This window comes from Pezoporus occidentalis, unplaced genomic scaffold (assembly GCF_034315485.1).
Source record: "Pezoporus occidentalis ecotype Australia unplaced genomic scaffold, CSIRO_AGI_Poc_V1 ctg68, whole genome shotgun sequence".
In the NCBI taxonomy this organism is placed as follows: domain Eukaryota; kingdom Metazoa; phylum Chordata; class Aves; order Psittaciformes; family Psittacidae; genus Pezoporus; species Pezoporus occidentalis.
The window spans coordinates 4701090-4908248 of record NW_026916030.1 but is presented as its reverse complement, the minus strand read 5'-3'; the positions used below and the strand labels follow the sequence as shown (position 1 = coordinate 4908248).

Below are 207159 nucleotides of genomic sequence, written 5' to 3'. Positions count from 1 at the left end.
TGGTCTGGTAAAGGGCAAATGCAAGTTGTCCATTTTCATCCTAGTTAGGGAGTAATTGAATAGGCCTTGTGCTGAGTCGTGGTGATTTTGCAAAGCAGGTCTAGTTACAAAGCAGAGTCTTCGTGGCTATGATTTTGTAATGATGCCAAATGATGGGAATTTTCAAGGTGAGTCTTGTACAGCATTGACTGTTTTCTGGTACACCCAGCAATGCTGGTGAGCTAGAGGGAGGCAGCCAGGACTGCCCGTACCCCTGTCTCTGCTTGCTTAGCTGTAACCTCATTAGAGGTTAATGTTCCTGTGTCTTAACATGTATGAAATGAGGAGACCACTCTGACCTTCCTTATTGCAAGGCTGAACTAATTGATGTCTGTGAACTGGTCCGAGGTTACTGAATACAAAGTTTGATACCCAGACACTGTTCTGCTGCTTCCCATTACTGACAAGCAGACACCTTGAAGCCTGGCTGATGTTTCCACTGGTGACAGCCATGCTCAGTGCAGTGTCTCTGGAACGGATCACCCATCGCAACTGTCTAAGAAAATCCCATAGTTTGCACAGAACCCTCCAGTTCTCTCTGCTTTCTCCGTCTTAAGAAGAGTTTAAAGTTTGGAAGGTGATGGACACTGCTAGACTTACCACCTGGGTGCATCCTGCAAAATGAAAGGATCCCATCATCCCTGTCCTCCTGTCTCTCCCAAGTGAGCAAAATACACCCAGCAAGGCCAGGGAACAATCTTGCGCTCTCATCTATCCATGTGTGCTGGAGATCCTACAGGAGCTGCTGGTGAGAAGGAGACATTCAGATAATGACTGCTGCACGCCGCTGACATTCCTTGCTCTTTGATAATTAACATGAAAAGAAGCTAAACAGAAAATCTATCCCTGGCATGTGTCTCCAGCTGGGACGTGAGCGCAGCGCCCTGGGAGTCACCGAGCTCCCGCGCTGCCAGCGCCGAGGCTGGAGCAGAAGCGTGGTGAGGAGAACCACCGTGTCCTTCGGAGACCAGCCTCCCATGGAGCTCCCTGGGGAGGGCTCTGCGAGGGTCCCACGGGAAGGGCTGTCACTGAGTGTGCTCCAGAAAGGGGAGAGCTCTGGGCCTTGCTGGTTGTCTCTGGAGGCTGCGGGTCGGTGCAGCAGCAGGCAGAGCAGCAGGGGGTGATCGGTGATGCCCCAATCCCCTGCTGCTTCTTGTTTAAATGGGGTGGGAGCAGAGACATGGTGCTGCGCTTGGCATCCATCAGGGGTTTTCTTTGCCAGGCTCCTTCTCCTGCAAAAAACGTATGTGAAGAAGTGAGCTATGGTTCTTTCTCTTTCTTTCAGACACTTGTCAGCGTTTATCCTCACCCCTAGGAAGGATGGAGCATGTTACTGCAGCTCCAAAGGTGTGTGTGTGCACCTATGGGTAGCTGGAGATGGTGGGTACCTAGAGGTGCTTTGTGGGAAGCTCTCACTTCGTGATTCTAGGTTTTATATTGAACCTTTGCAGATAGGCTGGATGCGTCTATGGCCATGTCACTGGGTCTAGGTTTCCTTGCACTTGTATTGCCTTGGTCTATCCAGGATGGCTTTGAAGGAGTTCATCCTGGTCTTTGCTGGTGTGATCAGGAGATTGTGGCATGGAGAAGCTGCCATTGTAGGTAACTTCAGCTGAGCTGGTCTCATCCTAGCGTGTAGCTGCAAAGCAAAGCAGGAGAGCAGGGAGAGGTGAGTTGGGGTAAACTGGGGTTCACAGGGCAGGGCTCGCTCCCACACAGGGTTTTTGTGGGGAACCTTCCTCCTTGGCACCCCTGCAGCCTGCACCCCTCATACTCCCTGGTACTTCAGTGCCCAGAGTGGGGGAGCACCAGTGCTTTTGTGCTCACTGCAGGGAGGGTTTGGGGTGAGCCCTTGCAAGATGAGTGTAGATCTGGGCACAGAGGCACTAGGAAAGGCCCAGAAAAGCCTTGCCTTGGCCATGCCCATTCCTCCCAGCAAGGCAAGCGGCACAGCACCACATGGCATCTCTCATCTCTCTCTCCCAGCTGCCTGCCATGCCAAAGGTACCGCTCAGAAACAGCCAGCATCACTGCAGTGAAAACCAGCTTCTGTCTCTATAGCAACAGTGAGGGATGGTGGGTACCACCGTGGGGCTGCATGCCCAGTACCCATGTTCCTACAGTCCCTGTCACCCCACAGGCTGGGGCTGGGTCACCTATTACCTCCTGTGGGGAGGCAGAAGACCGCCAGCCTGGCCTCCCTGGGGACACAGCCAGGGAGCAGAGACAGGACAACGTGGTTCTTCCATCAAAAAGGTACAATCTGGAGCATCTGTCCTCAGCTTTCAGTCCCAGTAACACTACCTCAGGCTGTGGTGAGGATCTGAGAAGCAGCGTAGGGAGGGATTCAGCTTCCTGCGCTGCTCTCACAGACATCTGAGGCCAGATTCTGAGTGTTTTGGCTCAGAGGCAAGGAGGGCACAGCAGCATGAGGGAAAGGACAATCCCTTTGTTCAAAGGGCTTTGGGCTTTACATCTGTGCAGATGCCATCTGCTTTTCATCCCTCAGTTGCTGCTTATGAAGAAGAGGATGGATGCAGTAGCCTGTCATTAAAGCCCTGCAGTCTGAGGAGCATTTTCTCCCTGCTTTGAGGGTGTTAGAGGGATTGGGATGGGTGTCAGCCCCAACAGCACTACTGGATCATGGGCTTCTGTGTAATGTGCTGGCGGCATCACCCAGCTGTGCTCTCCACTGGCCTCAATTTAGCAGGGGCTGTAACAAACCTCAGTGGGGAGGCAAAAAGCCAAATGGTTTGAGCTCCTTCAGGATGGCCCAGGAATGTGAGTGTTTTCCCTGAACATTCAGATCCCCAAATTCACCCCCACAGGGCTCAGGGAGGAGTGGTCCTTCCCAAGCCAGGACCACTCCATCCCAGCAGGAATGAACAAGCCCTGATCGTGGCATCTTCTGCCTAGCAGTTAATTTAACAGATGCATTAAGACAATTCCTCAGAGGAGGCAAGTGCAGCCCGTGGATTTGGGTACCATGCAGCCGGGAGAGTGGTGGTGATTTAGTTTGTGATTCTGCTGCGTGCAGTGAAAGGCCCCTCCTTCCCTCACCCTAATGCTGATGATGCTCAGCAGCAAAAAGAGATTTTAATTTATCAAAAAATATTAAAGAGGGTGCCAGGGCAAGGAGCAAATCTGGATTATATCTTTGGACACATGTGGGGATCACAGCCTGGGTGCTTAGATCCCCCCCCTTCCTGACCTAAGCTGGTGTTTTATTCCCACAAGCTGTTTCGTACATTTGTGGCTGGGGCTGTGCTGGAATGAAGGTGGGACAAATCCCTTCCCATACCAGGGATGACCTGTCCCCCCTGCCATAGGGCTGCCCATGGGGTCCTCTCTGCTGTCCCCCAAGAAGGGGTGACTCAGCCCCTGTGTCGTCCCCCCAGGATGAGGCAGGTGATGGAGAGGGAAGCTGGCTGGTACCCCATTGGCAGATTTGAGGATCAGGAAGGCTGTTACACAAGGTGTCCCTTCAGTAGCACAGGTCTGCCTCTAGTTCACGCCATGCTGGGTTTTCTTGGGCAAAACCACTTCTTTTACTCATCTGGTGTGTTTCTGATCTGGGTGAAGGGACTCATGGGCTTAACCAGCTCCCAGCAGCATGGTGCTCATGGCACAGCCCCAACACTGCTTCCTGCAGCACCCAGGATGGCCCCATTAGCCACAAACTATTTTCTGGGGCTCAAAAGTTTCTCTCCAGTTAGGGATAATCATCTGCATGATTTTTAGTGAAGTATTTTTATTAAAGTGATAATTAATATTGTCATTTCCAAACTAGAAATTTATTGTGGAAAGCCTAAAGAAACAGGATGGTTCCTCCCTTTCACACCCGTGTACTGTGGACGGTGCTGTCAGAGCAGGTGATGCTGCAGATGAAAGATGCGTGAACACAGCTGATGTCTTTTATGTGTGTTTGGTCATCTGAAATAGAGACATAACCCGTTCCTGCCTTGGCATGGGGGGCTCCAGGCACAGGCATAGGCACATTGGCTGCAGGGTAGGAGCAAGTGACGGTGTCACCCCAAAAGTCCCTGGCTGATGTGCCTGTATCTGAATACATAGCTTGGTTTAAGGTGGCGCAGTGGGATCAGCTCCCCCAGGAGGGCAGGGATGGGGTTACTTTGTTCCCTGCTTCACTGGGACTCAGATCTCCGTGTTCGTTCCCCAGGACACAAGAGTCAAAGCGGATTAAGGGTCCCTCGGCTGATCACAGTTATTTCATTATTTGAGTGAAATCCCTTGTAAGTACCACCTCCCCCCTTTTCTCTTTATAAAAATAGAAGGCAAGGAAGAACTGGAGATTTAGGAAAAGTCAATCGCAGGAATCACTCGAAAGCCATTAACCTCCTGCAGCCTGAGCAGGGCTGAGCAGCGCCTGAGCCGTGCGGTAGTGGGGAGATGCTGAACGCCCCAGTGCCAGTGGTTTCCCTAGCCTCCCAAAGCAGGGTTTTCCATGGAAAATCTTAGCAGGGGAGGCGTCTCCGGCTGCGTGGTGTTACAGCCACTTTGTTCACAGCTTGGCCATGATGAACTGCTAATTGTGGTGGTGGAACAAATTGGCTCAAGCAGCCAGCAGAGTCCAGCACAGTCAGGTCTCTGCAGCCGGGAAGCCCTGCGGCAAATGAGTGGGCTCAGGGCCATTGGAAATGCTGATGCTCTTCCCTTTACTGTGTGGTTCCTCTGAGCCCCTCTGGAGGATGGGAACCTGGGCATTGCACAGGGATCTCTCCCAGTTTTCCTAACGGATTTCAGGCAGCGGGAGCTGGTTTCCACTCCCCAAAACCTGCTCTGTCCCCATCCCCATCCCTCCCATACACCCTTGCCACAAGACCTTCTCTGACTTCATCACTTCTCCCACAACCAGCAGCCTTGTGCAAGTCCATCGGTGCTGGAAAGTCAGACCTGCAGCAAGTCATTAAAGTAAGAGCAATGGGAAGAGAAAAGCTGAGAGCTTATGATGGATGTTCACAGAGCACTTGTCCAGAGACCAAAGTGCTCTGGGCATTGGGTGATGTTTGCTTCCAGCCAAGGAATAAACACGCTCGATGCGGTGGTGATTAAGGAAGCAGCCTCTGATATCTGCGTGCATCCACTGCAAGGATGCACACAGCAGTGATGCCCTCTCCCCACCGGGACTTGCACCTTGGAGCTGCCAGTAGTGGTTTGTCATGGTTTGCTTGCCTTGGCTGCTAGGGGAGGGGAGGGTTTATTTGCTTTAAATCCTAAACCTAAAGTTGTGTATTAATAGCATGGTAATGTGTGGCTTTTGTGTCCAGTGCAAGCCAGGGGTTATATAAAACACAGATTAATGGGAATCAGCAGAATAGAGGAGCACATGGAGGGATGCGGTGAGGATGTCTTGGGAGGGGAGGCAGGGGGAAGTTGGCAAGTCCAAAGAGGAGAGAAGGTGCCTGAGCAAATTCAGAGTGCTTCCTGGCAGGATTTGCTCTGGTGGTTGTTCTGCAGTCCCCGATTCAGGACATTTCCTGAGCCAGCATTGCTGTGATTGGGGTCTTTTGTCCTGGGGTGATCACAAGAAGGCAGAAATGGGGTCTGTGAATTTGACTAGAAATGGTTCATGTTTTTTTAGACACCATACATCATTTCTGCACCTGCAAACCAGCAAACAAACCACAGGCCAGAAGGTAAAGTCACAAGCCAAAGGAAAGGCACATTTTTCACTAGGTTGTAAATAAACCCCCATCACCAGCCAACTCAGCTTGTTTCTCCTCTCCCACCCCAAAAAACATGGCTTAAGAGAGACTGGGGATTGTCAGAAACTCCTTCTCACTCTTGCTCCTCAGTGATCAATGGTTTCTATGCACAACCCACAACAGCATCGCCCCAGTTCTGGGCAGAAAGGTTCCCTCTTGCAGACTCAGCCTAGAAACATTCAGTATGTGCTGAAGGGGCAGTAGGGACACTAAACCAAACCCCTGGCCTTTGCAGAGCAGGGGCAGGGCAGGAGAGATGAGCAAGAGAGGGAAAGCAACAGGTTTTTGGGGCACTTGCCTCTGATGGTGACCTTCCCTAGGAGAGCACGACCAACTCAACCACACAGGAAGATGCTTCCCACCCCGGAGGAAGGCACAGCAGGATTCCAACCATCAATCACATCCCGCCGGGAAGGGCTTGTAAGGGTTGTGGGATTCCTGGTGGGATAGCCTTTTTTCAAAGCCTCCTGCAATAACAGCAACCGTTGCTCAGCTTCCTTTCTAGATAACCTTTTTCCTGCTGCCCAGCATGCTTATCTGCTGCAGACAGACTGGCAAGATGAACCGGAAAGCTGATACCTTATCTCTCCCTCTCAAGGAGCTTATTTAAGTGTTGGAATGTGTTGCGATGGTAAATGATTGTTAAAATCTAAGTGAGGTACATGGGCCTAAGGACAGGTCCTGCTGGGAGGGAGCACCTAGCGAAAAAGGACACTCGCAGGACTACAGCTTTTCCAGGCTTTTCCATCTTTTATCTGCCCAAAGATGCAATGCCTAAGCCATGAAGTGTTTGTTTAAAACCAAAAGGCATGGACTGGGTTTCTCACTAATCTATGGGCTAATGCTGCAGGCTGCTCACAGCTCGGCAAGGCTCACCCCGTCCCCTCGATATGGCTTTATCTGTGCTCAGTTTACTCATTGCAGGAAATACACTGCTGTGGGTGGGAAATATACTTGCGAGGGGTGCAGTGAGGGTTAACAGCGTGTGATATCACATAGCACATATTCCTCACTCACCCTTTAATCTGTACTGGTGCAGGCGGCAGTAAGATGCTAACGCATCCATAAAGGTAAATAGGATTTGAGAGCTATTGGGGTAATTGAAATGAACGGGGCTCGCCTGCTCAGACAGCCTGATACAACGAAATGAGACCTCTCTGGGGACACAGGAGTCGAGCAGAGCTTCAGCACTTCACTGATTTCAGCCACTGCAAGTGGCAGCCACAGCAATAGCGATTGCAGACGCCGGGTTTGAGCACTGTGGCAGCAGAGGAGCCAGGGAAAACCAGTGTGGATGGGGTGATGTCCCTAACAGCTGCTGAGGAGAGGCGAGACAGGCTTATTTTGTCCTGTCCTGGGTGGAAAATAGATGTTGGAGCCAGTGCCAGCCTGGAGCATGCTGCCAGAAAAAGCAGGGGAGCTATCCCTCCCAATGGGCAACTGTGTTCCAGCATACACGGAGGATAGGATGGGGAAAAGGGAAGAAGGGAGCAGCCCAGCGCCAGTGTGGCCCTAAAGAGCTCTAGGTGCGAGTGTCCAGATCCCAGTGAGTGATGGTGCCCTAACAGCACCACTGAGGGCCTGGCTCAGGCTTAGGGATGGCTCTTGCTGCTCCAGCTGCTGTTGCATGGTAGTTGCTAGAGAAACTGTACGTTGGCAACTGCTGCCACGGGCTGCTGCCTCTGAAAGTTAATCTGTTCCACATCACTGACTACTTTTCCATAGCGATGTATAAGGAATCACCATTCCAGAGCAGACCTCAGCCTGTCTGTGTGACGATGCCGAGTGCTTCAACAGAAATACATGTGGCAGCCAGGATGGGACAACATGCTTTCTGGGAGGTCTGATCCCTTCCCACACTAGCTAGAGCTGACCCATCCCTCGAGGCTTCTCATTCCCTACAGACCCCTTGGAATGATTTGATTATGTTGATGGGGAACAGGGCTGATATAGCTGCTATGTCCTGATCAATGCTGTGTGCCCCTGCCCCAGCCCTTCTTGCTCTATTCCTTTATGGCAGCTCTCATATTCTGGGGATGTCACCGCTCCAGTCCTCGCCCTGCATGCCTGCTGGGTACAGTGACCATCAGGATGGGGCCAGGCTGTCCTGCAGACAGCGCGATGTCCGAAGGCACCCAGCTCTGGCTGCAGCCCCCACATAGCTTAGCAGTTGTCCCTGTCAATGTAAAAAGCAGGAATGGGGGCATCCATCTGAGCCTCTTGGTGTCCGTGTCTTGTGATCCTGAAACCCAAGAGCCCCCCCTGACTCAGCAGGTTATTAATAACGCCCTGGCTGTGCTCCCGCCGCAGCTCCTGCCAGCCCTGGCATCGCCTGTGTCTCCTCCATGGCCAGGCGAGACACACACACACCCCAGACAAGGACAGGGCTCCTTCCCGATGGCCCCTGCTCCCCATCTCCACCCATGGGGCTGGACAGAGGTGGCGTGAGGCACATTGGAGGGGTGTGAAGAGAGTCCTAAACCCGCACAGGAGAGGTTCCTGGTGGTGCTGAATTGAGCTTCATCACACCCTGGTCCCAAGTCCCCTTTTTTTGTAGGCCTAAAATCAGCTCTGGTGCAGGCTGCAGGGCAGGTGAGTTGGGCTTGCTGGGCTGTAGCATCAGCACTGCTGCCTGCCCTTTCCTTGGGCTGGGACACACCGGGTGTCCCCAGTGCTGCAGACCCTGGTGGTGCTTGGCTCCCCCATCCATTTGGACACCCGCTGGCTTTCCACCTCTGCTGAATCTCCTCTTTCAGTCACAGCCTTTGCCCTTGCCCATGCTCCTCTTCCCAGGACTGTGAGGTCAAAGCAGAGGAGCCACGGATCCCTTGGAGACTCTTTAGGTACACGTGGGACCTGGGGGGAATGAACAGCCCATTCAGCAAAACTCCTGCCACGATGCAGTCTGGGTTTGGGCTGTTCCAGAGGGAGCACACAGGCTGCAGGCAGCCTTCTGGGGGTCTCTGAGCACTGGGGGTCACTGCTAGCTCTGGGGCACATAGACCAGAGCTGCCCAGGTCTCCTCCTGCCTAAGGTGGGGTGTTGCACACCCACACCCTTGTCACATCATGCAAACCAGCCCACCCCCAGGGGGTTCAGCAAAGCTTCAGGTTGGTTTGGTGTGAGGGTGAGCCAGGCTGTGTTTACCAGGGCTGGTGCTCATTAGCCAGGTTCGTTAGCACTCCCTGGGCAGGTTTTAAATAGCAAAGTGGGAGCTGCCTCCCCCCCCCCCCCCCAGCCTGGGGTAGCTCTGGCTGCAAGTTGGAGCACTGATTCCTTCCCCTTCTCTCTTCTTGGTTCTTTTTTCCCCTCCCCTCACAGACCTCCGTGTGCTGCACCACAGGGAGGTGGAGGCTTCACTCTCACCGTTGTAAGCCTTCTGGCACAAGGAGTTGTGCCCCAAGCCCACATGACCTCCCCTTCTCTCCCAATGGAGTCTGTGTCCTCTCCAGACCTGTGGTTCATGGGTAGAGCTGGAGCTCTTTGCTGAGTCCTGGGTAAACTCCCAGAGTCCTGACAGCTCCATCCATGGTTTATTCCCTTCCCATCTTTCCTGCTGAACCCAGCACGCAGGGTTGTTCCTCTTGTGATGGGGACCAGGGCTCTGGAAGGGGACTGGAGCCAGGGAAGGAGGCAGCACTAACTTCCACCTGTACTCTGGGCTGCCCCAGCATCATGTCTCCATTTCGTGTCCCAGGAGGGAGCACTTGGGCTTCCCACCACCGATGTGGTTGTTTCCATCCCACAGTGCCCCATCAGTGGGCCATGAGGATAGAAAAGGGAACTTCTTTGCAACATGGATTTATTTCATCAGTGTGACCTGTTCCTTATCCTCCTCACTGCCCTTTCATCCCTTTTTCCTTCCTCATTTCCTTTCCAGGGCTCTCCCCCTCTTTTCCCATCCCCTCCAACCTTCTCACCCCTATTTCCCACCACCTGCTCATGCCCTCCCATGTCTTGGCCTTGCGGCAGGTGAAAGATTTCAGCCCACCATCACCAATCGAAAACCCTCTCCCTCCTTGACGCCTTTGCCTCTTCTTTGCGCACCAGCGGTCGGTGTGGGACCACCATGCAGCGGGTAAGCGGCGCTCTTACCGCAGCCCTCTTGCTGCGGGGAGGGATGCGGGGGATGCGGGATGCAACCCCCGGGGCACCGGGCTCGCTGGGCAGGCTCCGGCCGCAGCCCGCCCGCAGCCGCCGCCGCTCCCAGGCTGGATTTGCCGCTCCCTCTAGTGGGAACCGGCGGGATGTCGCTGCAGCCGCCCGGGATCCCGGCCCCGGGGGCCGCGGGCAGCAGGGTGGAATGGAAGTCCCGTGGGGAGTCACACCGCGCTCCGTGAAGCTATTCCCCAAGGACCTGCAGGGACAGGCCAAGGGGAATGGCTTTAACCTGCCAGAGGGGAGACTGAGCTGAGCTCTTAGGCAGAAGCTCTTCCCTGTGAGGGTGCTGAGGCGCTGGCACAGGGTGCCCAGAGAAGCTGTGGCTGCCCCATCCCTGGCAGTGCTCAAGGCCAGGTTGGACACAGGGGCTTGGAGCAAGCTGCTCTAGTGGAAGGGGTCCCTGCCCGTGGTAGGGGTTGGAACAAGGTGATCTTAAATGTCCCTTCCGCCCCTAACAGTTCTATGATCCCTACAGCGGGGCACAGGGAGCACAGGGCCTGCCTTGTTCAGTTAGCACCCACTGAAATACTCAGGAATTGTGTTAATAATTAAAGAAGAGACTGAGTTCAAGAGGGATTTTGTGTGATCTCATGAGACAGAAGGGACAAATCCAGTCATCAGGAAAAAATCTCTCTAAAGCATAGCATTGCTTCATAAATTCCCTAAGAAAAAGGCAATGCTGCAACTCTGGAGTTGTTCCAAACAATGGCCTTTGCTTGGGGGCTCTGGAAGTGAATCCTGCAGCCCCTGCTCTTTGCAAGTTACCATTTCTGTCTCTGCACGTATGCAGGATTCGCATGCTGGCCAGGTTGTGATCAACCCACTGCAGATCAAAGCCCTGCTTGTCAGGGGCAGCGAGAGCCTGCTTGCTTACAGCAGGGATTGCAGCTCCACCAAAATCACTTATTCTCATCAGCTTCATCGTGTTCAGAAGCAGCTGATGGCTCCCTTTGGCGGGGTGAAGCGAGATATTTTTGAGCTGTGAAACAACAGCTGCCTCGCAACACATGGAGCGGAGGAATGGGATGGTTGTGATTGAAGGTTGGAATTGTAAACCCGAATGTGTCCATGAACTTATATTCCTGCCACATCTGTGGTTGTTAGGGGGGTTTCAAGGTAGGAAATAAAACTGTGTTGGTTTAGACTTAATTGTAAAATCAATTAATTTACCTTAAAACTCTTTTAATAAATTTGGGATGAGTATGGCTTCACCTATCCTTGTTTTTTTGGGGAGGTTTCCCCCTCTTTGTCAGTGCAGGTCTCGTGGCTAACTCCAGCAGCAGGTATTTGTCTGAGTTTGTCTCTAAAGTAGGCTGCATTTCCCATGACTGGATGTACTAGAGCGAATGCAATGGCATTTCAGGAGTGTGGGGTTTGTTGCTAAAATAGCTGGATCAGCTCTGCTGAAGTTTGTCTCTAGTGTTTGGGACAAATGCAGATCTTCAGATTTAGCATGAAATAAGACTGATGGATATTTGTGTAACTCAGTGATGTGCCTATGACTTGTCAAAAAAGTGGGGTAGGTTTATCTAAGAAAGGCACGTTATTCTTCTCAGCAATACTTCTTGTTTTGAGATACGCCTTCTAGGACACCATATCAAATAACTGGATTCCTTTATTTATCTTTCTTTCTTTTTCCTAAGCCCTTTAAAAGCGGGGGCTTTGACGGAGCAAAGGTGCTAACTGCAAAAGCAGATGCTCCTAGCAGTGTTTTTTTGTATGTTCTGGAAGCAAGTGTTGCACTGAAAAAACAGATCTTTGCCTGGCAAAGGTTTGCTTCTTGCATCTCTATCCTCCTGTTTTCTCCTCTTTTCTGAGTGTTCTAAGTGCAGCATTTCAACAGCAATCTTCAGAGTCTTCTGAAGGACACAGACTGTCATGTTTCAGACGGATGGTGCTGCTTGAGATTTTCTTGAACCTCTTGCTATTTAGGCAACCAAGGCTGCATAAGGGCTTCCAAGTGGACGCAGTAAGAAAGAGTCTGGGCTTTAAAAGCTGCCTTGCTAGTTTCTGAACAGCACAGCCAAAGGGAAAATCACCAAGCCAGGATGAGCAGAAGCAGAAGCCTTGGTTTGCAGTCACACACAAGGAAAAACTGAAGTCATGGCTAATGAAGTGTCTCCAAAACACTTGCAGTATCAGGCAACTGGTATTTGGTTCTCATTGCAAGTAAAGCTCAGAGCTAAAGCCAGCTGAAAGCAATTCACTTCTCATTGGAAGAATAGTTTCTTCCTTTTAATCAGCTCTGTTTTAAATGATTTCCTTTTTTAGTGCCTTAAATAGTCATTTTGGTTTGTCCTTCAGGCAGCCAGCATTTGCTCACAAAGAATGGTTTGGGTCTGCAGACTTTAAAAGGACAAACAATAGTCTGGCAAACAGAAATGCTTCAATGGCATTGCGTCTCTATATGGAGCCTACAAATCCCATGGGCTGCAAAGGAATAAAGAAAAGAAACAGCCTCCACCTGATCTAGCAGCTACAAGGAGCAATCACCACGATACTAACTCCTTGAATCTGCTCTCATCTGGGAAATTGGGAGGAAGGGATAAAAATAGAAAGTAAGATCACAGCTGAGGGCACCTGGTGTCTCAGCTGAAGGAACTGAAGTTGTTGGCTTCGTCCTGCCTCAATGTTGAGATTTTGTGGAAACTGAGAGTAGGATCATCTTAACTCAAGCATGTCTTTTCATACCCACCTGTAAAGTAGAACTTGGTACATATGATGGCTCAGCAATCCCAAGGCCAGAGATGGATTTGATACCCTGTGAACTGGTCAGCTATTCAACAAATGCTGGGGGGGGGAGAAAAACTCTAAGAGACTCTACAAACCAGCTCTGAAAGCAGAGCTATCATAACTGCATTGCAAGACACCAGATACTTAAAGCAGATGCACAGAGGGGACCATGACACAAGTTAGTGTGAGTTTGAGTGTAGTGTTGCAGACTTCGCTTTCCCTGATCACTTTTAACCTAGTTTGGAGCAAAGGCCAAGATTCCTGGGGTTTTATATTCTTTTTTCATTCCCAGTATTTCATACTCTCTTTCAGCTTAGAAAGGTGAGAGGCTGCAGCTTCCTCTCCCACCAGAGCGCTTCTTTGTTCTTCTTATAAACAAGTTTATGAAAGCATCTCTATTGATATTGGGCCTTAAATAAGAAGGGGAGGGAAATAAACCTTTTATATTTGAGACCCAGTGTCCCTTTGTTCTGTTTGAGGTCTGCCTTTTCAAAGTGTTTCCTTGTATTTGGGTAACACAGCATCATTCATGGGATTAGAGAGAACTGCCATTGCTCCCCATGTCTTCTCTCCCACCTCTCATATATGACAACTCAACTCTATTGATGTTCTTGCTGACTGAGTTTTGGGTCCTAAGGCCCTGTTCACTTAGTTGCAGGCTTGAATTTCCCTGTAGCTGTTTTGGATGAGCTAATGAAGTCAGTGCAGGCATGAGGCATTCTTGATTGACACAACTGAATTTGAACTGCATTTTCATGCTGCAGGGCATAAAGCAGCTCCTACCTCATGGGATTAGAAAGCGTATCCTCCCATGGACAGGTTACTCCACAACCGTCCACTGCCCATTTCCTCTGCAGCAGCTGGTATCGGCTGCTGTCTGAGATGGATAGAAAAGCAGGACTGTGACCTGACCTGGTAAGGGTAAATGCATACTTAGTTTGTGCTGAATAGCCTCTGGATGAGGACCAGAGCAGGATCACTTTGCTTTTTCCACAGGGATTGTGGAGTTTTGTGAATGCAAGGGCAGTAAGGCCCTGTCTTATGCTCCACACTGCTATTTAGAGCTGAGCAAAGTGATACCAAAATGACAGAGATGCATTTAGCCTTCAGTTAGCTCTGCTAGAAATTATCAAATCCCCCAGCATGATGCAAGCCATGGTCAGGGATTTATAGATTCAGAGAAAATTTTTGTAGAAGCTGTAGAATATATAGGAATTGTTTCTAGGAAGCCTTAGACCACAAGACACTTCTGTAGACCCAAATTCTATACTAGGACTGTAAGCCTTCTGTAATGATTATTTTCTAATTGACAGGATTCTTCATTAGCAGAAGGATGAAGCACACAGCAGGGTTTCTGCTCTTACTTGTAATTAAACCTGGGAAGAGGGAGAAGGACTTTTCTTGCTGCAAGAGTGTTTGTCTCTCTCTGTCCAGGGGATAATTTGCTAAGTTCTTTGGAACAGGTCAAAAATCAGTGTGGGGGAGCAGCCCTTACAGAATGGATCCTGTATAGAGCGGTGCATTGAACTTCATCTAAGCAAAACCTGCTCATCAGGCTCTGCTCAAATCTCTTCTCACTGTCAGGACTCTGCACTCACAGTTTATTGCGGGTCTAATCCCACCAGTTCTCTGCTTACATCAGTTGTTTTGATTTATACACAGGCAGGTGAAAGATGGAGCAGGTCCTTTGAAGAGCAGCACAGGAACTTGTCACCTTGTGCCAAGGTCTGATGGTATCCCCACGGACCAGGATGTAGTCGAGTCATGCTTTGCTCTTTGGTGGTAGGGACAGATGATGTTCTTTCACTATTCAGATCATGCCCAGCTGTGAGCAGTGAAGGGAAGAGAAGCTCAGCCTTGATGCAGTCCTGAGCCATAAGACTTGCAAAGATCCATGGAGTTGGCCTTGGCACACCGCTGGGTGCAGGTGGAAAAGCCATGCGTTTGTCGGGGCTGCAGGGTACACACCTGGTAATGAACATAGTATGGTCGTTCATCTGTTTACTTTTGCCTTTTGAGCTCCACAATAGGTTGCATTAGTTTTTGCTTTAATTGCTGCATCTATTCCCTTGGCCTTGGGTTGTTGCCTTGGAGATGCACAAGAGCCCTTTGGAGAAGTGCTTATTTCAGCAGCAGGTGTGAATAACGCTGACCTGGGCAGGCCTCTGAGTCACCTCATGGTGCAGTGGTTGTAGGTGGCTGCATGAGTCACTGCAGGAGAGGGGATCCCACACTGCCCCATCTCCCCAAGGGCAACATTAATGCATTCCATGTGCTTGATGTTACTGTGCACATAGTACAAGATGGTTCACTCTCCTCTCCCTCCTCAGCTGATGCGGGGTGCGAAACAGCATGGTGCTGCAAAGCAGGGTGGCTGAATGTGGAAGACAGCAGCCCAAATCAGAGGCACATCTGAAAATGTGGCTGATTTCTCACACGTAGCTTCTCTCATGGAGGACAGCGGGGTTTGTATGGGCAGGAAGCGACTTAGAAGAGCTATTTGTGTGTGTGTGCATGTGTGTACTTGTCTGACTGATGGAGAAAGCAAAACTAAACCCACCAGACTAATGTCCCGGCCGCCTGGTGAGCAGGAGTTTGTTACTGTCAGGAAGGAGGGTGGGCTCCTTCATGCGAGAAGCTATAAGGAGAGAACTGAAGGGCATTGGCCTGCTGTCTCTAGACAGGAAAAACAGGCTTCAGGAAAGATGAGACAAGACACCAAAGGGGCAGGAGTACACTGTAACACTTTAATATCCAGAAAAGGAAGGGATCTGACAACCAGATGATGGTTTTCAGCAGTGCTGGTGTGTCTCTTGGTAGCTCAGTGCCTGGCAACTCTGATAGTGATGCAGATCAACTGTAGGAACATCACATATGGTTCAGAAAGCTGTTCATGCATTTCTTCCCCTGCATTATTCTTGATGTCTGTCTGAGATCAGACACATCTCATGAGCAGCGATCAGGTGCCAGGCCCTTCACTGTTCCTGTAATGTGGGGAGAGGCAGGAGGCATTGCCTCCACAAGTGAAATGTGCTGTAAAATCCCTCTAAAGCCACCTTCTCTTCATGGGCAAGGACATGCACGGTGACCGCACACGATGCTGACCCCTCAATGAGCTAATGGGCATGTTTGCAAGAGGCCAGCAATGGCCCAGGTGCTTGTCCCACATACATATGACACACATACATACATTTGCATGCATATATGTGTGTGTGTGTCTGTGTGTGCCATTTCTGCGTGCAGCTGGACAGTCCCCAAGACATAAATGCAGGCACATCTGCAGTCTGGACTTTCATTGCAACATGATATAGACACCCGTGTGAGTTTGTGACAGGACAGGAAAGGAGAATTAAGGGGAAACCACATCTCCTGAGCTACAAAATATCCCCTGGGCAGAGGAATCACACTTCATAGTGACTTCATCTTCAGTGCCCATCACTCACCAGGAGCGCTGCTCACACCGTGCTGACCTGAAGCTCTTTTGGCCTGAGCAGGGGCTGTGTTTGCCTCATGAGGCTACTCGTATTTTACAGCTTGGTAGAGCCTTTTTGGGGGGTCAGGAGTGACTGCCTTACTCTACAGCATTCGTTTCCATCATCATGAACGAGAGAACAGATTAAAACGCATTTCTGAGGTCTTCCAAGGGGCGGTTTCTCCAGGTTGCCTTTGAACCCGCTGCCCACGGAGCCAGGCATGAGCGCAGATCGGCCTCCACTACCCCTGCTGCTACCGGACACCAATCCCTATGCCAGGCATCACCCCTCATCCCTCCCCAGGGTCACCACAGCCAGGAGGGATAAAAACCGCTCCTGTGCCCCCTCGGTTGCCCTGCCCGGGGTGCGTGGCTCGAGCCGGGGTGGCTGTCGGGGATAAACCCCACAGCGGGGTCTCCTTCGGCAGCATGGTGCCTCAGGGCCTGACAGGAACGGGGGTGTCCCCGCCCGGCTCCATCCGCCCTGCTGGCTCTGAGGTGGTATCTCCGTTCGGGCCTGCCGAGCGCCTGACTCTGGGGAGAGGAGAGGGACTGAGGGTCGGCGGCAGCCGCAGCTCTGCCTCTTCCCCTTCCCCTTGCCCTCTCCCCTCAGCACCCCGCCTCCATCTTGGGCCGCCCCTGCGGTGCCGGCGGGGCCCTGCAGACGGCGCTGTGCGCAGGGCGGCGGCGCCCTCCCGCCCGGGATTGACAGGCCGGGCCGGGGGAGGAGGAGGAGGAGGAGGAGGTGGAGGCGGAGGGAGCGGCAGCGGCAGCACGGAGCCCGCATCGCCCCGCAGCCCGCCGCCGCCGCGCAATCCGCAGACATCCGCCGCGCCCGTCGGCCATCGCCCCTCCGCACCCGGCTCCCCAGGCACTCCCGGCTCCCCACCACCACCACAGGTGGGTATCGGGGGCCGGCGGCGGCGGCGGCCGCGGATATTTGGGGCGGTGAGTGGGGCCGGTGGGGGGGAGGAGGAAGAGGAGGAGGAAGGGGAAGGGAGAGGGAAGGTGGGACGAGGCAGCCCTAAAATGGAGCCGGAGCCAGCGGCTGCGGCACCCCGCGGCCTCCCGGCGCGGCCCGGTGGCGGGGGGGGGGAGAGGCGGTAGGGCCCAAGCGGGTTCCCCAGGCCGGGGGTCTGGCTGTGGGGATGCCCCCCCTCCATCCTCGGGCTGTCGCAGCCGCCTGTGTTTGTTGTGTGACCCCCCTTCCCCCGCGGGGATGGCGGCGCCGGGGGCAGCCGCGGGGCCTGCCCCGGCCGCATCCCCGGTGAGGGCCGCGGTGAGGCCCGGGGAGGCTGGTGGGCCCGTTGTCCGGGCTCCTGCAGCCGGAGCGGGTGTCGGGGTGTGCGGCGGGGCCGGGGCCACCCCTGTGGGGTGCAGCCCGTGTTGGGGGGGGGGGGGGAAGGAGGGCCGAGGTTGGGGGGTCCCCGCTGCAGGGGCAGGTTGTTTTTCTTCATCGTCTGGAGTGTGACACAAAGATATTTTTGTCGCGCCGTGTGTGTGTGTCTCAGCAAAACAAGGGGCGGGGGGGGGGGGCATCCAGAAGGCTCGGTCGGTTTGTTATTGTGCGGGAGCCTACAAAAGGGTTGCTGAGGCCGAAAGCTGAAATGCGGTGTGTGGGGGGGGGCAGCTGCTCGGGGAGCGGGGATGGAGTTTGTGTGCACTGGTGGGTGCTGAGCGAGCTCCGTAGGTAGGGCTGAAAAGATGGGGTTTGTCTGGTTTAAGAAGGGAGTTTTTCATCTCCGTGGGAGAGCAGATGTGCTGCAAGGTGGGGAACCCCTATTGCAGGTCCTGGGACACATGTGCATCTTCACCCGGCGGGGTGGTTTGTTCAGTAGTGCTGGTTGTGAACTAGGAGGGTTTTTTTCATTAAACAGGTGGTTACAAAACTGCCCTGATCCCCAGATTCAAAGCTGGCAAAAGGGGGTTGAATGAGCTGGGAGTTGTGGGTTTTGCTGGGAAAGTTGTTTTGTTTCTGTCTTCTGAACCCGCAGAGGATGAGATACTCTTTTAAGCATCAACTCCTCAAGTATTTGTATGTTGATGTACTGGTGTTCGGGGTGATAACATATAATAAACATAAATGTTTAGGACTTTAGTAGTTACATTTCTTTCTAGGAACTGATACTAAGTATAAGTACAATGTCTGCATTATCAGCTGTAGCCTGCTTAGGGGAGGGCATCCTAGCCCTTCCAGGACTGAATCAAGGTGTACAGTGGAAGGTTGGTTTGTGTTACGCCTTGTCTTGCAGATGCACATGAAGCCGCCACTGGAACAGGCCCTTTCATGGTGGAAAAGTAGCTGATCTCTTTCACGGAGAGTCCAGATTTGGAGAATGGGCTCCTGAGGAGTAGGTTACTCAAGATACAAACTGGCAGGGTTGTTACTTTTGGACCCGACTTTTCCACCTGCACTGTGGGATTTAAACTCCGGTGTCCTAAAAGCTAGTGCTGTGGGCCAGGGATTGGGAAGTAAAGTCACCTGGAAGAGAGAGGGAGGCTGAGGCCATATTCTGAAAGTAGAACTTAAAGAGAGGATGGAAAATTATGGATTTGGGTTAATTTCTCTGTGAAAAGTTGAAATAGCTCCCTGCATTTTTCACTCCAAACGAAGTATTGTAAATGGGGCTGGGTTTTATCCAGAGCACAGCTGGGGTCATTGTGGGTTCATCATGGGCAGTGTTACTTCATTCAGGACTGTGGCCTAAGAGATTCTTCCTAGGCAGCAAAGTCTATTTTTGGGCTATGGTAAACAAGACCTCACCTTTATAACCTCTCTGAAAGGATCTGCTCTTTTTACAGGTAAAAAGTTCAGCTTAAAAATCCTATTCAGACAAATCACAAATTCTGTTTGAGATTGCAGGTGGAGGTTTGCTTGGTTTTCATTAAAGAAGTCACACATTTTAGGACACTTTTAGCAGTCTTCACCGATAAGCAAATGTATTTCTACATGACTTGAACAGATACAGATACCTTTCCTTTAAAAAAAAAAAAGTAATAAACCACGAGTTTTATATAGATTTCCCAAGTTGTCATTATATAATGTCTTGGTGACTTGTTCCTTCTAAATTCTGAGAATTTTAATTTGCTCTTACAGTGCATTTTTGGATGAACTGTGGGCTTTTTCTTCTTTTTCTGTGAATGCATGAGAGCTTAAAAGTGAAACTCAGCCAACTGGCTGAAGCTGGAGAAGTAAGTAAATAGTCCATATGAATGCTGGAAAGGAGATGCAGGGTTTGAAAGTCTTTTGGTTTTAATAAATATGAGTAATGTTCCTAAAGAATGTTGATTAAAATGCTTTAAGTTTATGGCCACATTTCAATGAAGTCTCTTATTAAAGCTTTGTGTAAAACCAAACTTCAAAGGCCAATTTACTTGAACAACCTCCTCCTGAAAGCAGGGGTGGCATTAGAGTCCGCATTTGGCTTAGGCCTGACACAGCCTGCCTCGGTATCCGAGGGATGATATAAAGACAGGCAACCCTCAGCCCGTGTGTGTGTGGCACTGATGCTTCTGCATCCTCCTCCTCCTGCAGGGTATCCCATCTGAGGTGTAACTGGGAAAAACAGGACCATGGTTTTGGCATGTGTGGTAGTGCCTCCAGAGCCTGTTAGATTATCCATTACAGAATTATCGGCCTATTTAAGATTCACAAGTGTTGGTTGCTCAAGGCCTTAACTGTGCTTACCTGAGCAATTGAAAACATTTAAGGGTGAGCCTGGACAACTTTTAAGTGCTGCTGTGTTGAAAATAATAGCAAGCCATTTTAGTTTTTCTTTTATGATGTTAGTCTGTACAAAGAGATTTTGCTATAGTGGTATTTGCACTTGTAATTGGGTATTTTCTTGTAGGAGTAGAAGCAGTATGAACAGGAGAAACTTACTGAATACATCATGGTAACTTCAGGGAGGGAAGAAGAGGATTTATTCCAAGGGCTAGACCTCTGTGGACATCCCTTCGCCTCTTTACTAGATTCCTCATTTATTCTGCAACTTGGCAGTGAATGGGTTGTCTTGGTGTCAGGCCTTGCTTGCTCTTCAGCTAATCATGCCTTGTAAGTGGGTTTTGTTTTTCGTGTGGCAGTGACTCATTCTCCTAATAGGTCGATAATTTCACAGCTCCTTATCACTGATTTGTCATTGGGAACAGAAGAAATACAACTGTGAGTCTGTCAGGTATCAGACAAGGAGGTGAAAACACACTGAGCAGGTAAGGGTTGGGGAGGCACAGCTCTCTCCTTTGCAGAATATCTTTTTCTAACTGTTGAAATGAAGTGGCTTTGTTACTATAATCATGAAACAAAGCACCTAGAAAGCATCTTCTGAAGGGGCTTTTGCAGGTACTTGCAAAACCTGTGTGGTTTGGTTATGGGGTTGTTCTTTCTCACAGGAGAATATGGAGCTAAAGCAGGAGGTTGTGTTGTAATGTGAAGCCTCACTAAATGTAGCTTGGGCTCATTTTTAGTGAGTAACTTCTGATACTCAGGATGTTGTCTGCGTGCATGTGTGCTTCCTGCATGGAAGTAACTGAGAAGTTGAAGCTTGTGAGCTGTCTGTTTTGGAGCAAAGCTGCTGAGATGTGTATAGCTGTAAATCCTGATCTCTTTTTGGTCTGGGAGCATTGAGACCATAATCAGAATGGATTGGAGGCTGATCTAGTAGCTGTGTATTTACGTGTGGCATTGGTAGGTTACGAAACTGCTTGACTTGCAGTACTGTGGGGTCTGTGAGGACAGAAGGTGGTTTTGAGCTGTTGAAAGGTGTATGTGCAGTTCTGCAGGGGGCCATTGTGTTTGCAGCCAAAATACAATCATAGAATCATAGATTAATTAGGGTTGGAAAGGACCTTAAGATCATCTAGTTCCAACCCCCCTGCCATGGGCAGGGACACCTTACACTAAATCATATCACCCAAGGCCTTGTCCAACCTGGTCTTGAACATTGCCAGGGATGGAGCATTCACAACCTCCCTGGGCAACCCATTCCAGTGCCTCACCACCCTAACAGGAAAGAATTTCCTCCTTATATCCAATCTAAACTTCCCCTGTTTAAGTTTGAACCTGTTACCCCTTGTCTTATCACTACAGTCTCTAATGAAGAGTCTCTCCCCAGCATCCCTATAGACCTCCTTCAGATACTGGAAGGCTGCTATGAGGTCTGTATTGGTGTTCCGAGCGCTTAAATTTTCAGGAAGGTGCTGGTAGACTGGAATGGACTTTAAAATACTACAGGTATTATTTTGTGGAGGACTGGTGAAAACAATCATCCCTTGATTGAAAGGGATGAAGTAATGACCAGATTTGAAGCATGAAAAAGTGAAAGAGGAGGTGAAGGTGAGCCAGGCCTAAGTGCAAAGAAATACAGGGAAAATACCAGGAGGCAAGCAAGGACTTGCTAAGAGCACCCTAGGATCTGGCCAAGAGGGCTGCTCTGTTGGACTGTAGTACTTCAGATGTCCATAGAGCTTCAGTTAGTTGTTGGAAGCATCCTCAGTACCCTTTGAGCTGTTTCAGGTGCTTAGCACTTAGGGGGAATAAACCATATAGTATTTGCAGAGTTAACACTGGAGGAAGAGAGTTGGTGGAAGAATCCTTCTGGGGTAGCCATTGAGACAGTTAAGATGGGAATTGTAGTGGTGGCGCTGCAAGGAATGCGTAGAGACAAGGTTGGAGAGCTTGTGTTGGGACTTTGCCTCCTCCCCCTTGTGTGGGAATATAGTGATTTTTTTTTTGGAAGAGATCTGCCGTGGGGTAGGTTCTTCATCTCTTCCTACCTGCATGTGGGCTGGGAGCCCATACAAAAGCATCGAGTGCTCTTCTTCGGGGTTTGGAGTGGGTTGTGAAGCAGGCAGAGGGGGGTAGGGACATACTCAAGAAACACTTCTTCATTGCCGGAATAGTATGAAGTATGGTTTTTATCTTTCACTGAAATAACCAGAGAATCAAGCTCCCACCTAGAGATTGAAACTTCACGAGTTGTCACTCAGGAGCAGGTTCACAAGATCTGAGTGTTAAAACAGTCTCTGTGTTCTGTACTTGAGCAAAATGTTGACTTAAGTGATGTCTGTGGTCCTTTTGTAGTGAAAGCAGTGTATGGGGTGGTTTATTTAAGAGGTGTTCACAGCATTCCCCATGCCAGCATGCAGATCTGCTCCTTCAGAGCTCCTCTGGAGAAGGGCTTCATGCTGCTGCTGGCTGCACAGTGTTAGGAAGGCAGTGTGATTCAAAGGGTGGTTTCCAGCCCCGGAAAGTGGGAGATGAAGGGTCTTCTTCCTGCTCTGGCACTCAGCGTAGCTGCAGAGTTCTGTGGTGTCATTTTCCTATCTGGAAAATGAAGTGATGACGCTTACACACCTTGTCAGTTATGCATTGCAAATATCTGTGTAAATTAAAGCATCTGAGAAATGTTTTTACTTCCTGTCTGGCTTGGCATAGTCCAGATGCCCCATGCATAGTGTTGAGTTGCTTAGCTCTCCAGAAAAGCTAAAGCTATCTAAGGCTCCTTTTTCCAGAGTTCTGAATCACGCTGTATAACATGTTTTCTTACCACTTTGTAGCTGTGTCAGATTCCTGTTAGCATCCTTGGCAGTCATTTGTAGTGCAAATGGCTCCTATGAACAGGCTTCCTGTAAGAAGAATTGCTGTGCAATGCTGCATTGCCCTAGTGTCAGTAAAATCGGGGAACCTGGAGGAATGCTTCCTTGGAAGCTTCAGCACTTGCAGTGGTTATGAACTGCAAGCTGCTCTGAACTGTTTGTGATCCTGTTAATGGTTTGAACTGGCTGCATCAGTCTTGATGGCTGTGGGAAACATAAAACCATCTGATAGAGAAATCTATTCAGCTCTTGCCAGGGTAGCTTTGTACCCTGCAGTGTTGGTACTGGCCCTTCTGGATGTAAAGGTGTCTGCCAGAGGAGCTCCCGTCAGTGCCTCTGGGAGGACCAGGACTTGAGGGATCTGCTCAGCGGGGATGTACAGGAACCTCTGCCTTGTGTGTGCAGTGAGGGATTAGTGCTTACTTCTTGCTGGTTGATATCATTGGGTTTTATCTCTAGTCTTCATAAAGATAACCTTTTGTGCATAACCTGAGTGGAAGCTGAGGCCCTGAAGTTAGCAGACAGCCTGAGAGTGTGGAGAGGTGCAGCCAGAGCTCAGGTCATCAGCAGTGAGGCTCATCAGCACAAGGTAAACACCCGCCTCCCCATTCCAGTGTGATCCTTCCTGAGACTGCAGAGAAAACAGAGCTGTTTACTTAACAGCTGATGGCATTTCTGTGTAAAGAGCTGTATCTGTTGCTGAAAAAATAGCTGTTAACCCTAAGGACTGCCAGCTTTGCTCTGATTTCATCTCTTGGAGCCGTGACATCTCTGATTTTCTCTCTGCTTGTTTACCTTAAAACCTGTATTCACTGCCGAGAGATGGAGTAAACTGCTGAGCTTGGGAGCAGGTGAAGGATTTGTGAGATGTTTGTGATTTCACTGGAAGAATTTCTCTGGTCACTCACCAGAATACATCTCTTCCCTGGCAGCAGTTGATCACAGTATTTCTGCTTGCCCTGGCTGTGGAGGGCTCTCTGAGGTGAGCTACATCTAAGGATTTCAAGAGGCTCTTGGGTTCTGGAGCTGGCAGCAGAACTGTTTCACTGGTGCTGCTCTTGCTGTATCTTACCTGAGCTACGTGGGTATCATCGCTGTGATGATTTTTAAAATTCTATGTGGCACAAGTGTCAGGACTAAGAGAATTTAACCACCTTGAAATGCAGTGCCAGGGGACAGTCCCACTTAGAACGGGTTGCTCTAGACATGGCAGATGCTGCTGCAGTGCTTTCCCTCCTTGTTTGACTCTTCTTAACAACTTACTTGTAACCAAGAGCTGTGGAGTCTTGGCAGTGCGGGTTTAGGTGGCTGAGGCAGAAACCTGAGCTCTGGGATATTTAACACTGCCTGCGGTCTTAGCTGTGCAAACTGTTTCTCTGCCTTGGTTGCCCATCCTGTAAAATAGGACTGATAACACCAGCTCTGTTATCCATCAGCAGATCCATACCAGCTGCTTGCAGTCTGTTGTTGCTCAGATACCTAAATGCCCAGTTTACCTTACAATTCAGCTGAATGTTGCCAGGAGCTTTCTGAACAGGTTTGGCCAACAGAGCATTATGTCAGGGATTTGTTCTGTATTTGGATTTAAATGGCTTGTTCTTGATCAGCCACTTTGTTTTGGCATTGAGGGAACAGGATGTTGTATCTATGTGTTCTCCCTGGATGTTCAGATCTCAGAGGAACCTGAGCAGAATGGAGCGGAAGGTGGAATCGCTCTGGAGGCTGTAGGTAGTGTGCTTCAGCTCTGGGCCTTGGTTGTGGAGGAGCCAGAGTGTAAGTACAAGTCAAAGGATAAAGATTGCATTTAAATGAGCCCTCCTTTGAGTAGGCAGCTCATGGAGATCACTAGGTTGCTTCCCTTTCCTCTTGTAATACAGTGGTTGAGTTGGATTTGTAGAGGCTACAGGTGGTTCTTGCTAAACTGAGCTGCTCTGTCTTCTGTGGGGTTTACCTCTTGAAACGTGAAGCAGCAGAGAAATATGCTCCTCTATTTCTATTGTGTCTGGCTGCCGAAGTGCCTACAGGAGCTCACAGCTTCTAAGCCTGATGAGATTTATGGAGAGGTATATCAGAGTCAGTTTGTGCTGGGTCTTGTCTCATTAAAAACATTTATGGCCTGGATGAGAGGGCAATGAGTGTGATGTTGGTAGTCGGTTCTTCCAGGTTGCTCCATGTGAGACACCTTGCTGCCTCCCTGCAGTAATTAGTTCTTGATTCTGAGGGGTATGAAAGCCCTGCAGTGCTTCCTCTGGGGTTCGAGATACAATTACTCCTTCCTTATAAGCTGACACCAACAGGTCAGTTCCTTTTTCACGGTGTGATGGGGCAGGTGGGCAGAAAACTGCCTCTGTTTCTCTGGAGGGCTGTTGTAGACAAATGCTCCTTTTAAGGAAGGAATTAACTGCACACCTTGGGCTTGCTGCTGCTTGAAAAGGAGAGGGAGTTTTATGAGCACAGGATCTCACAAGCACTTTGTGGGCTGTGGCCCAGCTTTCTGACTGTTTTTTTTTGCTCTGTGCCATAGTCTTGCATCCTCAGGATGAAGTATTCCTTATCCCTGTCTGCATCCTCAATTACCAGAGGTCAGGGCTCCTTTCCAGGGTGTGGCATTGTCTGTCCAGCCCTTGCAGAAGGGACCACAGAACTTGTTAATGTTTTTGTGTAAATACAGTTGAGCTGTTCTTCAGAATCCAGTCTGCTTTATCTGTTTCACAGTAAGTTACAGATCCACCCTTTCTGTCTGCCTTTGCCTGCCTGCCTTCCTTCTCAGCACTGGAAAAGGTGTTTTGCAGAGATGTGAAGCTTCTGTGTTTTACAGGCCAAACCTGAGATTAGGAAGACCTGTTTTCTTGGGAACTGTGCAGTGGCTCAGGAACAGGAGCTGTGATTCCCAGCCTGATGGCTCATATATAAGAGAGGACAGGAGGTGAGCTTGGTGAAGACAGAACTGAGAAAAAGAGGTCAGGTCATCTTACAGGGCATGCCCTTTCTGCCCACTGTGTCATCATGTCTTATCTCATGCCTGTAGAGCTCCACGCCGCAGAGCTAATGATAGACGTGCTGTCCAGAAGGCTTCGTGGTCCTGCTGCATGTCTCAAATCCAGGATGGTTTGGCTTGGAGAGGCCTGATGATGGGGCTGGCCAGTGGGCAGGTTTGGCAGACAGCCTCCAAGGGTATTACTCAGCTAACAGCATACTTCTGCAATATATCATTGGAGATGTGATCCTGGTCTCCTATTCCCTGTTTTCACAGGGAGGCAAGATGCAGAACGAAGCTGGAATCGTGCAGAATTAAAAGAACTGGTACTGCCAAGTACAGTTATTGAGCTAAGCAAGGAGGATCTCCCCTTGTGAATCAGAAGCTTGGCTATGGGGTGTCTGTCTTTTCTCTGTATTGTAGACTGCTGACTTGCTTCTCCCTGTCTGTCTGTCAGGATTTGGTGCCACATTCAGAATCTAGATAGGCCCTTTTTCGGGTGTACCAACAAATCTTGGCATCTCCCCCTGGAAACAATGCAACAGAGTGGCAGCAAGTGGTTTCTCGTGGCCTAGGCTCTTGATACCCTAACCCTCTGCCTGCTGCACAGCTCTTCTGCATTGAACCTGTTGACTCTGTACTCAGATGCTGATGTTCTCCTGTTGCTCCTCTTGCTAAACGGTCTCTTCTAGGAAGTGAATGCTTATCTGATACCCACTAGACTGATGATGTCTGCCTGGCCTGAACAGGGCTTCTACAGGATCTAAGTGCATCTGGCACCAAGCCCCTAGGGCAGCTGGTCATGCTGTTTCACCGAAGCTCTTCCAATGGCAACCAGTGGTGTCCTTCATCACTGAGGTGATTCACAAATAGGTGATTCTGGGTGGGACATGGTCCAAAAGAAGTAGTGGTTATCTCCCTGCTGACAGGTAAATAAATGTTCAGCTATGAAAAGAACCAGCAAAATTGACCATGTGTATTTTTAAAGAAGAGACAACATCCATAATCTTCTGTAAAACTATATTGTGCTTTTTAGAAGGTTTCACGTTACCGGTAGCATGAGAGAGCACAGAAGATTTCAGTTTAACATCAACTCCAAACACTTCTCTGAAAGTACAGTTCAGCTTCTGCAACCTTTTCTGAACAATTTATATAAAATTTCAGGTCAAATCTTCTGCTTCTGGAGAAAAGCCTTCTCACTGTGAATCTCCATCCTATTATGTTGGTTTATCTTTGTGACTGCTGCTGTGTGTGAAGGAGTGAAGGTCTGCAGTGGTCTCAGGTCCTTTCCATGGGTGACTGTGCCCAGTGTAAAGCCCAGTTATGTGTGAGTAGTTGAAGCGATTCCTTCTAGTGTGTGTGTGTGTGTGTGTGTGTGTGTGTGTTACCTTTCATACATCTGTTTGCCCTGTGTAATTAAGGCTGGCTACCTTCCAGGTATTCAAGCTCCATCAAAGTCTTGTGAATAAAACAGCTAGCCCAGCCTACTTCATACATAGATTTACAAAGAGCTTTGCAGACAATCCTGTTTGTCAGGAGTTTCTCCCTTTGGCTGTATTTTCAGCGTGGGGGTTTCCAGTTGTTACCAGAGCCAGTACCTCAAGGTTTTCACATGGCTCTTTTTGCAGGATGGGCTCCCCATGCTCAGTAGATCCCTGCTGCAGCTCCAAGGCTTGCATGCTCTGGCACTTAAAATGTCATGGTTGATCTCTGGATTAGAACATACCCCTTTAAAAAGCAGTTGGACAGGGTCAGTACCCAAACATCAAATCCAGGGCAGCATCATGTGGACATAAAGACTTGTGGGTAACAGCTTTCTGTCCAGGAATTGACTCTGGTGCAGTTATTTGGAGTCTCTAATGTAACTGGTCACACTGCAGTATTTTCTGATTCCTCTGAGGCACTCTGTATTTTGCACTCCGGTGCTGTCCCTGGATGTTACAGGAGGCATTGCTGGCCCTCACAATGGGAACAGCTAAACTCCACGCTAAAACTGATAGTGAGCCCTCCCCCAGGGAGCTCAATAAACCCGGAGAGAAACCTTGCAGGAATGCTGGTATGGATTTTTCTGATTTCTCTATAACAAGGGATAATGCTTTCTTCAGGGTCAGCTCTCGGACACAGTGCCCCTGAGCACCGTTCAGAAGCCTTGCCGAGGCTGTCAGTTGTCAGCATTAGCATGTGCCTTCTGGTTCTAGCTCTCCTAATAAGAAGCGTGCAGGCTGGCAGGTCAGTTCTTAATGAACTTGATGTTATCAGAAATGGCTTCACTCTGGAAGGCCTTGATGATCACTGCCAGGATTCCCTCCTTGATTGTGTGATGGGAAAATAGCCCAGTGTTGTGACAGCTGTGGCCAATAATGCCTGTGGATACCTCAGATCTCCTGTCAGGAGGGACAGGCGGCAGCAAGATCCTGCCTGCCTGCAGGATGGCTCCAACTGAGCTCAGCATCACTGCAGCCTCTTTGCACAGTGACCCTATGGAAATTGCCTTACCTCTCCATGGACTCATTTTTCCCTTTGGAGCACACACGTAACACAGAAAGGTGTTTTCACCTTTTCAGTTTCAAAGCATTGGAGAAGTTCAAAGTAAATTTCACTTATCCAGACAGCAGTTGTGGCTGTCCCAGAAAGATTAACAGGGGGCTTTATCCCAAAGTGTCCTCAGCCCCTCTTTTCTGAAGTGTTTGTTTATTCCTCCTGCATCCTTTTAATGATATAAGATGTAATCAAGAGGCAGCTGAGACCTAGTTACATAAGTGGTTGTCAGGGTTTCTCTTTGGCAGCATTCTGCTCCATGCTGTTCATGTGCTGGCTTTCCAGAACTTGGGGATTTTCTGTTACCTGACTTAAGTCCTGAACCTGATGTGGTAGCTCCTTTCATTTTTCCTAATGTTGACTTATTTTGTCTGGTTTGGGTTTTGTAAACCTCACAATGAATTTTGTTGCTTAGGATTGTGCGAGGCAGGTACAGGACTGATGTGGTGTGGATAGGCCCTGAGCGAGGCTCCCTCTGTGAACCTGTAGGAGCTGGTGGCTGTACTCCTGCCAGCGCAGCTGCAGGCTGGCATGCAGCACCCACTGCTACTCGCTCTGATCTGGGGCTCCCCACAACTCTGCCAGCTCAAACAGGTCATTGTTCTCAGCCCAGCTTCTGCTTTCCTGCCAAGTCCATGCTAATCACTGGGTTTTTCTCCCTTTCTCTTTTATGTCTGTCCTACTAATAACATACAGTGGAAATGGGCAAGCGTGGGAGGAGCTGTTGTTTTCTTTGGCACACAGTGACCATCTGAGCAAAGAGTGAAACAGATTGGAGCCAAGATCTGTTTGTTACTCTGCAGGAAAAGGTGCCTCTAGAACGCTGGCCAGCCCTGTTGCCTCTGCAAGCCTTTGTGCTGCGGCCCTGTGTGGAGGTTCAACAAAGGTGGCTGTGAGAGGCTTCTTGTGGAACCCGGTGTTTTTCCCCAGGCATCTTGTCGATGCTGTTATTGAGTGACAGAAAATGCTTTTCTTCCCTTATCCTTGACCATGCTGCTTGCTGTAGGACACAGAATCTACAGCTTCTTGCTCTTGCCAGGCCTGATATAAATCCTGCAATGCAGGAGTGAACACTGCGTGGTGCCACGTTTATTGGTCAGAAACTTGCCCCCTGGCAAGAGTATTTAGATAAGCTTTATTCACCTATTTCCAGATAGCAGCACATTGTCAAAACTGGCTGTATCCAACATGTCTGTGGCCTGTGCTTTATTTTGTACGCAACGTGTGATGGGCTAATCCTCTTACCTGGAAATGACTTTTGAGAAGGCATTGCTGGTGGAACTTGTAGCCTCTGGTCAGATACGCTTTCTTTCAGAGAGTGATTCTGACTGCATTTAAAACATGCTTTCAGCTAGATGAGTTTTAGAAAGGGTGAAGGGTGGGAAGGTCTGATATATATTGATACATATATGTATAATTGTGTTACTCTAGCAGAAGTTGCATCCTGAAAATGGGATCTAGCAGATGGTCTCTGATCTAGCGTAATAAAACTGCCAGCAGTTCTGGGCTCGAAGTGGAGGCTTTGCAACAAGAAATCTGGAAGTCTAAATGATGTGTGAAAAGGTTAGATTGAGCCTCTAGATTTGCGAAAAATGCGAATGGAGAATCGTGCTTGAGAAAAATGAGAGAAAGATCCATTGAAAGTAAGCAAAGTTTATTTTCTGACATAAAAGCTGACCTAGGGGGTGTGTGTTCCCCGTGTTTCAGCTTTGTCTCAGTCTAAGAGCCAAAAGTTGAAAGTAAAGATGCTGACGGCGTGAAGGGTGTTAATCACAGCATGTTGTGCCAGCAAAAAGATCAGAGTGAAAAATTAACAAACCACATCCATTGTGAAAAGTGTGTTTATAGCTAAAAAAGGTGTTGAAGGTGCCAGCAACAGAGATGTAATCTCTTTTTATCAAGCGTTTTCAGGATTCATTGTAGATCTGCTGAACCCACAGGTTCAAGAGTCCGAACCTCTTTAATCTGAGCAGGGCTTTTGGACTCCTTCACTCTGTCTCATGGCCAGCAGATGGGAAAAGAGAATTTGAAGAAATAATTCTGTTGCCTTCCGGTGGTGCTTTCAAAGCATTAATGCTGGTATGAGTCATTGACTGTGGCCAGTGCAGAACCATAATCCTGAACATTACAGACCTGGCTACCAGTGCTTTACTGGGAAACCCAATGGTAAATTCCAGTATGGTGTAAGACCCAGTGCTTTCCTGTTGTTTGTGTTTAGGAATTGTTGTGTGTAACTGCTTATTGTCAGACTTCTTCTAAAGCAAGGACGATATTGACCACCCTCTCTTGTATTCTCATACTTCAGGAAGCTTACCTCTTTCAGCACTGGAGTGGCAGGGTAAAGAAGAGATGCTATGAGAAGTGCGTTCCTGCAGTTCTTTTCAGTGTAGGAATCTTAAATCCCACAAACTTCTTGTGACTGAAGAGGGTTAAAACCTTGTACCTTAGTGTGTCTGCTCACTGGATATCTGCAGTTCTAGCAGTTATGTGTGTTTTTACATGTCTGAAGCTAAATAACCCGTTTGGTGTTTCCCTGGTTCTCTTTCATTAAAAGGCAGATCGGGAGCGGCGCAGAGCAATTTCCTTACTAGATGACATTTCATCGCAATGTCCGATCGTTTGGGGCAAATAACCAAGGGAAAGGATGGGAAAAGCAAGTACTCGACTCTCAGCCTGTTTGATAAGTATAAAGGAAAGTCAATAGAAGCTATCAGAACTACAGGTAAGAAATGCCTTCAGAAAGCTCCTTTTGGTGGCTTCCAGGAGGGTTGTTGCAGAGCTAATTCAGGTCCTGTGGGTAGGATGCCCAGTGGGAAGCAGCTGAGAGCTGCAGAGCTGTTTGCGCTGGTGTTTGAGCCTGTGTTTCATTAGGGCTTCAAGGAAAATGTCTGGTTCTTTGTGCTGCTCTTATTGTAGAGGCATGGAGGAGGAATTACAGCAAAAGAGCTGGGGGACTGCAGGTCCTTTTGTTTAGCCTGTGTCCTTGCTGCAAAGTGATCAGGTTGCAAACTTGATTCAGAGCCTTACCAGGGTAAGGCAGTTAACCTGACTGAAGGGCCTTAAGTTGGTCAGGCCTTTTGTGAGGCAAGAGTGGAGGACTGAAGGGCTCTGGGGAAGAGCATGAGTTAGTTTTGTAGTGGAGATGTGACCAAAAGTAGATGATCGGTTCAAAACGCATAAACACTGCCTGGACTGGCTCTGGATTTGGTGTGGGAGTAGAAAACCAAATAACATAAAATGCCACTTAATAAATGTGATCTGATGGCTAGAATTAGAAAATGGAGACCTTGGTAATCCAACCCAGGAGTCCCGAAGTCTGTCTGCCAAGAGGTGGACTTGGGTGGGTGTTACCCCCAGCTGTGAAAGGAAAGTGCTGCTGCTTCTTGGTGAAATGGAAGAGGAGCATTTTCTCAGGTAGCTGAAAGACTCTGTGGGCATTTTCTGTTTGGGAGAATTCCTTCTCTCTCCCTCGTGACTGTTCAGAGGCTGCCTGCTACCCAGCTGCTATGGCAGACGCTGCTTTGCCGTGGTCCTGTGGGAGATGACCTGTATGTTCACGTGGCAGCAGTGTGCTGTTTGCCATACAGTTCTACTGGGACAGCACCCAGCCACAGTGTCCTAATTAATGTTACTTACCGAGCAGGATATAGCCCTCTCTGACGTGCTGTTGTTCCTTTCTCACTAGTTATTCCTAGACATGGCTTACAGAGTCTCGGGAAAGTTGCTGCTGCCCGGCGCATGCCACCTCCTGCAAACCTGCCTAGCTTGAAGTCTGAGAACAAAGGAAACGACCCCAACATCATTATAGTACCCAAGGACGGTACAGGATGGGCAAACAAGCAGGATCAGCCAGACCAAAAGAGGTGGGTAGAGTTATGTTTTGTCAGGCAAGCAGGAGCAGTTGTGCACTGCTGTGCTGTGTGTTGGACCTTAGAGTGATCAATTCTCTGTTTGTGCCAGCGTAGAGCCAAGGTTACCTTGATCTTTTAGCAGCTGCCATATTGCCAGAGTTGTCTTGTCTGTCTTCTTGCCTTCCTTCCCCTTTGATCTCCCCTCTGCTGTCTCTCTGCAGTTCCAGTGTGACGGCTGCACAGCTGCAGGAGTCGCTGCCGCAGCAGGGTTTGCAGAAATCTGTCTCCAATTTACAGAAGCCGACACAGTCAATCAGTCAGGAGGTGGGTGCAGGCACTGTGACTGCCACTCTGCTTCCCCTGTCCCCACACAGCTTGAGGATTGTCTTATTGTCTGTGTAAGAATCCTCAGGCTACAATTTACACAACAGCTCCTATATAATCAGTTCTTATAGAATTGACTGTCTTGACTCCAAGTCATTGTGCCCCAGGAATGCTGTGCTGCAGTTAAAAGTATAATTCTGTGCAGGTTACTTCTGTACCTTTTCAAGTATGTGCAGGAAGTCTAGCTTCAGTCTTGAAAGAATGGCTGGAATGTGGGATGGCTGGTTAGGACTTCTAAGCTATTTTACTTTGGGTCTAATTCAAGTGTTGCTTGGTGACAACAGATACAGCTCTTGTTCCCAGCCTGATGAGACTTGGTAAGAAGAGATCTGGTCTTGTGAAAGAAGTAGCCAGTGTCAGGACCTGAAAAGGTTACAGGCAAGGAAAAAAGTTTTCCCAGAGAGTGCAGGGACTTGGCCCCTCTGTGCTGTAGATTTCATACTTTTAGTCTAAAAAAGTTCCCAGACCTCGAGGTTCAGGTAAATCAGGACAGGAGTTACATTTTGAAGAGGAGGAGAGTGGTTAATGCATGAGAAGGTAGAGTAGCCTTCAAGCTGAGGTGTAACATGGAACAAATCTAGAATATTAAGAGGAACCATATGGGAAAATGTAACAGAGCAAAGGGAAAGCTTGATTAGAGGGAAGAAATCAAGAATGGTTTGAGGAAATAGTTGATGAAGATGGGAGGAAATGAGAAACAGTCATGAGACTTCACTGATCTGTGGATGTTGGGGTTTGTGTTTTGTTTTCAGAGTACAAATTCAGTGCCAGGTGGACCAAAGTCATGGGCACAGCTGAATGGAAAGCCAGCAGGACAAGAAGGTGGTGAGTATGATAAACAGAAATGGAGCTGGGAATTCCTTGCATCTCCCAGATAGGCATGAGATGGAGTGGACTCCATTTCTTTCTGCCTTCTTTGCCTGGACCAGTGTGGAATGGTGACACAGCTGTCTTGGTTACAGTGCACTGAGGCCTTATGAGTCTTGTTTTCAATCTGTGTGGGGTGTTGGCTGGAGTGATGCAGCTGCATCTGTTCAGGTCTGCCACTGCAAGGCATAGCTTGAACAGGGTGTGTTTATTCACCACCTTGAACCAGTATTATTCATGCACTTGGGAAGCAGCAGGGAGTTCTGGGAGGTGAAGGTTTTGGAGGAGAAAGGAAACACTTGCCCCTTCTTGAGCATCTTCCATCAGCCCAGAGCAGCATGTAGTAAAGGTGCAGAAAGCAAAGTGGAAGAGTGGAGGGGTTGGTTTAGAAGAAAAGGGGAGGACATTGCAGACTGGAAATACAGGCATCTCCGTGGCTAGTAGCACAGGGAGCTTCACCTAATTAGGTGGTCAAAGGTGAGGCTATAATGATAATGCTCAGGGAGGCTGCTCACAGCATCCCTGGTCCAGTGTCAGTGGGTGGAAGTGGCATTGGAGCTGTTGCAGGATGTACTTGCCTATGCCTTGGCTGAGACCTTTCTGTTAAATCTCCCTGGGTGACTGTGCTGCTAATGGGTTCTGCTTGACTCAGGATCCTAAAGCAGTATTAGCAGAAATTGGGAGTTTACTTGTCTTCACATGCATCCATTTCCACACAGGAGGTGATTTCCAGCTGCACTAAGTACTACCATTAAAACTGTAGTGAGAATAACAGCTCGGTTCCACTGGTTTAATGTGAACAGACCTGGCACCATTCAGTTGTTGAATGAAACTGCAGAGATTTGAGAGAATTGAGAGCTGCAGATTGCAGAAATGAAGGGGACAAGCCTCTCCTTAATGAGGGATAATTAAGAGACAAGTCCCTTAATGAGAAGGTGTTTCTGAAAGGCTAAATGTTAAAGCAGCGACCTGCGCTTGCCTGAGGTTGGTGGCCAGTGCAAAGACTGTGTCTTGTTTGGTTAATTGGTACTTCTGAGACACTTGCTGTGTCTGTACCTCCTACGGTTGTTTTGAAATCCCATCATGTAACAATGTTCTTAAAAAGATTTTTTGAAAACTCATTCTAGGTCACACGTATCAATATAGAGTTCTCAACCCAAGGAAAGAGTTGCATGTGTGGCTAAGAGCAGCTTAATTAGAAGGTAATTGAATCACAGAGGCATCAGAAATCTGACTGAAAGGACTTCTCTAGGCCATCCCATCTCCTCACACCTCGTCTTCAGTGGCATTGAGAACTGCTTTTCCTCTGAAGCTAATATAGCAGTTTCTAATATTATTGACAAAGAGGAAAGTCCTTTGCTTTTTGCTCTCTTTTAGGTATTGCTGCTGTAAAATCTTTCTTGGAGGGTATATCCTGAAGAAGTGTGGTCTTGTAGATTAATCATGAACTGCTCCGTGCCAGTGTCTTCTCTATAGGGGGCACTTGGAGAAAAAGGAAGATGCACCAAAGTTTTATCAGTGTGATGCTACCATGGGTTAGAGTTGCAAATTGTTAATGCCTGCGCCGTAACAGTTGTTACATTGTGCAGCCTTACTTGCAGGTGGAAGCCTTCGCTGAAAGACACGTTGTCAGTACTCTCATCTCATTGTTGTTCTAGTTCTCTAGAATAATGCAGTAGAAATCAGAACTCCTGGCACATCTCAGATGTTTTGTAGTGTTTGAGAAATGTCATCTTTGTGTATTCTCATCTCTCTGAAATATTTGAAGGTTTTACATGCAGCAGTTCCAGTATCTTCCCTTGAAATACTGAGGTGGGAGCTCTTGTGCATTGGGCAAGTTCCAGAAAGTGAAATGACTTCAAGAAGCCTTGATGTTTTAAGGCAAGGAGGGACAAAGAAATGAGCCTCTTCTGTTAGGTCTTCAGTACTCATTGCTGGTACTTCCAACCTGGCAATTCTGAAATGCCTTTTTTAGAAAGAGAATTAGCCAAGTAACACCAAGAGACAGTTCTCAGAAAAGTTTTTTAAATCCTTAGTAGTGCAGTAATGCTGACAATTTCCTTTTATTCAGTGTTACCTTGCCAACAGCTTTAGGAAAATCACTGTGGTATGTTTTCCAGGCACTGGCTGATCTTTAGCATTGACAGAAAGCTGTCATTCTGGGGTGGCTGATGACTCAGCAAGATGCTTTGCCAGTGACTAGAAATGAAGCTGGTCTGATCTGGCCAGTGATCTGCATCTTAAAAATGCTGCAGCAGGGAAGAGTGGGGTAGAGCACATAGCTCTCGGGCCTTATCTGTGGTCTTTCATTGAGTATGTCTCCAGAAATCTTAACAATAGCCTTTCCCTTAGAGTGAGATCAGAGCAGAAAGAGTCTGAAATGTCAAATACTTGGTAAGAGGTATCAGCTGTAAGGGATCTTGCGGAATTTATATCTCTGCCTCAGTCTGAATTTTGTACTTTAAAAGAACAATTGGACACTGAGAAAGTTCACTCTGGTGAATGTGCGAATTTAAATGAAGATCCCAAGTGAAAGACTGTGGGAGTACTGGGTGAAGACATGTGTTGTTGTGTTGGTGACAGTGTCTCAGAGCGTTTTGGATGCGAGCTGAGGTGCTGGTACGATAGTAATTGGGGTTTAAATATGATGGAGATTCAGATTCTCTGGAAACCAGTTTCCAGGCTGATCTCTTAAGGGAACTGAAAAAGTGGAAGGATCTGCTCTGAGTCCCACACTTACTTGTCTGACAGGTTCAAGGGCCTCAAGCCGACTGTTATCCTTCTCTCCCGAGGAATTTCCGACGCTGAAAGCAGCTGGCGAGCAGGACAAGGTTGGCAAAGAAAAGGGCGCCTTAGATCCGTCGTATGGGCCAGGACCAAGCCTCCGCCCCCAGAGTAAGTCAATGCTTGTGTCTTTCTGCGTTATCCCAGCTCATAACCCCATACACTGTTTTGGGCAGTGGGATGCCAGGTCAGGATAATACCAGATATTCACCTTTATCTTTTTATGAGCTCACATGTGTCCAGCTGCTTAGCAAATGACCTGAGATTCACTTGCAGTGCTGATGTTCTCTGCCTGAGTTCTGTGGTCCAGGCAGTGGAGTATGGAGTGTCATCTACTGCATTGTTTAGTAAAAGTTGCTGAGTGTTGTTGCAAAGCACACCCTTTCCCCCTGGGCTAGGGGAGTCACAAGTGAAACGGGTGGGTGGTGTAATGTGGCTTCTCTTGGAGTGTGTGTGCATGATCTCATTGGCCTTCTGCAGGGTTAGAGATGGGGAGATGCGGAGCAGAGTTGGTTGGAATTCAGTCTTACTGACAAATAAGGACACCACTGGTGCAGCAATTATTTAGTTAACAGCTGATGCTGCTACACTTTGGAAAATAAACACATTGAGAAATTTTCCTTGGTCCCTGGTGTTCTTCTACATTAGGGCTTGACCCAGAGTATTTGAGCTCAAGACTTTCTGCTGGAGTAACTCTCTGCGTTTACAAATGCTAATGTAATTACCACCTCCCTTCCAGATGTCACCAGTTGGAGGGAGGGCGGTGGGAGGAACATAACCTCTGCCACGTCTCTGACCGCCTCCCCTGCTGAGCTGGGCAGCAAGACCCCCAGCACCGGAGACGGAGCCCCCTCCTCAGTGAGTGCCAGCGATCCGAAGGAGCCGTCTCTCCGCCCAGCTCAGCCTGTCCGCAAAGGGGCTTCGCAGTTCATGGGGAATGTCTACCAGCCACCTACATACCATGACATGCTACCTGCTTTTGTGAGTTGTTCTTTCCCCACAGCTGTAATGTCCTTATTGAAATGTGTGTGTGGGTTGAGGAAGTTGTCTGCGATGTTCAGTTGGTTCAGTGGCTTGCTCAGGGATCCCTCTTGATCTATTTTTAGCTTCCCCTGTTGCATACTTGCGCTTTCAAGCTGGAGTAGTGTAACACAGCCTTGCTCAGCCCAAGGAAAAGTTGCTGCTTTCCCTCCAGGGCTGGTGAGGGTAACCATTAGCATGTGGCATGTTAGGCAACCAGATGTGAAATGTTTGGTTTCCCTTTGTGTGGATGCAGCTACCATGCTCAGGTTGTAACCTATCTGGGAAAGCCTTCGTGTGGCAAGGAAAAACAGGCTAATCTACTTTGTCTTGTTCCAGATGTGTCCGCAACAGCCATCTGAGACCCCTGCATCGCTGGACCGAGGGTCTTTCCCTGTTCCTCAGCTTCGGCTTGAGCCCCGGGTACCTTTCAGACAGTACCAGATGAATGACCAGGATGGGTAAGGCTTCTATGACCATCCCACTTGAGGGGCAGGTTCAGGGTGGTGACATGACCCTTAAACTATGCAGGAGTTTGGACCAAGGTTTCAGCTGTGTAGGTGAAGCAGCAGACAGCCACAGATGAAACCTGATTTTTACCTAAAGAAGTAGTGCTTTGCTTCATCTGCCGTAGCACCTGAAATGTTGCAGTACTGTAATCACTGTGTGTCTGAAGAGCAGTGGACAAGAGAAGTAGTTGTGTATGATTCTGGACTGGAAGGGTGGCGGCTCTCATCTGTCAGCCCTAGAAAGTGGGTACCAGGTAGACAAGGGGAAAAAAACCCTTTGGACAGGGAGAGAGGGTTCGAGGTTGTATGTAAGTGTGGTAGAAAAGGTCTGATTGACTCCTACAAACTCGACTCTACATTCTTTTCTCTACTGTTTGCTGTTTCTAACCATGTTTTTGCATTTCCCTGTAGAAAAGAGAACAGGCCCAGCCTGTCCCGCCCGACACGTCCGGTTCGGCAGCAAATGGAAAGAGCACCTCGGCCCACCATTATCAATGCAGAGAACCTAAAGGGGCTGGATGAACTAGACAACGATGCAGATGATGGATGGGCAGGTAAAGTGCTTCCATTCTCCAGCTTCAGGCAACAACTTAGGAGGTGAAGTAGTTACTCTTCCCTGATGAAGCGTGAAATAGCCAGGATATATATTCTGGTGGCTCTGTTTCACTGCCACAGAAGGAGGACAAGCAAAGAGTGGTGTGTGTAGTTGTGAAACTGCTATTGGTGTAAATGATGACACAATGGATCCTTCCGATCCTTTCCATCACACTGTGCTCAAGGAATTGGATCTGAAGACTCCTAAAAACTGAAAACACCAAACAGGAGGATAGCAGTGTGGCTACATGGAAGAATAGTTAGTCCTACCTTTTCAGTTTGGGCGTTAAGTATCCACTTACCCACAGTCTCACTTGGTGGCTGTCTCATTTTCAGCCCCCATTTCCAGACTGTTTGCTGCTCCTCTTCTGGGACCAGCTCAGCTGTTGAGCAGTGTGGGGCCACACTACTTGCATCATTTCCAGTGGTGGACATTTGGCTTTCCAAGTAGCTTATCTGTGCCTTGTCTGGTTTAGTGCTACAGAGGGCATAAGCTTTATCGGGACAAAGGACCTCTTTCTTTTCTCTCATATATCCTTTCTCCAATCCTGTTTTTGTAGGCATTCATGAAGAAGTGGATTACTCCGAGAAACTGAAGTTTAGTGAAGATGAGGAAGAGGAAGAACCTCTTGCTAAAGATGGAAGACAGAAGTGGTAAGAAGAGGCTGTATTTGCACCTGTGGTTGTTTCAGTAAAAGTAAACAATACCAGGATCTTCTTAAATCTTGTTGTAAATGTTGAGGCTTGATCCTCTCTGATTCATACTGTAACTTCATTGATTCCACTGGCCATTGTCGTGAATGGGCTCCGAGGATGTGCATAGGTCTTGATGCTGAGTGTCAGGATGCCAGGCTTTTTTTCCTCCTCCCAGTAGTGGTATTAGTCCTGATGCTCCTTAGGAAGAAAACCATATTGGATGTTCTGGTGGTTTTTTGATCTTTCCTTCCTGCTACAGTCAGATGTCTTTGCCACTTGATAAGAGTGGAAGTGCTTTTTGAGGCAAGTCACAAGTGTATTAGCAAAGCTGTTTATATTACAGGAACAGCTGGGATCCCAGAAGGCAGCGACAGTTGTCCCTGAGCTCTGCAGACAGTGCAGATGCCAAACACACCTTGGAGGAAGGAAAGAGTTGGAGCGACTCGGTTGGCTTGTCCCGGTCAGTCCGGAAAGGGCAGGATTCACAGCAGCCTCTGAGGAAGCTGAATGGCTGGAGCTCTTCATCTGAATACCAGGTAGCTTGAACTCCTGTGAGTGGATTTGTGCCACTGAATGTGACACGTTGCTGCCCTTAAGAGGCCAATTTGATGTTTTGTTGAAAATGGGATGCTGAGGAATTCCTCAGTTCTTTGTTTTCTGGAGAGAAATGCATCTGCACAGCGCTCCTGCTAGAGAAAAGAAATCGAAGCTGGTCCAGGGCAGTGAGGTTGTCAGGCAGGGAGAATGTGAAGCTATTAAATCAGATAGCAATAACTCCCCCCACCGAAAGGGGGATTTGCATGCATGAGAATAGGAGGGTGGGGAGTCAGGAGGGGAGTTCCTCAGCGGGATGCAAAGCTGAAGGTACAGGAGAAGTTTGGGTTGTAATTATTGAGGAATGTTTTTCCTTTGGCAGAAACCCACAGTGGGAAATGTTCTCAGACAGCAGTCCCTCGAGGACAATAAAGAAGAAAAGGTGCCACTGAGACAAAAGTTTGTGCACTCTGAGATCTCTGAGGCTGTTGAGAGAGCCAGGAGGCGGCGGGAGGAGGAGGAACGACGAGCCAGGGAAGAGCGTCTGGCAGCCTGTGCTGCAAAGCTGAAGCAGCTTGATCAGAAGTGCAAACTGGCTCAGAAGAGTGGGGAGACCCAGAAACACCCAGAAAATGAAGACGTGAGACCAGCAAGCATGGAGAAAAATGCTGTGCAAGAGAATGGTCCTGCTTTCCGTAGAGGTACAGAAACATTGCTTGCCTCACCTTGTGAGAATTGCCTTTTTGTGTTGTGCCACTCTCTCACCTGAAGTGTCAGGGAGGTCCTGGGGGAGAGTGTTTGGAGGGTACCTTATCTGCACTTAAAATCAGCTGCTTCGTGTACTCTGCAGAGTATTTTGGATTGGTGATGAAGGTTTATTTAAAAAGTCCAGTTAAAACAAGTGCAGGCTTCTTTGATTGCCTCTATGTATGCTCAGTCAGCTCTGCTAGCAGAGAGCTCGTTGGAATGGGCCTCTTGATCTTGTGATTGGATGATGATATTGAGAAAGTGCTTCTGGGCCCCGGGTCAGAAAATCTTTTATCAGTAAGTGCTTGAAGGTTTAAGGAATAAGAGGGGAAAGAGACTTGGTTTACCCCCCCCAGTGCTTAAGCAGAAGGCTGATAAATCCTATTTATCACTAAAACAAGATGGACAAAGCCTTCTGGAGCTGTCAAAGCAAGTCAGAGAGGTTGTGTGTAATGTGCTATATATGGTTGTAATAAAGTTCAACCAAGTAATGCAGTTAGGACATGCCCTCACCCATGTATGTTGTGATGTGGTGGTGCACTTGCAAGCCCTGGCATGAGCAGGGATCTTCAAGGTTTATTTTGTTCTCTGCAGCAACCCCTGAGTTTCACACACAAGAGGCCTCTGTTGGCTATGTGGAAGAGGAGAGTCCTGCCTCAGCAGCAGCAGCCCAAAGCAGCAGTGAGGAGGAGCTCAGAGAAGCTCCCTCTCCAGCACAGGAGTTCAGCAAATACCAGAAGTCTCTTCCCCCACGGTTCCAGAGGCAGCAGCAGCAGCAACAGCAGCAGGTAACAGATGTGACACTACCACCCCTCTTGCTTTGGACTCCCACCAAACCGTTGCATTTGTTTGATTCTCAACACCATCAGGCCCAATTAACCAACTGTCTTTGGGCTGAGAGGTGATAAATGGGGGTCTTCTTCGGTACTTGAAATTACAGGTACATCCTGTCTGATGGGTAAAAAGACTCTAGGTGAGTTATGTGAATTCTTCGTGCACCCTTTGATGCTGGAACTGTTGTGGTTAGGGCTTTCTGTGGCTGGGGAGAGGCATGGGCAGGCCAGGTTTGTCACAGGTTTGCCTGGGAGAAAAATAGTTGCTGCTGTCAGAAACGTTGACTTGTCTTACATGGTTGTCTGGGTGTCTCCTGACTGTGTGAGATCTTAGGGACTATGTGATTCATAGCAGAGCTCTGGTTTGCAAAAGTATGTGTGCAGGAGAAGCTGGGGATGTGGTCCCCTTCCCATATGGCTGTCTTGGTCCTTGCCATAGGCCTGATCCAGTGAAGTCTCATGTCTTTGGCTGGTAGTGAACCTGGTGAACACCTGTTCTTACTCCCCTGGCATAAGATGAGAGCCAGTGTTCTTGACTGCTGCAGTGAGGAGGAGCTGAACATACAGGCCCAGGGAAAGGAAGACCTTTGGGGATGAGCTGCTTCCATTTCACTTTGCACTTGCTGTGCCCTAACCCTGTTAGATATGAGAAGCCATTTGCTTGCCAGGGGCAAACTGTGCTCAGGTTGGCAGGAGTTTGGGCTGCTTGGGGACAGAAAGTGAGCACAGTGAAGTGGCACATTCCCATTCTACCTCCTGCCTTGGCAGAGAGCTGGTCCTTTACATCTGCTCTCATTTTCCACCTACCCAAGTTTTATCTGTGAGGCTCTTTCAGATCTTTATTTTTGTTGCACCATAAATATGTTTGGTCTTGGCTGTTTCTTTTTTATTTCATTGAAAACTCCGTTCTGGGGCTCTGAGAGATCAGCCAGAACTGCTGTATATCTTGCATCTTGCCTGGTGTTACAGTGCTGTATGAGCCATACGTGCTCTTCAGCTCTTTTTCCAGAGGCAGTGAGCCTCCTTAGTTAGACTGAGGGACAGAATATTCAGGCTTGAGATAGTGCAAAGTTAATTGCCAGTCTTCATAGAATAACCACTTGAAATGTGATATAATCAATGCTGCTGCAGACCGTAATGAGGAGCTCACATTTGGCTTTTGCTTGGGAGCTCAGTAATTGCTCTTTTATGGATGTTCCCCTGTGCTTGTTACTCGGCAGTTGACATTTTCATGATTCTGATGCACAGCAGCAAACGCTGCCGATGTTACTCTTTAAAAGAGATGCTTTTAAACTAAAAAGAATTGGATGTCTCTGATGCCATGCTGGTAATTCCACAAGTCATTGCTACTGGAAGAACATGAAATTTTCATTTTTATTTTCTCTTACCCTTTGTGGTATTAGTATGTATGAGGCAGTTTGTATTTTGGCTGGTTTGTATTGCTGCTTTGGTAGCAATGGTTCCATGATAAGAACAAAATAAATACTAGTGTTGGTATCATTAATGAAATTTTCTCTGAGGTACTAGAGCACTAGATAACTCAGATATAATCTTTGCATTTATCTGAGTTTCCTGCTGTAATGATGTGTCAGGTTCAGATTTAAGGATGTCTCTCTGGCTCTGCAGTAGGGGGTTGTCTTTCTTGATGAACAGTTACAGTGTCTGACACTGCTGTAAGCTCAGTAAGAATCGATGGAAAGTTTGACAGGTAAATAAATGTATTTTGTGTTAATGGGAACCCTTTACCTTTGAAAACTTTGGTACGCAAAACTCCCCTCAAATACAGGTGATTCTCAGACCTTTAGCAGCAGTTAAATGTCAAATCAGATTATGATCATGACAGTTGTGCAAGAGATGGGAAACAACCTTAAAGTGTCAGCTTGTCTCTGGAGGATGCAGGAGAAATACTATAAATTATTAATAGCTCTCTTAATTGACTTTAGGTTGTTCTTATGTAATCTGTTTGGCTAACATGAGTAGCACTAATATACATGCACACTAAATAACTTACAATTGCATTTCCCCTGAAGAGCAGTGTGTGCTGAAGTACTTGGTTCCAATTAGGAAATTGTTTGACCGGAACCTGTCCTGTAGCTCGTAGAAGCATTAATCAAGTGCAAACTCTGGGCTTGAAGCTTATCCCTTGCATTTGGCCACATTTTCTGGCCTATGGAGGTGTGATATTCTGGCTGCAACATATTTTGGCTGTTCTGGGTATTCAGAAGATAACAACTACTGTCACGTTCCCAGCTGGTAGAGTTGCCCTTTATCTTCTGTACCCTCCCATCTGATCTGTTTTTGAGACTCTAATACATGGAATGTGTTTTCCTTTGCCTGGCTGGTTTTTAAATGCGATTCCTGGCACTGTGACCATTCATGTCAAACAGCTCATCCTCTTCCCTGCAGGAGCAGCTGTACAAGATGCAGCACTGGCAGCAGCAGCAAATCTATCCTCCCCCATCCCATTCCCATCCCCAACGGACCTTCTATCCGCCGCACCCCCAGATGCTTGGCTTTGATCCTCGCTGGATGATGATGCCCTCTTACATGGACCCTCGCATGGCCCAGAGTCGCACCCCTGTGGATTTCTACCCTTCAGCCCTTCACCCTTCAGGTAAGGTGTTTTCAGTGTTCTCCTTTATCATGCTGTTGAGTTGATCCATGTCTGGAAGGTTGCTGTACTTCAGCCACCTTACCTCTATCCAGACTTTAAATTCTGGCTGGCTGTGATTGACCTTCTGTAGGGATGAGAAAGAGTCGATTGCAGTGAGAGCTGGTTAAGGGGATGGAGGAGGTTGGGAGGGAGGACACCTGCCTGTCTGTCCTCTGCACTGCAGTGGGTAGGTCTTCCCTAACAGCTATGGAGCCTTGGAGGTGTAAAAGCAGATCTTGCCCCTTAGAGAGGGATCAGATAGGGAGTTACTGTAAACATGTGAAATCTTAATAGACCCTTTTTGAGAACTGGGATCCTGTAGTTCCTGAGCTGTGTGCTTCTAGCACCTTCCTGTGTTGTTATTGATCTTCAGAGGTGTGACTGTAAACATCAGGATGTATAAGCCGTTTTCTTGAGTTTGTGGTTTGTGTCCATACACCTGCTTGCTTCCAAGCCAATGATGGTGTGTAGCGTTCTGAAAGCTATGTCACCTTCTTTATCACTGCAGGTGTATTTCCCAGCTGTGTGTTTCCCAAGCGCAATCTCCCCTCTGTCAGAAAGGTTTCCATGGCTGCAGTCACCTGCTGCCCTGAAGGGAAGGGGAGTCAGGCTAGCTGTGGATTGTTAATTCTTCTTGGTTTTGAGATCCTAGTGTTAATGGTGTGAATTCTGTCTTGACAGGAATTATGAAGCCCATGATTCAGCAGGACTCCATCGGTGGGAGCAGCTGTCGGTCTGAAGATCAGAACTGCCAGGCAGGGACAGCAGAAAGGAAAACTGCTCCCTTGGACCCTGTGCCAGTGTGGGGCCAGGAGAGCTACACATCCCTGCAGGCTAAAGGGTACTCCCTGTCACATCAAAAACAGGCTGACAGCATCACCATGGAGGGGCTGCATGCCAGGTGAGTGCAGAGCACCCTTCTCCTTATGCGTGCTGTGATGGGAGGTGATGCCATAAGTCATCCCTACTGAAAGGGAAGTGTAGAGTGGACCTAAAAGATGATATTTCTGAATAGGCCAAGGTACTGTTCTGTTAGCATCCTTACACTCTTGAGTGTGTTATGTCGTGGATGTGCTTTAAACTGAGCTGTTCAGAGTTTTTCTATCTAATGTCAGTCTAGGCTGACCAGCTTGGGAGTCTGTTCAGTAGGAAAAAGGCTCTTGTCACCCACGTGGGTAATTACAGAAAACCGAGTTAAAAATTCTGATATTTTCTAGTTTGTGTCTGAATTCTTTGGGACTTTCTGTAACCAATTCCTTGTTTTTGTATCTCCGCATATGTTGGAGACTGAATCTCCCTTTATTTCTTAAGTTTGCCCATGCATGCTAGGAAGTGTTTTTTTCATTGTCCATTGATTAGACAAACCAGGCAGTACAGCCTGGGGCCATAGCACATCTGCCCAGCATTCAGGTGTTTATAGGCTTATTGCCTCGTGATTTAGAACAAACACCAACTGATTTATTTGTTTTCACCTCTTGTGCCCAGCCTAGGCCCTTGGAGACATGTTGTGCTTTGCATTAGCTGACTCTTTTGTTTACTGTTTGTTTCCTTCTCAGGAACGATGGTTACTCTGCTGCTCCTGGAAGGCAGGAGAGTCTGAGCGCCCAGCGAGATCTCTTTGAGGACAGAGGGGAGGAGTACTTGAATGCTTTTGACAAAAAGGCCCAAGCAGACTTTGACAGCTGTCTGCCTTCTCAGAGGATAGGCCAAGATCTGTTGTTTCAGCATCAGGAGACAGTGCAGGAAACCTGTCCTGCTGGGAGCCGCCACGCAAACTTGAGGTGTTCACCCCTACAGCCTGATTTCATCCAGGCAGAGAAGAAGCCTGAGTACAATGGCTGGGATATCAACCACCATGAGAAACCTGCAGAGACTGCAGCAGAAGCTGCTGAAGAAACTCCCAGGGATGAGCAGTCATTCAGTGCTGACCCATGGAAGAAAGAAGGAGCTAATACCAAGCAGCCCACAGAAGAGACAACAGAGTGGGCTCCTGAGAACCGCACCACCAGCGGTCAGCACCAGGAGCAAATGGGGAGGACGCGGCGATCGGGCCCAATTAAAAAGCCAGTCCTGAAAGCCCTCAAGGTGGAGGAGAAGGAGAAGGAGATGGAGAAGGTTAAGCTTGAAGCAGAGGACACCTCGCGCCCACTGAAGGAGAAGGCAGCTGTTCAGAAAGTAGAAAGTGAGTCAGATGATTCTGCAGCCTTAGTGAACTCCACACGTTACGTGCTGGATGACAAAGGTTCTTCCCAAGCCACCCTTGCCCGAGAGGCTGAGAAATCCCAAGAGGAAGAGGAGGAAGAAGAAGAGGAAGAGAAACCAGAAAGAACCTGGGAGAACAAATTATCCAGAGAATCCGGTGACCTCCCTCCCACCAAAAGAAACAACTGGATCTTCATTGATGAGGAACAAGCCTTTGGTGGGAGAGGTCAAGGACGTGGACGAGGGAGAGGCTTCAGAGAGTTCACTTTCCGAGGCCGAGGCACTGTAGTGGGCAGCCGGGGGGTCTATAACAACCAGCGGAGCAGCCGAGGCCGAGGGCTGAGGGAGTTCAACCAGGCAGAGGACTTCCCCAGGGGCAAGCCAAGGCGCCGCATTGCGAGCGAGACGCACAGCGAAGGGTCAGAGTATGAGGAGCTCCCTAAGCGTCGCCGGCAAAGGGGCTCAGAAAACAGCAACGAAGGTTCCGTGCTGGACCGCGAGGACAGTGATTTAAAAAAGGGAGACTTCAAAGAGTCGTGGAGGTCCAACAAAATCTATTCAGATGATCACAATAGTCTGGATCCAAAGATGAGGGCACCGAGAGCTTTTGGGAGATCACTGCCGCCAAGACTGAGCAACTCTGGCTATGGGAGAAGGGGGTTCATGGGTAAGGAGCCCACGCAGTGGCAAGGCAGGAGTGGGGGAGCAGGGTGGCAGGAGTACAGCCACACCTCTCCATCGGACACTTTTGGGAGCAGGCAGCAGGCTGACAGGGACTACATTCAGGATTCTTACAAACACGTGGATTCCTTCTCCAGCCGGGTTTTCGATGAGAGTCATCTGGATGACAAAAGGCACTTTTTCCAGGAGGATTACTCAGCGGATCAGGAGAACATAGAGAACAGGCCGTTCAGGAGGCGGCGTCCCCCCCGCCAAGACAAGCCCCCACGATTCAGGCGCCTCAGGCAAGAGAGGGAATCAGTTGGCCAGTGGAACCCTGAGGAAGGAGGCCCCAGCCTACTGCCCAGCCAGTGGCCTGGAAGACCCAAGCTGACCAGTGCAGAGAAGAGCAGCATTTCGGGCAGACGGTCTCCTGAGCTGTCCTACCAGAACTCATCAGACCACGCCAATGAGGAATGGGAAACTGCATCTGAAAGCAGTGACTTCAGCGAGCGGCGGGAGAGGCGAGAGGGAGTTTCAGAGAGTGAAGGCCAGCTGGAGGGTGGCCTCTGCAGTGGGAGCTTGGGAGAGAAGAGGGAGCTGGCAAAGAGGAGCTTCTCAAGCCAAAGGCCACTTGTGGACAGGCAGAGCCGCAAGGCTGAGCCGGCAGGGTTTGCAGAGCAGTCTGTCAGGACTGGTGTGGGAACAGCTTCCAGATATGAGAGTCAGCAGAACGGGACGCTGATAAAAAGCAAAAGGTGAGGTTGCATTCTGATGTGCAGAGATCTGCCACCTGATACGTGGGTATCAAGGTTGGAGAAGGGCTGGACTTGGGCGAAGAGCTATGGGCTGTGTTTCTTTTCATCTAGTGCAGGTGACTTCCACGAGTGTTTATCCAACTGTGTGAGATCCAAGGGTTTCATCACCGTCTGTTTCACTATTGATCACTGCCTTTGCTTCCATGCTGGGAATCTAGGTTTATGGAAACCCATGCCAAACCCATGCCAAGGTTTATGGAAGTTGCTGAGAAACTGTGGTCATGTCATGTGCTGCTGCTCTTCACCTTAGTTTCTGACCAAGGCAGCTCTCTACTGTCTGTACTGCTTCTCGCTAGATGACAAATAATGAAGGAAATCTTGGTCCTTAATTCCAGTCCTGTTGTGTCTTTCCTCTCCTGTCATGAATCCCCAGTGGAGTGTAGCAGAGGACAGAAGTGAGGGCCGGGTTTTCCTGGGGCAGGTTACTCTTTAGTGAGTTGAACACTTGGGAATGATGTGTAGATGGTGGTCAGATGGGCACAAAAAAGCCTGGGAGAAATAGGAAAACTACGGGTTTTTTTTTTTCTCTTTCAGTGTCATCAGCTTCTCCCCATCTCCCTTTCCCTCACATTGATCCTTACCAAGAAGGATGCATTAATTGCAAAGGGGAGCTGCTAGAGCAGTGTCATAGGAGGGAAGACACAGGGCCCTCCTCATAGAGACAAGTGAGGGTATTTAGCTTTGTTGCAGGGGCAGCAAGTTTGACTCATGGCTACAGGTATTCTCCTTCTATCCCACATCTCCAGTAACATCTTTGTAATGGGCTGCATGCTCAGAATTTTAACATCTGCTTCAGTTGGCCAAAGGCTGAGAAAGGATGAGGTGTGATTAGAAAACTGGTAAAGAAAATACAGCCCATGTGTTTTCCTCTTGGTACATTTACTCGTCTTGTAGGGACAAATCTAATTCCTTTCCCTTCTTTCCTTATAGGTCTCCAGAAGAAGGAGGGGGCCTTGGCAACACCAGTGGTGGGAGCAGCCACTCCATTTACAGCTTGGATAGGGCCTCCCATGCCAACTCAGAGTGTGCTGAGGGGCCAGGTAAAAAGGCAGAGAAGGAGCCCAAATCCACTGCACAAAGAGCAAGTGAGAAGGGAGAGGCCTTGTCACAGTTTGAACTGAGTTATGGAAGTGAGTGTCTCTACTGATTTGTTTCTTTAAAGGGATAACACAACTTCAAGACAGACTCATTCCATCCAGTGTCATTTTAAGTATCAGGCTAGTTTTTTTCCATTTATTTACACTAACAAGAAAATTCCAGTGTATCTAAATAAGGAAAACATGAAAGACAAAAGATGGCTTTCAATTTTAAACCCAAACTTTTCAGCCCGATCTAACAGTCTCTTTAATGTTTATTCTATAGAAAAGCAGGTTTTAGGGATAATATTTCTGTATTTCTATCCAAGATGCTAAATTGCAAGCCCAAAATACTTTATATAGTGTGAAGGAAATTAAGAGAGCATCCAGAGTGGGGAACTTGAGCTCTGCAGTGCTGCTGGCTGAACTTGCTTACCTGTAGCATGGATTCTGTTTGAAATGCACTCTTTGTTATTGCAGTTTTAAAGCTTTATCTGCATATACAAATGCACTGTTTTTTCCCTGTATGTGCTTTGTTCAGGTACCATCATTGATAGTCGGGTATCGAACACAGCAGAAGAGAATGAAGTAGGTTCTATGGCAGGTGAAGGCTTCATTGAGGTTCTTACTAAGAAGCAGCGTCGCTTGCTGGAAGAAGAGCGAAGGAAAAAGGAACAGGCTGCTCAGGTGAGGAGTGAGGGGCAGAAAAAGCTTAACCTGATATGTTGTTGGACTGCAGTCGGAGGAACAGGGCCCACAAAGTGTTTTGCTTTGTATCCCATTCCTCTACCTCTTCTCCCCCAGAAAATCTCATGCTGCTGGAGGCAGCTTTTTTCACTGCCTTGTTATACTGGGAGAACCTCCCAGTAGCCACAGGGTCCATTTAAAAGAAAGAGGTTTGCATATCAGAATTACTTTGTATGGTTCTATTAGATGAGTTGGGGGCTTTTGTTATTGCAGCATATAGAAATGCGTGGTTTGAACTTGCGAGGACCGAGCTGTATTAGCTCAGTGCAGGAACAGGTCTTGCAGGCTGTGTCTTTTCTGTTTCAGGCACCAGCTAAGGCCCGTGTCCTTCAGTCTCGCATTCCTCCTCGGTTTGCCAAGAAGCAGAACAGCTTGTGCTTGGAGCAAGGTGATGTAGCAGTGTCTGGAAACAGCCTGGGCACAGAGATCTGGGAGAGCAACAGCCCAGGTAAGTTTAGGAAATGGAGTACTTCTGAAGTGTTCAGAAAGCTGAGTAATCCTTTGGTATGTACAGGAAGGACAGGGTGTCTGTGCTTAAGAGAATGATGCTAGTGGGAGTGGGAGGGGAGCTAGCAGACATCTAGAGTAGCATCTGTTCATACTGTGCTGTTCAGCCGTCCACCTCCTGTTGTTGACCATGTCAGTCTCCTAGTCTATTTCTTGAGTCATCATGTAACATTAAGAACCTATTACATAGCATTTTCTAGCTTGTTGGGCTGCATCTGCTTCACCCATTTTCTTATTTTGTCTTCCTCTGTTTTCTCATTCTGTAACACTGAACAGCTGTTGCCTTCCTTGTTTCTGTCTCTGCCCTTTCTTCCTTTACTGTTTCCGTGTTCCCTAAGAAGTCTCCTTGTTCTCCATACCCTGTATTCTTTGTGCCCCTTCACATCTCAGCTGGTCAGGCAACACTGGCTTTCTGAGGTGGGGAGAGTATCTCGTGTCTAGAAGTGGAACATTCATAGTGTAGCATGCACAGTGTACCAGGTGTGCTCATAGTTGTGTTACAAACAGCTGAACCCTGCCCTCTTGTTTTCTTCCAGCGCTTTCTGTTCAGTCTCCTGGCAGTGATTCCTGGAACAAACCTGTAAATACCTTTAATGGTACTGAATCTAGCACCACAGAGGTAAGTAAGTGGCACCTGATGTGCCATTCAGGTATTTTGTGTGTAAAGTTAACATAGGTGGCTTATGCTTCTCATTGCTCCATCTGTGCTTAGCAAGTCTCAGCTCTGCTTTTGCAATTTTAAACTGTCCCTTTGCGGTTCTGATTTGAGCTTGATGCTGCTCAAATCTTGACGTAGAGGTGTTCTGTGCGGGTGTAAATCTAGAGTAACCATCTGGTAGGTTATGCTCCTAGCTGGACGCAGAGTGTGGTGGAGTCCTGTAGATCATGTCTGCGTGCCTCTGCCCGTGAGCAGTGTGTAGCTGTAGCCTTACTGTAGGGAGGGTGGAGGAGGTTCCTTAATTCTTCACCTCTGGAGACCAGAGTTCAAATCTGGTTTGGGTCACAAGTGAAATGAGCTTGGCAATCTCAGCCTAGTTTGTGTTCATCACTTCTTGCTTATTCTAAAGCCACAGTCCATTTGGTGCATTGGTTTACCCTGTCTCAGGGTTGCTTAGAGCTGAAGCAGCAGCCAAGGGATCCCCAAATCCTTTGCAGTTAACTGAGAATGCGATTTGAAAAGGGACGTGGTCTTGCTGTTTTCTGGGATTGTTTTTTTTTCCCTCCTTTGTGGAGCTGGGTTGGAGTCTGGGGCTTTAACACATTTCGTGCTTTGCATAGCAGGGTTTTAAAGGCAGCCAGGGGGATAGTGGCATTGACTTGAGCGCGGAGTCTCGGGAATCCTCCGCTACCTCCTCTCAGCGCAGTTCTCCATATGGCACCCTCAAACCAGAGGAGATGAATGGGGCTGGCCTGGTGGACGCAAAGCCTGACTGCCAGAAGGAGCAAGCGCAGAAGCAATCTGATAAAAAGGTAATCTGGATTTGCAGCCAAGCCAGAGCTCATAGTGGGAGACCCTGTGAAGTGGTTGTGTTGTTCTTGATAGCATTTTTAAGGCTTGAGATTGGCTTATTCAGTCTTTGTGTCTCAGCCTCTTTGCTTTCCTGTTAAGGATTCAGATCAAGGCTCAGGACAGAACAAGGAACACAAGCCTGGACCAATCGGCAACGAACGCTCCCTGAAAAACAGAAAGGGTTCGGAGGGAACGGAACGGCTGGAAGGCAATATTCCCCCTGTTAACGGGGTAGAAATTCACGTGGATTCTGTACTTCCTGTGCCACCCATTGAATTTGGAGTAAATCCTAAAGTGAGGATTGAATTTAATTGCATCTTCTTGGTGATTTGAGCTTGTTGAAATAGGAAAGGTGGTTTGGGGCAGAAGGATGATTTGGAGGAAGCTTCCAGCTGTAGATTTGCCTTAGATTTCATTACTGACACAAACCAGGTACTCAAGATGTCTCGGCAAACATGTAATATCCACTTGGAAATACTGTCCCAAGGACCAGCTGGGGTGGTAACAGAGGTGAGGGACAAAATTACGGTCATCTAAGCCTTTGTGTGCCTCTGGGGGTTGCCTGCTGCTCAGTGCTGAGAAATGTCGTCTTGTTCTCTTCCAGCAAGTCTTACTGGAGAGCAGTCTTTAGTGTCTAGTGTCGTGATTCAGGCTAGAGTCATTAACCATGAGAAGCAGATGGGTGGCCCTTGAACCTGGATTTGAATTTTGTATGTTTTGCTCTTTCAGGATTCTGATTTCAGCTTGCCACCTGGTTCTGCCTCTGGCACTGCAGCTAACCCTGTCACCAAATTGCAGGATGCCTTGGCCAGTAATGTAAGTATTTCTTTTGGCACTGATTCATTGGAGATACTCCTTGGTTAAACCTCGCTCCAAAGAGAGCAAGTATATATCTTTGCAGTTGATTTCCCACTTAATGCTTAGGCTGCACATGTGACTAAAACCCATAATGGAAATCTGTGCCCTCGAGGTACATTGGTAAGAGGAGCATTGCTCACTCAAAAGGGGTATAGAGAGCAACCCCATTATCACTGTGACTTGTGTAAAGCAATAGGTATGTCTGAGGTCACCAGCTTCCTCCCCTGAGACACAAGAGCGTTGGTAATGGAAGTTGTACAGATAGTGGTGTTTTTAGCTCCGAATTGCCAGCATCCTCGGAAGGTCTATTCTGCCACAGCAAGGCAGAGAAGTGTAACTTTGGTTAGGCTCTTTTGGATGTTTCCCAGCTTATTCCAGACACCTGGGTATCTCATTGTTATATATGAAAGAGTGAGCACACTGAAAGCCCAGCTTGTAGCTCAGCTGTGCTCGGCAGTATGAGAAACTCGCAAAGCTTCTTTGAAATGTCTTCAAGTTTGTTATCTCTTTGATTTTGGAGATTTGTCTAAAAGGGTGTTTTTTCAGAAGTGCTCTTTCACAAAGAGGTTTTGTCCAAAATTTAGGTGGATTCCAAATACGGGACAGGTGGAGGAACTCGTGCAAAATGAAGTTACTGAGTCCGATTGATGCTTAAGTAGAAACTAGTGTAACTTGACAGAGAGGGCGTCACTGCACATAACCAAAGCTTCATTTATTCCAACAGCAGAATGGATCACAGTCGAATGTGGTACTTAACTCCTGCAGTACCGCTGAGGATTAAATCCTTTGAGGTGTACTAGAGTTGCTAGCTGGTAGCTTATGACTTTCTCATGAGAGTTATAAAGTACTCACCATTGACCCATCTCCCCTCAGGCAGGGTTAACGCAGTCCATTCCCATTCTGCGAAGAGATCATCACCTTCAGCGTTGCATTGGCCTCAACCCAATGTCCTTCCCCACTGCAGATCTCACTCTTAAGGTAAGCAAGCTGGCATGTGTGGTTGTCCTGGGTGTGGATACCATGTTTCCATGGCCAGGTTATGTAGGATGGAGAGATCTTTCCCAGAGTGTTTTATTAGGTACTGCTAAATCTTTAATTAGCTCCAGTAAAAGTGTGCATATGCTGACTACAGCAACAGTCCTGGATGCTGAAGTCCTTGGCACTTGTAGAAAAGTGCAACAGAGCTTTCCTGCTGTTTCAGTAGCTGGGGAAGATGGTTGGTCAGGTATCCTAGGTGCCTGATGGTCTAAAGAAGGAAAAAAAAAAAAAAGAAACAAAACCCAAACAAAACAAACAACCCCATCCCAAAAAAGCCCAAACCCAAACAGCATCAACAGAAAAAATCCAAACTAGACAAGAAACACCACTAAACCCAGAAAGCTCAGCAGATACCAAGTAGGGGTTGAGTGTTTGTGAAGGATGCTTGCCCATTGGAAATTGCTGTGAAACCCCATGACCTGAGACCTGCCAGCTTTCCACTACATCTAGACTGAATTTGAGCCAACAGGTCATAGATGAGGAACTCATGGCTTCAGTATTGTCCTCCCCGTTTGAACTGTCTGTAGTTATTGTCCTTCATTTCCGTAGATGGAGTCTGCTCGTAAAGCTTGGGAAAACTCTCCTAGTTTACCAGAACAGAACTCCCCGGGAGGCGCAGGCTCAGGCATCCAGCCTCCTTCCAGTGTTGGAGCTTCCAACGGTGTCAGCTACAGCTCTTTCGGTGGAGTTTCCATGCCTCCTATGCCTGTGGCATCTGTAGCACCTTCTGCATCTATTCCAGGTACCTGCAAACTGTGGCAGCAGTATTTGCATTGTCTGGTTGGTATTTAGGAATCATCTGATTCTAGTAGATGAGAGGCATGGTGAGAAGAGCTTATGTATAAAGTTAACTGACTGGTATTTAATAGATTCTTAACAGCAATTCAGTCAAGACAAAAAGAGGGAAGTTGCCCCACTTCGAAGAATGTCACTTGAGTGTAACTGGTGTAAATTTAGCACAAGGATGACATTCCCTGTGTAGGAGCAAGTCTGGTGTCTCAAGGTCTAGCTTACCCTTCACTGTGTGTTCAATAGAACAGGAGGGAAGTGAAGAAACATGTGGCTGAAAGATTTCAACAGTCCCAATATCAACCATTCATTCCTCTGCTCATTTTGCTATTTAAGGCAGAGGTTCTGAGCACCTTCTGCTCTTTGTGTGTGATAACAACTTGCTTGTAGTTTGCAGAGCTCTGGGAGGTGGGAAGGTGTTGCTGTCTTTGAGTTAGAAGCAAAGCTTGGGCTCGGTTGTGTTACGTACTGTGTGTAATAAGGGAGAGCATCTAGAAAAAGGAAATGTACTTTGTTTCTTTGACTTCTGGGTCCCAACAGACCTCTCATGCGTGCACTATCCTTTTCATTCCTCTGTTCAAGAACAGAGGGGAATATGCTGAACAGAAGTGATAGCGAGTGGACCACTCTAGTAAGTCTGTTACTAGCTTCTGCTTGGAAAACAGATTGTTCCAAGTCAGGTGATTTCCTTCCCTGCTCACCCTCATTTTGCTTGTAAATCCCGTGGTTCAGATCCATACAGAACCACAAGAGTGGCACAGCACTTTCTAACCAGTGCCACCTTTGGGGTGAATATGGCTTTTAGATCTCTTGTGTGAAGGTCTCAACGCCATATTTGCTCTTTCTGTGCCTTGTAGCTGCAAAGATGAGATGATTGCAGAGCAGGCTTCTGGCATTTAGGAAGAGTTTGGAGTACAGTTCACCAGTTCCTGGACTGTTACTGTTTCTGACTCTTTTGTGGAGGTGGGAAACCTGGGTTTACATTTAGCCTCTTCCAGAAAGGTATGATTAATTCACAGCAAGAGAACTACTGTAAGCAGGCTGCTGGCTTTGGTACGTGGATTTATGAGCTCTATAGGCTCTCTGGAATGGGCACTATGTTTGTGTTGACTTGCTGAGCTGGTTGCTGAGGGGTAGGAAATAATCTCGACCTGCAGGTCTCTGCAGTGCACTGTGTCTGTATCTGTACCTTGAATTTACACCCAGCCTTCTGATGTTTAGGTAACCATATTCCACCGCTGTATCTGGATGGCCATGTGTTTGCAAGTCAGCCCCGCCTGGTCCCTCAGACGATACCTCAGCAGCAAAGCTACCAACAGGTGAGGCAGAAACAACCAGGTAGTGGTTTCTCAAGGAGTCTTCAGGGTGGCGTTTAAGAAAACTAGGAGTCATTTATCTCTGGTAGCCCAGAAGAGCTTAGATGTGGCTCCTTTAATATTCCTTGGATGCTGCTTCCCAGGGGATATCACAGGTTAATGACACTGAAGAGAGGGAATTGAGGGGTTTTCTGCTTTTGTACCAGTGCCTTTTGGTTGTGTTTAACTGAAGCAGATGCTGAGGTGCCTGTGTGAAGTAAAGTAAATTCCACAGCCAGTCAGTACTTATGAGCAATTTCACTAGCCTTTGTAAACGAGAACTGGGATTGTCAGTGTGTATTCTGTGTGGGAAGCACGTTGGTCCCTGTATGTGTCCATCAAATGCCTCTTGCAGCCATCAGTCTTCCCTCTTGGGTGCTCCTGCCAGTGTGCTGCTGGGCTGTGGAATGATGCAGGGGCTGGGTAAAGGTGCAATGTCATGGCAGATTGGTTCGTGGAGGAAACTGATGGATTTTTTAACAGCCTGGGAGAGTTTCTGGCTCCTCTTGCACCTCTCAATCATCTTAATCTCTTCTGCAGGCTGCTGCTGCTCAACAGATTCCCATTTCCCTCCACACATCCTTACAGGCCCAAGCTCAGCTTGGGCTGAGGGGTGGTCTGCCGGTTTCCCAGTCCCAGGAGATGTACAGTTCCATTCAGCCCTTCAGGTAACTGCTTCCAGTTTTTATTTCCTCGTGGTTTGATTTCATCTGTTCCTGATGCCGATGCACATTGATCAGATAGATACTCTGTGCTCATCTTCTCTTCCCCCTTTGTTGATGTGCTCCTAGTAACACTGTTGGGGTGGAGAGCAAGAGTATTGGGGCATATGTTGCTTTGCAGGACATTAGGAAAGACTGTCCTTGGAAAGTTACTCAGTTGTACTGCCTACCCTCTTAAAGCAGGAGGCAAATCTTGGAAAAGATGCAGAAAGAGGAGTTTTGTGGGCTAGCAAACAGGCTTAACTACTGAAGAACACAGAGCTTACAGCTTACTGTATTTGCTTTACAAGACAAAGGGTTTAATCAGATCTGAGTACCAGGATAATGAAATGAAATTACTCTGTTCCTTAGGTACAAACTGACAAGAACAGAATAAATGCCTGCACTTTGGACTAAAAATTGCTAGAGCTGTTTGAATCTTTAACTTCTGATTCTTTCTTGCTTTATAAAACTGCTGTAGACTTCCAGTAACCTGAATCCTCTCTTAACTACTAATCCAGAGCTTATTGTGCAGGATATCAAAACATAAACTTTGTCATTCTGTTGACTATTTCTGCAGCAAGAGGACATGGTTGTAAGGGCTTAAAAGTGGAAGTAAAAAAAGAAAAACCACCCTGTTACTAAAATGGAAGGTGGCATCACAGCTTATTTCTAAGCTGTCAGTTTAGGAGAATCTGAGAACTGATTGCAGGCCAGATACAGTTTGGCAGGAGGTGTGTGTGTACAGTCTCCAAAGGTTTTCTATGTAATGACTTGAGCATGTTTTTCTTCTCCAGGTCTCAGGTGTATATGCACCCCAGTCTGTCTCAACCCAGCACCATGGTCCTGACAGGAGGCACAGCTCTGAAGCCTCCGTATTCCGCCTTCCCAGGCATGCAGCCCTTAGAGGTGGTGAAAACCCAGTCTGGGTCCCCCTACCAGCCCATGAATGGAAGCCAGACACTGGTTTATGAAGGCCAGATAAACCAGGCGGCTGGCATGGGAGCCTCCCAGATGATGGACTCTCAGCTTACGCAGGTTAGGAGCAGGGCTCATGAGCCACTCCCCGTGTACAGGCTTTTTCACAGCCACTTGTTTCTGAGGCTGGGTTGAACCTACTATTTGTGCTGAGTTATGTGTTTGTGTGAACTAAGCTCTTTGTAAAGAGGCAAAAGGTTTCCCCGAGAGACTTTGTTCTGTGAGCCATTGTTTCAAACATGCAGCACCTTATTTAATGAGATGCTTGCTAATTGTCTGTCCCTGCTGAGATGTCATTTTCTAACTCTGAAGTCCTCGCCCTCGATATAGACGTTTAATGCAGATCAAACCTTGCAGTGCTTCATGCGTAGGAAGCCATAAAGCAGTGGTTGTACTAAAAGTACCTCCTTCTGAGAGCCAAATCCCAACCGCCTCCAGATTTAACTCTGCTTCCAGGGTAACTAAAACCTTTTATTAAATGTTCATCTATCTTCTCAATTCATTTCTTATGCAGGTCTTATTTACAACTTCTGCTGATCTGTTTGGCAGCATCTTAACAAGAATTTCACTGTGTGAGAAAGCTTTTGTAAAGCGTGGTTCAGATAAAGACATTGAATCCTCCTGTGAGCATAGCTGTACTTGTGGACACATGTTTGATTCTCTGGAGAAGTTTGATACTTTTATTAAACTCATTTATTTTGTGCAACGTGTTAAGGTTTATTTGTTCTGTTTAAAGAGGGATTTTTGTGTTGTAACTGACATAGAGTTAATCCTGAAAGTAATTTAGCTGAGGAAGATGCAGAGTATACTGGCAAAGTAAATACCTGAAGAAATGCTTTGTCTGTCATAAGCTAGCAGCTTGGTCTCTTGCCAGCCTTAGATTATTTATTAGTTGGTTTTTATTTATTACAAAGTGTTGTCATAGAACCTCCCAATTCCAGCATTTGTGAGGACTGCCAGATGAATTAGAGGGAACACGAGTCCTGAGCTATATGTTTCAAGATTTCTCTTAATTATTACCATCACCAGTTTGAAGCTCAGTGCAGAACACAGAGCTGAGGTTGCTATCACTTTCTGTAGAGGTTCAGTCCTTGAAATGCTTTGGCTTGAAAGTGTAGCAGACTTCCTGGTCTGGGCATCAAAACTGCAAATAAAACACTGAACACTGAACTGCCTGATGCTGCCATCATACCAAGAGAAAATAACCCCATGCAGTGACCATGAGGAAGACTGAAAAACTGGGAGAAGGCTTTAGGCAAGGAGGAAAGCCCTGTGTCTGAGTGCAGTCCTGTTAAATCAGTGCCGTGTTAAAAGCCCAGCTGAGAGGGTGTTGGCAGCACTGCCAGAACATGCATTTCAATGTGGAAGTCCCTCTGTTATGTTGATTTGCATGCATTCTGTGCCAGACTGCATGGTTTGTGAGCTTCCTTTTAGTAATGCTGTGTGTTCAGGGTATTAGGAGACAGTCTCAAACAGCAGCCTGTTAACACCATGAAGTTAACTACATGTCCTTATCACTCAGCTAACGATGCCTGTGCCTGGCTCTCAGCTTCCTCTGCCCCGCTATGGCTCTGGCCAGCAGCCCCTGATTCTACCACAGTCCATCCAGCTTCCTCAGGGGCAAAACCTGCCTGTAGGAGCTCCCCGAAGAATCCTCCCTCCTGGATCCCAGCCTTCTGTTCTTGCTACCAGCAGGGAGGTAAGGATTAACTCCTGCGTGCTCACCTTGGCATTGGTTAACCTGTCCTGCATTGAAGTCTCACTCCTTGATACTGGTTGTTAAAGGGGAGACTGGCTTATTTGGATCCTTAAATAACAAAGCCAAGGATTGGTGTTCAAATGAAGGAACCCTTTTGCCCTCATCTCCAAAGAGCAGGCCAGCAGTTTGTCAGGTTTTGCTGCTGGTCATCATTCTGTTTCCAGGGAGCCACATCCTGCTTTGATCCAGTTTGGAGTCTCCAGTTTTATTACATGTTTACACAGGTTTCCCCAGAGTGCTTGAGGGGTGGTGAGCTCCAGACACAGTTGGAATACTGCCCAGATATTTCACACTGTTGTGAAGCTTGTCCATTTGAGTAGGTATATTCATGTCATGTCTGCTTTGATGGATTCATATCATAAGTTTGTCTATTATAGGGGAGAGAAAGCACAGGTCCTGTGTTTTCTTGTGCTGCTGGCTTGTTGCTTTAATACAAGCAGATTATGTCACTTATCAAGCCTCACTCTCTTCGCCTGAAAAATGTTTCTTCTTTTAATGGGCACAATGGGTAGAAGGGCAAAGATGTGCCTTAAGTGTTTATCTGAAGTAGTAAGTGATTTGTGGATGCAAAGATGATACTCTTGCTCATTTTCCTTTGTAGTCCTCCCAGATGGAAATGAAAGGGTTTCATTTCTCTGATGGTAAACAGAGTATGTCCTCTGGAGGGTCTGTACCATCACCACATACGTACAGGTAACGCGTGTATGGAACTTAAACTCTCTGTAGTCTGAATGGGGAAGAAGTAGTGCTCCCCATTCAGTGACATGGTGCATGCATCATCCCTGTACAAGATACACTTGGGTTTTCACATGTAGAATGTGCTCGCTATAGTCCAAATACGTGTATCAAAATGCATGATCATGGCTTTCAGTTTTGGGTGTGGACCAGTGTGTATCTGTCTTGGCCCTTTATGCCTGTGGGACGTGCATGAACTTACTTGTTAACTGAGTCTTAAAGACAACTTAGAACTGGTGTGTGCTTTTGTGTTCCTTGCTAAGGTGGAAAATTTGAGGCTCATTGAGTAGGCTTTTTAATTTCCAGCATGGTGCTCTCAAGATGAGTGGTGCTCATGTCTAGACATACCAGACCTTCACGTCATTGAGCCTTTTTTCTCCTAACCAATCCATGTGTTGTCTTTTGGGCTGGGGAGCTCACTGATGCGCACAGCACAGGCTCATTCCCTGTCAATTGCTGCTTTCTGCTGTCTGTTTTTTCTTTCACACATGAATAAGGTTCTCATTCCATTGTAGAATTTACTCCATGAATATTGTCGACTCTTCGATTTCCAGGCCTAGCTCTGCCAGCCCAAGTGGGAAGCCATCTGGAACAGCAGTTAGTATGGGCTCTGTGCAAGGACACTATGTGCAGCAGGTAGCGTACATCAGTACTTTGACCCAACAGTGTCTGCTCTTACACACTGTCATGCTTACGCCTTGGACTTTTAAGGGTGTCAGAAAGGCTGGTGTAATTTGGGAGCTCTTACTTTGCCTGAAGGGGGAGTGAGTGGGTAGGCGTTATAATGAGTCCAAGAGTAATGTTTGTGTGATTTGAAAGTCAGGGGAGATTAGAGGATTACCTGTTTTACAGCGTCTCTGTTGTTTGTTGTTGAGTTTTTGTGGGTTATTTGTATTGCGAGGCATGTGAAACACTTCAAGATCCTTATGTGGGGTGTTTTAGGACAGCAGTGTGCTGGAAGAGAAGAAATACCTGGATTTTGGAACAAATGTCTTGCGTGAATGATGGTCACAATTTGGTTTTTATATCTGCCTAGAAGAGTCTGTGCTAGCTAATGCTTTGTTGTTGTATGTCAAAAGGCAAAGCAGCGGGTGGATGAGAATAAAGCCAACTTGGGAGCAGTAAAGCTGCAAGAAACAGCCTCCACAAACCAGATGAAGCCAGTGCGCACAGGAGCAATCAAACCTCAGGCAGTCAAAGTGGAGGAAAGCAAGGCCTAGGAGCACCTCTGATGCCTGCCTGGTCCTGCTGCCTGAGAGGCCCTGCAGCTTAGACTGGACCCCACTGGATCTCCTGAAAATTGCCAGATGATCTCCCTGCCCCACATAGACTGACTACAGCAACATCATCCAAGCCTGTCTCCCGACAAAGCAGTTTGAAGCAGTGGATATGACATTGACCTGCTTGCTTTAAAACCAACCTTGTGACTTCTTAAGTGGCTCGAGCCATTTGTTTTTTATTTTTATTCCCCCACCCCCCCCTCCCCATGCCCCATCCACAGGTAGCTGTGATCGCTCACTTGGCAAATCCTATCCTTCTCCTTCCCTACTTCTGTCTCAGCAGAGTGGCAACTGGGGGAGAGGGGTTAGTTTGAGGTTTTTCATTTTAAAGGCAGCTGAGGTTTTTACAGAAATGCTATATCTTTGTTTATAGCAGAACTTTTATATGTTCTCTCATTTTCTCCACCCCTTCTTTCTGTTTTCCTCATTCCTTTCCAAAAAGAATTCCCTCCTGCTCAAATTATGTTCCGACAAAACTCTGCTTTGTTTTATATATGGTTCTGTGCTATGTTGAGAATCATGACTCTTCTAAATTGAGTTTGTTTGGGTATATTTCCCCAGATGATGTAGCCTTTCAGGTTATTTGATTTTAAAAATACAGGACAGTTATGGCATTCATTAATTTTTCAATATCCTTGTTTTAAGCTAGAAGCAGTGCTTGCATTAAAAGTAAATGTGTACTAAAGGTATATAGTAGATCAGTGCATTAATATTGAGACTTGCACCATGTTAATTGTAGCTTTGGGGTGCTTGTGCACAACAAAAATGTGGCATTTTTGTTTTAAGCAAAAAAACCTCCAAATTTCTGTTGCAAACTCATCTGGATCTTAGGGGGATTTGGTTGGTTGGTGGTTTTGTGGGTTTGGGATTTTTTAGTGACTGCCAAACACACAATAAAATGTAAATCATAGATTTATGAAATGTAAACTCTCCTCACCACACATCCATCAGAAGAGTTGGCCAGAGCCAACGGGTCTGTATAGACTACTTTTTGTAGTTGTGATGCTCTCTTACACTCCCTACCTTGGCCGCTCTAATTCTTCCTGTCTCCTGGGACTTGTTCTATCTTGTGTTCATCCCTTGGGGCTGCTCTCCTAAGCTTTGCTCTTCTCCCTTTTCCCTAAGTCTTGCTTTGTGTCCCTCTAGCTCAACAGCCTTTTGTAAAATCAATGTAGAAACACATCGTGAAGGGAGCCCCTCTGCAAGGCAGCCGTTTTAGCACACTTGGAACCTCCTTTTTTTGTGTTGGAAATGCATGTTACAAAGGCAGTTTGGAATCATCCTTTTACTCATCCTTCCCCAGATGAACAGCAAAGCATCAGTGCAGTTGCTTATAGTGCGTGTACAGTTACCATCACCTCACACTTCCCCACCAGTGTTTGATGATCTATGGAAGGAAGGTCCCAGTGGGAAGGGGTTGGCTTTTATTTCTGTGGTTGTTTGGTTTTGATTTGTGTGTGTGTGCGTGTGTGTACGTGTGTATGTAGATTTTTAGAATGGACTTCCAGGTTCCTGGAAGTGCATGGAGTCCTTCAGCTGATGGTAGTCTTAAGTAAACTCGCTACTTTCAGCTACCTTGGTTTGTCTTGTTTAGCTCTTTCAAAATGTAAAGTGGGCTGGTCACTCTGAAGTGAGGGAAAGAAACCATTTCTGCAGGAGATGACAGCTTGCTGACTGGCTGTGCTGTCTGCCTCTGCTGGGTGGCAGCAAGTCGTTTGGTGGTGGTTCCAAAGAAGATGCTTTGAACAAAGAATGTATTTGGGAAGGGATCTGAAAGGTGTTCTTGTTTCTCTGTTTGCTTTATTCCCCCTGCCCCGTGTTTTGGGCAAGATCCTTCATAACTTTCTAGGGATGCATTTGAAGTTTTAAGCTAAGTATAAATAAGTGTTTTATACAGTAGCTTTAAAGAGCTTAGAAATGTAAACTAACTTAGACATAGTAATGTCCCCTCTCCACAGGTGTCCCCATTGACTGTGGCAGAGAGAACCCAAAGGGAAAGGGATAGGATGGTACTTCTAAGAAAAAAAAAAGCCCCTTTTTTCCCCTCATGTTTTATGAATTTTTGACTTCAGAGCAGAGTGTGCCAGCATCTCTCTAGTACCCTCATCCAAGTACAGGGTTGGAGATGTAGTGAGAAATGTTTCCCCAGCCTTCAGCCGTCTCCCAGACCTGCATCCTCATCTGCTTGTCCTGCTCCCAGTGTTTTCCAAAGATTGCTCCACCAGTAGGACATCCCAGCTTCCTATTTTCTTCCTTGGAATTCATGAACAAGAGGATTGTCTGGGTTTTCTTTTTTTTTTCATTGTTATCCTTCTGCCCAGCTGGCCCTAGCTAATAATAGCTCAGAATCTGACTGTAATGGCTAAAGAGACTTACCCAAGCCCCCCCTTCACATCTCTTTCCTACCCTAGAAACACTACGTAAGCTTTACAAAGACACTAACCTCTTTCCTCCCACCTGTATGACTTTAAAATGGTCAGATGTGTTGGAGAAACTGGGTTATTGCTAGACACAAGTTCTTGCAGTCCTTCGGATGTAAATGCCATCAGAACTACAATATTTCCTGTTGAAAAAGATCACCCTTCTTTCTCTTTTAACCCCTCCATTCCTTCCCCCAACAGAATAAAACACTAGAATTTATTTATACGTATTTGATGTTGTAGGTCTAGGTGAAAAAGTAATTGTTTCACTGCTCTATTTATATATTATGTCTGAATTATTCTGTGCAGGAAAGGCCAAGAAATGCATGTGAGCTTCATTCCATTCCTCACTATTGCGTGACTGTCAGCTGCAGTTGGCAAGACTCTCTCACTTAATGGAGTTTTGTGTGATGGAAAGCAGTTTCAGAGCCCGTGTTTCTACAGTGCAATATCCTTCCTTTCTGGCATAGATTTTTTGTTTGTTTAAAGCTAGTGCAAGGTTAGTGCAGTTTGTGGTGCTCTCGAGTCAAAAGGAAAGCCTCTGATCCTTGATGCAGAAATGCCAAGGCTGCTGGTATGCTGATGGGAATTCAGCTTGGGGAAGAGAAGAATGGAGATGCATAGAGCGTGGATATGGTTTCTAAGGGGATACTTTGCTTGCCATCTCCATTGCTGAAGGGTTGGGCCTTAATGATTTATTCCTTTGTGAGTTGCTTTTGCTTTGACTGGAAATCAGCTACCAAATTGCAGGCTCCCTCTGCTAGGAAAGGTGCAGTGGGAGGGAGAGGTGGAATCCATACTTCCAGCAGCAGTGGGTGAAGCAGAACTATTCAGAGGCTGACTTTGGTGCTTTTTGTTCAGCTGAAGGTCTGAAGCACGTGTATAATTGGTTCTCATACACAGTGATTCATGGCCTAGCAGCTGCATTCAGTGCTGCTTTCCTCTCCAGCCCTCTTTTAGCTCTTAATTTGGAAAAAAAAAATACTAAAAAATAAAGGAGAAAAGTAAAAAAAAAAAAAAGCCACTTTGTACATTTTTAAATAAGTGGAAGCAGCACAGTCACCAGTGAAACAGGTATGCTTGTCGATCTTCCATCCTGGCTCTGCCCTGTGCCACTGTGCAGTCGTCAGTGACTTTGAATGTGTTTGCAGCCCATTGGACTCCCATGCATGTCTGTGTTCATGCAGAGGCACTCCATTTAACAGTCTCCTTGCAAGAATGCTGCAAAGCTACAAGTTGCCCTGTGGTTCCTGTGTATTTATAGGTATATATTAAAACCCCCAAGCCTAGCATTTTTGCTCACCTTTTGGCAGGCTGCTCTTCACTTCCAAGCACCGCTGCATGCCAGGATCTCGTTCTGTTGCGTTTTAACCTTCTGTTTTGCTTCTGGCTGGTTCAGCACAGGTTAATCCCTTGTAGCAGGGGTTATTTTTGACGTACAGCAGCCCAGATTTCCTCATAAGATGCATTTGTGAATGAGAATTTACAGCAGGCATCAGGATAGTTGTGGCCCATCGACGGAAAAGGTGCGTTTTGCCCAAGCAGTGGAACTGCTGACAAGAAACAGCAGCACTCCAACCCCTTTGTTCTTTATTTTAACCCAAAGACCACCAGATATTCTTTGTGGTCACAGCCATCCCATTGGGGCAGAAGGCATGTCCCCGGCTCCTCGGGATGGCTGCAGCCGCAACGCAGCCCCTTCCTTAGGGGACTAGCAGCAGTGAGGCACTCCCCCTTAGCATGTCTCGAGGCGTTGTCCTTAGCTGGAATCCCTTTGGTTCTCTGTAAATCCTTGTCTTCTCAAGGGGATATTGTACTCCTTAAAGCTTTTAACCTCATGACCTGTATAGGACATCTTTTTTTTTTGGCCTTTCCTCTCTTTGTCTATTCATGTAGACCAGATATTTGAAAGGGCAGACGATGGATAATTGTGTAACGTGCAACCTGTTTATATATATATATTTTTTGGGAACTTTTCCTTGGACCGGAACTCGAATCACGGCATCACCAGGCCAGTTGCGGCACACTCTTTATCGCCCCTTTTCTCCTCGTTTCAGTACCTATTGTTTCTCCTTTCAAATATGTGATTGTATTAGCTCTTTCCATATGAAAGAATTCTCCTTATTTAAATAAAAAAAAAATTAAAAAAAATAAAGCAGATTATGCTTTTCTCAAATTCCCGTGTGGCTGATCTGGTTCTTTCGGTAAATTACTTGTGTGTGTGTTCTTTTATTTTAATTACTTTACTCTGTTTGAGTGGAGGTCTGCACTGAGGGGAGCTTGCAGCTCGCTCCGCACCGCCGCCATGGCGGGCAAGCCGCGGCCTCATCCCGCACGGCCGTCGCCATAGCAACAGTGGATGCTCCTCCCTTTCCCGCCCTTACGGCGCTGCGTGCGTCTGATGTCACATCCGGAGGCTTGAGGGGAGGGGAGCCCCTCGCTGTCTCCTCAGGGCCGGGGTCCCGGGCCCGCCGCCTCCCCCGGGGCACGGGGACCGGCGGTGCCGCGGCCCCCTCACCTCCGTAAGGCTCAAGGGGCGGTGGGGACGCCTCATGGCGAGGTTAGTGGCGCTGCTGACCCCCGTCCTGAGGCTCAAGGTGGGGGACGGTGCCCGGGGGCTGCTTCCTGAGGGGAGAGTGGAGGCTTGGTGTGGGTTAGGGGTCCTGAGCCGCCTCGCGAAGCCAGCGAGGGGGTTACAGGGCTCAGTGTAGGGTGGCTGTGGGGTCCTGCGCACCCTATAAACCTCAAGGGTGAGGCCTGGGTGTGAAGTGGTCCTGCTGCCCCCCCATAGAGCCCAAAAGGGGATACAAGGCCTGGTGGGGGTTAGTGGCCCTATCATCACCTCGTAAGGCTCATGAAGGGGATGCAAAGCCGGCAGAGGGGTAATGGTTCTTGAGGAGCTATGGGGGGCTTGTCCTGCGCTCCTGCCCCGGGGCTGGAGGGCTGCCCGTACTGCAGGGAGAAGCAGGATCCTCTCCACCAGGGGGTCCTTCAGGTCCCAGGGCCTGCAAGGCGATGGCGGAGCACAGGCAATGGGTGACCAGTCCTTGGGACAGTGCTGTGCTGTCCGCAGTGCTGTGGCGTCCCCAGGGCGGGTGGAGGGCACGGCTTTGCGAGGGGCTTCTTAAAAACTGTTCCACACAGCACTTGTGTCTCGTAGGTAGTGATAAAGGACGGTGGCACCGTGCTTCAAGGTGGTGATGTGCCGGCAGCTTGCTTTGTTCTCCTCAGATCAAAGGCATGCAGATGGATTTATTCTGGTAACTTTCAGCTGTGTTGAGGTGAGGAGATACAACACTGATTCCTTATTTTCCGAGCTAGCTTTTAGCAGTTCTGTGTGCAGGAGTAGAGTTCAATCCTGCTTTCTGCAGTGTTCCCCCCTAGGCTGCGCTAGAGCCCTACAGCACCTACCTCTGTGCTCCAGGAGCTGCCTTTTAACACAGAGGATGTTTGTGGGTTCTGCCCCTGCCTCATCAACTCCAGAAATAAACCATGTTTGCAAGGAAATAACCTTTCTTGTTTGTTTTTAAAGCTGCCTGAGCAGCCTGTTGCCTCAGCACGTGGTTTGCCTATCACTAGCATCAGATTTTGGGCTGGGTGGTTTGCTTTGCGCAGAGCGGAATATAGGCTTGAGTTAAGCTCTTCTGTTTCTGCAGAGCCAGTGTAAGAATAAGGAAAGTTTCTAGCTTAGAATTTATGACACCATAACACATGCAGAAGTGTGATATACATGTAGGGCAGGTAAAATCTTCATTTTTCATTTTAACTCCTGTAGGTACAGCAGAAAACATAAATGTGGAAAGTGAGAGAACTTGGGAAGATCAGCTACCATGAGTTGCTAGAAGCAGAAAGTAGTGGTGGATGCTTTCTGTTGTATCATCTTCAGCAAGCTTTGAGCAAAAGGGTGACTGCTGCTCTTCTCTGTTTACTCCTGGAGGCTTGGACAGACCTTTGACAGGATGTTGGGATTTCTGAAGGAGCCGGTTGTCGTTACTGTGGCGATAAATATGAACGTCATGGTGTTGACTCTGGTTGGATTAATAAGCCGACTCGGGGGGCTTTCCTACCCACGGGCTGTAGTGTGAGTAGAATAGTTTATTTTCTACTTGAATGACACAGACTTTTGTTTTTTAAACATTTGTGAGTAAGATTGCAGGAGCGGAAGAGCAGAGCTTGCCTGATGTCAGCCTTTGTAAATACAATGATTGTGCTTCCCTCATAGAAACTCCGGAGGGGAAGGTAAAGGGGCAAAGCTGCTGCACTTCTTAGCTTGCTGCCAACAAATCAGTGTTTTCTTTCTTAGTATCCCTGTAGCCTCCGGGATACTTCCAGTTAGATTTGATACATTTCTGCCTCTTGTGTTGCAGTTTTGATGAAGTTTATTATGGCCAGTTTGTTTCGCTCTACATGAAGAGGATCTTCTTTGTGGATGACAGTGGCCCACCTTTTGGCCATATGCTGCTAGCCTTGGGAGGTAGGGCTCTCCTGAAATTGAGAAGTGGCTGTTGCCTCTTGCTGTGGGAGAAAGAAGTGCTCATTAGAAACGGGTTGTCAGATCCTATTACTGGGGAAAAGCACAAGGCAGATGAGAGATTCTGGTGTAGAAGGAATTAGGATTTCCCTTATTTAGTATGATTAGGGGGCTGTTGCATGAGTAGTGGGGAGGTGATGGAGCTGTGTTACCCAGTGCTTTGCAGGAAGAGAAAGGTAAATGAGAACTGCTAATGACTAGAAATAGTAGGCAACAAGCAGATTTTCTGAGTTCCTTTCTGAAGCTGCGATGTGCACAACATGAAAGTGTCTGGGAAGGAGAGATTAAATATACATTTAACATTGTCACTGAGAAGCTGCTGTTCCCCATTTGTATTCTTTGTGCCTCTGCACATTATCAAGCACTACTATAGGAATGACAGTACAAAAGAGGACCTTTTGGGGAAAGAGGGCTTTCATGCATGGAAAAGCTATGTGTATGGGAAATGGTTCCCTATTTAGCACTGGTTGTTATACTTTATTTGAGGCTGGAAGTTCTGAATTGTTGCTTATTTTGTAGGTTACTTGGGAGGATTTGATGGCAACTTCTTATGGAACAGGATTGGAGCTGGTAAGAGCTGACTGTAACTGTCTCATTCTGCGAAAATAAGCAGTATTTCAGCAGTTGACAGATTTCCTTTTGACTAGTGGAAACAATGCCTTATCTGACACCTTCACTTCTCCTCTAAAATAAGACTTCTGCAGGTCTCTAACAGAAGTTTAAGGTACTACGATTCCGTATCACAGATCTTTTAAAACAGTTTAAACAGTACAAGACAGACAATAAATTAGTAAGAGTAGGAGTTAGATTCAATAACTGCTGTAGTCATAAGGAGTTCTGCACTGATCTGTCTTCTCTGCAATTAAGTTTCCAAATTGGTGCATCACTGTTGTCTCCTCCCTCAGAATACAGCATGAACGTTCCCGTTTGGTCCTTGCGACTCCTGCCAGCCCTAGCTGGTGCTCTCTGTGTGCCTTTAGCATACCAGATTCTGGTAGAACTGCAGTTCTCGCACTGTGCTGCACTCGGAGCTGCTCTTCTGATTCTCTTAGGTAAGGTTATTCCCCTGGGTCTCATTCTTCATACGGGGGAGAAGGGTCTCTTTTCCCCTTGTGAATTTTTAGGGTGCCTAAACGGCATCATCTCCCCACAGAATGCTATTAACACGTCAGAGCCCACTTTCAGCCCTGGCCTGTATCACTTTCTGCTGGTTCCCTCGATCATTACAGCTTTGCAGCAGGCTGCTGTTTGAGGCTGAAGCTTTATAAAGTTCATTATTAAGTGAAGTGAGCACAGCCTCACAAAAAAAAAAGCACATTTCTTGCATCCAAGGAGACTTGTACTCTCTCTGAGTTTTGCAGGATGAGTTATAACATACAGGACAGCCCTACTTAGAGTCAGAGTTCATCAAATTTCTTCATCATCAAACTGCAGCAAACCAGTCTGTGTCCTTAGCACCATGGTTTGACATTGTTCTGGTGTGTGTAACTCAGTTGCTTGTTTTTTTTCTCTTGAGGGTCTGCTGGCAGCTGCCTGAAAGGGAAAGAGCCTCTCAACAGCCCTTTAACAGTCTGATAAGAGAAACCTCTCCGACCTACTGGCTGCTTTGATTCTGGCTCAGGGAATCCCACACAAAGCAGCTCCTTGCAGCTCCCTTTCTTTAAGATTTGTCATCATACACGTGGCCTGCTGGGGTCACTGCTTGAACTCTCTTTGCCTTGAGAACCACCTCTCTGGATTTCCCAGCATTGATTTTCTTTGCCTTTGTAGGCAAGCACAGTACCTTCATTTGCCTCCTGCCAGACTTTATTACTTGCTCACCTCTTTGTCCTTGGAGACAGTTATGGCTATGTACTTTGCTCCTGCTGGGAGGTTTTTGTCCCTTTAAACCCAACACCTCCCTATTACAGCCAGTAAAATTGCAAATGAATTATCTGTCCTTAAAGGAACAGGTTCTTCTCTTGGGTAATGATGTGATTGTCTGAGGTATCACTTGCCTATAGATAAATTTCTCTAATTTTGTGTCTGTTTCTCTTTTCCAACAGAGAACTCTTTGATTACTCAGTCAAGGTTCATGCTCCTGGAATCAATATTGATTTTTTTTATCCTACTTGCAGTTTTGGCCTATCTGAAGTTCTACAATTTGCAAAAGCATAGGTAAAGCTGGATTGCCTCCCATCCTTTTGGATATTCTTGTGATCTTTTTCTGTACAGCCTGTGTGGGTTTTTCTGTAAGTCACTTCACCATTCTGCAGCTCACTTCATCTGTCTGTAGAATCCTATGTTTTGACCTGTCATATGGCTGCCCCAGAAGCTTTCTCTTCTGAGTGATGTCAAGGATTTTTTTAAGTAGTAGCAAGGTTGGTTTTTGTGTTTTACAATCAAAAGAACTCCCTTGAGTGTACTCCTTTGACCACACAGCTTTTCATTAGAAGGTTTCCTTCTGTTCACAGAAACACTGATGATAACAGGTCAATGAATGCTCCTTTGTTACTGTTTACAGGCACTGAGTATAGAGATCCTTGTCTCTCTTCTTGTAACTTCACATGTTCTCTGATCCTTGCAGAGGATAAAGTAATCTTCAGTAAAGGAAAATTATCTTTAAACTAAGCCCAGCAAGTGATGTAGTACATCTCTTTTATCTCCAGTATCAGAAGGCAGGTAGTGTTCAGTTCTGCTTCTTAGGATACAGAGAAATACATTTAAGAACACACTGTAGGTCAGGGCTGAGAACTGGTGGCATGGGAGGTTCAGAATGAGAATAAGGAGTAGAATAAAGAATAGTGGAGTCCTGCAAGGTTGTTTTCAAGTTAAATTACCTGAATTCTAAGGATCCTAAGAAGGTGACCAGGTCTCACCATAACATCCTTTTCTTGTCCTTTTATTTAAGTTCCTTCTCTGGAAGCTGGTGGTTTTGGCTCCTGTTGACTGGAGTAGCTTGTTCTTGTGCAGTTGGGTAAGTGATGACATATACTTTTTGTTAGGAAGCTGACTGTCCTGCCTGCCATCAAAGGTATCAGTGGGCCTTTAGATTTTGAAGACTGATTCTTGCTGCCATTCTGGGCAGACATCTCCATGACTTTTCAGTTAGTTAGCTTGTTTCTCTAGTGAGGATGTCAGTTCATCAATTCACAGTGGGCAATACCAGCCATTAGAGGGTACTGTCCTGGGAAAAAGAAAACATATTTCTCAGAGATGGTTTTGTGTTATAAATCATCATCTGCATTTCACCTCTCCCTCCTAGTTGCTTCAAGCTGCAGTAAGTCTGGATTTAGGGGCTCTGTGCTTTGTGATTTGCTACCTTGTCATCAAGAAGGTTCTCTGTCACTGTGGTTATTTAATGTAATTGGCAAACAAATTATATTTTCTGCTGTCAAAGCCTTGAGGCTTATTTATGTTGTATGAAACTTGTCATGGATCTAAGTCCTTGGACCTTAATGCATCTTGCTCAAGAGAAAGTTTGAATGCTTATGTTTTACATTAGGTAATTATTAACTGTGTTCTTTTTCTATGCACTTTCTTGTCAGAGTGAAATATATGGGCCTCTTTACCTATATACTGCTGTTGACCATTGCAGGACTCCACTTCTGGCATGTGATAGGAGACCAGAACTTGTCAAATGTAGGTAGTGCAATATGCAGAATATATTATGGGTATCTTTTCAGGCCAGGAGCCTTGCAAACCCCCAGAAAACAGTGCTATGTGTCGCTGGGTTTTGTACTGACATTCCTTGCCATAGTCTGCAAACCCTCTTGTCATAGAACGGTTTCCCAGCTCAGTTGCTGGGGAAGATGGAGTGAAGTGTAAGAAAAACGTGTGTGTGACTGGCTTTTCTGCTCTTACCCATGTCTTGGTGATCTGTGCCTCAGCAGCCGTGCTGTTTCACGTGCCTCCTGCTAGCTCCAGTTCAGATCCTTGGTGGAAGTTATCAAGCTGTCCATGAAGTTATAGCTGAGTAAGGGTGGTTGGGGGAGCTTAAACACACCAAGTGCACTGGTATTTTAACATTTTTCATATATGGAGCATGAAACCAGTGAGTTCTCTGTGTTGTTCTAGGTTTCCTTGATGTGCCATTTTCTAGCTAGGGGACTGGCCCTCATCATCATCCCAGTGGCAATGTATGTGTCCTTCTTCTATGTTCACTTGACTTTGCTGTATCGCTCTGGGCCTCACGACCAGATTATGACAAGTGCTTTCCAAGCCAGCTTGGAGGTAAAGAAAATGTGATCATGAAACTCATGCATTAGGGGATAAGAGGGGAAATCTGTCTTATGTTCACTATTAGAAGGTGTGCAATCTTGTTCCTTTGACCTGTGTATTTGTTCTTTTTATGTCATTTAACTACTTTGCTGCTGTAGATGAAGCAATAATGACTGAAATCCTAATAACAGATGAAAAGCTTTTTCAGAGTGAACCACAAACAGTATATTAACTCTTCTGCTAAAGATTTGTCCTCTCCTGTAGGAAACTCCACAGCAGTAGATACAGTACTGAACTCTTGAGTGATGATGTATACTACAGGATGATAATATGATTTTCTGTAGTAGAGTGCTTAGCCTGTCTTTTAGAACAGCGTGGCTTTGGGGATATTTCCTAAGACTATGTAGACTTCCAGGCATGAGTGTATTTGCTGTCTGCTGAGTATGGTCCTGCAAGACTTGATTTTTTATAGATACAGCCAACTGAGAAAGCATTGTGCTAAGATACTGCTATGTTGAAGTGACAAGTGACTCTCTATAGAATTTAAACAGCCTCTGGGTTGTTTCTTCTTTCCACTTACCCTGTCATTATACTTCTCAGGGTGGGCTGGCTCGAATCACTCAGGGTCAGCCCTTAGAGGTGGCCTATGGCTCTCAGATTACTCTGCGGAACGTGTTGGGCAAGCCCATGCAGTGTTGGCTCCATTCTCACACAAATACCTATCCCATCAGGTGAGGAATCAGGTTGGGTCTATATTAGGGTGAAAGTTATGATTTTTCACCTGCCAGTCCAACTGTCTCAGTTTGGGTCCTAGCAATCTCTTCATTAATCCTTCAGAGCGCACTGCAGATGCACAGATTCTCTGTGCTCTGTAGGAGTGGAGCCAGTGATCTGGTGCTGTTTTGTATTGCTGTGACTCTCATGAGCACAGAAATGTTCCATAACACATCTGTGGGGTGTTTTAACTTTCTGTACAGGTATGAGAATGGCCGAGGTAGTTCCCATCAACAGCAGGTGACCTGCTATCCCTTCAAGGATGTGAACAACTGGTGGATCGTCAAAGATCCTGGAATGTGAGTATGCAAGAGATTTAAATGCCAGTCTGCTGTCAGCATAGCTTCTCTATGCTTCCAAAACCTAATGAGGGCATAGCTTGGGTTGGACATAACTATTCTATGGGGCCATGTGTACTCCTAAAGAAGTGATTTGAGCGTCAGAGTTGGTAAGTGAGGCTCTTTGCACACTCCTCCTCAGTATGCTAAAAGCATTATCGAGGACTCTGAAATTCTGTCTGAACTGCTTCTGCCAGAGCATGGGCTGTGCTTTGCACAAGGGGAACTTTAAAGACTCACAAGACCGGTGGGAGCTCTTCAGGTGCTTTGCATGAAAGGGAAGTTCTGCCTTTTGAAGTGTGTGAGCCAGACATTAGAGTGCCTTGATGAGTTTTATTAAACTTGAATGAGTCTCAGAAGAGAGTAGAAATCACTTCTGCGGAATGAGTATTTCTTTGTATTTAAAGCGTGGGATGAGCTGTAGAATCTGCCATGTTGGGAGGGATTCCAAGTGGATGCCTGTTCCTAAGAGGCCTGGTTTGTGCTGAAGTGTTTTGCCGTTAGAACTGTCAGTGAAGAGCAGGACTCTGCCAATAAAAGCCCTTGTGTGATATCATTTCATACTGATCAAAAAGTTGCTTTTGATGTTTTTTTATGTTGCTCTGGGAACTGTATAAAGAGTCCTGTCAGAAGGACTGTGAGCTATTATAAATCATACCCACACTGGGAAAGTTTGTCCGTAGTGCAAACCTTTCAAGCAGGAACTCTACCAAAACCAAAACTACAGAAACACAGTACATCTTAAAATTCTTCAAACTCAAGACTCTTACGAGCCCTGGAGGATGTGGATTCCTTCTGTAGGATAGAATGCAGTAAAATACAGGCAGCAGTTAGCATTCCCACTTGCCAAAGGAAGCTTTAGACCTCCCCAGAAGCAAACAGAGAGTTTGGTCTTCATGGTGGAGATAGCCATTAATCTCTCTTACAGTCTGCCAAAAGTGACATCAGTTGTAGCACAAACCTGTCAGACCTCACCGAAGCACTTGTTTCACAGAAGCCACCAAACAGCTGCTTAGTGGGAATAATCTGAACTTGCTTCTGACTGACCCATATTCAGACCACTGACCTAATGGCTGGGGTGTTGGTATCCCATTACTGATCCTGAAGCATTCTGCCCTTAACTCACCTTTGCCTTGATGAGCTTTGGTTCCATCTGTAGATCGCTTTAAATTCTCATCTTACTGCCCAAACGTCTGTCCCTGCCTCCAGCTTCTTGACCTAACAGTTTGGTCATGACAAGGTTGCCTTATATCTAAGGAAGAATGTAACCACTTCCTCTTGGGTGTCACTCCACACAGGCAGCAGCTGGTGGTGAGTAACCCACCCCGTCCTGTCAGGCACGGGCACATCGTGCAGCTGGTCCACGGCATCACAACTCGGTACCTCAACACGTAAGTCCTTCCCTCACCCTCTGCTGAGTCTGCTGGCTAATTCTGCTGCTTGTCTCAGATTAACTGTTCAGGGCTTGAAACACCCTTGCATTCAGGTATATATAAACTGCCTGTTATTGGTGGATTGTATATGCATTTTTTATATATATATATACGCACACATTATATATAGGAGGGTTAGCTGCATAAGCCATCCCTATAACCCAGAGAAAGGATGCTGTATGCTTATTTATTTTTTGCAGTTAACTTGGCAGTGAGATTTGATACCAATCTCAAACTGTTCAGTGGCTGCTAGCTGCTTCTGGTCTGCTCTACTAATAGACTTAGAGGGAGTAGTGGTGGTTTCAGCCATGTTCACATTTCATGGTGGTTCTGCAGATTCCTGAATACACAGGCCCCTTGGTGAGTCTTCATCCCTGCACCTTCACTGCCTCTACTCCAGGCAGGTGCAGATATTTAGTATTTTGTGTGACTGTCAACCCAAAGTCAACTCCACTCACTTTGATGGAGGAGCCTCTTGTGTGAGGGATGTGCTCTGGAAGTGCGGAAGATGTTTTGGAGGATCCGGTGTGCTGTGGCTAATTGCCATGGTTTCTCGCCTGTTTTGTAAAGACTGCAGTATGAATTTGCCTTCTGACTGCTTCCTGCCTATACTTGAATATCAGATTAGGAAGGGGGCTGGGTTCTGAGTTTGGGTTTTTACCAAGTCCCTTCCAAACTTAATTTGTTCATTACTGGAAACCTCAGTGAACAGCGTCTCTGTTTGCCACAATCAGTGCTTGTTTTTCAGCCTGGCATAGCAAGCGTCTATATTGGCTTCCTCTGGGCCTATTCCTGGCAGCTCTTGGTAATGGGGAGGGTTCTCCTTCAGAGAAAACAGTGCAATCTGTATAAATGTGTTACTTTTTGCTTTATTACTGAGTCTGGTCTAAACCAATTCAATACCTTTATGAGTTTGCTTTCTATATGAATTTGGGAAATGGTGTTGGAGGATCATGCTTTGCTTGTCCTCTAGGCATGATGTTGCTGCCCCTCTTAGCCCCCACTCCCAAGAAGTTTCCTGCTATATTGATTATAACATCTCCATGCCAGCACAGAACCTCTGGAGAGTGGTGAGTGGTCAAAGGGAAGGGAGGAGCTCATCGTGTTGCAGCAGAAGTAGCTGATACAACATGACAACCAAAAGCCATCTTCCTGTTGTAGGAAATTGTAAATCGGGAGTCTGACACAGACGTGTGGAAGACAATTCTGTCCGAAGTGAGGCTTGTTCACGTGAACACCTCTGCAGTGCTAAAGGCAAGTGGATTTGTGTTTATTTGTCTGCTCCATGCAGTTCTTGTAATCTCATAAACTACTCATCTGTCTGCTCCAAAATGCCCAAACCACTAAAACAAACAAGTGAATAAAAGGAAACAATAAACTTCCTCAGTGTGTTTGGCAGGGCTATAAATTTACAGTCTTCTTTCACTTTCAGCTCAGTGGAGCATCTTTACCTGAGTGGGGATACCGGCAGCTGGAGGTGGTTGGCGAGAAGCTATCCAAAGGCTACCACCAGAGCATGGTGTGGAATGTGGAAGAGCACAGATATGGGAAAAGTATGTCTGAGCCATGTTCTTGAAGCAGATCTCTGTGAGTGGGGGATGCTTCATGTTGATGGGAAGGTGGCATCGTGTGATAGAGCTCTGGCTCTGTCATGGTGGCAAGATCCCCTTAGACGTCTCCTGCGTTTAGACTATGTATTGGAGGCAGGCTGCAGGGAGTGTGAGGAGCCAGGGATATATCCTATGTACTTGCTCCCCTTTACAGCTTTCTGTCTGTTAGTGGTTATTTCTGAGCTCTGCTATTTTCTTCCAGGCCTAGAGCAAAAAGAGAGGGAGGTGGAACTCCACTCTCCCACACAGATGGACATAAGTAAAAACCTCAGCTTCATGGCAAAGTTCACGGAATTGCAGGTGAGGGCTTTGTTATTCCCTTCATCTTGCCTTCTGCTGCAGGGCAGGAACCTGAGCATTTCTGCAGGCTCTGAGCCTGAGGATTCATTGTTTATTCCATGCTGATAGAGTAGTTTGGCTTCCTCACTGGAAAAAAATATTTCAGACTGCACTTAGAAGGGCATTAGAGATTTATGCTATTCAGTAACGAATACCCAAGTGATTGTGTAAAAAAAAGAAGGGGGAGGAAGGGCAGTTGGGCACCCAGAAGCTGTCTGAAACTGAACTGTAATGTGCTATATATGCAGTCAGTTGTGTTGATGCCCTTACTAACACTGTAGAAGTGTATTATATATATATACATTATATATATATATATTTGTATATATATACAAAATAAACCCCCTGTATTGGTTAGTATCCAGTATGAGATATGCGAAATCCCACTCCCAGGTTAGGAACTTAGTATCTTACATCTGGAGCTGTTTACCCATGCCTGCTATCCCACTCATTGTTGCAATTCTAAAACCCTTCTGTTTGCTTTTTTTCCTAGTGGAAAATACTGACATTAAAAAATGAAGAAACAGAGCATAAGTACAGTTCCTCTGCTCTTGACTGGATCACAATGGACACAAATATTGCCTACTGGCTCCACCCAACTTCTAGTGTAAGTATGAGAGGTAGAAGTAAATGAGTAAATAAGAGCCTGGTGAAGAAATCAGCCTGTTCAGTTCAGGTGTGAGCTCTGGGAGTGTGAGTGGGAGCAGGGCTGCAGTTCCAGCCAAGGAGCTGTGCCAGGATTAACTTGTCCTGTATTAAGAATATATTTTCCCTGAGGGTTGGGGTTGGTCTTGGCATGAGAGCCAGCTTTGACAGTAGTTGCTTTTAATTAAATCATGTTGTCTTGTTTTTGGTAAAGGAAAACTGCAGTTTAATAGTTTCCATTATTGATTCCATTTAGGAGATGAGTTCATTTCCAATTGCATCTTTTAAATGCCTTACATTACAAAAGAGTCTGAAAGCAGTGAAGTTTATCAGCCAGCTTTGTTCCAGGAAAGAGCAGGTTCCTAGCCATGCACATCCTGACATTTAATTTAGCAAATAGATGCAGGTATATTTAAAGTTACCTAAAAGAACTGCAGAATGTTCCTACTTCTGGCTTCTGTCCTTCAGGCCCAGATCCACCTCCTTGGGAATGTTGTCACCTGGGCTTCAGCGAATGTTGCTGCTCTGGTCTACATGTGTCTGTCCCTGTGGTACTTGATACGACGCAGGAGAAAGATCTACGACATTCCTGAAGGTCTGATTCCATTGTGTATGTATGTGTCAAGGTTGGGCGGGGAGGGAGGGTTGTTGCTTGTTCTACTACCCCCTTAATGGCCCCCAAAACCATTTACAGCCATGTGCTTGGCTATCCCAGCACTCTTTCCTAGGAATACAGAGACAGCTAGCATAGCCTATGAAGAGGCTGATTATGGTTGTCACATGGTGACCATCACCTCGTAAGACAATATAGCAGGCATCACAGTATTTGAGTCATTCCCTGGATGTAAGAAACATCCAGGCCTTTGCTTTGGATTCTGCTGGGCCCTTTCATGATGATTTAAAATAGATAGATACTGGCTGTGTGGGGAGGGGTTTATTCTAGATGTGTTTGTTGCTGCTGAGGTACCATCTCCTCTGTATGGCCATGCAGTTTAATGTTCATCTTTCCGACAGCATGTTTTGTTGTCGTGCTGTGAAGCTGCTCCATGTGGGTACTAATCTGTCTTGATGGGTACTTATAATCTTGTGTGACAAAACATAATCATTTCCCTCAGCTGAATGTGGTTAAGTTAAAGGTTGTATTAACACAAAAGATAGAGAGTGGGAGGAAAACAACAAACTATGACAACAGGCAACTTCTTAGAGGCTTTATGTTTCCATGGACTGTGCTTTGAGATATCTCCTCTATCCTACAGATGCATGGCAGCTCTGGGTATCAGCTGGGGGGATCTGTGTTGGAGGCTGGGCTGTGAATTACTTGCCTTTCTTTGGGATGGAGAAAACACTTTTCCTGTACCACTACCTGCCTGCCCTCACATTCCAGATTCTCCTGATTCCCATTGTATTACAGCACATCAGTGATCATCTCTGCAGGTATTTAGTTTTAATGGATAGGTGGACAAGAGAAGAGACACTGTTCTCTTCTCCCAGGCTGGCACTTTGCAGGCTGCTGCAGGGAAAGCAGGACTTTTTTCCAGCAGTGGCCATACTGCATTTGCAGAAGACAGGCCATATGAAATCTTCCTTTTGGATGAAGTGTTTGACCAGCCTTGGTGTAACTGCTTTTTTCCCCCTCCTCTCTCATGCCAGATCTGTGCTTCTCAAGAGCATGTTCACTGCATTGATCGTAGCCTGGTTCTCTTCAGTTTACTTTGTCTATTGCACATTCAGCCCTGTGACCTATGGGGAGCCCTCCCTGTCTGTTACTGAACTGAAGGACTTGCGCTGGAAAGACAGCTGGAACATCCTGATCCGAAAACAGTGACAATTACCATCTCATTACAGGCAAAAAGAAACACCTTTTATGCAAAGCCAAGAATTTATTGTCAGTATAACTGAAATCTTAACAGACTGACCAAATAATTGACAGTAGTCCAGCTCTAATTATTACAGGAAAGGAAAATAAAAGAACACTGTTACAGAAAAGTCTCAACAGTAATACAGTTGTTATGAGCACAATTCCCAGTTTCTGCCCCCATTACATTCACCCTTCCACTGCTCCTCAGGGTTGCTGAATTCAGTCAACAGCATCCCAGCTACTTTGCAGGGAAGAGTGCGCTGCAAGGGTTTCTTCTTCTTATCCTGGGAGAACAATGATGATTCCTTCCTTCTTGCAGTACATTGCACTTAAGGCTATTTTACATGTTTCCTAGCACCTTGCTCTGCAATTCCATGTTACTAGTTACTATAAATGGCTTCTACTCTCCAACATATCAGATACTTTCCTTTGTTTTCTTTTTATTCCTAAAAACCAGGGTTTTCCAGCTCTAAAGCTTACATGTTTTTAACCTTCAGTAGTTGGCCCTGCAGCCTCCAGCATCATCCCATGACGGTATTCCTCAACAATGCATTCTTTGCCCCCACTTCCAATGCTCTGCTATCATCCCTATTTCATTACATTACAGCACTAAGCCAAGTTTATAAATAGTTCATTCTGCAGAGAGTAATGACTTGGTACTATTATCTATGTATAATCATTTGGCATAACCATGGTTTTTTATGAAGCTAAGCAAAAATAAAACAGACATTACAAAAATTGCTGTTACAGCTAAACAAGCTAAAACAAAGCTTCAGGCAGGCCAGGAAGTCAGCCAAAACCAGAAGAATCCTTTGGCCTTGTGGCATTGACATGAAGCCTGTGGCCCACTACTATCAATGGCAGGATCATAGTTACTGGGCTGCATGTTTACACCTCAATCTCATAGGAAGAGGAACTCAAGGTAGAACTGATCATGCTGACAAGGAAACCTGCTCTAACTTGTACATGAGCTCAGGGTAAACCCATTTTAACTCAGCCCATGCCCTGGCCTGCACCAGCAGAGGAATTTAGAGTAGGGTGTGCACGTGAAGGACTGGGATTGCTCAGTGGGGACACTAATAGCTCTGTACAGGTATTCAAAAAGGGTTATAGTACCTACACCACATCCGATTCATTCTCTTCATGTGGCTGCAACAGCAGGATCTGACAGTAGAGCTCAGAGCTGACCAAGAACAGCACTCCTAGCCTGACCAGGGTGCTCTTTATAGCATTCCTCACTGCTCTAACAAACGCTATTCAAGGCTGCTTTGAGCTCCCCCCGCCTCCAGAGGAAGGTATGATCAACCACCACAGTCATTCAGAGTAGGTTTTAGTGACTGTTTTGCTCCTACTTCAGTCAGCCCTGATAGCTAATGCTTCAGTACAGTAGCTCATACTCTAGAGTTTGTCACCCTGAGCTAAACAGCACCCAGCAGCAGTTAGAAGAGCTTTCTCCTCAGCATTACAGAAGTGTACCTCTGAGCTGTGGGGATCACAAACAAGACAACAGACCTTTGCTGATTTCCAGTGTTGAAAAGACTGTAAGGGATGAAAGTGCAGACTGCACTTTGCTTCATTTTCCTCCAAAGCTTCAGCCATTACAGAACTAACACGAACAATTCTGGCTTAAGGGGAAAGAGAACTGCTGAGTTTAAGAAGCATCTCCAGAAGTGTCCCTTTCTGTACCTTTGTGCTGCTGTAGTGCAAGGAGCACAGATACCTTTTACATAAAATGGTCATTTCTCATCACTGTTCATCTGCTCATCAGCCCAAGTCACACACCCCCATCCAACACAGACAGCCCCTGGGTTTAGAAAACTAGCCAATATGAAAAAGGTCCTCTCAATAATCTCCCTCCCCCTTTACTCCTCCTTAAAATGACACCGTAAGTCCAGACTCAAGAAGGGTATCACAAGGACACTTTCAAAGGCCCAGCTTGTGCTTCATTCCATGTTGCTGCAGGGTCACTAATCTGGGGTAAACAACAGGAACTGGGATGTCACTGTTTACTTCCAGCCTCTTGTCTGCTCTATTTAGCAAACCAGACATTCTTGAGTTTAAACTGAGTGCAAGGGAAAGGCTTTGACCCTGCTGGAGGGTAGAAGCATGTCCAGGCAGCTCTTTGTGCTGTCAGAAGGAGGCTCCTGCAATTGCTTTCCCCCCCTTACTACCCAGCTCCAGAAGCTGATGGATTCCACACAGCAGAATCTGCAACCAGCAGTACACAAATGCCCTAAAAGACACTAATACAAGGTCAGGTCTCTGTTTCCATGAGCAACTCAATCCAGTTGGAGCTCACGCGTTCAGTAACTGTGGTAAAGAAAGACAACTATTTGGGTACAAAAAATAATCATACAGTGTAGCAAAGTTTGGGAGCTTAGAAAGGAATAAATTAGGAACCAGAATCACCCAGCTTGGTCCTGACCACTTGATGAACTACAAGTTCCCATTTGTCCCAGACAGTCCCTGTTTCATCTCTTATCTCAGGGGAGAGATTCCTCTATAGATCTATCCTTCCATCCCCACGGGGTAAAAGGGAAGCTGGCCAGCAGGAAAGCAATGCCACAACCCAAGGTGCCCAAACAAGGTGGAGAAGTGAAGGCCTACACCTGCTTGTTAAAAATGAACAGGGTGTGAGCTAGTCTTGGCCAAGAGGCTGCTTCTTCTTTTGAGAAAACCAGGCAGATAATTTTCCTCTAAGGAAGATCATTAGGGAAATAGGGTCTCTTGCTAACCACCAGTAGCACTTAATTTTCAGGGGAGCCTTCAGCATTCGATCTCATTTTGAAAACTCACAAAAGGCAATGGCACTGCCTCCAACCACGTCATCAAGTAACATCAGTGATCCAGGCATGGCAGGGAGAAAAGGGAGAGGTTTTGGAGGGGAGAGAGGCTGCAGGCCAACCCTTTCCTCTCCCCTCTGCAAGGCCTTTCACACCAGTATCCCCGCCACTGCCAGGATGATTTATAGGGCACTTCACCAACCATTCTGTTGAAGTCCTTTCCCAAAGTTGCCTTCATCATTGGTCTGGCAAACCCTTCAGACACTGAGGGGTTAGTGTGGACGGCTGCTGGATTCCAGGTGGGAGCGCTTCCCAGCCGCGAGTACACTGCTGCTCTCTGTTTGCTCTGGGAATGGGCGCTTGTAGGTCCGACCGTGTCCGTTCACCGCCCCTCGCTGCCACTTGCAGATGTCTCCATTGAGGATGTCTTGAATGTGCTGCACTATGAGGTTTATGGCAACTGCAGAAGGAATGGGAAACAGCACACGTAGGCTTTCTTGGCTTGAGCTATCTAGAAAATGTGGAGCATCCAGCCCTGTTCAACTCAAGTTTTAGCAAGCCCTTAAATAAAACACTGTCAGCCCTCTACAGCAAGTCAGACCTCAATAGAAACCACCAACTGCAAGACCAGTTTTAACACTGGTGTCCTGCTCTGCATCTGATAGCACATTGGTTTTTCCAGCCCTCAGCAGAGGGGCTCAAGCAGCTCCCTCCCCTACAGCCCTCCAGCAAAACACCTTTCCTTAGAAGACTGCAAACAAAGCAGCTCTCCTCCCAACCCCAAAGGTGGGCTCCCCAGAGAAATCAGAGAACCCAACTCCCTTTTACCCATGTTGTCAACTCCTCGGGGGATGATCACATCTGCATACTTCTTTGTCTGCAAAACACAAACAGAGACTTTTAATGGAAAAAAGTCAGGTTTAGTCTAGGAAGAAGCTGCTACCCAGCATCAGAAAGCTGGGGGCAAAGATGGGGGGAGGGTTCCATGCTCTGGGACTGCAAGGTTATGCTCTTGGTCATGGTAAACACCTGAATGAACTGAGAAGTCATTCTGGATTTAAGATCAGGGATTGTTCTTAGTGTCCCTCTGCAGTGAAGCAGCAGGGAGAAGCAGCAGCTCAAGCCTGGAGTACTTGCTTGTACACTCCTGAAGACTATGCTGCCTTCAAACAGGTCATCTGCTTTGAGGCCAAGGTCTGTTTGCTAAGAGTTGGTTCTCATCAGCATTTCACAAGGCACTGCTAAATCTCTGCCAAGCACCCAGGTATGCAACATGCATGTGAAATTCTTTCCTGCCTCCGATGACATTTTATTGATCTCCACCAGCACTCTTAAACAGGCTGGCAAACTCAGCATTCCTAATGAGTGCTTTTACAGTCCCAGAATTACTTTGATCCAGAGCAAGAGCTGCCTGAGATTTCCATCAAGAGCTGCCTTTTCCATCTTATTTAATTCACAAACAGGATTTTGTTCTCAAAAGGCTTTGTTACAAATTAATTTGATTATGTGAGCACTTAAACTGGCCCCACATTATATGGCATAGCAAGCAGATGCTATAATGGTCTGCCCCAGGTTCCCTGTTGAGAGAGAGCCTGCAGGAAACCAAGTTTCTCTTTCTTTCTGCAAGACTAAAGAATGAATGCAGAGTGGGAGTGTTTCAGTCAGAGGGACCCATGTGCTAAAACTGCCTCCTGGGATTCCTGTAGTGCTTTGCAAGCAGAATGGACCAACCACTTCAGCTCCTTAACCAAGCAGCATGTAATGGTCAAACAGATGAGGAAGAGGGGAGAGTGTGAGACTGGTGAAGTATGAACACCAAAAGCCACCACTGCTGCACGTACAGCGCAGCTCATCCCCAACTGACCCTGCTCCTTCTCTTCCCAGAGCCCCCACGCATCAAAGAAGTGAAGCACTCAGCTCAGTACCGGTAAGCAGAACTCCTCAAAGGCAGGCTTGACAAAGGTGGTGTACTGAGTGAGGATCTGCTCCAGGTCCCTCCCGCGTTTCATATCGCGCAGAACTGGGGTGGAAAGGTAAAACCATCAGTCTCACCACAATGGATATGGCACATAGGGTACTGCTGCTTGTGCTGGCAGAGCATTACCATTACCTCTGCGGGACAGCCGGACATCAGAATCCGTGTCAACAAAGAGCCGGAGGTGAAACATGTCCCGAATGTCTTGATTGTAGAAAACCAGGATCCCCTCAAAGAGCACCACGTCGGCGGGATAGACCACTGTTGTCTCTGCCTGCCTGCAGGGAGAAACACCCCGTGCAGGCTGCCATCGGGCTTTACACCATGGCTGACTTCACCCTCACAGCCACCACCCCTTCACAACCCCCAAACCTACCTCGAATGCGTCACGAAGTCGTACGTTGGCACCTCAACTGTTTTGCCCTCAACAATGTTTTTCAGGGTTGTGTGCATCAAGTCGTTGTCAAAAGCATCTGCAAGAAGAAGGTTTAAAGAGGAACAACCGCAGATGCTGCTGCATCAGATGTTCTGCTCAGGTTGTCTAGACCTGAAGGAAAAACTCTGTCCAGTGATCCACCAGGAAAAGAAGAACTTACAGCTTATTCCTTCCTAATGCTCCCTGCCCAAGTGATAACCGCTGCACTGGGTTACAGAGATAAGAAAGGCAGAACTTGCTGTTGATGAGCAACTACAACACAGTGAAATGAAGAGCCCAGAAGCAAAGCTGCTAATTCACTGTGTAATTTCCCCAAACCGCTTGGTAACGGCGTGATTTACACACAACGGTGGGTGTGCGACGCTTTTAACCTGGAGGCTAAGAGTAATTTAGAGAACCTCAGGCATCTTTCACGCTTTCCATTATCCACCCTGGCGAGCCTATAGCAGGCACCAGGGCAGACCGTGGTCCTGTTTGCAATCCATAACGCCACCCTGAGCAAGGGGAGCAGTTGTTTATAGGGACAAGAAGTACCCGGACAGGATTTGGGTGTTACTGGATCCCGTCAGGAGCCGGGAATGAGGAGACAGCGCCTGCTCCCCAGCATCACGCCCCGCGTTACAACAGCAGCCGGCAGCAGGGGCACAGACAGCGGGGCTCGGGGGAAGCAGCGCTTCCAGCGCACCCAGCACCGCCCCGGGGGGGCTCGGCTCACCCGGGTGGTCGAAGTTGTACTGGCCCTTGAGCGCCTTGGCCTGCTGCTCGGCCGTCAGCACCTTGTAGAAGCTGTCCTGGCTCAGGATGAGCACCTTGCGCTGCCGCTGGTCCACCTCCTTCTGCCCCAGCAGCTCCATGATCTTCTCGCACACTGTGGACTGAGCACAGCGGGGTGAGGCGGGGCCGGCCCGCGGGACCCCCTCCCTCCCTCCGTCCCTCCCAGGGGCCCTGCAGCCGGTCCCGGCGGGCCCGCCGCCGGCTCTCACCTTGCCGCTGGCGGTGCCGCCGCTGACGCCGATGAGGAAGGGCCTGGGCCGCGGCCGGTCCGGATCGGGGCCGCCGGCGGACGCCATGGCGGGGCTGCGGGGGTGCCGCGGGGCATCATGGGATTTGTAGTCTGGGCGGGGCACCGCCGGGGGGGGCGTGGTCACTGAGGGAGGGGCGGGGCTACGGGCGCGGGGTGCGCTCGGTGTCAGCCCCGCGGCCACGGGGATGGGGAAGCTGCGGTCTGCAGCCCCGTGGGCACGGTGCGGGCATGGGCACTGCTCTGTGCGTGTGCGAGCGCAGCCCTGGAGCGCTGCCGGGGATGGGGCAGCCACGGCTTCTCTGGGCGCCCTGTGCCAGCGCCTCAGCACCCTCACAGGGAAGAGCTTCTGCCTTGTATCCAGCCTGAGCCTCCCCTGTTTCAGTTTTAACCCGTTACCCCTTGTCCTGTCGCTACAGTCCCTAATGAAGAGTCCCTCCCCAGCATCCCTATAGGCCCCCTTCAGATACTGGAAGGTTGCTATGAGGTCTCCACGCAGCTTCTCTTCTCCAGACTGAACAGCCCCAGTGTTCTCAGCCTGGCTCCATACGGGAGCTGCTCCAGTCCCTGAGCATCCTCGTGCCCTCCCCTGGCCTTGCTCCAGCAGCTCCGTGTCCTTCTTGTGCTGAGGACACCAGAGCTGCGCCCAGCGCAGGGAGCGGTTGGACCCGATCTCAGAGCTCTTTTCCACCCTGTTTGGTCCCATGGCTCCCTGTACCCCCCCATAGCCATTAACATTTAACCACCCCCCCCCCCGTGTGTGTGACCCCCTCCGCGGTCCCGAGCTCTCGAGGCTCCCCCGTCCCCTCCCTCGGTGCCATTGCGGGCGCGGCCCCGGCGAGCAGCGGTCAATGATTAAACCTGCCCGGCCCGGCCCGGCCGCGCTCCCGCCGCCTCTGCGGGGCCCTGCGGGGACCGCGGCGGGGCCGGGACCGAGTGGACGTAGGTGGGACCCGAGGCGCGGGGCCGGGACCGGGGAGGGGGGGAGACCCCGAAGTGGAGGGGAGGCTCCGCTCATCCGCTCCCGCAGCCCGACCCTGACCGGGGAGGGGGACACATCCGGATGCGCAGGGCCGGGGCTGAGCCCGTCTCACCCCGTCCCCGTCCCCGCAGGCGTTTCCGTGCCATGGAGAGCGAGGCGCCCGTCGGCTCCCGGCGATCGGAGCGGGGCGGCGGCAGCGCCGGTCCCTGCTGGGAGCCCCCCGGGGCCGGGCCCGTGGTGGTGGCGGCAGCAGCGACCAACGCGGCCTTCGAGGAGGACCCCCCGCCCTACTCGCCCCCGGACCCCAAGAGCGCGCATCTCCTGTACCCGCCCTTCCCGGTTCTGCACCCGCCGGGGCCGTTCCCACCCCAGGGCCTCCCGCCCCGCACCTCCGTACGTACCCCCCTGCCCCGCTCCGAGCGGGGTCACTCCTTGCCTCCCCCCCCCCCCCAGGGCTTGTGGGGTCTGAAGCTTTGTGGGGGGCACAGGGGGGTCGGGCAGCTCTAACAGCCTGCTCTGTGTCACAGCATGAGGGGGCACCGAGCACCGCGGGGCCCTCAGCCGCCGGCCACCGGCAGCCACTGCCCAAGGACTACCTGGTGGAGTCGGTGCTGGTGACCGTGTTCTGCTGCCTCCTGACCGGGCTCGTCGCCCTCATCTACTCCCACGAGGTAAGGATGGTGCGGGCCCCACGAGCACCAAACCCCGCTCCTGGCCCTGGGGGCCTCTTCTCACCTCTCCCTTTCCTCCCCCTGTGCCAGACCCGGGCTGCGCTCGGGCGCGGGGACGTGGTCCAGGCGTACGCGGCATCCAGGAAAGCCCAATCCCTGGTCCTCTTCAGCCTCCTCTTCGGGTTGTTCGCCTCCATCAGCTGGGTCATCTACGTCCTGGTGGCCCTGTACCTATAACGGGGACCCCAGGTCCCAGGGACATGGCCCGGCCTCGGGGCACAACCGCAGCCCCTGTGCATCATCACCGGGGCTGCCATGGGATAGGGGTGACCAGGAGGTGTTAGTGCGGCGGAGCAGCCACCCCGGAGCCACGCGTGCCTTTGCCTGCCCGCTCTCAGCCCCGCACACCACGGCGTGGGCAGGAGGAACCGGAGCAGTGCTGGTGCCGTGTCCTGCGGGAGCCGGCGCTGAGCAAGCAGCCGTGTCGGAACAGCGGCACCGGGTGCGGGATGAGGCTCTGCTGCAGGATGTGGGATCCTGTCACCGCGGAGCATCTCAGAGGTGCCAAACAGGACCTGGTGCAGAGGAAGCATCCGGTTGGATTGGGGCTGGAGACAGAGGCAAGGGCCAAAGAGAAGGCAAAGCACGTGTGCAAGAACCCTCCCCGGTATTGAACAGTGTGAGAAGAGACTGAATCACGTCATTTAGCTGCTGTGGTGATTCTGCACGAGTAAATCACACACAAATCAATCAATCACATGCAAATCAATCACACACAGATCAATCAATCACACACAAATCAATCACAGATCAATCACACACAAATCAATCACACACAGAGGCTCCATCGCCTCCTTCCTGCTGCTTCCTGATTGAAATAAACCACGGCTGCAGCCAAAGCTGCTGTTTCCTCTGCAAGGACGTTCCCCTCCATCCCGTGGCTTTTGTCCACCACCAAATCCAGGGTAAATTCCCCTGCAATGGGTTAAATCCGGGTTTCCTCCTGAAGCAGGACCCTGGCATGGGGAGCCCACATGGGGCTGGGCTGGGGCTGCAGCGGCCCCAGGCCTGAGGGTGCCTCTTGCAGGGAAGGGCAAGGGGAGGATGAGCTGAGCTGAGCTGAGCAGGACACGCGTGTGTCCTGCACCAGGGATGGATGTGCCAGGCCCCATGGTCCCATCCGGCTTTGCTGCCCGGTGGGACACAGCACCATGGTCCACCCCCAGTGATGGGGGGACGTGTGGGGTCATTGTCTGCACATCCATCTCCCTGACAATGATTTCCAGAGGGATCCTGAACCCTGTCCAAGGCTGGAATAGTGCTGGAGTGCGCCCGGACCCCGCAGGGGTTATTTATAGCCCCCGGTGCCAGCACACGGCTGCTGCACGGGCTGGGCACGCACTGACCCCTGTGTCCCCTGGGGAGATGGACACAGGGGACATCAGGGCCTGCAGGAAGGTGACAGGAGCAGAGATTCCCCTCCCAGGGGTGAGGCATGCACTGGGGCAAGGCCGCCCCTTTGGAGGTAGGGATGGGGGGAAAGATAAAAGGGACAAATGCAGAGGAACAGCCCGAGGGGGACATGAGAAAACACGAGGCCACACCAGCGCCAGAAGTGGATTCGATTGTCACTTTAATCCACAGACTGCTGCATGCACTGTAAACAGGACCGTCAGGCGGGTTTGTTACCGGTGTTTATTCGTCTTTAATATAAAAGGTACAGGTCTGAAATGTTCGCAGGAAGATGCCACCATCAGGACTGGGTTAGTGGTAAATACACAATAGAACCGATGGGCTGCGGGTGGGAGCGGGGCAGGGGGCTGGTGATGGGGGCATCACTCCCCCTGCTCCCTGCCCAGTGCGGAGAGGGGATGGAGACCCCCTTTCCCCCCCAAAAAGAGAGGCGATGCCCTTGAGGATGCTGCTTCCAAGACACAAACACGCTCATGGCCAAGCAAAGGGCTCTGCTCTGTGCTCCCCAGGTGCTGCTCCTGCACGGGGGGGGGGCTCTGGGCGAGGAAACCCTTCCTTAGGGACAACGGCAAAGGGGAGAAAGGGGATGGAAAGGCCGGGGGGAAGGGGCTCAGCCCCATGGTGCAGCTGAGCTGGTGGAGGGCAGGGAGCGAGCCCCCCCCATTGGTGGTATGAGAGCGATGGGGCTGGGGCTTTACACACAACACGCCTAGAAACAGGCTCTGTACAGAGCACAGGGGCCCAGGGAGGTGCTCGGTGCCGGCCGGGGCAGCCCGCGCCAGACACGGGCTCAATTTGCCTTGTCACGGCCGTGTGGGGTTTGCCTTAAAACCTGATTGACAAAGGCAAGCACCGGCGTGAGAGGCGGGGAAGCCTCTGGGGACTGCAAAGCCTCGGCTGGACACAAAGGGCTCCGGTGCCCTCGGTGCCATGGGATGAACCGTTCCGATGTGCTCTGGCTCAGATGTCGCGTTTCGGCGCAGGAACATCCCCGCTCCTCCCGCTCTGGGGATGCACAGCAGGAGCTGGCGCTGGACCCCACGCTCTCCTCACCTAGAAGATGCCCCCGCAGGCAAATGGGGGTCTCTCCCTGTGCCTTGGCTGCCGGAAAATAATGGAGCTGGTGCAATCCCATGGACAGGGCAATGCTGCCGTCGGTCCAGGCAGAGCTGCCGTCCAGCTGAGACGTTGCAATCTGTAGGAGGAAGTGCTTGCACCTCTGATTCACTCAAAGTAAATAAGAGACTTCAGCAAACACAGAGCTGCTGTTGAGAAATAAGGATGCTCTGAGAAGCACCCATCTGATGCTCTGAGAAGCACCCATCTGATGCTCTGAGAAGCACCCATCTGATGCTCTGAGAAGCACCCATCCGATGCTCTGTGAGAGACCCCATCTGATGCTCTGTGAGAGACCCCATCGCGAGCTGCTGCCCTGAAGCCACAGGATTTTAAGACCAAACTCTAAAAGCCACGAGACACGATGCTAAGAAAGGCTTCCCAAGGCTGCTAAAACCTCCAGGGTACACTTAAATCCACCATCCACGCTGTAAACCATGGGGTGAGGAGAGAGGAGGGGCGCGAAATGGCCTGACTGGGGAGGATAACCTGGGTGGGGCACAGAGAGGGGACAGAGGGGCTGAATAAGGCACACCAAACAGATTGGGGTTAACGCTGTGTGTGTGGGAAATGAGACCCCCCCCCCTTTGCTCTTCCATGCTGGGCTGGGGGCGATGGGGACCTGCTGGGGCTCCTGCCAAAGCGCTGAGAACAAAGCAGAGCACCAAGGGCCAGACACACATTTGGCAACAGCGAGAGAAGAGGAGTGGGGTGCAGGGGACGGGGCTCAGCCAGGCACAGGGCTCCTTCCCACTTCCATTCCCAACCCCGGAACCATCCCGCTTGCTCCGATGCCTGGCTCCTGCACCCGCCCCGAGCCTGCTTTCTTCCAGCACTCGGAACAACATTGTCACTGGTGGGGAGTTCTATACATACTGGTTCGCACTTCTTTTTCCTATAAACTCGTCGGTATTCAGACATGCATCGAAAAGAAAAATCCCCAAAGGATTCTAAACACTAATATTTACAGTCTCGTATTCTACAGCATTTACTGTGCAAAAGCTAGTACCATCGCTAGAAGACAGGGCTCCACGGACGGGTGACCCGCAGTACCTCGGTAGTCCGCGTTTCCAGGGTTCGGAGGGGTCACCGTTGCTTAAATAAGGAGATCTGAGAGGAGGAGGGGGATACGATGGCTGGAGATGGCCCATTTTCAGTGCCTCTTCCCTAGCTACGACTGGTGCCTTCCTCCCATGAAGAAGGCGCCGGACCTGGGGTAAACCATAGACCCCTGTAAACACAAGCAGCTCTCTGAAAGCAGAGCTCCTCCGGCAGGCAGCGGGAGCCTCTTCCATCCTCATCTCCTATGGACGAACACGTTTCAAGGTGGTGGTGTTACAGGGGAGACTCAAACCCTCAGCTTCCACCGCTGCTGCCACCGCTCCGGAGACAAGTCTGTGGGTGCTGAGCTCTCGCCAACCCTCCTTTGTGGATGAAAACAAAAGCCTGGGTATTCCCGGATGCAACCGGCCAGCAAACCAGTAACACACCTGCATGGGACCCTCCTTCCACAAGGCTCTCTCCCCGGGTTTAAAGCTGATTCATGGCACAGAGGGACGGGAGGAGGAGGAGGAGGAGGAGGAGGAGGAGGAGGAGGGTGAGTGCAGCGAGCACCGGCTGATCTCTGCCCTGCGCGGCCCACGGCGCGCCCCGGTCACCTCCTGCCTGCTGCGAGCGCCCGACGTTCACCCCCCCAGCGGGGAGGGAGGGTGCATCATCATCCAGTAACAGGTACAAACACGGAACTCCAGTCTCATAGCTGCCCTCGGGGCGCCTGCGGAGCAATTCTCCTCGCTCGCACAACCCCTCCTCCTAGGTTTTCTCTTCCCGGTCTGTTTTCCGCCTCGTGATGTTCCGAGGTTTGATTTTGAGGGACAGCTCCCACAGGGCCTCCTCAGCCAAGTGGTCGCTGAAGTCGTTGAAGAAGGACACGATGTCGTCGTTTCTTTTGATGTCGTAATGGCTGGAAAAGCACGGAGGAGGGATGCAGTTAAACTGGGGCTGCTCCCAGCTTCAGGCTACCCTCGCCCTGCCCCAGGGGCATCCAGCACCGTGCGCTCAGAGCACAGTACACAGGTCAGAAAGTGACACCAAACAAGGGGAGAACCAACGTGCCCATTGCTGAACTGGGGGGAAATCAGACCCCATCACACTGAAATGAGCAGGGGACTGGAGCTCCTCCTGTATGGAGACAGGCTGAGGAAGTTGGGGCTGTTCAGCCTGGGGAAGAGAAGCTGTGTGGAGACCTCATAGCAGCCTTCCAGTATCTGAAGGGGGCCTATAGGGATGCTGGGGAGGGACTCTTCATTAGGGACTGTAGTGACAGGACAAGGGGTAACGGGTTAAAACTGAAACAGGGGAAGTTTAGATTGGATATAAGGAGGAAATTCTTTCCTGTTAGGGTGGTGAGGCACTGGAATGGGTTGCCCAGGGAGGTTGTGAATGCTCCATCCCTGGCAGTGTTCAAGACCAGGCTGGACGAGGCCTTGGGTGATATAATTTAGTGTATCCCTGCCCATGGCAGGGGGGTTGGAACTAGATGACCTTAAGGTCCTTTCTAACCCTAACTATTCTGTGATTCTATGAAATGAGCAGTTGGATCTGCTGCCCTTGCTGCAAGACAGCACTGGGGAAAACACACCATGACCTAGAGAACATAGGGATCGTCAACCTGGAGGAAAAACTGGTGTCTGAAAGAGGAGTGGGAAAACTGCACTGGATCTCAAAACTAATACAGGAAAAATGTCTTCGTAACCTCGAGTCATATTCAACCCAGAAAGGGAAAGAGGCTGTGACCAGAGCCCTGTCTTCCCCTTACACCTCCATCACAATGCTTTGGTTTCAGACTCCCTTCCCCTTGCACAGTGGCTCCCATGCCCCCGCCCCAGTCCCCACCATGGTGCCTTCAAAGCCAGTTCTGACCCCCACTGCTGCTGCACTTACACTTGTTGGAAGCACCTCATGCTGTCCAGGATGTTAAACTGCTGCCAGCGCTTGGAAAAGTTCACTTTGCTGTCAATGTAATCAGGGTTTCCCAGATGAACAAAGGTCAGGTCCTGCAGAATCAGGCCTCTGAAAGAGAGAAAGGGGCAGCAGGCCAGGGAGTAGGCAAACAAGTAGAGAGGTTAGTCACACAGGGGCAGGACGCCAGGCGAAAGGCAGCCAGATGCAATTTAACAGCCTCCCGCTGCTGCCACCATCAGCACAGCAACTCTGAACCAGAGGGAAATGTTCCCCAGCAGCAGATCCGAAGGTGTTCAGGTGCAAGGTGCTCACCACACACAGCTGAGGGGCCTCCAAGGCCCTCACGGTTACGCTAAGGGTGCTGAGGTTGTTCTTTCACTCCCCATGGAGGCGAGGACCCAGCTGGAAGAAGGCTGCAATGGGAAGTTCCTGCCAGGGGCTAAACCTTCCCTCCAGTTTTAGGCAAGAGGGTTTCCCTAGCAAGGGGGTCTGTGCTACCTTCCTCCCTACTCTTCTAAGTCCCTGCAGGGTGCTGCTGTGGTCCCAGGCAGATGAGATGCTGTGTACCTGTGCAACCTCTTCCCACAGAACTCTTTCCATGGAAGAAAGCAAGACCAGGAGAAGTTTTCCTGGTGCAAACCCAGACCAAATCTGTTCTCTAGATCAGAGGGCTCTTACAGAGAAGTGCAATGGCTTCAACCTTTCATCTAGAAACAGCATGAAGCAGCATGTTTGACAAGGCAGACTCCTCATTTACCAGCTCTTGCAGTCAGCAGAACCAGAGCTGTTGCAGAACCTGGTATCTGCTGTGGGAAGCTGTGGGATCCATTCCAACTCTTGGTAAAAATCTATCTTTCTGCACAAAGATCTCAAAGAAAATACATTTAAAAAGCACCACCTAAAGAGCCAGGTACTTGATCCTTCCTTTGCCACAGTCAGTTCACAAAAAGATAGCTGCCAGCCTGCCTTCCTATGCTACAGGACAAACTGCTCCAGAAGAGGGCAGGTGGGTTGATGTGGCACGCTGCCATCTTATTGTAGACACAGGGCAAAAGGCAAGTGCTGAGCTGAGCAGAAGCTCCTGAGACATCCTTGAAGGAACTCATTTAACGGGCAGAAGTAATAGCAAAGGGAAGAAGAAAGTCCCAACTCACAGGTAAGGTATGCAGGGAGGCTCCACATCAGCCAGAGCTGCTCGGTAGGCGCGGAAGGACGAGGAGCTGTCAATCAGCGTGCAGTACTCAGCCAGGCCCTGCAGGACACAAAGCCCCCAGTGACACCACTACTGTAAGCCCATTTTCCTTGTAACCTCTCCCCAGAGCACCAGGGAGCTCATGCCATCCTGCAAACACCTCCAACTGATTTACTCAGCCTGGTCCCAAGTATGTATGAACACGAGTCTTGCTGCTTTCAACCTCACCAAGCCTTCAGTTTGCAGGGAGAAGGAGGCTGTTCTCACCCAGTCACACTTCAGGCTCCCAGCACATGGCATTACACCCACTGGAGAGCAGTCATCCAGCATCCCTCCACCCCTTGTTGATGCTGAGCTGTTAAACCCACCCAGCTGTTATGTGCTGTAAGCACAGTTCTCTTCCCCCCTGGAGATAACAGCCCTCACTGCTCTCACCTCTGAGGTTTGCTTCTGCCACTCCAGCCTTCGGATAGGTGCAGAATCCAGTGCAGAAAGAATGGCCAGATAGGAATTAAAATTATTCAGCTTTCGTAAGTGCTGTGAAGAGGGAGAATATTCCAGTTACTCTAGAGATCTGAAAAGCCTTCTAGCACCAAGCAGCTCTACCAGCCCCAAGGTCCCACTCCCCTGCTCCTTTAAGGAGCAATGTGTGTGATTCACAGCAAGAACCAAGCTGATACCTTCATAATCTTTATAAATTTAAGGAGCAGCCTCTCTCGGTCTTGGGCTTTCTCTTGGAGCATAATTATTGACCGGACCCTGGAAGAACAGACAGAAAAGAACGGATAAACCCACACAAGCAGATCTCAGATTCCTTCTTGTTTCATTTCATAAAACCTAGTAACTGATAAGCATGGGCCAACCATACAAAAAAGTTCATGGCACCTCCAATTTAAATGGAGCACTCTCCTCACAACAAAGAGAAGACCTTAAAGGATGACCACAATAACCCTCCACTGAGCACAAGGCAATGTTTGAAGGGCTCCGTGGTACTGACAATAATTGCTCTGTGTTACACTGCCCTCCATAATCCTCCTGATTCCCTTTCTTGTGTGCTCTTGGCTCTTTGATGAGTGCCTTGAACCTATTTCTTGGCCAAAAATATATCTTACCCCAGTGGTAATAAGGGAACCCAACTCTCCAAGGACTATTTTGAGTATTTATAGGGCCCTGGGGGTTAAGCACAGTTCAGTGCCACAGTTGTTCTGAGCTCCTTACCAGTAGGACATGTTATTAAAGTGCTCTGTGAACTGTGTGAGGTTGGGGCTCTTCTCTTCGTTTTGCTCCTTCGCCCAAAGCAGAACTTCTGGGATCTGCCAAGGAAGAAGAGAAGGGTGGGAAAATACCACACATTAAAATGGGATTTCTGCCTCAAGATTCCCAGTTGCAGTCTGTGTTCACTGCCACTTGCTGACACAAGTCCAGCTGTCTCCTACAGCCCAACAGGTGTGCTTGGGGAACAGGCAGAGAATACCAGAGATGGTAGAGGGTGTATGCCTGGATCCCTCCCACCACCCTTACCCCATCCTCAGCTCTGTACCTCGATTTTATAGAAAAGTTCAGCATCTAGCAGGGTCAGCTGCTCAGCTATTTCATGACTGTGGAAATCATGCAGGGTCCCAGGCCTGTAGGAAACAAGGATGAGGTATAAGGGCTCAGAAAATGTGACCTGTTTTCTTCTCTGTCTTGCAGTTTGGACTGTGAAAACTTCTGTGTCCACAGGAAAAGGGATGCCCCTTGGTTCTCAAAGAACCAAGCTACGGTCATGTGCATCTTTCCTCACCTGGCTGCCACCCCACGGGCTGCAAGAGGTTTGATGGAATTGGTGTAGCTCAGCATTTTCTTCTGATCCACTTTATCCAGGATGTTTTTGCGCAGCACTCTGGCGAGGCTCAGCTCCCCGTTGCACACCAGCCTGAAGACCAGGTCCATCAGCAGCTTGAGGATTTCTTCTGTCAACTCCACTAAGCTGAGAGAAAGATGGAAAACCCAGGTAAAGGGATCAGAGCTACAGTGTTTGTATCGGTACCCAGTCTTGTCGCTCTTTCCTACAAGCAGAACTGACTGAAATTCCTCCTCTTCCCAGCTCTTCCTTTTCCAGAGATTCCCCTTTTACTGGTTATTTTAAAACTGACCCATTTAGGACACACCGAGCACCTGCTCTTCCAGCAAGAGGGCTCAGCACTGGAAGTGTCTCACTGGTCAGGGTAGGGGATTTCAGCTGCCATTAGAGGTGAGGTTTAAAACCCCATTTTCATTAACTGCCAGATGTCTGTGTTGGTACTGACCCCACATCTCCCACCCTGAAACAAAGAAGGTGACTCACCACAGCTCGTCCACCACTCGCACCAGCACGAAGAAGGTGTTCTTACTGACTCGCTTCTTAAACGTGTCTGGGAAGTGGCAAAACTTCTCATATGTTGGTTGCAAATTAAAGAATCAACTTAATGTGGTGAGACCAGCATCAGTGCAGGGAACAGCTGCCTTGAACATCAGAATAGCACTGCTCTATCTTGACTGAAACTGCTGCTCACTTCCCAGAGGATAAGGGACACTGATGTGGCTATAATGAAGATGGTATTAAGCTGCCTCCAGCAGGCGTGTGAGGAGGTACCTACACCTCACAGAACTGATGCTGGAAGAGCAGGTGTACCCTGAAACTGTTCTCTCTAAGGTGGAATGTAATGAGCAGCACTCCTCTACTGAGATCTCCTCCACTGGTCTGTGACATCTGGTCCCAACAGAGCTCAGATGTCATCTCTACCTTCCTTACTGCCCAATTTGCTGCAAGGAGAATGATGGCAGGGGAGGCAGCACAGGTTGAAAACGCTTCTGCCAGGTGGACAAATGGAAAAAGGTTATCAGTAAGTCAAGTATTGACAAGGGCCTGCAGGAATGCCTCAGTATTTTCAGTGACAACTGCTCTGCAGTAAGGTTTGCTGTGTCCTTGGCCGTGCTGATCTGAGCAGGAGCACAGGGAGCAGTAGCCCTGCTGCAGATGGCAGTGATGAGCTGCAACACAGGACAGGGTGATGTCAGGCTCCCTTTGACGTGTGACAGGACCAAAGCCCACGAGGCTCTTACACTGCATGAACCAGACACTGACCTGCTCAGCTGACAGTGAAGGGAGCCATGGGAAGAGGGCCGAGGTGGGAACTGCAGGCAGGGTGCTCAACAAGAAGCTTTCTCCATACTCAGCCAGAAACGCTAATGCTCACCCTGCCACGTAGGGGCCCTTGCCTTGTTAGCAGTTACAAGCTCAGTTCAGAACTAGAAGGCCAAGAGGACGTTATCTTCTGTGCTGCATTTCTTGTAATAAGAGAGGGAATAGGTCTTGATTGTTCAGTCATCTCTAGTATTGAACTACACCTGCCCAAGCACACAATCCCCATGGGCCCTCTGGAAGGCACAAAGCACCGTGATGCCCATCCTACAAAAAAGATGTCCCAAACAAACAACCAAATTCCCAGTGATTACAGAGAATCTGAACTGCTCTTCTCCCCTGCCAGGGCCCTCAGGAGACTACTCTCAGGGCAGTACCTGACCCTGTCTGGACCTGCCCAGCAGCACCTCCCATTGAAGGAAGTCCTACCTGGGACACCAAGCATATTACTGACTACATTCTCAGCAGGCTTTTGACCAAAAAACTTGCCACCATCTTCCTCCACAACGACTTCTCAGCTCTGATGCCTGGCGTGGGTGAACTGCCACTCATTTAAAAGGATATCTGTACTGCAGCTTCTTGATGAGCTCTTCAGGGGTAATAAACGTCCTGTATGTAGTCAGGAAAGCTTCACAGTACAGCACCAGATCTACAGAGAAGGACAAGAAAGCCTCAGTTAAACCTGCTTTCAGGAAAAGGAAGCTTCTTTTAGGGTTGACTCCAACCTTACAGGAAGGAGACATGGACACATTTTGACACACTTTACAGAAATGCTGTGCTGTTGTTTCTTACCAGCAGATGGACCCTACGGCACAAGAGTCACACTGAAACTGTCCTGACCTCACCAGCCCGGCTCCCATTTGCAGCACTCTGGGCTTGCAGCTTCGCTTATGTGACCACCAAAGGGGTCAGTGAAAAATACCTGCTTGTGGGACAGGCACGTTCATTAATGGTTCAAGGAAAAATGTGATTTAGACCTTGGGGATGCTTTAAGGAGAAGATCTGATGGGGGGGGGGGGGGGCTTGTTCTCTGTCTTTACTGCTTACAAGGCCCTGCAGAAGGACATGGTCTCTCTTTCCTCCCGACCAGGAATGCACGTGTTCAACACGATGATACAGTGCTGCAGACCCTCTGCTTGTGGTATGTTACAGGAAATTACTGGCTGGGTTTAAAACATGACACTGCCCCAGGACAGTCTAATATGACATTAATTTCAGCCAAAAGAAGACTAAATTACGCTGCAAAAACTGATGTTACCAGAACCACAACCCTGCCACAACACAGACACTGCCACAGTGCATGCAGTCAACTTCTGTTTCTTAATCTGCAGCAGTGGGTGCTCCAGGCCCCTGAATCACAAAGGTTTTGGCCATTGTCATAGGCACAAAGGATGTGATTTGAAAAAGCAGGAACTGCAAATGGGAAAGAAGACTTCAGATCAAGACTGCAGCACACTCTGTCCTGAGCAAGGCCTGGTCACTGGGTACAGCAGTGGTCACAGTGGAAACTTATCATCCCCAGTATAAAACCCAGCAGCCCTGCAGGTAGCATTGTGCAGAGGGATGGCACTGCGACCACTGGCAGAGCACTGTTAGTGCAGACAGGGAGAAAAGGCTTCTGCTGTGCCTGCCCAGGCTAGGCTGTGCAGGTAAAGCTTGTTTCAGCCAGGACAGGGATCACCCCACACCCACATGCTGTAACATCCATCCACTGCGCATGGAGGGTGGGAAAGAGCAGGGCATGGTGTGCCGGTTGTGCCTCTCTACCTGCAGTGTTTCTCTTGGCAGGAGCCTCATGGAGATGCTGCTTCCTCCTGCTCTTAAATCAGAAAGCTCTGCTGCCTTTTGGTTAGAGACAATCAGACATAAGCTCTAAAGCCTGAGGCTGGGTGAGTCCCCAGCCTCATCCAGCTGTAATCCTGCACTCACAGCAAGCGCGCGTGGCAGCGAGCACTTAAGTGACCATGGATTTTATTCCTAAAGACCACAAGTCTCTCTTTATCCCTTACTGCATTTAGCTTTTTGAGAAAATTCGAATGGACAAGAAGCATCACGCAACAGGGCGTGGAGTTACACTTATTCTGGGTTCCCATCTGCCCAAAAGGCAACGTGAGGTAATACAGCTGGTCTGCTCTGGCACTTGAAGCTGCCAAGAAATTCATCTTTAAAGGAAAGCCTCTTAACTATACCCCTCTGTGCCGTTTGGCTGATTGATTTACAAGCCCTGAATTCCTCTCATTGTAAGCTTAATTCATTAACCCTCTCAGTCACCCAAACACTGGGTTAGCATAGCACGAATTCCTTCATGCTCCATTCAGCTCAGTGGCTTGGCAGAGCCTGTGGGGCCAAGCTCTGTGACTATTCTGAGCTCCCTCCACCCAGTCACTCTCCCTGTCCTTGTTCTCCTTGTTCTGGAGAACAAGCAAGAATAAATCAGAGCTTCTCTATTCCAGTTTCAGCATTTTTATAAGAGGTATTCCCACCACCTCATTTAGACTGCTTTTAAAAATACACCTATCTACTCCTCATGCAATCAGTTGCCTCCTCCTCTCTGTATGTTCCCAACTTTGGTCCTTTCTGCTTGGACTCAATGCCTGATGTAAATAGGGAAAAATTGCTGTCAGGGGAAAGATTTTCTTGCTAGCTGAATGGTGCTGGTAAGTAATTGCAAGCACCTTATGCTACAGTAAAACCCCTGCCATTTAAAAATGCACATGAAAGATATCTCCCCTTTGGCTATCAAACCTCTGAAATACGAGCGCTGAGTGGTTCAGTGGGTTCCTTGCATCCCAGGAGATAAGGAGATCAATTCTGGTTAAGGCCATCAGCACAAATGTGTTTGGCAGGGTCAGAATCACTCTCTGGAAAGATTGCAAAGGCTGCCTTTGCCACAGGTCTTGGAAAGGAGCTGCTTTGTGAGGGTGGTGACTGGGTGTGGAGAGACAAAGTGGGGTTTTTACCAATCTAGAGTTAAGGGTTGCTAAACTCCCTTTTCTTCCCTCACATCTCCTTCCCTGTACTGTGGATTCCCTCTCTGAATTGGTCTGGGTGGCTACCAGCATGCAAGTGGTAGAGAGTGGGACTAGGACATGTTAAGTTGAAAATAAGGGGTGTCAGAAGACCAGCACCTGAACAACTTGCCCAATGCCCATGGGTACTGAATTAGACCCAAACCAACATCCTCCTTTCTTTCCTACTTTGATACAACAGTCATTCCAGCACCTCCTACACCACCACTGCCCTGAAGTTCAAAGGGTAAGGAGCACTCTGAAAGCAGGATCCATGGCACAACAGGCTGGTCACATCAGCTCTTGGAGAAGACAGTGGCCTGCCTTGGCAGCTACAGAGACACCAACACAATGCTGTCATCAACTCCATTGGTGCGCCTTGCCTTTGGGGATCCGGGCAAGGGCTGTGAGGAGTTAATACCATCCCTGCTGCTAAATGGAACAGGTGCTTATCCAGCTTACCTCCATTTCACCAGAGATAAGCACACCCCTCTCTCCCCTAGCTCACAAACCCAGTCCTCTCCACCCTGGCCCAGCCATAGCATGACTGCACACGCTGCAGAAGACAAGCAGCATAAGGCCACACCAGGCTGTGCTCCTCAGCCCTTTGGTGCACCCACTGTACCTTTCCTGTCGGTCTCTGTTGCATGCACCAACAAAATGTCTCCAGATCCACCACGAACATCTGGCCCATCATCTCCCTGCAATGAGAACAGGAACACGTTAGGCATGGCCCAAGCTCTGGTTTACCATCTCTGGGGTTCAACCTCAGCAGCAACTGGCAGAGCACACAGTGTTCCTGGCACTGCCTGCAGTGCAAGCTGGGGCATGGTCTTCAATGCTGGGCTAATCCTAGAATTTGAATAAAGCATTTGGTGTCCCTGTATGAGGATCTGGGCTGATCCTCACTCAAGTCTCTCAAGGCCAGGCTGTGAAGCTCAGTGAAAGCTGAACCTTCTGTCCACAGAAGAGTGAACAGAAATGTCCCAGACTCCCAAATGCTCCCAAAAGACCATTAACGGAGCAGTAACACTGTGTGAACTGTCTCAAAGTGCAGGATCACGTACCACAGAGGCTGTGGGGTGAGAGGTCACGCATTCAACTTTCATGCTCCTGGAACATCAAAACCTAGCGAGTTAATTCCCTAATCTGGAAGTATTTGGCTGGAGGTCACCTGAAGTGATCCAATAACCAGGAGCAGAAAACAGCCCTGATACCGGCTTGACCCCTGCCTTTCTGCTCCCTAAAAGCATCTTTCTTCTAGCTCCTGTAATTCACAACTGAAATATGCAAAACTGACCTATCACTCAGCCAGCAGCTCCCACGCTGCAGGAAGCAGCTCGTGGTGGCAGTTCTATCGTGTTTCAAACATACAGACCATAAGGGAGAGAAAAAAGAAGAGCTGACAGATCTGCTAGCCCAAATGTTCAGAAATCACTAATTTTTGTTTTTTTTCTTAAAGGAAATATTTCTGCAGAGGAGACTGGAGTCGAGCCTGGCTTCCCTGAGCAATGTCTGTCATTTTAATAGGCAAAATACAAAACCCCCTTGGATTACAGCCAAAGAGCAGTTATGTCTAAGATATGATTTTTTCAGGTGACCCTCTGGCAAGATTCATGAAATACTGCTTAAAGAATGAGTAATAGCTTCTCACTCTCTCCTGCACATCTCGGCTGACCAAAGACCACTCCTAAAGTGCCAGTAAATGATACATTCTCTCTGGTTTTCAGCCTAGCCCCCTGACAACCTGAAAGCTTCAAAAGCCTGCATATTCCCCTTGAGCTGCACGTGAAAGACAGCTTGGTTCAAGAGCACAGTGAGCAAAGCTGCCTGGGAGTGCACCCAAGGCTAAAAACAAAGCCATTTCTCAAATACAGGAACAGTCACTTCAGCTGCTCTTCCACACCAGTAATATCCTGCTCAGGAAATGTGCTCAACTTGCCTTCTTTCTGAAAGGCCAACACCATAAACCTGCACCTGGATTTATTGTGCTCAGCCTCCCAGGTGCTTCATTTCAGGCTGGCACAGGCTGAAGAGGTGGGAAAGAGCAGACTGGGAAAAGGGCAGGAGATGCGTTGGTTTTTAGAGAGACATCTCACATTTTGTTAAACCCCATTCATTGCCAATGCTCCCTGCCTGCACCAGCATCTTATACTTTTCACAACAGCTGCACACATAAAGCTGCATACCACTTCTGCTGTAACCTAGTTTTCCCTATCAAATAAAAGCTGATGCCTTGCTTGTGCTCACAGAGAATCAGGTTTCAAAATAGCATAAACCAAAGAGTATAAAATCAAACCCTGAATGCACCTACCTCTTGCTTCAACGTTAACCTAGCCATAATTTCACTGTGGTCGATAAGGGATAGCTCATCTACCTCTTCCTCCAACTGTGATGACTCCAAAGCATCTGGTGACTGCTGCTGCCTGTAAAAAAGAGGGGAAATATCCATCAGTGTCATTGCCCATCCAGGGGAAGAGATGCTGGGTCCACTCGAGCTCTCAGTGTACAATCCTTCATTAAATGACAGTAAGTACACAGACAGGCTGAGGTAAACCTTCTGCAAACAAGCCCGAATTCCTAGCTCTAATTCTGCTGCTTTGTGCATCTCTTGAAAAAGAGGAAGATGAACCTTTAGGACCTGAACACTTGTCTGCCTGTGCTCTTCTGGCAGGCAAGATTTTACTATGCCCTGCATAAGTATACACTTCCATGTCTCCTTAATCCAGCAGCTTTTTAGTGCACACAAATCTAAGCTCTTCCTCAACTGTATAGAGACTGAGCATACCCTGCACATATGTATCTTGGTCAGCTCATGACCCGTTGTGCTGCTACAAGGGGGGATGACAGGCTCTCTATTTTGCAGGAGAATAAGGCAGAAAGCTCTGACCACTTTTTTGGGTACATCCACAACACTAATATTCCTATTTCCAAAGGCTGGCTCTTGTGCCTGGACATATGTCCTCTGTACTGGTATTCCTAAACAACACAAAAGCATGCATGTTCTTTATAGCTTTCCCCAGGCACAGGTTAAAATCCTGTGCACCAGTCCATACTTTGAAGCAGATAGTGAGCTTTGCAGAGCACTCTTGTATTGTCTCCTTCACTGCAGGGATTAAAACCCCCAAACCAACTGCAGGAAAATGGGGGAGGGAAGTTGACTGTCACACACAAAACAATGCCATCCTCTAGTTTTGCTTTAGAAATGCAATTGAAGAGCAATCTCGAGCAGCAGGGAAGCACTCCACTCCTCCTGAAGCCCATCTGTTACAGCCTGCACCTCTTCATTTACATAGACAAATGATAGCTAAGAGCATTAGAAAGGATATAAAGCCTCCTGCTTCGAGGCCCCAGCCAGCCTCTAACTAGCAGGGTTAGGAGGAAATTCCCCTCTGGAAGACTATTTCCCAGCAGTGAGATAGACTTTTTTCACACGTTTCCCTGGAAGCAGAAGGGAGCAGCCAGTGTCAATGACAGCACTGCCAATTAGGTGGGCTTAGGAGGGCTAGCACAGGCTGCATTAACCCCCACAGGCTCCCTGAGTTAAGTAACAACGTCTTGCCAGGATCCTCTTTCTTCAGCAGGATCCCACTGCTCACCACTGTGTGAAAACCCATGTGTGCTTAAGGTTTAGAGACAATTGAGGAGCTTGAGGGTGGAACAGGCAGCCCCAAGGACAGTTTGGTAAAGGGCAGGGCTAATGGGACATTGGTGACTCTGCACCCTTTGAGGCTGGGGAGCAGGAGTACCAGGAGAGTCAGGCTCACCTTTCAGCACCATCTTTGCCTTCCTTCCCCATGGCACTGCTGTTCAAAGCGGAGTCTTTGGAGTGGCTGTCTTTGACAGAGGGAGATTCCTGCAAAGAGAAAGGAGGTTTTCATTATTACAGGGGGTCCTACACCCCAGCTAGCCTTGCATTTAGAGTCTGCCTGCCTCTAAACGGCCCTTTACTGGAAATTCCTACAGAGCAGTTAAAGACTGATGCAAGTTAATGCCAAATACCAGGAAAACACAGAAGTTAATCAGACAGGAAATTTGGGAGCATCTCTGGAGACTAGTGTAATTAGTACTGTTTGCTTTTAACATTGTGAAATGATGCTGAAAGTTACAACACAAGTCAGCTGTTGTCTTGGATTTTAACTCTCTCACAACTATTTCTCCCCTCCAGTCCTTACTGTTGAAAAACACTTGCTTTCTGCTTTAATCAGAATGGTTACAACCGGCTCTAAGCTCTTCAGTTTCAGCTCCTCTCTTGATCTCATCCCCCAAAACACCAACTGGCCTTAGGGGGTGGATGCACACTGCCGATCCCACCTCCCTTCTCTTCCACCAGGAGAGCTTACACAATGAGGCAACGTTTCCACTTCACAATTCATGGCTGTGGAAATGAGACTAATGGAAAAAAGCAGAACCAGCTGAACCTGCGGCACAGAACAGCAGGTAGAGAGCTCAAAGCAAAGATACAGCATTTTAAATTAGCCATTTATTAAGGAGACAAATAGCCATGAACGACAAATGGGAATATTAATCTAACAGTGTTGGAGCTCAGAATTATTTAATATCATGCAGACTGAGACTTGGAAATTCAACCTATTGAACAGAGGGGCTTGAAACCATCTGCACACTATCCATTCAGCCTGGAAAACAACACTGGTGAGCTTCAGGTTCTTGGTGTCTGCAGAGGTTTTCCAGACTCTATCTGTAAAGCCCTTTGCTTCAAAGTTGAGAACCAGATCACAGCTGCCCAAAAGGATGGGCCTGCCTGGATGTGTCTCTTGAAGGGAAATGATGGGAGCACTATCTCTTGGCATATTTAACGTCAGCATGGATAAAGGTCTTGGAGACATCCTGTACATGCGCCTTCCAAGATGAGGGCAGGCTAAAGGATCGCCACAGATCTCTGCTGCTGTTTCCTATGACCCAACAGGAAGAGGGTACCTCCCTGCAGTGGAAAACGCCCTGTCTCCTCTAGGAAATAGCTAAGATACGAGGCTTGAGCAAAGGAAGAAAGAGCGTGCCATTATAACGCTAAATCAATCACTTACTTTGTATCCAAATGGTGAAGGAAACAAGAAATGATTTAGAGCTCAAGGCTTTCTGCATTAAAATAGGGAAGCCAAAGCAGTTAGAAGAACAGAAACAGCCCCAGGGTGGTGCTGGTCAGGGTGCAGCTTTCTGGAAGGGAACCTCACGCAAGCAGCTCCAAACAGCCAGCAAAGTGCAGACCAAACAGCGTGGCAGGAGAAGCTGTCCCTGTCTCCTGCCAGGGCTCACCACGACCCCAAAAGCATCACCTGCTCTGCACCGGGAGCAGGAGGCCATCCAAGCCAGGAGTGGGCAAGCAGAGGGACCACCAGCAAGGGAGCCAGGGCAGCAGGATGGACACAGGAGCTCCGCAGTGTGCAGAAGAGGCCGGTGCCAAGCGCGTCAGCCCCAGCGTGAACTCAGCATGCACCAGGCAGCCCCTTCCCGGTGTCCTCTCCAGGTTACTTACTCCTTCAGAGCGAGGGAGTTCCCCGTTGCTCTGGCCAGAGGAATACAGATTGACGTATTCACCCTCACCAGCCTCCTCACTGGCGTTTTCACTCTAAGGGAGACAGGATGAAAGGAAATACGTGATGGTGCTCCCCGCCAGCACAATGTTAGTGAGAGAACGTGCCCACGGGCTGGGAGGAGAAGCGCTCTCGGCAGCTGCTGTCGCCTAACTGGGAGCCCTTCCTTTGGCTCAACGGCCAACACAATGGCCAACAAAGTACAGCCAAGGCTGTACTTTACCAGGGGTTTTAAAGGACTGTCCTGAAGGCTGCAGCAGCACAGCAGCAGGCACTGCTTTGTAAGAGCTGCCGTGGACTCCATGCGAGACTGTGAAGGTGTAATATGCACGTGTAGATTTCAAGACTACAGAAGCTGAGCATCCAGAGCTTGACACCCAGTGCCCATCCTACCCGCGCTGTGGTCCTGCTCCTAACTGCAGATCAGCCCTGCAGCCCTGAGGGTATCAAATATACCTCTCAAACTGTGATACAAGCACAAACTAAGGCCATCACACCAAGCTAAACCAAACTTGAGGGTTTCTGGGCTGTTACAAGGACCCAACACAAGGAAGATCAACTGTAAGGTCAGGGTCAAGGTGTAAAACCCGATCATTTACTCTGCAAGCAGTGCTCCTCTTCCAAACATCGTGGAGAGGCAGCACCACCATGCACCGTGCTGATAGGAATCAACTCGAGGCTTTGCAGCAAACAAAAGAGGAGCTGCTCGAGAACTGGGTGTTTAAAAGAGTAGCTGTAATAGACAAACCTGCTCACTGATCTGCAAGACTGATCTGGGACCTCAAACCAGTAGTGCTGTATCAGTGTGGGAACAGCGTTAGTCTAACTTCACCAACATGTGATGCTTTGCATCAACGTGCACTGCCACCAAGCACAAGATAAGGCTGCTGGGAACTGGGAAGAGCAGGAGCCTGGAGAGAGCAACAGGTTTATGCCCAGGAGGGACAGAGCTGGACTGGACCCGCTGCTCCTGGGGCTCACCAGTGACTTAGGAGGGAGCAGCAATCACCCTGCAGAAACTGCAGGATGTGAACCACCTTTAGGAGCCCATGTTTAGAAACAATCAACCTCACAAAACACTCCTTTGCCTTTCTCAGCTTTGTATTACAATTGCAGGAAGCTACAGCAACTTCTCCTCTCCCCTTCACCAGCATTTGACATTTTGTGTTCCCTACACATGTGCTAACGTTTTCTCAGACCTGCTGACGCTGTTCATTTGTTCCAGCCACCGTTTTTATATGAAATTACCTCTCTACAATTCACACACACATTTGCAAACTGGACTAGATCACATGTAGCATTTATTAATACAAGAGACATTTTCTTTTAACAAACAAATAAGCGCAGCCTTGTGTTAAGATGCATTATCTCTATGGATAGTCTCACCGAAGGCGTCTGGAGAGAATCAGTGAAAGAGGTTTCAGAAGGAAGGCAGACAGGAGCATTCCCGTTAAAGCTGCTCTCCTGAGAAGAGGAGTTTGGCACATCCACAGTGCTGGGAGACTGGCTGGCTGCGGCAGGCACCGCTAGGTCAGAGCTCTGAGATGGATGGACGGGAGGAAAAGGTGGGGTGGAGCAGGAGGAGGAGGTAGAAGAGAGGAAAGGAGGTATGGAGACTTGGTTGTGAGGCACAAAGTCCTGGGAGTAGGACCTAAACACAGATTTGTACTATGGGATGCAGAGACGTACAACACAAAAACAAGGAAGATGGGGAAAGGAAAGAGACAGACAAAAGAAAAAGTAATTAGATTGGCAGCAGCGCAGCAGTGACAGCACAAGGCACAACCCCAACAGAGGCAGCTCTATTTTATCACCCACACACTACAGCAGGATTTGCTACCTGGGACACATCAGCCAGCTTCTTCTTCCAGAGACTTGCTCCTGCACAAACAGAAGCTTGGCTGCTCACCTCACAGAGAGGAAAAGGGGCACCAGGGTGTTTACCTGCAGGTATCCAGCCTTCGCTAGGCAGGGTTTGAAAGCCCGGGTATCTCAGTCCTTTAATGACAGTGACCCTGAAAATCACTTGAGTGGATGACAGGATGAGAGGGCAGGCAGAAATACCTAGATAGAGAGAAGTACTCCGAGTGCTTACTGCTTCTCTGGGATTTTCCACAGGATCCATATTTAAGATGCCTTTTGCTCCAGCCCTGTAATTTAACAGCTACTGTGTCAAGTCTGTTCCAGAATACACAGCTCCCAGGGAGGAGTGGCTGGATGCCGTCTTTCAAGTTGCACTGAGGGATAAAGGAGCTTACGCTGTTACTCCTTCCCATCTGAGCAACACAGGGAGCAGAAATGGTAATTGCCCTCAGGAGCGATGAATTCCTTCTCAAACTGATCCTTTAACGCAGTGCCTCGAAAAGTCAGCTGAAGAGATGAAAAGAGATCATCTGTGTACAGCTTTATTTCACTATCTCTCCTAATCATCAGATTACTGCTCAGAAAATATTAAACGGGGTGCAGTGGGAATATACTGTGCCAAGAAAAACAAGAGCAACCCTCTGTCTTTTAACATCTGGTGCTAGTAAGATTTACCATCAGGGTTAAGTCCAAAACAAAGCTGACACCCAGCAAAAACCGAGAGACAATAACGCTAAACCTGCTGGTGAGGAGTTTATTTAGAAACCTGAAGAGCTCAGCCACTGGTGAGACCTGTGTTGTAGCCAAGCAGACCAAAAGGAAGGATCACATCATCCAAAACAAAACCCACGCTGAAACGGAGCTGGGACAGTTGCTCCTTTGCGTGATCTGCGGCAGAAGGATGGTGCATTACAGAGCTCTCCAGAAGCACAGACACAACTCGCTCAAACCAGGCTGAAAGTGACACCGTTGTGATGTAGAAAGGAGAAGGGACAACAAAGACAGGAGTCAGAGAATTCAGGCTACCTTTTCCCAGGAGAGCTGAGTGTGTGACAAAAAGCAAAGCTTAGTCTGTCACCTGAGCCCTGGCAGCAGCATCCAGTCCAGCAGTGGTATTTTTGTTTCTACCTAGGAAAGACATGAGCTTAAAAACCTGAACTGAGAACAGCCTCGGGCCAAAAACCTGGGCAAAAAAAGCTTCTCCACTACAAAGGAAAGGAAACATAAAGGTCAATGGCTACACTTTACCTTCCACCACCTTAATCCTCAGTGGTTGCCCTCCGCTGTGCGTGGAGTCCCGCAGTGCTCTGGGTGTATTCTGCGGACCCCAGACAAATTGCAGGCCATAATACAGAGAAGCAGAGGGAGATGCTTTGGAAAGAGAGCTTAAAAGACCACTGGAAAATAATTAAAATGCAAATCCCTACCACATGCCTGTGGCTAAAAGGAGACTGGCTCTAGGACAGGCTCCTCTCTCTTCCTGCCTGTTTCTTTCCGGATGAGCAGCCCTGGCTCCAGGGACACTGTCAGCTTTTGGTGCTGCCTCAGTAACAATGACAACTCTAATCTCTGTATTTACTTTCTGCCCAGATAAATGCTCTGCATTTATTCATTTTCACTTGCATGGCACAAACCACTAAATCCCTCCTAAGAAGCCAGGCTCATGACATCACCTTGGCTCAGCAGATCCATTGTGCCTGCACATCTCCCTGGTATTTCATGATCTCACTGGCCCTAACATGCCAACTATTGCCCCAAATCCCAGGCTAGACCCCCCCCCCAAAAAAAAAAAAACAACACCAAAACCAACAGGGGCAAAGTTGATGGAGAATGTATATCCCACCAACCACTGCTGCAACAGTTCAAGAAGGCACTCAACAAAGGGCTGTCCTGATAACGAGATCCTCTGATCCAGTAAAGCAAATAATTTGTTCAAACAGAACCTATGTGCCAGCTCCCCTGGAGCTGGGCTTCCTGCACCCACATAAGACAGACGGCACATGCCGTCCTTCACTTTGTAGTTGATGGACATCTCCCACCAAGAAATCCCAAGGCTTTTTGTCTCTGACCTGCCGAACCCAAGAGAAGAAGCCAAGCTTTTGGAAAGCAGTGGTGGAGCTAAAGCAGGGCAGGAGAGAAAGGAAATCACTGTCCTCAGTCAAGTCACACTGGGACAGGCAGCACCCTGCGAAGCTGTCACGCTATGTGATGGAGCTGGCAGGGTTAGTTCAGGCCAAACACTGGCCGCGAGGCTCAGCAGCTGAGCGGCTGCCTGGTACATTGCCTGCAGGCTGAGCTAGCTGCTCAGGGACAGGAATTACTGCTGCTGGGGCAGAAGAAATCACACAGCTTCTGCCTTGCACAGTTTCAGGGACATTAATCCCAATTTAAAGGCAATGCAGACCTAAATATAACATAACATTGCATACATCTTAAAAGTTTGACTGTGGATATGTTACTCCTGACAATCACTATACATTGATTTCTCTGTGGCCTCATCAATACACCTTTTGAAACAGTCTCTTGGCATGAGAAGTGTTGAAAATGCTGCTTTAAGGCCCAAGTGCCCAGGAAAATGCATTCATCTTCATTATGTGATCCGTGAACAATCATTTAAGGAGGCAGACATGCTCTCAGCATGCTGTTAACAAAGGGAACAGCGCAGAGAAGCCTTTGGTGCACTGGCATTAATTAGCCAGGCTGCTCTCCGACTTCCAATCCTGTTGTAAAGTTGCATCTTGTGGAAAGAGAGCCAAGGAGCCCCCGCCTTCCTTTGGAGCCAGCAAGCAGCTCTGGAATTCCAGCTATGCAGCCGTGCTGGGACAGGAGCCAAGAATGAAGCATACTTTTAGAGGGGAAAAAAAACACCCTGTGGTAGACATGATGTCCATATGGCACCCATTCCTGCTGCGCCCCAGTCAGGCCCTGCCCAGCCAGCAGCTGCAGCAGGAATTGTGGCAACAGCATCCATGGAGTTTGGGTGTTGGAAGCCCTGTCATCCTTTCAAAGACATACCTTTTTGGGGAGAGGACAGTCCATTCAACAGAAATGTCACAAGCGAACCAGTCATCCTCTAGTCTGACCCCCAAGAAATCACTGGCAAGAGTTTATCCTGGAAACAGATCAGTGCTTGTTTTAATCTGCTTCTTAGAGGTTTCTTTCAGGGTCAGTAAGACCTCGGTTATGGCTGTGCTGACACAACCTCCTACCCCTTGGCTTTACTTTAAATGAAGTATTTCAAGATAATCTCTGGGAAAGCTCGGAAGAAGGATGCATCCGGATCCTGTGAGAAAGGATGCTTTCCTCTATCCAAAGTCCGGCCATGCTGCCAGGCTCCCACCACAGGACCAGAAGATGATCTGCCAGCATGAGTGATCCTGCAAACGGCCAATGCAAGGACAGGAGTTCCCTCTCCTCTCACCAGTAAAGTGGATCTTAGAAACACCTATCTGCCACTTGGGAAGTACTTCCACAAAGCATGGAAGCAACCTTGTCTCCTGGGAACAGCAGGAAGCCAACATGGCCAGCCTGAATGTTTACCGCACACCGTGACACACAGAGGTCTCCCAGAGATGGCCTCTTTCAATTTGCTGCCTTTGATTTTCTGCAATGGTCAATATTTTAGAAGAGCTTTTCATCATTAGCAGCAGTGTTACAGAATGTCCCTAAGGTCAATGACATTACGACCGTTTATTTGGATTAGATGGCAGGAGATAAGCACTCTAATAGAAAACTCATTTCAAGAGTGACACTGCTCTACATCCACTAGGCATGGCTGACCACAGGTAACAGGGTGTTTCCATAAAGGGAGCCACTGGTTCTGCGTTACAGCAGTCCCTATCCTAAATTCAAAGCTGAATTCAATTACATGGCTGACAGAGCATCCGCAGCATCAGCAGACACAGTCTTTACCTTTTAAGCACAACCTTCTCAATTACCCTATGGAATCCTTCTGCCAAATTAATCTGTGATCCCGTCAGGCACTCCCAGATCAGGTAAAGCACCAGAATTCCAAAACATGAAGCTATCAGAGCAAAGGATCAATCTTTTAGATCTCCCCTGCTAATGCTATTGAAAGAATGACGTGGGCAACGTGCCAGAACTGGATGCCCAGATTCTAACAGTACAGAACTATGTTCACAAACTACTGGGTGTTGCACAAAGCCGTTACACCCTGAGAATACAACTGCATAGACAGCTATTGGAAAAGACTTCCTATCTCATGACACAATGCTGGACTTCCAGGTACTTTTGCTAATGAGGAAGGAAATGCTCCTGCAATGAATGGCTGGAAACACAAGCTGCCAACAGAATGGCTTCAAGCACTGCCACAGGAAAGGCAGCAACTCCTCATGCTTGAATGTTTCTCAGCAAAGCCTCTGACCGGGCTGCACAGCTGACCTCCCTGTTTTTAAGCAATGGTTAGCATAGCAGATGGATGGATGGGGCTTACTGTTCCCTTGGGAAAGGGTCTCCTGGCTTCTGCACAATAAGACACAAAATCCAAACTTCTCCTTAAGTGGGAGGGATTCTTGCACATCTTTTCAACAAATCAAATAAGGGGGCAGCAGGGGAAGAAAACATTTGTAAGATATATTAACATATGTAGGAGCTATTATTAACCATGCTATCACACATCTCTCTTTTGGAACTATCAGGAGAATTCCATGTGATCACACCTACAGCGTCAAATCTTATTCAGCCTGTAGACAATACCACCATACCTAGCAAGCAGATCTTTAAAAGGCAGAGCCTGGTGACAAAGACAAGACTCCTAAAAACTCAGTCACACAAAAAACGTGGGGTGTGTGGCCTATGAAGTCAACAGAGGGCTGGTTAAAGACCTACACAGAGCCATAGTGCTCCAACTGCAAGAAAAACATAAACCACTGGAGGAAGTGGTTTTCAGAAGCAGGAATTGGTGATCCAGCACACAACAGCACTATTAATACCATTGTGCAGCCCTGCCGTGGGCAGTGGAAGTGACCACAGAAGGAACACTAAACAGGAAAGGCAAAACAATATCTAGGACTCAGAGGACAGTTAAATGGATGTAAATCTCTCCCTCCCCCTCAAATTAAGGAGCCAAAACCTACTTGTGAGAGAAATGAATTAACACCATGATTTCCCATTACTGGTTTGACCAAGGCTCCCACCATCAGATCACCATATGAATCAAACCAGTTCAGTCTCTGGTGAGGGCCAGAACTGTGGCGTGTGCTGCAGGCTGGAAGTGAGCTACAGGAACAGGGGCAAGGCGGGGAAAACATGTGAAGCACATGTCTGCATCGTGTGCATCTTTAAACACTTATCTGATCCTCCTTTTCCTGAACATACGTTAGCACAGAGACAAGAAAGAGAAACAGTTGCTGTGAATTTTCTGTGAGCTTACTCAATTTGCTCAGGAATGGTGGGAACAAGCGAGAACAGAAGCGCTGAACTGGAGCTTTCATAAGGAAATCACTTGCGCCTTCTGCTGGAATGCTGACAGCCAATTTGGTTTCTGGAAAATTACTGGAAATGTTTCTTAATTAAAAAGAAAACATAAGAAAAACCAACATTTTGAGAAAGTTATTTCTCCATAGTGGAGGATGCAGCCAAATTTCCACTAATGGCATGTACATGCCTTGGAGAAACAAGTGTGTTCCTTGTTTCGGAGAGGAAAAGCTTCCTAGCTGTAACTGAATGCAAGGCCTTCTGCAGTCTTTGGTGGAAAATATGTGGATGGATAGCAACTGAGCTTGTAACAGGCCTGATTTCCTCTGTCAGTGCAGAGCTCCCCAGCTGCCAGGAAGTAATGAGATTCCAAGATCTGCCATTCAGATACCTGCCCACCCATTTCCAGTCAAACAGCACATGGAGCTAATGAACCAAAGGATGGTATCTCTGTCTTCTGAGAAGGAGGGAGGCAGGTGATCAGCTAGAGAAAAACTACTGCCAACAATCAATCACTGAGGAGGATGGTTTCTTACTGCATACCTCCTTTCCCAATGTTTAGCAACAAAAAGTACTTTCAAGAGATGGGAACCCCTAGACTTATACCTGACAGTACAATCCAGTTGTCCCCCCGACATTGGATTTAACATCTTATCTGTGCATGGGATGGGGAATGATGCTGCAGCTTCTTAAATATCAGCCCACACTACAAATAGGACCCTTGCTGGCACAGAGGCCAGACACAAATCAGACTCGGTTAAAAGCAAGCTCCACTTGCCAAACCTATGAGGTTTGATCCAGTTGCTCAAGCTCTGCCTCTCTCCAGTAAAAGCTATTACCTCTGACACAATTTCCTGCAAAGAAGGGAAAAGCGCGATTAGTGGGTTGAGAGAGCGGTGGTGGCTTCTGGATTGCAGCAGTGCCTGCAGTGCTGATCGCAAAGAAAAGAGTCAGGGTTCTACAAAAGAAATTCATATATTAAAAGAGTAAAGATGCTCTGAGCAACTTCACCTCTTTTCTGCTTCAAAACACCATCTAAAAATAGTCTTTTTAAGCCCCGCAAATCAGTAGTAAGGCATTAGTCCTTCACCTGGCGTATTGAGCTAATGGGCTAACATGCAAAACGTGTAGTTTCAGCTTTGCTGCTGCCTGCACAGGAACAGATGGGGACAGGGACAGGTTTTCCCCCTGGGATTGACTCCTGCTGTCCACACCAGTCTCCAGGGAAGGAAAAAAGCACAGGGCACTTCCTGAGAATTGGCTGCGCTTGGCAAACCTGCAATGCTCTGCTTGCCTTGGGTCAATGGACAGCCATTTCATTTATGGCTTCTGACTTCCTGGTATTGATCTAAGGAGGTTTTTGCTTCCTGTATAGAATGGATAACTATTTATGTAGGAGACATATAATTTTAAGAGATTCAGTAATCACCGCTGGTATCTGGGTGTGCACGAGGCCAACCCTCAGCTGGCTGGTACCTGAAAGGTGTGCTCTCCCCAGCATTAACTCCCTTGCCGGGGTTGGTGCAAAGCTGATGCTTAACTTTAAGCAGGTTTATTGCTCCCCACAGTGCTCACTTGAGTGGCCTTTCTCTGGTGGCATAAGAGGACCAGAGCAATTTGCTTAAAGTGTTACTGGTGCAGTTTGTGACATCCCTCATGTGAAACCACACGCTCCTTCCAGTCAATGCTCAGGAGCAGATTGCAAGAGGGGCTCCGGCCCTTCTTAGTGCTGAAATGCAGGGTGTCGCCCTGGGAATGATCCAAACCTTGACAGCTGTTTCATATCTCTGTCTTATTAGGGATAAGGAAATGGGATAAACCATGGTTATGGTATTACATGGGTCAGCTATGATGCATGTAAGGACATTGGCATTTTGCAGCTCGGAGACAAAGAGACACTGTCATAGTGAAAATCTCATTTTTCCCTGTGAAAAAACAGACCAGCTACAGTCATGAGCAACTATGAGATTATCATAATTTAAAGGCATTAATGGAAAAATCACCATTTTAAATTCAGCTTATGTCCTTTATGCATTTGACGGTGCACTGTGTAATTGTTCCCATTGTTCCTCATTCTTCAGCCACTTCCCTCACCAAATCCTTGTAAAAACGAGTAAGGATTTTTTTTAATGAAGTTTTATCATTTCATAAAATATTCTATTCACAAAAATGCAGCCCAAAGCAAGATGAGAGCAGGTCAGAACAATTAAAACGATAAGTAACCACTTAATCCAACCAGGACACTTTTTAAATGGAAGTGCCTGCATATTTTGAGAACATTATAGTATCATATTCATAGCCTCTCAATCAAAGCAAAAATAGTCAAGTGTTTTTATTCAGTCTTAGAGTTCTGTGCACCGCTTGCAAGGATCACTATCAAACAAGAGAGCTGTACAAGTCAGAACTCTTGCATTACTTTGAATTTAGAACTGTTTACCACAGATTTCTGCAAGCACTAACCTTTCCACACCTCAGCCTTCTCATCTGTGCAGCAAAATGATGATACTGTTCTCTCTCACACAAGTGGAAGCCAAAAGCTTTCATTCCTTGCTTGTGAAGTAGCACTACTTGTGAAGTATTTGAATACTTTCTTCTTTGGACCAAAGATTATGGCTAATTTTTAGAGAATGAGTAAGTGTTGAAATGGGGAGACAGCAGCGGCGCAGTGGGAGGATACCATTTTCAAACATTTAACATTAAACTAACTAAACACTTTCTGAGTTTTCTCAAGTCTTGTCTGATAATTTCTGTTCCAGAAGAAGTCTAATTTAACTAAACATCCAGGTCACTGTTAAAAAAGTCTACTCTCAGTTGTCATCACACAGCAATCAGAGCATAACCACATAGTTTTACATGCAAACGAGCCCCATACTGATGAGCTGGTGGAATCCCATGGTTAGATTTAATTTCATTATCTTAACACTTTGTTATTACTACCATTTAATTTAAGCAGCTAATCACAGATTTAAGCAGTGCTCTAAGATTAGTCTTATTTTGATTTGAATCATTCTCGGCTCCTCCTGCCTTTTTCTCTTCAGAGACTGCTCACAGTGCTCATCCATCAGCAAATCATACAAGGTTACTGAACTCATCTGGGACCATGGAGACGTGAAGGGAAGCAGACAAGCAAATATTAGATAAAAGATCTGGTAGAGGCCATTTTTTAGGAAAAAAAATAAGGAGCTGCAGCCACTGTTCCATGAGTTTGACTAAATCCATGTATTTGGGGGACAGCATCTTGTTATTTCTCCGAAGGCCAGCCTCACACAGCAGCCTTTAATCAACTCATCCACATCGCTGACATTATGCAACTGAACAGAAAGACTTTGCAGCTCTGCTGTGCAGCCTGGGGAACATGTAGGTCAAGGGAATGTGCATGGCACACAGGCCAGCTCTCTTTCATCAGTCCCTCACCACAAATGTCAATACTGCTGCTTATATAAAGCAAGCCACACCTCCCCTGTGCTTCACTTAGTAGGATTTACACAGTTTTTCTCACCTGGCTGACTGCTACATGAGTTCAAACCCCCCCAGAAGAACCTTTGGCTTTACCTGCAACCATGAGCATAAGCAGAGTTTGCACAGAAGAGTTTCATCAACACAAAAACCACACACGTGTTAAAGTGCAGAGAGCCACTCACCGAATGCACAGGAAAGGAGCTGTGCCGGTTGAGAAAGGAGTTAGAGACTGACATAGTGAGGCCCTGAGTGGCACCGGTGTCCTCGGGGGTGAAGGGCACTTTAGTTTGCTGGACACAGTAGGAGACAGGAGAGAGAGAAGAGGCAGCATAGGAGGCCTGCTGAAGAGGGAGAAGAAAGCAAGAGACAGAAGACACGAAGAAAGAGAACACAGAAAAGGCTATGAATAAAAGGATAAGAAATGCTAACTGCAAAACAATGCATGCTAAACAAACAGCTATTCATACAGTTCATCAGTCAGACACATCAATATGCCTTTCTTGAGCTCAAGAGGCACGGCAAAAATCACAGTTCAAATCGTCTTTGTTTCACAAATCCCTTAAAAATAAACTCCAGCCTCCCTCTTACAGTCCACCCGTGGTCAACTGCTGCAGGAGGAGCCAACCTGCTCCTCGCTGCCCTATTTATCCCATGGCTTGTGGAGCAGATGCCTATAGGAGGAACTGGCTTTTGTTTCTGCTAAGCAGACAGTTATTGCAGACTCCTACTTTTTGTGGCAACCTGCACAGTGGGAACTTGGTCTCTCCAGTGTGAGCTATGGGTCCTCACTGCCCCTGCTGAGATACTGCTGAGAAGAGTGATGTCCTGCCGTTTTTCAGTCCAATCCAAAATTATATCTCATTTGCACAAGGGGAGATATTACACTGTAACAAATACTATTAAGGAATTTCTCCTGAATTCCACTATAGTAAGGAGTCTCAGGGAGGGTAAGGTGTATCTTGGCTTTCTCAGCTCTGACTTGTTGAATATAACCTGCGGTGCTTCATATATAAGATGTGAAGCTCACACGACAGGACTCCCTAATTCTTATTTTGTAAAGGAGTCCATCCAGCAAAACTTGCCTGCTGCTGGAGCAGCTGATGCCCATGTGATTTGTTATTTCAGAAACTCTCACGGAGCAGGAGCAGAGGAACAAGAGTCTGGTGGCTTTTACAGTGACTGCTGAATAAGCCATCATCTGCTTGCACCACTTTCCCAACAGATAGATGAAGGGAAGGGTGGGAGGCTGTGCATGAAGAAACCTTTGCTTCAGGGAACTGCAAGCAACACCTTGATGGTATCAGCTTGCAAAACTAGAGGAATGCCTAGCAGGCAAACCAGTGACATCTTGGCTACCCAGATAACAATTAAAGGGCAGCAAAGAAACGCTTTGCTTCAGCTGATGAATTCAGGAAAGGAGCAGAATTTTCCCTCAGCACAATGGCTACAGTAAATCTCTGTTGACAAACCCTCCCTCGTGACCATGTAGCCTGTATCACCACTGGAAACTATCACTAGAGTGTAGCCACCTCTAGGAGAAGGTAGGGCAAGGGACTGCAAAGTGCAAGTGACAGTGCAAGGATCACTCTGATAAGGGAATCACAGACTCTGGAGAACTGCCTGATCCTTTTAGAGATGAGTTCTGCAGACACTTTAATGTCCCTGCAAAGCAGATGGGACACAGGCATTCCAGGTCTCACCCCCCAAAACAATAATGCATAATACTCAGTTTAGCTTAGCTGGAAATGTTAATTTATCTTCTTAGGATTCCTACCTGCATCACAGGAATGCAGTTATGCAAATCCCAAACTTACGAGTTCCACGTTGATTTCCCACTTGATTAAAAAGCATCACCCTGGGACAGTCAAACTTTAACACAGATAGCATGAAGAAATATTGCAACAGTCACCCTCATGATGGTAAGACCATGGCTCTGTTCCCACATTTCCTCCTGTTTTGCTAAAGCCACGGCCAACTTAAGTCAGCTACATCAGCACCAAAAATGCCTTCTTTTTGATAAAAAATAGAGCAAATCAAATAATTAATCTAATAAACCCCTCAGGATTGGTATTAAAAATAGAGAAAGGAAGACCCTAAAAAAGAAATAGGACAAAATCCCAGTTCCACTGAGGCTGGAAACAAAACTGCTGCTGCCAACACTGAGGCCAGGATTTCATCCCCCACATGGAAAATGGCACTTGCTGTACTGTTAAACCCACCACCAAAACCACAAACACATGTGGATGAGCCTTTCTGTGCTGGCAGTCGGAATAACAGGTAAAATCCTGAATCACACAAAGGGATTAATGTGAAGAAAACAAGCATGAGTTAAAGAATGGTTATACCAAAGTCCTGTGGCTCTGGCAAAGACTGAGCCATAAAAGCAGTTATTAAGTTTAACTGTTATTATTAGTGGCATCCTTGACAACAGTTTCAAAACAGCATTGGGAACAACAGTGCAGCAATCTCTTGAAAATCACGTTGCTCAGCGTGTCAAAATCTTCAAAGCAGTTGTCGTTACACAAGCCTGCAGCCTGGCACAGATTCAGCCATGCCATGTGGAAGACTAATGTTTCATTTCAGGGCATTCTAGGACTTTCAGAGCCTTATGGGGAACAGTCTGAACATGGGGTTAGAAAGGAGCTCAAAGTAGATGATGCAAAATGCTTAAGAATGTGTTAACAAGATGACAAGGAGCATGATGGGGTAACTCTAATAAGATATCCTCCCACCACTACAGCCCATCAGAAGCAGAAGGATCAAGAACAGAGCTGTCTCGGAGAGTCCAGGGAGGGCACAATGGATGTCACTCACCAGCTGCCTCTGCTTGGGTGGGAGAGCAGGAGGAGGTGCCAGATCTTGAGAGGGGTCTAAGCTGATAAAGGAGTCATTGAACCCATAGACTTCCATGAGGTGCTTGTTCTTCTGCTGGTAGATGTGTTCATTCTGAGGGGTCTGGTAGAACATGGACGGCTGTGGCTCGGAGTAGTCTTCCACAAACTGCATGTACGCCATCACTGCAATGCAAAGAAAGGTCACACTCACTGCTCCTGGTCCACACGCCACAGCTGCAACAGCAGGCAGGATGCTTATCCTCAAAGTGAAGTCAGAGTAAGGCCATGCCACTGTCAGCTGGGCTTTGCTGCAGGCTGGGAGCAGCAAGGCATCCGTGCTGTGTTCACAGGTAGCTCACACAGTCAGTTGCCATCCACCTTGCAGGAAAGGATCTGAATATCCCATCCTGCAAGCCAGTGCACAACAAACATAATCACAGGCTACAAGCACATCTGACAACAGTTTAAGGAAACCATGAGGTCTCCAAACAGCTACTTGAGAAGTTTGAGTCACTAATGCTTAGCCCCAATTCCTTCCTCATGCAACTGAAAGCAATTTTGACAATAGTCCTCAACAGCTTATGCCCAAGGTCATAAAAAAAATCAGAATAACTTCAGTCTGCTTTCTAGGAGGCACAAATCATCTTGTACGAAGATGCAAACTTGACAATAAATCTATACTAATTATTGTGCATATAAGGAGTCTCATATCTGTAGTCAGCAAAATTTCTAGAGCGAGGAGCCTTACGGCGTTTCTCCATTCTAGCAAGCTGATAAAACTGTTAACTGGAGAACACCTACCTGTGAAACTGCGTGTACCTCCTCCTCAGCTATTTATATGCCACTGATGATACGGGATACTTACCTTCTAAAAGTGCCACTGACTGTGCCTTTGCACCCTCTTTGCTCCAATCCAACACCTTTTGCTCCCATCCCTTTATAAAGCATCTTTATTTTAGTGTTGGAGGGGGGGAATGACACCCAGTGTCATAGAAAGATCCCCCCTGAATTATTAAGGATCACAAATGTACTTAATAATATAAAATAAATACAGAACTCTCTTCTGCATACCTGAGAACAGGAGCAACAGATGCATTTAAGTGCCATAAAAAGGACTAATAAAGGCCTTTTTGTAAATAAGCCATTGTGCACAAGATACTCTGTGATCATTCTTCCCTTCCTCGGGATAAACCAGCAGTTGTCAGGTTTTGTAAATCTGGTCATTAGGTGGCAATTATGGTGGCATTCTGCTGGCATTTCAGCTGTACAGCTGAAATGAATGGGTGGCTTCAGTGAAAGCTATAAATACAATGCAGTACTTGCTCATCACGAAGCTGCTTCCCACACTAGCTGCAAGGCAAAGCCCTCTGTTCACCTGCCAATGCACATGGACGGGCCAGCCTATTTCAAACAGGATGCACTGTGCTAATGTGTCACTGTGCACCTGCCTTTTGCACCCTTTTTTTTTTTTCAGATTTCCTCTAATATTTAAAATTCCAGAGCTATCACCGCTGCCCCTTCCCACAGAATGAAATCCTTCTTTAAAGCAGAATAAAGAAAGAAGGCCGAGGAGGAAACCTCAGCTGATGGATTTCAATCCCAACCGGCAACACCTGCTGTCCCCATCCTGTGACCCCACATGGACCTGCCAATGGACAACCTATTTGTGTCCAGCAGCACTGCCAGCTCCTGCAGAGCTCTGCCAAGGCTGCTTGGAATTCTGACCCCCAGCATCCTCTGCTACCCTGGCCTTGCTCCTCTTCCTCCCCCAGCCACCCTCCTTCACAGATACAAGTCACCACCCTTGCTGGCTCACACCTCTCCTCTCGAAGGAAGTGTGCCAGAGGTTTCAAACCGCACACACATGAGTGTTGGTGTGTGCTTGTGCCTGCTCATCTGCTGGTGTTGGCACTCCTGCTAAAGCCAAGATCAAATTTGCTCATGCATGTGAATTGCAGCCTAACAGTGAAAAGAAGCACGTCCTGGTGAGATTCTGTTATTTGAAATCAAGGTAAAGGAGTCTTGGTGCAGAAAAATACAGAATTACTAAAATACTACTTTCAAATATCAGTGATTCAGTTGACTAAGGCACTTCTATTAATACCCGTGTCCTGAAAAATGCCTTGGTATCATACAACAGCTTTAGAGGGTAAGATCTAAAGAAGGCTCGTGAAAGATACTTCTCTGGCAGCAAAAGTGAATTAAGGTTCATGACTCCTTGGAGAAGTGTAGAGGACAAAAGCTTGAGGGAAAAGACCACATTCTGAGAGCTCATCAACTGGGTGGGATAAAAGCCAAGAAGTCAGGCTTGGCAGTCCTGGTATAATGCAGCAGATGTTGCTAAATTCAGACCAATCCTTCAAAAGCAATCCTTAACATCCAGATCTGAAGACAGCACTCAGGATTGACAGCTGATTTCAGATGTTTGCATGACACTACAGCTCAGGAAGTGCTGGTGAAAGGGGTATCACATTAGACACTTGGGTAAAATTAAATTACTGTACCTCAAGGTAGCAAGCCTGAATGCTATTGAGAGCTTTAACTCAATCTGCAAGGGACTAATGAAGAGCTCTTTTATCTCGGCTCTTTATGAGGCTAATGCATCCCATCCTCATGGCAGCTGCCTGCCTTGCTTGTTACAACCAGCCCAGGGCAGGTGAGCATGTCTCTGCTTCTACTTTGTCATCTTCTCTGTTTTTAGGTGAAGTGAAAAACAGCTGGGACGGTGAAATACAAACCTGGCTCAGGAGCAGAGACTGCAGAGCAGAAATTACAATGGCATCGTTAAAATGCTGCCAATCTTGAACAGGAGAGCCAGGGAGCAGGGCCACTCCTGAGACTGCTGTTTGCAAAGGTTCGTCTCTCCCCCCTTCTTCCTCCATTCCTTCCCCTCTCTGCTGTGGTTTTGAACAAGGCAGAAATGTAAAAAGCAGATGGGGAATTACATCACCAGCTCAGATCAGGCTGCACACCCTGCAGTGACTGTGCAGAGGGAGGGATGGAGGCTGCAACCTCTGCTGCAAGCAGCCGGGGTGGAGTGACAGTCTCAAGGCAGCACCCCAGGAGAGAAGGGAGGTGTGAGAGAGAAACCTCTCCCACCACATGCCCAGCTTATGGCAGCTCTGAACCCAGACAGAAAATAAAACCCCCATAAAATCTCAGACTGAGGCTAGAAACACCTGCCCAGCAATCTGCCTGCAGTGCCTTGGCTGTCATTCATGAAGGAGCTAAAGGTGCTCAGGGATTTCTAGCACACGTCAGTTCTGCCCACATGGTAGAAGTCACAGGTATTGCTCAGAATGCACCAGCAGTGCCCCAGCCAGCTCGCTGTGCAGCCAGTGCTCTGCAGACAGGGAGAGCAAACACTGGTCCTGGAAGCAGCACCCGCATGCAGGAGAGGAGAGAAAGCAGCAAGTGACCTCCTGCCAGGAAAACACCCTTGGTGCAGTGGTTGTTGGGAGATTATCAGCAATAAGGCACATCTGCACTATAGGTAAGGCACAGTAGTATCCAAAGCAAAGGACTCACTGAAGGTCTAGCCCAGCTCCTGGTGCAGTGCCAGCAGCCTGTGCTACAACTGGCCCTGCACAAGCACAAGAGATTTGTGTGCATGGGCAAGAGCCAAAATAATGGAAATTCTTAGGCTATACAGCACATCAACTCAGTGGAGAAATCAAGGTCAAATAAGCCAGTCTGTGCTGTCACCTCTGGGAGGAGAGCTGTTTTTCAGAGTTGGCATTATCCACTGGCTAAGCCCAGACTGCCCTCAGCATGGTTCCTGCAGTTAAATACCAGCTGCTTACAGGGCATCAAGCTACATTTTGTTCCCACTGACAAGGAGGAAAACATGAATAAGTGCCTCACCGCTAGTTTCCAAGCTGTTTGGGGGGAGGATCTTGTTATTTCTGACTCTGGACTCTTCACTGCAGCTCTCCATATCTGTGTCTTTTACATCAGGAGCATGATGCTGGTGCTCAAGCAGAAGTCTAGAGTAATCTGCCTTTAGCACAGTAACGTAATAATTTATGTGAAGCTAAAAGGCTTACCAGTCCTCTGTTTAAATTATACACAAGTCAACTCTTGGAGGTCCCTCTGAGCGCAGCTCACACCAATATACATGGTTAACTCAAGCAGGATCTGCTGTATATTACCAATAAAAAGAACATCAAAGTATCCACTGCAACATTTCCTGCCAACTACCAAAAGATGACCCACAACAAAGGGACTACAACCAAGTCCAATCTGTGTAAGCTCTAGATCTTGTTAATAAATTCACACATCTCCTCTGGATCCCAAGAGTTTGTTGGTGTTGTGGAAGCAGCACTGCCTCACCTATGTGATTACACAAGAGTATCTACATGCATCAGCCTCCAGGCAGAAGAATCCTGGGTGCTACTATACAGCCTGAGTAATGTTTTACTGTCCTTTTAATGTTGAAAATAAAAGTAAAACTAACAACCACAGATCTGTGGTGTGATACACTGTGGAGTAAAGACAATCTAAAACAAGTTCTTGATGTCACATGAGTGCAATTAAAAACCCACAGCAGTCAGGTATCAGCCCAAATACTACTACAAGCTTTGCAGCAAGGGTGCTTTATCAAACCATGAGAGCTGACAACACATTAGGTAACAGCTTCTACCTTTCCTAACAATCCAATCTGTTCAATACTCCAAGAGCTTCTCATAGCGGCAGATGACAATTAACTCTTTTCTAACATCAAAGAAATTCACATACAAGGCTGTGGTGTTGAGGTTAAAAGTGCATGGGAAATAATGGAGAAGATAGCTTTTAAAACTGTTTTTAACTAACTCCTTAAGATCTTATATGATAACAGAAAACAAAGACATGGGACCTAAAGAGGAAAGCAAACACCCCAGATCTCTCTTTCAACTGTCAAATTGCCTCTTACCCAAGATTTACCCAGGCATCTCCCTCTACTAAAGCTGCCTACGTGCACAAAGGTGCATCTCCCTGCATCCATCCCAGTCTGCATGGTGTAAAAGCACCTGGACCAGCCCTTGTGGTCAACACCCAGAGCCCAGCAGGACCTGATCCTGCAGTCAGGAGGCTCTGCATCACATCCCCTTGCAGGTGAGTATTCTGAACAGCACGAGCCATAACAACCAGCCTTGGCTACGGCCTGTGCCAGCTCTTACATCCTTTCTGTTGCCTACAAACAAGCACCTCAGCTCCTTTTCAGTTGCTTTCAGTATAATTTAAATGTTTGCTTCCCAAAGAGGGCAAAAGTGATTTCCTGTATATAGGGAAACTACCATAGGAATGGACAGAATACTGACCCTGCTGCACCACATGCTGATCTTGCCTCCACCTTATTCTCAGTGAAGAGGCTTATGAGCTTCAGAGATGAGTCAGAAAGCCAATCCAGCACTTTCAGATCAGCTCTCCACTTGGGCTGCCAGCCACATAACGTAACACTGTTGATCCAGATCTTGTATACACCACCTCCTCATGCAACATACAGCTGCAAAGCAAGCCAGTGACTAGTGAACTAACATCTGCTGGATCTCACTGCATAGTCTGCAGCCTTCCTTGGCAGATCAGTATGGCTGCTTGTTTGGCATGAGCTTTCACATGTTTTCAGCCATGAACATTAAGGAAGTCAGAATAAGGTTGTGAGCTGGAGTCACAGTCAGTACTGGTGTGCCAGGAGCCTCGCTGGGGCCAGCAAGCCTTTGCTTTAGAGGCTGCTCATTTTAATGATGTGGGAAATTCTTAGCCATCCAGAGGAAATGAGATCCCACAGCAAAGCAGTAGTACTGGACACTAGGTTAATAGTCTTGTCTTGCCCAACTGTGTGGGTGACTATGTTCCTATTCCCAAATAACTGCTCTGGCAATGCTTGGTTTTGGACAGAGAAGCAGCCCTTTCTCTAAGCTCTTGGAGAGTATCCAATTCTCTTCTGTAGTGGCAAAACACTCGTAAAACGGGGACACAGGAGCAGGAATGGACATAAAATGGGAGGATACACTTGGAAGATCTGCAGGGCAGAGTGCCTCGGAGACTCACACTCAGGTAAACAGAGAAGTAAAATGGTCTCACTATAGTAATGTAGATGCCATGTGGTGACAGCTCCCCTTGGGCCTGGATCATTCCTGGCTCCAAGAGTCACTCCCTGCCCACCACAGGTGTGACACATCCCTTCCATGTCTTTGACACGACTAACTGATTTTGACACAGCCTCACGTAAGCAAGAACATTACCTTGGGGGTCACCATTACTTAGTGGTCATCAGAAGCACAACTGCAGGGAAGGAGAAACCCAAGTAAAGTAAAACCCAAATACAAGAACTTGCTTACTGTGTTTGTTTTTCTTCTCTGGCAGAGGAGGTGGCTTCTCAGGGTCACTGTTAGAATCTGGAGCAGCAAAATCAGCAATGAATTCAACTGGTGCTGAAGAGTTTCCTTGCTGGAAAGGCAAAACAGCAGCAAACGGTGTGAAGGGTATTGATGGGACAGACACTGCATTCTGCATGTCATCCTCCGAGATGTTATCGTATTGGGAAGGGTGCCTCTCATAGGACACCCTGCAGCCTGAGTTATCTGAAGTCTGAGAGGCTGCACTCCTCCTCTTCTTTTCTGGTAAAGCTGGAGGAGTCTCTGTTGGCTGTGCTGCTCCTGAGAGGCTGCAGAATTCCAGTGGAGGAGAGGTGCCCTGTGGGAGCTGGAAAGCATGTCCATGGAAAGGGGAGCCAGACTCACCCAAAGACTCTGGCAACGGGCTGAGGATACCTGGAGCCTGCTGAGGTATCTGATCAGCATTGGAGAGGTCTTGCTGCAGGAATTCATAGTCGGGATCATAGTGATCTGATTGATCTGGTTAAACAGAGGAGACAGGAGAATGATGAATTAGTTTCTCTCTTCCACTGTTTAGCCCTTCTTAATTCTGCTCCTCCCACTCCATCAGTTAATTAATCAGTTCATTTAATCAGATTGCTGTTTTGTTGCAGCAGGGACCATCTTGCTACACCTTCTATAACATCTAGCCTTAATAAAACTCCTCCCATTATTTCTTTACATTAGCAAACAAGTAAAAAAAAATCAGCAGGTAGATCATTGCATGTTTCACATCTATATTTTTATTTTCTTTCCTAGTATGTAGAAACAACATCTCTTTAGTCTACCAGGACTGTCATTTCTGCAGACAAGTCTGAAATCAACAAAACATTCCACTTGAGAGAGAGCTGAATTGAGTTTGAACACAATCATCTACAGCTAGGGAAACACATTCCCCTGGGCTTTTTCCTATCCGACAGACTATAACTCTGCATAGAACCGCCTGCAGCAGCTACAAGATGACAGCTGCAAGCGCAATCCATTTACTTCTGCATCAGAGCTATGACAGCTCCCAGGCAAGAGTGAAGGGGGCTCCTCCAGCAGCAGGAGGACAACCCTGGCCTCTGCTTACCTAATGTTTCACAGCTTGTGTTGCGGGAGCACTGACCGCTGTCGCGGTCCAGAGAAGAGAGCTGCTCGTCAGACTTGCTGAGTTTGCCGATGCTACTGCATGGTGAGAGGCGAGGAGATTCCCCCCCATAGGAGTGGCTTCCACCTGACAACCTTCTCTGGGCATAGCAGTCCACATCAAAATCCTTAAGCAAAATAAACATCAAATTACTGTCATTCTTGGCAGCTCGCTAATAAGGAAGATGCAGCTTGAGGACCAAACACCTCACAGTTGTGTTAGGAAAACCAGGAGGGAAGAGGATCAGTGCTGCTACCCCCCTCTAGTTACACAAGCTGTGTGTGTGACCCACACTGAACTTCACAGAGGCTGAGAAGAGTCCCTCACTGCTTCACACGTCTGATAACTGCTTGTCCAGACACTGATAGTAGGGAATTAGCCTGCAAGACTTCTCATGAAATAGCCTTTAGCAACCATTTAGCTGAAGTGCATGCAAAGGCAAAATAAGCAATAGTGAGATATAACTTTCTGTGCCTCTATTGTATTTTCCATGTTATACATTTCTACTTTTGAAGTTCCTCAAGCCCATCAACCTGTGAGTGAACTGCTCAAGCGACCCCATTTCAGCAAAACAACCTAAGTGTGACTGTACTAGGAACTGAAGAACGTCCACAGCTTCATCTGGGTCAGCCAAACGACTAAGCCAGAGCTGAGGTTTTAGGGATGAGGACAAGATTTGATTTTGGTGCAATTTAATACAATTCAGGTCCTCACTGCTGAGTTAGGCAAGTTCCTAAATGTGTAGTGCAACCCAGCCACTTACCTCATAAACCCCAGTCTAGCACAAGCAATGGAGCATGACTAACACACACAGTCCCCAGTTTTCTGTATGTTCCCAAAGCACCAGCAGTGGTCAGAGCAGTTGCTCAAACTACTGCTTGTGTTAAAAGAGGTTTTAAATTGCGACTGGGTGAAGACATACTTGGCCTCTAAGTAAACCTTGGTGAGATCTTGGTAAGCTCAGTTGTGTACCTGATCTCCTCAACACAGCAACACTCAACCACTCACATCGTCACACTCTGTTACAGCTCAAGGCAACAAAGTTTGTAGCAATTTGTCAATTAAATCCAAACAACACTGTAAAAAAAATTACACTGTTCACATTATTTATTATCCTGATGTTCCTGCCACTTAAACTCCTGCTCCCGAGTTCAGGGCTGTTTGGGACGAGCAGAGGCGTGCAGGGAACTGTGCAGCTGCAGCTCATGGCATTTCTCTGAGCTTTTGCTGCAGTTCACAGCACGTTTCTTTGGCTTTCACAAAGGGATTATGCCATTACCTGTCTGTTGATTCCAACAGGTAAACTGGACCCACTGGTGGCTCGACTCATGGGGGCCACAACCGCCACTCTGGTCGGGGAAGGTGCCGACTGCCGCTTTTTAGGAGGTAATGCTGGTGGAGGGCTGCAAGACACAACAGGCATTGATGCTTCCAGCAAAAAGACTTTCAGAGCTTTCACAAGCTTGTTTTTCCAGAAAGTCTTTGACTTGGCAGGCTCAAAGCTCACAGGTACTTGTCCAAAGCTGGCCAGGAGCTATTCAGCAAAGCATATGCACTAACAAATATCAATTTAAGAATGCTCTCACGGGTAGGGTCCTGTGCAGTGATTTATTTTTAAGGTTGGAAAAGAGTTGGTATTTCTCAAACAAAAACAACTGCTGTTTTCAGAATTATTTTTAATGGAGCTAATTAGCAAGGTAATTATTTCTTAATAAAAGTGGTGAAAATCCAAATTAAATGTATTGTTTGACCCCTTCCTCCCACCTTCCAGGTTTGAAAACTGTTCAGAGTTTCAGAAATCTACAGGAAAGGACAATTCTTTTTCTGCTCTTTCACTCTCCTGATGAGCTTCAGGGAACAAGATGGTCAGTGTTGCCCTCAGCATGTGAGGGATCCATGCTCTGGCATGAATCTGTTTCAGATACACATATTAGCATTAACTAGTGAGATTTCAACCACTGTACTTTTAGTATTTGCTTCTAATGGTGCCTAAATCTGGTAACCATCGAGCCTGTGAGATACCCAAGAGCATGTTCTGTTTCTGGAACATACCACCAAATAGTTATAACACCCATGAGAATTCACAAAATACATAGAAATGTAATTCTTTTTGCCAACCACAGCCCTTGATGACACATTTTCATATTAGCACAACATGCATTTTTCACACCATCCATGAGCACCAGTGCTAGAGAAGAAAAACACTGCACACAAAGGCCAAAAACCTGTAAACTGGATTTTTTCTCTTCCTTCTCAAAATAGAACATAGAAACTTTCATGTGGTTACTCGCAGATCAGGGTAAGAACTAGGTAAAAGATTTTTTTCACACACTAGTGGCTCCTTTCACTCTTAAGCAAATGCAGAACAACCTGGATGTGCAGGACAGGCTGGTAACTGCTGCTGTTAACAGAACATTTCCCACTGGATACAGCAGCAAGACACTGTTGTACAGTGTGGTATTCATATATATGTTTTAAATAAGGTTCTTATGCCTTTACGTGATGCCTCTCATGCAAGGATGTCAGGGCATGGCATTACCCTCACATAAAAAGGAAAGGAAAACACAGATAATGAAGGGTATTGCTCAAAACAAGGCAGAGAGATAACAAAGTCATAAACAGAACCCAGGAGCAGGGAAGAATTACTCTCGAGGACTGGAAATTCAGAGGCTTCACTAACCCTCCTTGCGATGTTTCTTGTGCATATTTTGCAAGGTTGTTGAAAAACCAACGAGCTGGTAAGAGCCACTGGTATTCTTCAGTCAGCTGGTTGCCAGTATTACCTGTTTTCTGCCACACGAATGCTAGGCAGAGGGGGTTTGGGAGGTGCAACTTCTTCGTCCATGGAGTCAGTCAGTAGCTCATTGGATTGAGTCATATTAGTTGTTTTGTTGAGGATCTCCATTTCTCGGTCTGTAAGGGGAAGTTCTGATGGGCTGCAACAAGCACAATACAGATTATATACCACAGAACACAGCAGGAATGTAGCACGCTGGCAGGTTAATACATATGTTAAATCACACACAATATGAGAGACACTTACAGCATACCTATAGGTATCTTCCCTATCCTATCATAGCATATTCTCTTTAAATGGTCTTACTGTAATGGATGAGGCTACATAAAGAACACTATGCTACCCTCTGTGAAGAACTAAATGCTTTAATTCAACTATCAGTAACCAGAAATTATCACTTCTACATTAGTCCTGCAGACAGGAGAAACCCCGCCAGTGACCCACCTGTCAGATTTACATGCTGGTAAACTGGGTTTAACTGGGCTTGTGGGAGAGGGATGCTCCTGCTTTTCAATCGTGAGTCTGACCAGCTCCTGATGGATGGAGAGAAGAAAAAGAGAATCATCATTATTTGCTGAATGCTGCACTCAAACATCCTAGGTCAGAAAGGGATGTTGGCACAGTAAGCTCCTGGTTACCCACGTTATGGATTAACGATGGCATGGACACAGAGCTGAGGTGGGTGTAAGTGTGGAACAGAGATATACAAATGATGCAGCACTGTTTCTAAGGAGCAGCCTGCACCTTTGGCTATATTTGAGTTAAGTTTATAAACCCTGGCCCTAAGGGGATTCTGCACAAACCCACATGTGCGTCTTTTTGCCATGCTTCCTCTTTCCTCTATTGTCACAAATATGTTCCAGTCCCTATAACACCCTAGATAATGCAAATTGCCTTTACATACATAAAATGTAAGTACACAAAAGTCTTACACAGTGGAATACTTCATCTAGCTAGTGAAAAAATATAAATAATTGCTTTATATTTTATAAGCAAGTATATATTTGTCTCAGAAAGCAAGTTTTGTGTAAGATGCCCAACAAGAAGTTAAATCAAGAACACCTTTATTAATAGGCCTGCTTGCCCTGAAGCCATCTTTTAACACGTTAGCAATGGAAGTCTTAATTATTCAAGGAACTACTCTGGGTGTATCTGTTATAGGAAGATAAGGCTCTGGATAAAGAGATAAGGGCATGATAATCCTGAAATATAAGTCTGCCAGCAGTCAGAACAACAATCAGTCCTGCTAGAAAGATGGAGAGAACATTTTACAGATGTCTGAGGCCAACAAATAGATCTACTGTTAACAGATGCAAACACATGCCCTCTTACAGGCAGGCTGGAAAACTGGCAATGTTTCCTGACAGTATTGGCTTCCCAGCATATTATGCAAAGGAAACTATATGGGATCAATTTTTAATTTTAAAGCACCCTGAAGTACAATGTCATCATTTCAGTATCATCTCCATGTCCATGTCTGTGGAGCTTGGAAACAACTGTCATTGCTCTCTCAACGCAATAACTGCAACTGGAATGTTGTCATCATCAGCTTTCCAAGGAAAGGGAATATTCTAGTTCTCATGTTTTTATATAAGGCTCTATTTAAAGCTCAGTGTCCATGGGTCAACATACACACAAGAGGAATAAAGTACTGCACCGGATGTGCAATGGACTATGAGAACAGTCCAAGTGTCCATCACAGCTGATTTTGGTTTCAATGCTCTACTTATGTTCTTGGTGTGACCTTGTGCTTAATAATAATGTACACTGTGTCAAACAAAAGCACAACAAAACACTCAGCTGGAAATGGAAATTCCCACAAGTGAGGATGGAAGAGCACAAACATAGTGTATACAGATGTCCATGTGGGTTAATGCTGTGAAGATGTTCCTGTCTGAGACAGACAGACAAGAGCCCTTGTGAGGAACAGCATGTTCTAAGTGCCCTGATGAGGAAAAGCACAGCACCAAGCTGATCACAGCCAGGCAGCCTGCCCAGCTCCCACCTAGAAGGGGCATGTCCCCCAGTGGGGAAGTACTCTGCTACAAGGAGCAATAGGCCTTTTGACAATCTATCAGGTCCACTGTGATAATGTACATTATATTGTATATAGAAAAGTAATATAATTAAGGCTCTTCCATCACAGAAAACAGGATCATTTTTTCCTTTAAGCTTTGACCAATATCACTGGATTCCATGGACCCTGATTTTTAATCTTCTCTACTAGCCCCAAAATGAGAACTAGCATTTGAAAATGAAGCCAAGATCTTCAGTGTACACACAGAGGTAATCAGCACGCAATCGAGCCAGATGCGCATTATGCTATTCCTTATCAGCAAGTAAAGAGATTCCTGCAGCAGTAATTACAGATAATTAAAGCCTCTCTACAAACTTTTGCTACTTCAGCAAGCTGGAAATTCCAAAATGAGATGGATTTTTAAGAAGTTATGTAATCAAAACAAGGTTGTTTTTTTTTTTTTTCCTTTTTATATATGGCTAGCAAGGCATCAAAACCTGAGATCAAAACAAAAGTAAGAGAAGCACACAAGTGACTCCTTTACGCTTAACTCTGAAAACACAGGGGGAAGTGAGCACTGAAATGTGGAAGTGGATCTGATGTGATCTGCCAGAAACACAAAAAGGGCTCTCCCACAGCAGAGAAGTGTCCAACTTCTCAGTTCTGCTTCCAGACCTGAAAGCTGGCTTGGCCCTTCTAAAATAAACCTTGTTCCTCGCTGTGCAGGAGAAGAGTGCACGCCGCTTCCAAATGCTGACCTGTTGATGGGCAGACACATTCGCATCTACCCAGATGGACGCACATCTGCTCACTGACCAGACATAAGCCAGCTCCAACTGGAAGGCCAAAATAACTTTTCGTCTAACAACAAAGAAGAGACTGATATAGCCATGCCACGCAGTGGAGCTTAATAGCTCAGGCTTAGCACTGTACAGACCTGCCTGCATTGATTCCAGCTGCTTGCAGCGTGGGCAGAGCAGGCATTCAAGACCTACCACCCATCCACACAAGCACACGACTTTGGCTGGAAGGCAACAGGTACTGGGGTTTAAATATTGAAGTGAATGGACAGTGGGTCTCCAAGTCTCCTGTGATGAGACTACACAACTCTATCCCGGATCTGTTGGAAACACGGCCCCCCATGGGATTGTGCAGCTTCAATAAGTGGTAACAGAGTGAACCCTCCCCACTATTTGCTGGGATTTTACAGCTCAGATACCACAGCACAGATTTTCACGTACTGCAAATTGCTACTAAATTCCAGCACTAACAGCAGCTGAGGCTTCAGGCTAAACTCTCTTCCTATATCCTGCTGTGCAAATTTAAGATCGGCTTTTCTTTCCAAATCTGGATCTTAAACGGCATATTGTGGAAAATAATCCTGGAAAATCTGTCTTCTCTTAGTGATGGGAATGTTTAGTTTCAAAGATACTTATTTAAAAGGCTTGACAATGAATAGATTTTACTATCTGTGTTTGAGTAACATGAAAGAGATATTCAGAGCATGCAAACACCACAACACAACTCCTAAAAACATGATAACCAAAGCTTGGGAGATCCACATCATTTCTGCATTCAGCTCCAGTTTACAAAAACTAAGCTGAGGTGCAGCACAGTGAAAGATGTCTGTTCCTGATACACTAACCCAGGTGAAACACCTACTGCAGGTCTTAAAACTCTACCCCAACTTCCCCTCCGTACTTGATCTGAACATCCCCATTTAGATTCAGATCTGCTGTTGGAAGAGGCTCAACTTCCTCTACAGCTTTCAAAATAAGACTGCCAGGAGATACAACAGGCTCTCCACTGGTGCCCTAAGCCCAGGTCAAGCCAACTTTTAACTGCAGTGCTAGGACAGCTGAATGAACAGCCTTGGCAGCCATTTGCGCAGAGACAAGCCTAGGAAATAGAAACAGTGGGTACCAAAAAGCTTATCAGGAGGAAGAAAGAAAGCAAACAGCTTTCCCTGGGTAGGGTAGGGAGGGAGTGCTGTAAGTAGACCTCACAAAGGATACAAAGGTTTCTGTTCCTATTAGTTATGTAAAATTAATCTCCAGAAAACTGAGCTGAGCTCATCACCTGTCCCACACCCTAATCCCACTGCTGAAAGTGGTGATGGATCACTGACAAATCCCTTAAAATTTATGTTAAAACACAGAGCTGGAGTCTGAGTCTCTGTGGGCCTTGACGGGAAGCATTTCCATTGTATTTTGCCAAGACAGAAAATATGCAAACTCTGTAATCTGCATGGGAGACTGGGAATGACTTGCTGAAATTTAATATGATGCTGAATAAAGGTTTCAACCTCTCTCAACCAGATCTCTTCTAAATCCATTATTATATACCTTATATAATTTACAGGATTTGTCTCATGTACCTTGACTCCATCCAGAACTGCTTTTATGACACCCTTCACTGTTGTCACCATCTCCTTGTCTTCCGAATTCACGCCTTCCAGCATCACTTGATCAGACCAGCGGATTAGATTGGCCAGGCTCTGGTACACACGGCTATAGCAGGACGAGATGGCAGAGCTGGACAGTTGAGAAAGAACAAAATGAAGTTATGGAGATATTATCAAACGTTACGAGAGTGCTTGATTTAAAGCGCATTTCACACTGTTAAAGACATCATTGTTCTCATTTTCTCTCTGACATCCAGAAATTGTGTTGAGCAGGTGACAAAGCCTGGGTTTCTCCTTTGATGCAGTTGCCCTCTTGCTCTCCAGCACCAAAGAGGATGACAGTAGGCAGGTACAATCAGCAGTTCATTCTCAGTTAACAGAAAGAATTATCTGGGCTGCAGATTAACACAGCAGTGCTAAAAAGAACATCCTTTCCATTTTAATTTACAGCTCCATCCCATGCCTTAACTTCAAAGGTAAATATTTAAGTGCTATATTTAAGTCTAAGTTACATTATTTCACCATTATCTTTGCTTTCCTTCTTCCTTATTAACTCTCCCCAAAAGTGTCTTGGATAATTGAGAGCTGCCTGTATTCATTCTTTTACAAACCATTGCCTCAACTGTTTATAATGCCTGAAAACATGTAATTAAAACCTGCTCCTTTACAGAAATTGAGCTGAATGAATCTCAGGTTTGGAAGAGGAAGGGTGTTGCTTTGTTTTGTTTGCAATGAGAAACAGAATTGGAGCTATTGTTCCAAAGGGGGAAAAAAAAAGAAGTTTGGAAGGATGACAACTCTAAATAAAAGTTAACTGTAACAACAGCGCTCACAGGCATTTCCCTGGCCATTCTGAAAGCACTTACTTCATTATTAAACAAGGTGTGTAACAGTACTGCTGATGGCAACGCTTCAACAATTCTTTGTAAAGCTAAATCAACTCCAAACTGCATCAAAACCATAAACAGATAAGAGAAGGTGTAATCTTGCAATCATTACTGATACAAGTGTTCCAAATCTCCCCATTTTAATTCAGGATCCATTTTATACTGGCTTAATTCCAGTGATTTCATTATCTGTGAGAAGAGAATCGAGCCCACAAGCTTCAAGGAGATTATTTAGGTGAATGAGGTTTGCAGGCCTGGAGAAAGAGCTATTGTCAAGTTACAACCAGGGAGATACAAACAAGGGGGGGTACTTTTTGTTTAGCTGTTTGTTTTTTTTTAAAGCATGCTGCTTGCCATTTGTTCTAATTTCAAATGAAATTAGCTTGGTAGGAGATATTTCCTAAACAGGGCCCTCCCCCATCTCTTTCTAAGGCTTTGATTTCTTTGCCATTAATCTTCAGCCTGCTTCCTTCTAAGGAGGCAGTAATTGAAAGCCCATTTTGTGCTAGATTTAATTACTTTTTTCCTTGATGCAAATGCTTCCCTTAAAGCCAAAAGAAGTCCAGCAATGATTGCAGGCCTTTCTTCCACACTGACACAAGTCTGGCTCACTTTTCCTGAGGGGGATTTGCTACCAAAACCACCCCTTTGTCACTACTGGAAAGAGATAAAGTACATCGGTAGGCACAAAAGGACACAGCCTGTTGAGAACACCACATCCCTTTTATTACTGTGAGGCTAAACAAGGTACAACATATATCTGTGCTTTAATACATACTGTTTCCAGAAAGAGAGACTTACCATTATGTAGAGGACTCCACTGCCTACTGACTATGAAAATTCTGCTTATATGGGTAAATACAGATATCCAACTGTCAAGGTTGCATTAGTTCATCACTAAGAGACAGGGCATAAGAAATTTGAAGAACAGAACTGTCTCAAATACTGCTGCTGCTGCAGACCACTTGGTTGATATTTATTTCCAAGTATATTCTTGAAAGGAAAGATCGCCCAGCAAACACGCCCTGGATACAGAAATCAAAGCAAGCAGCTATAAAGATAATATGTTCTATCCTAAAAATATTTGCTGGCATTTTACATGTTCTCCTGGTGTAAGGGGGAAGTTCCCTGTTTCTTTTATTAAGTGAGAGCAGGTGCTTGTTAGGAATTTAATGGCTGTGTGAAACCTGATAGCAACAGAAGAAACTTCTGTGCCTGCACCAAGAAGCCTGATAATTGTTCCCATTCTAGCAGCTATTGCTCTTTGTAGTTGTACAGATCCAACCTAAATTGGACCCCTCCTGTCCCAGCCACAGCTCTGATTCTCACCTATTGCTTCTTTCATTTCGTACAGTCAGATACAACCCTGGCCTATGCATCAGGGCCAAACACAGATAAGCATCTCTGCAAAGTATTTGGCACCCTACTGCTGTCTTGACCATACTATAAGCTTTTCTTGCATCAGAATGGAAATCAGCATCTTGAAACAAACAAACAAAAAAATTCAAGATATTTAATCAGAAAACAAATAGGAACAGTACAGAAACAGGCAGGATTTCAGGAACCAAACACCTGCATTATTTTGCCTAGTTTTGTGCTTTTCTCTGTCTGTGCTAATCTTTCTCTTTCTATATTATCCAACGTTTGCTTGTTTTGTGTAAATTAGCTCCAGCATCTATGGGATGAGCAGTAGCTACATCTCTATGGCTTGACAACTCCACAAATTCCTATAATCCATGTTGAGCTTTGCTTTGGCAAATTTCTATTACTTCCCTGGCTCCAAACTCGCTGTCGAAGATAATACACAGATAATAATAAAAGATAATACACATAATCTGTTAAAAGATAAAACAATCTGTTGAGAGTAGACAGGAATAAACTTGGAGTTGTTAATCTACTGAAGTACATCTATTGACTTCTGTTCTGTGTCTGATCCAGTAAAATCCAAAAAAGCAGTTAAGAGTGGAGGCTCAAGCTTCTCTAACATCAGGGTGGATAAACCGAACACAAAAAGGTATTACTCTGAAGATAAACTCTTTTTCAGGTAAAAGCTACTGGATTTGCTAGCTTTTAGGATACCACCATGGACTGCAGAAGCAGTGTAGCACCTGAGGGGAATCTCCTGCTAGTAAATGATGCATTTCCAAATTTATGCTAAGAATCATCCCTTCTTCCTCTCTGAAACCATTCTGATTTGCTTTATCTTCCCAAAGCATCGGCTTCTCCACAGCAGGGTACCCGCTTTTAAGTCATGTTTGAAAACTGCCACATAATTAGTAAAAAACAGCCATCACTTCATTAGCCACTGCAGCATTGCCTGTCTCCTGCACAATGTGATTCTTTACATGCAAGAAAGAGAGAAGCTGGGAGCCTGCTGCTCTGTCATGGTCCCAAAACTCAAGAAGGACGCTTACCTTTGCTGGATGCGTGGATCCGTTTGCACCAAGGGCAGGATGGCTTCCAGCACTTTACTTGCTGAGCCTGGCAGCATCTCTAACACCTTGTTATCAATTGCCATTTTGTCCACAATGGTCTTAAAGTAGCGCAATGCACTGACAACCTCCTTCTCCTTTTCCTCTAGCCATGATACATTCTGAAGAGGAGGAAACAAAGGGGGGAGATGTTAAAACCTGATGTTACACAGCCTTCTCACCTCCTCTACCCTGCACACCTTCTGCAGGCAAGTTTGCTGCCTGTCCCTGCCCCTAAGTGCAGATAGCAATGATAATGCAAGAAAGGAAGCAACAACTACTGGTTTTAATTGAGCTGCTCCTTTGATGCAATCAAAGTCCTCCAGCACATCTCACTACCAAAAGGTGTTTTCAGCCAGTAAATGCAGCGGATGAGCCAAAGGGAAAAAGAAAAGAGGACACCCCCCTGCCCTGAATCAGAAAAACTTACTTATGTCTCCATTTCTGTATCCATCCTGATAGTTTCAACAACATATGTGCTGCTCATCCTTACAATTCTGATTAATTCTCCTGACTCCAGTATGCCTACTTGTTTGAGAGTGGGCTACAGTCTCGTACCTCCATTCACAAATAAAAACCTCCATCCTGATCAGCTTCCAACCCAAACCATTTTGTGATGCTGCTGGCACAAGGGAACTCACACGCTTTCAGAGGGACAAACTGTGAAAGTTAGGTTTTGGCATCGGTGAATGAATGTTGCAGAAGGGAACAATTCATTGGAATAAAGCTGAGTTGCGGTCACCAACTTCCTTGCCACCACCAACGCTAGAAGAGGAAACTCAGAAGTGATACATGATGCCTTAAAGGCATTCTGGACAGGGATATTTTTAAGAAGTTTACCTGAGTACGCCTGGAGGACTTTTAATGCCACAAGCAGCTCCTAAGTGAGATTTAAATGAGCTACTGAACACTGTTAGAAAAGGAGCAGAGAGCTTAGCAGAGTCAGGTTTCATCCATTATCTCCTCAGTAAATTCAGCTTCAAGAATTAATGACCTATGGGCATTGTGTGCTCCCCATACTCTTGTCAGCTGTTAAACTGCTGCTTTTCTGTGAAATCAGGCCAGCAGCCCAAAAGGTTTTAGGAAGAACAACTTATAGGCAACACTGGTTAGTAATGTGGGGCCAGTTGCATAAAAGGATTAGATTCCCAAGTCCCATAGAGCTTCAAGTCTAACATCCAATCCAGGACCTGCAAACCACCCTGTCATTTTCCATCTCATCTGGGAAGTGCCCAAACTCTGCTGCTGCTTCCACTTTATGACCATACTGCTTGCCAGGCACCTCAAGTTCTGACCTGCAGCCCACAGCACCCAAATTCCCTTGCTGAGGAGCATCCTGGCAACTCACTGACACAAAAAAGGACATTTCTCATTTTTCAGGCATTTCACCACTGCAGAATTTACTCCAGGAGATACGGAGGAGCTCAAACTCAGACAGTCTGGCACATCATATAAAATGATCACACATTTCAGGGATGAAGAGCCCCTGTATATCCCCAAGCAAGTATGACCATGGCCCTCTGGTCAGAGCTCTCAAAAAGAAGTGAAAAAATGTGGACTGCAGTTCCTGCTCTGATGGCTGTTTATGTATTTCATTCAAAAACTGTTTCCTGAAGAAAGGCTTGTGACTTAATAGCTTAAACACTCTCCTGGCGCTTAGGAGGGACGGGCTTGATTCTGAGAGTTCAGGGCTGAGAATGACAAATGGAAACACATATCCTTCCGCTGAGCACACCAAGGCATGCAAATCCAGCTACCGGACACTATATGGGACACAGCCCTCCTTTTGCAACTTCCCTGCCAGCTCTTTGGGTGACATTCCCTAGGAGCACTTTTACTGAATCTCATTCTGAGGTCCAGAGGTACCGCATATGTGTGTGTGCGTATGTGTGCACACAAACATACACAAAGCAAGCCTGTACATCCTACATAGGATCACAGGTGCTGCTCAGAGCTCACATACATCAATGTCAGTTGTTGCTCTGAGGCTGAAGTTTCTTGTGTTTAGTGCTTTACTCACTGTGGCCTGAGAACAACAGCAATAAATCTGGAGAAAGGAGCAATAATCTAGTGGGATGGATGGATATTAATATATCCCCATGCCTGTATCTCACAAGAGTAATGATATTAAGTTTTTCCACCAAACATCTGTGTTCCTAATGCCAAAGTAGGAGTCTTCCCTTAAATAATCATTACAAATGCATCATGTATGAGACACAACTGACCCAGAAAGGGGTTACAGCGAGCTGTACAGAACACACCCAATTACAAAAGCTGAACAGACCCTTTTTGCCTGCATTTTGGCAATGAAAAACCTATTACAACTTTGCATATGTTGCTGAAGGACACTACTGTTCCTACAATATGCCCTATGGTTAAGAACCAAAGACAGGGTCCAAGGGACAAAAGGAAGCTCAGAAAAACCTCCCCGTATGCTGCCGAATTTCTAGGTATAAAGGGGAAGAGGAGAGGTCTCCATAACCTTCAGGTTACCCATAGTGATTTCACATCAATTTTTTGGTATTGCTATTTCTGCTCTACAGTGATTATCTACTTAAGATGCTATTTTTATACTCTTGAAGTACTTAAAAGGGAGGAAAGGATGATATTTGGTTCATCAAGTGTGTCTTCTGACAGAAAATCTCCTGTTTGTCAACTGATGTCTATATTCCAGTGAGGGAATCTGGCAACAGTCCATGCATATCCTCTTCCCCACTCTCTCCACACAAAGCTAATGAGCTCACTACATCCAACTAATTGATTAGTTGGACAGTAGCTATTAAAACACACAAGGAATGAGCCAGAAATCAACAATATATCACAGTATAAAACTGCATACAGCTTAAATAATCATGTATGGTAATAAAAACTACTGCAAGTGTTTTGTTTCCCAATTAAAAAATCCCAATCTGCACATAAAGAAAGGTCTTGCGTGTTCAGCATGCCTTATCAGTAAATCTTCTTGAATTGTTTTTAAGAGGAAAGAAAGAAAAGCAAAACCTTCACCTGTTATTAACATGCTAAGATATATTTGCTGTAGGATAGCATTTTGAAATGGATACTTCATTTCCAATTTATTTAATTTGTGGTCAATTTAAAAGAAGGCCTCTAAATTATCTCAACGTCTTGAAACATCGTTGGAATTAAAAGCCTTCAAGGAGTACTCTCCGATTATTCTTTCATTTTTCAATAGCAGCCAGCAATGCAAGCTCCTCAGCTCAAGAAAGCACATCCATAGCCTCCTGGGGGAAAAAAAACCCTACAGCCTGGGAAATAAAAGCCTCATCATCTTCCACCTGATGGTGCAGAATAGGGCCAGGAATCTCTGCAGCGACTTCTCTGGGTGTTAAGCACATCACACAGAAAGATAGCTGTATCTTGCCGACTGCTTTCAGTAACACTACAACAACCCTCAGCAGAGATAATTGAAAAGGTTTGCACTCCTGGCACTGCACACTGGATGAGACTTTCAACAACTGGGAAAGACTGTGAATTATCATAAATAACCTCATTGGTCTTAACTATCAGCTTAGACGTATACTTGAAAACTGACTGCAACAGTATTGTTACAGAGACAGTCTCCAGCCTACAAAATGAGGTCACAACAGCAGAGGAGATAACACTGCCATGGGTTTGTGCTGGGAAAGAGGGGTGACCTCAGCTCTTAGAGGACTTGGAGTATGTTGGGGCTGAGGAACAGTGTGCTGGGATCAGCAGCTGCTTGAACACATCTGTTTGACTCCCTGCTGATGTCAGAGATTGAGCACATCTTTGGACCAACTTCATGGATTTGCTTGCCTGGGTTTTGGGGTTTCTGAAAGGATCCATTCCAAAACCAGGCAGTTATCTGGAAGCTGTAAGCATAGCCATAGGGCGTGGAGCATTGTGGAGAGAGATGTGTCATGCCATATACTACATGCCATAATGCGACAGATAATTGCTTATGGCAGGAGGTCTCATCAGGCTCTCCAAAGGGAAGTACATGCCTTGGTTGCTCTTACTTTACACTACACAGTACAGTTTATAACTGACCATAAAGTAACACTGATGATCCTGGAAAATCTGCAGAATTCTGCAGAGGACAAAGTCACACACTGGATTTTGATAAAGTAAGTACCAGCAAGCAAAACAACAGCAAGACTAATAGAACAGGTCCTTCAACTGCTTACTTTGTTCACTGACTTCTCTGGTGTTTTCACTGTCAGGTCAACTTGCTTTCCTTTCTTTGAAGGGGTTCTCTTTATTTTTGGTGAATGAAACTTGCCCTTCAACTTCATAGTGAACGAGGAGAGATGGGAACGCTCAGAATCTGGGAAGACAAAGAAACACAGTACTGGATTAGGGTGAAATTGTTGAAACCAGGGACACTGTGCTACAGCATTATCTGGGATATAACTGCACCATGTAAATTTATTGCAACCTTGTAAATTTGTCGAGTGGAACAGGATAAAAATATAATTGTGGCTCTCTATTAGGTTTCCAACTGCAGTATCACCATCATTTCCTGCTTCCCCTCAGAGGCAGCAACACTGTAGTGCAAAGGCAGGAACAGTGCCTTGCAGAATAGGAACACCACTCTTAAAAGCACTTATCCCCAGCAGATCCCAAAGTACTTTACAAAGGAGGTAATCAGCATTGCTCTCTTGCAGATGAGTCAAGGGGATGAAGTGACTTGTTCATAGACGTCTGGCAGAGCAGAGTTCCTGCCTGTGTCTTCACTGGGGGTCAGCAGCCACCATGGGTGTGCAGGCAGGGTTCTGCCTGGTACCCAGGACCAGTGGCTGCACCAGGTCCTTTCCGATGTTATGCCTTTCCTAGGCTGCTGATCTCTGCTCACTTGGCAGCATCACCTTTGGATGTGGCTCCATGGATAATGCGAACAAAAATGCCAGCCCTTGTCAATTACAACAGATTTCGCTTCAAATGTACTAGAGAAACCAACAACCAGAGGGACCACTTCAATACCAGGGCATCCTTGAAGGGGCTTAAACACAAATGGCTCGACCCTTTTAACAATTGCATTTTCATGGGGTTTTGAGTATCTAAAAGCAGAAGTCTCAAAGGTTAGCAATCATGCCATATGCAGACTTACCGTTGAAATATATTTTTATCTGTTTAGCCACAAAGCTAAATAAAACTACGCTTCCTTGTAGAGAGCAATTCAGAATGCATTTCGAGCAAAGACCACTTTAATAAATGAAGGTCTGAACTGCTCTCTAGTGACTCAGATAATTCAGCAGAAGTTACCAAACTTGCCTTTATATTAACAAGAAAAGCAAGCAGTTTTGCTGTATGTTCCATTTTTCTTTTAGATTACTTGGGAACTGACTGCCCTGGCTGTAATGAGCCCAAACAACACAGCCCCATGCATGCAGCACTGCACCACCTTGTTAGCATGCAGCCTGCAAACAGAAAAGGCTGCTGAGTCAAATCTAGCACCCAGAAGCTAAATACCACACTGCAGCACGAACACGGCTCCTCGTACTCAGAAATTACCTAACCCAAATCAAGGGAAGGAACCTGTGCTTGCCTCCCCAAAGGGCTGTCCCTTTAAACTCAGTTTCCTGTACTGTGTTAAGACCCTGCTATTAACACCTTTACCAGAGCTAACCCTCTGGTTAATTGTGTCCTCTACAGCACAGTCTTGCAGGCATGCTATTAATGGAAGCTGCACCAGCACCAATTGTCATCTAGTGTGGCTGCAGACCTCCATTTACAGGAGTGAATGTATTTCCAAGTTTTCTTTGTATCATAAAATCCCGTTTAATGCTCTGAGGAGGGAGAAACTAAAGACCTTGGTCACTGCAGATAAATCCAGACATATCAGTTGGCCTCTGAAGAATCGCTTACAGCAGCTGGCACCTTAACTTAGCAACGATTTACGTCATTGCTTTACATCTACAAGGGGATCTCCAAACCTTTAAAACCCCTCCGGCTCCACGGGGTGCTGAAGGTCACCACTGAAAACAGTTCCTGGCTGCTGCGGTAATGCTCTTGCACTAACCCCTCCAACAGTTCATAGTTATTTCATACACCATAGGAGTATTTCTATACATGCATGTGTATGCATGTATGCTTGCCAAGAAAAGTCATGGCTCTGAATTTATTTGTCAAGGACTGGCAAACAATTGCAATAATTAATCTGTAGGGAAATAATAGTAGCAGCAACAAATTGTATCTGGCTCCTCCACAGGCTGCAGTGAGATCCAAACTGCTGGTCTGAGTAAGAGAATGTTCAATACCTACAGAACCCTCCATTGCCTATGGTGATAATTTTGCCTTCTAGGGAATAAGACATTTGGAAGGGAAAGATTTCATAAGACTGCCATTTCCTTTTCTCCTTCCACCAGATATCTCTACCCACCTTTACGGGCAAGCAGATGAACAGATGAATTAATGTGTGTGCAGGGTGAGGAACCTCCAAAATGAGATGTTCTGTCAGCAGAGAAAGTTTCTCTTCTGCTAACAGCAGATCCCCATCACCACCACCACCCTAACCACTGCCCTTTGCTCTCTTTACCCTTCCATCACATCAAACACTGCATCATTTGCATGCCACGCTCCAAGGCGACACAGACCAACAGAGTGAGGACAGGAGCGAGTGTCTGGAGCAGAATAGGAACTTCTTAAAATAGTAAAATAGTACTAATGAAGTAAAGCAGCTGGCATTTGCAATAATAATAAACGTTACTGTTTGAACAGCCCTGTTAAGTCCTGCTTTGAAGACCACAAACTAATGCAGCTTTTTTCTGCCATGTCTCTCCATCTACAAGCATTTTCCAGATCTCATCTGCTCACAAGTTTCTGATGCATTTGCAGTTAAACAAATGAGTCACAAACCAATATTCTCCAACACTCAATTATGTGTAGCACTTAAAAATAGCACTTTTCTTCTTCCAAGCACATTACAAACATCTTCTTCTCATCCTTAAACAGTTAGGTCTTAACCTTACTCTGCAGATGGGAAGCAGGCACAAAGGTGAAGCAACTTGCCTAAACAGAGCAGAGGGTGAGTCAGTGACTCCAGTATAGCATCTCCATCCAACTGCAGGCCCCCATCCCCATCCCCATATTCACGAATCAAGCCGTGAAGCTACTGTGATTATATTCAGTGAATGCCAACAGACATTATTCAGCATGATGGGCTTTAAGCTTTTCAAGCAGACACATCATTCAAGCATGATAAACAGAATTTGCATTTTAATAAATCGGGATGAAGTAGTGCAAAGGAGAAGTCAGGAAGGTGTCCTGGTTCAAAGGCAGCAGTTACCTAAGCTTTTACAGACGAGGACTGAAACCCTCCTGCAAAAAGCAAAGCTGAGTGACGTCCTAGAATGGGTACATAGCACTGGTCTGCTTTGAGAAAGTCACTTTCTTTACACTATATCCTAATTTAAACATCTAACATGTCCCATATCTGTGCAGTTAAAATATTCAACCAGGACAGCATGCCTTTACAGATCAATTAATCTGATAATGTACAGAGAGAAGCAGAAAACAGAGTCATGGCAGTGTTCAAACCACCTTCCTGCCTGTCTGCAGTAACCAAACCCCTTAATGCAGCATTGAGGTTGTTCCCGGAGCTTGGTAGCCAGCCCACTGGAAACTGTTCTATCATATTACCCTCGACTCCTATTGATGAATAACCAGCAGTGTTTAACTGGAATCTCAGCACTGGCTTTCTCAACTTCTCTTTCTGCTTTTTGGTGTGCAGGAGGAGGCTACCCTGCACTTCTGTGCAGTGTCCAAGTACTAACAGGATGAATGGGAAAAGACAAGGTCATAAGCTTGATGGAGTTATATCAACTGAAAGGGGAAAAACTTGAGGTAGTGTTGTGTTGAAGCATTTCTGTCTCAAAGGAACCACTTTCCGTCCCCTTGTATTTCACCTGCCCAGATTTCTCTGCTGTGAAAAAACCCCAATCCCTTCAAAACTACTTTACTCTGGATCCGAGTTTCTTGATTTCTGACTGGAAGGTTTAATACGTCACTCGTCTCACTGTTAATTCCATCCCCTGTTAATGAGGCTCCCGCTCCGTTGTGCTTGAACGCGCTCCAGCTGTTGAGTCACGGCCCCGCTCAGCTCTCGGGCTCCTCTCCCCCCGAACGGCACGTGTCTGGGGTCCGACCACACACACAACAGGAGAAAGCTCACGTTATGTGCCTGCTCCAAGCAGCCCCGCTGCCAAGGGTGGCCACAGGGGAGCTTTGGTACCCCTTGAGCCCTTCTGGGCTAGGGAGGCCACAGCCACCTCGTCCCCTGGCAGCTCCACCAGCCCTAGCAAAGCAGTGCTGCCTGCCAGTTCGCTGACAGAAAGCTAAATCTGGTGAGGAAAGAACTGCAGATTTTAAACAACAGCAGATTAAGAGGCACAAGGGAAGGCAAATAAATCAGCTTACGTGCTTGATGGTGAAGAAACTAGGCTGCTCAGGGAGAAAGCCAGCAAGTCAAAGCCCAATGTCCACCGAAGCCATAGTCAAACGGTCGCTTTCCACTTGGTTCAAATGAACTCCAGAAATTAGGTCAAAAAACACATGCTGGTGAATTCCACCAACCTAACCCAATAGCAAACTATTCACTTTGAAGTCAAAGTGAAAGTTCAGGGTTTTACAGAGCTCGGTCATGGCAGACTTTCCAGTTTTGGGGTAACCAGTATATGGGAGGCTTTGGAGATGGGAAATAACCCCTGTCTGCTTCTGGACCTCCTGGTGATGTTTTTGTCACTACAGCACAGCTCAATGGCAGGCAGACTCCAGCAGCAGGGACGGGCAATTCCACTGTTCAACTTGCTTAGTGAGCATATCAAACGGACTGAAAACAGGCTTGGAAAAAACCAAACCCAAAACTTTAGATTACAATACCTTTTCTTTCCTTCACGTGAAAACCTAAACCTTCCATCTTCTCTCCCTCTGGTCGTGCTCACACACCGAATGCCTGCAGCTTTAGAGGCGACAAAGCCTTAAAAAGGGTTATAGTTCATTTTCCAGCTTGAACTGGCTCTAGTGGCTTGTTAGAAAGAACGAAGTGGAGTCTAAAAATCTTATCCCACAAATGGTTCGCTTTTCAAAGGCCATTTGGGTCTCTGCTGGATGCACATATTTAAAAGCTATCAGATTAAAAATAAGAGCAGACATCTCTCCCCATGTCATAATGAAGCTATTGTGCACATTTTTAATCAACCGCTCCTGCCATTTCTGCCACGAGCCCTTTGAAGGCAGAGGTGACTTATGTAATGAGTTACACAACGATGCCCATTAAAATGGCATTTGTTCCCTTGGGCTCAGCTCCATCATTTGTGGAAGACAAAAGGCAAGTTGCAGGGCTTCAGCTAAACCTTTGCTGACAGCGACTTTAAGAGTTCAGAAGCAAAAGGGAAAAAAAATAACGAGCTATAGCTCAAAATGATCTTTCTGCTGAGGGTGTCTGCCTGGTGCTGCGATGCGGTACCCAGCGAGAGGCTACGGGGCTGGGACTGTGGATCTGGCTCCTCAAGACCCAATTCTGCTGTCAAACCCAGCAGAACAGGCGATTCAGGATGGGCAGATGGGCATATGAGAGCTTCCCACATGCCACAAAGAACAGATCTTTAAAGGTTTTATATGACTATTGCTAGAATTCCCAACTGTCTTCCTTTCACCCTGAAGGCAAGGGCTGTATCTACTGCATACCTGTAAGTATGCACACACATCTGTGGGGCCTCTGCCCTGGCTAAAGCTTTTGGGCTCTCCTGTAATGCAAACATTAAAATAATAGTGATTAACAGAAAATCAAGGCCTTTGAGCTTTGCAGAAATGTTGCTCTAACCTGAAACTCAAACAGCCTCCCTCAGCAGCTGAGAACCTCTACAGAAGCACTGGCAGAGCTGACACATTAAGGCACAATGTGAAGCTCACCAGTGAGCTGTGGGAGAAAACTACCAGGAAACTGAAAGCTGCCACAGAAACAGAAAGCTACCACTGGTAAAAGTAAAGGTTAATAATTCTGTGGTGGAGGGCATCTCTTTCCTTGCAACAAAACAGTCAAGCCTGCCAGTGGGTAGCTATAAGGATGGAGAGGAATAACTAGGCTTTCAAGGAGGGTTGAACAAACAGATGATGAGAACCCCAGATACGTTCTCAGCCCTTTCACACCTGCAATGTGTAACTCTGCTCAACAGCCTCCTGCTACATTTCACGCCCTCTTTCTCCAGAAGTCCTGGGGATGTTCAGACGTCTAAAAATGCTGATATGCAGCGCTTGTGCGGTGCTGGGTGTTCTCAAAGGGATGAACTGGGATCCTGAATATAGAAAAGACAGAATGTGACGGAACAGAATTAAAATACCCCTCTTAAATGTATAAGCGTAGCACTGCTGCATGTTGGACACGCTACAGAAGCCTCAGGCCTACCACTTCCATCTCCATTAGTTTACTTTTCTCAACTTTGCCATTACCTCCAGAGACTGAAGCAAAGAGAATTTATTCAGAAACAAAAAAAAGACCTGGTTGGGGATCCAGAAAGGAAAAAAAAAGGGAGGCTCCAGTGTCAATGAGGAAGTTTGCCCACCCTAACCTTTGTACCTTAGGTGGAGCTGTTTGTAAGCTGCTCCAAGTCCCTCTCCAGGGAATCAGACTGCCAGGACAGCGGCCAGGTTTGAGAGGAAAAAGGTGGAGGAAGGGCTGCTCGGGAATCAAACAATCGCTCTTGAGCACTAAAGAAACTTTACCACCACGTCACCTTCCAAGCAGCCAGCTTTGGGGAGCAGAAAGCCCCACTGCCCTTTTTGTGTTTTGGCAACATTACAGTGAATGAGCATAACCCAGCGAGCATTAATGATGCGCAATGACAGCACACAAACTCCTATGGAAAAGGGAGGCTCAGTTCCCTCTCAGCTGGCCAGGCAATGCTCACTGACTCACAGGCTTCATTATTTTTTACGCCACCCTCTGGGGCCTCCAGAGGAAGCAAAACATTTTGGTTTGTCAGAGAGCACATTTCTGTTTTGATCTTTTTCTTCCTTGCAGCCATGAATGAGGCATCTCCAGCTGCAGCAACCTCGAGTGGAAAGAGCTCACAGTGTTCGCAAGGGAAAGGGGAGGCACAGAGGGTAACTTATCAATTCAGCCACGTCTCCCGACTGCAGTGAAAAGGATGGGGGTCAGTCAGTCCCATTCATTTTACAGTGCGCTAGTACCACAGCTCCTCTTCCTTCCAGTTTTGTATTTAGAAGCAAATCTCCAGGTTGTGAGGAAAGGAAGATGCACCAGACCAAGCAGCAAGTTCAAAGCAGCTGGCCAGGTTCCCTCCAAGCCCTCTTTTAGCCTTAAGGGCTTCAAGAAGAGAGAAATCTCCTTGCATGCAGACCCATAAACCAGGAATCCTTCAGCTGCTGAAAACTGCAGTAATGCCACCCAACCGATTTACTGGGGGGAAGGAAAAAGGTCCAATTAATTGAACAAAGGGGGATTTAAGGGAGCAGGACTTTGCTGCCCAAGCTCAGTTTCCTCCAGCGCACCAAAGCTGGCTCTGACACTCCTTTCTGAAACAGATGCTGTAATGTATTGATAAGGAGCAGACAGGACTTCAGTTCTGCTGTATCTGAAAGAAAACCACTGCTGCAGACTGGTCCTGTATCAACTCACAAGCAGAAAGGTTGCCATTTACCAAATCACTAGCAAACCTCTGTGCAGCATCTGGTGAGTCTCTGGTAATTTCCCATTTAAGTACTGATTTTGTACAGCCCTGCAAGCCCGAAAGAACTGATGGGATTACAACACTGGTAACATGACTCGTAACTCCCTCTGTGCCAGCACCAGTAAACCAACAAGAGAGGCAAGTAGCCTCCAACATCAACCAGGACTGCTGTAGTCCATACTTTTTTTACACATAAAACCCACCAAGGCTGTTAACATTTAATTTTAAAGGGAGAAAAATAATCCAACTACAAGGCATAACCTCTGCTTTACTGCAGCAAACTGCTTTGACACAGAAATTGCTGGGAGACAATCTACTGAATTTCTCTGTTCACCAAACATGACTTAATATGGGGTCCTTGGGCATCCCCACTCGTCTAGTGGCTTTATGCGGATATAGTCATGACAGTGATTCAGACATCTAAAAATAAAGCCCTGCAGGCACAAGTATGCATGCACACTACCTGAGTCACCCTGGGCTGTAGGGAGCATACGAGCCAAAGCCAATTTGTTTCATTCACACTACTGCCATGGCCAAGCAAAAAGCCTTGTCACTGAGCTCCACTTAAACTCCTTCTCCCCTCCTCTCATTTTACTCGAGCACATTTGGACTCTTTCCACGTTGAAAACCCTTTATAGGCTTGGGTTTCAGTCATATGGCTGTCAGCTTTGAAAGTCAGACCTGAAAGATTATAACCTAATGTTGCTGAAGTTGTTTATCCATCTCCAAGGTGACAGAATGTCGTCACTGGCACTCTACAGGACTGCAAGCAGAAACACATTATTTCAGATGCTTTAGGGAAAAGCCTAATTGCTTGCAACCTGCCCACAGGTTCAACAGCTGAAAAACAAGGTTGTAAATGAGAGCCTTGCCTTTGCATCTGCCCCACTACACCAGCTCTGAATGGGAAAAACTCAGCCCTCTTTCATCCTTAGAGAGTAACCTCAGCTCTCATTCATTAGGCGATGGAAAAAAAGAAGAGAAGCTGGCTCGGATCTGCCTGACACAATTTCCAGTTGCTTTGGACATTACTAATTATAGTCATCTTTATTTTAGACCTCAGATTACAGCCTCTTTGCACATTCAGTCTGACTTGCAAAGCTAACATCTCTTTTCCAGTGAGCTCAGGAGGAACCTTATACCCTGCCCAAAAGCCACCACCCACACTCATATGAGCTGAGCACAAGAAATAAGATCAAAACATGGAAAGCATTTGCTCAAACATGCTCAATTTTATTTCCTTCTTTAGCAAGTGGCATAGATTAAGGGCAACAGTCCAGGTGAGAGTGTGATGTAAGCTCTTTTCCATGCACGTTAAGAGATGAGCTAACTGTTCTGTAAAGAAGCCTCATTTCTCACTGTTCTGACTAGCACTGTATCCTCAGGGTTCAGATGCTGAAAAGCAGATACTTGGCTCAGTAAGATTAAACATGTCTGCACAACTCCAGTGCACCGTGCTGGGGGCTCACATCTCTGCAAGAGAAAGGAAAATGAATTTGAGGAACCAGGCCAGCTCTATCTCCTAAAGGCACTGCAACAGCAGTGTAAACTTCCCTGATACTGCTTACTCAATAAAACAAGGCATCACAGGAGGGCTATGCAAATCTCTGAACTTTGAAGTACCACTGTGCTGTTGCCCCAAAGGGCCAGCTCTCTATCTCCACATACACAGACAAGCATGTGTGCAAAGAGATACAGCAGCACCGCAGGTGTGAAATTTCTGATGTAATCAGGTCAGAAGCTGCTGTTACATGCTTGTCGTGCTGCTTGCACAAAGGGTTAATGAGCTGTAGGCCATATCCTCAGTTCCATGCCCTGTTCTATACCTGATAGGATCTGCAACCAAACCACCAGTTTTATTGCCTGCCTACAGGCAGGAGGAAATTTTAGTCTCCTATAAGCACAATTTGAAACATTGGTGCCTCCAGCAAGGGGAAACCGAGATGTTAATTGAACTGAGCAGCCCAGGAGGGAGCTCCCTCTTTGTTAGCTGTAGGATTAGCACATCCCTAGACCATCATGGCAGGAAACATGAGGTAGCTTACAGAGTCTAAGTGGGATGTCTGCCTTTACATTCTACTGCACTAAACATTAAAGGTTACTTTAGCAGTAAACAATTATTTGTGACGACTCTCTGTTTTATCCCATCTTCTCATGCCAGAATGAAAATCTCCTGGTTACGTTGCTCCTACACACAACTGGTTCAAGGAGAAGGCGACTGCTACAAACACCTGCAGCTCTCCCCAGTCTTCTCAGCAAATCCTGACTTTAAAACAATCAAATCTTTTAAAATTATAGAGAAAAAAAGAAGAAAAACCCAGCAGATCTGTACAAGCATCAGCAGGAACACAAGGGGATTCTGAAGGAATGCAACAGCACCAGTAACACAACTGAGCCTGGCATGGAAACAGTCCCTAGACTTTTACCTGTTAATTTAATGCTGAAGAAAAAGCAGCTATTCCTTGGCTATTTTGGAATATGACGTAGCCTAATGCGGTGGTAAGTTTGGAAACCCACATAACAAGGGGATAGTGAAGCCTTCTTTCTTTGGAGCTTAATTCTTTGCTGTCATGCAATGTCATCTCTTGTATCACCCAGGCTGTCTGTATTTAAACAGGTAGCTATCTTTAATGGAAATTAACAAATGGGGGCCCTACTAAGAATCAGTTCCTATTTTAAATGAGCTTCCACTTTGTTGATACAGGAAGCTGGCCTGCGTTTCAATAAGAAACACCCTCAACACTGACATACAACAGCAGGGTGACAGCTAAAGGGAACTAAGCTGAGACTGTATTTTACCAGAAACAAAGTTTAACCTTATCTCAGCATCTCCTTAAAGTCCTGCTGAAACAATCCTTTCATCGCTGAATAAATCTTGGTGCATTAACAGCTACTTGAGCGTGGTTTTTACTTACTGTCCATTATCATACCCCATCCCATGCAGAGCATGTCATCAGGTTTCGGAAGTGAGATTCTGCCCAAGAGCCATATCTACCAGGGAGGCACTGGGTGCCACATGAATCTATGAAAAAAAGCATGTTTTAAAACCCAGGGCCCAGAGAAGCTGTGGCTGCCCCATCCCTGGCAGTGTTCAAGGCCAGGCTGGACAGGGCTTGGAGCAACCTGCTCTAGTGGAAGGTGTCCACAAACTGGGTGAATTTTACAGCCCCTTCCAACCCAAACCATTCTATGATTCTGTAATTCTGTGGCAGAGAGACCTCAAGTTTCTATAAATAAGAAATAATTTTGTACAGCATTTATAGTTAATTTGGTTTGGACAAAGCAGCAAAACCACAACCAACAAAGCTATTTAAGTCTCTGCAACACAATACGCAATTGCGTGGCGATCCTGCCATCCAGCTCTGAAAGGTGAATCAATACTCATTCCAGCTCGTGGTGCACCAAGCAATACTTTGGGAGCTCTGGGGGTCCACGTGGAAAATAGCAGCTAGTCTGTAACGAGAAACTTCAGCTCCACAAGGCCTCAAGCTGCATGGTGCTGGTCTGGCAGCCCCGAGAGGGCTGAGGGTCGGGTCAGGGTATGCTCTATCACGTCCAGGGAGTGCTGTCTCCTCGCTCAGGCTAAGCCTGGTGCTCTGTCAAAACTTCAGTGTGATTAACTGTATGCTCTGTGGAAAAACATTCAATAACCTACTGATTCCTGCTGCACATTTAGTATGTCACAGCAGCCGGGTTCAGAAAGATGTTTATACAAAATACCTCTGGTACCATTATTAGGAGGGTAAACACCTCCCAGACCTTCTGTGCTTCATATTAACAACTGGTAACGCACAACCACCCTCCACAATCTTCATCCCTGTCGGATTCTGCAGCATCAGCTGGGTGCAGCCAATGAGCCGAAAAATGACACCACAGTAAAGCAACAAGAAACACTGTAAACCATCTTTCAACTAATCAAGAACCACCTATAACGTTGTAAACATGAAACCGACTTTGTACGTATGACCTGTGTTTATTACTTTGTGGTATAAGCTAGTACTAAGCTTTGTGGTAGCGCAGTTAAAAACCATAGCTTTGTAATTGCTAATATCACAAAAGACTGTGTGTCCAGCACTTGGCAATAAAAGGGGGGCAGACAGCAGTGTCAAAAATAGGAAAGCAGACTTTTCTATTTTATCTACTCTTATCTGAAAACTCATGGGGGGGGAAGAAGGAAGGAGGAAATAAAAGGAGGAAGAAGAGGAGTTGGGGTGCTGCTTGGCAAGAAATACGCATGTGTGTTGTGGGAGGGGGTTGAGAGGAGTTGAACACTGCAGCCATTGACTGCAGGACCTGAGCAAACATCTGCTCCCCACAAGGAGCACAGCTCCCTGCACGGCTTCACGAGACTTCCAAATTGAGCTTGGACTTCACTTATTTGAGCAGTGGTTTAGGAAGCTTCCCTTTCCTTTCTACCCTGTTTACAGATTTACTCAGCAAACTCACTTGGCCTCCCTCCCCAAACAAACAAATACATTCTGCCTTTTTGATCCTCTGTGTGCTCACGGACTCTACTCTGAGCTCAGCAAATAAACTCTCCGCTACACCTACTTCTAAAGTGCTGATTCCTGCAGAAGAATGACAGATGGAAGATCTCTCTCCTGCTTCATTTTTGGCAACTCTGCAGTCAGGAAGACACTCTAAATGCGCCCTCATTCTTCATTAACCTGAAAACCAGCTGTGTATCTATTGCTAAGAGTGCAAAACTAAAGATGTCTCAAACAAATCATGGAAAAGGCATTTGATTTTGGAAAACCTGCTTCATTAAATGTGTTGAGAGTCTCCAGCTCCTCTGCAGAAGGCTCCTACAGTCTGTATGACTTTAAACAGTAACATTTCCATGTCTATCCTGATATTGCACACAAGCCATAGGTACAAAACACCCAGAACGGTCTGAGTGCTGTTATTTGATAAAAACCCAACACTATATATAGCAGTCACAATGTTAAATTATGAAACTGAACCCATTCATATGGAAACTTTGACAGAGGCCTCTCACAGAAGACATTTTCAACAGCGATTCAAATCACTTATAAAAGAGAATTAAAAATATAGAGAAAATACCTCAAGCACAGTCAAGTTAATGTGATATTTGTTGGCTGAGAACAGAGCAGGTGAAGAGCTGAGCTGGTTTTCTGGCAGCTGTACGAATCTATATAAGGGAGAGCGCCTGAAACTACAATAAACTGGTATTTATCATGATAAAATATACCAACATGCAAAGCCACAAGAATCCTACAGCTCAGAATTTACAATGAGGGCTGTTCCATGCATAAAAGTGAATTCAAATCAATGTGAGGGCTAGAAACTCACATCTATTATTCCCAAAGAACTCCCTACACAGTTTTGCCTCAGAGTAAGACTGGCCAACTGCAAAGTGGATTTGGCAAATCAAAAGACAAACTGGAAATAAAGGACAATATTCAAGGATAACGCTCATACAGATGGGAAGCTGCTTCTGAAAGATAGAAAATGACAAACTCCTCGAAGAAGGAGATGACAAATCTTCATCTTTTTCTCATAGGAATTCTCCCTACAATCCAGTGGCCTGTTCTCAAAATGGTTTGTGTCTGTTTCTTTTTTCCCAGTTAGTAGGATTGATTTTATTTTGTCGTATTTATTTATGTAAAGGACACTCCAATGGAACTACAGGGAATCAGGAAAACAGAGGAAATAAACCTGTTCTTCCAACATTTTTCATTGTAAAGCAGAAATTCCTGATTTGTGCTCTCCTGTTAAGAATTGAGTCTGCTTTTGCAAAACAACCCAACAAAGTGCCAGCTCCACTGAACTACTTTGTCATTCACAACCCAGTGGAAGGCAAGTCAACTGCAGGCCTAACAGCAAAGCTCTAGGCTTACATTCAGTCAATAAGTCTAAACAAAGCCTAACCTAGCACCAAACAGGCATCTAGTTTTTACATGGGAATTTGCAGAATGTTAATTTTGCCCCTTTAATATCAAAACTGCCATCTCTGTGGCTCTGAAATGACTGTGCGATGGGCCTTCATTTTACAAAGCCAGATATTCATGGCACAAATGGGTAAGAGGTGGGGATCCAGAACAAGTGACACTTGCCATCAGTCACATGAAAATCTAATGTAGAACAGATGCAAAACCACGTCAATATTGGCAGAGGACCTACCTGGATGACAGCAGCTCAATTCTTAATGTCACCGTGAGTGGCATTAAAGGACAAATGGACTAACTGTGATCCTGAAGCCACATAATATTCCCTTAATCAGCTTAAAGCACACTGCCAGTCAACAGCCAGCAGAGAGTAAACAGTTTGGCAAAGCTGTTCAAGCAATAATCAGGTTACTGGGAAATAAATGACCAATATTCACAGCAAATGACCCGGCATAACCCATCTCACGATCCCTAACAAGCTCTCCAGATTTAACAGTATGGATGCTTACAGTTGCTTTCAACATTTCAAACCAAAGAAACCACTGCCTCATAGTCTTAACTGCCTCCCTCAGCAAAGCAGAAGGGGATTTGGAGTCTCCATAAATTCCTACTAGCAAAGGAATCAGGCCATTAATTTTCTAACATTCAGTCTACCGGGCTTATTTTACACCATCACTAGCCAAACCAGCGTCCAATAATGAGATGATCTATTTGGAAGTAATATTTTGCTTGGAGGAAAAAAAGAAACATCATTTTCATCTATAATACCCATAAATCACTTTATTTACGGACTACAGCTTGGGGACTCAGGGCCGGTCTAGTGATAGGATTTCTCTTCTATTTGCACCATGTCAGCATCTGCTCTCTTCATGCGAAAACAAAAAGCTGCCCAAAGACATTATAGCTCTTTCACACCCTGAACCACCCATATCCCAAAGAGTCTGCCTAGTTCAGTTAGTTATAATCACACTACATTTTGCATATCCTAGCATTTTAGTATTGAAAGTGTTTAGGTGAATATATAACACCGACTGGTAGAGCAGCTCTTGTCCAACTTCAAACAAATATTAAACACTTCTTTATTTGAAATGCTGAAGTCAAACGCTCCAAGGCTTCTTTCACAGAGTGATCATGCAGCAAATGATGGGTATACAAGGTGAACACCAGTAAATACAGTCAAAAGTATCCTCCTCTCCCTAGACATGTTCTTCTGTTCAATTATACTGTGGTAGATATGCTTGTTAAAGGATTTTCACACACTTGAGGAGCCAAGTCTGGTAGGGATTTTTGTATTTTAAAGAAACATTTTACTCCTATATATTCATAGTGCTTTTAAAGAGAAGCTCTGATTGTGCTGAATTATTGCATCAAGAAACAATCATCTCCAAGGTAAAAGGTAAGAGAAGTATCACAACAGGAAGAAGAGAAATGATATTCCAGATATGAGAGCAAACAACACTGCTTTCAAAGCGTGCTGGGGGCTATACAGAGCCCACTTACTGCAGATAGGAATTCAGATTGGATTTTGGAGGTCTAATCTGAAATAAAGTCATAATATTCCTGGGGGTAAACAGCTCCAGAGAGCATTAGTGTTATAGAAAGAGGCTGCTTTGACCAAATTACCATCACTCTTACTTGAAGTCACATCTTCTGCTTGTGTATTAACCCAATAATCTTGTATGATCTTCACCTCAGTCTATCGTTTTCCCTCCACAGTAGCACAGGCCAGAAAGGGGATTCCAGAGTTCAAGCCCATTCTCTTGCTGGATTATAAAAATCACAGCGTAACCGTATCACACAAAAGCTCATCCACTGGGACCTGATGCAAAACAAGGAGAACCAACACAGGGAAAGCAAACAAAGAAAGCAAACAAACAAGGAAAATCGTTAAACAAAGAAGGAAGATCTTTGAAATCATCAGTCCATTCACTTTAGTGCTGTTAATTCACAATGATATTGATTCTTAGAGCATGTTCTAAATTTTCAGCAAAATAAGTGTCATTTTATATGAAAAATACGACCTGCATTTGAATTTCTGAAGAGGAGCACAGATGTACACAACACTTTGCATGTTAAATACGGGCTTTGAGAGTGGCTTCAATTTCACACGTGCCCATCTTTTCAATGGCAAATCTGTTCTGACACTGCTTATTGTACCAGGATCTACAAAATTCGGAGCCACAGAGTTTTGATAGCAAACAGGCTGTCTACAGAGAGGCTCAACAGTGAGAGAAGGAAAAAAGAGGCTGCTCGGTCATCAGTCAGACTCTTTTTAATCAGGTTGAAACGCTCTGCTGCAGAGAGGGGGGTTCAGTCTCTCCAATCCACATTCCCATCCCTCATGCTGCTTTCTTAATTAGCAGCAAGTGGGCAACAGCTGTCAGTAGCCTGGAGGCCAGAAAGTTATCAGCAAAAGGGGCATGCGTAAAGGAGAGAGACACGGGGGCAGCCACAGAACAGGTCTGTTAAATGCACGAGTGGTCAATGCACGCAGGAGATCCAGCCCCTCGTACGCTGACACGGAGAGGATGCTCTTCCTGCTGGCTTTAGTCTGGTTGTTTCAACATATGACTAATAACAGGAAAATTTAAACCTAGAATAGAAGGAAATGGGAAGGCCACCCTAATGTCTCGATGGAAATACATGGGGGTCAGTTCAAAGGCACAGCGTAATATAGTCTTCAAGATTGTTCCTGAGGTTTTAAGCATAAAAGTTGAAGCACGAGAGAGAGGGAGGAGAAAAGATGTTTTACTTAAAACTGCAGAGAGAAACTGTGGCAGAAGATATGAACTTAACCAGAGGTGACTAGAAGCCATAACCTCAAACAGTACGAAAGAAAACTCTACTCAGTCATTACTTCTGTATTAAATCCTACAAGCCCACGCCATTGGTTATGACCTTACTGCACCACATATTAGACTAATATGGATCAAAAAAGAAATTTCTGCCCTAGAAAGATGATACCCTCTGGTCAAGCCATGTGCTTATCTGGCAACACAACTCCAAGACCCTGGATGATCAAGGAATAAAGTAATTGCTTCCCTGTTGGATGCACCGATTACTGTCATTTGCGGCAATGGGGAACTCAGCAAAAGCGTTAGCAATAAACTGCATTATTAAAATTTCCCACTGCCTATTTGTTAATGAAAAATTGCCACGATCCTAACTTCAGCTCCTTCCAAAAAGCCAGGCTTTTGAATTTGGCTTTAACCTTCTCAGAAAGCAGAGATTTGGAGCAATTTTCTGAGGCCTGTCTCGCAGGCTGCAGTTCTGCCAGTTCTAAATATATACCAGCTTTCTGAGCATGAACCTCCACAAGGGAAGCTGGGCTGAAGATGGAAGCATTTCCCCAAGCTGCCAGTAGTCTAGCAACACATCTACAAACCCTCATCAAATTAAGTGCTTAATTACAACTCAGACTTTGAGACTCTGGAAATTAGGATAATCTTCTGGGAAATTTATTAGTCTCCCACAAAAGAAATTGCAACATACAAGCCAAAAAAAGCGCAGAGCCTAGAGAGTGTTAGCCCATCAAATCACACCTTGTACTAGATTCCTCACCCTAATGCCCGGAAAATACGAGGTGAGATCCACAACTCCATTTCAGATTCTTGAGCCTCTGTGAAGGATTAGTATCAACATAACCAAGAGGTTAAACCATGAACAGCAGTCTCTTGTAAACAGTTGAGAAATGTTTGGGAAGAGGTGATGGAAAGCTAAGTGTGCACAGACCTTCTCACACATTACTTGGGGAGTGTAATAGAGGCAGGGCTGCAAAGGGCATTGCCTGGAGAAGGTCTCAACACAGCCACTCATCACACACCACCTAAATTTTGCCAGCAAATCACGGGTACAGCCCTGCTCTGTTCCTCTAGGTGGCATGCTCTGTGCACACAATATAACCTGTGTCTTCTCACAAATGGAGATGCCACCACTACACAGCACATCTTCCCTTCCTACTACCTAATGAGATCTGAAATGCCTTAAAAACATGAACTAACAACCCACTCACAGGGTATACAGCTCCAGTGATAAACTGAAAAGCTCACAGAAGCTTATGGAGAAGTGGACATCATCTGACCAAAGTTCTATCATACCAGTAAATGAAACACAGGCAGAAGTTGTACTCACTATTCTCACCTCACTACAGACAGCACTCTCCATCACCACCCGTCATGAAGTAAAGGGAACAGAATAAATGCTTGCACAATGCTCTAAAAATGTAAACTCTAGATAAACACTAAGCATTACATATTTCCCTCTTTGATTCATGAAATCACTGCATCAAAGGAAATTGAATCTTGTTCTCAAAATAAACCAGAACATCCCACATTTCCCATTGCTACCACTCTCATAAGACATGACCTGAGGAGCACATTCAGCAGCAGGGGAAGCTCTATCGCATGGGCAAGATGTGTGTGTATGTTTCTTTGCTGTGACATGCACCACTATTTGCTGGCACACCCCTATACATCTCCAGGACAACCCCACTGAATCAAAACCTTGTGACACAGGCTTAAACACGCTCATAACCATCAATGCGAGTGCATGCGTCAAAAACCTGTAAACTAAGAGAAACAAAGGGCAGTGGAAGGTGACAAAGAAGAAATCACATCCTGGTATCAAGGACAACAAGGAACAATAGAAAATGAAAAACGGTTCAAACAGAGAGCTCAAATGCAGAGTGAACGAAGGAACTGAACTTGGGTTGGAAGTATCTCAGAAGTTGAGCTAGGAAGTGATTACACTGGGTTTACTTGTACACTACATCAACTATAGATGAAAGGGTTTTCCCCTTCAGCAGCTCATCTCTGCCTACCCAGCTTCCAGGCAGGTTCACATTTGGAGCACAGTACTTCTCATTTACTCTTTTTCTTGAAGCTATGGAAATCTACTCACGGGTTTTGACAGAAGTCAGCTCTGTGATTTAAAACAGAGGATACAACAAAAAGGTCCACATTTTTACTGATGAGGACATGACTCCATTTCAGGTGTGTCCCCTGTCTAATCCAGGGCTTGGCAGAAATCCAGCCTAAGTAACGCTGGTGCTAGAAGGCTAGGAAATGCTAAAAGCCACAAGATGCCTACTTTCAGAGACAGAAACTGCTACATTAACTCAACATGCGTTAAATCAAATAAATTTGTATCCTGGGGCAAGAGTCTGGGGAGTGTCCAGACAAGCCCTTACAAATAGTACCTAGCCTGAAGTTAAATACTTCTCTGTAAACTATCCTACAGACTGTGATACCATAAGAACTAGAAACTTTTTCCAACAGAAAATTCCAAGCGAGTGAAACTCTGAAAGCAGCTCTTGACACAGCTTACCCACGCGTTGGTGCTGATCATTTAAGCTCACACTGCTTCCTACTGATATTAAGGCTTTCACGGGATTTTTTCATATGGCTTACTCATAATGAACAGCTGCTCTGGCAACTGCTGCAGTCAGCATGTACTTCCTGCCTTGAAAAAGAAGTCATCAATACATCTCCGTACAGAAAACTGTACTCTCTTTAAAACAATTCATGATAGGGTTTAGATATCAACTGGCTACGTGCCACCGACACTCCCTTCAACAATGGTTACACCCTCTATACAGCTAAAAATGAAATAGCTGAAAAGGAAGACGTTTTATACAAGTTCCCAGGGTAAAACACATCTGAGAGGCACTGGTCTGGGACTCACATTGTTCTACTGAAAGAATAAGCATCTGAGTCCAAATTGTACTTCCTTCACCACCTTCCCAGACTTGCACAAGAAGAAAATCCGGCTGAGCTTTCCTTTTACACTTCTGGTGCTCTCCAACAGAACGAAATCCCAGCATTTTATAGAACTGTTAAATGAATAAGAAACGCTGCAGATTATGATTTACCCTTTTGTTAGCATTGCTTGTAGCACCAGCGAGACTGGAGAGCTCTGAAACCCGTTCAGTGTTGACCTTATGCTGAATACAAACGTTGAGTGATCTGCCCGTACAGTGAGTCCTCAACCACAGAGATCAACTCGCAGCAATGCTGCTTACAATGCTGCCAGTGAGACAGGGTGTCAAGACAAACATCATTGTATTAATTGCATCTGTTGATTAACCAGGCCAAGAACAGCCTTGTTTCAATCACAGGCCTTATAAGCCAGTACTGAAACATTACTGTAAGTGTTGAGACAGATGAGTCAACAGATAAAATACAAAAGCCTTTGTAAAGAGACTCTTGCTGGAGTAATTTGATAAGCTGCACAGCTACACAAAATGATGGTCTTTATTGACATAGCTTGCTCATATAGTCCTTAACTTGGTTTTATGTTTCAGTCTTGTTTTTTGCAAGCTTTCCAGTCAAAGCTAGGCAAACACACACATACTGTTACCTTTGCAAAGGTGAAAGATGTGCAAAGATGTGTAACCCATATGAAAACAGTTTAAAATGTTGCATTAGATACTAATCCTGCACACTTGGGGAGCTTACAATGGCTCTTGTCTCTATTTTGGATGCTTTCCTTGACCTTGTGGAGTGAAAGACCTTTCAAACCATCAGATAAATATAATACTGGAGGCTCAAGGGTCAAACCAAGGAAGGAAGCACTGGCCACACATCACGGACAAACCTCTCTTTCCATTCTTAATCGTCTGACATGATCCCTGCAATGTCGCTTAAGGTCACCAGATTCAGATTACTGAAAGCATGACATTTTAAACCTGATCTCTCTCTCATCCAAACCCATCTGCAATTCATCTTTTAAGGCTGAGATTATTCATTCTGGGGGAATTATCCACTAATCAGTTTTTATCTCCCAACTAGCTCCTCATGCTTGCAGCTAGCAAAGAGCTCAGTCTGGCAGGGGTTCTTGCTCCCTCTGCTCTTACCAGAGACCATGGTAACACAAAATAGTCCCCCACAGGACATGCTTTTAAATACATTTGATGGCAACTCCATGACCAAAGGTTAAGGAAACTGGCACCAATTTAGCAGCCAACACTTCATGTAGCCAGGGTACAGAGGCACAAAGCTTCAAGTTATGAATTGCTTTGCCTGGGCTGAGCACTAGCTCTTTACATCTTCTTGCAAAGGGAACTGCTCTGTGTGATTTTGTCCCACCATGATTTTTTGAAGAAGGATGAAAACTAGGGAAAACCAGAATGCCCCACAGGAAAAGGAAGTAAGGACTCCAGTACTTCCCCTAAAGTACACATGCACAGAAAGAGGTCAGCACTGCTTTTTGGCTCTTACGCACACTTGCCCATTAGCCCGGCTGCTACTCTGTTCAGTATTTGTCAGTCAAATGTGAAACTCAAAAGAAGTATGTGGTCAAGTAAGTCAATACACTGGGTTCCTCAAGTCCTTCTCTCCTACTTATTATAGCTCACCCTCCGCTACAGCCCTGCCCCATTCCAGGAAAGCATTTTGTATCGACTGCTCATTTGCTATGAAAATGGTTTGTTCCATTCACTCATCACAGTATGCACCAGCACAACATTCATTTACGTCTCTTATCTCCCACAGCAGATATCCCTATTCTGCAGGGGCATCACAGTAAGATGCGTCCTTCATTTGCAAGTATCATGCAAAAAAAAACCCAAATCCAGGCAGATAAGTTCCCTCCTGTACCTCACCCAGAAGCCAAGCCAATTACTTCACAACTTCCAGTTTGCATCAGGAAACACAGCAAGGTAATGATTTGGGGTTATGTAATTTTCAACTCTGAGGACCGTGTAAAAACAAAACCAAACAGAATTCACCTGGATTTCTCCTGACAAGCATATTGCTGAACTGGCCAAAAATCCTATTTTACCCACTGCAAAAGAGAAATTCTGGAGATTCTTCAGCAGGATAAAGGGCATTTTACGGAGGTACAGTGAGAGCATTCTGGGAAAGAGAGATGCTTTTAATTCCCTCTGGTTCATTTAATAAAATTTAAACATCGTAGCTTAAAATAATCCTGGCAGGCAGAACGGGCCAGACCTTCAGATCCAACATCCAATCCATCAAAACTGTTCTCTACCCTCTCCTTGGGTAAAATAGCAGGGATGGAGAAAAAGAATCCATTTACGCAGAAGAGCAGAAACCTCTCTACCCAGACCCATTTGTTTTACTCTGCAAATATTGACAGATGAGTAATGAAAACTGCTGCAGACACCGGCTCCTCTTCAAGGCAGCATCAGTTACTAAACCACAACCACAGCTGCAAAAATATTAAGGAATTTAACTAAATGACTCCTTCAAGGGCACGGGATTGTAGGAGGAGCCAGTTTCTGTGCTTTGTTATCATCCCAAAGGTTAAGATTAACACAAAGCAGTGTTACTTTTCTGGATTGAAGAGTTTTGAATAACAATTTCATTAAACATGTCCAACCAAGTATCAATATTTCTAGCATGACTTTTTTCTCCAGTATAACATTTGAAGCTTAGTGTCCTATGTTGCTAAAGCTTTTAGATGTGAAGTACCTCATCTGAGAAGTATTACATGATAAAACCAAATGAAAAGAATAGTAACAATTAAACCCACATCCTGTTAGCTCTCCCCACAGGACAAGCCACAGCACTGATCGCATTGCCAAGAATGGAGTTAGGAACTTTGGATGCCAGACTTAGATCAGGACTTCACTCAACTGCCATGTTAACAGCACGTGTGTCCTGGGAGTGACTTCAGAATCAGTTCTGCTTTCATTTGATGGGGGATATTTATTTTGGATAGTGTATATTTGGAGCTCCAACAGACCAGATGGCCAATGGCTGTAACCTCGGATGCTATTATTTATACCAGCCCTAAGTACTTACAGAACTTGAGAAGTATCAAAACAACGACATAAGCTAACAACAACCTTCCAGCATCCTTTTTGTTGTTACTAACACTCTTACACACCTTGTTGCCAGAGACTCTCAGGATTTATAGATCCAACTTATCTGCCCAGCTGCCAGAAATTATCCCTCAGATGTTTCCTTAGTTTTCCCTTCTTTATCATGTTAATAGAACATGAAGTGTAAAATACACACTGAGGTGGTAACCCTGAGTGCAGACAACTGTGGTCAACATCCAGGTAAGCATCTTTAACTTATGCACATAGTAAAAAACCGCAACAATCCCAACAACCTCAGGCAAAGACATGGGTTTCACCAATGTCTGGTCCAAACAATGGTTTAGATCCCTTGGACTTTGGCACTCCCCAGGCTGTCAGCCAAATAGAAGCTCAGAGTTCTCCTGTGTACCACTTGCGGTATTCCTGATGTCTCCAGGGAGCCCTAGAAGTGAAACGTACACCTCAGATTTGAGGTCTAATGAACAAGGCTGTAATTCAGGATAAAACCGAAGAGTAAAAGCTGCCAATGCAGAATTTATACAAGTGCTTTCACCCGAGACAGACAGGAGCAAACCCATCTTTGTTTAAAGACTACCTGGAAATGTACACAGACATAATGAGAGCCACATTCTCTCTCCGCATGGTTTTAAAGGGTTCATTTGCCCTGCCATTTTTACCAGGATACTCTGGCTTTTAAGAGCAACCCACCCCTCCGCTGGCTCCTCTGAGGTGTCCCCAAAAGGCACACAAACTTGCTTTTTTTCCAAAGGATTTTGCTTTTCCTTGGCATTCCCTGTTCCTGGCCAACCACTTCACAATTCAAGGAGTCTTTGTTCTAGCAGCAAAGGAAAACATTATTTTTTTACCAGTGCTTTTACCTTTCAGCCTGATGCCAGATCATGGGCTGATGGAATGCAATACATCGTGTCTCCTGGGGCTGAGCAGCACAAGGGGAAGCAACGTTAAAAAGGCTAGTATCTACTTCATCTCTGGGAACCAACAACGAATTAGATAAACCATCACCAGCTCACAGACCCACCACCAGCATCAGGGTTAATATGAAGTGAGTTCCTGCAGGCATCCCCTTTGTGATACGTAAGGTTCTTCCATTAGTTCTCCCAGCAGTGATCTGCATGTGAGATGGGATTTTTTTGGAGGAAAGGGGTCTTCTTCTAACCCGTTTCCTCCCTCAAGAGTCATGTTGTCTGAAGGGTGCACACCATGGCCTAACAGCACATTTGCTTTAGGGCTATGAGAAACAGGCATGCCAAAGGGAGGATGACAGTGAAGAAAAGCCTTACGAGCTCTGCCTCGACCAAAGATGCAGCAAGCCCTTTCCTAAATCAATTCATTCCACTTCACGTAACTATAGTTTCAAGCAGTATCTAAAATCTCACTGAACGGCTTCCCAACAGGACAGAAAATTGCCCAAGGTTGGGATTCATGTCCCCTAACTTAGCTGGATAAATGCAAGGCGTTAGGGCCTATGCTAGTCATGGTCACCACAGGCTTTTCCTACAGTCTCTGATGAAAGGTGAGCACTTCTAACCCAATATAACCAGTATTAAATCTGCCAGAACTAGAAATTATCAGAATGAAAATCATACATTAAAAAATATCTTAAACTTGATACACCCCAAATAGTACCTGTTTCAGTATAGTGCAATTTTGAGCCAGATTCACAGAACTAATTCTGAGCAAAGGTATTCTCAAATCACCATGAATCTCTCTTTCATGAACTTATCTTACCTTCGTCACTACAATAGACCAGACTGACAGAGCAGGAGACAGAAGTACCACTGTTTCAAGTGCCAAAGAGCTAACAGCTATTCATGGAGGAAACAGAAAAACTAAGCTGAAAACAGAGAAAATCCCCACCTGTTTCTGTCAGTTAGGCTCTCCGAGGTATTGCTCATAAAGAGACAAGATGTGACTTTCAGATGCATAATGGTTTTGGTACAGCAGCCCTGGAGAAGCAATTCCAAGCAGCAGCAGAGTGAACTCAACCCCTGCACCACTCATACCATGCTCCATGAAAAATCTGGCATCAGACTCGACATATCATTTCATGTGACCTTTGTAGGGATATTTATATAGAGAAACCACCTCCTGCACAAACCAGTGCTCTGCATTTTCCTTTAAGTCCCTGTAGATTCATAGATGAGCTCTAACTAAATCTGTTGTAGTCCTCCATAGCTCCTCAAACTTATTATTCCTGTATATAATGCAGTTTAAAGCTTCTTCTAATGAGAAAAGCAGAAAATATACACTTCAAAAACATTAAGATGGAAACATACATACAACCAGGGGTATCTAATTTCTCTGTACACAGAAGTTGCAGCATACATCACTCCCAACAAAATGCAAGGTTGCACTGTTAATCAAAAAGTGGATGAGAGCCACCTGTACTTTATCCCCCATATTCAAATTTACTAACTTAAGTTAATAGAGCAGAAAATGAAAGGCCAATATATCACCCAAGGAAAAGTGTGCTTCAAACAGTATTGTCCTGCTAACTGAACCCCACTGTTGGATGGATTCACTGAGTGCTGCTATCTAGAATTGATTGGAATGTACTATACAACCAGAACAAAACCATTGATTTCCCTGGGTGCCCTTTACTGATGTTGGGTTTGTAAAGGAAACTTTCTAAATATGGAAGTAATTCCTGAGGCAACTGTAGCACCTTGCTCAGTATGGACAGGACAGATTGGTAAACTGAGCAGCACAATAAAAACATCAAAAGGAGGGGATAAAACAATGTATGCTGGACACTGTGAACATGCTCCTTTTGCTCCCATTTTAATTGTTAAAGACTACCTGCAAACTACAGGGCAACAGCTACAGAACCACATATTCATATTCAGTCTCTTGGTAAAATTCTATCATGGTTTAATCAACCAATCAAGTTGCAGCATCTGCTTACTCCAACTTTACCAGCTATGAGTACCTATTATTTGATTTTAACCTCTACTGATTTTTTTCTTTCTTTCCAGAAGCCTAAAAAGAAAATTCTCATCTGTTTTCTTTCAAAACCCAAGATTTTGTACAATATAAATAGGACTGGTTCAGTGAATGTTATATACGCAACAAAATGTATCCCCACATGAAAGCTTGAGAGAGGAAGAATGAGAGCATGAGAGGGCTCTCCCTCAGCAGAATAATGAACTACTATTTCCTTAGAGGCACCAATGGCCACACCAAGATGTATCACAAAATGCACAGTATTTTCATGACACCTGAAAAGCTCTACACAAAGCAGCAGAGACCATCACTCAGGTAACGTAAGCTAATGCAAAACATGCATTTGCTTATTTCAAAGAACCTCAGCCCCATAATTAAGAAATTTCTTCTTTGGGTGCCACCCAAATAACTCTGTCAATGGTATCAAAGGGGAACCAAAAAAAAAAAAAGACAGAAATGTAAACCCAAAATGCTATCCAAGGCTTTGAATTGCCATACAGCTCTTGTCAATTCTCAGATCTCTTAGATTACTTTCCTAAATATGGTAAAATAGAAAGCAAGTACAGGAGAACCCATCCTCCCAAATCTTCACAACACTAAGCGAGTGAATGCTCTGATATGGACCATCTTTTTCTTGTAATTGTTTCTATTGACTTTTTCTTGCTTTCAACATGAAAACATCATCTTATAAACGCCAGAGAAAGTAAGCTACGGTAGCAGCTAGAACAACAAACAGATTTACCATCAAGAGACTGTTTCAAAGCTGAAGAGCTTTAACTGGAATATGGAACACAAATACCAATAATCTGATCCATCAGCTTTCTCAGGTTGCTTCACAGAGTATGTGGGGACATAGTTTCCCACACAGATGAAACTGTTTGCTCTATCAGGGTCACACACCATAAGAAGAGACTGGAAATGGATTTTTAAGAGTGGATGCTATGGGTCATATCATATAAATATAGCTGTGAATTTGTCAGGCTGCAGTAACGTGGATAGCAGAACTGCAGAACATTCCTTTGGCAGCACGTCCCAACCTGCAGGATTCCTGCAGCTTTTCCGGATTGCTGAAATTTATCTTCTGTCTCTTTGCCTTGGAACAGACTCTGTGAAAGCTGCTGGGAGCCTCCTCCTTGCCCACTTTCCCTCTCTGTCATCCGTCTGTCTTTTCCTCTTTGTCCTACTTGCCCACCATTCCCTTCTCTTCTAACTTCTGTGGGCTGCACATCCTCTCACCTCCTTTCTGCCCTATCCAGTCATTCCATCAACAGCTCCACTTGTGATGTCCCTTTTTCCTACTCTAGCCACCTAGAGTTCTGCACCTTGGAGTTCTGGGGCTGCAAATTCACCCTTATGAAGGCAAATAAATCTAGCTTTCCTCCAACCAGCTCTCCCTTTTCCTCTAATCTCTACTAAAGCACTGAGAACAACACACAGTTCTCCATTACCATACCTCATTCCATTTTGTTTGTTTTAGACAAAACTGACAAATAGTAAAGCTAATATTCTTGCAAGAGCTGTATGATTTTGACACTCCTTTCATATCGCTTCCATGACGATGGCTGAATCCTATAGTTTGCTAATGTTCATAAAGAAAAAAAGACAGATGTAACACCAAAGCACAAATTTACCAAATACTGAGGCACTTACAGCACAATAAATTGCTTTCAGAGAGAAAAGCCTATTCTGTCACAAATTTGAGAAGCTGAAGGGTCCTTCTCCATGCACAGGTTGTTCTCCAGATTATGTAAAGTCTCCACAGGATGAATATAGGCTGCAAGGATTCATTTCACTGCCAAGCAACAGCTCACAGAGGTCAATAGCTTTGCAAACTGGCAAGAGACCCCAAAACTCCAGGTCTCTAATTTCAGCAGAAAAATGCTGGGATGATTTGCCTTGGAAAATGGAACCAGTTATATCCTCTACATGTACCCAAACCATGCAAAATGATGGGTGTGGTGAGGAGGAGAGGAAGGCACCTATTATATTACCATACCTGTAGCTCTGACATGTAATTTGTTGGTTTTAATATACTACATAGCTTCTGAAGTTTTATCTGGCCCAAAGACAGGAGATGCTTTCTATCACCTTTTCTTTGCTGGGGTTCAAGAATCTTTCAAAACTGATGCTATGGTAACAAACAGTTACAGCTATCAGCTCTCAGTAGCCCATCTGACAGCTACCTAGACATCTCCTGCAATACACGTAATGATTGAGTGCTCAAATTGAATCTGATTAGCCATCAATATCCGTGCCAAGGAGGCAAGAGTTTCTTTAACATAAAGTCTAGAAAGTTAACACTTCATGTTCCTCCACATGCAGTTAAGATGCTGTAAGCTTATGAATTGAATGCTCTCCTTTTGAAGGATTTCTAAGTCAACAGCAAAGCTCATTTTATCAACGCCACTCAAAGGTTCCAACTTTGGAATAAATAAGTTGTTAATGTCTATATTTGTAAAAGACCCACACCTTTGCATCAGAGTCTATCTGAAAGCAGTTACAGATTGACTACCTTCCCTAGAAACAAACACCCAGGTTTCTCCCACTCACGCAACACAGGGCAACGAGTAAAAGCCACGCTGACAGCCTGCAGGTCCCTTACATATACGAAATGTTCTCTGCAAGTGAAGCAACAGACCTTTGTGAGGGACATCTGTGTATGATCTTGACTGACAGTGAACTTCCACTCATCTCTGCTTGCCAGGAGGTCAGCAAGAGTTACCACCACATAAAAATCCCACCAATAGATATATTTAGTCACTGCGGTTCAAGGAAAACGACTGCTTGCACTGAAAATAAATTTAGCAATTGTTTCCAGTTTCTGCTTCTTCACTAAGGCACAGCCCAGCTGCTTCACATTCCAGAGGACTTCAGCTGTCTTTTTTCTCCACTCCTTGTCCACTTCCTTCTTACAACTGCTCAGACCATCTCAGTCTTGCAGCAGTTATCCTGCAGGCTATATTTCTGAACACTCCAATCTTGAAGCTGTGCAACAGACACCTGCCGAGCCTACGATAACATGCTAAAAATGCAAAATTCTGCCCTTTGTGCCATTTAGTGATCATCTTGTACCTGCATTTTGCCTCTACATAAAACTAGACTGAACTGCTGATGCTTTTTAAACAGGTTAAAACAGGACACACATGCTGAGCGACATATACATGCAGTAGGTGCTAAAATCCCAAGTAAGGAAAACTTGGAACTGAACTACCTTTATGGTTGTGAAGTGAGTCTTTAGAAGAGTTTAATTTTCATATTCCAAGACACTTCACCGACAATTTTTACTTCACTTGAAAACCACCAGTAAAGCAGCATTTACACTGGTCAACTGCAAAACTTAACTGGAAAGCCCTTGCTTGTACTGGAGAAGACAGTACAGTGGTGAATGCACAACTGAACTGAGAAAGAGCTCTGCCCAGTAGCTCACCTGAGCATAACTGACACAGAAAACTGTACAGGTGTAAAAAAAAACTATGCAGGATAATTACCTTCCATAGAATGATCCAAGAGACAATGACAGCTCAAAATATATCCTTTCCAAAAATGAGATCCCTGGGAAAGTTGAGGTTAATACAGACATATTCACAGATGCATAATTCAGAATCATGTAAATTGATGCAGAGGGCTCTGGACAAACACAAAGTTCCTATAAAGACGGGAATAATCAGGCCTCCTGAATGATTTCTTCTATTTTTCCATTTTCCTTCTGAACAGAGTTCTCCTGGGATTAGCTGCTAATACTACAGAATGAGACTTCAGAGGTGAATTTGCTTATCGGGCAAATGCTTATGAGCAAAAGGTGAAAACAACAGCATTTTGTGTCTGCTGGGAATAAATACATCCAGTTGAGTCCTGAGCAGAATAGAGATGACTGACTGCATGCCAGGTAGCTAGCACTTAAAACAGTTATCCCAAACAACCTTTAGCAGACAGCTATTGAAAAAGCAAGCTTACAAGGGATACGAACACCCTGCAAGAAATTACAAGATTAAGACTGAAAACATCAAGTAGAATAAATCTTCAAAGTATGGCACCCATATGTTCCTTGGTTTTAATAAAGGGTATTTTTGACTGGACCTGCTTCATGGAAGAGCTTGTTTTAGACCTGATGGTATCTAACTGCTCCCTTATTCTCCCGAATGATGCAGAATAGTTCAATTCCCTGGAGCACGTAATCCATCAGGTAAATAAATAGAGGAATTCATGTATTGCCATGGCAACAGGAAACCCAAGCACCATATGTGACCTTCTCCACTCTTTCTTGGCATCCTTATTTGGGATTTTAGATCAAAACTATAAGACTAAAACTAGGGTGATAACAAATATTTTCTGACAGTGAAGATGAAACATCACAGTTCTAGAGTAAAGAAGAACCACGACTGGATGCCATTCCTTCTCCTCAAGGCAGTAAGTGTTTTGCTTTGAAAAAGTGTTTAGAAGTCTACTGGCTGGAGCCTAACATAGCAGGAGGCCCAATACTAGTGAAAACAAAATATACCATCTTATTCTACATGACCAGATGACTCCCCTGCACTCCAAAGCAGTGCTGTGAATTGCTGCTCTATGGTGACCTTTCTGTTGATGAAACAGCAGTACTGAAAGGCTCCAGAGGGAGTCTTGTCTGCTCCTCCTTGGTGGAAAGGATGGTAGCTGTTATCATTTATTCTTGTTTTTTATGAAGAGCCAACAAGGTGTTTCATTTAAGGACTCAGGAAGCAGACATATGTAAGATCTCAAGGGATCGAGCTCTACAGGGTAGCACTTCTTTCCCCAGCAACCTGACTGGCTAGATACGTGAGTCAAACCAAATCCCAAGCCCATTCTGAAGTTTGTCAGAGTAGCTTGTTATCAGGCAAGAACCTGTTTTATTTACCACATAATGGGGTTTGCCTGTATTTCCCTTCCCATAAGAAAAGAAACACATTCAAATGTACACAAATACATAGACCTTAGACCTCATCACATTTGTTTCATGACTCTGTACCCTTTGTTCTGCTACTGCACACATTTTGACAACTATCCCAGAATTACTGCAGTATTATAGCCTGTGTTTATTCGGTGACGCTATCAGCCAAACTGTTTGTGTCAATCAGAAGTTCAAACACTCAGAACCAGTGATCAACACTGTACTGCACTGAAACTGCTGGCTTCCAGCCCTCCTCCCCTCTCCTTCCCAGTCTCCTCCACTTTATACAGAATCACAGAATCGTTAGGGTTAGAAAGGACCTTAAGATCATCTGGTTCCAACCCCCCTGCCATGGGCAGGGACACCTCACACTAAACCATATCACCCAAGGCTTTGTCCAACCTGGCCTTGAACACTGCCAGGGATGGAGCATTTACAACCTCCCTGGGCAACCCATTCCAGTGCCTCACCACCCTAACAGGAAAGAATTTCCTCCTTATATCCAATCTAAACTTCCCCTGTTTAAGTTTGAACCCGTTACCCCTTGTCCTGTCACTACAGTCCCTAATGAAGAGTCCCTCCCCAGCATCCCTGTAGGCCCCCTTCAGATGCTGGAAGGCTGCTACGAGGTGTCCATGCAGCCTCCTCTTATGTCCCTCTTCCATCTTTGGTCTTTACACAGCCAATGTGGAACTTCTTTCTTCCTAAAGTTCTCATCTCCGCTTCCTTGCACAAGACTGAGGGCACCAGTTGGTGAGAAATGCTTATAATGCTGGTACTTTGTATATTTAGACTGGATTTTATTATTTAATTTTACATGACCTTCTAAAGAAACCAAAGCACAAGCAGTTGAAAGAGGACAATTTCCCAGACTTACAGTTTCTCTCGTTCAGCAAACTGTCACTGCAAGACACAGGTACTAGAAAGAATGCCTCCACACGAAGGCTTCACCCAACGCATCCTCAACACTATGGTTACAGCACTGACCTGGGGATGGATCCTGCATGATGTCTTGAGTTCTTCAATGGGAGGTAGGTGTGTTGCAAGGTCGGGTCTCTAGGCTGCATGGTATCCTTTGGCCTTTCTACTCTATTGTTTATGGAACCGTGCTGCGTTTGTGTGTGTCTACAGTCATCGTCCTGCTTTTGAACTCTTCACACTGCGTCTCTGGTGTGGAGTTATATTTACTATTCTCACGGGGTTATTTACTGCACGCGAATAAACAAAACCTGATCACTTACTCATATATCTGTAATTACTGTATACAGCACTATCAGCACCGACTAGAACTCCAAGCCAAATTCACCTCTAGCATAAACAAGTGGCAATTATTTTAGAGCTGGCCCCGGTTCTATATACGATATGCTGCTGACACCTTCCTGACTCAGTTCTCCATTTCCCAGACAAACAGTTGCAGCCATATAACAGTAAGCATTGAAAAGACATAGCCAGAATCCCAAAGCAAAGTGCTGTGTTGTGATCCTATGTAAGGGATCATGCACCAGATTAACCTATGATATTTCTGGAATAACATTTGTCCCATGATGCGATGCACACTTGTGAGACAGTAACTTAGCACTAAGAGCTGGAAACATGCCTATGTATTGCACTTAAAAGCCGGCTGCGAGGCAGCCAGTCTGCTCATCCCTGGAGGCCGCTCCAGAGCCTGTATCATGGGAGAACATATTTGTATACAGCACAGCTCAGAAGCCAGAACAAACCAGGAATGAATGATCAAAACCAGAGAGCACTGCTACCAACTTTACTCCTTTGAAACAGGAATCTTTCCCAAATCAGTGGCTGCTGTCCTGGAAAGCCCAAACGCTGCACTCACACATCCCAACTCAGGCTGCTACCCTCCGTTCCCCAGTAGGAAACTGCCAAGCTATTCCTTACAGTAAAAAATACAAACCAGCATTGATTTTTCTCTGCTAATTAAATGCAGCATAATTAAACTAAGTAACTCCGCGCCTTGATTTGCAAAACACTAATTGAATCTTTAAAAATACTACTCCCGCTACACGCAAAAACGGGGGCATTCAACCATCTAAAGTGACAACTGAGAACCAGGCACGACTCCAGCAGCACAGAGAGACAATATGAGCCGTGCTTGAGCGTTTCCTTGTGAGAGCAGCAGCAATCTCAGCAGCCTTCCCCCATCCCTGGCACCTCAAGCAGAGGGGAGAGCTTTGAAAGAGGGAGGAAAAAATGAGCACGTTCCCTCTTGACATTTGCCCACGGACTCATCTTTTCTCATCTTGCACAAACACCAGAAGAGGAAAGTTGGAGAAGTTGCAATTAATCATTGCGTGTAGGCCCCGAAGCGTTGCAGCGCCCCGGCTTTACTGATGCTCCGCTCCATGGAAAGGACCGCAGAGGTGCGGGGAAACGAGAGAGGAGGAATAAAGGGGTGAGGGAAACAAAAAGGACAAGGCGGAGGAGAAGACACAAAGCCTGACCCACACGGCACCCGGAGCAGCGCCGGCAGCAGCCGCCGGCCAGAGCGTTCCCGGCCGCCCCGGGCCCAGCCGCGGCCCCGGCCCCAACCCGGGCCCTGACAGGCGCCTCCGGCCGGCCCGGGCCGCCGGTACCCCCCCCCACCAGAGCCCCACCGGGCCGCGCCAGGCCCACAGCCGGCAGCTCCGGAGGGCCGCGGCGGCGGCGGGGCGGCGCTGAGGGGATGGCGGCGAGCGCGGCCGGCCCCGGCGGGCTCCCGCTGTCCCTCCCGGCCCCGCTCACCTGCTTTCTCGATCTTGCCGGACATGTCGGAGCCGGGCTCGGCGCTCAGGCCCTGCCGCGCAGGTAGCCGGCTGAGCGGCCCGCGGGGCTTTGCCAGCCGCCGCCGCCTCCCGCCTGCTGCCGGCCGCGATCCGGGGCGAGGCGCTGCGGCGGCGGCGGGCTGCGGGGCTCGGCGGGGCTGGTGGGGCTCCGGCGGCGGCGGCAGCGCCCGCCCCCCGCCCGCTGCGCCGGGCCGCGAGGGGAAGAGGCGGCCCGGGGGCTCCCGCCGCACACGCGCCGCCCCGGGCCGCAGCGCCCCCTGCCGCCCGCCGCCACAGAGCGCCGGGCGGGGCCAGCAGCGGGCCCTGCCCGGGAGCGACGGCGCCGGGCGCGCTGGCAGGGGCCGGGCAGCCCTCGGTGCTGTCAGCCGGGGAGCCCCGGGCCCAGAAGTCTGCTGCGGGCCCCGTTCCGCTCGCCGGGCCTCCACGGAGGAGGTGGGGGAAACCTGAAGGAAGGAGGCGGCCCTGCGGGGTGGTTTCCCCCTCAAAACGCGATGCCCTGGGCGCGGGTTTGGGCAGGGCAGGGACCCGCCGGTCTGCGCTGCCCTTGAGGCCTCCAAGGCGCTCTGTGATCATCCAAATAGGCTGTAACGGCAGAATGTTTCTCTTGGAATGCTCCTGGGCAGCTAAATCACTGCTAACCAAAGGGAAATGAAGGTGGGATTGCTCAAACCCCGACACAGGTATTGCCTCCAACGGGCACAGAGCATCCTCACAGCATCCCGTCGAGCACCTCACACCCAGCAGCACTGGCCAATGTGAGCCCAGGCTGCCCAGCCCCGCTGCTGGAATTCCCACAGGAGAGCGTTGGGATTCGGCTTCCAGACACCAACGGCTCCGTCCTGGCCCCCCTCACCTCAGCACTCGGTTTAGTTTGAGCCTAGGAAGCAGCGGGAGCGGAGAAGAGAGTTCCCTTTAGCAGGATGAGAGCAGAGCCAGCGGGGTGGCCCTGGGCAACAGTAAATGGATGATGGGCCTATTTGAGAACTGACTCATTTCCACGACTTCATTAAGGACAAACTTCACCGTAACACCTTGTCTTGCAGGTAATGCCCTGTGCTGTGGACCCATAAAGCTCTGAAGCCTGGTGAGCCGTCAGCGGCTGTTTACTTCCTCCTGAATGGAATCAATCATTCGCGAGGCTGCTGGTTTTTTGCAAGCTTTACACACAACTTTTTAACAAGCTGACTTCATCAGCTTGTTTAAACATCTCACACACCTGGGGCTGGGCACAAGCTGCAGCAGGAAGTCTCCAACAGGGAGAAGTATGCTCTCATTAATGGTGCTTTTTGAGAGGCTTGTGGAGAGCTCCTGAGTGTATTTTCTTGCTAAATCTAAACCCCAAAAAAAGAAGATTTAGGGGCAGATTTTCCTCTTGCTGACACAAATGTAAAGGGTGGCTGTCTTGAAGCCACGCTGAGCTGTGCTGACTCACTCGTATTAGTGAGTGATAGTAACTAGGAACCGTAGTGGATGATGCTAATGCAAGCAGACCCGGCTGTGAGTACACACAGGAAGCAGACAGATGAAGTAAGAAGCTGCTATTCTTACACCCTCCGCTTTCAGTCTTGGGCAAGGAAGAAGGAGCATGTGTGCAATAACGTGCGATATGAACAGAACAGCTACTAAATTGGAAGGTCTTTTCATAGTCTCTGATATAAAAAGCCCCGTTCTGCCCATTATTGCCTCCGGGGGATGCTAGAGTTTCTCTTGAGTTTTCTGCATTAACATGTAACTCACACCGCCGGGAAAACCTGATGCTTCTATATATCCCATTGAGTTGGCTGAGGAAAAACACCCCAGAGCTATGTTGGTGTGTGTTGTTATGGACAGAGTTGGGGCCAGGAGAGCTGTGAATGGCTTTCTATGCCACTACAGGTGCTACGGAGATGTTAGAACTGGATGAACTTAAGGTCCTTTCCAACCCAAACTATTCTATGATTCTATGATATGTCTTGCTGCAGGCTGGGGAGTGAGGAAAGAGGAGGACTGTAACTGTTACCTTCAAATGGGAGCAATACTGAAGCATCCTGCAATGAGCCAGTTTTTCAGGTGCTGATGTTACATCAGGAAGACTATGTTGTGCCTTTGTACCGGTGTGGATACCTGCTTTGATGAGAGTGCAGTGCTAAAGGTCATCCTGCAGCAAGAGGCAAGCAAGAGGGGTCCAACAAGTGGAGCCTCCTTCCCTAGGTGTTTCTTCACCTGGAGAAACTACCTGGCCACAAACCTCTGCAGATGGTCGGTCTCCACATGCAAACCCCTCCGATGTCCTCTGCTTCATCCTTGTTCACCTATGCCGCCATATGCAGCTAGGGAAAGGCCAACGGACAGAAACTGCAGCCCCGCAGGGTGATCTCCTGCACTGAGTCACTGGACTTTACAGCTGACCCACTGAACAGGGGAAATTGTGCAAGAAATGCCAGCAGATAGAGACGTGCGATTAGAGAAGAGCTCTCCTGCCCTCTAGTGCTCTTCCCCTCTCCGGGCAGCTTCTTCCCACCCCAGCCCCTGCTCTCCTCTAGTTTATGGGGCCAGGGCTGCAGTGATGCGGTGTCTGTCCCTGTAGAAATGCAAGGAGATAGCGGCTGTTCACCCCAAACACAGCTGTCCAAGTGGGTTTCAGTAGCAGGGAATACTGGGATTACATGGGGAAATGCATTTTAGCCCACTGCCTTCTTGCATGATGGCTTCTGAACCAGCACTGGCCTTGATAACATTGCTGCTCAGTGTGGTTAAGACACAAGCAGCTCTCTGTAAAGACCTTATTCAATACTCACAAGGATCCCCAAGCAACAGATACACCACAGCGACCTGATGTGCTCCTGCTACCGCACACACTCAGCCCTCAGGGTGGAAAACTTTGCAACTGGGAAGAGGTAGAAAAAAGATGGGGTGGAAGCAACTAAAGCAAAAGGGCAAGATTCTCACCTCCTGTTAATGGATGCAACTCCTCTGAGGTCTTCAGTGGAGGCAAAAATAGTAGTGAGGTGCCAGTATATGGGGGAAAAGGGGAATTGCTCAGGGAAGGAGAAGATGGCATAGCTGCAGGGAACAGGCTCTGGGTGAGAGACTCAGAGGAGCAATGCAGAAGGGGACAGAGCTGGGAGCTGAAGTAGCTGAGGGCAGAGCTTCTGTATCAGCCCCCTGGGGAAAGAATATGTATATATACACGATGCGGGCTGCATCAAACTTCATATGAGCAAAAGAGCACAAATGGGAGACCTTGATCCTGGGTACATCCCCATTTTTCACGTCCTCGAGGCAGCCCCCGTGTTTCGCAGGGTTCCCCATACCTGGCTGGTGGTCCCACTGTGGGCAGACCCTGTGTTCTTTGGCTGAGCCGCACTGACACATGACTGACACGGCTTTATACCAGCTTTTTCCTTTAAAAAAAGGGAAGTTTGGGTGCTGACTCTAGAGGGCAGCATATGCCGACACATGGGGCTTTGGGGCGGGGGGGGGCAGAGCTGAGCCCCCAAGTAAAGTCTCCGGTGCAAGGAGAAAGAAAAAAATCCCGGCGCTGGTTATTCAGAGGAAGCAGCCATGAGGATGCTCCCCAAAGGCCACGCTGCTCTCTGAGCATCCGGGCACGGAAATGGGGCATCAGGACACAGGGAGAGTGGATTTATCCCTGTCTGCAGGTGGGACATTCCAACCTTGGAACCTCGGTCACTTCTCTGCTCGGCCAAAACTGAACATGGAAAATCAAATCCCCTCGCACTGCATAGCCCTTGAGCTAAGCCCCACGAGTCCCTGCCCCGGGCTCATCTCTGGCCTCAAAGACCAACAGATCCTTTGGCTGCTTGAAATGTGTCCCTCACCGTTTCAGGGCTCCCCATCTGTAAAACATAGCCAGTCCCACAGGCAGGAGAGCAGAGACCCAACAATGCCCAGGTCACTGGGGCCAGGTGGTTTAATGAAAGATAAAGTTGTACTTTCAGATCTGTTGAAGTTTTTTGGTGTCTTTGTCTTAGTCATTTATGAAAGGAAGTAAATAGGAAAACGTGTTTTGGCCTCACACTACTAAAGGAGGATGAGGTGGATGGAGAGAAAGGCCCTGGGATTATTAAAAAGGAAAACACAGAGAGAGAGATTAACAACTTTTGACAACTCCCTTGTACATTTAAAGTAATTAGGAAGGCGCATGTGGAAGGAGAAAAGGCTATTAAGGTTCTTTCTCTGGCCTAACCTTATCCCTCTACTGGGGGCTGTATTTCACAATGGAAAAATGAAGCATGTGAATCACCACAAAAATACATATTGGCTAACAATGAAGGGAGAGGCTAACAAGCTGTCTGGTACCCCGAGGTGTTTCTGTCAGCACTTCCCTGGTGGTCTGATGTCCTCTCACCTTACCACATGTGGAGGTTCACATCAATAGCTCGTGGAGACCGGAGGAGCTTCACATCTGGACCTCCTTCATTGCAGTGCAGCTCGCATCCACCTCCATGAAGGACCTCCTGGAAAGGGAGACAAGCCACCACATAGCCTGAGGGTGTTCAGGAAGGATAGGATGGAGGGCCCCATTCAGAGCATGAGAAGCAAACCCAGCCCATACACAAGTGCTCTTTAAAACCTTGCTTTTCTTCCAGGTCCTTTTCCATGGATCAGTGACCCTTCCTGCTTCACACTACAGAGCAAACAGAAGCTGAAGGTGACCCAAGTCACTCCCTACAGGAAAGAGTGAAACCAAAATGAACCCAAAAAGAAAATCAAAATCAATATTCCAAAGTCAAACAATAAAAATTGTGTTATGGAAACAGAGGTCACCCAGAGAATAATGTAATTAGATGTGACAGCCCAGATTTCCTCTCTCTGCTAATCCCAAGCGGGGAGAGCTTGTGCCCAAGCCAGAGTGTCACCTGCCCATTTAACTGAAGGATCATCCAGTTCATACAGCTCACAGCAGATGCACATAACTGGAAGGAAGTGGAAAGAGAAACCTGAGGGAGCTGGATGAAATGCAGAGGGTCATGGTTTGAAACAGTGAAGGCACAGAGAACACGCCTGGGAGAGAGGGAACACGTTTGCGTGTGGAAAGGCATCACCTCCAGTGTAGAAAGCTATCTTGGGGTGGGCAGGCCTCTCTGTGCCTCAGTTTCCCCTTTTGTAGAAGGGCCCTTTCACCTTTGCAATTAGATAAGACAGGCACAGACTCCTCTAGACCTCATTATAAGAACAGCAGCCAGTGTGAAGATGAAACAGTGATTCTCACCCAGCCCTTCGAGGTCCCTCTCAGGAGCATGCGGGCTGATGAGCTGCAATGTCTCGTGCAAGTACCTAGTTTGGCTCTTCCATCCCTGAAGGAGGGACTGTCCCACCCCCATTCTGCTTCCGTTACTCCTCTTGCATACACTGCAGGCAGCATTGTAAATGTGGGGCACGTAGCTCTGATAATGATGTGAACTTCAAACCATTATTTCTCAGCCCAGAGCGCTTCTCCTTGCTGTCAAACCACTGCTGATGGGTTGTTTAGTGTAGTTTTTTCCTCCTACCTTTTTTTCCTCTTTTTTTTTTTTTTCAAACTTGACCTCTTGATTCTGCCTGGGAATTTAGGTTGGATTCTTTTTATTATTGCTTCTTCTTATTATTATATTTTTGCCCAAAGTTAGCGGCAGGGAGATAAAACTTCCCATGAAGTCCATTTGCCAGCAACGCTTTCTTTAGCAGAACAGACAATAGAAAAGCAAAACTAATGCTCTGGCTGGACACGATACTTCCAGCACCATGGTGACCGTGGTGACACCCCCCACTGCTGGCCCAAGGGTGACCTTCAGCTCCATGGAACACTGATTTCCTTGTCAGCTCTGTGCCTACCTACCTGGGCTGAGGGGTCCCACAGCAGGAGCTGGAGCTTCTCCGTTCTTTGGCAGCCCCATCTCAGCAGTTGCCTCTTCAATGGCTGTTACCAGCTCGTTGTTTTGCTGCTTTCTGGTGCTTTTTGCTGCTGAGGTTCCCTGCAGGCTGGGGTGTTCGGGGGATGTCTCCTGTGTATTTAAAGGTGGCTGGATTTAATGAAAGAATAAGGAGTGAAAGTAAGAAGTGTGGTGTGATGGAAGAGTCAGAGTCCTGTCTCCATTAACCAAGAAAGCTCCGCGGCACTCAGGAGAAGGCACAAAGCTCACAAAACTCAGTTCTCTCCCCATCTGTCTCTGCACATCTAACTGGAGTGCCTCAAAGCAGCCCAAGGAGCTGTGATCAGCCTCAGCCTCTGGGCTGGCCTGCGTCCCCTGGGGTGGGGTATTGAGTGGTGGTGTGGGTCCATCAGAGAGCCGATGGGTGGGTACAGCCAGCCTGGGTGCTCCTGCATCTCTTGCCTAGAAGAAGAGGCACAGATGAGCTCCTCTGCTAGAACAGCCCCTGCACTCTGCAGGTCATTCAACCTCCGTTACTATTACCATGGGACCAAAGCCTATTTTCTCCCCAGCTTAAAGGTGGACAGAGTTTAGCTCCATTTCTGATAAAACCCAGCTGTGGTCTGGGTGGCATAAACCCCAGTTTGCAGCACATTTCAGATGGACATTAAGACTCATTTCCTTGCGGCTGTGACAGGAAGAAAATAAACCTCTCATTAGCAGCCCCCCTCACCAAGCTGGAAAAGCAGTAAAAGCCAAACTCCAACTTGAAGGAGACCCAAGGGATAAAATCAAGGTATCAGTCACCTTTCAATAACAAAACAAACCAACTGATTCAACTAAAAAAGAATCAAGGTGAGCAGGACAAGAGGGGACATCCTCTTGCCCTCCTAAGACACCCCAACAGCAGGACACACAGTGCAGGCAGTGGGGAGTGCTGCCTGCCACCCCCTGGGCTTGAAAGATCTCCCAATGACCCCAAAACTGGAGTACCTCCCCAGTTAAATGGGAGCCTATGCCCTGCCTTCATCCCTTCCCGTGGGTCTGGATTTTGCTGCTGAGGCTGTGGATGTGTTGGGAGAGAGCTGGAGCTCAGTGGAGATTGGGTGGGAGTAAGATGAGGAAGGGGAATGTGATTGCTCCCTGTTATGTGGGGATGCTTCCAAGACACCATGCGGAGGAGCAGCATCACTTCTGTGTCCAGAGGGTTCAGAGAGGCTCTGGACTGCACAGCAGCAAAATCAGAGGGGGGGGGAAACACTTCAAAAATAGCTATTTGAGTGCCAATGATGGCTGAGCAATGCTAAGGAGAACTCAAAAATAGAGCAGGGCAGCACGACTGTGGATCTCAACTACTGTGACAACTCCTATGCAAACACAAAGAGAAGAACACGGGTCCTGCTGGTGCATGGGGTTTGCTCTCAGGGAAACAGGCTGAGTATTGCTGCAGGCAGATCCATGAGCATGCAATGCAGTGGGCAAAAGCAGCCCCTTCCCCAAAACCAGCGGGTTTGGGCAATGCAGAGAGAGGTGGCAAACCTGCAGACATTGCTGTGACTTTATAAACTTCACCTTGAGCAGGAGTCTGCCCTCGTCACCCCATCATCTCAGCAAAGATAGAGCAGAAATGGAAAAGATCCAAAGAAGTGCAACAAATAGTATCAATAATCCATGAGAAGAGATTAAAAAGATTTAGGGCTGTTTAATTTAAGAAGAGGAGGGAGGGAATAGAGGCGAAGATAAAGAGGGCACGGCAGAGGCATACAGAGCAATGGCTGATGTAGAGGAGGTGCCTGGGAGCACAGATTTGCCCCTGCAGCACCCAAATAGGAGATATTTCAATGTGATTAGAGGACGGTACCTTTCAAAAGAAGAGGAGGCAGAACTGCAGGACTCCCTGCCATGGGGTTTTGTGGGAATGTGATGTTCAGCAGGATCCACAATGCCAGTGGGCATAAACCGCACTAACACTGGTGTTTGCCAGGATTCAATTGAATAAGATAGAAACTGTTCTGTGCTGGATTTTGTACCTTTAAGGTCTCCTGCACTGTCTCTACTGAAGGCAGGACAGTGAGGTGGGGAAACAAACTTGCAGGGGTAATTCCTACCCCTCCAACAGCTTCACGTTAAATAGCCTGAGGACAGGCCCCAAGCTACTGATGGGGAAACAGGAGCTGGATTTCAGCATCTGCCTGGAATAGAGCCCGTAAGCGTCCTTGGAGGACTTGGCCGTGAGATGAGAGAAATACATTTGAGGACCTATATAAAAAGCAACAGTGAATAATAGTACTTGGCATCTACGGCATGTGCCCTTCATCTCTGCATCTCAAAATGAGTGTCTGTGCATTGAGAAACTGAGGCACGATGAAACAGAGGCACATGAACAGCACGTCATCCAAGAGCCCACGGCTCCTGCGCAAGTGCAATGCACTGACAGCTTTTCCTCCCTAGAGCTGCACATCTCCTTGGCAGCAAGTTATGTGAATGTGAGTGCTACAGGAAAAGGAAAGCAGGTTATAAGTTGAAAGCCAGGATGGCTGCTCGAGGAGGGCTCAGGGTGCTGGCATGCTGGGGGCTCCTGCAGCATCAGCTGCATTGGCCTGCCCCACTGCCCTGCAGCCAACAACATCCCCAAGGCAATGCTGGCAGTGAGGTCTGCAGCCAAAGCAGCTCAGACGCCTCCTGCATAGGAGGTGGAAGGTGGTACCAGTGGGAGAAGGGATAGGTCATGCCTGGATGGGGATGATGCGATAACAGCAGTGAGGACCACCTGCTCCACCTGGTCTATGCAGAGGGTTTTGCTGTAAGAAGCCAAGTAAAAGGATTAAACAGGAGCCTGTCAGGAGGCCAATGACATTTAGAAAGTATTAATCCCTGCAGGGTGCCACTTGCCAGTGTGTTTGGTAGTGGCTCTGTGCCGGCTGCTGTGGTCTCTCACCTCTCTGCTGCTCAGGAGTGGTTTTGCTTCAGGGACTTGCTGCATGTTGTTTTCCCCTAGTCTCTTTTGCTGTAGGAATTCTCCTCCTGTCCCACAGCCTGCCTCTCCTCGTGGATTCACCATGTGGCTTGCTTTGATCATCTGCTCCCTCCCTCCTACCCCAGGTCCCCAACCTCTTTCCTCCTCAGCCACAATCCCCAGTGCCACCTCAGCCCTATTTCATCCTTAAACGAAGCTTAAAAGAGCCTTTAAGGGGGTAACGGGGGAGAAACAAATATTCTTCCTCCATAGGTAGGCTGTCACCCTGAGCCGATTCCCCAACAGCCCGGCCCGGAGGCACCTGGCTGTGCTGGGGCTCAGGGAGCATCACACAACGTGACACCCCCGTGACAACTTCTGTAGCTCGGCCACCCTCAGGGAAGGGAAAATGAGCAACTGTAGCTTTAAACCAAAGATTAGATGCCATTTCCCCCCCCTCCTCTCTCCCTCCCTTTCTCTCTCCTCTTTTAAAGGGAGCTTGTCAAGGTTTCCATCAATAATAGATAATGGTGCATCACTCTGGCAGGTTACACCCTCCGGCTGTTTTGATATTTTCCAGAGAATTTGTCAGCAATCTTACAGCAAAGGAGGGCTGGGGGGGGGGGAGGGGAGAGGCCTCATTAATTTTTTGTCATTTGCATTCCCACTGTTAAATAATGTATTGATTGCTCTTTCTCTCTCTCCCTCTTTAATTCTCTCTCTTCTGCGGTGTCTCGCAGCCGATGGCCCTCACTCTGTGACAGATGAGTTTGTCAGAGGCACCAGACAGCTCGAGCTCCCCAGGACAGGGCTGGGACAGCTCAATGTGACCCCGGTGCTGGCTCCAGCATCATCACCCAAGTCACAGCTACAGTGGCACCAGCTCCTCATAGGGGGACACTAAGGTCTCCCTCAAACCAGTTGCTAAGACATCCCAATCCGTGACTTAGTGATTCACCTCCATACCCAGCTCCTGCAGTTCGGGAGGGCAAGAGCAGCACGTATCATCATGGGTATCATCAAAGGAGGAATTGCCAAGTAGGAGGAATGGCCAACTAGGAGGAATGATAGTGACACACAGCAAGAAGGAGCTGCTACAAAAGCCAACATGGGCAGCTCTTACCTTGGAAGGGCAGGGTTATGGAAATGCTGACGGGATTTTGTTCCTTCTAACTTCATCAGGAATGTCCTTGCCCATCCTTTTGAGAGACCTGAATCCAAGGCCCTGGGAAGCCAGCTACCAAGTCTGTCGAATTGCAGCTGAGCTAAACAAGAATTAGGGCTTTGCTCAGCTTAATGCAGCTTGGCTTCCTTTTTAATTAATAAATACTTAATTACATAGTTAATATTTTAATATTTCCTTTTAAAAACATCTGATTTAATGGAGTTACTGACAGCTATTTGTTTTGTGTGACTTTTATGTTGATCTTCCTCTTTCATTTCTCCTTTTGCCCTTCACTCACTGCTCTAATCCCGAAGCCCCCAGTTGATCTTTGCTACTGGATATTGGCAGCCGGGCTTTCAGCTGAAATGGAATCTGGTCTTTGGTGCTGACATCCATCAGCCAGAGGTGCTAATGTGAGTTATTAGCACTTGGGTACCTCACTGCATATATACCAACCCCTGGGGAGGTGAGGTGAGATGCTAGCGCTGGAGGTGGGGAGGTGATGAGCAGGTACAGTGCTGGGGCTATCCCCAGTGTCATCCCCAAAGACGGGGAGAGCCCTGAGCCTGTGTCTGCCTTCCAGCCAAACCCTACCCACGTGCACAGCCTCTTTCAGGAGCAGCACATCTGCAACAAGGTGAGGATGGAGAAGGACCCCAAGCAATGAGAGTGAGGAGAAGCTCCACACCTCCTCTCCTAAGCCTTTGGCTGTTGTTCCAGGGTGGTGCCCACCCTGCACACAGGCATGTGGATGCGTTGAGAAAGGCACTGAGTTTAAGCAGCTATGGCTTCCTATACCCATCCCCTTCCCAGGCAGCTTCAAAGCATCATTCCTCTGGTGGGTGTGTGCCTCACCTGGGTGAGATATCTCCTCCAGCCTCTCCAGGGACTCATATGGTTTTTTCACAGTAATCTCTATGAGCAGCCTGTTGGCATAATAAAACAAATAAACAGAAGAGTTATAGCCGAGGCACTCGGGGCACCATAAAACAGGCTAAAAGCAAATACAGTGTCGTTAATCCATCATAAAATAACAGCCTCTTACAATCCTGAATGCATCAAAATGAACAGGAGAGCATCAGGGTCGCAATTCAACCAGGGATGTGTTGAATGTGAAGTAGGGCTGTAAGCAGCGGGGTGGAAACAAACACCAACCCGCCGGGTACCAGGTAAATCAGGACTCCAGGAACACAGACCTTCCTGCCCACGGGGGTTTAAACCCAGTAACACCAGTTCAGGCCAGGAAGAGAGGTGTGTTACATGCACCTTGGTCTACCCTGTTGTCTGAGAATTGGGATATTCCCAGCAGGGATAGCAGTAGCAGAGGCCGAACAGTTCAGTACACATCTGCTGATGAGAGACATGAACACAGCCCTAACTGTGGGGCTGGAGACATCACTGGGGTCCCTTTGGCTAAGCAGAAGGTGACCCAAGTCACCAGAAGGACACGAGCACTGTGGTGCTGTGAGGATGCTGGGTCCTACATCCCTATGGCTGTGGCAGAGCCTCACTCTCTCTGCCAGTGAAGCCAGAGGAGACAGGGCAGCATGTCAGGAAAGGAGGAGATGAAACAAGTCGGGATGGAAACTTAACAGGACTCTAAAGTGCTCCATCTTCCCCACTAATGAGGGCTTTGCATGTGTGAGGGCAGGAAAAGATAAGACACCCTGTGCTAATAAAGCCCTGTGACTGGAGGCACCGGCACTAATGAATTCACCAGAGAGTTGGGATTCCTTTGGCAAGTCTAAGGAGACAACAATGAAAACATCAAATCCAGGCACCAGTACAACATTCCCGGGTGCAGCCAATCCCTCCGGTTTGCCCATTGCCTGCAGGGCCTGGCTGGGCAACGGGAATGGGGACGGAATGAGCTATTTGAGGGACTGGATGCTCAGGTGCCCCAAGGCCAGGCCCTCACTAGGGAAAACCTGAGCCCTGGGGCCACGAGAGATCAAATGCGTGGAGAGGAGGGCAGGGACAGAGCAGGGACAGACAGACACCACGTTTGGTTTCAAAGCATTTCATACATGCCATATGCGCAATCAGTGCAGCTGACGCAGAGCCATCCTTGGAGAAAGCACCCAGCAAGGGCTGGTTGATAACCCTGCAGGTTGAAGATTGTTTTCTGAAAGCAAACATACACAGACATACATTCAACTATACACCTTAAATATATTAATATGTTAGTATGCTTATATAACACATTAATATTAAATAACAACCCTAAATATACACACCCCCCCCCATCTATAATATAAGCTATGGGGTTTAGTCTGGCACAGACAGCAGTGGCTTTGGCAGAGACTATTTTTGGAAGCCTCACAAATGCCCACTGGGCCCCCATTTCTCACTGCAGAATCTTTTATTTGAGCAGAGACATTAAGAAGGAGCTGCTTTGCTGTCTGGGAGCCGCTGGTGCCCGCCTGTCCTCACTGTCACCTCGCTGGGCATTGAGGAGTGGATGGATGCCCCTCAGGGTCCTTTGGTGCCTCTTCTTAATTAGAAACCTCATCTCTAAGTCTTAGATGCCCTCTGCAGCGTTAGTGGCTCTCACCTGCTTGATCCTGGGAGATTATTTTCTGGTCTCTTAAAAAATAACCTCACCACCTCAAACCCTTCAAGTCCTCTTTCAATTCTTTTCATTTCACCTCCTGTAATTCCTCACCAGCTTAATGACTCGGTAGTAATGTATAAGATGAAAATTAGGGCTTAATAAGTGTTAAGGAAAAGGCAGTTTTTCTTGCTGATGAATAAAATGCACTGGTGGGAAAGCAGAGGCTGGGGAGAGCGCAGAGATAACCCCAAAGCTCTTTCTGACCTTGAGAAGGGTGATACTAACACTGGGTTGTAAGTGATGACAGTGACAGGCTGCAGCGGGCACCAAAGACACATCAGTCCCAGGACAAGGATGCTGGAGGTAAGTGGGAGGGGATGGACATAAGGAAGGGCTGCTGGATGGGAGGTGACAGTGCCCAGCTCAGCACCCCAAACACCCCATTGCTTTCTGGCCAGGGCAGGGGCTGAGCCCAGCGAGACAGCAGTAAATCCATCCCCACGTTACTGCTGTAACATCACCACGCAAGACACTGACCTGCCATCAAGTTTGCCTGTGTGGGGCAAAGCCTTGGCTGGTCACCCCTGTGCTGGTGTTAGGCTGGGATGAGAGTCTGGCCATAGATGGCATCAAACCGGTAGAAGCACAATATTGCACCCACTGCTTCATCTGCCAGGGAGGTGCCTGTGGGTGCTCCCTCCCTCTCCGATGCAGCACCCGTCTTTCCTAGGGTACCAGTGGGATGGTGCTGACTCAGCTGAGTGCAGAACCTGCTGACTCAGCAGAGGCAGTGCTGACGGGAGCTGCTGCTGTGTAACACTGGCAGGACCGGGAGCAGCCGATGGTTACCGGTACCCAAGCACCACGTGCATGAGTGCGATCAGTGGTGTGGGCTGTGCTGGCGAGGATGCCAGGGTATGCCATCAGGTTAACCCTGGCCTCTACCACAAGCACAGCTAATGACAAGCCTGCCGCCCCTTCACTCTGCATTAGCTGGCTCTGGATGTAGGCTCTAATTAATGATAATATTGGGACTGACAGATAGATCCAGGGGAAAAAAGGTGCAGAACTGACTGCCCTGCCAGGAAACGTGACCAACAAGAGTCACAGCACCCTGCTGCACACCCAGCCCCGAAGATGAGGCAAACACCATTGGTGAGCCTGAGCACCACGCACTGGCATGGCCACACCATGGGCAGTACTGATGGCTTCCTAAGGGGCTCTGAGAGCCCCCCATCCCTGCTGCTGGGTGTGTTATTTGAGCGAGCAGCTCCTCAATCATACATTTGTGGGACCCCTCATCTGTCCCCTGCTCCCAATCTCTTTCTGGTGCCACCAGCACTTTTTCCTACCAGGGGTTAGTTTGCTCCTTCAGCTCCCAAGCGGTCACTTCTGAAATGCATTTCTTCTTCTTTCCATCCTTATTTTACTTCCCTTGGAGCAACTGGACACGAGTGACAATACTGGGTCCAAGCCCCTGTTTACTCATCTGTATGCATCTGCAGAGGGCTCCGAATGCAGCCTGGGTTCATTTGGGGCTGTTTTGGAGAGAGGGTTTACAGCCCAAAGCAAAAGCTTCAGTCTCAATACCTCTAATGAGCCCAACGAGTCTGCTGCTTGGCAATGCTGACAATGGGGCTGAGGAATGAGTCCAGGTTGGCTGAGCAGTGCTCTGCCAAGAAGGGTGCACCACCATGAGCCCATGGAGGAGCAGTTTGGGTTCGATGTAAGAGCATTTCCCATTAAAGGATCAGGCTGGATGCACATCTGTACACCCACGCTGGGAGCAGGTGACCTTGCACACATGCAACTTTAATTCCAGCCATTCCACATGCAACGAGACACTGAAACCAGTGACTGCAAAGCATGAGCAAGGCTTGCAGGCAACAGAGCTGCCCTCCCATCACCTCCTCCTCCTCCAGGTACAGAGGGGAGGCTTCAGGCAGCACAGTGGGATTTTAATTCCCCTTTGCAAGGAAGAATTTCCCTTTCCCAGTACAAGAACTAGACATGGGGTTTCCCACTGGGGTCACCTGAGCAGCTGAAATCCTCAGCCAAGGGTGATGCAGGTGATAAGAAACCTCATATAGGCTGAGGAGGAGAGTGGATGAGTAGCTCAAAATGATGGGGGCAAACTACACCAGGCTCTGGAAATTCCCTAAACCAAAACCAGTTGACTAAAAAAGCTATTAGAGGAGTCAAACACCCAGTATTCTGGAGGATCAACCACCGTGGCCCATTCCTGCTCTCTCTTGCACGTCTGTTTGTAGCTACAAGGGGAGACAGGAGAGCTGAAAATCACTGAAAAGCCACTGTTTTGTAGCAGGCACCTCCAGCAAATCCCACTGGGGATGAGCACTAAAGGGTAGGAAACTACACTACAGAAGAGGCTTTGCTACTCGCCTTAGTGTCTGTATAGCAGAGCCCATCCTGGAGCTCTTCCCATTGCTTGACACACGGTGGTGCAGACAGTGGTGGTGTGAAAGCTTCTGAAAGCTCCATGCTGGCAAAGGTGTCCCTGTGGCAGGGAGGGCTGGGACCTGGTTAATGGCTCAAAGAGGAGCAGGGAGGAGCCTTCCCCCTCTCCTGGGGCCTGGGTGCTGCAGCATCCTCATCCCCTCCACCTGGACCCAACCCAACCAACCCACTGCTGCCACTGAGCTTTAATTCATGACCAGAAAGCAGCACTGGGACTCAAAAGGATGCTCCAAGCCCCAAACCCTCTTTGTCAATTTATATTTAAAATATTTCTTTTTTTATTATAAGCCTTATAAATCTCCTCCAAGTCAGGCAAGTGGCTTCAAAGGGCCCCTCCACATTGAAATCAGATGCTGCTCCTGCAGAGCCCAAGATCAGGAATTCCTGCAGTGGGAATCAATTGCCCGATTAGGGAGAATTGATTGCCCTGGCCTCATTAGTATATCGTTAGTGCTGACCCCATGGCTGGCCCTGCTCAAGCAGGCTGTGACCTGGATGGATTAAAAGGTTCCATGCACCAAAGAGGGATGGGAAATCACTAAACAGGAGAGGGGGAGGCAAAACCCCTGTCAATAGCATCCACCTCATTACCGCACTGAGGCTTCGAGTGCTCAACACCCTGGGAGCATCCCAGGGGATGCAGCTCCTGGGACATGTGGCAGGATGCTCCATGGGGACCTTGGAGGGTTTCTTCGGGAGCTCCAGCCCTTGTGAATGTTGACTAATGGGTTTTTTTTTAGTGCTGTGAGTCAGGAGCCCCATATAGGGCTTCCATCTGCGCTGCGTGAGGCCTCGCCAGACTGTGTTTTAGGCCCCCGTCCAAATAAAGCTGAAGAAGTGGTTGGGTTTGATTTGTTGAGGTTGTTTTTATCTTGCTCAGTTTTGCACACAAAAGAAGGGGAGAGGAGCCTGGGCTATTCCCAAGGCCTCATCCAGCCTCAATCTCCCCAGGTCCCACTTTGGGAATGACCTACCCGAGGTCAGGAGGCAACCTGCAGCAGCGAGCCTGCTCCAGCTTGGTGCAGACAGCAGTGGGTCACACCGAGGGGACGGAAAGCTCCCAGAACCTGGCTTTGCAGAATCACCTTTGTCCTGAAGACTTAGGCTGCAGCACACCATGGCTTCGCTATCAGCATCTGCACGGACACAGAAATCATTTCAGTGGCATCAAAGGACCAAACCGAGCCCCTGGGAGTGAATGGAGGAAGCAGCTTCATCCCGAGACCTGGGGTAGCTGCTGCCCAATGCCCCAGGGTGACGTTCACCCCAAGGCAAACTCCAGCCCCATCACTGGAAGCACCTTGGTCCCTTCTGGGGCTTTCAGGCTCTTCCATGAACCAATCGGCACAGGAGCCCCTGAGCATCCTCTGCTTTCAGGTAGAGGAGTGATTCCCAGCCCCAGGAAGGGCAGGAGCACCAGAAACATGAAGAAGCACGCAGCATCAGCCCTAATGTTTGACTGCAAGCTAATGAAATCCTGGCGTTGGGCAGGAGCAGACCAGGTGCTTTCCCAAAGCCCCATTAAGCACCCAGGGCCATTCAGGAGGAATCAGTGCCAGCAGCAGGAGCCCCAGGGAGGTCATGGACGTGGAGCAGGGTTATAGGAAAAGTCTGTTCTCAGAGACCCTTTGAGCACCCAGGAGCAGGTCTCTCCTTTGTTTTGCTTTAAAAATCTGATGTGCAGGGAGAGGAATGAGGAGGCAAATGGGGTCCCCCTGCCCTTGCTGTGCTGGGGGGATGTGGGGATCCCACCTTAACCACCACGTCTTTCCAGGATGGAGATGCCCGTGTCTGACTGACAGCAGCACCATGGGCATTGTTCAGATTTATGATGCCTTTATGAAGTAAAACGTGCAACCAGAAATTTAATCCCGGTTTTCCAAATAATCAGCACAGATTTGGCAAAAGAAGGGATTTCCTTGTTTCCTCACTGCTCTTTGGGACATTGCTGCAGCCAAGCGGCCGGCTCTTGCCTTGGATGCAGCGGTATTCCCACATGGGATGCAGGCCTTCACATCGATGCTGTCCATCAGCTCTCATTACAGCTCATTTTCTATGCTGGGTGAATTATTGCAGGAGGCTCCTTGCCGGCAACCCATGTTCAGCCCCTTGCCAGATAGTGTAACACAGCCAATTAATTAGCAGCGATGTGATAACGACCCGCGAATCTCATAGCTGGAATTGCACCAGCATTTGATCTCCTATCGATTGATGGAACAGGCTTCCCCCTTCCACAAGTTGTCTCATTTCCCCCTGGATTTCATGCCACCGTTTCCGAAGAGGGATAACTTGAGCAAGGACAAGCACAGAAATCGCAGCTGCCTGTGGGATGGACGCAGCAGCCGGTGGTCATAGAATCACAGAATGGTTTGGGTTGGAAAGGACCTTAAGATCATCCAGTTCCAACCGCCCTGCCATGGGCAGGGACACCTCACACTAAACCATGGCACCCAAGGCTCCATCCAGCTTGGCCTTGAACACTGCCAGGGATGCATCACCCTGCTTGCAGCAGTGCTGGGCAGAGAGGAGTGACCCAGGGACCGCAGCATCCCACAGCATCTCCCATCTCCTACAGGGAGCCCAGGATACATGGGACAGAGCCCTGCTCCCTCCTGGTTTTGGCTATGGAGGGGGCATCTCCAAGGCTTCCTGGTCACACAGCTGGCATGGAGGTAGTGCAGAGTGATTCTGTAGATACATCTCCAAGATGAGGTGCTTGCTTCAATCCTTGCTCTGCTTCAACCCCTGCAGTTGCTCTGCTCTTCACCTGATCAACAGGGACCATGTTTCAAGCAGCTTTTCCCAAGAAAAAAAAGCCTTCCGGATCTTTCCCTGTATTTCCAACTGGAAGAAAGGCAAATGCCCCCGCTCCCTTCCAGCACTGGAGGAGCCTCGTCCCACTTGGCACCGGGCTCCGTCACCCCTGAAATGGAAATGAGTGAGCAGGATTCATCTGAATTACAGTGACCCTCCCAACCCCAGCGCTTTACAGGAATGATTACACATGACGTGATGAATAAGTAATGTCTCACCACACATTTCCACCTCTTCTGAGCGTCTCCCTGTGATCTCTGTGGCTTTCAGAAAGGGACCTGGAAACAGGAATCTGTTTGCAGGCAGCAGAGATGTTTGAAGCCTCCTTCATGCTTTGTTTCAAGTGTTTATCTCCTCTCGGTGCAGCTGTGCCTCCTCCATGGCAGGCGGGTGCGAGGAGCAGATCAGGTTTGTGCTGCTGCGGGTCCAGCTCCTGGTCCAAAGGAAAAGTTGTCATGAGCATCATTAAGAGAGATGCGAAACCCAGCGAAATTGGGCTGGCAGCTGGATCCCAGAGTCGGATTCATTAAGTAGCTGATTAACACCCATGTGTCCAACGTGGGTGGCTTCGGCATCGCTTTGCTCGCTGGCAAGGGGAAGCTGGGGGATGCGGGACGGGGATGCGGGATGGGATCACTGCACTGCAGAGGGCAAGGCAGAAAAGCCCTCGTGCTCAGCACGGTGGAGATAACTTCAGTGCTGTTTAAACATCTTCCTTCTCTACGCAACAGTCCAAGATTTACATAGCAAATCCTGACTTACTGTGCCCTACACCCAGCTGGGCAAAGGCAGGGTTGTACAAACTGCCCTGCCCTTTAGAAACAAACCAACCAAGCACCCACCCCCCAGGCTCCCCCTTCCCTTGACAAATAAGCAAATGAACGCAGTGAGGATGTTTCAGCACCAAGCCTGATGTCTCACGCTGCTGAGCTCTTCCCCCTCTTCATGACATTAGTGTTGGCTAAATTTAGTTATTTTCACATCATTTCAAAACAAAGAGTCAAGGTACTCCATTTTTTACGTATTATGAAGAAACATTTTGACACGAAACCCAACCCCCCATTCATCAACTCCTCGTCTAATTCAGCACAAGCTCATGAATAATTTCCATCAGCCTGAAACTGTTTTATCATGGGTGAGACGTAGCCCAAAGTGCCTGCATCGATGTGGGGATCCTCTCCCCTTGCCCAGCTGCCAACCCAGCTCCCCAGGAAGGGCTCAGGCAGCAGCGCTTGGGGTGATTTGAGGGGCAGGAAGGCAGAGAGCTCCCATCTCACCTCTCTTCTCTCTATCACAGGCTCCATTGGTGCCCGCTGCCCTCATGGGCTTTCAGAGGGCTTCATATGCACCTCAGCAGTGCAGGGGCTGCCTCTTGTTCTCATTTGCCTAAATAAGGTCTGTACAGAAAAGCCTTTTCTACACCAATTCATATTGCCATCAGTGGGTCTCCCTCATATTCCTCCCTGCATTGCCTGCCTCTGCTGTGGACCCGGCTGTAAACCAATGCAGGAGTCTGAGCCCACAACTTCTGCCCTACTTGCAACACAATATTATCATTAGTTATGCCTTATGGTATCTTTTGAACCACCTTTTCCCTTCCTGGGGTCTCCTGGAGCCAGCACATGAGCGTTCGGTGCGGTTTTACAGCGCCCAGCTTCGCAATGAGTGGGGTTAAGCTGGAAGCTCTTCTCCTTATGACACTGGCAGCTTTGCACAGTAGAATTGAAGCTGAGGGTTAAGGTCTAGCTGAGGTCCCAGCTAAGAGATGCTACCAGGTAACCTGGGAAACATTCAGTGCTGGTTAAAGCTCCCATACGCTGCTGCAGGGGCACCTTTGGCAGCCCAGGCTGGCCCATTGAGCAGAACCCGGAAATTCCAGGGCTTTGTGGTCCAGCTCTCCAAGCATCACATCCCTGCGCCATTCCCAAGCACCACCAAGGAAGGATCCTCAGCCTCCTCTGAGCCTCCCCAGGCATTTCTTGCCCACAGCCCCAACCACCCCCTCTCCCACCCTGGTTTTCCAAAGGGATCCATGTGCTGCCCACCGGGAGCACACGGCAGCAGAGGAGCTGTGGTGAGGCAGAAACCAAGGGGTTATTCAACCTCCCCTGAACTCCAGGGCTTGGAGCAGCTCAGGCTCTGCAGATGCCAGTGGTCAGAGGGGGATCTGAAGTGTTCCATGGGTACCCGTGAGCCAGGGATGGATACCCGTGGGCAGAGGTTATAGTTTCACCCAGCACTAAGACATCAGACCGTGCCCTGACTCAGACTGGAGCATCCACTTCTGGTGGGACACTGCCTCTGCCACAGCCGCCCACTGAGAGCTGCAGGAGCAGAACAGGCCCGTGAGGGGGAAGGGATTAAAAGAAAACAAAGAAAAAGAACCAGGAGATTAGAAATTATAAACAGGAACACCACCAAGATGCAGCTTTCTCCTCAAACTGTTCCTTTAGCCCCAACAGCGTCTGCTCCGCAGCGCTCGCGTCTCAGAATCCACAGCTGCTCAGAGAACTCAGAAAAGCTCATGAATTATTTATCCCTGCTCAGATCAATCCTTCAGAGTGCTGTCAGCGAGGAATCAAAGCCCCAACAAGGCAGGCAGGAGAGGGAGCAGCTTCCACCCTCCCCAATGGCCGGCGGGTCCATTGGCTTCTGTGCTGCACTTCGCCTTCTTCCCTCCCCATCCCGTCCCCATCCCCATCCCTGTTCCCATTCTCATCCCTGTCCCCATGCAGCCGCAGTGTCCCCACACACGCCCCACTTCTGAGCTCCTTCCAAGATCCTGTGTATTAATAATTGATGGGAAAAGCTTATTTTAAGGCACTAAGTCACCTTGTTCCCAGAGAGGCTTCTTCCCCACGCCCCCAAATCCAGCCTGCTTCCACCAGCACACAAACTCGGCAGTGCTCTATTCCCTTGCCCACAGTGACTCCATCTCCTGCCTGTAGCTCTTTACACTCCCGGACCTCTGGCTGCAGCCAGAACCTGCCTCCCCACGGCCTCTTTCCCCCTGCAAAGAGCCAGGGAAGTTAACACAGAGGGATTGCAGCAGCCAAGGGAAGGACCAGCCCCATCCCACCCAGCACCCCCTGTTTCTTGAGTGCTCTGCAGGTGTCTTCCATGGAGCTGCAGATGTGGAGGAGAACAGAGGACAGAGGCACTGCCTGTCCCCCCTGTCTGCTATGGACCAGGGCTGGAGTTGGGATGAGAGAGAGGAAACGTTACAGTTTATTCTTCTCTTTGCTTTTCAGAGCTAAAATCCAGCCCTGCACAGAGATGGGCGACGTCCCTGCACACAGGGATGCTCCAGGCTCTGAATCATGCCCAGGAGAGCTGCCAGGCTCTTCCCCCATCACACCACTGGGACATTTCACATCTCTACTGACAGCAGCAGAGCTCAGCACAGGATCTGATCCCAAACTGCTCCCTTTCCCCTGAGCTCCCCAAACCAGCCTGACTTACTTGGGGGTCCCCAAAATGCTGCCCTGCTCCCAGAGTGAGCTCCTCTCCTGAAAGTGCTGGGATTGGTCTCTGTCTTCCCCACCCCACCCTTGTGCTGACAGAGCTCTGCTTCAACCTCAATCCTACAGCATCTCCCCTCCTGGAGCCTCTCCATTTCCTCAGGTGGATGAGGTGCTGCTTACTTAGTCCCTGCAAAGCTCTGGGTCCATCATTAACCACCTCCTGCTCTTGGTCCCCAGTGATGCTCCTGCAGCTCCGCTCTGCAAAGCCCATCCACAGCCCTGCAGGCGAACAGAGGAGGTGGCTGCACCCAGCCCTTACCATGCCTGGGGTCCTGCATGGGTTTGTCACTGCCAAAACCCAGACAGACCCCATATCCCACTGCCTCAGCCCGCTGAGTGAGGGGCAGCGGGTGCACAGCACTCTGCTGCTGTCCCCAACATAGAACCACAGAATGGTTTGGCTTGGAAAGGACCTTAAGATCATCCAGTTCCATGGGCAGGGACGCCTCACACTAGACCACATCACCCAAGCCCCATCCAACCCGGCCTTGAACACCGTCAGGGATGGAGCACTTACTGCTCTAAGCAACCTATTCCAGTGCCTCACCACCGCGGGCTGCTCTGGGAAAGCCTCCAAGCGCAGCCCTGAATTCCAGCAGCACCTTCCCCGGCGCAAAGCCATTTATCAGCACACAAACAGCTCCTCGCTAAAGGCCACGCCGTGACAAAACGCCAATGGGTGTATTTCCATGCGATACAGCCCGCTAACCTGGCCTTCGGGAAGCATCTGTCCCTTCGCGGGCATCACCTCCTTAATCAGCCTCTCGTTACTGATTGCAGATTGATGCCCGTGCCAGCACACAATAGGCTTTCCTTTTAATTTTCAGCATCACGTTTAATTAAAGCGAGGTGGGGCCGACCCCGTCAAACCCGATCAGAGGCTGCCGAAACCCCGGCTGAGCGAAAACACCGGCCGTCAATTATTGATTCATCTGTGTTCGGATTCATCCATCACTGCCTTTCCCTGGGCAGCGCAGGGACGGAGCTCGCGAGCTGTTTGCCTTGTGGCTGCTGTTCTGGGGCTGCTCAGGACGCTGCGGTGTCCCCGGGTAGGGAGGCAGGGAAGCATCACCTCCCTCACCCCCTTCTCCCAAGAGATCCCAGCCCAGCGATGCAGCGCATGCAGGCTTCACCCTATGGGGTGTTGCTGAGCTTCCAGCCTTGTTATCCTCTGGGGGAAGGATGCAAACCATGGTGAGAAGTGGGATTAAATAATCCATCTCTGCACAAAGCCCACATTAAAGGCCCTTGGGCTGGAAGAACAAGTGGGTTTTCCCATATGGGAGGCCCTGGAGCTGAAGGGTCAGTGGGAGCGATGCTCGGGGCAGGGAAACCCTGCTCAGCCATTGCCACAGGTGGGAACCACCACAAAGCTCCTGCCTGGAGGGGGTTTTATGTCAGGAGATGAGGACCAACAAGAGGTGGCTGTGATGGGGAGAGAACACCCAGCAATGAAGGGAAGCGCTCAGCCACCAGCACTGATGGGGTTTGCCCTGGGTGAGCAGCACCAGCCCCGAGCCGGGCAGGATTTGGGTTTGGGCTTGAGCCGGAGCTCAGGAATGATCCAGGGATGCTGGAAAGCAGCAGAGCCTCAGAGCGCCCGCAGCTCCTCCAGCACTGCAGCAACCCCAGCCCGGGGAGCAGACACAGGTTTGGGTGATGAATAAAGACGGATCCAAGGAGCTCCCACCTGGAATACCAATGGCAGAGACCACTCAATAGCACATTTGGAGCCAGGGTCTGGAAGTGGCAATGGGGTATTTGCACCATCCGGGGAGAGGGGAGAACAAGGGGGCTTGTTGGATCCAGGAAACTTCTGTTCTTGGAATAAACTGCCAAAGGCTGAGAAGGGTGAAGGGCTGGATAGAAATAGCTGGAGCCTGGGGAAGGATTGCCAACAGCATCGCCTCAGCTCGTGAGTCAGCAGCATTAGCTCTCACCTCAACAAGCAACCTGCAAATGGTGCAAATCTGCTTTTCACAGTTCACAGAACCTGCTAAACGGCCTCGGATCCACGGCTCCGAAATGACTGAGTTAATGAGGAAGCAGGAGGGAAGGGGGGAATGAAAACAAACACAAAGTCGGGGTTTCATGTGAAGGGATGGATGCAGCCGTCCTGCGTGGGGTTAATGCCGCGGGATGCTCAGCTGAGCTCCTCGCAATCACATCCCCACAAACACACCTGGGACCAGTCCTGAGCTGGGCCTCCCTTTTACCTCCCTGTTATCCCCCTGCTTGCTGCAGTCGCAGCCCCTCTCTGAAGCCTTTGCTGTGCGAGGGGGGGGGTTTCTTTGATCACATAAAGATTTCCAATCCTCCTGCATTGAAACCCTCCCATCATCAAACACCAGCAGGACAAGGGCATCAGAACGCGCAAGGAGATGAAAGGGGCCGTGTGTTCCCCTCCCGTTGTAAAGGGCTGAGATCAATGCCACGTTTCCACTGGGATGAAAGAGCCAGCTCGGCTGTGGGGGAACTGCCTGGGAGGCAGGAGCAGGAGCGGGGGAGCCGATGGAAGGAGGCACCCCAGGGTTTACCTTTAAAGTATTTTTAGCACCGAGAGCAGGAGCAAAAGCTGCACCCGAACGGCTCAGAGCAGGGCAAGGAGAGGACGCGCGTGGTGGGGTTACCTGTGCGGAGGGGTCCTCGAAGCAGAGCTGGGAAGCGAGGAGGGAGCTGAGAGCAGTGAGCTCGGCTGCTGCTTGTGCTGAGCTCCTCAGAGCGCCTGAGAGGCTGCAAGCATCTCCTGGGGTCTCACCCTTTGGCTTCTCGCGCCCGAAGAGGAAACCCATCAGCTCTTCACGGGGGGCTGCGTGTGGGAAGGGACCTCTTGGCCCCACGTGTTGAGATCTCGGTGTTCGCACACCCAGGGGTGATGCTGTTGATCATCTCCAGCATCTCATGGAGCTGTGCCACCATTTGTCCCTCCAGTGCCGTCCTCACCCCGATACTGAGCCACCATCCCTGCTGCAGGCCAGGTTAATGCCAATTTAGGCACCAGGGGTCTTTCCACAGGTGTAGGCAGTGAGTGTTTTCCCACAGGAAGTGGGAATGTCAAACCCATTACAACCCTTAATTCAAATGCTGTTTGCTCTCTTTCCAGATAATGTCATCTTAATGTTCTCCAACTGGCTACTATTAATCTTGCACCATGGATGGGCAGATCATTATGGATGGGGGGGAGAGGGGGGATCTGTAGCAGAGCTTGATCAAGCACGTTACAGAACAGCGCTGTGATTTATGTCTGTATCACACCACGTACTCAGACGGTTCCATAAGCTGGTCCCTGAGCAGGTACAGGTACATGCCCCGCACACAGTGGCATTATTTGTTTAACTAGGTGTGTAAACACAACGTGGAGGCATTTAACGGGGTATAATTAAATCCTGGCAGGAGAAACACCTTCATACAACACATAGCTGGGAAAGAGGACAGCCCCGTACCCCTCTACCCTGTTCTGGGGACCTGGCACCTCCCCAGCCCAGTGCTATCTGTGGGGCAATGCAAGGTCTACTGCTCTCCCCAGTCCCTCTTTGCGAGGTCTGTACCCCTCTTTCTCTTCTTCTACCCCATCAATACCAGGCTTCATTTCCTCGTCCCACACAATGCAACTCTGGGAGGAGCATCAAAGAGTTCATCCCTTCTCATCCAGCAGCCCCAACCCCAGAGCCCATGGTCACCCCTTGGAGCACGTCACCCCTCCAGCATCCCCCAGGTCCCATGCACTCCCCTTAGGCCAAGCCACTGTCCTCCAGCACATCCTGCACTCAGGGACTGCAGATAACATCCTTGGAGGAGTTATTGAATCCCCACTGGGATCCAGGATCTTTGCCCAGGCCCTTCTCCAACCTCTTACTGCTGCGGGGGCTCACAGATGCCAACCCAAAAGCTACCTCTGTTTTATTCAGCCTCATGAAGCATCCCAGAGCATCACCTCATGAGGTTTAACAGCTGCTGCATTCCCTTGCTGAGATCGTTGCATTGCTGCACCCTGGGACCAGTCCAAGACCTATTGAAGCCAATGGAAAACTCCCATTGCCGTCAATCAATCCGAGATGGAAGGAGGGTTTGTGAAGCCCGTGGCACCTCAGGGATGAAAGGTAAAAACAGAACTATTTCCAAAGTTTACCTTTTAAAGAAACCTGATTTCCTGTGGCCAATGAAACAGCCCCAGCACTGCCTGTTGGGATGAAATGAGGACACGGTCCCTGTCCTGCAGACACCGAGCGCAGGGCGAAGTCTGCACAACCTTGGAGGATGGAGAGGAGCCAAAACCCAGCCCTGCACTCACATCCAGGGGTGCCACAAGCCAGGATTCAGCCCCGGTGGCCTTTGAGTGCAATAAGAAAGAACAGAAAATGAACTGAAATAAGAAGTAACAGAGGAAAAGGACAAACCAGCAGGTATCCAGGTGTGTAAGTCATCTCTTTGGAATAAGGGCCTAAAAAGGAGCTGCATCCAAAGCTGAACAGGATGTAAATGCCATCAAAGCAGACCAAGAGCACGTTGGCCTGTGCTAACAGCCTGACAAGAGGAAGTCTTGGTTGGCAGCACCAGTTTTCAGAGCAGTTTACAGATCAGTGACTTGGAGGTGGGGTTTTGCTTCTGGTTTTGTTTTATGTCATTACTCTGCTTCCCAAGTGCCCTTTAGAAGCTTCGCCTTTGCCGTGCTGCCTATGAAGCAATATCCCCACAGTGCTCATGCAGAGCTCTGGAAGCACCATAACTGGGGAAAAAGAGAGTGAATCTAGGGCTGAAAGTGATGCTTTTTATTCATGCCACCACTATTTAACGACAACTGCTCTCAGTGTTTCTGATAACCTGGGGGAGGGCGCATCTATTCCTCTCTACCTTGTGCTTTTGGCTTGTGTTAAGGAAGAGAGAACTCAGCTCTTTTCTAGTTTGGAGCCTGCTAGGAAAGGGCCCATGCTTGGCTGTTGCTTCAGTCGTGGTGGAGCACTCCCATTGCCAAGAAAACCCTTTTAAAAGGGTCTGAAAAAGAAATCCTGGCTTTTCCATGGGATTTCTAACACTAAAACCACCAGAAGAATTAAGAACAGGAGCAAACGAACAGGTTTGGATAACGAGATGCCAAACTGGGCCTGCCCCCAAGCCTCAGAGCTAAATGTGTGAACAGAATGGACGGTTTGAAAGCCTTAGAGCAAGCGTGGGGATTTCTTCCTTGCAGAGGGCAGTATCCCCCTTGCAGACCCTGCAGGTGTCAGGTGTAATATCCAATGGCTCACCTCTCACTTCCCAGCAGAGCTCACAGTCACCAGCAGAGATTGAGCAGGACTCTTCTTCCTTACGGATCACCCGCTGCTCCTTTAAGGATGGGAAAATGTCATCTCACAATAGCTTTAAATGTTTCCTAGCACAGCTTCTCCGCTCTCGCATCAGCAGCTTTAATTCCATGGGTGTCTGTGGCTGCGTGAGGACAGCAAAGGTGCAGGGTGGAAACCAACAGGAAATGGGAAGAGCTGAGCAGCTTCACCTTTTGTTGAATGCACTGGGTTTAATTTCCTCATGGCTTTCACTGCAGAAAACTAATACAAAGGATCCAATTCAACTGCAATCTTCCACGGCTGATGCCCCAAAAGCACGTGCGGTGGTGGGAATGGGATTGAGCAGGAGGGTAAGATCCTGAGCACATCCTACATCAGCATCAATCGCTTCCCTCCACAGCTATAGAGCTCCAAACCTCAGAGGTGAATCCACACAGTGCCTGAGCAGAACAGATCTTTAAGTGAAGCACTGGGATGGTTTCTCTCCCTCCTCTTACCTGGGGGCATATCTGAGTCAGAAAAGCGGGTTTGGGGGCATTTGGGAAGAGGGTTTTGGATGCTCACAAGCAGTCACCTCCTCTGCAGGACTTATACGAGAGCTGGGTGCAAACTCAGAGAAACACAAACATAACCAAGCCTCCTGTTAAGGTCCTGTTTTAGTGATCCAGCATTTGGGACCTCACCTCACCTGGCGGCAGGGGCTGGGCTGCTCCTTCAACCCCCGGGACCATCTTTCCTCCTGCAGTGGGATGCAGGCAGCATCCAGCCGCTGGGCAGAGCATCCCCGAGCTGCCATTCCCATCTGACATTTCGCTTTCCTTCAGGTTCCCTGGCAGGTTCCAGCCTCTTCAGCCATAGGAACCGATGACCTTTCTCATTGGGAAGCAAGCAAGCAGCGTCCACAGGTCACCTCTCCCCATAGCTGCTCTACAGATTGCTGTGAGCCAAAGGGAAGCCACAGCCCTGTTGTCATCCCTGAGCTGAAGGGACTTCAGGGCCTTTAGCAATGAAAGGCTCCTGCTTTCTTAGCGTTTTAAAGAGGGGTCATCAAGAGAAGCGAGGCTGTAAGGAAAAGGGCTAAAAATACCTTAATGAAACCCAAATGCATGCAGGAGGTGCAGATGGTGAGAGGCAAGGGCATAGCAGCGCTGCACGAGCACAGCCTGCTTCTCCCTGCTACCCATGTTATTTTTATACCAAGGCTATGGTGAAACTTCCTGCCTGTAATTCCTCACCTGGGGATGCTGAACGAGCAGCTTCTTGTGAGAACTCCAGAGCTGAGGCGTTGATACCATGGGTTAGTTATAACCGGGTACATCAATCCCAACCCGCGCTCCTGGTTCGGGTAACTCTCAGCATCACACTCTGGATGCAGGCGTTTGCTCCCATGGATCTGAAGGGATTTCACCGCTGAGATTTTTCCACCTATTTGCTGTTTTCCAGCTCTATTCCTAGGCTGATTTGCAGGAACTCCTTGGAGACATTGAACAAGGACAGACCCGGGTGCGGTGCTGATTTAAACCCCAAATGACAAACCTCAGCACCCAAATAACCAAACCCCTCCATCCTTGAACCCGGCCCCTGGTTTTCAGGGCAACCTTCTCGTCAGCACGAACGCTTCCATTACCAGCCACAAGGACTCTCATTTTGAATCAGCCTCCTTATTAAGATAAAAGCATAAATAAATGAGAAACGCTCAGCTGTCCCTGGGTTATCACAATACAATAAAAGACCATTTCCATTCCTATGCATTTTTTAATCCCCTTTCATTTTCACGACACAAACCTGGTAATCAGGCATTAGTGCCCTTGTTGAACCTTACAGATGATGAACCCCCCCCTTGCTGTTCCACAGGCTCATGCTCTGACCTCCCGGAGGGTTCGTGGTCCCCCTGGTGCTAACAAGGAGCACATCTGGAGTTGTCTCTTACTTTGATCACTTGGTTTTAAAAGGGAAATAAAAGGGATGACCTCAAAAGTTCCAACAAGTTTGTGACTCATCTTTTCCTGCACTCGGTCTTCATAGCCATTAATTATCTGATATTGAAATTAGGGTCCCTCAGAGACCTCAAAGAGAGGCGACGCAGACCCCAGTGACTTCAAGGCAGCTTTGTTTCGGGGTTGTTGCTCACAGAAGAGCCAATTCCACCTGCATCCCCCTGCTCCTGACCAACAAATGTCCACGGGCAAAGCAGCCAGGGAAGAAACCCCCCTGAAGCTGGCACTTCCCCTTTTTACTTGTCCTTCCTGAGGACACCAGGTGAGGTCAGAACAAACCCTGCCCAGCCATGCTGTGCTCATGATAACCCGAGGCGATCGGAGGGCTGTGACGTTCAAACCTAACGCAGAAGCTGGTTCCCATGGATTAAGGTGCTGAACTCGGTGATGAAACCCGCACGGGAGCGGGCTGTGAGGCTGATCTGTCCCCTCCCACGTGTACCTGCACTGAATCCATCACGTGAGCCTGTACCCAGGTCACACTGGCAGAGGTGTGAGCGGCAATAGGAACGTTGGAGGTTTCCATGCAGTGGTGGGTACAAGCTATTGAATCACAGCCAAGCCTCCTGCTTGCCCACCCTGCTGCGAGAGACATCTCCCACCTCCAGGCTCACTGGGACAGAGCAAGAAGCGACTGAATCCTAGCTAAACACTGATAGAAACACAGCAACAAGGCAGTCACAGAGGTGTAAAGACCACTGGTCCTGGTTCTGCCTTTATGCAAACCCTCCATCAGCAGTGATGCAGCTCCTTTGGGAGGTTTTGCCCATCTTTGGCACTCACACACCTAGGATCAGACCAAGCATTGGAGCCAATGCTCAAAATTCAGCTCCAATTCACCATTTGTGCTCTCACAGCTCAGTGCTACCTAAAGGACCAGCACCCAAGGCAGGACTGCAGCATCGCTGCACGGTGAGGAGCTCCAAGCCTTCCAGTGAGAGACAAACATCCTGATATTTAACCTGCATTTTCCCCTTGAAAAGCCTTTTGCAAACCCACAGAGTGGTACTGACAAGCCTCACTGAGACCATATGTACTGAGTTTGCATGAAAGATGCTTTCCCTCACCTGCCAGGCCTGGGATGCAGGTCAGGTGAATCTCCTTTCACTTACCATCATGGCTTAAAGATGTCCTACAGGAGAACCTGGGTCTCACCTCTGCCTGCAGGAACACTTCAGGGTTCCAGAGCACACAGGCAGTGGCATGCAGGAGATCTGGTGAGGCTTTGATGGGCTTAGCTGAGAACACTCATCTGTGGTCCAAGAGCTTGTATAAGCACAGGCTGGTACCCAGAGCGCGAGGGCTGTAAGGTAGGACCAGGGATGCTGTCCTGCTGCGGGGGGTGCTTCTCAGTAGAACTTAAGGATGCTGGGAGAGACCAAAGGGAAAAGGCAAGCACCCCAAGTCCTCTCAAAGCCCTTCTCCAAAAGCTGGGTCAGGAACGATTCTGGCTTGAACCAGCCCTTTCCCCTCTCCCTGCTTACATGAACTGGGTTCGTATTCTACTGTGGGTTGCGCTCGGTGGTGCAGAGCTCCCAGTTAACCCAGGGACTAATTCCAAATAGGTATTTGTTTCCAAGCCGGCATTAAAACCTTCGCGGGAAGGTAAATGTACAAGGGAGGGAAGCAAACGGGAAGGCTTTGGTTAGAAAATTAAAGTTGTTTGCCATGGCTTGATGGCTTAATCAGCCGATCGATATTGCTCACAGGGCAGGCAGGGAGGGAGCCATGAGCCGCGATGAAAAATGCATGAGGGGACAACAGAGACCTGGGAGCAGAAAATTAAAAAGTCAGCCTGTTACATTTGTCCAATATTGGCAGAGAAATTAAAGTGTTTTTTTTTTTGGGGGGGGGGGGTGCTGGGAGCTGGCTGCAGCCTGCGCTGTGCAGCTGCTGCTGGTTCCCTTCAGCAGAGAAACTTTCACATTAATTAAGTTGCTTTCTTAGCAATAAGATGGATTTTGTAACCTTTAGCACTCGCTGGCACCGGGAGCACAGGCGGTGGGGCTGGCACACGGGAGAATCAAACCAGGTCTCTTCACAAAGGGGGTACGAGAGCAGAGCACGAGCGGGGCAAGTGATACCAAAGGGATGCTGAGCGGGGTGAAGCAATGCCCTTTTCCTGCACTGTTAGGTGAGGTTAATACATCATTGGAGTATAAACAACAAGGATGCTGCTTGGACATACAGAGCCCGAGCCACTGGAAGCAGCACCATTGTTTCTGTGTGTAGATTGGTTTCCTTTGGCTGCTACTGCTCTGGCAGCAGCCCTCGCCTTGCAGAGACAGGCGTCAAGAGAAATGCAGTCTAGAATCACAGAATGGTTTGGGTTGGAAGGGACCTTAAAGATCATCCAGTTTCAACCCCCAGTAGGGGTTAGAAGATGCTCTAGAAGAGGTGAGAGACAAGCACCCTTTACGGATCACAGCCCTCGCTGTTTGCCTCAAAGAGCAGAGCTGTGTTAAAAGCTGCAACAAACTCTGACGATTAAAAGCAGCAAGGTTGCTCATCCTGCAGCTGAACTGCTCTTTGTCACCCATCCCTGTTAACTAAGGGTGAAATAATAGTGCCCATTACCCAAGCTACAAAGCGGGAGAAGAACACCACAATGCTGTGTGGTGGGAACGGCTTTTTTGTTAGGAGCAATCTCCCACCTTCTATTCCTCACATTCCAAACTCAAAATGAGCCTCTGCTCAACTGGAATTCCCCATCTCAGCAATAACCCAGCGCTGGCCACTGAGCACTTGGACCTCAGGGCAGTGAGCAGAGCCCAGCACACGCTGCAGTTCATAAGCTTTAGATGAGTTTAGGGTTGAATTCTACTCTCCAAGACAGAAATACCTCAACCTGTTGCACTCGAAGGCTTGCAGGGATGGAGATCACTGTTTCTTCCAGGGCCTCTATGAGAGAGGAGATTCCCTCCTGCTGCAGCTCCTGGGGGAAGGAACGTGACCAACAGGTTTGCACATCTCTAAGACAATTATTTTTGTGCTGAGGTACCAGCAGTGGATTTTATGCCTTTCCATCAGGCTCGCCAATTACAGGTTTAAAATACCAGGCTCAATTAACACAGAGCGGCTGATGCCGTTTCCTGCAGCTAATTAACAGTACCAAGGCTTGATGCCACACACAATACTTTAGTGAACGTCAGGACTTGCTTTCTGCACCATTATTTCAGCATAAACAGGCTGGAGCGGTGCCTAAAGCAGGTTAGATACCATATTATGACCTTTATATTAACAAAAAATAAAAGGCTTACACTATCAGAAGCCCAAAGCTTCTAATTAGTGCAGTAATGGGACAGAGAGCAGGGATGCCTGTCTACAAGGCGCTCTCTCATCTAAGATGCACACGTTGCTCTGCCTTGGGTGATCTTTGCACCAAGAAGGCTACCTGGGTCAAACAATAGCAGGAAAAGCTGTCATTAGGCGATTCAACTGCAGGTGGATTTGAAATGGCCTTTACCCCATATGGCAATGGTTGTGTTTGGTGATTGGGAATAATTAAAAATAAGAAGTTAAAAGGGATCAGATCTCACTTACCAGCATCCTCAAACACATACACGTTCACTCTTCCTCACTTGTGCCTCGGAAGGAAGTCACACACACGCTTTTTCCTCTCTTTTACAGAGCCAGCCTTGCACAGATTTGTGCAACTAGAAAGCTGCAATTCCCACCTCACACGGTCCTTGCAGGAAGGAGCTGCTGTCTTTGGGAGCTCAGTCTTTCACGATACCAGCAACTACAGTTAATTTAGTACCACGCAAGTACAGGGTGATACTGAAGTTCCTTCATTTTTCAGTTTTCACAGCTATAAAATGGGCTGTTTCATAAATGCTATAGGTGCAAATTAAACAAGTGCTTTAAAGTCTCTGAGCATCTTATTTCAACTGGCTTCTTCCCCTTCCTGCCCTTTTTTTGTGCTCCCTTCATCCCCTTCTTTTTCTTAAATGTGATTAACTTCACACTCCTTGCTGAGAACCAAACCCAACTTTGCCACCACCAAAGCCCCTGAGAAGGATATCTTTTCCTTCTCCAGCAGCTTTTGTAAGCAGAAGGAACCTTATAACTGAGTCTGTAGCATAACACCTTAATGTCAATTCATCTGGAAATTCACCGAGTGACAAAGCTTCAGACCTCCCTTACCAGCTCCCAAAAGGAAGCTTATTACCAAAGCCTTTGTGGCTTGTAAAGGAAACAAGAGTGCACTAGAGGGAATCACAGTGGAATTAATCCAAGTGGCTATCAGGAGCTGACAGATGAAATGACAGTCCTGAGGAAAATCCCAGAGAAGACACAATCTGCTACAGTCCCAGTCAGGACCAAGGACCTTCCCCAGCTTTGGGTGAAGGAAAAATGGCTGAGGCTGGTCAGAGCTGAGTACTCCAAGTGCAGTGGTTACTGGGAGGGATCATACTCTTCCCTGGCACGTTGCAGGTAAATTTTACATCCCATAGGAAACATGCTGTATGTGTCTGCACTGCAGAAGCTGTGCTTTAGGGATGAATTCTTTCACTACTTCCAGTCTTAAACCATGACAAACTGTCACTGCCCATCACACGTGTTCCAACCACTTAATACATGCAGATTATGCTAATGTTTTTCATTACAATCTTAGCAAAGGGAAACATCTGTTGCCCCCACCTTAGACAG

At 47.5% G+C, this 207159-nt stretch overlaps 5 protein-coding genes across 20 annotated transcripts; 3 read left to right on the top strand and 2 right to left on the bottom strand.

The window, feature by feature from the left end:
* Positions 1 to 16904: 16904 nt before the first annotated feature.
* PRRC2B (proline rich coiled-coil 2B) lies at positions 16905 to 65321 on the top strand. Of its 10 annotated transcripts, none has more exons than XM_062641140.1 (32): positions 16905 to 17031; positions 30799 to 30962; positions 31926 to 32103; positions 32313 to 32415; positions 33228 to 33300; positions 36094 to 36237; positions 36866 to 37107; positions 37486 to 37607; positions 38067 to 38209; positions 38810 to 38903; positions 39289 to 39481; positions 39862 to 40180; positions 40821 to 41023; positions 43469 to 43673; positions 44394 to 44613; positions 45269 to 47332; positions 48323 to 48522; positions 49010 to 49155; positions 49522 to 49663; positions 50259 to 50341; positions 51001 to 51192; positions 51332 to 51526; positions 51962 to 52048; positions 52964 to 53068; positions 53678 to 53870; positions 55139 to 55236; positions 55813 to 55940; positions 56771 to 57011; positions 58474 to 58650; positions 59312 to 59403; positions 59961 to 60081; positions 60525 to 65321. In XM_062641140.1, the coding sequence occupies exons 2-32, from the start codon at positions 30848 to 30850 to the stop codon at positions 60663 to 60665; spliced, it is 6759 nt and encodes a 2252-aa protein (XP_062497124.1). In that variant the 5' UTR covers positions 16905 to 17031; positions 30799 to 30847; the 3' UTR covers positions 60666 to 65321. The 10 variants fall into 10 exon arrangements, with proteins under 10 accessions (XP_062497124.1, XP_062497126.1, XP_062497128.1 ...); XM_062641142.1 differs by having other exon boundaries at positions 30795 to 30962; positions 40821 to 41014; positions 43466 to 43673; XM_062641144.1 differs by having other exon boundaries at positions 30795 to 30962; positions 51004 to 51192; positions 60000 to 60081.
* Positions 65322 to 66289: 968 nt separating this feature from the next.
* Positions 66290 to 79001, top strand: POMT1 (protein O-mannosyltransferase 1). Of its 2 annotated transcripts, XM_062641154.1 has the most exons (20): positions 66290 to 66426; positions 67083 to 67226; positions 67513 to 67619; positions 68196 to 68246; positions 68582 to 68728; positions 69722 to 69833; positions 70567 to 70632; positions 71204 to 71297; positions 71733 to 71888; positions 72477 to 72607; positions 72854 to 72949; positions 74287 to 74379; positions 75395 to 75491; positions 75583 to 75669; positions 75848 to 75974; positions 76234 to 76331; positions 76864 to 76977; positions 77484 to 77610; positions 78272 to 78449; positions 78666 to 79001. In XM_062641154.1, exons 2-20 carry the CDS (start codon positions 67105 to 67107, stop codon positions 78838 to 78840), a joined length of 2178 nt encoding a protein of 725 aa, XP_062497138.1. In that variant the 5' UTR covers positions 66290 to 66426; positions 67083 to 67104; the 3' UTR covers positions 78841 to 79001. The 2 variants fall into 2 exon arrangements, with proteins under 2 accessions (XP_062497138.1, XP_062497139.1); XM_062641155.1 differs by lacking the exons at positions 66290 to 66426; positions 67083 to 67226; positions 68582 to 68728; positions 69722 to 69833.
* UCK1 (uridine-cytidine kinase 1) lies at positions 78876 to 85176 on the bottom strand. Its single transcript, XM_062641162.1, has 7 exons — positions 85051 to 85176; positions 84783 to 84942; positions 84008 to 84104; positions 83767 to 83909; positions 83582 to 83676; positions 82485 to 82533; positions 78876 to 82116 (listed from the first exon to the last, which is right to left on the bottom strand). Exons 1-7 carry the CDS (start codon positions 85135 to 85137, stop codon positions 81929 to 81931), a joined length of 819 nt encoding a protein of 272 aa, XP_062497146.1. The 5' UTR covers positions 85138 to 85176; the 3' UTR covers positions 78876 to 81928.
* A 788-nt stretch (positions 85177 to 85964) lies between these two features.
* PRRT1B (proline rich transmembrane protein 1B) lies at positions 85965 to 87015 on the top strand. The gene is made up of 4 exons (XM_062640957.1): positions 85965 to 86034; positions 86202 to 86463; positions 86598 to 86741; positions 86832 to 87015. The coding sequence occupies exons 2-4, from the start codon at positions 86215 to 86217 to the stop codon at positions 86976 to 86978; spliced, it is 540 nt and encodes a 179-aa protein (XP_062496941.1). The 5' UTR covers positions 85965 to 86034; positions 86202 to 86214; the 3' UTR covers positions 86979 to 87015.
* A 3278-nt stretch (positions 87016 to 90293) lies between these two features.
* On the bottom strand, positions 90294 to 174098 carry RAPGEF1 (Rap guanine nucleotide exchange factor 1). 6 transcript variants are annotated; one of them, XM_062641147.1, is made up of 26 exons: positions 173838 to 174098; positions 141032 to 141171; positions 136806 to 136984; positions 133478 to 133634; positions 129528 to 129616; positions 129070 to 129222; positions 127566 to 127689; positions 126230 to 126413; positions 125122 to 125637; positions 118782 to 118984; positions 116150 to 116308; positions 106596 to 106877; positions 105152 to 105244; positions 103425 to 103513; positions 101972 to 102083; positions 100283 to 100358; positions 97214 to 97298; positions 95813 to 95905; positions 95270 to 95455; positions 95027 to 95111; positions 94705 to 94799; positions 94167 to 94245; positions 93922 to 94023; positions 93449 to 93546; positions 92274 to 92402; positions 90294 to 91293 (listed from the first exon to the last, which is right to left on the bottom strand). In XM_062641147.1, the coding sequence occupies exons 1-26, from the start codon at positions 173860 to 173862 to the stop codon at positions 91143 to 91145; spliced, it is 3684 nt and encodes a 1227-aa protein (XP_062497131.1). In that variant the 5' UTR covers positions 173863 to 174098; the 3' UTR covers positions 90294 to 91142. The 6 variants fall into 6 exon arrangements, with proteins under 6 accessions (XP_062497131.1, XP_062497132.1, XP_062497133.1 ...); XM_062641148.1 differs by having other exon boundaries at positions 116150 to 116305; XM_062641149.1 differs by lacking the exon at positions 105152 to 105244.
* Positions 174099 to 207159: the final 33061 nt, after the last annotated feature.

Coding starts and splice junctions, on each gene's coding strand:
- POMT1 (XM_062641154.1), top strand. CDS start 67,105: ATGTTGGGATTTCTGAAGGAGCCGGTTGTCGTTACTGTGGCGATAAAT. Junction 70,633..71,203: donor GCTTGTTCTTGTGCAGTTGG/GTAAGTGATGAC, acceptor CTTTCTTGTCAG/AGTGAAATATATGGGCCTCT. Junction 77,611..78,271: donor GATCTACGACATTCCTGAAG/GTCTGATTCCAT, acceptor TCTATCCTACAG/ATGCATGGCAGCTCTGGGTA.
- PRRC2B (XM_062641140.1), top strand. CDS start 30,848: ATGTCCGATCGTTTGGGGCAAATAACCAAGGGAAAGGATGGGAAAAGC. Junction 49,664..50,258: donor CTGGGAGAGCAACAGCCCAG/GTAAGTTTAGGA, acceptor GTTTTCTTCCAG/CGCTTTCTGTTCAGTCTCCT. Junction 59,404..59,960: donor CCATCACCACATACGTACAG/GTAACGCGTGTA, acceptor ATTCCATTGTAG/AATTTACTCCATGAATATTG.
- PRRT1B (XM_062640957.1), top strand. CDS start 86,215: ATGGAGAGCGAGGCGCCCGTCGGCTCCCGGCGATCGGAGCGGGGCGGC. Junction 86,464..86,597: donor GCCTCCCGCCCCGCACCTCC/GTACGTACCCCC, acceptor TCTGTGTCACAG/CATGAGGGGGCACCGAGCAC. Junction 86,742..86,831: donor CCCTCATCTACTCCCACGAG/GTAAGGATGGTG, acceptor CCCCTGTGCCAG/ACCCGGGCTGCGCTCGGGCG.
- RAPGEF1 (XM_062641147.1), bottom strand. CDS start 173,862: ATGTCCGGCAAGATCGAGAAAGCAG. Junction 141,172..173,837: donor CGGCAAGATCGAGAAAGCAG/GTGAGCGGGGCC, acceptor TTGTCTTCCCAG/ATTCTGAGCGTTCCCATCTC. Junction 125,638..126,229: donor CACAAGCTGTGAAACATTAG/GTAAGCAGAGGC, acceptor CTGTTTAACCAG/ATCAATCAGATCACTATGAT.
- UCK1 (XM_062641162.1), bottom strand. CDS start 85,137: ATGGCGTCCGCCGGCGGCCCCGATCCGGACCGGCCGCGGCCCAGGCCC. Junction 83,910..84,007: donor GACTTCGTGACGCATTCGAG/GTAGGTTTGGGG, acceptor TTCTCCCTGCAG/GCAGGCAGAGACAACAGTGG. Junction 82,117..82,484: donor CCGAGGAGTTGACAACATGG/GTAAAAGGGAGT, acceptor TTCCTTCTGCAG/TTGCCATAAACCTCATAGTG.